Here is a 288,358-nt window from a genome sequence, read left to right on the forward strand (position 1 = left end):
TCCATTCCTTGTGTTCTTTAGCCCAAACAAGTCTCTTCTGCTTGTTGCCTGTCCTTAGCAGTGGTTTCCAATCAACTATTTTACCATGAAGGCCTGCTGCACAAAGTCTCCTCTTAACAGTAGTTGAAGAGATGTGTCTGCTGCTAGAACTCTGTGTGGCATTGACCTGGTCTCTAATCTGAGCTGCTGTTAACCTGCGATTTCTGAGGCTGGTGACTCGGATAAATTTATCCTCAGAAGCAGAGGTGACTCTTGGTCTTCCTTTCCTGGGGCGGTCCTCATGTGAGCCAGTTTCTTTGTAGCGCTTGATGGTTTTTGCAACTGCACTTGGGGACACTTTCAATGTTTTCCCAATTTTTCAGACTGACTGACCTTCATGTCTTAAAGTAATGATGGCCACTCGTTTTTCTTTACTTAGCTGCTTTTTTCTTGTCATAATACAAATTCTAACAGTCTATTCAGTAGGACTATCAGCTGTGTATCCACCAAACTTCTTAACAACACAACTGATGGTCCCAACCCCATTTATAAGGCAAGAAATCCCACTTATTAAACCTGACAGGGCACACCTGTGAAGTGAAAACCATTTCCGGTGACTACCTCTTGAAGCTCATCAAGAGAATGCAGAGAGTGTGCAAAGCAGTCATCAAAGCAAAAGGTGGCTACTTTGAAGAACCTAGAATATAAGACATATTTTCAGTTGTTTCACACTTTTTTGTTAAGTATATAATTCCACATGTGTTAATTCATAGTTTTGATGCCTTCAGTGTGAATGTACAATTTTCATAGTCATGAAAATACAGAAAAATCTTTACATGAGGTGTGTCCAAACCTTTTGTCTGTACTGTATATAGATATAGATCTCTCTGTGAGTATGTGTGTATATATATATATACAGTGCCTACAAGTAGTATTCAACCCCCTGCAGATTTAGCTGGTTGACACATGCGGAATTAACTTGGCATTGTGACATTTGTACTGTAGATCAGCCTGGAAGTGGGAAATGCACTGCAGCAAATTTTGGTTTTGTTTTTTTTTTTTTTGTTTTTTTTAAAACGTTAAAAGTTAATTCAGAGTGTCATTTATTATTCAACCCCTCAAACCACAAGAATTCTGTTTGGTCCCCCAAAAGTATTAAGAAGTAGTTCAGGCACCAAGAATAATGAGCTTCACATGTGTGGATTAAAGATCTCTTTTGCCAGCCTTTTCTGACTATTTAAGACCCTCCCCAAACTTGTGAACAGCACTCAGACATGGTCAACATGGGAAAGACAAAGGAGCATTCCAAGGCCATCAGAGACAAGATCATGGAGGGTCACAAGGCTGGCAAGGGGTACAAAACCCTTTCCAAGGAGTTGGGCCTACCTGTCTCCACTGTTGGGAGCATCATCCGTAAGTGGAAGGCTTATGGAACTACTGTTAGCCTTCCACGGCCAGGACAGCCTTTGAAAGTGTCCTCCCGTGCCGAGGCCAGGCTTGTCCGAAGAGTCAAGGCTAACCCAAGGACAACAAGGAAGGAGCTCCGGGAAGATCTCATGGCAGTGGGGACATTGGTTTCAGTCAATACCATAAGGAACGTACTCCACCGCAATGGTCTCCGTTCCAGACGAGCCCGTAAGGTACCTTTACTTTCAAAGCGTCATGTCAAGGCTCGTCTACAGTTTGCTCATGATCACTTGGAGGACTCTGAGACAGACTGGTTCAAGGTTCTATGGTCTGATGAGACCAAGATCGAGATCTTTGGTGCCAACCACACACGTGACGTTTGGAGACTGGATGGCACTGCATATGACCCCAAGAATACCATCCCTACAGTCAAGCATGGTGGTGGCAGCATCATGCTGTGGGGCTGTTTCTCTGCCAAGGGACCTGGCCATCTGGTCCGCATCCATGGGAAGATGGATAGCACGGCCTACCTGGAGATTTTGGCCAAGAACCTCCGCTCCTCCATCAAGGATCTTAAGATGGGTCGTAATTTCATCTTCCAACAAGACAACGACCCAAAGCACACAGCCAAGAAAACCAAGGCCTGGTTCAAGAGGGAAAAAGTCAAGGTGTTGGAGTGGCCTAGTCAGTCTCCTGTCCTTAACCCAATTGAAAACTTGTGGAAGGAGCTCAAGAATAAAGTCCACATGAGACACCCAAAGAACCTAGATAACTCGGAGAAGATCTGCATTGAGGAGTGGGCCAAGATAACTCCACAGACCTGTGCCGGCCTGATCAGGTCTTATAAAAGACGATTATTAGCTGTATTTGCAAACAAGGGTTATTCCACAAAATATTAAACATAGGGGTTGTATAATAATTGACCCACACTTTTATGTTTAAAATTTAATAAAATTCAACTGAGCAACATAACTTTTTGGTTTGTAAGATTTATGCTTCTGTTCATAAAACCTACTCTCGTTTGCAGTTTGAAGGCTCTAACTTATTTGCATCTTATCAAACCAGCTAAATCTGCAGGGGGTTGAATACTACTTGTAGGCACTGTGTGTGTATATATATATATATATATATATATATATATATATATATATATATATATACAGTGCTGGCCAAAAGTATTGGCACCCCTGCAATTCTGTCAGATAATACTCAGTTTTTTTCTGAAAATGATTGCAATCACAAATTCTTTGGTATTATTCTCTTCATTTAATTCTTCTTCAATGAAAAAAACACAAAAAGAATTGTCCTAAAGCCAAATTGGATATAATTCCACACCAAACCTAAAAAAGGGGGTGGACAAAAGTACTGGCACCCTTTGAAAAATCATGTGATGCTTCTCTAATTCGTGTAATTAACAGCACCTGTAACTTACCTGTGGCACCTAACAGGTGTTGGCAATAACTAAATCACACTTGCAGCCAGATAACCTGGATTAAAGTTGACTCAACCTTTGTCCTGTGTCCTTGTGTGTAACACATTGAGCATGGAGAAAAGAAAGAAGACCAAAGAACTGTCTGAGGACTTGAGAAACCAAATTGTGAGGAAGCATGAGCAATCTCAAGGCTACAAGTCCATCTCCAAAGACCTGAATGTTTCTGTGTCTTCCGTGCACAGTGTCATCAAGAAGTTTAAAGCCCATGGCACTGTGGCTAACCTCCCTAGATGTGGACGGAAAAGAAACATTGACGAGAGATTTCAATGTAAGATTGTGAGGATGGTGGATAAAGAACCTCGACTAACATCCAAACAAGTTCAAGCTGCCCTGCAGTCCGAGGGTACAACAGTGTCAACCCGTACTATCCGTCGGCGTCTGAATGAAAAGGGACTGTATGGTAGGATACCCAGGAAGACCCCACTTCTTACCCCGAGACATAAAAATGCCAGGCTGGAGTTTGCCAAAACTTACCTGAGAAAGCCTAAAACGTTTTGTAAGAATGTTCTCTGGTCAGATGAGACAAAAGTAGAGCTTTTTGGGAAAAAGCATCAACATAGAGTGCACAGGAAAAAAAAAGAGGAATTCAAAGAAAAGAACACGGTCCCTACAGTCAAACATGGCGGAGGTTCCCTAATTTTTTGCGGTTGCTTTGCTGCCTCTGGCACTGGACTGCTTAACCGTGTGCATGGCATTATGAAGTCTGAAGACTACCAACAAATTTTGCAGCATAATATAGGGCCCAGTGTGAGAAAGCTGGGTCTCCCTCAGAGGTCATGGGTCTTCCAGCAGGACAATGACCCAAAACACACTTCCAAAAGCACTATAAAATGGTTTTAGAGAAAGCACTGGAGACTTCTAAGGTGGCCAGCAATGAGTCCAGACCTAAATCCCATAGAACACCTGTGGAGAGATCTCAAAATGGCAGTTTGGAGAAGGCACCCTTCAAATATCAGGGACCTGGAGCAGTTTGCCAAAGAAGAATGGTCTACAATTCCAGCAGAGCATTGTAAGAAACTCATTGATGGTTACCGGAAGCGGTTGTTCGCAGTTATTTTGGCTAAAGGTTGTGCAACCAAGTATTAGGCTGAGGGTGCCAATACTTTTGTCCGGCCCATTTTTGTAGTTTTGTGTGAAATGAACAATGATTTGATTTTTGCTTCATTCTCTTTTGTGTTTTTTCCTTGCAAGCAAATTAAATGAAGATAATAATACCAAAGAATTTGTGATTGCAATCATTTTCAGGAAGAAACTGAGTATTATCTGACAGAATTGCAGGGGTGCCAATACTTTTGGCCACCACTGTATGTATGTGTATATATATATATATATATATATATATATATATATATATATATATATATATATATATATATATATATATATATATATATATAGTGTGTGTGTATTATCTGTGTGTGTGTATTCAATTCAAAGAAACTTTATTGGCAGGACCAAATAAACATTAGTTTTGCCAAAGCAAGTGTACAAAAGGGAATAGGGATTGGTACTGTAGGGATGATGGATGGGGCATATTCAGGGTGGGGGTTATGGAAGTCCATGGCATATCATAGTTCCTTTTCTTGCAGCCTATGGCGTGCACTCACATACCGCGCTGCACTGTCCCCCACGCTCACATACCGCGCTGCACTGTCCCCCGCGCTTGCATACCGCGCTGCTCTCTCCCCCGCACTCGCATACCGCGCTGCTCTCTCCCCCGCGCTCGCATACCGCGCTGCTCTCTCCCCCGCGCTCGCATACCGCGCTGCTTTCTCCCCCGCGCCCCCATACCGCGCTGCTTTCTCCCCCGCGCCCCCATACCGCGCTGCTCTCTCCCCCGCGCACGCATACCGCGCTGCTCTCTCTCCCCCGCGCCCGCATACCGCGCTGCTCTCTCCCCCGTGCCCACATACCGCGCTGCTCTCTCCCCCGCGCCCACATACCGCGCTGCTCTCTCCTCCGCGTTCTCTTCTTCCCCCAGCAGGATAATGTTTTCTCTTCCTCCTTCATGGAGTTGAAATCCGGGAAGAGATCAGAGAGTCTCCTCTTGTGAGTGTCCCTCACTACTGAGTATTTGGTGCAGTGTAGCAGGAAGTGGGTCTCATCATCCAGGGACTCCAGGTCACAGTGTGGGCACAGTCTGTCCTCCCTGGGCTTGTAGCTCTGTCTGTGCCGGCCAGACTCGATGGCCAGACTGTAGGCGCTGAGTCTATAGCGGCTCAGGATCTGGTGGTCTCTGGGGTCCTGGAGTTTCTCCAGATATGGTGCCAGTCTGTAGTCTCTCTGTAGACTCCAGTACATGGTCAGTTTCTGTGAAGCGTTGATGTAGTTTCCCCAGTCACTGACGTATCTCTCCTTTCCCTCGTCTACCATCTTCCTGATTCTGGCTTTTGTCAGGCTGCTGTGGTTGTTGTTTGAGTCAGGTTGGGTTTGGGTGAGCTGCTCCTGCTCGTCTGTTGGGCTGGAATCCCACCTTGACCAGCCAGGGTATGTGTGAGGACCCCAGACTTCGCTGCCCTACAGGAGGACTGGGGTGATGATGGCATCGAAGATTTTTACTCAGGTGCTCACTGGCGGCTTCAAATGGTAGCGTTTCCTAGGGATGGCATAGAAGGTTTTGCAGGTCTAGGCCTTCAGGGTCTATATGGCGTGTTTGATGCTCCCTGACCGGTGAATTTCCAGGCCCAGGTAGGTGTATTTGTCCGTTTCTGTGAGAGCGCAGTTGTTTAGCACAAATGAAGGGCGCTGGTCCAATCTTGTCTTTCTCTTCTGGAACACCATGATGTTGGTTTTGTTTGGTTTGATGGGTAATGCCCATGTGGAGCTGAACTTCTCCAAGATTTTCAGGTGGTCTTAGAGACCCTTCTCGGTTGGTGACAGCAGCATTAGGTCATCTGCATACAGCAGGAATTTCACCTGGGCGTCATGGAGTGTGAGACCTGGTGCCGCAGAGGATTCCAGAGCAGTAGCCAGCTCATTGATGTAGATATTGAAGAGCGTTGAACTTCTGCTGCAGCCCTGTCCGGCTCCTCCACACTACTGGAAATCAGCCGTTCTTTTCCCGTTTGCTCTCACGCTGCAGCGGTTCTCAGTGTAGGAGCTTTAGATGACATCATAGGTCTTTCGTCCTACTCTGCTCTCCAGCAGTTTCAGGAACAGGCTCGGGTACCATATTGAGTCGAAGACCTTTTTAAAGTCTACAAAACAAGCGTATATCTCCCCGTGCTTTGTGTTGTGGACGTGATTCTCAATCAGACTGTGCAGGGTGTAGATGTGGTCGGTGGTGCGGTGGTTTGGCATGAACCCTGCTTGGCTTTTGCTGAGGACGTTGTGTTCGGTGAGGAAATGGAGGATCCTCTTGTTTAGGATATTGTTGAATAGTTTTCCCAGGTTGCTGCTGACACTTATGCCTGTGTAGTTGGCAGGGTCATACCTGTCCTCACTCTTGTGGATGGGTGAGATGAGGCCTTGGTTCCAGGTGCGAGGGAAGTAGCCATTGCTCAGCACAATATAGAACAGTTTAGCCATTGCAGCCTGTATTTCTGGTGGGCTGTATTTCTGGTGGGATTCCATCCAGGCCGCTGGCTTTTCTACACCTTATGAAAGACATTATCTCTGAAACTTCCTGAAATGTGATTGGTGTATCCAGAGGGTTTTGTAATTTTTTTACTTTTTCCTCTATTGCCTTTAGTTTTGCCATTATGTTTTCCTGTTCTAGGCTCAGTCCTTCCTTCGGGATGTCTTTGTATAGGTAACTGAAGTACTGGAGCCAGATGTTGCCGTTTTGGATGTGGATGGTGCTTTTCTTGCTTTTTGTGCCCATGTGGTTCCATAGTTCCAAAAAGGAGTTGTTTTGGAGGGCTTCTTGGAGTTGGTTAAGTTTAGTGGAGATGTAACTCTGCTTCTCCCTCCTGAGGATGGTTTTGTATTGCCTTTGTAAGGTGTCGTAGCAGTCTCTGAGATCCGGGTGGTTGGGGTCTCTGTGTTTCATGTTTGAGGCCGTTCTCAGGCTCTTCCGAACGGCTTTACATTCTCTGTCAAACCAGCCGTAGGTCTGTTCTTCTTTTGGCCTCTTGTGGTTGACTTTTTTAAGGTCGGACAGTTCGGCCATGGTATAGAATATATCATTGAGGTCTTTTGCAGCTTGACTCACTCCTTCTGGGTTTGACTTCTACTCGTAGTTGTCAAAGTGGTAGAGCATCTCCTGTATTTCGGGGCTGCTTGGAATCTCTTTATATTTTGCCTTGGACCATTTATAGGATGGAGGCAGGTTGAAGAGGCCGTTCAGCTGGGGCTTTTCTGTTGATGATTTCATGCATAGAGGAAGTTGGCTGTGATCTGTCAGGTGCGTTTGTGGGGTGACAAAATGAAGGTGCCGATATTTGCCGGTTCCAGGTCAGTAATGGCATAGTCAACAACACTCCTTCCTACGTGGGAGTTTAATGTATATCTTCCTAGAGAGTCTCCTTTGGTACGGCCATTGAGTTTATGAAGTCCTAAACTGCTGCATAAGTTCAGGAGCTTTTTGCCACTTTTGTCGACTGTACTGTCATAGCTGTTTCTCTCTGTGTGTACTGAGCCATGGCCATCAGCCTCTGCTCCAAATATAAGTACAAAACACTACTCCAAAAGCATAAATAATACATACTGGCTAGAGATAAATATATCATATCTCCCCATTTGGTCAGGATAGACAAAAATATGCAGTGGGTCCCCAATCATAACACCTAAACTTGGAAAAATCCAAAAACCACTTGCAGATATATAATAACATTCTTTATTAACAAATAATAATTAAAACATCATTGACATATGATCACAAAGTTTAAAAATATTTTCAAGAGGAAAAGGATGAAACAAAAAATCAGGCACACATGGACAGAGTTATTTTAAGTTTTTAGCAGTGAATTTTAGTTCCTGTAGGTAGGTGTTCACAAGAGGAAAAATGAGTAAGGTAGTATCAATAGTATCCCCCATACTAACTAAAAAATGGCCATATAAAAAACAGCTTCTGGTGGACGCCATCCAGGGCAGGGCAACCGCCCCACCCCCAGGGCAGACTGATGACTCCCACGGCAGGAAGGCGGTAAGACAGGCCATGCAGAAGATGACCCCCGGAGATGATGTAGAAGCATTTCTGACTGTCTTTGAGAGGGTGGCTGATCGGGAGAGACTTCCACCAGAACAGTGGGCAGAGGTTCTGGCACCATATTTGTCAGGGGAACCCCAAAAGGCATATTGCGATTTGGCACTGCAGGATGCCAAGGAATACGCCAAGCTAAAAACAGAGATCTTAGCACGCCTGGGAGTGAATATGGAGGTGAGAGCCCAACGGGTTCACCATTGGACGTATGCCAGCAACAAACCCCCTCGTTCGCAGATGTTTGACCTACTGCATCTCGTTCAGAAGTGGTTGCAGCCAGAGTCCTCCACTCCGGCCCAGATGGTTGAGCGGGTGGTGATTGATAGATTTGTGCACTCCCTTCCCAAGCCAGTACAGACTTGGGTTGCCCAGGGCGATCCCCAGAACGCAGATGACTTCATCGCCTCGTAGAGAGGTACCAGATGGTTGAGAAATCACTCCGGAATCCAGAAATAGTCACTTCTCCATACTGGGATACCCAAAAGAGGGCAGGTTCACCACGGAAGGGGTCTAGAGCCACCACTGGGGGGCGTTCCACTCCCACTGAATATGCCACAAGGACTGTTGTTAAAGGTCTAGTCTGTTGGCGGTGTCACAACACAACCTTGGACACGTAGCTGCCAGGTGTCATATGTCCCCCGAGCCCATGGACTGCAGCTTAGGCAGACCGGTCTCCTATTATGCTTATCCCATCTGCAGTGTGGACTGTCGACCTGGCGAGGGGCCGCAGGTCAGTGCCATGTCCGTTAATGGGGTGATGGTGCTTGGACTCTTGGATTCAGGGAGTCTAGTTACCCTAATCAGTGCCAACCTTTCCTACCAGCTGATCTCTGCCAAGACTGTGGGCATTCGCTGCATACATGGGGACACCAAGGACTACCCTGTGGCCACTGTGACAGTGGGAACAGACTGTGGTGCCCAATCCCACGAGGTCGGGATGGTTAAGGACCTGATACATCCCGTCATATTGGGCGCTCGATTTCCCGTTGTTCTGGGACTTGTGGGGGAAAGGAACCGGACTGAGTCGTGTGGGCAAATTCCAGGTCCCTAAGGAAATACCCCTGTCGACATCTGAAGGGGATGAGTTCTCATTGTGTGTCCTTGCCGGGGACGAGGACGAGACTGTGACCGAGGAGGCCGACCTCCCTGAGTTAGAGGTGACAGGAGAGAACTTTGGGTCTGCTTAAGTTCGGGACTTGACCTTGAAGGGGGGATGGGACAATGTTACTGTCTGTAATGGGGTTGCTCAAGAGCCGAGGGCAGACACCAGTTACCCACACTTCACAGTTCAGGGGGAGTTATTGTATCAGGTGACCAAACCAAGGGGTGATGAAATAGTGGAGCAGCTATTAGTTCCAGAGCCATACCGATGGAGGGTATTAGATATGACCCATTCACATGTTCTGGGGGGACACCTGGGGGTTGAGAAAACTCAGGAGAGGATATTTAGGAGGTTTTATTGACCAGGGAGATCCTAAACTATTGTAGGTCCTGCCCCACCAGCCAGATAACCGCTCCCTTTTCCCACTTCCGTAGTCCACTAATCCGACTAACGGTGATAAAAGTCCCCTTTGAGGGGATTGCTATGGACCTAGTGGGGCCCTTAGTTAAATCAGCACAGGGCCACCAATACATTCTGGTGGTCATGGACTATGCGACCCCGTATCCAGAAGCAGTACCGCTAAGGAACTCATCGAGTAGGAGCATAGCCCAGGAACTTGTCTATATATTTGCCAGGACCGGTCTGCCGAAGGAGATATTAACCGATCAAGGGACCCCGTTCATGAGCAAGGTAATGAAGGAGCTGTGTAAGGTCCTCCAGATTGCCCAACTGCGAACATTGTTTACCATCCGCAGACAGACTGCCTAGTAGAGCGCTTTGATAAAACCTTAAAAGCGATGCTCAAGAAAGTCGTAGAGAAGGATGGACGTGACTGGGACTACCTGCTATCGTTCCTGCTCTTCTCAGTAAAGGAGGTTCCGCAAGCCCCTACTGGATTCACTCCGTTTGAGCCACTATATGGACGACATCCACGAGGGCTCCTGGATATTGCTAAGGAAACCTGGGAAGCCGAGGTTACACCACACCAGAGCATCATTGAACATGTCACCCAGATGCAGGAAAGAATGGCGAAAGTGATGCCTATCATGAAGGCGCATCTCCTCCAGGTGCAGGACTCCCAGCCAAGGGTCTATAACCAATCGGCAAGGCTGAAGCAGTTCCAGCCTGGGGACCGTGTCCTGGTGCTCATCCCTACCGTCGAGAGCAAGTTCCTGGCAAAATGTAAAAAGGTCCATATGAGGTGGTGGAGAAAATCAGTGAGGTTAATTATAAAGTCCACCAGCTCGGCCGAAGAAAGCCGCATCAGATATACCATGTAAACTTACTCAAGCCGTGCCGTGATCGGGAACCCGTGGAAGCTCTTTGCTTGGGAGCTGCTCCTGAAGGCAAGGTGGAAGATGTGACATAGCAGAGACTCTATCGCCGGCCCAGAAGCAACAGTGTCGATAACTGTTACAGCGAAATCGTGACCAGTTCTCAGAGTTGCCGGGGCATACACAGGTTGTAGAGCATGACGTGCTAACAGAGTCGCATATAAGGGTGAAACTGAAGCCCTACAGGATTCCTGAAGCACGCCGGGAGGTGATCTCAACCGAGGTGAAGAGGATGTTAGACCTCGTTGTTATAGAAGAGTCAAAGAGTGGATGGTCGAGTCCCATCACCATCGTGACAAAACCCAATGAGGAGTGGAGGTTTTTTAACGACTACCGCCGGCTGAATGAGGTGTCCAAGTGTGATGCATACCCGATGCCCCTCGTCAATGAACTCATCGAGAGGCTTGGACCGGCAAGGTATATCACCACCCTCGACCTGACAAAGGGCTACTGGCAGACCCCCATGTCCCAGACAGCATAGGAGAAGACGGCTTTCTTGACACCTGATGGATGTTTCCAATGCACTCCAATGCTGTTCGGATTGCAGGGGGTCCCAGCCACATTCCAGAGGGCTATGGATCGGATCCTAGCCCCACATAAGAAGTATGCCTCAGCCTACTTTGATGACATTGTGGTCTTTATCCCAGACTGGGCTAGTCATCTATCTAAGGTACAAGTGATTCTGGATGCTCTGAGGAAGGCGGGATTTACTATAAATCTGAGAAAATGTGCCGTTGGAAAGGAGGAGGCCAAGTACTTGGGCTATGTAGTCGGGAGAGGCTAAATAAAGCCACAAGTCAATAAAGTGGAGGCAATACACAACTGGCCGCAACCACTCTTCAAGAAGCAAGTGAGAACGTTCCTCGGAATTGTGGGATATTACCAGCAGTTTATCCAAAATAAAAAGGCACCAGATCAACGATAGTGAAATGGAGGAAACAGAGATGGCGTTCCAGAAGTTGAAGCTAGCACTGTGTAAGCAGCCGATCCTGGTCGCACCAGACTTTGAGAAAGAATTCGTGGTCCACACAGACGCTTCAGAAGTTTGCCTAGGAGCCGTACGCTCTCAAAAGATAAATGGGGAAGAACATCCCATTCTCTAGCTGAGCCGGAAGCTCTCGTCCTGTGAGAAAAACTATGCAATAGTAGAAAAAGAGTATTTAGCCATAAAATGGGCCATAGATACACTGAGATACTACCTACTAGGCCGGAAGTTTAAACTGGTATCAGACCATGCCCCTTTGAGATGGAGGGGTAAAAATGCCCAGGTAACTAGATGGTTCTTAGGTCACCAGGACTTTAATTTTCACGTGGAGCATAGGCCTGGGAAGTTATGCGGGAACGCTGATGCCCTCTCTAGAATTCCCTGTCTGGTGTCTGAAGGTGCCCAAACCCCCGGCTTTGGGCAGTGGGGGGGAATATGTGACAGTCACTGGTGTAATATGGGAGGGGAGGTATGTGTCACTACGGCTGCTAGCCTGTGTGAACTGAACCTACAACTTTTCCCCAGCATGTTATATGTTGGGGGTGTAAACACCATTGTGAAGGGAGTGGTTTTGTGTGAATGGCATAGAGATCGGGTGGGAAGTCATTCACTACCTCCCCTAAGGAAGTGGTTGAGCAAGCTTTCAATGCTCAGGCCTTATTTTTTTTTTCTCTAGTCTGGTCTGGAGAGTGAAGTCTCCAGGCTGCGTGTGGTGAAGCCAGAGAACAACATCGAAGGACTGGTGTTTGGTGGGACTTCACTGTGCTACCTGGAGCGGGCGAAGCCTCGCTCGCTTATGTACTCATTTATACTTTATCTTTTGTTTTCCCGTTATCCCGGAGAGGACTTGTTTATTTTTGTGGAACCCTGCTGGTGTTTATGCCATATAGTAAACCAGCAGAAAGTTAACCCGAGACGTGTGACTTATGTCTGCCTCTGTGAGAGCCAAGCTAGTCGCTTTACCACAATATATGTGTGTGTGTATGTAGCGTCGGCGTCCCTGCCTCCTGCTAGGCAGGGACGCTGTTCCCCTCACCTCTCCACTCCGTGCCCGGCGTCCTCCTCCCGCTCTGCTGGCAGCGCGCGCTGCTTCCCGGCCACTGTGCTTAGGGCGCGCGCGCGCTCCCCCTCTCTTAAAGGGGCCGCTCGCGCCGTTCTAAGGAGTCCCCGGCCAATGGCCGGAGGACCTCACCATATATAAGGCACCTCCTCCAAAATGGAGGTGCCCGAGCAATGTTGTTGCAAAGCCTTCACTCTGCTTCAGCCCTCAGGTCCCGTTACCAGTTACCTGCCAGTCACCTGTCAGATTCCTGCTTGATACCTGCCTGATATCCGTTTACCTGCTTGCAAGCCTGCGGTTCGACGGTCTGCCTTCCGACACCTGCCAGTCTGTCTATGGACCAGCCTGCCCGCTCACCTGGGAGCGCTCATCTGCTACCTGCCTGCTAGCCTACCTGGAGGCTCCGCCGTCACTTGCCGTGACCACCTGCCTGTCCAGAGACTCTTGCCTGCTCACCTGGGAGCGCTCACCTGCTACCTGCCTGCTAGCCTACCTGGAGGCTCCGCCGTCACTTGCCGTGACCACCTGCCAGCGCTCACCTGCTACCTGCCTGCTAGCCTACCTGGAGGCTCCGCCGTCACTTGCCGTGACCACCTGCCTGTCCAGAGACTCTTGCCTGCTCACCTGGGAGCGCTCACCTGCTACCTGCCTGCTAGCCTACCTGGAGGCTCCGCCGTCACTTGCCGTGACCACCTGCCTGTCCAGAGACTCTCGCCTGCTCACCTGGGAGCACTCACCTGCTACCTGCCTGCTAGCCTACCTGGAGGCTCTGCCGTCACTTGCCGTGACCACCTGCCCGTCCAGAGACTCTCGCCCGCTCACCTGGGAGCACTCACCTGCTACCTGCCTGCTAGCCTACCTGGAGGCTCTGCCGTCACTTGCCGTGACCACCTGCCCGTCCAGAGACTCTCGCCCGCTCACCTGGGAGCGCTCACCAGCCACCTGCCTGCTGTCCTTCTACCCAGAGACTGTCCCTGTCACTTGCCGTGAGTACCCGTCCTTCTACCCAGAGACTGTCCCTGTCACTTGCCGTGACTACCTGCCCTTCTATCCAGAGACTGTTCCTGTCACTTGCCGCGACTACCTGCCCTTCTACCCAGAGACTGTCCCTGTCACTTGCCGTGACTACCTGCCCGTCTTCCCTGGGAGCCACCCGCTTCCTTACAAGGACTGCCCCCTTGTATAGTTGCTCAGAAGTTCCGCCTCCCAGACCAGTTACAGTTTGCTCGGGCCATGGAACCCGGTGGCACCCAAGCTCCCTCGCTCTCGGACCTATGTCATGAACTGTCCCGTCAGAGGTCCCAACAGGAGTCCATCCTGAGTCATCTGCGGAATGTCAACTCTCGCCTGGACACTCTGACTGCTCCACCAGCAACCACCGCTAGTGTCATGACTCGCAGCCCGGCAGCGCCGCTGCCCACCAATACCATGGCATCCTGCCCCAGACCCCGGCTTTCTGCACCTCCTCGCTTAGGAGGCGACCCCGCTCAAGCTCGGGGCTTCATGAACCAGTGCACCTTGCACTTTGAACTCCTGTCCCACCAGTTTATCTCCGACCGGGCCAAAGTAGCCTTCATCATGTCCCATCTCACGGGGGAGGCACTGGCTTGGCTAAATCCTCTATGGGAGAGAGGAGACCCCCTGGTGTCCAACCTGCCAGCCTTTCTCACGGCTTTCCGGAAAGTCTTCGACGAACCCGGATGGAAGACCTCATCCGCATCATCTCTGCTACGTCTCCATCAAGGAACTCTCACCGTGGGCCAATAGGCCATACGGTTCCGTACCCTTGCTTCGGAGCTGGCCTGGGATAACGACGCCCTGGTGTCTGTCTTTTGGGAGGGTCTGTCCGGCCGTATTAAAGATGAACTCGCCGGTCGGGACATACCTACCACTCTCGACGACTTAATAACTCTTGCCACCCGGATTGACATCCGGTTCCAGGAACGCGCCAAAGAGGTCACCCGTGAGAGGAGGTTTCCACGTCTAGCCCCTACCTTTCTGAAACCTGTCCCTTCTCCTGCTACTCCCCAGGCGCACTCACCCGAGCCTATGCAGGTCGACGAGACCAAGATGGTCAAAACCCGTCAAGAGTTACGCCGTGCCGAGGGGAGCTGCTTCTACTGTGGCAGTAAGGAGCACCGGATCCGTTCCTGCCCGGAGAGGTCGGGAAATGCCTGTGTCTAGGATCGCTCAGAGAGGTCGTCCTAGACAAGAATAAACCCTCTCCATCTCTGTTGCTGTCGGTCTCTATCATCTGCGGGGAGAACCGTTATTTTGAACTAGCCCAACTTGACTCTGGAGCTGCCGGAAATCTCATTTCTCAGTCTCTGGTAGAGAAATACCGCATTCCCACCAAACCTCTAGCTGTAACCTTATCTGTCGCTGCCGTGGATGGGGGCCTCTTACCACATCCCATCCAACTCATCACCGAATCCATAACCCTGCAGGTGGGAATGCTGCACTCTGAGAGCATCTTCTTTCATGTTCTGCCTGGACTCTCTCACGCCCTATTGCTGGGCCTACCTTGGCTTCAGAAACATGCACCCGTGCTTGATTGGAAGACCGGAGAAGTCCTTCGCTGGGGACAGGACTGCCATAAGACTTGTTTAGTTCCCGTCCATCCTGTCCGTCCTTCTCCTACTCCAGCCAATCTACCTGGTCTTCCGGCTCCTTATTGGTCGTATGCGGACGTCTTTAATAAAAAGGAGGCAGAGACATTACCCCCTCATAGACCATACGACTGCCCAATCGACCTGATGCCCTGCGCTACTCCTCCCCGTGGGCGCATTTACCCTTTGTCCGCTGCTGAGACCCGATCCATGTCAAAATATATTGAGGAGAATCTGGCCCGGGGATTCATCCGGAAATCTACTTCCCCGGCGGGAGCAGGCTTCTTCTTCGTCAAAAAGAAGGATGGCTCACTCCGTCCCTGTATAGACTATAGAGGCCTTAACCAGATCACGGTGAAGAATAAGTACCCCCTTCCGCTCATTCCGGAATTATTTGACCGTCTGAGGGGGGCTAGAATCTTCACCAAGCTGGACCTCCGTGGGGCGTATAACCTGGTCCGTATCCGTCAGGGGGATGAATGGAAGACGGCATTCAACACCCGGGACGGCCACTATGAATACCTGGTAATGCCCTTCGGTCTCTGTAACGCTCCCGCCGTCTTTCAAGAGTTGGTCAATGACATCTTCCGGGACCTTCTCTACTCCTGCGTAGTGGTGTACCTGGACGACATCTTGGTCTTCTCTCCGGATCTCCCCACACACCGGAGGGATGTTCGTCAGGTTCTGCTCAGGCTCAGGCAGAACCACCTCTACGCTAAATATGAGAAGTGCCTCTTTGAGCAGACCTCGCTTCCGTTTTTGGGCTACATAATTTCTCAGACCGGCTTACGAATGGATCCTGAGAAACTGTCTGCCATCGAGAAGTGGCCTCGACCAGAGGGGTTGAAGGCTATTCAGCGGTTCCTGGGCTTCGCCAACTACTACCGCCTCTTCATACCGCACTTCTCTTCCCGGACTGCCCCAATCTCTGCGCTCACCCGTAAGGGCACTAATCCCAGAGAATGGCCGCCCGAAGCTGAGGAAGCCTTTCTTTCCTTAAAACAGGCTTTCTCTTCCGCCCCGGTGCTGCATCGCCCGGACTGCAACAAGCAATTCTTCCTGGAAGTTGACTCCTCCTCCTCTGGAGCCGGAGCGGTACTTACCCAAAAATCGTCTTCCGGGAGAATGGTAACTTGCGGCTTCTTCTCCAAACTCTTCTCCTCTTCCGAGCGCAACTATTCTATAGGAGACCGAGAATTATTGGCCATTAAGCTGGCATTGGAGGAGTGGCGTTACCTGCTCGAGGGGGCTCTTCACCCGGTAATAATTTACACGGACCACAAGAACTTGGCTTACCTCCAGAGTGCCCAGAGACTTAACCCGCGCCAAGCCCGGTGGTCCTTGTTTTTTGCTCGCTTTAATTTTGTTCTTCATTTTCGCCCGGCTGACAAAAACATCAAAGCTGACGCCTTGTCCCGATCCTTCCTGGTGTCTGATCTTGAGGAGGAACCTAAACACATCATCGATCCCGCCAGAGTAATGCAGGTGGCCCCCGTGAGTCTAAATCGTCTCCCTCCCGGTAAGACGTTAGTAACGGTACCTGATCGGGAGAAGATCCTACACTGGGGTCACTTGTCTAAGCTTGCTGGCCATGCTGGTCAGAAAAAGACCCTCCAGCTTATCACCCGGCACTACTGGTGGCCTACCCTGCACAAGGACGTAATAGACTTTGTTTCTGCCTGTGTGTCCTGCGCCCGCAACAAGGTTCCGAGACACCTGCCAGCCGGTCGCCTCCTTCCTCTTCCAGTACCTGCTGCCCCCTGGCAGCATATAGCTATGGACTTCATAACAGATCTCCCTGTCTCTGCCGGTTGTACGGTCATTTGGGTGGTCGCTGACCGCTTTTCCAAAATGGCTCATTTCATTCCCCTGCCAGGCCTCCCGTCTGCACCCGAGCTGGCTAAAGACTTTATCCGCCACATCTTCCGTCTCCATGGCCTGCCCCTCCACATCGTGTCGGATCGTGGGGTTCAGTTCACCTCACGCTTCTGGAGAGCCACATGTAAGCTACTAGACGTCACCCTGGACTTCTCCTCCGCATACCACCCACAGTCCAATGGTCAAGTGGAGCGGATCAATCAGATCCTGACCAGTTAACTCCGGCACTTCGTTAATGCCCACCATTCAGACTGGGTGGATCTCCTGCCATGGGCCGAATTCTCTTACAATAATCACGAGAGCGAGTCTTCCTCCAGATCCCCGTTTTTTGTAGTCTTCGGTCAGCATCCTCGGATCCCATTTTCCGTCTCCACCTCGGTGGACAATCCGGCTGCGGAATCTCTCGTTAGCAAATTTTCCTCCATTTGGGAGAGCACCCGATCCGCACTCCTTCAGTCGTCCGAGCGGATGAAAAAACACGCTGACCAAAAACGCCTGGATCCTCCACAATTCCGTCCTGGAGATAAAGTCTGGCTCTCGTCCAAGTATGTCCGGCTCAAGATTCCTTCCTACAAGTTAGGGCCTCGGTTCATCGGCCCACTAGAAGTTATCAAACAAATCAACCCTGTGGCCTATAAATTGAAACTCCCAGCCAACTTGCGGATCCCTAACTCCTTCCATGTATCTCTCCTCAAACCCGTGGTACTTAACTCTTTTTCCAAGTCTACAGGTAAGCCTCCTGCTCCGGTTTCCGCTGAAAACGAGTTTGAGGTAGAGAACATTCTGGCCACCAAAAGGGTAAGAGGAAAAACCTTTTTTCTGGTAGATTGGAAGGGGTTTGGTCCTGAGGAGAGAACGTGGGAGCCCCGGGAGAACATCCATGCCCCTCTCATCCTTGATAAATTTCTGTCTGGCCTAAAAAAAGGGGGGGCCTAAAGGGGGGGGATACTGTAGCGTCGGCGTCCCTGCCTCCTGCTAGGCAGGGACGCTGTTCCCCTCACCTCTCCACTCCGTGCCCGGCATCCTCCTCCCGCTCTGCTGGCAGCGCACGCTGCTTCCCGGCCACTGTGCTTAGGGCGCGCGCACGCGCGCTCCCCCTCTCTTAAAGGGGCCGCGCGCGCCGTCCTAAGGAGTCCCCGGCCAATGGCCGGAGGACCTCACCATACATAAGGCACCTCCTCGAAAGTGGAGGTGCCCGAGCAATGTTGTTGCAAAGCCTTCACTCTGCTTCAGCCCTCAGGTCCCGTTACCAGTTACCTGCCAGTCACCTGTCAGATTCCTGCTTGATACCTGCCTGATATCCGTTTACCTGCTTGCAAGCCTGCGGTCCGACGGTCTGCCTTCCGACACCTGTCAGTCAGTCTATGGACCAACCTGCCCGCTCACCTGGGAGCGCTCATCTGCTACCTGCCTGCTAGCCTACCTGGAGGCTCCGCCGTCACTTGCCGTGACCACCTGCCAGCGCTCACCTGCTACCTGCCGGCTAGCCTACCTGGAGGCTCCGCCGTCACTTGCCGTGACCACCTGCCTGTCCAGAGACTCTTGCTTGCTCACCTGGGAGCGCTCACCTGCTACCTGCCTGCTAGCCTACCTGGAGGCTCCGCCGTCACTTGCCGTGACCACCTGCCTGTCCAGAGACTCTCGCCTGCTCACCTGGGAGCACTCACCTGCTACCTGCCTGCTAGCCTACCTGGAGGCTCTGCCGTCACTTGCCGTGACCACCTGCCCGTCTAGAGACTCTCGCCCGCTCACCTGGGAGCGCTCACCAGCCACCTGCCTGCTGTCCTTCTACCCAGAGACTGTCCCTGTCACTTGCCGTGAGTACCCGTCCTTCTACCCAGAGACTGTCCCTGTCACTTGCCGCGACTACCTGCCCTTCTACCCAGAGACTGTCCCTGTCACTTGCCGTGACTACCTGCCCGTCTTCCCTGGGAGCCACCCGCTTCCTTACAAGGACTGCCCCCTTGTATAGTTGCTCAGAGGTTCCGCCTCCCAGACCCGTTACAGTGTATAGTGTGTGTATATTATATATATGTGTATAGTGTTCCCATATTGTTTGTACTTGCGTATAATTGTACAGATAAACGAGGCATCTTCCGGTATCTTGAAATTGTACCCAAGGATGAGCCAGACTTGTGCAAGTCCACAATTCTCTTCCTGATATCTTGGCTGATTTTTTTTAGACTTTCCTATCATGCTACACAAAGAAGCAGTGTGTTTCAGGTGTGCATTAAAATACATCCACACCTTCCAAACACATGACATCATCATATGGTCAGTCCAGAATTGTTTAAAGGCATAGTAATCTTAGTGTATGTAGACTTTTGACTTTGCAGTAAGTAATAAAAATGCCTGAAAACATTCTCACTCTTTTATTATTCTGGTATATGGCAAATGTTACAAATTATGGTAATCTTAATTGACCTAAAACGGGAAAGGTTTATTCTGATTTCATGTCAGATATTGAGAAAAACATGCATAGGTGTCTCTTATATAATGTATGTAACTGTATATATGTATATACAGTACAGACCAAAAGTTTGGACACACCTTTTCATTTAAAGATTTTTCTGTATTTTCATTACTATGAAAATTGTACATTCACACTGAAGGCATCAAAACTATGAATTAACACATGTGGAATTATATACTTACCAAAAAAGTGTGAAACAACTGAAAATATGTCTTATATTCTAGGTTCTTCAAAGTAGCCACCTTTTCCTTTGATGACTGCTTTGTACACTCTTGGCATTCTCTTGATGAGCTTCAAGAGGTAGTCACCGGAAATGGTTTTCACTTCACAGGTGTGCCCTGTCAGGTTTAATAAGTGGGATTTCTTGCCTTATAATGGGGTTGGGACCATCAGTTGTGTTGTGCAGAAGTCTGGTGGATACACAGCTGATAGTCCTACTGAATAGACTGTTAGAATTTGTATTAACAGTCTATTCAGTAGGACTATCAGCTGTGTATCCACCAGACTTCTGCACAACACAACTGATGGTCCCAACCCCATTTATAAGGCAAGAAATCCCACTTATTAAACCTGACAGGGCACACCTGTGAAGTGAAAACCATTTCCGGTGACTACCTCTTGAAGCTCATCAAGAGAATGCCAAGAGTGTACAAAGCAGTCATCAAAGGAAAAGGTGGCTACTTTGAAGAACCTAGAATATAAGACATATTTTCAGTTGTTTCACACTTTTTTTGTTAAGTATATAATTCCACATGTGTTAATTCATAGTTTTGATGCCTTCAGTGTGAATGTACAATTTTCATAGTAATGAAAATACAGAAAAATCTTTAAATGAGAAGGTGTGTCCAAACTTTTGGTCTGTACTGTGTGTGTGTATATATATATATATATATATATATATATATATATATATATATATATATATATATATATATGTAGTTTGGACTTGTTTTTTTTGCTTTAGAATTATGGTTTAACAGAAAAATGAAAAAAAACTAAACTAATGAATCTGGCCTGGATATAAATAATGATTTCCTTAACTTAACCCCTTTATGATGAGTTCAGTAATAGTACGTCCCTGCGCCCTTAATGCGGTACTGTGACCGAAGTCGTGGTGATCGCATTAAAGTTACGGCACCATCTTACCTCAGGGTAGATGGTGTCATCATCTTGAGGGGTGTCGCCGCCCCCCACAAGTAAGATCGCTGTGATTGGCTGTTCAATTCTGAACAGTCAATCGCAGCATTTCTCAGTGTTTCAGGCAATCAGATTGCCTGAAACACTGATGTCCAGCCTAAGATCGGTGCTGTAAGAGCACCAATCATAGGCCTCACCTGAGATCGCTCTGATTGGTGCGATCGATGATGACATCGATCGCACCAATCAGAGCGCACAGATGCGGTGTGATCGCCGTCTGACCGCTTTGCAAGTCCTCATAGTAGTTGAGGATTTTACAGGGCGGACATGCTGCTGATCTTTGCTGTGCTGGGCCTTGTGGTGCCACAGAAGCCTGCTGCTGCTGAAGAGAGAAGACATCAGTAAGAAGATCTCTACCCAGGGGCGTACATAGGAATCATGGGGCCCCATAGCAGAAGCTCTAATTGGGCCCCCCCCCAAAAAAAAGAAAATGTAAATAATAGTCAGGGTCACCAAAGATCAGATCTCAGAACTTTCCATCCGTTACATAGTAATTTTCCTCCTGCTGAAGTCCTAGATCCCTCTTTCATTGTCCCATAAAGTGTGATGCCAATAAAAGCGCCCCACAAACACAGTATGACACCCCCATGGTGAATTCCTCCACATACACAGTATAATGACCCTACTGTACCCCACCTCAACTCCCAGGGCAAAGTATGCTGACCCCAACACAGTATGATCCCCCAACTGTGAGCCCTAGAGCTAGAGAGGATGGTACATAATAAGGGAGGGTGTTATACATAATAAAAGAGGAAACTATATAACTAAGGATGGCGCTATACATAATAAGTGAGTACGCTATATACTAAGGGACTGTGCTATACATAATACGGCTACATTCCTGCATCTGTGTGCAGTGTCGGTGTGCTGCCCTGTTTTACCGACGCATTGAGCATGTCCTCAAAATCGGATCAGTACAGGACATTCTCTGACCCTCTTAGATCTCATTCTCAGATCCGTGATTTTCATGGATGTGTTATGTATCTATAAAACTGTACGAGTCCGTGGACCATCCTATAAAAAAATTTGGCAGCACACGGACATTTCACACAAATCTAAGAATGCAGCCTAAGGGATTTTACAGACAACATTATCACTCCAAGTCACACAGCGCAGATACAGAATAATATTTACATCCAGGCACTTACCGCTGACGTCTCATCTGATCAGAGTCAGTTTCTGCTGCTTCTTCTCCATCTGGTCAGACCTTCATGTCGACATCTCCCAGCCACGACTCATCTTGTCACGATGATCAGTACAGCCCTAAAAATAACAAGGTCACATATTGTATGCATACTTGTGTCTCCCCCACTCTGCACCCCTGAATACAGATATGTACCCCACCCATTAATATACTATTAGCCACTTAGTAATCAAAATATAAAGTGATAAGCAGCACTGTGCCCCCCATTAACTATAATCTCCACCAGCCAATAATATAAATTATTCAGTCTCTGTGACTCTCCCCAATTAACTGTAAGGCTATGTGCACACGGAAAACATACAAGGCTTCACAGTACAAGCAAAGTGAAACCCCCATAATTGCTCTCTCCCACCACCTCCATCATTTCTCTCTCCCAGTACCCCCATCATTGCTCTCTCCCAGCACCCCCATCATTGCTTTCTCTCAGTACTCCATCATTGCTCTGTCCCAGCACCTCCATCATTGCTCTCTCCCAGCCCCCCATTATTGCTCTGTCCCTGCAACCCCATCATTCCTCTGTCCCAGCACCGCCATCATTGCTCTCTCTGAGCCCCCCCATCATTGCTCTGTCCCAGCTCCTCCGTCATTGCTCTCTCCCAGCACCCCCATTATTGCTCTCTCCCAGCACCCCCATTATTGCTCTCTCCCAGCACCCCCATCATTGCTCTCTCCCAGCACCCTATCATTGCTCTCTCCCAGCACCCCGTCATTGCTCTCTTCCAGCAACACGTCATTGCTCTCCCCTTCCCCACCATCCCCATCATTGCTCTCCCCAGCCCTATCAGCCCCATTATTCCTCTCCCCAGCCCCATTATTCCTCTCCCCAGCCCCATTATTCCTCTCCCCAGCCCCTTCATTCCTCTCCCCAGCCCCATCATTGCTCTCCCCAGCCCCATCATCCCATCATTCCTCTCCCCAGCCCTATCAACTCCATTATTCCTCTCCGCAGCCCCATTATTGCTCTCCCCAGCCCCACCATCCCCATCATTGCTCTCCCCAGCCCCCGTCATTGCTCTCCCCAGCCCCACCATTCCATTATTCCTCTCCCCAGCCCCATCAACCCCATTATTCCTCTCCCCAGCCGCATCATTCCTCTCCCCAGCCCCACCAGCCCCATCATTCCTCTCCCCAGCCCCATCATTCCTCTCCCCAGCCCCATCAGCCCCACTATTGCTTTCCCCAGCACAACAACCCCATTATTTATCTCCCCAGCCCCATCATTCCTCTCCCCAGCCCCATCAGCCCCATTATTGCTCTTCCCAGCCCCATCACTCCTCACCCCAGCCCCATTATTGCTCTCCCCAGCCCCATCATTGCTCTCCACAGCCCCACCAACCCACCATTGCTTTCCCTCCACCTCCCCTCCCCAGCGTTTCAGTAAAAAAAAAAACTTACCTCGGCTCGCGCCCCTGCAACATCCTCTTGGGTGCCGGTAGCTTTCTCCCTCACCCAGGCGCGCGCTGCATGATGACGTCATCAAGCTGCACGCGCCTTGGTCAGAGAGGAAGCAGAGGACGAACCCTCCAGTTCCGCTGCTATTCTCCTCCTGACAGCGGCAGAGCTCCAGGGATCGCTCACTGACTGCCAGGCGCAGGGAGCAGCTGCACCTTGCGGGCCCCTTGGTGGAGCTGCATGGTGGGGACCGGGCGCCGCTGCAAAGGTGGCGGTATGTCCACCCCTGGACTGCTATGGGGCCCCCCCGGCTCACAGGCCCCATAGCAATCGCGTGGTCTTCCGCCACTGTCTCTATCTGATCTAACCTCATCCACCCCAATCTCCCCTCTTTTTACCACCCTCCCCAACCCCCTTTCTGCCACCAAGCGCTGATCAATACTTGCTGTTGTACACTTTTTTTTCCACTGACTTTCTTTCTTTTGCAGAGGGCAGTCACGCTGTCCGATCGTGTGCCATGCTGGGCCTTGCGGTGCCACAGAAGCCTGTAACACCACAATCGCTGCTCCTGCTGCGACAGAACACATCAGACAGAAGACAACTGTAAGTAGATTTTTTGATCCCTCATCATCTACCCCAATCCCCCTCTCCCTACATTCTCCCCTTCCCACCACCCCTTTCTGCCACCAAGCGCTGATCAGTACTTGATCGCTTTACTTTTGGCAGTTTTTTTTTTTCGTGCTTCCTGTAGCGGCTGATCAGTGACCTCAGATCACTGGTCCGCACTTCTGCTTGCTGTTTTACACCCCCCCCCCTTTGCACCACCTCCATGCGCACATCCAGCAGCCACCGAGCATTGATCAGTGACGCAGTTCACTGATCCGCACTCATGCTTACTGTTTGCATCATCTCTGCTTGTTCCTTTTTTTTATCCTTTTCTTTCAGAAAAAAAAAAGTTTACACCAAGCACTCTGACACACACACACAACTGAATAAAGTACTGACACACACACACCACATACATAAAAAAAAAATGTCCTGCTTGTCCCAAACCCGCTATTCAGTGGAGGAAGCATACGCTTTCCTTGCCTCCGACACTGACAGTGAGGGAGAGGATCCCACCTTTCTTTATTTTTCTGATTCCTCCTCCTCCTCTTCCTCCTCAGGTGATGGGGAACTGCCACAAAGACGCCCTAAGAGAGAAGCTGAACCAGCGCCCCTCATTACTAATCTCGTATGGACCAAGCCCCCCAAAAATTATAAGCCACTGATTTCTGATTTTGTAGCGGAATCAAGTTTGACACCACCGGCCTCACAGAAATAGACTTTTTCAAAGTCTTTTTCTCTGAGGATTTTGTAAACCTCATGGTGGGCCAAACTAATTTGTATGCTCAGCAATTTTTGGCACAAAACTGCTCATCATTCTAACTGGTCTCCTGTAGACGCAGTAGACATGATAGTTTTGGGGCCTGGTCCTTCATATGGGGATCCTGAAAAAGCCAGAAGTTCGGCAATACTGAAGTGTTGACATTTTGTATAACACTCCAGTGTTCTGAATGGCAATGCCCTGAGCACGTTTTGAGGCCATCCACAAGTTCTTGCATTACAACAATAATGCACGGGGTCCTGCACAAGATGACCCCAACTTTGATTGTCTTTTCAAAGTTCGGCCGGTTATCAAGCACTTCAACAACAAGTTTGCTGAAGTGTACATGCCCCTAAGGGACATCTGCGTGGATGAGTCCCTAATTCATTTTAAGAGGAGGCTTAAATTCCGGCAGTACCTGCCCAGTAAGTGGGCCAGGTACGGAATTAAGCTGTACAAACTATGTGAGAGTACCTCAGGGTACACTCACAAGTTTAGTGTTTATGAAGGGAAGGACTCCCGGATTGAACCCCCTGAATGCCCCCCTGTCCTGGGAGTGAGTGGGAAAATTGTGTGGGATTTGGTGCACCCACTGCTGGATCAAGGTTATCACCCCTACGTGGATAACTTTTACACCAGCATCCCACTCTTCAAGTTCCTCTCTGCGCAAGGTACCGCAGCCTGCGTTACTGTTCGCAAAAATCAGAGAGGCCTGCCAAAGACAATAATTGGGCAGCTGCTCAGAAGGGGTGAGAGCAGAGCCTAATGTAGCGACCACCTGCTGGTGGTCAAGTACTAGGACAAGAGGGATGTCCTTCTCTTGACCACCATACACTGCACGAGGTTCCTCTACACAGGTCGTCAAACCAGACTATGTAATGGGGTACAACAAGTACATGGGGGGAGTTGATCTCTCTGATCAAGTCCTCCAGCCATACAGTGGTTTGAGAAGGGCCAGTGTGTGGTACAAGAAGCTGGCCGTGCACATCGTACACAAAGCACAACGCTTTCCTGCTATCACTATGTGCAGGCCATACTTCTACATCATACCTTCAGTTCAAGGAGGTAGTGATCCAGGCCCTGATATTTCGCAGTGGTGACAGAGCGGGCCCCAGACTGAAGGCCCTCGAATCTTACCAGGCCAGCATTTGCCGGGGGAGGTCCCTCAAAAAGCAAAAAAAGGTAAGTCACAAAAGAGGTGCCGAGTGTGTTACCGAAGGGGGATACGCAAGGACACCACTTATCAATTGCGACACTTGGCCTGTGTATGAAAGAATGCTTCAGAAGGTACCACACATCCATAGACTACTAAATTCATTTCTGACCTACACAACTGACATATGACAACCTGACGAACGCTACGCAACTGACGTAACCACTACATTATAAAATTCATATCAGGAATCAGTAGGTCAGTTCCAAAAACGAGGCACTTGTTGGGCATTTCCACTGTTTAGGCATATCAGGGGCTCTGAAAAGGCGACATGACGCCCACAGACCATTCCATCAAAGTCTGCATTCCAAAACGTCACTCCTTCCCTTCCGAGCCCTGACGTGCGCCCAAACAGTAGTTTTCTCATATACGGGGTATCAGCGTACTCAGGAGAAATTGCACAACAGATTTTGAGGTCCACTTTTTCCTGTTACCTGTTATGCACACGCCCGGGCTAAGTGGCGTGTGCGTGTGATTGTTAGTGATTCCACTGGACCGTGCCGGAGAGTGAATGCCTGGAGGGGCGTGACTAGGTATTCACCCGATCCGACCAGGGTCGCACGACGGCATACGACGCCAGTGCACCAAGGAGGAACCGAGCAGAGGGACCAGGTGCTACTCCAGGACCGACCCCGGACACGGCTGTTGACCCACACAGGGGAATACAGGAACAGGCTGGTAGGCTGGCACACAGACTGGTGGGTATAGGCAGGCACGACTGGTATGCAGGCAGGCGGGTATGCAGGCAGGGGGGTAAAGGCAAGCACAGCTAGAGTGCAGACAGGGAGGCACTAGCAGGTAGGAACACAGGCGGGATAGGACCCAGTACACACCGGGACTAAGGAACAATACAGGCAGAGGGTTACAGGCAAGCACAGCTAGAGTGCAGACAAGGCTGAGCAGGTAGGACAGGGCTCTGTTCACACGGAACAGACAGGAAGGGAAAGACAGAGCCAGATACTCACACAGTACTTGCAGAGACAACAAGCAGGAGTTAGGTACGAGTTCAGACTCTGCAGAAAAAGGAAGGGAACGGACATAGAGGCAAAACAGGTAAAGGACAGGAGAGAGTTCAGACTGGAACTGAGTGTACGGAGGAGACCGACACTGCAGAGGGATACAGGAGCGGGTCTGGGAATACGGCCCCCAGAGAGGCGGAACGAACAGGCAAGGAGCGTGTTCAGACAGGACAGACCAGACACAGGAGCGGGTCTAGGAAATCGGCCACTAGAAGGCGGAGCGAACAGGCAAGGAGCGTGTTCAGACAGGACAGACCAGACACAGGAGCGGGTCTAGGAAATCGGCCACTAGAAGGCGAGAGGAACAGGCTAGGAGCGTGTTCAGACAGGTCAGACAAGATACAGGAACGGGTCTAGGTAATCGGCCCCTAGAAGGCAGGAGGAACAGGCTAGGAGCGTGTTCAGACAGGACAGACAAGAGAACACAGAAAGGACTCAGTTCAGACACGGGAACTAATACCGAAAAGCAGGAGACATACAGGACTCAGTTCAGACACGGGAGCTGATACCGCAAAGCAGGAGACATACAGGACTCAGTTCAGACACGGGAGCTGATACCGCAAAGCAGAAGACATACAGGACTCAGTTCAGACAGGCCTGGAAATACAGCCTCCAGGAAAGGCAGACAAGGAAACAAAGAACGGGACCTGGCACCTTCAGAGTGCAAGCACACACTGAAGGAAACACTATGCACAGGCCGGGATAGAAGGGAGCTGCTGAGCTATATACCAAGTGACAGACAGCAATAGGCTGAGGACGCACAAGGGGTGTGACCCACAGCAGGTACAAAAGGCAGGAAGTGATCGGGCGCCGCCCTTAAGCAGCAGAAACAGACACAAACAGACAGCATGGAGGGAAGCCAGAGAGACATTCTGGACAGGAGATCAAGTGCGCCCTCTTGCACAGTGGGAGATGGACCACCATGCAAGGACGCCGCCAGGTATGTTACAGTACCTCCCCCCTTACGCCCCCTCTTCTTCAGGCCTGCCAGAATCTTCCGCAGGGAATTCGAGGGCCAGTCGTTCACTGGGTTGGAGGGGGACAGAGACTTAAGGGTAATCTCTGCTTCGAGGTACATCTTGTCAAGCTCACAGGAAGAAATAGACGGGTTATCACGTACATAATGAGGAAAAGTCACTGTCTCTTTGTTATCTGGTGGTATCCCGGAGGATTCAGGAAACAACTGGAGGTCCTCCGCCGGGTCAGAAGAGTGCAGAGGCTCAGAGAAAACAACTGCTTCAGAGTACACTAGGTCGGACTCACTGAAGGAAGCAGGCGAGGTATCGGGTACTGAGTATAGGAAAGTCTCTGTCCATTCACCACCAGGTGGCACCCCGAAGGGTTCTGGAGACAGCTGGCGGTCCTCCGCCTGGTCAGAGGGGTGTAGAGACTCACGGGTAACCTCTGCTTCAGAGTACACTAGGTCGGACTCACTGGAGGAAGCAGGCGAGGTATCGGGTACCGAGTATAGGAAAGTCTCTGTCCATTCACCACCAGGTGGCACCCCGAAGGGTTCTGGAGACAGCTGGCGGTCCTCCGCCTGGTCAGAGGGGTGTAGAGACTCACGGGTAACCTCTGCTTCAGAGTACACTAGGTCGGACTCACTGGACGAAGCAAGCGAGGTATCAGATCCAGGATATAGGAAAGTCTCTGTCCATTCACCACCAGGTGGCACCCCGAAGGATTCTGAACACAACTGGAGGTCCTCCGCCTGGTCGGAGGGGTGTAGAGACTCAGGAGTAACCTCTGCTTCGGAGTACACTAAGTTGGACTCACTAGACGAAGCGAGCGAGGTATCAGGTACAGAGTATAGGAGAGTCTCTGTCCTTTCGCTACCAGGTAGCACCCCGAAGGGTTCAGGAGACAACTGGAGATCCTCCGCCTGGTCGGAGGGGTGTAGAGACTCGGAGGTAACTACCACTTTGGGGTACCCATTGTCAGGCTCACAGGACGAAGCGGACAAAGTATTGAGTACCGGGTGTAGAGAAGTCTCTCTCCATTTGTCATCGAGTGGTATCCCGGAGGGTTCAGGAGGCAACAGGGGATCCTCCGCCAGGTAGCAGAGGTGCACAGACTCTGAGGTAACCACAGCTTTGGAGCATCCTTGGACATGCACACCGGTTAAAGAGAAAGAAGCATCTGATGCCGGGTGCAGGAAGTTCTCCTGTGTGGAGTCTGGATGGGCAGAAGTCTCTTCGGCCAGGAGAACTGGTGCACTACCCACGCACATTACCCATTGGGGTTTCTCCGGGATACAGGGAGATGAAGCTTCAGTAGGGACTTCAAGGTTGGGGTCAGGAGGTCTCAGGGAGGACAGACCCTGGCGTGACGGCTTGCCTCTAAGTCTAGCACGTCTGGACTGCCTCTTGAGGTTGAGAGAAGTATTCCGGAAAGCGTAGTCACCCTGTGAGGATTCTGGATGGGCAGTAGTCTCATTGGGCTGGAGGACTATTGCGCTACCCACACACATTACCCGTCGGGGCTGCTCCGGGATATTGGGAAGTGAAGCTTCAGCAGGGGCTTCAGAGTTAGGGTCCTCGAAGACCATACGAAAGGCCACCAGGAAGGCCTGCAGGTCAAGGATGACAGGATCCCATGCTTCCCATAGGGGGGTGACCCATTTCAAGGCATCACCCGCTAGGTAGTCAATCATAAAGGCCACTTTAGCCCAATCGGAAGGAAAATAGAGAGGGTAGGCCTTAAAGTGTAGCATGCATTGCTCCACAAATGCACGACACTGTCTTGGATCCCCATAGTAACGTGGCGGATCCGCAGGAACGAGGGCTGATAGATCCATCTGGACGGGTGCGTAACTCGCCTGGAACTCAGCTAAAGGGGGAAAAAAAATTTATTTATTTTATTTTAATGCATGTATTCGCTGGAAAAACTTCTCAAAGAGCGAAGGCCGTGGGGCTCAACGGGAACCATGGCCTGAGCATGCTGTTATGCACACGCCCGGGCTAAGCGGCGTGTGCGTGTGATTGTTAGTGATTCCACTGGACCGTGCCGGAGAGTGAATGCCTGGAGGGGCGTGACTAGGTATTCACCCGATCCGACCAGGGTCGCACGACGGCATACGACGCCAGTGCACCAAGGAGGAACCGAGCAGAGGGACCAGGTGCTACTCCAGGACCGACCCCGGACACGGCTGTTGACCCACACAGGGGAATACAGGAACAGGCTGGTAGGCTGGCACACAGACTGGTGGGTATAGGCAGGCACGACTGGTATGCAGGCAGGCGGGTATGCAGGCAGGGGGGTAAAGGCAAGCACAGCTAGAGTGCAGACAGGGAGGCACTAGCAGGTAGGAACACAGGCGGGATAGGACCCAGTACACACCGGGACTAAGGAACAATACAGGCAGAGGGTTACAGGCAAGCACAGCTAGAGTGCAGACAAGGCTGAGCAGGGAGGACAGGGCTCTGTTCACACGGAACAGACAGGAAGGGAAAGACAGAGCCAGATACTCACACAGTACTTGCAGAGACAACAAGCAGGAGTTAGGTACGAGTTCAGACTCTGCAGAAAAAGGAAGGGAACGGACATAGAGGCAAAACAGGTAAAGGACAGGAGAGAGTTCAGACTGGAACTGAGTGTACGGAGGAGACCGACACTGCAGAGGGATACAGGAGCGGGTCTGGGAATACGGCCCCCAGAGAGGCGGAACGAACAGGCAAGGAGCGTGTTCAGACAGGACAGACCAGACACAGGAGCGGGTCTAGGAAATCGGCCACTAGAAGGCGGAGCGAACAGGCAAGGAGCGTGTTCAGACAGGACAGACCAGACACAGGAGCGGGTCTAGGAAATCGGCCACTAGAAGGCGAGAGGAACAGGCTAGGAGCGTGTTCAGACAGGTCAGACAAGATACAGGAACGGGTCTAGGTAATCGGCCCCTAGAAGGCAGGAGGAACAGGCTAGGAGCGTGTTCAGACAGGACAGACAAGAGAACACAGAAAGGACTCAGTTCAGACACGGGAACTAATACCGAAAAGCAGGAGACATACAGGACTCAGTTCAGACACGGGAGCTGATACCGCAAAGCAGGAGACATACAGGACTCAGTTCAGACACGGGAGCTGATACCGCAAAGCAGAAGACATACAGGACTCAGTTCAGACAGGCCTGGAAATACAGCCTCCAGGAAAGGCAGACAAGGAAACAAAGAACGGGACCTGGCACCTTCAGAGTGCAAGCACACACTGAAGGAAACACTATGCACAGGCCGGGATAGAAGGGAGCTGCTGAGCTATATACCAAGTGACAGACAGCAATAGGCTGAGGACGCACAAGGGGTGTGACCCACAGCAGGTACAAAAGGCAGGAAGTGATCGGGCGCCGCCCTTAAGCAGCAGAAACAGACACAAACAGACAGCATGGAGGGAAGCCAGAGAGACATTCTGGACAGGAGATCAAGTGCGCCCTCTTGCACAGTGGGAGATGGACCACCATGCAAGGACGCCGCCAGGTATGTTACATTACCCTTGTGAAAATAATTTGTTTTTGGTTAAAATAACATTTTGTGGAAAAAATGTAATTTTTTTTATTTTCAAAAGTCAACGTTAGAATTTCTGTGAAGCACCTGGGGGTTCAAGGTGCTCATCACACATCTAGATAACTTCATTGGGGGTCTAGTTTCCAAAAGAGGGCACTTTTAGGGCATTTCCACTGCACATCAGGGACTCTGGAAACGCGACATGACGCCCACAGACCATTTCATCTAAGTCTGCATTCCAAAACATCACTCCTTCCCTTCCGAGCCCTGACGTGCACCCAAACAGTAGTTTTCTCCCACATATGGGGTATCAGCGTACTCCGGAGAAATTGTACAACAACTTTTGGGGTCCAATTTCTCCTGTTACCTTTGTGAAAATAAAACAATTGTGGCTAAAAGATAATTTTTGTGGAAAAAAAGTGATTTTTTTTTTTTCACGGCTCTACGTTATAAACTTATGCGAAACACTTGGGGATTCAAAGTGCTCATCACACATTTAAATAAGTTCCTTAAGGGGTCTAGTTTCCAAAATGGTGTCACTTGTGGAGGGTTTCCACTGTTTAGGCACATCAGGGGCTCTCCAAACGTGACGTGGCATCCACTCTCAATTCCAGCGAGTTTTGCGTTCAAAACATCAAATGGTGCTCCTTCCCTTCCGAACCCTGCCATGCGCCCAAACAATGGCTTTCCCTCACATATGGTGTATCAGCGTACTCAGGAGAAATTGCACAACAACTTTTGGGGTCCAATTTCTCCTGTTACCTTTGTGAAAATTAAAAAATCGGGGTCTAAAGTAAAATGTTAGTGAAAAAAGGTTAAATGTTAACTTTTTCCTTTCATATTTCATTAATTTCTGTGAAGGGTTAATAAACTTATTGAATGTGGTTTTGAGCACCTTGAGGGGTGCAGTTTTTAGAATGGTGTCACTTTTGGGTATTTTCTGTCTTGAAGGCCCCTCAAAGTGACTTTAAATATGGCGTGGTCCCTTAAAAAAATGGTTTTATTATTATTATTATTATTAATAAATATTTATATAGCGCCATTGGGTTCCATGGTGCTTTACAAGTGTAGGGGCAGACAGGGACATGAACATGAAACATCAAACGAGGCGCACTGGTACAGTAGGGCAGGGCGTCCTGTCCACGAGGGCTCAGTCTATAGGGGGTGGGTGGGGAGACAGGAGGAAGGGGAGAAGAGAGGGTGAGATGGTGAAGCGGATGGGTCTCAGTGTGGGCTGTAGGCCTGAAGGAAGAGGTGGGTCTTTAGGTTTTTCTTGAAGGTTCCCAGGGTAGGAGAGTGTCGGATGTGATGGGGGAGAGAGTTCCAGAGTATGGCGGATGCGCGAGAGAAGTCTTGTAGGCGGTTGTGGGAGGAGGAAATGAAAGGGGAGAAGAGGAGAAGTTCTTGAGAGGAGCGAAGATCGCGTGGGGGGACATATCTGGAAACCAGGTCGGAGATGTAGGGAGGGGACAGGTTGTGTATAGCCTTGTATTTTAGGGTTAGGGTTTTGAACCGTGATCTCAGGGCAATGGGGAGCCAGTGGAGGGCTTGGCAGAGGGGGGAGGCGGGGTGAAAAGGGGAGATAGGTGGATGAGTCGGGCAGCGGAATTGAGGATGGTGCGGAGAGGTGCGAGGGAGGAAGCGGGGAGGCCAGTGAGCAGGGGGTTGCAGTAGTCGAGACGGGAGATGATGAGTGCGTGGATAATCGTTTTTGCCGAGTCCTGGTCAAGGAACGAGCGGATTCGGGCAATGTTCCTCAGTTGGAGTCGGCAGGCGGTGGCGAGGGCTTCGATGTGGGGCTTGAAGGAGAGCGCGGAGTCGAGGATAAGCCCGAGGCACTTGGCGTGGGTGACGGGTGAGAGGGTGCAGTCGTTGATTGTGATGGATAAGTTGTGGACCTGGGGAGAGCGGTTGGCGGGGAAGACGATTATCTCGGTCTTGTCCATGTTGAGTTTGAGGAAGAGGGCGGAGAAGAAGGATGAGATGGCGGATAGGCATTGGGGAATTTTGGATAGTAGGGGGGAAATGTCGGGGCCAGACAGGTAGAGCTGGGTGTCGTCAGCGTAGAGGTGGTATTGGAGGCCGTGGGATTCGATGAGTTTCCCCAGGCCGAGGGTGTATGCGGAGAAGAGTAGTGGTCCCAGGACTGAGCCTTGGGGAACTCCAACAGAAAGGGGGTGGGGCGAGGATGAGGTGTGGGAGTGGGTGACACTGAAAGTCCGGTCCGTTAGGTAGGAGGAGATCCATGAGAGGGCTAGGTCAGTGATGCCAAGGGATTCTAGGATGTGGAGTAGGAGGGGGTGGTCGACTGTGTCGAAGGCGGCGGAGAGGTCGAGGAGAAGGAGGACGGAGTAGTGTCGCTTGCTCTTGGCGGTCAATAGGTCGTTGGTGACTTTAGTTAGGGCTGTTTCGGTGGAGTGGTGGGGTCGGAAGCCGGATTGGAGGCAGTCAAAGAGGGAGGAGGAGGAGAGGTGGGAGGACAGCTCGGCATGAACGTGCTGTTCAAGTAATTTTGAGGCAAAGGGGAGGAGAGATATCGGGCGGTAGTTGGAGACTACTGCAGGGTCAAGGGAGGGTTTTTTGAGGATGGGTGTAATTGTGGCGTGCTTGAAGGATGATGGGAAAGTGCCAGATTTAAGTGATAAGTTGAAAAGATGGGTTAGGGCGGGGATGAGGACAGTGGTGAGGTTAGGGATGAGGTGGGAGGGGAGAGGGTCGAGGGCACAGGTGGTGAGGTGTGAGTGAGCTAGCAGAGAGGAGAGGAGGTCTTCTGTCATGGGGGAGAAACTACATTTGGGTGAGGGGGGCTGGGCGATGGGGGTGGGGGGCCGAGCGGCTTGTAGATCGAAGCTTTGTCTGACTTTGTCAATTTTGTCCTTGAAGAAGGTGGCGAAGTCGTCGGCTGAGATGAGGGGCGGGGGGGGGGTGCAGGGGGACGGAGTAGGGAGTTGAAGGTACTGAAAAGTTGCTTGGGGTTGCGGGATAGGGTGGTTATTAGGGAGGAGAAGTAGTCTTGTTTTGCATTTGTGAGAGCGGTCTTGAAGGCGGTGAGGGACTGTTTGAACAGGGAGAGGTGTTCGGCGGAGTGGGATTTCTTCCATTTCCGCTCAGTCACTCTAGACGTCTGCCGAAGTTTTTTCGTGAGGGGCGTTAGCCAGGGTTGTCTGTGTGCACGGGTTGTGACATATGAGAGCGGGGCAGCTTGGTCGAGGGCTGTGGTGAGGGTGGTGTTGTAGAGGGTGGTGGCGGCGTCGGCGTGTTGGGAAGAAGCTAGGCCGGAGAAAGGGAGGAGGGACTCGGAGAGTGAGTGGAAGTCGATGAGTTTGAGGTTTCTGCGGTGGTGGGGGAGTGAGCGGGGAGGGGCGATCAGAGGGGGGGGGGGAAGGTCAGTAGGTTGTAGTCAGATAGGGGGAGAGGTGAGTTTTCGAGGTCAGCGAGGGAGCAGAGGTGGGTGAAGACAAGGTCCAGTGTGTGACCGTCGGTGTGTGTGGCGGATGAGGTCCATTGGGAGAGACCGAGGGAGGAGGTTAGGGATAGGAGTCTGGAGGCGGCGGTGCAGGGGGTGTCAACGGGGATATTGAAGTCACCCATAATGATGATGGGGATGTCAGGGGAGAGGAGGTGGAGGAGCCAGGTTGTGAAGTGGTCAAAGAAAGAGGAGGGGGATCCTGGGGGACGGTAGATGACGGCCAGTTGGAGGTTGCAAGGGGAGAAGATGCGCATGGAGTGTGCCTCGAAGGAGGGGAGGGGGTAGGAGGGGGGCGGCGTAATCGGGATGAAGGAGCACGTATTGGCCAGGAGCAGGCCGACGCCTCCACCGTGGGTGTTGTTGGGGCGGGGGGTGTGGGAAAATGTAAGTCCACCGTAGGAGAGGGCGGCCGGGGAGGTTGTGTCAGAGGGGGTGAGCCAGGTTTCCGTGATGTCGAGGAAGGAGAGTTTTTTGGAGATGAAGAGGTCATGGATGTATGGAAGTTTATTGCAGACCGAGCGGGCGTTCCAGAGGGCGCCCGGAAGGGAGACTGGGGAAGCGGGGGTGGGAGGGATGGGTCTGAGGTTGTTGAGGTTGCAGGGGTTGGTTATATGTCGTGGGAGTGAGGGGGTGGTGTGATGGGGTGGGCCAGGATTAGGGGAGATGTCACCGGGAATTAGGAGGAGCAGGGAGAGGGTGAGAAGGTGCGGGCAGGAGAGCTTGCGTGTCGGGCGTGTTTGTTTGGAGATGGAGGGTTGAAAGTGGAGGAACAGTTTAGAGGAGAGGGTGAGGTGAGTAGGTAGGATGGAGGGAGAGATGAGCAGTTCATTATTGGGGGGAGTGATGAGTGGGGGTAGTAGGAAGTGGAGAAGGATGGGAGTGAGGGTGAGAAGAAGCGGGAACATTGCTGGGGTGGGTAGTGGGCGAGAGGTGAAATGGGTGGGAGGCAGCCCTGGAGCGATGTAGGTGGGGTGAGTCCTAGTGGGGGACGGGTGGCCGCTTGAGGGGGTGCTGCTGGGGGATAGGATGCGATCAGGGATGGGGAGCAGTTCAGGGATGAGTTGCAGTCCGCGGGAGAGGTACAAACAGCCGGGGTAGAGATAAAGGTGAAGTAGCCGGGGGGAGATGCAGCAGCCGTGGACGAGGTGATGGAGCCTGGATGAGAGGGTGCAGCTGGGGATAGGATGATACGGCAGGGGTGGGGTGATGCGTCAGGGATGAGATGATGCAGCTGTAGGTGAGGTGATGCAGCGGGGATGAGATGAAGTAGCCGGAGATGAGGTGATGCAGTCGGGGTGGGATGATGCAGTCAGAGATGAGGTGATGTAGCCGGAGTGAGGTGATGCAGCCGAGGCGAGAGGAGGCAGCTGAGGATGAAGTGAAGCAGCCGAGGATGGGAAGATGCGGCCGAGGATGGGATGATGATGCGGCCGAGGATGGGATGATGATGCGGCCGAGGATGGGATGATGATGCGGCCGAGGATGGGATGGTGATGCGGCCGAGGATGGGATGGTGATGTGGCCGAGGATGGGATAAGGCAGCCGAGGATGGGATGTAAATGTTGTTGTAAAAATGAGAAATAGCTCATCCACTTTTAACCCAACTTCCTAACGAAAAAAAAATTTGGTTCCAAAATTGTGCTGATGTAAAGTAAACATGTGGGAAATGTTATTTATTAACTATTTTGTGTGACATATCTTTCTGATTTAAGGGCGTGGAAATTCAAATTTTGAAAATTGCAAAATTTTCACCACATTTCCGATTTTTTTCACAAATAAACGCCAGTCATATCAAATAAATTGTACCACTATCGTGAAGTACAATATGTCACGAAAAAACTATCTCAGAATCAGGGGGATCCGTTGAGTAATTACTTCATAAAGTGACAGTGGTCAGAATTGTAAAAATTGGCCCGGTCATTAACGTGCAAACCACCTTCAGGGGTAAAGGGGTTAATATCTTGTTGCATGACCTTTTGAGGCAATCGCTGCAAACAAACAATTTCTGTATCTCTCAGTGAGACTTCTGCACTTGTCTGAAATGTATTTTGGCAGACTCATCGTGAGCAGACTGCTCCTTGTGTCTCAGGGTTGAAGGTTCCTTCCCCTGACTGCAGGTCTCAGCTCCTCCCACTGATGTTCAATAGGATTTAGATCAGGGCTCATGGAAGCCACTTCAGAATAGTCTGATGCTTTGCTTTCAGACATTTTTGGATGATTTTAGCGGTGTGTTTTGGCTCAAAATCCTGTTGGAGGACCCAGACCAAGCTTTCTGACGCTGGGCAGCACATTTGGCTCCAGAATGCTTTGACAGTCTTGAGATTTCATTGTACCCTGCAAAGATTCAAGACCTCCTGTTCCAGATGCAGCGAAGCAGCCCCAAAACATAACTAAGTCTCCTCCATGTTTCACAGTAGGTACAATGTTCTTCTTTGTAGGCTTCACTTTTGCGTCCGTGAACATAGAGCTGATGTGACGCCACAAAGCACCATTAGTAACTTATCTGTCCAAAGGACGTTCTCCCAGAAGCTTTGTGGTTTGTCATTATGCATTTTGGTAAATTCCAGTCTCGCTTTCATATGACTTGATTTTAGCAATGGTTTCCTCCTCCGCCATCTTCCATGAAGTCCACTTTGGCCAAGACAGCGTCAGATAGTACGATCTTACACTGATGGACCTTGACCTTGGAGTTCACCTCTAATCTCTTTGGGAGTTGCTCTGGGCTGTTTGTTTACTATTCGTATTATCAGTCTCTTCAGTTTGCCATCAATTTTCTTCTTGCAGCCACGTCTAGGGAGGTCGGCTACAGTCCCATGGACCTTAATTGTAGTAACATGAACATCAAGCTGTTTGGAGATGGTCTTATAGCTTTTACCTTTAACACATTTCACTCTAAATTTCTTTCTAATCTCCTGAGACAACTCTCTCCTTATCTTTCTTTGCTCCATGTTCAGTGTGGTAAACACCATGATATCAAACAGCACAATGACCACTTTTCCCCTCACCCAAGACAGCACCATGGAGAGAGTGGGATCCGACCCTATTACTGGACAGGAAGTCAAGAGCACAATATAAAAAGGCAACTCCCACTTCCTCCTTCAATGTGGTTTCCTGTCCTCTGGATATAGGAGCCTTGAGTACACGGCTGGAGCAGCCGTGAATTATGGAACACAATGGACTATCTATAGCAACCTCTAGTAAAAAGGGCACTGAGTACAGGATCCCAGTTGGGCGCTGAATTGCTAACATCAGTCTGGGAGGATCTACATATAATGCTTCAGGACCTACCTATGTTTGGTGTCTGGCCTAGGGCTTGTGTTTCAATAGCCCTGGGGACTAGTGATTCTCACATATCTTGGTGTCCTGGTATTTTTCGGTTAAGCTGTGGCTTAGTTGGTTAAGGCATCTGTCTTGTTAACAGATCTTGTGGTCGATTCTTATTAACTTGTCACCTCATGGCTTGTGTATTGAACCTGTTGCCTCATTGCTGCCGCCTCATTGCTTGTGTATTGAACCTGTTGCGTCATGGCTGCCACCTCACGGCTTGTGTATTGAACCTGTTGGCTCATGCCTGCCGCCTCATGGCTTGTGTATTGGACCTGTTACATCATGGCTGCCGCCTCATGGCTTGTGTATTGAACCTGTTGCCTCATGGCTGCCACCTCATTGCTTGTGTATTGAACCTGTTGCCTCATGGCTGCCACCTCATGGCTTGTGTATTGAACCTGTTGCCTCATGGCTGCCACCTCATTGCTTGTGTATTGAACCTGTTGCCTCATGGCTGCCGGCTCATGGCTTGTGTATTTAACCTGTTGCCTCATGGCTGCCACCTCATGGCTTGTGTATTGAACCTGTTGACTCATGGCTGCCGCCTCATGGCTTGTGTATTGAACCTGTTGCCTCATGGCTGCCACCTCATGGCTTGTGTATTGAACCTGTTGCCTCATATCTTGGGTGTGGGGCCTGTCATCTCATGTCTGGCCTCGGGTCTTGTGTATTGGGCCTGCCGACTCGGGCAGAGCCTCATGTCGTGTGTGGGGCTGGTCGCCTAGGGTATGACCTCATCTGTTATGGATGCCACCTCATATCTGGTGTTTTGGCCTGCCTGAAGGTTTTCGAGCCACTTCATAGTTGTGGAATAACCTGTCACCTCAGGTTTAGGATTTTCTTTGGCTGTCTCTGCCTCACAGAGTGACTTGATGGGGCCTTCACTGGAGTATGCCTTTCAGTGGTATGTACAACTTTGGGGGCCGTGGCTTTTGCTCGGTTAGCCAGCTGACTTGGGGCTTGTAGGTCTGTTTTCACTACTGTCTCAAAGCATCACTACCCTTTACTAGCAATACTGCTGATATTGATAAGGATGGCTTTCGGATGATGCTGTCAGTCTGTGGTGATTCTACTAAACAACAAGGAGGGGCCTTAATAAATTACAGCCCTGAGGTAGCGGGTGAGTCCAACAGATTTCCAGTTAATCCCTTTTACTTGGATAGCTTATTGGACTGGTCTGCATTTAACATCTAGCTCCCAGTTGTCCTTCTTGTTGGAATTGGTCACGGTTGTGTAAGTCCAGTTTTCAGGGTTGGAGTCATAACTTGGACTGGTTGGCATCTAAGTTTGTTCCAGGTTATCCTTCTAGGGGTTTGGTAGCTTAGGCATGGCTAGGCTGAACAAAACGAGTATAAGTTCAGTCGATCCTCCTGGTCTGGTGTCATAAGATGGACTGCTAAGACAGTTCAGTTCACCCTCCTGGAGGATTAGGAGCGAAGCCATCACTTCCAGCAAGGGGAACACGGCCTGGAATGGCATGGTGTATCCCCGGGAACCAAAGGCGGTATAGCATCTCCGGCAGAGGACACGGCCTGGAATGGCACAGTGTATCCCCTGGGTATAAATATCCCTAAGGACATTCCAGAGAGGGGACACGGCCTGGTATGGCGCAGTGTATCCCTGGAGACCAAAGCTGGTACAGCATCTCCGGACAGGGGACACGGCCTGGTATGGCGCAGTATATCCTCGGGGTAGAAATATCCCTAAGGACATTCCGGAGAAGGAACCACGGCCTAGTCTGGCGCCTTGTATCCCCAAGGCACTCTGAAGGCTGTTACAGGAAGATTAAAAAACGGATGAACCACCAATTACCCCAAATCTATCCTCATGGTATGAAGTGGTAAAATGAACTTTATTTTGCCAAGTGGAGCTGCACTATACCGTTCTGCCCTCCTAATGGAGGTGTGAGTTGGACTCGCCGGTATGGGTCTGATCATCAAAAACCATCAATATCCCAGTCTATCCTCCTAATAAATGGCATGGCACGACAGACATTATTATACCGGATCTGGTAAAAATATTTCAAAACCAGTATATCCTCCTGGTTGGAGTTGGAAAATGGACTCATTGGAAATTAAGTCAGTGGAGCCTTTATACCCAATAAGTATTTTGAGATTGAAATCATAGAACTGGTGGATTCAACCAAGTAGTGAGATGGTTAAATATCCAGTTAATGTGCTTTTGGAGTTATGCAACATCAACTCTGTAATCTATAAGGGAAGGAATGGATGGATGAGTTTAAATGTCTCCTTACCTGTGAGACTCCTGTGGTGAAGGAGGAATATCTTCACTAGATAAGACAAATACCTTCAAACTGAGGTAAGATCGTTCTGATTATGTCTCAACACAGGATGATACGTCCATAAGCTTCGTGGTTGACGGTATGGGGTCCTAATACCTTGGTTTAAGACCATCTGAGATTTGACCAATACCACATGAGGTCTATATGTTTCTGATTGGGTCACTTCCTTGGGGAAGAAATAAATAAAAATAAAAAATGGTGAATCAGGTGATGTTATCAATTGGCTTTCTTGTTTTTTTTCTTTTGCACAAATATCTAATCTCTTTTGCATTTGAACTGTTTTCAACTAACAATCCTTAGGGTTGGACTGTATTATTAGCATCCACTTAAGTTGTAGATTGATGCCATTATAGAGAATAGGATAAATCCTATCATCCCTACATGAATGGTGGATGGTGACCTTTTCTTATATGAAATCACTCAGATCTCGTTTTTGCCTGTTCTAGTTGTATCAGCTCTTAGTATGTGGCTAGGATACACTAACCAGAAATTCCCCAAGATAGGAATCCAGAGCTATAGGTGTCCATTTCGGCTTAAATACATTTCTTAGGAGAACTTAACGTTACACCTTAAAAAACACGGGAAAAGAAGAGGGAGGGAAAAAAAAGTTAGTTGTATTATAATGTACTAAATATTCCGGCTGGTTTCTGGAAACCCTTTGGCATTCTGGGATGCTCAATTTCCACTTGATAACTGTCATGGGTGTGTCAGAAGTGACAAACAGTTGCCCTGCAGTGGGTTGCAGGAGATCTCTACGTTTGGCATTGCAGACACCTTCTTAGAGGCGGTCTCTAGGACCCAGCGGCTACCTTCCTCTGGCTAATTAACACCCTGGCCTGGGTGTATAAATACCTGCTGTGTTCCAGAGGAAGGTGCGGGCGATATTCATTACTCCTTGTGCAGGCATTAGCAAGAGCAGTACTTCTTCCTCTCTGGTGCCTGAGGAAGTGCGCGCATTTGTCTGGAGTCGTCTAATGCTAAGCTATTTCCCCCTGTTTGTCCTCCCTTGTTGTCTTTAGTGTTCAGTGGGGATCGACTAGTGCTCATCTCCTCCCTTCCCTAGCCTTAGCCTACGCCAGGAAAAGACAGGGCGAGGAACGCATGCGGCGATTGGTGAAGAGCCAATATAGGGACGTTAGAATATCACCCTGTCTCCCCTATCAGCCAAGAGGTCTCCACTCCCCACTTTCCCTAGAGTCTGGGCTTCCTTTCCCTCTTCCCTTTGTGTTGCACTAAGCCTTTCCTACAGCTTGCATGACAATAACATAGTGTTAAGTAGATGTTCAGCCATCAGATGATCATTGACACTAGATGGGTGTCTTATGGTCCAGATCTGGCCTTAGGGGGGGCCTTCAATAGAAAAAGTCAACATGGGGGTAGAGACCCTAGTCAAGGGCTTGTTAAAGTTACCAGGGTTAAACCTCTGCTTCCATTAACATGCTAGGTTTTAGTACCAGTTTCTATATACTGTAGTTGTTGGTTAGGTGATTTAATGAGTACAGAATATCTAATTAAAATCTGAAGGTAACCAACCATACATAAGTGAAGTTTATAAATATAGTCCCTCTCTATATTATAAAAAAAAAAAGGAGAAGTTGTTCTAAAAATTTTTTTTTTTTTACTCTGGTTGGCGCTATCTTGCTGAAGCTCCAAATTGATAGTCATGATATCTAAAACTTTCACAATCTTCCTTTCTGAAGCACTATCCGTTGAACAGGGGTATTTCGGGGATCTTTCTTCAGGTGTAAAATCCTATATGGGTTCTCCCTCCCTATTAGAGGATTCCTTTATCATCATCTCTCCATGGTGCTGTCATGAGTGAGGGGAAAAATGATAATTACTTACCGGTAATTTGATTTTCCTGAACCCATGACAGCACCCTAATTTTTTTCTTCCCTCTGGCTTTTGGTTGATAGTTCTCAATCTTCTCTTCTCACGATGAAGAATGGGCTTGAGTGAATGTATAAATAATAACAAGAATAATGATTATAGTTTGGGTGACTCCTACTTGACTTCTTGGAAACCACATTGAAGGAGGAAGTGGGAGTTGCCTTTTTATATTGTGCTCAGGGCTTCCTGTCCAGTAATAGAGCCGGATCCCACTCTCTGCATGGTGCTGTCATGGGTTCAGGGAAATCAAATTACCGGTAAGTAATTAGCATTTTTTACCCTTCAAATAGGCGACTGATTACAAGTTTGTAGACACCTGTGATTCTAACACTTAGTTTCACGTATCCCTATGGTCAAGTTGTTTTCAATCTTTTCTAGGGGTACTATCTCATCTCCCGAGATCTCAGTCAGCGCATGCGCCGTCTCCAGCGGCCATTTTCCTGAAGCCCACTGCAGGGAAATCAATGGGAAAGAGGACTCTGCTCACCGGCGTCGACATCTTATGAGAGCCCTGGGCCAAAAGGTGAATCTCAAGAGAACAGGAGTCATGCAGCAACACAACAAACCAAAGCAAACAAGTCGTTCTACAAAAGAATGGTGAAAGAAGGATAAAGGTGAAGTTTTGGAATGGCCAAGTCGTATCGCTGATTTTAATTCTATAGAAATATTGTGGAAGAACCTGTAGCGAGCAATTCATGGGAGAAAGCAACCAACATAATAGAGTTGAAGCTGTTTTGTAGGGAGGGATAGGCTAAAAATCCTCCAAGCCGATGTGCAGGACTAATTAAAAATTACTGGAAACTTTTAGATGCATTTATTGCTGTACAAGGAGATCACATCAGATACTGAAATTAAAGATTCACTTTTTGCCATTGAAATGTGATATTGGATCATTCATCATTCATCATATAAAAAATGGCAACATCTACCGTATTTTTCGGACCATAAGAGGCACTTTTTTTCCCAAAAATTTGGAAGGAAAATGGGGGGTGCGTCTTATGGTCCGAACGGTACTTTACCGTTGGTGGTGGAGCTGGGATCGCAGGGTCCTCCGGCGGCGGCAGAGGTGAGATGCAGCTGGAGCCGGGGCCTGTACCTGTGCTGGTGTCGGGTGGTGAAGCAGAGGAGCCGGGGCCTGTGCCGGGCTGTGAGCGGTGTCCGGCGGTGCGGCAGAGCAGCGTGTGCGGCTTCCGGTGGCCGCGGCCATCTTCCCGAGGTCGTAATCCACGGGAAAATGGCCGTAATCCATGGGAAAATGGCTGCCGGAGACGGCGCATGCGCCGACCCGGAGCTCCGGCGGCCATTTTCCTGTAGATCACAGCTTCCGGCCGCTGGAAACCGCACACGCTGCTCTGCCGCATCGCCGGAAACCACTGACAGCCCGGCAGAGGCCCCGGCTCCTCTGCGTCACCCCTGGACGCCGCTCACAGGTCCAGTTCCCAGGCCCCAGTTCCCAGTCCACAGGCCCCAGGCCAGGCCAGTCCACAGGCCCCAACCAGACACCGGCATCTCACCTCTTCTGCTGCCGCCGGGTTCCTGAGGCAGGGAACGGAGGGACCTGCGATCCTGCTCCACCACCCCCCCAGGTAAGATACCTAATCAGACTATAAGACGGACCCCATCTTATAAAAAATATTTTTTTCCTATTTTCCACCCCAAAATTTGGAGTGCGTCTTATGGTCCGGTGCATCCTATAGTCCGAAAAATACGGTCATTTTTTTGCTCATTTGTTAAATTTGGTTGCTCATCAACTTTTAGAACTCGTGTGAAAATCTAATGTAGTTTTAGGTCAAATTTATGCTGAAACATGGAAAATTCTGGAGGTTTCATAAACTTTCAAGCACCACTGTATGTACATACGTGTGTGTGTGGTGTGCTAAATATAGCAAGCCTACACACCCCTGTCAAAATGGCAGGTTTTTGTCATGTAAAAAATATATCATACCAAGGAAAATAATTTCATAACTTTTTCCACATTCAATATCGCCCATAATCTGTATAAATCCATTGAGAATTAAACTGAAATCATTTTGAGGGGGGAAATAAAAATTAAGGAAAATAATGTATTTGCATAAGTATGAACACCCTCTAATGATTTGAATAGCATGGTGGCTCAGTGGTTAGCACTGCAGCCCTGCAGCACTGGGGTCCTGGGTTCAAATCCCATCAAGGACAACATCTGCAAGGAGTTTGTATGCTCTCCCCATGTTTGCGTGGGTTTCCTCCAGGTTCTCCAGTTTCCGCCCACACTCCAAAGACATACTGATAGGGAATGTAGATTGTGAGCCCCAATGGGGACAGTGCTCAAAATATCTGTAAAGCGCTGTGGAATTAATGACACTATATAAGTGAGTAAAATAAATAAATAAAATAGGATGCAGCTGTGTAGTATCCTGCATCAGCCACTATCAGAAGAGGGCCAGCTCTACAGGTGAGTACCTCCGGCCACTGCCAACATGGATAAAAGCTGATCAGCGGGGATGCTGGATGTCAGATTCCAGACATAGATGACCTATCCTATGGACAGGTCATCAATGAAAAAGTAGTGGACAATCTTTTTAAAGGTGGGTTTAAGGATCTTTTTACATGAGAAAAACCTGCCATTTGCACAAGCGTTTGTAGACTTTTTATATACACTGCATGTCTCTCTCGCTCTCTCTTTATACATACATATATATTATAATATATATATATATATATATATATATATATATATATATATACACACACACAGCAGGTGAAATACGTATTGAACACGTCACCAATTTTCTAAGTAAATATATTTCTAAAGGTGCTATTGACATGCCATTCTCAACAGATGTCGGTAACAACCCATCCAATCCACACAGGCAAAGAAATCAAATCATCGATGTCCATAAATTAAGTTATTTGTTATAATGAGAAATGACACAGGATAAAAGTATTGAACACGCTTACTGTAATTTATTTAATACTTTGTACATAAGCCTTTGTTGGGAATGACACCTTCAAGATACCTCCTGTATGGAGAAACTAGTCGCAGGCATTGCTCAGGAGTGATTTTGGCCCCTTCTGTTATGATCTGCTACAGGGACTAAGGAAACACAGGAGAACTGTCCCTACAATAGAACTAAACTAGATCCCTACGATGTAACGGGGAACCTGATCCTGCGATCAGACCCGCTAAAGTCCTCGGCTAGTCTGAACGAAGACCTATAGATGAGAGGGAGGGATCCCTACAAGAACTAGGGACTGGGATAAGTTGGACACCTCCTAGCAGAAATAGTAGCAGTCAAAGACAAACACACAACAAAAAGCATAGAGGTCAGAAGACCTAGCAAAACTAACAGAGAACGGCAACAGAGCACCAAGCTAGCTCAAGAGTAGTAAATACAATGAAGTCCAGCAAGACCAGGAGGGCGGAGCCGGATTAAATGGGCAAAAATGGTCATGTGACCAGCAAACTTAAAAAAACCTAACAGGAGAGTTCTAACAGTACCCCCTCTTCTAAGAGGATCCTCCGGATCCCCTAGGCAGAGGCTTACCAGGAAACCTCCTGTGAAACGCTCTGACAAGTCTGGAAGCAGAAACATCATCCGCCCTCACCCATGAGTTATCCTCAGGTCCGAAACCCTTCCAAGCGACGAGATACTGCAAACTCCCTCCAGGGCCGGCTCCAGGTTTTTCTGGGCCCCGGGCGAAAGACTCTCAGTTGGCCCTTTTAACACATACACGATTCATGATGCACAGATACGGCGGAGAAATATATATATAGTACACAGGGCCCAGCCTGCCACCTAATCCTTCACATATGCAGACATGCGCACGCACACACGGTACGCAGACATGCGCACGCACACACGGCACGCAGACATGCGCACACACACGCACGCACACACGGTACGCAGACATACGCACGCACACACGGTACGCAGACATGCACACACGGTATGCAGCATATGCACACATGCACACATGGTGCACAGATATGTACACATACAGACATACACAAAATTTTTACACAAATTCTTAAAAACATATATAAAACAGACAAATATATATACACAGTCATACACATTGACATTCACATACATGCACACACAGACCCATTACAAATATTTTTAATATGGGGATTGGGGAAGCCTCACTCACCTGTCCCCGGTCTTGTGTCCTGTCCAGCAGCTCCTCAGGTATGGGGCAGTGCAGGGCCCCCGGCGTGTCACAGACATCATGGCCCTGGACCATCAGAGGGGCCCACTTGCAGTCGGGTCCGGCTGCTCCCCCCCCATCTGTGCAGGACCTCCGACGGTGTTTGATTGCCGGCACTTCCCCAGACATAGCCACGCTGTGCAGCTGTGTCTGCTAGTAATGACGCGACAGGAGCGACACACAAGCACAATTAAAGGTGCAGTGCCGTCGACCCTGCCGTGTCATTACTAGCAGACACAGCTGCACAGCGCGCCGCCATGTCTGGGGGACTGCCCGCAATCAAGCAGCGCCTGCGTCACTTAACAGGTGCGAGGGAAGCGGTCAAGGCCCCGACAGTGAGTGGGCGGTGGGCCCCCCTGATTTTGCAGGGCCCCGGCACTTGCCCGGGTACGCCGGGTGCTGACGCCGGCCCTGACTCCCTCTATACCGTCTAGAATTTAGGATGCGGGAAATTTCATATTCCCCGTCCTCCACCACCGAAGGAACAGTGGCAGAGGCGTCACCATCAGACACATCAGCTTTTTTCAACAGAGAAACATGAAACACCGGGTTAATCTTCCAGGACGTAGGAACCTCCAACCTAACAGCAGATTGGTTAACTATCTGAAGCACCTTAAAGGGCCCTACGAACTTGGGACCCAATTTTTTAGAAGGAATCCTCAATCGCAGATTCTTAGAGGACAACCAAACCATGTCACCAACAGCAAACAAAACCTCTTGCCGTTTCCTATCAAAGTACCTCTTAGATTTTTTGTTAGCCTCCTGAAGATTACCACGCACATCCGTCCAAACTCTCTCCAAATCACCGGAAAAACTCTCCTCCTCAGGCACAGCCGAAACTAATTTGGAGAATGACCCAAAAGACGGATGTCTCCCAGAACAACAAAGAAAAGGCGAACACCCAGCAGAAGAGGATGTATGGTTGTTAAGAGCAAATTCAGCAAGTGGCAGAAACTCAGGCCACCCCTCTTGATTGTCTGCCACAAAACAACGCAAGAACTGCTCAACATCCTGATTCTTCCTTTCTGTCTGGCCATTAGACTCAGGATGATATACAGATGAAAACGACAAATGAACTCCCAACCTGTCACAAAAGGCACGCCAAAAACGAGCCACGAACTGAGGTCCCCTATCAGAAACAATGTCAGTAGGAACACCATGTAGTCTGACAATTTCCTTGACAAAGGCCTTAGCGAGTGTCTTAGCGCAAGGCAGTTTGATGAAGGGAACCAAGTGACACATCTTGCTAAAACGGTCCACGACCACCCAGATGACCGTGAAACCTTCAGAGGGGGGAAGGTCAGTAATAAAGTCCATAGCCAGATGTGTCCAAGGTGCACTAGGAACCTCCAGAGGGCAAAGCAACCCCGCAGCAGGAGCATGCGAAGACTTGGATCTAGCACACACAGTACATTGGCGCACCCACTTAATGACTTCCTTCTGCCATCCAGGCCACCAAAAACTGCGACCCACAAGTCTCTTGGTCTCAGAAATTCCTGGATGACCTGCCAACCGAGACTCATGACACTCAACAAACAAATCTCTCCTAAAGGTCCTAGGCACAAACAACCTCCCATGGGGAGTGTTAGATGGGGCATTCTCCTGAGCTTTAAGAATCTCATCCTCCAAAACGGAGTCCAAAGCAGCAATCACAACACCTTCTTGTAAAATGCTCTCCTCCTCCTCAGCACCGACCATGGGAGAAAAGCTGCGAGACAAAGCATCCGCTTTAACATTCTTGGTACCCGGGATGTAAGTAACGGAAAAATTAAACCGCGAGAAAAAAAGTGCCCACCTAGCCTGACGGGCATTCAAGCGCTTGGCAGCATCAAGATAGATCAGATTTTTATGATCAGTGAAAACCTGAATGGGAAATTCAGCACCTTCCAATAGATGACGCCAGTGTTCAAATGCGAGTTTAATCGCCAGCAATTCCCGATTACCAACATCGTAATTAAGTTCAGTCTCAGAAAATTTTTTTGAAAAAAAGGCACAGGGATGTACTCCATCCTTGCTTTCCTGAGACAACACCGCACCGACCCCCACCGAAGAAGCATCAACCTCAACCAAAAACGGCTTAGTCACATCAGGCTGCATAAGGATGGGAGCAGAGGTGAACCTCTCCTTTAGAAACACAAAAGCTTCAATGGCCTCAGAAGTCCACTGAACCGCATCAGCACCTTTCCTGGTGAGATCGGTCAGAGGTTTGACAATAATAGAAATTTTTTTTATTAATTTTCTGTAATAATTGGCGAAACCCAAAAACCTCTGTATCGATTTCAAACCAATAGGCCTAGGCCATTCCTGTACAGCCTGAACCTTCACCGGGTCCATCTCAAAACCTTCACTGGAGATAATGTAGCCCAAAAAACTAATTCTCTGTACAGCGAACTCACATTTCTCCAGCTTAGCAAAAAGCGAATTGTCCATTAATAACTGTAATACCTCACGTACGCTCCGCCAATGAGACTCCAGATCAGGCGAATAAATCAGAATGTCATCCAAATACACAACCACATTTTTGCCGATTAAAGGTCTAAGGATGTCATTAATAAGATTCTGAAAAAATGCTGGAGCATTGGTAAGACCAAAAGGCATAACCAGATTCTCAAAATGACCCACAGGAGTGTTAAAAGCAGTCTTCCATTCATCACCCTCCTTCATGCGCAACAAATTGTATGCCCCCCGGAGATCAATTTTAGAGAACCACTTGGCCCCCACTAACTGGTTAAATAAATCAGGAATCAATGGCAGTGGGTAAGGATTGCATACAGTAATTTTATTAATCTCACGAAAGTCCAGACAAGGACGTAAACCGCCATCTTTTTTTTTTATAAAAAAAAAATCCAACAGCCACAGGAGACTTAGAGGGCCTAATGTGACCAGCGGCCAAGCTTGTCTGTATGTATTCCTCCAAAGTCTTTCTCTCAGGAATAGTAAGGTTAAATAAACGACTTTTAGGAAGAGTCGCTCCAGGGACAAATTCAATGGTACAATCATAGTCTCTATGGGGAGGCAAAATTTGTGGCTCCTCCTCAGAAAAAAACTCTCCAAAAATCCTGAATAGGTACAGGCAATTCCCCTCTATCCACAGCAGCAATGCGCCCGTTACAACACTTGTCATAACACTTAGGGCTCCAGGATTTAATTTCATTGGTAGACCAATCCAGTACAGGATTGTGCAATTTTAACCAGGGTAACCCCAATATTACTGGAGAAGGCAAATTATCCAATACCACCAAATCCAAATTCTCTTGGTGAATACCATTAATAGTGAGGGGAAATTCACAGACCTTATGAGTAACACTCTTCAAGGGAGAGCCATCAACAGAAACCACAGCAATAGGGGATGACAAAGTTTTAGGTTCTAATCTAAGTTTTTCCAAGAATCCCCCATCAATCACATTCAGAGTAGAACCACAATCCACAAATACCCGAAATTCAATTAATTCATCCTGAGCAGCAGTAGTGGCAGATAGGAATACTCCCTTAGAATTTAAACAGGCAATACGGGCATAACTGACCATTTTTTTTTCTTTCTTCAAACGAAGCACACAGTTCTTAATAAAATGACCAGAATTTCCGCAATAGAAGCACAAGCCTTCAGAAAGCCTGCGATCTTTTTCCTGAGAGCGGGGTGGCATCGCCCCAATCTCCATCGGCTCTCCATTGTCAGCACAGACCCTCTCAAGACTCGGAGCTGACATAGCAGAGGATTTGCTCTCATTAACCCTTGCACGCAGTCTCCTGTCCACCCGTATAGCTAATTGCATAGCCTCCTGCAAGTTTCCAGGTGTGGGATAAGCAATCAGTAAATCCTTAACCCTTTCACCTAGCCCTGCAAGAAACAAGCTTTTCAAAGCTGAATCGTTCGACCCCACCTGGGCAGACCACCGACGGAAGTGAGAACAATATTTTTCCACATTACCTGATCCCTGCCTCAAACGTCTCAATTCAGACTCAGCAGATGAGACACGATCAGGATCATCATACAACAAACCCAAAGCAGAAAAAAAACTATCCACTGATCTAAAGCACGGATCAATAGGTTGGAGAGAGAAGGCCCATCCCTGAGGATCTTTGCGCAAAAGTGACATTATGAACCCTATGCGCTGTGATTCATCACCAGAGGATCCGGGTCTCAAACGAAAATACAATAAACAAGCATTTTTAAATGAAAAAAAATCTTGTTGTTCGCCAAAAAATAAATCAGGCAGACGTACTTTTGGTTCCACAAAATGTGCTCCAGAACAGCTACTCACGTGTTGTTGGAGCTTGGCCACCTCCAGAGAGAGTCCCTGCAAGTGTTGAGCCAAATCTTGAACCGAGACCATGATGGAAAACTGGAGGTCTTTCCTTAGAGAAAATTTTTTTTTTTTCTTTTAGGGCTGGACTTACTGTTATGATCTGCTACAGGGACTAAGGAAAGACAGGAGAACTGTCCCTACAATAGAACTAAACTAGATCCCTACGATGTAACGGGGAACCTGATCCTGCGATCAGACCCGCTAAAGTCCTCGGCTAGTCTGAACGAAGACCTATAGATGAGAGGGAGGGATCCCTACAAGAACTAGGGACTGGGATAAGTTGGACACCTCCTAGCAGAAATAGTAGCAGTCAAAGACAAACACACAACAAAAAGCATAGAGGTCAGAAGACCTAGCAAAACTAACAGAGAACGGCAACAGAGCACCAAGCTAGCTCAAGAGTAGTAAATACAATGAAGTCCAGCAAGACCAGGAGGGCGGAGCCGGATTAAATGGGCAAAAATGGTCATGTGACCAGCAAACTAAAAAAAAACTAACAGGAGAGTTCTAACACCTTCTTCCACTCTTCACATCCTGAAGGTCCGGTGGGCTCCTTCTATGAACTCTGAGCTTTAGTTCCTTCCATACACTTTCTCTTGGATTCAGGTCCGGTGATCGGCTCGGCTGTTCTAGCAGCTTTATTTTCTTTCTCTGAAACCAATTGAGAGTTTCCTTGGCTGTGTGTTTGAGATCATTGTCTTGCTAAAGTGTCCACCCTCGTTTCATCTTCAACATTCTGGTAGGTGGCAGCAGATTTTTATCAAGTATGTCTCGGTACATTTGTCCATTCATGCTTCCTTTAATCATATGAAGTTTGCCAGTGCCATAAGCTAAAAAACAACCCCACACCATTATGTTCCAACCTCCAAACTTCACTGTTGGTATGGTGTTTTGGCGGCATATGCAGTGCTTTTTGGCCTCCAAACATGGTGGGTATTATGCCATCCAAAGAGGTCAATTTTGGTCTCATCTGACCAAACTATATTCTCCCAGTATTTCACAGGCTTGTCTAAATGTTATTGAGCAAACCTTAAATGCGCTTGAACATGCTTTTTGTTCAGCAATGGAGTCTTGTGTGGTGAGCGTGCATACAGGCTGTGAAAGTTAAGTGCATTACTTATAGTTTTCTTAGACCTGGAATCAGCAGGTACAATTGTTTCTTTCTGTAGTTCTCCACAGGTCCATTGGCTCTGCTAATTCTTTTCACTCTGTCTGAAATCCTTCGGAGTGTACCTGGTCGAGGACGGTTTATGGTAAAATGATGTTCCTTCAATTTCCAGATTATGGCCTCAATAGTGCTCACTGGAACCTTCGGTAGTTTAGAATTTTTTGTGTAACCAATGCCATCAGTATGTTTTGCAACAATAAGGTTGCGAGGATCTTGAGACAGCTCACTGGTTTTACCCATCATAGGATGTTTTTTTTTGTGTGGCACCTTGGTAATGAGACACCTTTTTATAGTCCATCAGTTGAACCTGTTGATATTATTTTTTACTAAGTGGCAGGATTGCTTTCTAATTACTGATAGATTTCAGCTGGTGTCAGGAATTTCCATGGCTTTTTGCACCTCTTTCTTCATGTGTTCAATACTTTTTCTCTGTTTAATTTCTTATTATTATACATAACTTAATGTATGAACATCTGTGGTTTGATTTCTTTGCCTCTCAATGTGTTGGAGTTGTTCCAGAAAAATAAAGTATTTCTCCTGGAAAATTATTGCAACTACACATGTTTTGTTATTTCCTTTGTGTCTATTGTAACAACACAAAAAAAACAGAGGAAAAAAAGGAAAATTGGACATAATTTCACACAAAATTTCAAAAATGGTTTGGACAAAATTCTTGGTACCCTCAACTTAATATTTGGTTGCACACCCTTTGGAATAAATAACTGCAATCAGTCGCTTCCTATAACCATCACCAAGCATCTTACACCTCTCAGCTGGGATCTTGGACTCTTCTTTTTCAAACTGCTTCCAGTCTCTCATATTTGAAGGCGCCTTCTCCCAACGGCAAATTTAAGATCTTTCCAGAGGTGTTCAATGGGATTTAGATCTGGACTCATTGCTGCCACTTCAGAGCTCTCCAGCGCTTTGTTTCCATCCATTTCTTAGAGCTTCTTAAAGTTAAAATTAATTCAAAAAATAATTTATGTAGAAATTGATGGCAGCAGCACATCTCAAAGTTGGGACAGGGTTAACAAAAGGCTGGAATAGTAAGTGGTCCTAATGGAAAATAGCTGAAGGGTCAATTTTTAGGTCACATGACTGTATAAAAAGAGCATGTTAGATAGGCAGAGTCTCTCAGAAGCAAAGATGGTCAGAGGTCACCAATCTGTGAACAACTGTGTGTAAAAATTGTGGAACAATTTCAGAAAAATGTTCCTCAATGTAAAATTACTAAGACTTTGATCATCCACCATCTACAGTGCATAATATCAGAGGATTCAGATATTCTGGAGAAATCCATGTGTACAAGGGACAAAGCTAATGGTTAATACTGGATGCTCATGATCTACTGCCTGACAGGCAGCACTGCATTAAATACAGGCATGATTCAGTCATGCAAATCACTGCATGGGCACAAGAAATTTCTGGAAATCATTGTCTGTGAACAAAATTTGCCATACAATCCACAAATACAAGTTACAGCTTTATCATGTAAAGAAGAAGCTGTATACCAACACAATACAAAAACATTGTTGTCTTCTCTGGGCCAAAGCTCATTTAATGGACTGAGGCAAATGGAAAATTGTTCTGAGGTTGGATGAATCAAAATGGGAATTTCTTTATGTAAACCACAAATGCTCAGTGTCCTGCAGACTCAAGACGAGAGGGAACATCCAGCTTGTTATCAAGGAGAGGGACCATCCAACTTGTTATCGAGGAGAGGGAGCATCCATACGAGAGGGAACATCCAGCTTGTTATCGAGGAGAGGGAACATCCAGCTTGTTATCGAGGAGAAGGAGCATCCAGCTAGTTATCGAGGAGAGGGAGCATCCAGCTTGTTATCGAGGAGAGGGACCATCCAGCTTGTTATCAAGGTGAGGGACCATCCAACTTGTTATCGAGGAGAGGGAGCATCCAGCTTGTTATCGAGGAGAGGGACCATCCAGCTTGTTATCGAGGAGAGGGACCATCCAGCTTGTTATCGAGGAGAAGGACCATCCAGCTTGTTATCGAGGACAGTTCTGCATCGCTGATGGTTGGGGCTGCATTAGTGCCTATGGCATGAGCAGCCAACACATGGATGCTGAGCATTATAAAGAGGTTTTATAACAAAATATGCTTCATCCAGAGAACATCTATTTCAGGGAAGGCCTTGTATATTTCAGCAAGACAAAGCTAAACCAGATACTGCATCCCTCACAACAGTATGGCTCAGTGAAAGAAGAGTTTGGGTGATTAACCGGCTGCCTGCAGTCCAGACCTGTCACCAATAGAGAACATTTGGCGTATTATTAAACTAAAAATCCAGCAAAGACCCTGAACTGTGGAGCATTGAAAATCCTCCATTAGACAAGAATGGGACAACATTCTTCTCCCAAAACTCCAGCAATTGTCTCCTCACTTCCCAGACGTCTGCAGATTGTCGTATAGAGAAGAGGAGACGCTACACAATGGTGGACACGGCCCAGGCAAAACTTTTTTGAGATGTTGCTGCCATCAATTTCTAAATGAGATAATTTTTTCAAATGGAATGGAAAAATGTCCAACGTTCACCTTCTGATCGGTTCTATATTCTGTTGTGAAAAAAATATGTGATGTAATGGACTTTTATATATTTAAAATGTTTTGTTTACATTTTTTATTTTTTTTTACATTCCTTACTAGTTTCTCTAGGGGTCTTGAACTTGCAATCACTTGATCGCTTTGCACGATACGATGCAATACCGTAATATTGAAATATACCGTAAAATGACGTATCTCCTCACGCACAAGTTGGGCTTCACAGTTACACAAACATGGCAGGCACCCTCCCTCAATTCCAACCTCTTAAATGTTGCTGTGACCATTGACCGTGGCACTTAAGGGTTAAATTGCAGCAATAAGTGCTAGCTCCCTTTGCCGCAGTTAGACTCTGGAGCCGACTGAATACCGCAGCTCCAAACATGGAGGCGTCCGCTGTACGTGAATGACAAATGTCACAAATTGAAACTAAGGCAGAGTAAGCCCCCAGGTTCCTCGGGCCCTAGGACGTGCCTGAGTTTGCCAGGTTTCGATCATACACTAAGGTCCCAATTTATCATTCTTTTTGCATTTTTTTTTTGTAGTAGATTTTAAGCTTTTTTTGCATTTAATTTATTATGTTTTTTTTTTTTTCATTTTTCCACTATTTTTTCAGTTCTCGTCATTCAACAACGTGAAAGTGGATTTCATTATCCAGGTGTTTTCATCTAGCCCTCATTGGCTATAAATGATTGACCCATTGGTTTACAAATCTACATTTATTTCACTTTTGGTGTAAAATCCTCCTTCTTGCAAAAATTGAAGACAACAGTGAGCGGGATTCCCAAAGAGATGAAGTTTGGGGGTGCAAAGCTTTGACATAAGTCTACATAAAGAGTGTCCGTGTGTTCTAAATAGAAAGAGAGGAGGTCTCTCCTGAGAACCAAAGGATCAGGCTTAAAAATTCAATATGTCCAATTCTTCTGTCCACCGACATCAGGACCACCATACAGATTCGATAATCGAATGCACAGGGCAAAATTAGTGATTTTCGTCTGACAGTACTATAAAAACGGCACAAGACCATGTACATTACATGCAATGGTCAAATCCTGACTATCTTTTGTATTAATGAGAGTGTGCAAAAGTCATTGTGAAGGGAGAGGGAGCAGGTGAGCTGTGACATCGCCTATAGTGATTGGTGGATCCTGCGTTATCAGCTGTGTATAAAGGTGTTACCTGTCATTGTAATCCTGTCTCAGATGATAATGAGACTGCTGAAAACTCCAGGAATTATGAGTCTAAAAAGCCCCAGTGGCCATTGTGAAAACTGCAATTTTTTTTTCTATTTATTTTTTTAAAATTTTTAATAAAGATCATGATTAGAAAAAAAAAATTGGCAACAATTTTAATAAATCTCTGATTGTAAAGCCTTCCACACACTTTAGATAGCTGTCGACTGATCAATGTTTTGTCCCACAGCTATCTATCCAAATGCCCCCATAACCCTTTAAGTCTTGGAGACCAAAAAGTTGAGGGTGCCAACAATTTTGTCCTGACTATTTGGGGGTTTTGTGTGAAATTCTGTCCAATTTGCCTTTTTTTGTGTGTTGTTTCAATGTAAACACAAAGGAAATAAACCTGTATATTACAAAACTCGTGTAACTGCAATAATTTTCTGGGAGAAATATTTCATTTTCTGGAACAATTTCAAGGGTGCCAACACTTTTGGCCATGATTATATAAATATGCATCAGTTCTACACATGATGGATAAAAAATATATCTATTAAATGGTGAAGAAAACAGAAAAAAAAAAGAAATGAAAAAAAAAAAAGAAAAAACCTTATCTAAAAAAATGTTCTTGTTATTATAAGGTTAAATCTGTATCCTGGTCAGAATCTCATTTCAGGAGGAGTACGGGAGTACGGTGACATTGTTTACCAGTGTCACCAAGCACCGACATCGCCGTTCTATGCTTTGTATTTTCATTTGTTAGTTAGAAAATAAGAAAAATTTAAAGGGGTTGTTTAGGATTGAGATATTGATGACATCCGTAGGATCCGTTGGCGTCTGACTCCCGATTCCCTATAGATCAGCTGTTAGCGGCCGTAAATAAACCGCGCACAGTCCTTGGGTCAGCAGCTCCGCTCCCATTCACATCACACTTGATGGAGGGGGCTGGCTTAATTAATCAATTGAGTCTGACAGCCAGACCCCTTCTTATTCTGATGCGGAGAGGGGGAAAGCTTTCCGCTGTGTTCTCCGCCCTTATGCCCCCATAAGACTGGATTCCCTCTACACCACAATTTGTGTGCCAAAATATTGTGGGAAAGTCTGTATTCACGGAAGAATTCTGAGAGTGAAAGATCCGTCCAGGAGGAGAAAGAAGCAGATTTCTCTGATAAGATATATTACAAAGTTTTTTTTCATTTTCATGTGTCCTATTGATTTATGGAATAAAATTAATGGTTCCTCTCTACAATGACTTGATTATACAGAGCACCTTCCCTCAAGGTGGAGGAAGGGAACGGCAAAGAAGTTTTATTGCTTTGCTTTATCGCAATGTATAGGGTCAAATCTGTAGGAAAGCCACGTGTAACATATGAAGATTTGTTGTGATCCGCTGCTGCATATTTGTATCTGTGAAGGTATTTCTCAGGCTGCTGACAAGCTCAACGTCTGACAGTCTTAGGGTTCAGACGGCAAATTGCGTAAGTAGCCGTAGTTTCGTGTGCAACTGGACATTGCGCACTAGTGTGCCAGCTGCACTTGCATTGCACGCATTATTGCAATCTGCCCTTGCATTGCACGCATTATTGCAATCTGCCCTTGCATTGTACGCATTATTGCAATCTGCCCTTGCATTGCACGCATTATTGCAATCTGCCCTTGCATTGCACGCATTATTTCAATCTGCCCTTGCATTGCACGCATTATTGCAATCTGTCCTTGCATTGCACGTATTATTGCAATCTGTCCTTGCATTGCACGCATTATTGCAATCTGTCCTTGCATTGCACGCATTATTGCAATCTGTCCTTGCATTGCACGCATTATTGCAATCTGCCCTTGCATTGCACGCATTATTGCAATCTGCCCTTGCATTGCACGTATTATTGCAATCTGTCCTTGCATTGCACGTATTATTGCAATCTGTCCTTGCATTGCACGCATTATTGCAATCTGTCCTTGCATTGCACGCATTATTGCAATCTGCCCTTGCATTGCACGCATTATTGCAATCTGCCCTTGCATTGCACACATTATTTCAATCTGCCCTTGCATTGCATGTATTATTGCAATCTGTCCTTGCATTGCACGCATTATTGCAATCTGTCCTTGCATTGCACGTATTATTGCAATCTGTCCTTGCATTGCACGCATTATTGCAATCTGTCCTTGCATTGCATGTATTATTGCAATATGCCCTTGCATGGCATTCATTATTGAAATCTGCCCTTGCGTGACATGTAGTATTGCAGGCTACCATTGCATACATTATTGCAATCTATCCTTGTATTGCATGCATTATTGCAAGTTACCATTGCCTCCATTATTGACAGCTGCCCTTATACTACATGCAAACGGGTTAGAAAAGTGCATGCTGCAATTTTTGCCCCATTGGTCCGTGTTGAAAACGGACTGTGTGCATGAGCCCATTGGCTGTAACGGATCAATGTGCGCTCTGTGTGCAGTCCGGGCACACATTGACCGATTCCAGGACTATTATCAGAATCCAAAATATATCCGGGGATTCCTGTGTCTGTAATTCCCTGGTTGGATGTTGGGTCGCCCCATGTCATATAATACATGCACATTGATAGAAATCCTACTGCAGGTGTAACATTGCAGACGTTTGGGACAGACAAAGCACTTTTTGTATTTATTTCTTTTTACACATTCCCTGTAATCATCAGGGGGTAGGAGGAGATGTCCCCGTGCCTGCGGAGGAACTGGTTTCTGAAAACCTGCTGAGAAACGCAAGGCGGTTACATACGTCGAAAGGAAAAGCTGATGTGCAAGGGAATCAGGAAAGACATTACATTCTAGTCCAAAGGTCATATCTCTAGAGGTCGTTCATCACCCAGGACCAAAGGGAGAGGAAATTACCTTCTGATGGGACCATAGAGGCCGGATACAACATCAAAATGTTAATGGAAACCCCTCCAGGGCTGAAGTGTTAATACAGAAAAATGTCACAGGAAACTGATTCTCATCATTAGTAAAAATTAATAGGATTGAGTACTGAGAATGGGAGGAAAGGGGTCCGAAGCAGAGAGAAAGACAAAAGTAGAGGGTTAGGGGGGATGGCAAAAATTAATTGCTCGGTTGGTTTTAACACTACCCTAAGAATGATGCAACATGATAGCGTTGAGAGGGTGTCCTTTATGTGGTGTAAATTGGGGGACTACCTCTCCAAAAGTATTTAAAGAGAATTTGTCAGCAGAGTTATTATTATTTCATTTAAGAGCAGCATAATGTAGGGGCAGAGAACCTGATTTCAGCCATGTTTCACATGCTCAGCAGCTTGTTGTGGTATTAATACAATCAGTGTTTTATCAGGAGGAGATTATCACTGCATGACTAGGCAGTCCAGCTAATCTGTGTAACCCCGCCCCAACCTCTGATTGGCAGATCGCTAAGAGCGTATACAGGAAGCGGCCAATCAGGGGTGGGGGCAGGGCTATACACAGCTCAGCATTATGAGCACTGCTATTTATACAGCGGAGAAAACAGGGATTGTATCAAAACTGCATCAAGCAGATCAGTAAGTGATACATCACTGGAATCAGGGTCTCTGCCCCTACATCATGCTGCTCTCGGATTACATAGCCAAAAACCTGCTGACATATTCCCTTTAAATGAAAATGATTTGCAGTATCTAATCCAGCACGGCCACATGGCGGCTCAGAGTCTTTTTTTTGCGCTGTATGGAGCCACTGGCTCCCTGTGTATAGCTGTAGGTTACCTCTGCTACTGCCATTCAGATAAATAGGATAACTGCGGAAATTTCTGAAGTTATCTGCCGCATGTGAATATACCCTTATGAGGATAAAACAGTCTCAAATAAACGCAGTCTAAGGATATGTCAACAAAGAGGGGTTTTTAGGAGGTTTTGGAGCAGAAACTGAGTGCAAACTCTACAGATCCTGCTCAAAAACTTGTAGGTTTGGCTCTTAAAACTCTAGAAAAACACTAGGTGTGCACATAGCCTAAGAGTTTTTGAGATTTTTTTTAGCAAGTCCACTAAAAAAAAAACTATTGAAAAATTGCCCCCAAAACATTTGAAAGACTTTCACTGTTAATTTCTTTTGTAAAACTTTGCTATTTATATGTTCAATGATTTCAGCTGTTTTTTTTTTTTTCCCCCACCTGGTGGTAAAAAAGAAAATGGAGGTCACTTCTTTGAAACGGCTCCTGTTGGAAAACACTCCAATCTACACACTGTCCAAAAGCTGCAAAAAAAAAAAAAAAAAAAAAAAAAAAGCTTCAGAAAAAAAACCTCTCCCTACACGTTTCAAGAGCTCTTCAAAACAAAAGAGTCCTTCAAAAACTACAGTCTTTTTTTTCCAACCTCCATGCAGCACTTTTTATATTTGGAGAGTTTCCGCTCTGAGGTTATATGCATACGGAGTCTTTTTGTTGATTTTTTTTTTAAAGGAAACTGTACAGAAAATCAAAATTTTTGAGGAGTTTTGCATTTTTTAGGCGAATTTGAAACGTTTCCTTTCAGTTTCTGTTCAAGAAATTCCTCGAAATACCCTGTGTGCACATAGACACTTTCTGCTCCAAAACCTAATAAAATAATTCTGTGTGCACATATTCAAAGGACAAATGTTTTCTGAAGTGGTTTCCATTATAAAAATAATTTTTGACTGGCTTATAAAAAAAAATAGCCTCAGTCTATGGACACTTTTTTTCAAGTGGAAACCACTTCATGAAACACTTAATATTTCTTTTGAGAGCTTTGTATGAGTTTTTTGTTTCCTGAAGCAGTTTTGCCAACGTTTTTATTTTTTTTACATTTTTTCCTACCAGGCGTTTTTCAAAACCTGAAGCGGAAAAACAACAACATAAAAACTCTCCCAAATACTGAACAGAAAAGCGGTTTTACAATGGAGGAGTCATTCAAGTGTTTTTTTTAAGTGATTTTTCCGGCTTTTTTAGCAGACCCATTGCAAATAAAAAAAACTCCTAAAAAAACTCAGTGTGCACATAACCTTACGTAAAAAATTTTGGGGCTGAAGCTGAGTGGAAACTCTCCAAATCCTCCTCAAAAACTGAGTTTCTGCTCCAAAAACTCTGCAAAGAGATGCAGTGTTTTTCAAGTGGTAACCACTTAATGAAATGCTCCATCTTTCTTTCGAGGGTTTTGTATGAGTGTTTTGTTTGCTGAAGCAAGTTTGAAGAGTTTTTACAAAGTTTTTTTTAATTTTTTTATTTCTCCTACCAAGCATTTTTCAAAACCTGAAGCGAAAAAAAAAAAAAAAATGCTCAAAAGACTGAACACAAGGACAGCAAAGTGGTTTTACAACAGAAATGAATAGGAAGACTCCTTAAAGATTTTCCAGCCTTTTTATTTTAAGTTGACCAGAAGCAAAAAAAAACTCCTAAAAAAAGCTCTGTGCTCACATAGCCCAAGGGTGTGTGCACACTGAGTTTATTTAAGAGTTTTGGGAGCTCAAACTGAGTGGAAACTCTCCAAATCCTCAAAAACTTGGCGCTTCTGCAGTTTCTTCTTTAAAAACCCAGCAAAAAGACCCCGTGTGCACATATCTAAGGTTGTGTTCACATGAAGTTCTTTTGCAGAGTTTTTGAAGCGGAAATTTTAAAATCCTCCTGAAAATCTAAAACTCCTCAAAAACCTGGAGTTTACGTTCTAAAAACTCCACAAGAAGACTCAGAGAACATACCCGAAGGCTATGGGCACATGGTCTTTTTGCTGATTTTTTTGAAGCAGAAATTCCAAGTTTTTGAGGAGTTTTGAGATTTGGATGGGGTTTTGGAGCGTTTCCACTTAGTTTCTACTCCAAAGCCTCCATGTGCACATAGCCTATGTTCCCAAGTAGCTCCTCCATGGCAAGCCTTTTGTAGCAGAGATGCCACAGCGATATCTGCAGCATTTACCGCTGCGGATATCATTGTGAAGAAGAAGCAGGTGAAGTTCACATCTACATCTGCTGCATAAACTGGCAAGCTCCAGATTTCATACCGGCGACTCCTTCTGAAATGACGCTGCGTATATATTTTGCAGCATGTGCACATCTCATGCCCTCTGCTGGCATCGTAAAACACATTTTCCACCTTTATCCGAGTTCCCACAGTGCAAAAAACAGGGATTGTCTGTCCGCTGTCTCTGACATCATGTCCTCCCTCTATCTGAAATTGAACCTCTCCTTGTGTTTCCTCCCTTTACTAACCTTCCCAAACCCAATATTGCATTTTCATGTGTGGTTCTACCATAACCTCCCAGAAGCACGCTCGCTGTCTTGGGGTCATATTTGGTACAGAACTTTCCTTTATTCCTTATATCTGATCACTCACTCGCTCTTGTCACCTGCATCTTAAAAACATCTCCAGAATCCGACCTTTTCTCACCTTTGAATCTGCAGACACTCCTACTGTCGCTCTTATTCATTCTCATCTGGACTACTGCAACTCTCTACGTATCAGTCTCGCTTTTACTAAACTTTCTCCTCTCCAAACTATCCTGAACACGGCAGCCAAGGTCATATTTCTGTCCAGCCGCTACACCGATGCCTCCACCCTCTGCCAGTCATTGCACAAGTTACCCATCTGCTACAAAGTCCAATACAAACTTATCTCTCTCAGCCACAAAGCTCTCCACAGTTCTGCACCACCTTATATCTCTTCCCTCATCTCTATCACCCTACCCATCCCCTCCGTTCTGCAGATGATCTAAGTCTAACATCCTCCATAATCCAAACCTCGCACTTCTGTCTCCAAGACTTCTCTCATGCTGCGCCAGTGTTCTGGAATATACTACTCCAAACAATCTGATTAATATCTAGCCCCCACATTTTTAAGTGTGCTCTAAAAGTGTATCTATTTAGACAGCCTTATCACCTCACTTCACTATGTTAAGGCTATGTTCACACGTTGCGTTTTTGCAGCATTTTTTTTAATGCAAATTTTCAGCTGCGTTTTACAGTACCAGCAAAGTCTATGGAGATTTTAGAAATCTCATGCACACACCTTGGTTTTTTTCCTGACTTTTTTTTCAAACAGCTGCGTTTTTGCAACATGCAGCATGTCGCTTCTTTCAGCATTTTTCATCCATAGAAAGCAATGGGTAGTGCAAAAACACAGCAAAAAACACAAGTATCAGGTTTTGCTGCATTTTTGGTGCCAAAACCTGATGAAGTTGAATCATGTTATTTTTTTATGCACTAAACTTTATCAGCATGCACAAGAGACAAATGTACCCTGAAAAAAACGCCTCAAAAATCCCGCAAAAAAAGTGAAAACTCAGTAAAACTTTCTTTTTTTATGTTGCTTCTTTACTGCCAAGAGAGCAGGTTTTGCCTGCGGAAAAAAACTCATCAAAAATGCAAAGTGTGAACATAGCCTAACTCTTCCCCCTTTCTAAATTATCCTCAGAATCTGCTGCCTCCTATTCATCTGTGTCCACAGCCTCCATGCACCTGTTAGCACTTGGTACCTGCACTTAGCCAGATCCTGGCTGATGACCAGATCATGCAGCTTTACATCACAAACCCTATTCCTTATAATGATGGCTGGATCATACATGACAAGAACTTTGTATCTGTTGTGTATTCATTTTTATTCATAGAATCCTAGAATGTTACAGTTGGAGGGGACCTCCGGAGTCCTTGTGTCCAACCCCCTGCTCAATGCAGGAGTCACTAAACCATCTCAGACAGATGTCTGTCCAGCCTCTGTGTGAAGACATCCATTGAAGGAGAACTCACCACCTCTCGTGGCCGCCTGTTCCACTCATTGATCACCCGGTCAAAAAGTTTTTTCTGAGAATAAAGATGATCCCTCTGTGACATCCATTCAGATATTTGTAGACAACTATTAAGTCTCTTCTCAGTCTTTTTTGCAAGCTAAACATTCCCAGATCCTTTAACCGTTCCTTGTAGGACATAGTTTGCAGTCCGCTCACCATCCTGGTAGCTCTTCTCTGAACTTGCTCCAGTTTTTCAATGTCTTTTTTAAAAATGTGGTTCCAGGAACTGGTCACAGTATTCCAGATGAGGTCTAACCAAGGAGGAGCATTGGGGGATAATTACTTCATGTGATCTAGACTCTATGCTTCCCTTAATACATCCCAGAACTGTTTGCCTTTTTTTGCTGCTGCATCACATTGTTGACTCATGTGCAGTCTGTGATCTATTAGTATACCCAAGTCTTTTTCACACGTGCTGTTGCTTAGTTCTATTCCTCCCATTCTGTAGATGTAATTTTACATCTATAGAATAATCACAAATGGCACTGGGGATGTCCCAGGTAGTAGGAGGTCTGCAGGACTCTGGTTTGGTCCTCAGACTACTGACCAAAGTCTAGGTCCTGCAATCCTGCAAGACTTTTTGCTCAACAGATTTGGTGCAGTTTCTAAAAGAAATCAGAAATGTTTTTTTCTATTCCTGGAAAACTCGAAGATATAAAGACTTGACATTTCACTAAGGTCTCCCAAACCCCCAACAACAATCATGGAACAAGTTTTTGCTTTAGGTGCAATTTATCTTACTTGAATTAAGGCAGATCTAATCTGTATGTGGAGGTCTCCTGCCTAACATCTTCTTAATGGAAAGGTTTGGGAGGGAGCATAAAATGATTCAAATTTTCTGTGGGTAACTTATGTACTTCTTTGTAAAATTCCTACTTGTTAGAAATGTCCCTTGATAATAGGAATATATTGCTTGACTCATCTTCAGTTATAGTCAGTATTATACTCCAGAGCTGAATTTACAATTCTTCAGGCTTCAGGACCGAGAGTCCAGTCTGATTTTGCTTTAGTGATCTGCATTGTGTTGAGTTTACAGCAGACATTGAACTGTAATTGGATGATGGTAAAGCTAATCATCCCTCTGTATTACAGGAGTGCAGCTAAGCTGTGGGGGGAGTCAGACAGCATGGCTGCTGACTGTTTCCAGTAACAACCAGAACAATTGTGGATGCAGCTCACAGAAATCCTCTTCGAACGCATCAGTAAAAAAACTAGAATCGCAGCATATCCCTGAGTCTTAGAGTCCCATGTGCTGCAACTACACATGGCTTATTTGGAAAGCCAAATTTTTTTTTATCGCCCCGACGTCGACATTTTGTTCACCACTTTCAATGCCAATTATCCATCCGATACGTCCATCATTATAGTTTCCATTTATTCCTAACACCCAAGTTGTTTCTTCATTACCAGAGTAAAAATATTTTCTTTATAGGTAAAAAAACTGCAGTAAAAACAAAATTGTATCCTCTTTCAATAGAGAACAGAACGACCTGACTGCATCATCCTTCTACTCCGTATATTGGGGTGGACGTTCTGGCCAGGGCTGTTGAGGCGGAGTTGTGGAGTCGGTATAAAATGAACAGACTCAAACTACAAAAAAATATATAATAAATTGGGTACAGTAGTGAAATGCAGTTTGTGGGGAATATTTTTTTCATAAGAATTTGGGAAAGTTATGAAATGTCCTATAAATGTCTGTCCCATTCCTGATCTAAGGGTCTAGACTTTTAGCTGAGATGAATCTGTGCTACAGTAAATTTATCACTTAAACATGAGCCATGTATGAGAGAGTCGGAGTCGTGGAGTCAGAGTCATGGAAATTGAGGAGTCGGAGGTTTGGCTTACCGACTCGACAGCCCTGGTTATGGCATAGGAAACCCAATAGTTGGAGGGCTGTTGGTGCCCATTGCGGTTACCCATAATCAATTTAAACAGATTCTCCTGTTACATTTTCTTTTTGGAAAAACCTTAATTGCGGTTTTCTTCACAAGTTTTTGTATGCTGCAAATAATAATAATAAAAAGCTACAAAAGTGGGAAACCAAATCCCACAAAAACCAGCTCTGTTCTTAGTGTGTCCCGGGCAGCATTATTTTGATACAAAAAAAAAAAAAAAAAACACCAAATCAACAAAAAAAATTGCTGTATGAAACCCTACAGACGTCAGTTTTTATTTTGCATACAAGAATAAAATGCTTTTCATCAGAGTGCTGGATCCAATTTTCATACATTTTTTGTCCTGGTTTCTATTTTTTTTCTTTTTTTATCATCAGTGTAGCATCAGTTTTTTCAAACGGCACGTGGCTCAAATGGATGGCATCTGAGTACTGTCCATTTTTTTTTTTTTACAGATCCATTGACTTGCATTGTCGAGTTTAATCCACGACTTGGATCAAAAACAGACTTTTTTTTTTTCTTCATTTGCACGGGCAAAAAAACCCCAAACCAACCAAAAATAGAGTGGATAGAACATGTACATGAAAAAGGGGAGTGTGAACGAGGCTTACGGATTATTTTACAATGCGCTTAGTTCCAATAAACTGCAGAAAAAGCAAAATCTCCAAAAAAAAAAAAAAACAAGTGCCGTGGGTGTTGTGCTTGGAATACAGACCATAAAACAGGAGCTAGACTACAGATACGAGGCTTCCCCTCTCTCCGGGGGTACGAGGCAACTTCTCCTAGGAATCAATCTTACTGTAGTTACATACATATAGTTACATAGGCTTGAAAAACACCTAGGTCCATCAAGTTCAACTTTTCTCCACCAATGATAAATTTTTGTCACTAAATTATCTATAACCCCCAATGTTATGTGGACTGAAGAAATAATTTCTTCGACTCAACCCAAGAAAAGAGGGGTATGAAAGTTTGGCAGGACTTAACATTAATTGGAAATTAAGAAAATTTGTTATTTTTGTAAAAATGTAAACTTTATGATAGGAAAAAAAAAAGAAACCCAGCCTGGTTTATTTAGTTTGTAGTAAGAACCTTTGCCCAACACGTACGGAGAGGTGATGCCCACGCCCGACCGCTACGTGACACAGACTCCAGAAGTCTACCCCATTCTTCCATTCACTGGGGGGGGGGGGGGTCCCCTCACCAATATTTAACACCAATTTAGTCCACAACAAAGAATGGATCCCCATTATCTAGGTGTATGGTGTAAATGTGGTTAGGTTCGTTCTCTGGCATTGCTGCTTGGACACAGAAATAAATGGCGCTCTGGATAGAGTTTCAAGTATGTGACCAGTTTTTTGTTTTAATCGTAAAGTTGGTGCAACATTTTTTCTTTTTTTTTTTTTTTAAATGTCACAACACTGCATGACCTGTAATGCTCACGATATTTACATTAACTGCATACAGAAAAAAAAAGAAAGAAGAAAAGCCCAAAAAAAAAAAGAGAAAAAAAAATCAAAGAAAAGAAAATACAACATTAGGGACTGAAACAACTACTCCTAACATACACTCTAGCAGAAAAAAAAAATCAATGAAAAGGAAGATCGTGTGCACTTTACATAGACGACCAATGTAAAGTACAGAGCGGCGGTGAGAAATACAGAACGGAATAAATCGGGAACACTGAGGAAATGGCTCCATGATCCATACAAACGATACAATGAAATAGAAGAAATATATGAAAGTATTGTCAGAGAACAGTCACACAAACGGCACAAATCATGAGTAACAGGAACAATTGGAAAAAGTAACACTAAGCACACACATCGCTTGACACAATCTGTAGGTCAGGGCATTGGATGGGGAAAGGGCGAAAAAAAAAATACATGTACCCAGCACCTGTGCTCAGCGGTGGAGGCCATTTTTTTTTTTTTTTTTGAACCAAATTAAAATCCAGAAACCAAAATGACTTATTGTGTAAATCAGTTTTTTGTACTTGATGTATTTATAAAAAAAAAAAAAAAAAAACAACCACCACATTTTTTTTTTATTTTTTAAAGTATCACAATCTTTATTAAGAAGAAAAAAAAAACCCTAAAATTTGTAATTATGCAATTTACACACTGTCTAGTAGGGCTTTTTTATTTTAAACTCATACTTCCAGATCTTTCAGGAGTTTTTTTCAGCAGATTCCTTATCAGAGACAGGATTACAGTGACAGGTGACATTTCTATACACAGCTGATCACACAGGATCAACCAATCACAATAGGCGATGTCACAGCTCCCCCGTCCCTTAATAATGACCTTTGCACATGCTCATTAGATACTTCAATATACAAGATAGGGGATAGTTCATTGTGGCTAATGTACATGTGCATTTCCTGTAAGAACAGGAAGTTAGAGTAAAAAAAAAAATGCCCCAGTGGTCAGTGTGAGAATTGCAAGTTTTCTATTTTATTTTTAATACAGATTGTGATATATATTTAGCAATGGAATGAGAGCAGGCAAATCACATGACTATGTGCTTCTCTTTTGCATAATTTAGGGTGTCTAAATATATATATATTTTTTAAGGATTAGCAGATATTGCATTCGTTTGTGCAAATTTCACTTACTGACTGGATGCCGCTATGCAACAAAGTCGTATTTAATAGCAACTTTGTAAACTATAAAGCGGTCATGAGATAATTACCCCAGATTAGGTGACTCAACTTGTTGCATCATGTACAGCATCAATGTCAGGATCCAATTTTTTTTAAAAAACAAACAAACGTTCCAAGTACCATAATAATAAAAACAAAAGCCGCAATATGCATGTCACTGGTCCCTACTGCTCCTGTTCCATTGCACCCCTGATCCCGGCTGGTTTCTGCTTCTTGATCTTGCTAATCCTTTCACCACAGCAGTGACCCTTCTCAGCCAACGAGTGGCATTGCTAGTGTGTTGAGAGGAAGCAGGGACCATCGAGGGTTAGGAAATAAATAGGGATCGGTTGCGGGCAGTATAGATTCTTTTGGATTATTCCCACTTAAAAAAAAAAAAAAAAAAAAATACTAAAAAATAAAATTAAAATAAAAAAATAAAGTAAAAAAAATCAAGTAAAAATAAGTTTAACAAAATTAAAAAGATAGGAGGAAAGAAAATACAAAGAAAGGGAAATAAAAAATAGAGAATAAATAAAAAGAGAAAGTAAAAAAAAATAAAAATAAATTAAAAAATTTAAAAAATTAAAGAGGAAAGAAAAAATACTAAAACAGTAAAAAAAAAAAAAAAAAGAATTGGTTGGACAATCCCTTTACACAAAACAATTGTTCCAAACTTGACATTGCGAAAGAAGGGTTTATGGAAGATTTGGGGCACCGACATGATCCTTACCCTTTCTAGGAGTAAGGTTATGTTGCCACAATGAGTTTTTGCTGAGTTTTTTTTTATATTGCTGATTTTCTGCATCCATTAAGTAAAACAGGTTTCTCACTTTTTTTTTTCTTCCAAAAAACAGAGGAAAAAAAAACTCACCAAAACTTGTGGAAAGTCTACATATGCACAAGCCATTGAATGGCCGTCTTGCATGTAGCAAATTGGCGGTTATTTAAATAGCCGCAGTCAGCGTGTGTAAGTCCAGGTTTTGCCGGTCCATGGCCAGTCAGGACGCACCTGACCAAAAAAAATAAATAAAATGGCTTCCAGTACAGAGAGGCACAGATGATGGGTACATTCAATTGTGGTGTTCACACCAGGGAGCTTTTTTTTTTTTTTTTCTAATTTAATTTTAATTTTTTTTGCAATCCATCAGGTCCAGAAATAACAGATGTATATTCACACATGCGCTCACAGCCATGAATTGTGAATTAGGAATTTATGAATATACATATGCACAAGTGAAAACTTTTCGTTACAATACAATATTGTCGGCTCATTTATACGTAGTGTTTTTTTTTTTTCTGTAGCTTCACATTTTCACTTTACGTAACATAAATAATTTGGTTAATAAAATAACTTGCATGTTTCAGCCACATTAATATATAATCTGTTAACAGTATAAATACTTTTTTTTTTAAATAAAATAAATCTGTGATATGTTACATAATACTGATAAAAACACAAAATAAAACAAAAATAACAAAAAAAAAAACAAAAAAAAAAAAGAAGGAAGCTACGTTATCAGGTGAATCCACCCCGGCAGCAGCTTGTGACGAGTTAATACTGTGTAATGGAGATGCATGCTTCCAAGGCCAGGCTATGTAGACAGCACACAGTTTTGTAGTGTCACATAATTAGCAATATAAATCCATGGTGCGATCTCATCGCTGTGGCTTAGAAACAAAGATGATCACTTAGCACATCATCGTATAAGGGGATTAGGAACTAACTAGGCTGAAAATCAGGGCTATCGAAAAAAAAAAAAAAAGTTATGGGATGTGGGAGGTATGAAAAGAATGGGGTATGGGGTTAGAGAGGATGTGCACCTGCCATGAGGACCATAAAAAGCACCCTAAGGGCGCAGTCAGACACCCCTATAATGCAGGGACTGGCCGGCAGCTCTCCCCACCCGAGTGTGGCAGCTTCATAGAAATATATGAAATGATCAAGCTCTGGTGAGGGGATCCACCAACCAGTCCGAGCATTGCTGTCTGATCTATTCTGTTGTCTGACTGCACCTTAAGGAGAATTTAGAGGGATGCATCGAGAATATACACTGGTTTCAGGGAGCTGGAACATTGCCCACTTTTCTCATTGCAGGTGCACGAGAAGTTCTCCACCTAAATAATAAATCTACAACAAAAATATATATATATTTTTTATCTTTAAAGGGGTTGTCCACCTTTGGAGGCAATTTTCTTTCACTTAAAATGAATGTATCTGAGGCTAAAAATTTTGCAGTTGGTTTTCTTTCATTAAAAATCTTGCACCGTTTGGCTTTTAAAGATATACGTTAAGTATTTGGTGCAGAAATTTCTGCATCTTTTGGCAGGAAAAATGCAACGGCAAAGACGCGCGTTTTTTTTTTTTTTTAAACTTGACATCAAAATCTGCAAGACACAAATAAGCAACGTGTGCATGAGACTTCAGGATTCTCATTCACTTTGCTGGGGACCAGGAAACCCTTCAGGGTTTTGTGACAAATCTGCACTGTTTATAATAAAAAAAAAAAAAAAAAAAAAAAAACGTAGCAAAAAAGCAACGTGTGCACACAGGCTTACAGGCTTTGTTTCGCCTTTGATGTAGAGAGGAGCGCAAACCACAAAAAAAAAAAAAAGAGGTTACAAACTCTCCCATCATTCAATCTGAAAGAATTCACTACGGCTATGTGCCCACGATGCAGAAATGCTCCAGATTTTTCCTGAGCGTTTCTGCATCTCCCTGGCAGAAAAAACGCATGCAGATTGTACATGCGTTTTCCTGCCAGGGACAAGCGGATGTGAAGCGTTCTTCACTTGCATTTCCGCATGCGGGTTGTCAAGCGCTTTCCAAGCGATTTTAGCATCACTTGGAAAGTGCTACCGTGCAACCGACATGGATTTATAGTGTGACCGAAAAAAAAAAACAAAAACGTACCTTCTGATGGCCCGCGGTGTGCTCGTGTCTGCTTGCCGGCAGCTCGCGGTACACTGAAAGGACCTGCCGATGTCAGCGGTCGTGTGACCAGTCACATGACTAAATGACGTCACCGCAGGTCCTTCTAGTCTACCGCGAGCTGCCGGCAAGCCGAGACAAAGACACTGGGGACCATCAGAAGGTAAGTATAATGTTTATTTTTTATTTTATTCTTTTTTTTTTTTTTTTACAGGTTCTATGGTACTAGGGTCCGGAGGAGAGTCTCCTGTCCTCCACACCCGGGTACCATCCGCAAATTGAAACGTTTGGATTCTGTATGTACAGATGCAGTGATGCGGATTCCATTAGTTCCAATGCAAGTCAATGGTGGCGAAAACACAGCACTTCCGCAAAATAATTGGTAATGCTGCGTTTTTTCCCGCAATTTTTTGGTACAAAAATATTTTTTTTTTTGTACCAAAATACGTGCGTCCACTTTTTATCAATATGTTTATTTTAGGTTAAAAGTCAGTGTGGATTTTAAAATTAAGCAAAACAATTTGCAGGACCCTGTTTCTCATGATCACTGGACCAGAGAACTGTAAACCTCCTCCTACCTGCCATCATCCCTGACCCCACTTTTGATTAGTCGGTCCGGTGGGGCATGCCGGCAGATAGGAGGTGGTTTGCCAGGACTGTGCAAACCTATTTGCTTGACTCTACTCTGGTTTTTCTAATACGGAGCTTTGTAAACCCTGTCTTGATGTGATACTAAAAGAAGCGATGCTGACAACCTCCTGTGTCGACCACCAGAGGGAGCTGAGGAGTGAACCGTATACCGATATAATACTGGTTAATAATTGTAGTCTTTCCCTTTTAACGGCATTCAATCAGAAAACTACTTACAAAAATGGTATTCAATGGTGGAGATCTAAATTTAAGCCAGGCTAGTCATAAGTAAATAATCTGATAAGCCATCCAAAATTACAGGGGACATAAGGAGACTATAATTTTGCCCATTTTTGTAAATATAAAAATTTAGGTGGAGAACCCCTTTAAGTAAAACATGATGTATCTAAGAAACCTCTCTGCTTACATTTGTAGGAGCAGGCTGAATATTGACCTGGTCAGCAGACCTCTTACTTTTAAGCTGCTGAAAAGCTTTATATTAATGGGAGCCGTCTGGCATGTGTTCACCATAGTGGAGGCATACTTGCAGGGTGACATGATAGGGACAGCTGCCCAGGTCAACCTACCCTTAACACCATTGGACATCGCAGAAACAAATGATGAAAAAAAAAACAAACAAAAAGGAATTATTGCAGATTAAGTTAGCAGAGGACATGCAATCTTATAATTGTGTTAAGACCTCACTCTCCAACAGGTACCTGAAACGGGAGTATGGGGCTGCCTGGAAGGTAATGATTAGGACTGATGCGCGCCCCCCATTGCGGTCACCTCTGACATTATGATATAAAAGAAGTTTTTTTTTTCCGCTTTTCACTTTTCTATCACTTAAACATTAACTTGATAGAAACCAAAGAATTTTTGTACACTATTATTGTACAGTAAAAGATAAAGTGTGCATTAAGTCGGCTTGTACATGACAATATTGTACATTATTTACATCTCGGTTCTCGTCATCAAACTCTAGGTCTTCTTATATACACACACTGAAAATGTATCAGAAACATCTGACTAATATTCTTTATAATCACAACTGTAGCGTAATAGAAAAAAAAAAAAAAAAAAAACAGATCATTTCCGTTCAGTCACATGGGTTTTTGTCTTTTTTTTTTTAGGTTTCCAGCGCCCACCTGCCTAAAATGCAAAAATATTTACCACATATTCACTTTACACCAGGTGGTGATATCTAGAAATATTGATGTACATATATTATTATCAATGCCTATATACACATATATCATCTTGGGGACTGTCAATGTTATCTGGAAATCTTCCTCCTCTTGGGTTTTGGGGGCTTCAGCTGTCGTTCTCTCTGAGGCACCTGAAGGAAAAAAAAACAGGAAAGCAGAGATTTTACATTTATTGTTATATATTCAAGGACAATCTATTACCTAAAATGTAGAGAATTAACCATTGGATGATGGGCATTAAAAGCCAAGACATGGATAAAAAAATATTTTTACCGGTTTGTGGTTCCCTTCAGTAAGCAAAAAAAAATTGCACTAAGTTTCTTTCTGTAATCTTCATTAATTTCCAGACCCTCCGATGTGCAGTTTGCAGCTTGATCCAAGTTCCATATTTTTCTCTTGTGGGAGTGTCCCTCCCAGTAATGGAGGCTGGATATGAGGTCTGTGTGTATCCAGGGTGCTGCTGTCTTTATTACCTCATATCAGCACAGCTTCTAGCCTGTACTAGAAGAGTGCAGTTCTCCTTTTCAATAGACCACTGTTTCTGCCCTTCCTGAGACAGTACATGCTTTCTCTTCTCTCCACTTTTTAATGTCTGTGTTCAACACCCTCTGCTGCTGTCTCTAACACTGCGAGAAGGGAAGAGCAGAGGGACATCAGGAGCTCTGACAGATTTGTAACATTTTTGCTGTACACTCTGCTAAATTAACCCCTTCACGACATATGACATACATTTGTGTCATATGTTGTCTCCCTGCCTTTGATGCAGACTTGCACGCATTTCTCCCCAGCAGATGATAGCTGATTTAATCTGCCATCATGTACCTTTAAACAGTATTGTGTGGAGCGGAGTTCTGCCCACGGTTGTTAACCTGTTAAATGCCACTGTCAATTTCTAAGACCAGCATTTAACAGGTGCCAGCAGGGGAGTGCGCCATCCCATGCACCTGTGATGTGATCGTGGGGAGCGCCGATGGGCTGCCATGACAGCTGAGGGTCTGCTGAAGACCCCCGTGCTTGTCATGACTATTGTCCTGTGAAAGTCAATGTTAAGATTGGGTTCATAGGAAACTGTGATTTTCACTATACATAGCAGTGCTGATGCAATGCTATGTATAGCACAAGCGATCAAACAATCGCAGATACAAGTCCCCTAAGGGGACAATTAAAGAAAAGTAAAACGTGAACAAAAAAAAAGGTTTTAAAAATATGAAAAGAAAAAAAATAAAAACCAGAAAAACCCCAAAAGTTTAAAATCACCACCCTTTTGCACCATTAAAAAAAAAATAAAATAAAAATGAAAATACAGTGGCATGCAAAAGTTTGGGCACCCCTGGTCAAAATTACTGTTATTGTGAACAGTAAAGCAAGTTGAAGATGAAATGATCTCTAAAAGGCCTAAAGTTACACGTGACACATTTTTGTATTTTAGGGTAAAAAAAAAAATTCTTACATTTTTTACATTACACAGGAAAATGGGCTGATGCAAAAGTTTGGGCACCCTTGGAGATTTGTGTGCAGAGTTAAGGTCTGAAAACTTGATCAAAGTTAATTAGCCCGTTGGGGTTATGGCTTGTTCACTATCATCGTTAGGAAAGTTCAGGTGATGCAAATTTCCCAGTTTTATAAAAAGCTCCTCAAACCTTGTGCAAAAAAACTGTAGCCATGGGTTCTTCTAAGCATCTGCATGAAAATGGAAATGGTGGAGGCCCAGAAAGCAGCAGAAGCTATGAGAAGATAGTGAAGCGTTTTCAAGTCGCCTTTTCCTCGGTTTGAAATTTAAATAAGAAATGTCTGTTACCAGGACCAGTGGAGGTCAAGATAAGGTCTGGAAGACGAAACAAAATTTCAGTGAGCTACTCGTAGGACTGCTAGAGAGACCAATCATAACCCCCGCTTGACTGCAAAAGACCTTCAGAAAGATTTAGCAGACTTGGAGTTGTGGTACAGAGACACCTGCACAAATAATGGCTTTCACAGAAGAGTCATCAGAAGAAAACCTCTCCTGCATCCTCACCATAAAATTCAGCATCAGAAGTATGCAAAAGAACATCTAAACAAGTCCTCGCATGGCTTTGTGGACAGGAAAAAAATATATAAATTATGATCAATAGAATTGGGGGGGGGGGGGGGGGGGGGGGAGCAGAAAATGTCTGCGGCGTGAAGGGGTTAAGAACTTTGACATCCTCCAGCAGCAAAATGGTAGAACATTTTTAATGAAAACCATTTAAAAATTGGATTAATTTTGCATTTAGCAAGCAAATTAATAATAAAAAGTGTGAAGTTGAACATAAATCTTTAAGCAGTAGATGTCACTGCATTTCTATATTAACCCCTTAGAGGAGTAGTACGGTTATAATAAGTCCAACTATCCATAAGTTAGAAAATGACTTCTAGATCTATACTATTGATGGGTGATAACTAGTGATGAGCGAGCATGCTCGTCACTCGAGATTTACGAGCATGCTCGGGTGTTTCCCGAGTATCTTATGTTGCGTGTTAGTCATGCTGTGTGCATGATTAGTGACTTTTTGACAGCTTTAATACATGTGAGGGATGCCTGTTTCTTAGGCATTCCTCACATGTATTAAAGCTGTCAAACAATCGCAAATCATAAGCACGGAGTGACGAAAACATAACACTCGAGCATCGCTGAAGATACTCGGCGAGCACCCGAGAATGCTCGCCGAAAGGGTTAACAGAACATACTCGCTCATCACTAGTGATAACTGATTGTAACCAGAATACCCTTTTAAAGAGTAAAACAATTTTGGTATTAAATGCTATGCACACCTTCACACAGAATATTTTTTTAATTGTCTATTTGCTTCCTGACTGCTCTCGGCTCCCCTTTCCTTAGAGGAGTGATAGCAACAAGGATGGGAAGGGGGCTGCACACAAATATCAACAGCCTGTAGAGGAAGAAAGCATGTAGAGTCTCAGGGAGAGCAGAGAAAACAGGCTATAGCGAAGGAGGAAAGCACATGAAGAGGAAAAAGAGGAAATAAGTGCAGCATTAGAGCTGTGCAGATATGTAAAAGCAAGTGAAGACAGCACCCCTGGATACACACAGACCTCACATCCAGCCTATATTACTGGGAAAGACACTCTCACGAGAAAAATCTGAAACTTGAGATCAGGTGGCAAACTGCATATCAGGAGGAAGAGGGGGCTGAAAATAAATAATGAAGATAGCAGACAGACTTGGTGCAATTTTATTGACTAAAGGTAATCATAACCCAGACAAAGCAATTTTTCTCACTTCGGCCTCCTAGTGATCCAGGAGCTCTAACCCCCTTTTTTTTTTTTTTAAAAGGTTAAATACTAGTGTTGAGCGAGTATGTTCTATTAACCCTTTCGCCGAGTATGCTCGGGCCGAGCTCCGAGTATTTACAGCTGCTCGGTGATATGGTTGAATCGCTCCCGTGTGCATGATTTGCAACTGTTTGGCAGCTTTATTACATGCGAGGAATGTATTTCTTACACATTCCTCCCATGTAATAAAACTGTCAAACAGTTGCAAATCATGCACACGAGAGCGATTCAACCATATCACCGAGCAGCTGTAAATACTCGGAGCTCGGCCCGAGCGTACTCGGACAGAACATACTTGCTCAACCCTATTAAATACCCATTTTTGAGGCCTTTATATTTGATGGACAGGTCTCATTCTTTTTAGGCATAATTTTCTTGTAAATATGATTGCATTTTATTTCCCAGTATAGAGCTATTGTTGGGGTTATAACTTACGTTGCCAGAGATCTTGTCCAGCTCGTTCATTGCCTCGTGTATTGCAGCTTCTAAATGATTATTTAGTGTTCCGCTCCTAAAAAGAAAGAAAGTCAAGATCATTTTGAAGGAAAAATAAGTTTATGTAGGTAAAAAGCTCGTCTAGAAAACCCACTTTTATACATCCGATTAGGAAATTCTGAGTTAACAGAGGGGGATCTCCGCTCCAGGATCCTCTTGGACACAGTGGAATATACAAGGGGCCCGATTCATCAATTTTTTTTTAAGTCACTTTTTTTCGTCTTTTGCAAATATTTTTTTTCTGCATTAAAATTCTCCAAAGTTATGAATTTTGTGCCGCATCCAAAAGCTCCTTATTTTTGTCTTTTAAACCTTTTCTTGCGACTTTTGTTAGTGCTAAATATTGTAAGTTTTACACAAAATGTTGTAGAATTTGCGCAAAAAAATTCAGAAGTACAGAAAATCACTCTGCAGGTGACAAATACATTTGCGCAAAAAAAAAAATTGTGATTTTTTTTTCAGAGGGAAAAAAATTTTTTTGCAATTCAGGAATTGGATGAAAGTGTGTGTGTGTCTATATATAGCAACATAAGAAATAACTTAAAATTGCAATAATTAATAGAAAAAAAAAAAAGAAAAAGGCTCAAAAGAAAAAAAACAGGAAAAAAGATGCAAATACAACAATTATGAAATTGCGCCCCCTAAAAAAAAAAATTCTCTCTCTCTCTAGGGGATCTGTTCTGTATTGAATAGATAACCTATTGATAAGATGGACACTACGTAATGCTCAGTTTCGCCTGAGGTGGCGCTGTAGAAAAATGTAACACTAGCAGGTTTCACCAAAGACAGTAGCTGAGCGCTGGGGTCCCGGCTATGTCATACAACCCTTCTTATTGCAGGATTTATCCAAAAAGTGTAGAATCTACTTTTAACCAAAACTCATTATTTTTATAATGGCCATATGAAAACTGTAATACCCAAACATGGCCATGGACAGAAGTGGCGCTGTTTTTGGCAGTGACTGTTCTCTACACGGGGTACAGAAGCCTGCAGGAATCCAGCTGTTGTGAAACTACATCTCCTAGCATACTCTGAGCACGGTGGCTCAGTGGTTAGCATTGTATGGTGGCTCAGTGGTTAGCACTGCAGCCTTGCAGCGCTGGGGTCCTGGGTTCAAATCCCACCAAGGACAACATCTGCAAGGAGTCTGTATGTTCTCCCGGTGTTTGCGTGGTTTCCTCCAGGTTCTCCGGTTTCCTCCCACACTCCAAAGACATACTGATAGGGAATGTAGATAATGAGTCCCAATAGGGACAGTGATGATAATGTCTGTAAATTGTCTGAATTGTAAAGCGCTGCGGAATATGTTGGCGCTATATAAATAAAAAAAGATTATAGATAGATTACTCTAAGGGCCTGTAGCTTTCAGGGCATGCTGGGAGTTTCAGTTCTACAATTGCTGAGTGCTGCAGGCCCTGGTCTGACCAAGTAATGCAGTCACGATCCTTACTTCCGGTTCCGTTTCTGTGCTCGATTGTAAGCCTCCAGTCCCTCTGTCAGAGTCTTCAACTTCTCGCTCTCCATCTAAAGGAAATCAAATCAGATTATCTGATCCCACAGCCAGCACCTATATTACCGTCAGTAAGTGAATGATGGGGATCCCAAAGGGCAACGTTTCTCCTGGTTGAGAGTGACAAGCCAGGCCTGGCATGCCAATGTGAGTAGGTTTTTAAGCCTTGCAATGCTCCTCTGGTAAATTAAATATACAAATTGCCACTTAAGAAAGGAAGAGGACTAGAACTCTAGAGCCACCTACTGGAAGTAGCAAGTCTAGTGTTCTAGTCCTCTTCCTCTCTGAAGAGGCAATTTGCATATTTAAGTGAGTGATCAAACAAAGCCATGATGTAAGGTTATTCTGGTAAAAGGGGGAAATAATTACTCATTTTGCTGGCCCCAAAAATTCTGCTAAAACACATACAAAAAACCACCTTCTAAAATACAAATTCACATTTTACCACGATGTCCATGTATTCCCTGACACACTGTAACAAATTCCACCCGGCACTTCACAATCATGAGATGGGCACCTTCATAATTTTCTTTTTATCAAAGTGTAAAGTTTTTTTTTTTAACAAAAGAGTAATGTTTTGTAACTGGAAATCCGATAAACAGATCCAGATCGCACAAAACCTCCTCAAAATCAAAAGTCTGGAATGTGCAGAGCGCATGCACACACACACGCCCTGCAGCGCAGACAGAGCACGAGCACACACACGCCCTGCTGCGCAGACAGAGCTCGCAGACAGAGCACGCACACACGCCCTGCTGCGCAGACAGAGCACGAGCACACACACGCGCCCTGCTGCGCAGACAGAGCATGAGCACACACACGCGCCCGGCTGCGCAGACAGAGAACACACACGCGCCCGGCTGCGCAGACAGAGCACACACACGCGCCCGGCTGCGCAGACAGAGCACACACACGCGCCCTGCTGCGCAGACAGAGCACACACACGCGCCCTGCTACGCAGACAGAGCACACACACGCGCCCTGCTACGCAGACAGAGCACACACACGCGCCCTGCTACGCAGACAGAGCACACACACGCGCCCTGCTACGCAGACAGAGCACACACACGCGCCCTGCTGCGCATATCTTTATATAATCACCATAAACCTCTTGTTACTAATCATCTGAGTAACAGTTGACAACGTTAGGTGCAGATGATGTGTGGGTGTCCTCATAAGACCCCTCTAAATGACTGGTAAGAGGGATGATAACGTGAAGAAAAGCTCTTGGACTCCCAACACCATCCGCAGTCACTGGGAGATTACAGTAACAGGCAGTGATCGGTAAAGGGTCACATCATGCAGTTAGTGAATCCCTAGGGACAGAGGGGAGAGAAACTACTTGAAGGGCTATCCTCATGTCAGGCCTTTATGGCAAACTCACAGAACATCTCATAAATGTCTGATAGACGCAGGTCCCAGCTCTCAAAGTCATAGCTTGCAACTCTTAGTTGTGGGGACCAGGGCTGTGGAGTCGGAGTCATGGAGTCGGAGCTCATTTTGGTGGAGTCGGAGTCGGTATAAAATGGACCGACTCAGACTCCTAAAATATATAATAAATTGGGTACAGTAGTTCAATGCAGAATGTGCTGAATATTTTTTCATAGGAATTTGGGAAAGTTATGAAATGTCCTATAAATGGCTGTTCTATTCCTGATCTAAGGCAACATTCACACAGAGCGTTTTTGCTGCGTTTTTTGAGGATACATTTTTCACCTGCAAAATCAGATCAGCTTTTTAAAAAACTGCATCACCTGAAAGGTTTTTGAGCTCATAGATGTTTTCAATAGCAAAAGCAGATTAGAAAAACGCCGCACAAACTGACATGCTCATTCTTTGTGAGGATCCGTTTTTGAGCCCAAAAACGGATCCTCACAAAACGATGTGTTTGAATGTCATATCTTGAAACCCATTGACTTTGCTGGGATGCCCAGAGTCACTGCATTTTACTGCAAAAAACGGATCCGCAAAAACGCTGTGTGTGAATCATGGCCGTAGCCAGCGAGGGGCAGGGGCACGCACCTATTCCATCTTGAAGAGATGTGCCGGGAAAGGGGCAATTGTCGATCAAGCCACTCGGTGGGGCAGCACTTATTTAATGATTAGGCGATTGCTTGAACTAAAACCGTTTCTTAGAGATATGGCGAACCCTCAGGTAACCCTAAATGAAGGTCAATGGACGCAGGTGGCTGAATTGAAGGAATTGCTTAATCACCCATTTACCGAGACTAAAAAATTACAAGCTGAGGATTTAACTCCAGGCATTTTCATAAGGGAGTGGAAGAACTTGCTATTTTGCCTGTCCCAAAGAGGAGGTTTAATCGCAGATGGCATTTTTGCTTCAATGAAACGGAGAGAGACACAGCTATTGGAAAATAACATTTTTCTGGCAGCTGTTTATGTGGACCCGAGTCATCGTATACTGCTTGATGATCAACAGCTTACTAAAGGAAAAGAAGCTCTGACTGAGGTAGCAGTTAGGATGAGTGGCCTACAGGAGGACTGCCAGGCGCAGGAGGACTCGGCTCCTGACAGTGCTACTGCTGCCATATCTTCATCCTCATCAGATGAGGAGTTTGACTTTGACAAGTATTTGGATGACATGGAGCAGGCAAAGCGTTGCCGCAAGGAAAAAGATTTCACTCCGTCTCCTATAGCAAGCAGATTGACCATATTTCAGCAAAATGTTTCACTTGCTCTCAAAGAAATAGAAAAATTCAACCGTTCATCAAAACTGACTGTGCACGAGGCAATTCCTTTATATCCGGAAATTGTTAGAGATGTTGCCCATGTGGTTACGGCTTTGCCTCCAACCCAAGTTAGTGTAGAGAGGTTGTTCTCTAGCCTTAAAATTATTAGGTCAGATTTGAGGTCATTTGTGAAGGAGGATCTGATGGAGGAAATTCTATTTCTTAGAACAAATTCATAGACTGCACAAATGTTATTTAGTATGTTTTTGTTGCAAACAGTTTTTTGCCACTTACATAGTTTATTACATAGTGATCTATATATACAGTACAGACCAAAAGTTTGGACACACCTTCTCATTTAAAGATTTTTCTGTATTTTCAATGACTTTGAAAATTGTACATTCACATTGAAGGCATCAAAACTATGAATTAACACATGTGGAATTATATACTTAACAAAAAAGTGTGAAACAACTGAAAATATGTCTTATATTCTAGGTTCTTCAAAGTAGCCACCTTTTGCTTTGATGACTGCTTTGCACACTCTTGGCATTCTCTTGATGAGCTTCAAGAGGTAGTCACCGGAAATGGTTTTCACTTCACAGGTGTGCCCTGTCAGGTTTAATAAGTGGCATTTCTTGCCTTATAAATGGGGTTGGGACCATCAGTTGTGTTGTGCAGAAGTCAGGTGGATACACAGCTGATAGTCCTACTGAATAGACTGTTAGAATTTGTATTATGGCAAGAAAAAAGCAGCTAAGTAAAGAAAAACGAGTGGCCATCATTACTTTAAGAAATGAAGGTCAGTCAGTGTGAAAAATTGGGAAAACTTTGAAAGTGTCCCCAAGTGCAGTTGCAAAAACCATCAAGCGCTACAAAGAAACTGGCTCACATGAGGACCGCCCCAGGAAAGGAAGACCAAGAGTCACCTCTGCTTCTGAGGATAAGTTTATCCGAGTCACCAGCCTCAGAAATCGCAGGTTAACAGCAGCTCAGATTAGAGACCAGGTCAATGCCACACAGAGTTCTAGCAGCAGACACATCTCTACAACAACTATTAAGAGGAGACTTTGTGCAGCAGGCCTTCATGGTAAAATAGCTGCTAGGAAACCACTGCTAAGGGCAGGCAACAAACAGAAGAGACTTGTTTGGGCTAAAGAACACAAGGAATGGACATTAGACCAGTGGAAATCTGAGCTTTGGTCTGATGAGTCCAAATTTGAGATCTTTGGTTCCCACCACCGTGTCTTTGTGCGACGCAGAAAAGGTGAACGGATGGACTCTACATGCCTGGTTCCCACCGTGAAGCATGGAGGAGGAGGTGTGATGGTGTGGGGGGGCTTTGCTGGTGACACTGTTGGGGATTTATTCAAAATAGAAGGCATAGTGAACCAGCATGGCTACCACAGCATCTTGCAGCGGCATGCTATTCCATCCGGTTTGCGTTTAGTTGGACCATGATTTAATTTTCAACAGAACAATGACCCCAAACACACCTCCAGGCTGTGTAAGGGCTATTTGACCAATAAGGAGAGTGATGGGGTCCTACGCCAGATGACCTGGCCTCCACAGTCACCAGACCTGAACCCAATCGAGATGGTTTGGGGTGAGCTGGACCGCAGAGTGAAGGCAAAAGGGCCAACAAGTGCTAAGCAACTATGGGAACTCCTTCAAGATTGTTGGAAGACCATTTCCGGTGACTACCTCTTGAAGCTCATCAAGAGAATGCCAAGAGTGTGCAAAGCAGTCATCAAAGCAAAAGGTGGCTACTTTGAAGAACCTAGAATATAAGACATATTTTCAGTTGTTTCACACTTTTTTGTTAAGTATATAATTCCACATGTGTTAATTCATAGTTTTGATGCCTTCGGTGTGAATGTACAATTTTCATAGTCATGAAAATACAGAAAAATCTTTAAATGAGAAGGTGTGTCCAAACTTTTGGTCTGTACTGTGTGTGTGTATATATATATATATATATATATATATATATATATATATATATATATATATATATATCTTTTTTTTTCGATATTACATAGTGTATTACATATTTACAATTTATTACAGTTGTGTTCTAAAGTTGTATTCCAATAAATATATATTATGTTCTATCTAAATATCTTGATTATTGTATCATAAAAATGATTAAAATGTCTGATATTCACATTGTACTACAATAAATTTTTCACTTAAATATAAGCAATATATGTGGGAGTCGGAGTCAGAGTCGGTGTAAGGGAAATTGAGGAGTCGGAGTCGCAGGTTTGGCTTACCGACTCCACAGCCCTGGTGGGGACGAGGCCGCACATTCGCGGTTTACTTAAACGGGAGTTCCAAAAATATAAACTGATGTATATACCATAAATGTCTGATGAGAAGACGCATTTAACAAGGCAAAGATCACAATTATTGTGCATTTCACCCTTTGCAAAAAAGTTTACCTGTTAAATCCCCCGCTGCTCCGGTTCCGGTGGTCCTTATCCAGCTCTAAGAACCACGTGTACATCCCCGTGACCACTGCAGTCAATCACTGGCTTCAATGGTGGTTGCTAACACGCAGGAAAAGCAACTTTTGAGGCTTGTAATTGGCTGCAGAAGTCAAGTGGATGTACTAGATATCATACCTACACCGGACTGAGGCAAAGCAAACTAACATTCACTGGAGTTTATGGTGCAAAACTATCAGATAACGCTTTGATCTGTGCAGGAGTGACACTTGGACTAGAGACATCAAGCAGAGTCACACAGGACTGAAATTGTTTAGTCCTCCATTATTAAAAAGTTTTACTACGACTTCCAAGTTGACAGACAATCTTTAGTCTGCGTTCACACCTGCAGCAGTTTTGTCGCGCTGCAGTTTCCCTGCACAATCACTAAATCTTGCAAGAATACAGCTGTTTCATCTGCAATACCAAGTGGCCGATCATGGTTTTGCAGGTGAAATCAGCGGAAAACTTGCAGCGGTAAGGGGCTGTTGTGATTTTCAGACTCAAACGTAAGACATATTAGATGATGGGGCGGCCGCCGTTTTCGTTGCTTTTTACCCTGCACATCGGAGTAGATTTGGCAGTGCTTGTGCCCGCTTTTTTCAGTTCAGTCTTACTTAATTGAATGGGACAAAACAAACTTCAAAATCAGGCACAAAAATGCATAAAAGACGTGGCAGGTAAACAATGAAGAGACGTGGCATTCCCCAAAGTACTGTGGCACCTTCAATCCGGTAGATCACTATGGATCTAATAAAAACCTTGAAAATAGACATTTTTACCTTCTGCTTTCACCACCTTCAGCATAAAGGGAATATGAGAAGACAACACACTTTTTACCACACGCCAGTATCCAGCTCACACAAATCATATAGCCTAAAAATACAAAGATGGATGTGTACCTTCCCCTCCTCAGAGTTCTGTTGATAAGAGTTGTGGAGGTTGTCCCTCACTAATTTTCCAGGCCACGCGGCCAGTCCTTTAATCTGTCCCCAGACCAAGTCTCCCATATTAAACGTCCTTGGCCTATAAGGCATTAAGTCATTTGATGACGGGGAGTCAGGTATCCTCAGATCGTCCTCACTACTGATACTCTTTGTGTCCGATGGACTTGGGGCGCAACCGTTCATGCCCCTGGCATGGAAGTCTCCATTGTAATGGATATAGTCTCTTGCTAAAGAACTTTCCAAACTGTTGGAAGAGCTGGGAGATTGTTCCTCCATGCTGATCTCTTGTTTGGGGATGCTTAGCAGATCTCCGTACCCTCTGTGCGGAGCGGCCCGGGTCCCGTTCATGTGAGCGCACCGTTCCACCGTGCTTTCCAACCGCTCTTTAAAACTCATCATAGTTCTTTTGTAATGGTTAAACCTGAAGTTATCCTCTAGCATTTTATTGTTCGGACAATGTCTGGGGGGCAACAAAATCTGGCACTGCTCATCTTCGAAGGAGTGCAATATAGAGATGTTGCCAGATCTTGCTTGGTAAGGATTGCCGTGGACCTGTGCGTTGTGGTCCAATACCTCCTCACACTTCCACCTGTTCACGTCTCCAGGACTCTGACCCCCGTTCCATTGTCTTTTAGGTGTATTGCATCCCGCTTTTAAATAATCAAACCCGTCCCCTTCAGCCATAGGTTTGGCGTGATCCAAGTTCTTCCTCATCCGGTTACCTCTAGAGTTCCTTGTCCTGACCTCGTGATCAGAGTTTGCCATGTTCCTTCCATGGATGACAGCGCTCACCGCACTCGAGAGATTTAACGGGTCACCGATGGATGCGGTGAAGGCACTCATGGCACTTAGTGCTGGGATGGGGCTCATCTGCGTTGTGCTGGACACTGCCGTAGTGATCACCACCTGCATTCCTTTACTGGCCGCGTCTACGACGGCTTTATAGATGGCGTCCACCGAGCTGTCTCCCTCCCGTTTATCTTTTATGTACGGCTCTGTCCTATGCGGCATGGTACAGGATTTCTCTGGAAATGGAGGAAGTGCAGAGGTTGGGTTTTCGTGCATTGAAGACAGTCCCATCTGGGCATTTACCTCTTTGTTTTCTTGCATTCTCACCTATTGGAAATAAAAAAAAAATAAAAAAAAAATAATAATAAAAATGAATGCAAGTGAATAAAGTGATGATTGTAACAAAAGTAGTAATGGTCTAACGCTTTGGGGATCAGAAAGGGACCAGGAAAGAGGACACATACACTAACAGGGTAGAGGGGTGATAACATGAAGAAAAGCTCCTAGAGGCTGTACAGAAGAGAATGACTACAAACAGAAAAAAAAGAACAAAACTTTTCCCTAATATGGGGGATTTAGCACATAAGAATTGTTTAAAGCTTCCCAAATGTAATTACCTGGAAGTTTTGGAACAAACAGGCCATGGGGTTTATATTGTTCGGAGGTCGGGGAACATGTCCTTTCAAAGCGTGTAGATTGGAGAACCCTTGTAGGAGTTGCTGTTGCTGATTGTTGTTTAGTATGGACTGAAGATGAGACAGCTGATGGTTATTCAGGGTGTTGTTCACGGGAGTCAGGTCTCCTGTAAGACACGCAATACATTTTAGGAGCATTAGACCTTGAGGGGTGCGAGAGACTGGACTAACTCTCCCCAGACTTATCGATTCCAGCATTTGTTCCAGTCGTAAAACTACAACTCCCATGATGCCCTGACAGTCTTAGGCTGATATAGTAGGAGTAGGGGGGGGGGTCCACCTTCCCGGAGAATAGGTGCGGACCTACATTTGTCAAAGATCTACTTAGCCCTTTCAATGGGAACGATCATCAGGTTTGATGTCACCACCTTCTGAGTCACTTAATTAGGATCCTAAAGATCCGTTAAACTTTATACACCCCCCCCCCCCAAAAAAAAAAGGGGTAGAAGAGCAAATGAAGAGATTGGCTAGAGGCAGGGTCTTACCGTCTCCCGTAGGGGGTTGCAGCATGTGCAGGATATTCTGATTCAGTAGATGCTGCTGATTCATGGGCAGCGCCATCGGCAGGGCATTTAGGAGGTTGGGGTTGATGGGTCGTGGAAGGTTGTTGTTAGTGTTCTGTGCAAAGTGATTATTAGTGTGCTCTGGTCCTGGAAATGGAAAGCTGTTGCCCATGGGATGGTGGTTCTGCATTGGCGTTCCAGATGCCGTAGTGACTATGACGCCATCTTGGAGGACAGATGTGGTCTTGGTAATGGCTGGTTGACCCGTGCCGGCAATGGCTACCGATGACAGTGGTAAGGGACCTCCTAAGGAACGAAGAAAGGCAAATGCGATTAATAGTAATCCAGACACCGTGCAGGTAACATGATGAACAAGGGAGCACGTTCTTAACCCCGTGTGAGCCACGGTCCAAATTCTACTAAAGAGCGGCACCTCTCTCAAAGGATCTGCTGCCAATCAAAGATCGATGACAGTGGTCTGTACCTCCCCGACATGGCGGCATTCATTTCCCATTTATACTGCATCCATTTAAGAGTCAAAACTCAATAATAAGGATTCATGGCTTGTTTTGGTCATGACCAGTGATGTCCTGGAAATATCAAGCTTCGGATAGGTCATAGGGACATGGTGACGGTCTACAGCAGTGGAGGGGAGGGAAAGTATTAAAACCTTAACCCCTTCACCACATTGGGTTTTTCCGTTTTTGTTTTTTTGCTCCCCTTCTTCCCAGAGTCATAACTGTTTTATTTTTCTGTCAATAAGGCCATGTGAGGGCTTGTGTTTTGCGGGACAAGTGTAATGTTATTAGCCAGTCTTCTCGACTTAAAGTGGATCTGTCAGCAGATTTCGCAATACACACGAAGATTAATAAAGAAAGAAGGACAATATAGCTTTGACCGGATGAGGCTGGTGTTTTTACTTTGAAAATCCATGACAGAATGGCTGCATAATCCTGATACTAAAATGAGCATTTTATGAGTCCATCAAAAACACATTTAACATAAAAGCCTGATTTCATTTTCTGATGACACAATCCCTTTAATCCTATAAATATCAAGGAGTTTTGTTTTCATTACTGATCCACAATTTAATTATAATTTTTTTTTTTTAAAAAAGGGGTTGTTCTCCTTTAGGGAAATCTTGGTCCCTGTGTGCAGCTTGAGATCCATCCAATCAATCCATCCATATCAGTGAGCTCGGCGGCTCTGAAGGGGGTGCTCCGTCTACAGTGGTGGAGCAGCTGAGCTCACTGACAATGTCACGGCAGCCAATGCCAGACGCGATGGACATTGGTGGAGACTCCGCGGTGGACTAGGGGACAGTGAGTTAAATGAGTTTTGTTGTTTTAAAACCAAACTGCATCCGAAGACCAAAAATTCCTACATTTGGACATCCCCTTTAAGGGTGAAAAAAGACAAATCCATCGAGTTAAAGCTATAAACTAACATGTTGAAGAAGCCAAACCCCCCCCCCCCCCCATGAGGCAGAAGCCAATTGCCACGTATCAGGGGAGATTAACATCTGTCTTATTCCTTCCCGACTCCACATAGGGCAATCAGACTGGTTACTCGGATCAACGTCCCATCACAAAATCTTGCACCCATAACCTGTAATATTATTTTTAATCAATAAAGACATTTAGGTAGGGTTCTGTGATTTAATCTAGAAGATAAAAAATTATTTTGACAACCTGGAGGCGGCATCAAACAAAATCCCCCAAAAATGTTGGACATTCTAAAAGTTTATGCAAGAAAAATAAAAAAATATGGAGAAAACGATAAATATAAATGTTTCATTAATAAAAAATAGTCACTTAAGGTCAAATTCTTGCAAACTCTCCCACCCACCCCTTAAAAAAAAAAAAAAAAGCACGAAATCTCAGGTACCTGCATCCGAGCTGTTGGGGATCATTGGTATGGAGGACGACATCTGCATTCTTGGCTGGGATGGGTTGAGATGTAATGGGTTCCCCGGGTGGGGTAACATCCCGTAACCGCTTTGCATCTGGTTGATGAGTCCGGCGAGATGAGCGTTAGGAACGGGATTGTTGCCATGAACAAAGTTAGTGTTTGGATTTTGGCAGGGGACGAGGCCCTCCCCTCTAATTGGCATGTTCAGTGGCAGCGAATTATGGAGATTAGCAGAGCTCAGGCCATTGTCGTTGTAACCCAGCTGGTTGGCGGGACACGGCAAGCTCATGTTCTGCTCGGGAATGGCGCTATTGCTGTTCATGTGCGAGTTCTGACAACTCATGGTTTGCAGCAGCTGAGACATTGAATTCACGGGGAAGGAGTTTTGCCCTCGTTTTCCCGCTTTTTGTAGGTTGGGATTATCCATAGGTGGAGGCTTCAGGAGATTGACGACTGTCGACGCGGGCTGCTTTCTCTTTCTTAAGTCCTTCTGCTGAGACATCAGCTTATCTCTCAGGGCGGCCCGGCCGCTCTGCCCTTCGGCCTGCGGTGGTGGTAGTAGCACATTGGAGGCCGGGGGGAACATTGTGGGTAAAGTGCCATTTCCTTCGCTGCTGCCACAACTGGCGGCAGATCCAGAACTACCATTATTACCAGCAAGTTTATTTTGATTTGCTAGCTGTGCTTTGGCTGCTGCTGAAAGTAAACTGCTCGCTGGGAAAGAGGCAGCGTTATGCTGGTTCAAGATCTGATTTAAAGGCATCCCCAGCAATCCTGTCTGACCCTTAACGGGAGCGTTACCAGCCGGAGACGGGGGGAAAACCGTATTGTTGGGGGGGTTTAATACATTGCTCATTCCAGGTATCAATGGATTATGGATCTCTTTGTACTGGTGATGTCCGTCAGGCTTCGTCGAAGGGCTTGATGGCATGGATGGTCTTGGAGAGCCCATGCTGGGTCTTGGAGAACGTGGCGGGAGTTTGAGGCCACCGCAGGTAGGTTGTGTACCGAGCGGCGGCATCATGAAATTTCCATGATCTGACGAGGTGGAAGAAGAACGTGATCTTTGGGGCGATGCCTCGATTCTTCCGATACCAGGCGGCATCGCGTGAACCGGGGAGGTGACCGGTGAAGGGGATAAGGAGGTCGACGCTGGGTGTTGGACTCTCTGAATGTGATTACCATGATTCATGTGACCAGGTTTGACGGTTGGCAATGGAAGATTACTTGGCAAAGGGACGACGGCGGGTGGCATGTTTACATTCATCACTGGTACCTGAGAGTGAACGTTTGGATGAAATTGGGTAGTGTTCATTACAGGGTTTTGTAGAACTGGTTTGCTGGGGATGGGGTCAAGAATACCGAGTGGATCCTTCTCCGATGATGTTAATGGCTTTTTCTGAAGAGCACAAAGCGGTGGAGGTGGTGGTGGCGGCGGCAGAGGGGGTGGAGGACCCGGTGTTTGTTTATGATGAAACATTGCACGTGACATATCCATGTTGGGTGGGTAATTGCAAATGGTTTTCTTTAACACTGGACTGGCAAACGTCGGAGACAAAGGTAGATTTGTCCTTCCGGCCATAGCACATGACTGCTGCACCGGGGACCCGTGCAACATGATGGATAGCGGAGAGATGGGAGTCCTGTTCACGTGAATGGGACTGGAATTGGGGTGAGCGTGATAGTTGGGATTGTTCCTTGTAAATGCATCAGGGCTTCCTAATGGGTCGGTCCTTGGAGACGCAGATCCATCACAGTAAATCTGGGATCCGGACGAGGCTGGACTTGTCATGTTGCCGTGGACCCCACGATACGGCGATTTCTGTCCATGCTCGTTAATGCCTAACCTTTGTGATGGATATGCAGGATGGAGGTCGTGCGGCTGACAGCCCACGTGGTCTTTCACCATCAGCTTAAATGGATTTTTACATTCTGGCAGCACAGAATTCACGACGCCCTCCAGTGATTTATTTCTTATGGATCGCAGGGTGGCTGCACGAGAGGACACGACAGGAGCCGAATCTGGGAAGAATAAGAAAAAAAAAAAGTTAAGTATATAATGCAAAGAAAAGCAATCCATGCAATGCCAGCTCGCCGATCTGCGCCTGTCCCCTGGACAATAAATGTGCAATCACCACTTTATTACAAGGTGTCATGCGTCCTAGCAAAGGTACAAAAGACAAAAAATTGCATTGCCACATTTTTTTTCAAAACTAACTAATGAATAATTGCAGACCGGGTCCTTTATATCCAAATGCTTGGAGCTGAGGCACCTGATGGGCAAGTACGGACCTACCTCTGCGCCTGCCTCTCGGCCTTTGATTGATGGGACCACACTAGACAGGTGAAGTTATATTGGTTTGGATGCCACAGCTGGGACCCTCCCGATCACCGAAAATGGGGACTTGTGGCGCCCGTACTGAGCTCTGCCACTCCAATGTGAAGGGTTATTCCAATCTCCATAGATGAATATTGTCAGATAGTGCTTGTTTTCACAAACGCTTTTGCAATTTACTATATAAAGATTTTCACCCATTCTTATTAACAGCCCATTGCCTAGGAGACCGACCACCACTGCTGCTGTCTTGCTGTGGGCTTAGGCTTTAACAGCGCCCTCCAAGTGTTCCCGGCTGACTCCAAAACAGTGCTTACAAGGTCAACAGAAAAGAGCTGGTAAGCACTGAGCGTGTTTTGCTGTCTAGTAGCTGTGGTCTGTCTCCAAGGCAACGAGCTGTAAATAAAAGAAAAAAGAAGAATGACTTAAAATTTTAGTAAGCAGTAAATAGAAAGAAATTCTTGTATTTATAAGCACTAATACCCATTTATGAAGCTGGGAGTAACCCTTTCCGTCTGTGACACTGACGATACAAAGGCTGCGGAAAGTCAGTGAGCAGCCGGCTCCATTTGGTCTTGCACCCAGTGAAGAAAAAGGGGTACAAGCCCCTACGGCCATATAGCTCTAACAATGGAAAAATAATTTGTGAAATTTAGTCTACATCTCCAAATTATAAGTTTAGATATTGTAGAAAGCGTTTTTTTTTTTTTTTTTTTTAATAGTTTTTTCTTAATCTAATAAAAAAACAAACAAAAAAAACCAGTACGTGAAAAGTCTCAGCAATATACTTATTCTGTAACCCCCCCAAATTATGTATGTAAGTGTATTAAAATACTTACTGATCGTCGACTTGTCCCGTTTCCAGCGCTGCCCCATTCTCCTGGACCACATGACCGCTCTCCTTGTTGGGCTCACAAGACGTCGGCTATGCGGAGTATCCGGCACAGTCGCTCTGTGAGCCAGCGGGTCAGACTGGGGGTCACGTGATCCAGAAGAGGATCGGGGCGGCACTGGAAAGTGGGGAAAGCGGCAATCGGTATGTATTTTAATAAACTTAAGCACCATAGCAGGCATAATTAGGATGAATTACATAATGCAAAATGTTGCTGAGCCGTCCCATAAAATTGGCACAAATCAATAAGATCAAGTGAACACTTACTCGTTCCTCCCCCAGGACTCGTTAACACCAGCGAAGGGTGTGGGGCCTCCATGCTCCGGTGCAGCGTGGCCACAGCGATGATCTTGCGCTTGTGGATGCACAGCTTGGTCACGTCCTCGTCCGCTTTGACGTCCTCTGCAGTTCTTTGCTTTACAGCGGCTCCGGGGTCAAAGTTAAACACCTAAATCAAATAAATTGCACAATTCCCCCAAAAAATAAATAAATAAACAGCAAAAACTGAAAAACAAAAAGGTGCTTAGACCGAATAAATGCGAGTACAGAGTGAAGTAATGATTGGCAGTACCTTGGGCAGGATAAGAGGACACTCCAGACCGCACTTGCAAGTTCCATCCGTGAGAAGGTAAGATTTAACCTGGTCCAAACATGACAGATGGGATCCGCTGGGGCTGAAGACGAGAAGGAGAAATAGCGGATTTGTACAATCGCTCCAAGTACCCAATCAAATCCAACGCACCAGGGCCGGTCAAGTGCGAGTGCCGCCTGCTATAAACAATCAGTTTTTGGTTAAAAGGCACCCCCTGAAAATAAGCTAATGACAGGGCTTCCTTCTGCAAAGACCCAAACTGATTCAACCCATAAGCAGGCATCATCCCATCTCAGACGTCCAACAGGAAACGTTTTCCGACCTTGACGACTCGTTTAGGCTCAATGCATGGGAGTAAAAAGCAGAATAACTGTCAGTGAGTTTGCAAATATGTCTACAAAATGTGTTTTTTCACCCAGAAGTGAATAGACACAAGGTGTAGATTGTACCATCTGCTGCACGTCAATGGTTTCTGCGTTCTTCATACCTTTCCCCCCCCATAGACTTCAATGGGGAGCTCATTGTCCATGTACAAGTGTCTTTTGCATTCTGCCGGTGGGTTTTACATGCATTTCTACAGCCCCAACAAATAAGTCAAAAAAATCTAATAAAACATACATACACATTATATATATATATATATATATATATATATATATATATATATATATATATATATATATATATATATATATATATATATATATATATATATATATATACACACACACACACACTAATATATATATATATAGGTACAGTACAGACCAAAAGTTTGGACACACCTTCTCATTTTAAGATTTTTCTGTATTTTCATGACTATGAAAATTGTACATTCACACTGAAGGCATCAAAACTATGAATTAACACATGTGGAATTATATACTTAACAAAAAAGTGTGAAACAACTGAAAATATGTCTTATAGTCTAGGTTCTTCACAGTAGCCACCTTTTGCTTTGATGACTGCTTTGCACACTCTTGGCATTCTCTTGATGAGCTTCAAGAGGTAGTCACCGGAAATGGTCTTCACTTCACAGGTGTGCCCTGTCAGGTTCAATAAGTGGCATTTCTTGCCTTATAAATGGGGTTGGAACCATCAGTTGTGTTGTGCAGAAGTCAGGTGGATACACAGCTGATAGTCCTACTGAATAGACTGTTAGAATTTGTATTATGGAAAGAAAAAAGCAGCTAAGTAAAGAAAAACGAGTGGCCATCATTATAAGAAATGAAGGCCAGTCAGTCCAAAAAATTGGGAAAACTTTGAAAGTGTCCCCAAGTGCAGTTGCAAAAACCATCAAGCGCTGCAAAGAAACTGGCTCACATGAGGACAGCCCCAGGAAAGGAAGACCAAGAGTCACCTCTGCTTCTGAGGATAAGTTTATCCGAGTCACCAACCTCAGAAATCGCAGGTTAACAGCAGCTCAGATTAGAGACCAGGTCAATGCCACACAGAGTTCTAGCAGCAGACACATCTCTTCAACAACTGTTAAGAGGAGACTTTGTGCAGCAGGCCTTCATGCTAAAATAGCTGCTAGGAAACCACTGCTAAGGACAGGCAACAAGCAGAAGAGACTTGTTTGGGCTAAAGAACACAAGGAATGGACATTAGACCAGTGGAAATCTGTGCTTTGGTCTGATGAGTCCAAATTTGAGATCTTTGGTTCCAACCACCGTGTCTTTGTGCGACGCAGAAAAGGTGAACGGATGGACTCTACATGCCTGGTTCCCACCGTGAAGCATGGAGGAGGAGGTGTGATGGTGTGGGGGTGCTTTGCTGGTGACACTGTTGGGGATTTATTCAAAATAGAAGGCATAGTGAACCAGCATGGCTACCACAGCATCTTGCAGCGGCATGCTATTCCATCCGGTTTGCGTTTAGTTGGACCATCATTTATTTTTCAACAGGACAATGACCCCAAACACATCTCCAGGCTGTGTAAGGGCTATTTGACCAAGAAGGAGAGTGATGGGGTGCTACGCCAGATGACCTGGCCTCCACAGTCACCAGACCTGAACCCAATCGAGATGGTTTGGGGTGAGCTGGACCGCAGAGTGAAGGCTAAAGGGCCAACAAGTGCTAAGCATCTCTGGGAACTCCTTCAAGATTGTTGGAAGACCATTTCCGGTGATTACCTCTTGAAGCTCATCAAGAGAATGCCAAGAGTGTGCAAAGCAGTCATCAAAGCAAAAGGTGGCTACTTTGAAGAACCTAGACTATAAGACATATTTTCAGTTGTTTCACACTTTTTTGTTAAGTATATAATTCCACATGTGTTAATTCATAGTTTTGATGCCTTCAGCGTGAATGTACAATTTTCATAGTCCTGAAAATACAGAAAAATCTTTAAATGAGAAGGTGTGTCCAAACTTTTGGTCTGTACTATATATAGATAGATAGAGAGACTTATCTATCTCTCACAGGAAGGACCATCGAAAAAACAACACATAGTCGACAAGAAAACTCATTGAAATCCACGATAATAGATATTTATATATTGAATTTATATGCATAAAATTTAAAAAAAAAAAAAGCGTTGTGTATATTGACCCCTAAAGTGGACAGGAGATAATACAGTAAATAGCACAGAAAATTGTAATGAAAATGCTATCATCCTCCTGACCTATCCTCCATAGCAGAAACACTGCACATTCAGGTATACATCACCCTTTAGGTCGCCCCACGCAGTCTCTCCGCACCCCTCATAGGGAGGGTGTCAGGACCACCAGTCTGCATAATATCTGGACTTCTACTTTATGCATTAGAAGTTTACTCTTCGCTAAGTTAATTATACATTATATTGTTAAAGGGGATGTGTAGTGCAAGGCAGGTCCCCTATGTTCATGCACAGGGAGAGACCTGTCAGTCAAACACAGCCCCCAGAACAAGCCCCCAGGGACTAGTCAGCACAGATGCATGATCTCCAGATGTGTTTTCAATGTATGTTTTCTCTGAATGAAGGCCTAGTTCCGTAAGGATTTGCCCACTGAATTTCTGCATACATTAATAGAATCTAGTAGACCAGATGTGGCTGCTGTACTTACTTTGAAAACCTATGCTAAATTAGCAGTATAATCCCATATAATGTTTTTCCTGTGCTCTAGCTGGACTCCTCACAGACATTTCGACATGGATTTTCACAGTTCACCAGCCTCATCAGGTCTATTTAATAATGTATGTAGACTATTATGAAATCTGGTGAAAAATTCCACTTTAAAATATGCTAAAAAAAAAAATTAATTATATTGGCTAGTTACATAATTTTATGTGTGAAAGGTGTCACAATCTTACATTATGCAGGTCCTGGGCCCCTGCAGGTCATCTTACAACCTGTGCCCGATATAAGGCAGCACTTCGTATATCAGCATGTGACCAGTGCTGTGCATGAAGGGGGCTATGAGTGGTCAGCCAGCCCCCTTCACACACAGCTGCAGTCACGTGCCGACAAAATTAGGTAAAAAATTAGGACTAGGAGCTTATAAACAAAGACAGCGTAATTTTAGTCAATGTGTCATTTAAAGGGGCATTCCAGTGGGATTGGATAGCCATTGATCTAGCAGTTATTTCCTTATGTCGGGACGCTCACCTAATGTAGAGAACTCCACTTTGGTCCACTCGTCGTAGCCAGCCCACAGGAACCTGCACTGACAGGGGGGCGCTGTCGTGGTCTCCTCCATCACATACCTTTCCACCATTCATTTTCTTACAGTGATTCAGCAAAAGTATCAATGGAAAGAGGACTGCAATACGCCGTGTGTACTCATGACGCCGAGGGGGCCGATCCTGCACAGCTGTGTAAACCGCACAAAGTGCATTTGGTTCCCGTAAGGTTCAGGGCAAGTTAGAAAAATCGGACGTTGCTCCCGTAAGCCATTTCTGTAAGATATCCCACATCGCTGCAGGAGCAGAAACCTCGGAGAAGGTGATAGTTTCTCCGCGCTATGAAACGGTACAGTCCATCCATGCGCTGGAGCCGATAGGATAACAGATACTCAGGTGTAAGGAACATTTCATCCTGGTCCAGCCGAGCGCACCGGGATGATAGAGACGTCTGATAGATTCAGCCACTTATAGCTCGCATCTTCTCTCCTTTTTCTTTATTTTCCATCCGGTTGCCAAAATATTGCAATTCTTCCCAGGGGACTTCATGATGTCACAAACTTAGCGCTTTAATCCTGCAAATGGAAAAGGAGAAAAAAATTAGTACCGACAGCAGAAAGCTGGGCATGAACTCGGGATCTGGACAATCATTCTTCCAAAAAAACAAAAAAGTCTCAAGGTGCTCCTCCATCAGAGAAAATAACTCTGCAGGAAGTGCGGGGATCGGTCTGGAGAGGATGGGTGGTACAGTTATTTTCTCTGGCCTAAAAACAACAAAGCACCAAAACTTTGTGAAAACCAAAAATTATTTTAGTCTCAAAACTCTTGGCTGCAGAAAGATTTAACTGAGAATCTGTCAGCGAGATTGAGGAAGGAGTTTGTAACACTCATCATCTGTCTTTAAAAAAAAAAAAAAAAGCCTCAAAAAGACGTCTGGTATCACCGAATCCACAGCAACCGATACAATAGAAATATCATTATTTATCCTGCAAAAAAAAAAAAAAAAAAAAAAAAAAAAAAAAAAAAACACCCACTGACAATTGATAATTTTGTTCATCTCACCACATGTAAAGTTAAATAAAAATTATGAAAAATAAACATGTATCCAAGAATGGGAGCAATGAAAACTACAACTCGTAAATCAAAAAACAAAACAAAAACCACTCCAGAGAGCTCTGTACTAAGGAAAATGAAAAAAGTGTAATTGCTCTCAAAATATAATGCAAAAAAAGAAAAAAATAGATTTGCAAAACTAGAAAAAAAAAAAAAAAAGTATTAGAATTATTTAATAAATTATATATATATATTATACACACAAAATTATTATTTCATTTTTTTTTTATTATATTTCTTTATTAGATAAAATCTCATTGTAATTGTATCGACCTGTGTTATAAAATCTATCTATTTATCCTTTACAGAAAGAAATACAAGAGGGGATGCAAACTTTTTTTGCTCATCCCACCAGCTATAAAAAAAAATATAAAAAAGGGGATTAAAGAAAGTATGTACCAAAAAAAAAAAAAAAAAAAAAAAAAAAAAAAAAAAAAAAAAGAGTACCAGTAAAAACTGCAGCTTGTCCCGCAATAATAAAAAAAAAGCCCTCACACAGTTCTGGCACGATGCATTACATTGTTTTCGCCAGAATTCTGTAGTAAATCACCTTAAAAAGTTGCAAAATTTAACTTCGGGAATGGGCTAACTGAGAATCAGCCAGTGAGCTCATTCTAACGTCTGACTTTGAGCTCCTCTCAGCTGATTTAGGACCACATACCGCATCAAAATTGAATGTGTAGGATAACAAAGAGCTTGTAAAAGCCAAACGCTGCAAAGTTTTTTTTTTAATAATGAAATCGAAATGCAAAAATGATTTTAGAGCCCCAAATACGACCATTTATGAAAAAAAAAAAAAAAATAGCTCCCCAAAGGTGGGCAACCTCTAATGTATGTAGAAAGAATAGGAATAAGCTTAAAATCTGCAATAATGTGACATCTCCCTGACAACAAGTTCACGTCCGCATCATTTCATTGTGTAAAATTATACAGCGTGCGCAAAAGTGGGAAATGGTTAAAACTCCGTCCATTTCATTCACAGCCGGCTATAAATATCCCGCTTATTGCTATAGAAATTATGCTGGGGGAAAAATAGGTCACATAAATAAGAGCTTGTGACGGTAGTAAAGACGGGAGGCGCGGAGGGGTCACGGTGCGATGTCTGCGGAGTCCACGTCTGCAGTCACACTGTGCAAAAAACACAGAAAGAGGGACCACGGCGGACCCCTGGGATGCGAGACAACGGTGAAAGAGAAACATGTGCGGCCATCACATTTCATAAGATGGGGGACGGAACACGAGACCCCCGAGAAAAGGAATAGTCCGGAGTCTCAGGATTTGGGGATGCGTCTTATGGTCAGAAAAATACGGTAATTTCTATACCCCTACTGGGCAGGTGTCCTTTCTTTATGTTGCCCCCCAGTGTTCCCCACCGGTCTCTTGGCCTCCAGTTACTCCTGCAGCCAATCAGCAGGCGGGAAAAGGCACGTTCCGCATAAGGCAGAAGACTTTTTCCAGCCAACATGAAACGTGACCACTGCAGTCAATCACCTGACAGCTCTGCCAAAAAAAAGCCATGAGACCCGTGTAACCATGGAGACACATAGGCGTGCATGGGAGCTGTATGTAATCTCCAAAACCCACAGTCCACATAGAATCTGTACTCAAAGATATCAAAACCCACCTGTATCCTCCAAAACCGAAACCTTAAAACCTTCATTAGCCTCCAAGAAATCAAAGTCACAAGTCTCGAAGAAATTCTGAAAAACAGAAGACCTGTATTAATGCATTATTGACCGTAGGATAACAAACGTAACCCCTTTCCTTCCGCAACAACATTACTGCCATGTTCCCTAGACTTGGGGGGCTGCACTAAGTGTTATTATCCCTTCCAATCTGACAATCAGAACATTCTAATATTTTTCCCATCGATTCTTTTGACCCCTTCATGACCAGGTGAATTTGTTTTTTTTCCTCCCCTTCTCCCAAGACCCTATTTTTTTTCCCCCATTCACATAACGATAAGAGGGTTTCTTTTTTTTTTTATGAGGGACGAGATGAAGTACTGCATGACAGCCTTCATTTTATCATACAATACTCAGAAAAAAAAAATCCAAACGGGATGAAATACAAGAAACAAAACACACATCTGCTGTAGTTTTTGGGTTTCATTTCTATGGTGATTATACAATGAAAATATACATGAATTAAGTAAAAAAAAAAAATAATGACATTATAAACAGAGAAAACATAGTATTAAAAAAAAAAAACCCCACCAAATCATCAAAACTATTATGCGACAGGCCCTATAGCCCCAACCGTCGTGCAGTACAGAAGACCTGGTGATGTGACTCCAGGTCAGAACGATTACAGAGATGTTAAACCTGTAAAGTTTTTTTTTTAGTGGTTTTTAACAATTATTCTAAAATTTTAAAACTATTTGGTTTGTGTCGCCATTTTCTCACACCCAAATGTTTTTTTTTATTTTACTGGTGCCATTTTCGGGAACCTACAACTTTTAGACTGAGTTTTTACTCCATGTCATTGATGAATAAAAAACCCCCCACCAATTTTGACATTTAGATTATTTATTTTCTTTACGGCGTTTACAGTACTGGTTAATGGATTTTATATTTTGATAGATCAGACTTATGGATGCAGCGATACTAAATGTCTTTATTTTCTAATTTTGGGGTTTGAAAAAGAAAAAAAAAGGGAAACAAGTTAAACTTTAAAAAAAAAAAAAAAAAAACCATCAGATATATTTGTTTCACTTATTGTTCATTTCGGGAATTTAACTTGCGATTGTTTAATTACTGGTACTATGCTGCATACAGTCATACTGGCACCATACTGCACACACTATATCTCTGTCTGTGTATAATTATATATATATATATATATATATATAGGGAGGGTGGTACTGTCACCATGGGGGCAGGCTTTGTAGCGTTGAGAATCTCCCCCCCCCCCCCCCCCCATGTGCTCACCCACCTATCCACTCTCTCTTTCACCCATGTGCTGACGTATCCCGTCTGTTCTCTTCTTTGACCTGTCTACCCCATGTGCTATCCCCCTTGTCTGCTGTCTTCTCCTCTCATGTGACTTCTCGTTTGAGATGTCTCCCCACGCACTAAATCAGACCGCCGCCATCTTTGTGCAGGCAGATAGCGGCGGTCACATTAAAACTGTGCATGCGCTCCTCCTGTACAAAGATGGCGGCGTGTTCGCGACGGTGTTCCGCTGGTGGTACCGCGCAAGAGGCTGGTACCACCAGCGGCTTCCATATTGAGGCACCCATCACTTGGGTGTCCCAATATGGCGGTCGACAAAGTTCCGCCGCTTGGAATTCTGGGATCTGGACGGAACAGGATGTGAGGACATTACAAGGTAAGTATATTATAGACATATACAGTACAGACAAAAGTTTGGACACACCTTCTCATTTAAAAAGATTTTTCTGTATTTTCAAATTGTGCATTCTCATTGAAGGCATCAAAACTATGAATTAACACATGTGGAATTATATACTTAACAAAAAAGTGTGAAACAACTGAAAATATGTCTTATATTCTAGGTTCTTCACTGTAGCCACCTTTTGCTTTGATGACTGCTTTGCACACTCTTGGCATTCTCTTGATGAGCTTCAAGAGGTAGTCACCGGAAATGGTTTTCTCTTCACAGGTGTGCCCTGTCAGGTTTAATAAGTGGCATTTCTTGCCTTATAAATGGGGTTGGGACCATCAGTTGTGTTGTGCAGAAGTCCGGTAGATACACAGCTGATACTGAATAGACTGTTAGAATTTGTATTATGGCAAGAAAAAATCAGCTAAGTAAAGAAAAACAAGTGGCCATCATTACTTTAAGAAATGAAGGTCAGTCAGTGCGAAAAATTGGGAAAACTTTGAAAGTGTCCCCAAGTGCAGTTGCAAAAACCATCAAGCGCTACAAAGAAACTGGCTCCCATGAGGACCACCCCAGGAAAGGAAGACCAAGAGTCACCTCTGCTTCTGAGGATAAGTTTATCCGAGCCACCAGCCTCAGAAATCGCAGGTTAACAGCAGCTCAGATTAGAGACCAGGTCAATGCCACACAGAGTTCTAGCAGCAGACACATCTCTACAACAACTGTTAAGAGGAGACTTTGTGCAGCAGGCCTTCATGCTAAAATAGCTGCTACGAAACCACTGCTAAGGACAGGCAACAAGCAGAAGAGACTTGTTTGGAGTAAAGAACACAAGGAATGGACATTAGACCAGTGGAAATCTGTGCTTTGGTCTGATGAGTCCAAATTTGAGATCTTTGGTTCCAACCACCGTGTCTTTGTGCGACGCAGAAAAGGTGAACGGATGGACTCTACATGCCTGGTTCCCACCGTGAAGCATGGAGGAGGAGGTGTGATGGTGTGGGGGGTGCTTTGCTGGTGACACTGTTGGGGATTTATTCAAAATTGAAGGCATACTGAACCAGCATGGCTACCACAGCATCTTGCAGCGGCATGCTATTCCATCCGGTTTGCGTTTAGTTGGACCATCATTTATTTTTCAACAGGACACTGACCCCAAACACACCTCCAGGCTGTGTAAGGGCTATTAGACCAAGAAAGAGAGTGATGGGGTGCTACGCCAGATGACCTGGCCTCCACAGTCACCAGACCTGAACCCAATCGAGATGGTTTGGGGTGAGCTGGACCGCAGAGTGAAGGCAAAAGGGCCAACAAGTGCTAAGCATCTCTGGGAACTCCTTCAAGATTGTTGGAGGACCATTTCCGGTGACTACCTCTTGAAGCTCATCAAAAGAATGCCAAGAGTGTGCAAAGCAGTCATCAAAGCAAAAGGTGGCTACTTTGAAGAACCTAGAATATAAGACATATTTTCAGTTGTTTCACACTTTTTTGTTAAGTATATAATTCCACATGTGTTAAATCATAGTTTTGATGCCTTCAGTGTGAATGTACAATTTTCATAGTCCTGAAAATACAGAAAAATCTTTAAATGAGAAGGTGTGTCCAAACTTTTGGTCTGTACTGTACATACTTATATATATATATATATATATATATATATACAGACACACACTGCAATACAACAATATTAATAACAAGTTCAAATACTTAAGCAAAATTAAAATACAAAAAAATAAGCAAATAGGGAAATTAATGATCTAATGGGAGTACAAAGATGATGGCGGCAGCAGGGACCATTACATAATAACAAGTAGTGTAGGAGCGGTGCCAGTCTGAGGCGTGTAGAGTTTTTTTGGTGTTTTTTCTGTTATGTAATCCGACAGCAGCATGATGTAGGGACAGAGACCTTGATTCTAGTGGTGTCACTTAGTTTACTGGGTGCAGCAGTTGTGATAGAATCACACTTCAGTTTTCTCAGCTGCAGATCTAGCAGAGCTCAGAATGCGGAGCCCTGTATAACCCCGTCCACATCACTGATTGGCAGCTGTATATTCACAGAAAGCTACTAATAAGTGTTGGGGACGGGTTGGACCAGGAGGCACCAGACACCTAGTTCTGCAGTGATAATCTCCTGCTGATAAAATACTATTTGTATTGAAACAGCCTAGTATGTTTACACATACACTCAGCACCATGTATGAAACAAAACCGAGAAGATTGCAATAGTTTGGTCTTTTCTCAGCAGGCACGATGAGCAGTGCTGACCAGGCACACATTATGCATCGCTATACATTATGAGGACGTGTTCTGGGGGGAAAACACAAGGATTTCTAGCCGGAGATGGAAGGATCTGGGCCAGTCATATTTTGTGCATCAATAAATACTGCATTTTTTTCTATGCCTAATGTGCACCGCAATAGTAATAAGAAAGCCGTAATCTTACCATGGCAACCCCTGAACTACAATATCTGCTCTGCCACCTCCGAAACACAGCCGACAATGTGCCTTCTGCTGCTCTAATCAAATGCAGATTTCATTGTCTTCCGAGTGCACCGGGTTATAGATCTGAGCTTATTTCTTGTAAATTCAGAATTGCATACAGCTAGGGAAGATACCTAGCAAACCCTTGCATAAAAAAAGATGCGAGTCTCACGCATTGATAAAAACCCAAAAATGGATCAAAGGGGGTTAATATCCAGCTCCTAAAATAATAGTTCTCGCCTCCACCATCTCCTGCAGATCCAACTTGTAGGTCCTGCAGGCCTCCACTTACAATTAGCCGGTACACACTGCCAATCAGTGGGTGCTAGTAAAGTGTGGCATGTGACCACGGAGGCCACTGATTGGCAGCATGTGGTAGCCGTTTATAAACAAAAACCCATCTCCCAGATGGTCGGAGAGCCTGTACTGGAACGGGGAAGCACATTATACAGGTGTATATATAAGAAATTTTTTAATATATGTTATTAGAGAATTCTGCTTTTTTCTGCCACTTATGAGCACCCCCCTCCTGAACTTGTTATCCACTGTAAAAACTGCCAGCACTGTGAGGCGTTAACACAGGAACGGATTGGCCATCTGCCCAACAGGGAAGATTCCTGGTGGGCTGCAGCCCTGAAGTACAAAGTGAGCCGCCGGCCCCATTTTTAGCACCCAAACCTTTAAATCTTCAGCATAGATGAATCTGCGTGCATGTGCACACACAGGGCTGTTTCTAAGTCTGAGGCTGGACAGTAGCAGCATCAGGAAGTTTGCTTTGTGAGCGTTCTGCTTTTCTGTCCCTGCCTCCTTTGTGTTCCCAGCGCTTGACGTGCTACAGTCTTTCATCTTCTCCCATCTCCAGGAACTGGGCAAGTCCCAAGATAAGAGTCTTTTACAGCATGTATGCAGTAGTTACAGCGCCCCCCATGTGATGTACGCGCATCGGCCTTCAGGGCCCCCCCCCCCATGTGATGCACGCGCATCGGCCTTCAGGGCCCCCCCCATGTGATGTACGCGCGTCGGCCTTCGGCGCCCCCCCCATGTGATGTACGCGCGTCGGCCTTCGGTGCCCCCCCCCATGTGATATACGCGCGTCGGCCTTCGGCGCCCCCCCCCCATGTGATATACGCGCGTCGGCCTTCGGCGCCCCCCCCCCCATGTGATATACGCGCGTCGGCCTTCGGCGCCCCCCCCCCCATGTGATGTACGCGCGTCGGCCTTCGGCGCCCCCCCCATGTGATGTACGCGCGTCGGCCTTCGGCGCCCCCCCCATGTGATGCACGCGCGTCGGCCTTCGGCGCCCCCCCCATGTGATGCACGCGCGTCGGCCTTCGGCGCCCCCCCATGTGATGCACGCGCGTCGGCCTATCTTCTGGATAGGAAATAACTTTCCAATCGGTGAGGAACCAACCAAGGCGACAGCCCCCCCCACTTCGAGAACAGGAGCTCCGAAGATCACCAGGTAAATGCAGCTGTGGTCGATCAAGAACACTGCCACACCATTCACTTGAGGCTCTTCAAATAACTCCTTTAATAGTGATGAGGGGCATGACAAAGTAAAGCAAAATTCAGTGATCGGGCGGTGTTATAGTATGTAGACTGGTGGGGTTTTTGTAAGAAGCAGAGTGAGAGACAGAAAGATCATGCCGAACTTTCTGATAAGTATTATCTCACCCCAGAACTGGATTCGCATTTACACTGCTCAGTATTGCTCTACAATTTCTTCCACGCTTCTATTGCTAACTAAGAAATGAAGAGCAGAAACCAGTCAGTGAGTGCTGTGAATCAGAGACCCCATAGCAGCGAGTCTCCAACCACCAAAGTCAACTTGAATGTTAGAGAAAGAGTTTGCAGAGAGGAAAGCCCACACCGAATGGTGGGGCAGGGATCTAACAGTCCGACCATAATATTAATATCCAGTTAATGTCCAGTGAAAAAAGAAAAATCTATCTGAAGGACAAGTGACAACTTAATCATCGGTGGGCGTCCGACTGCTGGGACTCGCACTGATCGGCAAAACTGGGAATTTATATCCACGAAGGGAATCTTTTATCTCAGTTACAAAAAGGAGCGGCATTTGTTTTCTATGGGGCTGCAGGAAAAAATTGAGCGAAGTGCGCGGCCGTCCCACAGGTTATGAATGGAGTGGTGGTCGGGCATTTTAATGGGGATAAAAGTGCCCCTTTCTGCCAATCGGTGCGGGTCCCAGCGGTCAGACCCCCTCCGATGAATAAGTTATCATCTAGCTTATGGCCAGGTAGTATTTGTTTTTACCGGACAACCTCCGGACAACGCATGATAATGAGACTGCTGAAAAGTCTCCTGTAAGGAACAGGAAACCGGAGTCTAATATAAACCCAGTGGCCATTGTGTAAATTGTAAGATTTCTATTTATTTAATTTATTTTTTAAATATACATGGAGAAAATAAAAAAACAAAAAAACTTAAAGTAGGTCATATTCTGATGATACCTTTCCTTTTAAAGAGATCCTGTCACCAGATTTTTGCAACCCCAACTGACAGCAGCACGATGTAGGGGAAAAGACCCAGATTTCAGCGATGCATCACTTACTGGGCTGCTTGCTGCAGTTTGGATTAAAAAAAAAAAAAAAAAAAAATCACAGTTTCATCAGCTACAGATCAGTTCTCTGGTTTCGTTTTCCCAGAAGATCATTATTCTCGACAGCACATTGTCCCGTGTAAACAAAACCAGCGCTGCTGAGAAGAATGACCGCCTATGTGCAGTGGAGGATTTTTTACAGATCGCTCAGTTTGTATCTGAAGCAGAATATTAAACGACCGCCAACCGGCAAACATGCTGTCGACCACTTAATGCTGCACAATGTTTAGACTCATTTTCTCTTTCTATCTGCTAAATATTTTACAAAATTTGTTTAACCCAAGATGAACAGTGAAAACAAACCTTACACTGTGCAATAATGAGAGTTTAACAGAATGGGGGTACAAATGAAATAGGGAACCCTTGGAAAACCGAGCACCTGTCCATAGAGCAACCTGCGAGGCGCCTGGCATCCTCTGCTCTTGATTGATGGATATGATGATAGTGAAGCCATAGGGCATTTTTTGCTAGTAAGTTTAGTTATAAGGCGACAGCAGAATCTGCAGTCAAGACAGAAAAACAACGAAAAGAAGAATCCTGGAAAGCACAAATCAAAAATTAAAGAGTCCCGAGGCAAAACGCAGAAATGTGCCATCTACAACCCATATGTTTTCCTGGAAAGTAAGGTTCATAAAAAAGGAAAAAACAAAACCCATATTGAACGTAAGCGATAGCTCTATAGTGGACCCTTCATCTCTCCAGATGTGTCAGCTGGTTTCTGTAAGAATTTAGATTTACAAAAAAAAAATTAATAAAAATTCTGGAAAAAACATTCCTTTGTCATTCCTACTGGAAAAGTAACAAAAACATTTCTATTTAGATAAATAAATAGAATTAAAATTAAAAATATTTACTTAGGACATGTCTGGAGTAACGACAGGTCCAGTATCAAAGGGTTTTTAATTTTCATGTAAATAAAGTTGAGCAAAAAGATTTGCAGGGCACTTGTCCAGTGGCCAGGCTAGTAGTCCGTGGCCGCTGAACCACAGCCCTGCAAACCTCCTCCTACCTGCCAGGATCCCCGATACCTCTGCTGACTTGTGAGCCCTTGTGACGTCATTCACACCACAACAATCACGTTGTGCAGGAATTACTGGTCAGAAAAGGCGCCGGGGATGCTGGCTGGAAGTTAGGAGTAAATTTGCAGGAGACTAGTCTGGCGGACACAGACTACCAATGTCAGGTGTTTTGGATCCTTTATGCCGGCATTATTTAATTTACTCACTTATATAGCGCTATTAATGCCACTGGCTTTACAGACAACATCATTAAGAACTTCATTGTCGGCAGCACATCGTCCTGTGTAAACATAGACATTTGCTGCCGATGAAGATGTTATTTTCGGTGCCCAGAACGATCCTATTAATTATTCTGAATGCACACAATTCTTGTCGGCCAGTCTAAACAAATGACCACCCACCAGCTTGTACACGGATAATTGGCGGTCTTTTAAAACTGCGGTCAACCCGTCTAATTGGACCCTCGGTGCAGAGTTCAGTCATTCACAAGCACTAGTCCCATCTTAGTAAAGTGATGATACAGGTGCATCTCACTAAATTAGAATATCAACAAAAAGTTACTTTATTTCTGTTCAACACAAAAAGTGAAACACATTAAATAGAGTCATTACAAACAGAGTGATCTATTTCAAGTGTTTATTTCTGTTAATGTTGATGATTATGGCTTACAGCCAATGAAAACACAAGTCATTATCTCAGTAAATTAGAATAATTAACAAAACACATCTGCAAAGGCTTCCGATGCATTTAAAAAGGTCCCTTGGTCTGTTTCAGTAGGCTCCACAATCATGGGGAAGACTGCTGACTTAACAGATGTCCAGAAGGCAGTCATTGACACACTCCACAAGGTCCCAGAGTCTGGAGGAAGAGTGGAGAGGCCACAATCCGAGCTGCTGGAGGTCTAGGGTGAAGCTTCCACAGTGATGGTTTGGGGAGCCATGTCATCTGCTGGTGTACAGTCATGGCCAAAAGTTTTGAGAATGACACCAAAATTATATTTTCACATGATCTGCTGGCCTCTGGTTTTTATTAGTGTTTGTCTGATGTTTATATCACATACAGAAATATAATTGCAATCATATTATGAGGACCAATAGGTTATATTGACAGTTAGAATGAGTTAATGCAGCAAGTCAATATTTGCAGTGTTGCCCCTTCTTCTTCAAGACCTCTGTAATTCTCCCTGGCATGCTCTCAATCAACTTTTGGACCAAATCCTGACTGATAGCAGTCCATTCTTGCATAATCAATGCTTGCATTTTGCCAGAATTTGTTGCTTGTTTGTCCACCCGTCTCTTGATGATTGACCACAAGTTCTCAATGGGATTAAGATCTGGGGAGTTTCCAGGCTATGGACCCAAAATCTCTATGTTTTGTTCCATGAGCCATTTAGTTATCACCTTTGCTTTATGGCAAGGTGCTCCATCATGCTGGAAAAGGCATTTTTGGGCGCCAAACTGCTCTTGGACGGTTGGGAGAAGTTGCTCTTGGAGGACATTCTGGTACCATTCTTTATTCATGGCTGTGTTTTTAGGCAAGACTGTGAGTGAGCCGATTCCCTTGGCTGAGAAGCAACCCCACACATGAATGGTTTCAGGATGCTTTACAGTTGGCATGAGATAAGACTGGTGGTAGCGCTCACCTCTTCTTCTCCGAATAAGCTGTTTTCCAGATGTCCCAAACAATCGAAAAGGGGATTCATCAGAGAAAATGACTTTGCCCCAGTCCTCAGCAGTCCACTCCCTGTACCTTTTGCAGAATATCAGTCGGTCCCTGATGTATTTTCTGGAGAGAAGTGGCTTCTTTGCTGCCCTCCTTGAAACCAGCCCTTGCTCAAAGAGTCTCCGCCTCACAGTGCGTGCAGAAGCACTCACACCAGCCTGCTGCCATTCCTGAGCAAGCTCGGCACTGCTGGTAGTCCGATCCCGCAGCTGAAACAGTTTTAAGATACGGTCCTGGCGCTTGTTGGTCTTTCTTGGGCGCCCTGGAGCCTTTTTGACAACAATGGAAGCTCTCTCCTTGAAGTTCTTGATGATGCGATAGATTGTTGACTGAGGTACAATCTTTGTAGCTGCGATACTCTTCCCTGTTAGGCCATTTTTGTGCAGTGCAATGATGGCTGCATGTGTTTCTTTAGAGATAACCATGGTTAACTGAAGAGAAACAATGATACCAAGAACCAGCCTCCTTTTAAAGTGTCCAGTGATGTCATTCTTATTTAATCATGACTGATTGATCGCCAGCCCTGTCCTCATCAACACCCACACCTGTGTTAATGGATCAATCACTAAAACGATGTTAGCTGCTCCTTTTAAGGCAGGACTGCAATGATGTTGAAATGTGTTTTGGGGGTTAAAGTTCATTTTCTGGGCAAATATTGACTTTGCAAGTACAGTAATTGCTGTTAAGCTGATCACTCTTTGACATTCAGGAGTATATGCAAATTGCCATTACAAAAAATGAAGCAGTAAACTTTGGAAAAATTACTATTTGTCTCATTCTCAATACTTTTGACCATGACTGTAGGTCCACTGTGTTTTATCAAGACCAAAGTCAGCGCAGCCGTCTACCAGGACATTTTAGAGCTCTTCATGCTTCCCTCTGCAGACAAGCTTTTTGGAGATGGGAATGTCATTCTCCAGCAGGACTTGGCCCCTGTCCACACTGCCAAAAGTACCAATACCTGGTTTACACACAACAGTATCACTGTGCTTGATTGCCAGCAAACTCGCGCCTGACCATAACCCCATAGAGAATCTATTATAGAGAATCTATGGGGTATTGTCAAGAGGAAGATGAGACACCAGACCCAACAATGCAGACGAGCTGAAGGCTGCTATCAAAGCCACCTGGGCTTCCATAACACCTCAGCAGGGCCACAGACTGATCGCCTCCATGCCACATTGCCGCATTGATGCAGGAATTGATGCAAAAGGAGCCCCGACCAAGTATTGAGGGCATTTACTGAACATACATTACAGTAGGACAACATTTCGGATTTTAAAATCATTTTTCAAGCTGTTATAAAGTATTCTAATTTACTGAGATAATGACTTGTGTTTTCATTGGCTGTAAGCCATAATCGTCAACATTAACAGAAATAAACACTTGAAATAGATCACTCTGTGTGTAATGACTCTATATAATATGAGTTTCACTTTTTGTATTGAAGAATGGAAATTAATTAACTTTTTGATGATATTCTAATTTAGTGAGATGCGCCTGTATATTACTAAGAAGACAGCAGCCTATCTAATGTTGGACACCCCCCTCTGAGAGCTCACTTGTGGTTTTAGCACAGAAACTGGTGCGGATTTTGCTTTACACATTGAAATCTGCAGGAAGAATTGACATGCTGTGGACTTAAAATCAGCACCCCGTGTCAATTTCCGTGCAGATTTTTAGTTTTTATTTGCTTTGCAGCGTGTGTATGAGACTCATATCTCAGTTTGGTGCTCCGGTAATACGCTGTGGATTTTGTGCCTGCAAATGAGAATAGAAAGTCTACAACATGTCAGATGATAAAATAAAAAATACACAATATACTTTAGAGGATTCAGATATGGCATATATTTACTTATTTGGTTGCAGTAAATGCGCCAAAAAATTTGCATGTGTTACATTGCTGATTTAGATGCAGATTTGAACCAATTTTATCATCCCGATCATGTCCAAAGCAAATTTACACACAGATTTTGGGGCATTTTTTGTGTAACCAAATCTGTGGGGGAAAAAAAAAAACCTCCCATGTTTGACTCTACACTTCAGATGCATTTTCATTGGAGATAGATGCGTGTCTTCAAATGTGAATTGCATTATGAACTCCAGATAAAGAGGTTATCTAAACCATAAAATGTAAAAAATGTAAGTTATGTCAAAGATTTCGCTCTTTGCATAGAGAAATCTGAACCAAAATACTTTGTGTTTTTTGACACAGATTTGGGTGCGGATTTTAATGTCAGGCACAAATGTGACACCTAACAGAATTTACTTGGTACGGACTAGAATATCGGCATCATGACTTTCCCAGCTACATGCGGTTGGTTTCTTTTACAATGATCTCCATGAAATGTAAAGTACATTTCAGAACTAGCAAAGTGTGAATTCATCATAATGATTTTAGCATGAAGTCGGATCCTAGATCTACAGGTAAAATTTCTGCAATCCATCATTTAGGTGATCCAACAGGTGCGAAGTTAAGAGCATGGATACAGCAATGCAAAAACCATGATACGGCGTGTGAAACTACAACTCTCAGCATTCCCGGTCGGTAAAGAAAAAAAAAAATCAACTGGACAGAAACATTACAGCCAGGCAAGACATCACTTTTCCACAATCCTTTCCAATGACCATAATGATGAGCACGCTATCAAAAAAGATAAGCATATGTGAACATAGCCTAAGCCGGAGAGCTGCAAACAGCAAATTTACAGCACTGAACAAACGTTTGAGGACGGTGTGGAAAAATGCTACAAAGAAAGATTTTAGAAATGTTTGCATTTTATTTAATAAAACTATTAAGTGAATGAATAAGAGAGAAATTTGGTGACTGCCCTTTGCCTTCATCAGTTATTCTCGGTACTTGTACACTGATTTTTAAGGAACTCGGCAGGAGGTTGTTCCAAATATCTTAGAGAACTGACCCCAGATCTTCTGTGTATGAGGCTTGTGCAAATCCTTCTGTCTCTTTATGTGATTCCAGACAGACTGGATGATGAGATCAGGGCTCTGTGGGGGCCGGATCATCACCTCCAGGACTCCTTGTTCTTCTTTACACCGAAGATTCGCTGTAAGGCTATGTGTCCACGATGCAGAAATGCTCAGGATTTTTTCCTGAGAGTTTCTGCATCTCCCTGGCAGAAAAAAAACGCATGCGGATTGTACATGCGGATTGTACATGCGGTTTCCTGCCAGGAACATGCGGATGTGAAGCGTTCTTCACTTGCATTTCCGCATGCACGTTGACAAGCGCTTCCCAAGCGATTTTAGCATCACTTGGAAAGTGCTTGACAACTTGGTCACACTGTATAAATCCATGCAACAGGCATGGATTTATATAGTGTGACCTGAGAGAATGTAAAAAAAATAAATCTATACTTACCTTCTGATGGCCCCCGTTGTCTTGCTTCCCTCCGTTCTCCCTTGCCGGCAGCGGTACACTGAAGGACCTGCCGACGTCGCGTGACCCGTCACATGACTATGACGTCAGCGCAGGTCCTTCAGTACATCACGAACTGTCAGCATGCGAGGAGGAGTGCAGCGGGGGCCGCCAGAAGGTAAGTATATATTTATTTTTTATTTTATTACTTCTTTTTTTCTTTTTACAGTTTTCTATGGTACCCATGTCCAGAGGAGAGTCTCCTGTCCTCTAGACCCGGGTACCATCCGCACATTAGAACGCATGGAATGCGCAACATATACAGTGATGTTTAATCCATGCGTTCCAATGCAAGTCAATGGCGGCGAAAAAGCAGCACTTCCGCAAAATAATTGGTAGTGCTGCGTTATTTTCCGCAATGATCATGTGAACAGCACATGCGGATTATCATTGTGGAACATGGCAGGCCTTCTACCAAGCGTTTTTTTAAGCGTTTCTGCGTTTTTGCTGCTGCGAAAACGCTTAAAAAACGCATCGTGGGCACACAGCCTTAATGACTGGATGTTTGGGGTTGTTGTCCTGCTGCAGAATACATTTGGAGCCAATCAATCAGACGCCTCCTTGATGGTATTACATGGTGTATAAGTATCTGTCTGCATTCCTCAGCATTGAGGACACCAAGAAACAGGCAACAATGAGGACCATAGATGCAGTGGTCGGCCAAGGAAACTTAGTGCAGCAGATGAAAAGACACATAATGCTTACAGGCTTTTGAAATCAAAAGCTGTCCAGCAGTACCATTAACTCAAAACTAGCAGCAACCAGTGGAACCCAGCTGCACCCATCTACTGTTCGGAGAAATCTGGTCAGAAATGGTCTTCATGGAAGCTTTGCTGCGCCACAATCCATGCTGACGTGGAAACAAGGCAAAGTGAGCAACTAGGCACAAAAACATAGGAAAAGGGGTGCAGAAAAATGTCAGCAGGTCTCTGGACTGAGGAGTCAAAATGTGAAAGGGGGCAGTTTGTTCACTTAAGGGCTGGAAAGCGGCACAATAACGAGGGTCTGCGGGAACAGTGAAGCATGGTGGAGGGTCCAGCAAGTTTTGGGGCTGCATTTCAGCAAATTGAGTTGGGGATTAGGTCAGGATTAATGTTGTCTTGTGCTGAGAAATCCAGGCAGATATTTATTCATCATGTAATACCATCAGGAGGCATCTGATTGGCTCCAAGTTTATTCTTCAAGGACCCAAAACGTCCAGCCAAAAGTCATTAACCCCTTCTCAACCAGGCAACTTTCCATTTTTGAGCTTTCATTTTTTTTTAAACTTTGCTTCTTTTAAGAGCCATAACTTTTCTTTTCCCCATCAACACGAGGGCTTGTTTTTTTGCGGGACAAGTTGCACTTTTGAATGGCCCCCCATGCCTTTTATTTTTTCATGTGATGCACTGGAAAACGGGGGAAAAAAATCCAAGCGCGGCAAAATAGTGCAATTCTGCAGTTGTTTTTTTTAATAGTGTTCATTATATGGTAAAAATGACACCAGCAAAATGATTCTCCAGATCAGTACTATTACGGCGATACCAATCAAACAGTTTTTTTAAACAATTGAGAAATGTGTAAAAAAAAATAAAAAAAATTACCTGTGCCACCATTTTCCGGAGACCCATAAGGTGTTCAATTTTTTTGGGGGGATGGACCTTAATTATTAATTTGGTTGTAAGGTAGGGGGTGATTTGAACTTTTATTTTTTCTATTTTTACATTTTTTTAAAAACCTTTTTTCTTTTCATTGCATTTTGTCGTCCACATAGGAGACTTGAACCCGAGATCGTCTGCGACATATACAGCAATACCATAGCATTGCTGTGCATAGCAAATATCAGTGTCCTATGAACCCCAGTCACAGGCTGACTTTTGTAGGAATACAGTCATGACAGACATGAGGGTCTTCAACAGACCCCCAGCTGTCATGTCAACCCATTGATGTCTTCCGCCAATGGGCCGTTACAATGTACCCCCCCTCTTCACAGGATGTACGATGTAAATGCCACAGTCACAAATTGACAGTGGTAATTTTAGCTCCATGTGTGGCTGCTAGAGGGAGATGATGGCTGAATTACACAGCCACCATCTGCTGGGAAAGATTGGTAAGGGTTTAAAGAACAATCTTCAGTGTAAAGGTGAGCAAGGAGTCCTGGAAGTGATGATCCGGCCCCTACAGAGCCCTGATCACACATCATCCAGTCAGTCTGGGATCACATGAAGAGAGAGGAAAATTCTCATAAGCCTCATACAGAGAAGATCTGGGGTCAGCTCTCCAAGATGTTTGTCACAACCTGCTAAGTTTCCTCAAATACTTTGTGCAAGTACCGAGAAGAATTGATGCTGTTTTGATGGCGACCGCCGGTCACAGCAAATAACGATAGGATTTAAATTTCTCTTTTGTTCATTCACTTTGCAGTTTGTCAATTGATAAAAATAAACTATTAACACTTTCCATTTTTGAAAGCTTCTTACGTTGCAACATTTTTTATACACTTGTCTAAAAGTTTTGTCATCGCCCAAGTTAGTATTGAAATAGTTTTACAGCAGATGCAGAGAAAAGAATCCATCATATCGTACATCAGTGACAATATCTGTACATGGCGGCAGGAAAAATATTACTACCTGCAAAGAACCAATGCAAATGGACACCTGTCACCCATCAATGTACCCAAGAAACCTAGGCCAGTAGCATCTGCCACACACACACAAGTATGACCAACAGTATGGGCCCCGTCACCTGATGCCCCTCCTCCACGCACGGCCCCAGTCACCCCCCCCCCGGTCAGTGCCACCCCTCCACACGCGGCACAGTCACCCGGGTCAGTGCCGCCACCCCTCCACACGCGGCACAGTCACCCGGGTCAGTGCCCCCCCCCCTCCACACGCGGCCCCGTCACCCCGGTCAGTTCCACCCCCCCTCCACACGCGGCCCCGTCACCCCGGTCAGTTCCACCCCCCTCCACACGCGGCCCCGTCACCCCGGTCAGTTCCACCCCCCTCCACACGCGGCCCCGTCACCCCGGTCAGTTCCACCCCCCTCCACCCGCGGCCCCGTCACCCCGGTCAGTTGCGGCCCCGTCACCCCGGTCAGTTGCGGCCCCGTCACCCCGGTCAGTTGCGGCCCCGTCACCCCGGTCAGTTGCGGCCCCGTCACCCCGGTCAGTTGCGGCCCCGTCACCCCGGTCAGTTCCACCCCCCTCCACACGCGGCCCCGTCACCCCGGTCAGTTGCGGCCCCGTCACCCCGGTCAGTTCCACCCCCCTCCACACGCGGCCCCGTCACCCCGGTCAGTTGCGGCCCCGTCACCCCGGTCAGTTCCACCCCCCTCCACACGCGGCCCCGTCACCCCGGTCAGTTGCGGCCCCGTCACCCCGGTCAGTTCCACCCCCCTCCACACGCGGCCCCGTCACCCCGGTCAGTTGCGGCCCCGTCACCCCGGTCAGTTCCACCCCCCTCCACACGCGGCCCCGTCACCCCGGTCAGTTGCGGCCCCGTCACCCCGGTCAGTTCCACCCCCCTCCACACGCGGCCCCGTCACCCCGGTCAGTTCCACCCCCCTCCACACGCGGCCCCGTCACCCCGGTCAGTTCCACCCCCCTCCACACGCGGCCCCGTCACCCCGGTCAGTTCCACCCCCCTCCACACGCGGCCCCGTCACCCCGGTCAGTTCCACCCCCCTCCACACGCGGCCCCGTCACCCCGGTCAGTTCCACCCCCCTCCACACGCGGCCCCGTCACCCCGGTCAGTTCCACCCCCCTCCACACGCGGCCCCGTCACCCCGGTCAGTTCCACCCCCCTCCACACGCGGCCCAGTCACCCCAGTCAGTGCCCCCCCTCCACACGCGGCCCAGTCACCCCAGTCAGTGCCCCCCCCCCTCCATACGCGGCCCAGTCACCCCGGTCAGTGCCCCCCCCTCCATAAGCGGCCCAGTCACCCCAGTCAGTGCCCCCTCCATACGTGGCCCAGTCACCCTGGTCAGTGCTCCCTCCACCCCAGTCAGTGACCCCTACCCACCACTCTGCTGCCCGTTAGTGCCCCCCGAGTCCTCTCCTGTGAGTGGAGCAGCCATCAGTGGTCAGTCGCCAGCTGCCCTCAGCCTGACACCCTGCTGGTCCTCCGCAGCCCCTCACCAGGGCAGCCCCTGCAGCACAGTTGTGCCCCCACTCACCAGCTCTTGCAGTGCTGTCTCCGACCTCCTCAGCGCACAGGCCGGTGCAGCAGCTCCTGAGGTGGGATCCTGAGGTGGGCTCCTGTCCCTCTCAGTGTGCGGCCCAGGCCCGGAGAGCGCTGCCCCCTCCCCCCCGGGTCAGCCCGACCCGCATCTAGCTGGGAGGCGGAGGGCAGCTGTCCCCCTCACACCCGCAGCCCCGGACTGAACGCGGCCGCCCTCAGCACCCCCACTCCGGCTCCCCGGGCAGCTCCTGCTTCCCTGGCTCCTTAGGAGAAAGATGGGAGTTTTCCAACTGCGCATGTCCGGGCCAGGGCGTAGGAGGCGGGGACCCACAGTGCACCGCGCCGAGGAGATCCCGGAAGTGACGGCATTCCGGAAGTCGTGGAGACTCGGTCTCCAGGGTAACGGGTGTAGGGGGCGGAGTCGGAACAAGTTGTCATCACGTGGTTGGAGCTGAACAGCGGGAGCTTATGAGATCCTGTCAGGAGGTGAGCGGCCGCTGTCCTGTGAGGACGAGGAATATTCTCTCCATTGTGGTCATATTCTCCACTGTAGTGAATCATGAGCAAAAGGAAGAGCAAGGAGAAGAGCCTCCCTATTGGAGAATGCATTTCTCAGGTAAATGTGCGCTTCAAGGGGATTTGTTCAGAAAAACATGGCTGCTTTCTTACTAGAACAGCGCCACCCCTCCCCACAGGCTGTGTGTGGTACTGCAGCTAACTCCCATTCACATTAATTGAGCCAACCTGCGGTTTCATGGACAGGGGAGGCGCTATTTCTGAAGTAGAGCAGCCATGGTGCATTTTTTCATCACATACAGCCCCTTAAAGGGATTAATTCCATTTTAATAAATGGGTATGTTCGGATAGTTCTTGTAAATATGAGCAATTCTGCAATTTACCGCTTGTTAAAATGTTCATTCATTCTTAAGATATTGGCACTTTTTTTTTTTTTTTTTAGTTTGTTGCCTTGGAGACCAACCACTGCTGCTAGACAGCAGAACATGCGCAGCGCTCACAAGCTTCTTTTCTATTGAGCTTGTAAGCACTGTTTTGAAGCCGGCCAGGATCACTGGAACACCCGGTTACCTCTTAATCCCAGCGCAGTGTTTACAAGGCCTAGGCCTGTTACCCTAGGCAACGAGCTGTAAACAAAAGAAAAGTGTCAATGATTTAGGAATGGCTGAAAATTTTATTAATCTGTAAATTGTAAAAGGCATCTGCGATCTGCCCCATCTTTTCTAGCTTTGATTGCTGCCGTTTAATCCCTGATATGCTGCTGTCACCCACCTTCCCAGTGGGGTATCTGAGAGCGCCCATCTCCCCCTCCACGCCTTGATAGGATGGAGGAGGGTTGCCATGGCAGCCAAAGCCTTGATGAAGGGGCCCATTCCCCTTGTACTATATTATTATATATTTCTACTTCTATTTAGTGCAATACTGTGGAATTGCAGCAATACAGCAGGAGCGATCAGGCGATCGCTGGTTCCTGTCCCCCCTATGGGGAAAAGAAATAAAACCATGTAAAGAAATAAATACACTTTTAATAATAATAATAATAAGCAAAACAATTTGTATCACTTTTCTTTTCCACAGTTAAAAATAAATAAAAAGTCCCTTTGCTTTTGCTGCATCTATATGTACCACTGATTTCCAAGCACGTGTGAAACTGATGTGGCACACTGTTGCCGCATGTGTCACACACACGGACACAGATATTTCCGGTACTGTTTTTACCAGTACCATAAATATCCTGACGTGTGAAAGAGCCCTAAGTCTTATTTTACAAAATGAAATAAATGGAAGAATCCAAAAAAAAAAAAAAAAAGACACTAACTTTCTATAGCAATCTATATAATCTGGTGATGATTTGTGTTGTACGGGTTAGTCGTATAGTTTGTGTTTGTAATATTTTTCCATTATACACTTTAGGTACAAGCTGATCTACGACAGAGACTTCTGCAGCGAGGCCGTCCTGGCAAGAGATGTAGGGTGGACGCTCAGCACAAGTAAGTTTATCATGAAAATCAATGCGACTCCCGATTCTGCAGTGAAGAAAGGATATTGATGCAATTTCTCTTTAGTAGGTTTACCCATTTTAGCAGTGAAATGGATTAAAAAGTGATTTCTTCACTGTCACAGCAGCTCACCTTCCCAACAAGTCTATTTAGGAAATTGTGCCCTGCTTAGTCCTGAAGGGGTAGCCACACAAGTGCTCCATGCAGCTGAAAAAATCAGGGAAAGATTGTGTCTGTGCTGGTTCTCTGAACCCTTCCCTTTCAGATCAGGCAGAGCATTTATAAAACGCTCTGTTTGATCATAGAGAGAACTGTGTGGTTGTACAGATACAGCAGCAAGCACAGTTCTATCTTTTTTTTTTCGTCCTCTTTTTTGTTTCCTGTACTTGTCCCCAAATATATAAAGAGTGACTAAACTTTGGGGAGTTTTTTTTTTTTTTTTTAAATACGTCCTTTAACTTTGAGCAGCTCGACGGTCTCCGGATCCTGACACCCACACCAATCGCCCAAAAGACTTCTTTGAAGTGCGCAACTGAGGAGCACACAAAGCAAGAGAAATAGAAAGTCACAGGATTTCTACTGTATCTGTACTCCTAATTTATTTATTTCTTGTATTCTCTTATATAGCGCCATTAATTCCCCAGTGCTTTACAGACCTTATCATTGCTGTCCCCATTGGGGCTCACAATCTAAGTTCCCTATCAGTATGTCTTCGGAAGGAAACTGGAGGTAACCCATGCAAACCTCTTGCAGATGTAGCAACAGTGCTAACCACTGAGCCACTGTGCTTCCCAAGTAGTCAGCTGTGCACTTCTAAAAGTTTCTTTTGAGCCATCAATCTGTTCAGAATTGAACTTACAAAACATCCCCAAAGTTTAGTTGCTTTTAAAGATGCTCCAAAATTGTTATTTCCTCTGTGGACCATCAACGCGTGGTATCATTAACTGTTTTTTTTTTGTTCTGGATCCTTGGTCACCCAAGATCCTAGCAGAAAGGCTACGCTGTACGATTTTTTTTCTCGGACAGCACACTGATCTTTTTCCGGTTCGTGAGACTCTTAGCATGTCCTGTTTTCGGTTAAAAAGGTGCTTTGCTATTGGGAATACTTGGGGTAAAATGGTTAAAGTAACCTCCAGCCTAAGATTGAAAAGTAGCTACATATGTCATGTAAAGAAACCCTGCCCAGTGTCCTTCGTTTTCCTTCCGCTGACTTCCAGTCCTCCTGCATCCAATATGGCCGCTGCGGGGTAATTCTGGACCATGCCTTCACAGCGCAGGTAAGGCAAGGAGGGTCTAGATAAGTCTGATCACTGCCCACCCTGTGCCACTGCGGCAGTCTACTTGGATGTTGGAGGACCAGAACTTCAGTCTCTGCATAGGGGACAGCTGGAGGCAAATAGAGAGCTCCAGAATAACTATGGGGTTGCTTTGAAGAAAACTTCAGGCTCAATGAGTACCGATTGCAGTGTCTAAGGGGCGATGCATGATCTAAGGAACTATAGAAGCTGTGCACAAGGTTGGTTTACGAAACCATCTGCCCCAGAAATACACCTTCATTTTTGTGCATTGCTCTACCACGTTCAGTGATGTGTTTTGGACACATTTTTGACATCGACAGGTATCTTGCACCTGTACTATTCTTCAGAACAGGACACATGTACGATACTTGCTGATAATGCTCGTGTCCCTGCAGGTCTGTGTAAAGGCAATTTTCTCAGCATCACTGACCCCTTGATGTGGAAGTGAGCGGTGCTGAGCAGTCTAGTGATTGTGAAAAGAAAGTGTCTGAAGACGAGCGTCAGGAGGTCGGTTGAATGAGTGCATTTTAAGGGAAAACAGATTAAACCTCACACGCTGCTTGTGATCCCGGCCAAAAAAGTGTTTTCCTGTTTAACAAAATGTCTTTTCCCCAAGCTGCCGTTTATTTATTTATTTTTTAAAAAAAGACCCTTTTCTTTACTTGCCCTCCCTGGGTTCAGCGCTGAATCTTCGCCACTGCTCCTGGTGTCTGATTGCTTGCAGGGCTGACATCCCGCCGACAGCGCTGCAGCCAATAACTGAGCTCAGAGCCTCTTGCTGTCAGCTCGGATGTCATGAACAGAACATGGCATCAGCTGAAGACCATACGGATGCCAGAGCAGCGGCAAAGACCAAGCACTGGACCTGGGGAGGGTGAGTAAACTTTTTTTTTTTTTTTAACAAATTGGAGACAGGAGAAGGTGTCTGCAGCCTCACAGCCTTGCAAGTAAACTATTTGCCTGCTCACTTCAGGCTGTAAGTCGTCTGTGGCCGGCACTAGACTGCTACAAGCGATTTTTGGATGAATACTTTTTTTTTTTTATTTTTACAAAAAGTAAAGAGCAGATCCAGAAGGTTTACTAATCATCCTGAGTGCAGTTTCACCTGAAATATTGCTTTACTTGGGTCATCGCTCAACTATGTGAAGAAAAAACAATCCTTCTCCTTGTGAGAAGGACGCGTTCTCATGTACCGCACAGGACTCTTCAACCTCATCGCGTCTTTGTTGTGAGCTCCTGCATGAGTCGAGCGGCGGCTTAGCTGTCAGAAGTCTGACACAAGCCTCTTCTCTGATGACTGCCGCAGCTCGTCGTCTTCTCTTTGCTCCCTGCTATTTTCAGACTGAGCCGCTCGTCCTTTGTTATTATAATTTCAGGCACTTGGTTGAGCTTCTGAAGAGAACAGTGTTTCATGGGGAGAGTAACTCTGCGCTGATCATCGGTCCCAGGGGATCGGGGAAGAGTATGGTAAGATTACTTATCTTCTCTGCTGCCGGGCTACTATTCATGTGCTTGCATTCATAAATGTGTATATAATGCTTGTGGCTGCTGCATACACCCCAATCTGTTCCATGTTTTTTTTTTTTTTTTTCCTCTTAGCTCTCATCCATATTAATAAATAATATGGACAGCCCCCTGAAATACTGATTCCCCTTTCTGACCCAACATCACAAGGCTTGTCTGCATCCCATGAAAGATGAAAATAAACATAGAATCATAGAATGTTAGAGTTGGAGGGGACCTCCTGGGTCATCTGGTCCAACCCCCTGCTCAAAGCAGGATTCACTAAATCATCTCAGACAGATGTCTGTCCAGCCTCTGTTTGAAGACGTCCATTGAAGGGGAACTCACCACCTCTCGTGGCCGCCTGTTCCACTCATTAATCACCCTAACTGTCAAAAAGTTTTTTCTAATATCTAATCTGTGTCTCCTCCCATTTAGTTTCATCCCATTGCTTCTAGTCTTTCCTTGTGCAAATGAGAATGTCATACAGTTGTAGTCAAAATTAAAGTCCCATGTACAATTACTTTTTTATAGCAAAACTTGCAAATTTTCTGCTATTTGCAACAACAACAAGTTAAATGGGTCAAAACAACTAATACATAACAAGTGGTTTCTCCAAATTCAGCATAAAATGCCACTATTACAGACTCCTGCAGTCTTGGAATTATTCACACCTTCTTGATGTGAGTCTTTAGTAGTTAGTAGAGACCCTCTGGCTGTTATGACCTGCTGCGATCATGATGCATAGCCTGACGCCAGCTGCTGGCAGCGTTCCTGAGGAATCTTGGCCTACTGCTCATGTGCAATGGCCTCCAGGACACTAATACTCTTGTTGCAACTGCTTCTTCAAGTCCCAGTGAAGATTTTCTGAGGTTCAAGTCAGGCGACTAACAGCCACTGCAGAATCTTCCAGGAATTTCTTCTAAAACCAAACCTTGGTGGACTTTGAGGTCCTGTTAAAGGTCCAATGGCTCCTAGGCTTCAGCTTCCTCACTGAAGGTATGAAGTTTTCTTCTAGGATTTACTGATACATAATTGAATCCAGCTTGTACTCCACACTCTGCAGGTTTCAAGTGCCAGAGGAATTAAAGCCGCATCAGAACATTGCCAAGCCCATGCCATGCTTTACTGTAGGCATCACCGAGCCACCACCGTGCTTCATTGTGAGCATTACCAAGCCACCACCGTGCTTCATTGTGGGCATTATCAAGCCACCGCCGTGTTTCTTTGTGGGCATTACCAAGCCATCACCATGCTTCATTGTAGGCATCACCGAGCCACCGCCGTGCTTCATTCTGGACATTACCAAGCAATCACCATGCTTCACTGTAGGCATTATCGAGCCACCACTGTGTTTCTCAGTAGGCAGGGTGGTGTTCATGCTTCCACCTCCAGACATGCTGCTGATCCACAGGCACGAAAGTTATTTTTTTTGTTTAATTTCTCCACAGAACACAATCGCAAAACATCTCTCATATGGTTTGAACATAGTGGAGTCGACTTTTCTTATGATTTTGGGTCCGTAGAGGTGCCTTCTTGACGTCTGGGAATAGAGACCTTCCGCATTTAGTATGTGACTTACCCAATATCTAATAAAATGGTCGTGACTAATAGGCCGTTATCCAGCATGGTGCACTACACGTAATTGTGCACTTTTTTTAAAGAAGCCTGTTTTGTGTGCAGTTAGAAAGCTAAGTTTCCATCTACCTCCAGGATGATAGGGCTGTGAACGGACAGTTCACATCTAGCCAAGGACTTGGAGTTTGTATGTTCTCTCCGCTTTCCTCCCACACTCCAGACATGCTGAAAATTTAGATTCAGTCCCACTGGGGACTGTAAGTGATGACCATGTCTGTACAGCACTGCGGAACCTGTTGGCCCTATACAAGTTACATATATTCATAAATTAACACCACCTGTGCGATGTCTTTCAGCTCTTACATGATGCCTTAGAAGAAATATTTACAATTAAAGAAATAAAGGAAAATGCTCTGCAGGTCCAGTTGAATGGTAAGTGACTGCATCCACTCGCCTCCATGCTGCTCTGCTCAGCCGTACTGTCCTATATGTGTGCATGTCATGTAGTAGTAATAATAGCAGAGTTTATTAATTGCATCATTGTTTTTTTGCTTTAAGGGCTTTTACAGACTAACGACAAGATTGCGTTGAAGGAAATTACAAGACAGTTAAACCTGGAGAACGTCGTTGGAGACAGAGTATTTGTGAGTACTGTCTGTCTCCTGGCGGCTTTGAGCAAGTGGCTCTCTTGGCAGACACTCTCTTCAGAGTTTAAGGGCTCAGTCACCATTTTATGGTTCATTATTGTACAGATCTGTAATGCAACACTTATAGAAATCTATGGGCTCCATGCTGTACCTTTTGTAGTCCTCAGATTTTAGACAAAGGTTAGATGACTGTTCGGCCGGCAGCTATCTCACCCGACTCTCCCATATACAGGAGCGCACACTGCGGAGAGCTCATTCTTTATGAGAGAGCCGCTGGCAGACCTCTCTGGTGGTGGCTTATCTCAGGAAAAACAATAGGATCGACAGTCCAAAATCTGATCCTGATCATCCGGGCCCCTTTGCACATTAGATTGTCAACTGAACCCATCAATACTGGTGGATCCAGCCGACGTTTGACTAATATTAATGGAGGCAATAATCCACCGATGCGCTCATTTGACAGCGGAGAAAAAGATTGGTCACTTTAGTTGTCATTGCCTGGTAAGGGAGAGTCGGGAGGATGCCATACACATCTTGTGGTTGGCTGGTCCTGCCCAAAATTGGTAAGTTCATTAACTATATAATATAATGATTATGGGTGATTAAATGGATTGTCAGGTCACTAGATAGTAATAGGTTATCAATATAAGATTGTGGGGTTCTGACTCTTGACACAACCACCGATCAGATGTTCTTAGCTCCAGCTTGAAGACCACACATTGAACAGATTTACACTGCGCAGCTGCTGGATACTGCAGACGCAGAACAGCTTCTATCCTCAAATTGTGACCAGACAACCCCTTTAAGAGAAGGTTGTGGCATTCTTCAATGCACGATTTATTACGGAGTAGCAATGCTTGCAGGAAAGAATACAGACCGGGGCCTAGAGTAAGTTACACTGCAGCCATCTGGGTGTTACAGAACGTGAAACCTGTGAATGCAGCCTTAAACCTGCAACGTGCAAGTACAGTGGTCCGGGATTAAAGCCCACGACCAAGCAACACAGATGTACGAAGCTTCATCATTACTAGGTTACTGAGACCAGTGTAGAAAAGCCATTTTTCTGTAATTTACTGGGATGTTTAAGATCCTAATCTCTTGGCCATTGCGCTTTCACAAAGCGCGTCACTGGTGGGGATTTATTAAGATTGGCGAACTTCACACCGATCTTAATAAAAAGCATGCTGGTGTGAGATGCAAATTCTTCTTGCGATACATGCACCAAAAAATCAAATTTATGCCAGCCTACAGTTAGCGTTTATTTGCACATTAAGTTGCGCCACTTTTCTCGCATAAACTGTAGTAAAGTTTGTCGGGCTGAATGCCCATTCTGCTAAGCTCTGCTCACTTTTTAGAAAAGTGGCTGGAAAAAAAAAAAACCCAAAAGCAGCAAATTGGTATATGACGAGCACCATAATTGGCATTTTTTTTTTTTAATGTCCTTCTCTGTCATAGCCACAATGATAAGTGTCCTGCTTTGTCTCTGGAGGACCTGTCCTGTCCTGCATTATACTACAGACCTGTTATTGTGCTGAGTAATTATAGCGCTATACTGGGCTGTGTATACATTAATTACATGTTGTCATTATTCACACGCTCAGTTTTGTGTAGGTGACAAGTACTCTTATTACAGCTTGTTCTCGGCAGGCCTGTGGTGCTCGGCGCGGCCGTGGGATCACACTGGAGCTCGTTCTATTTCTTCTTTGTAGATTATCGCTGTTACATAACTCTATTATGTGCTTTATTCCCGGCAGGGCAGCATTTCAGAAAATCTATCTTTTCTACTTGAAGCATTAAAAACAGGTAAATAAGCGTTATATGTAACATCTGCTGCATACACACAACAATTACCGTATATTCCGGCGTATAAGACGACCTGGTGTATAAGACGACCCCCCTACTTTCCTGTTAAAATATAGAGTTTAGGATATATTCACCGTATAAGACTACCCCTTTTCCAACGCATACCAAACACCGGTAAAAATTAAAAAAAAAGATTTGAATTTAACATGGTCCTTTTTTAATTTAAATTCTTATGACATGCAGGTATATAGCAGGAAAACTGTCACTCATAAACATATTAAAATAGGGGGGACCCCACGTCATTTTTTGGGGGGGTCCCCCATTCTAATAGCTAGTAAAGGCTAGGTATTCAGCTGGGGGCTGATATTAGTAGCCTGGGAAGCTCCGTGGGTATTACCCCCTTCCCAGACTTCAAACATCTGCCCCAGCCGTCTGCTTAACCTCCGCTAGAGACTATAATGATGGTGGATCCCACGCCAATTTTCTTTTTAAAAAATCCTTTATTTTAACACTAAATGACAATTGAGGGGTTAATAAAGATGCAGTCCCTAAATTATTAATTTTGTAATTAATTTTTCCCAAAAATGTTGACGTGGGGCTTCGCCATATTTTTGTGTCCAGCCAGGTACAGCAGGCAGGAACGGGCTGCCCCCAACCACCAGCTGCCTATTTGTACCTGGCCGGACACAACAATATAGGGAAGCCCTTTTTTTTTTAATTATTTCATGAAATAATAAAAAAAAAAAATACGTGGGGCTTCGCCCTATTTTTGTGTCCAGCCAGGTACAACTAGGCAGCTGGGGGCTGGAATCTGCAGCGCAGGGAGGCCCAAGCTTTCTGGGCCCCCCCTGCTGCAAATTGCAGTCCGCAGCCACCCCGGAAAATGGCGCGTTCATAGAAGCGCCATCTTCTGGCGCTGTACCCAACTCATCCAGGGCCCTGGTGCGGTGGCTCACTGGGTAATAAAGGGGTTAGGGCCAGCTTGGCATTATCAGCTGGCCCTAAGCCCGAAATTCATGGGGTCACGCCAATATTAGACATGACCGCCATGAATTTCTAGTAAAGTAATTAAAAAAAACACAACACCCAGAATAAAGTCCTTTAATTGAAATAAAGACACAATTTTTTAATGTTCTAAATTAAACCATACTTACCATCACGCCCATTCCAGCTGAAGCCAACGATCTCCTGCAATAAAAGTAAAATAATAAAGCAACCTCATCCTTACCTCTCCATGGTTCCCAGGACAGCTCCAGCTCTGCTACATTCACATGACAGGCTGGACCGCAGCAGAACGCTGCCGTTCAGCTTGCCATGCGGCAGACACTGAGAAGCGCAGGCATACTTGTGCTCCTCAGTGTCTGACTGTGACGGCATCCAGATGAGCCGAGATCATGTCCAATGAACTCGGCTCACCTCATGCACGTCACTGACAGCGTGGGAAAATTCTCCTGCTCCCCGCATGCGCAGTAGAAGTTTCCCACGCTGTCAGTGACGGACGTCCAGGAGGTGAGCTGAGTTCATTGTCGGCTCATCTGGATGCCGTCACAGAGAGACACTGAGGAGCGCAAGCATGCCTGCGCTTCTCAGTGTCTGCGGGATGAGAGGCTGGATGGCGGCGTTCTGCTGCGGTCCAGCCTGTCATCTCGATGTAGCAGAGCTGAAGCTGTCCTGGGAACCATGGAAAGGTAAGGATGAGGTTGGTTTATTATTTTTCTTTTATTGCAGGAGATCGTTGGCTTCAGCTGGAATGGGCGTGATGGTAAGTATGGTTTAATTTAGAACAATAAAGAATTGTGTCTTTATTTCAATTAAAGGACTTTATTCTGGGTGTTTGTGTTTTTTTTAACTTTGACTATGGGGTTAGTAATGGGGGTGTCTTATAGACGCCTCTCCATTACTAACCTGGGCTTGATGTCAGCTGGCATTATAAGCTGACATCAACCCCAGCCCTATTACCCCCTGCCACCGCACCAGGGCAGCGTGGAAGAGCGAGGCTAAGTGCCAGAATTGGCGCATCCTATGGATGCGCCATTTCTGGGGCGGCTGACGGCTGGTGTTTCTAGCCTGGGAGGGGGCCAATATTCATGGCTCCCTTCCTGGGCTATTAATATCAGCCCCCAGCTGTCTGCCTAGCCTTTGCTAGCTATTAAATTAGGGGGGACCCCACGTCATTTTTTTGGGGGGGTTCCCCATTTTAATAGCTAGTAAAGACTAGGTATTCAGCTGGGGGCTGATATTAGTAGCCTGGGAAGCTCTGTGGGTATTACCCCCTTCCCAGGCTTCAAACATCTGCCCCAGTCGTCTGCTTAACCTCCGCTAGAGCCTAAAATTAAGGGGAACCCCACGCCAATTTTTTTAATAATAAATCCTTTATTTTAATACTAAATGACAAGTACAGTAATCAACACTGTCACTGTACTTCATATATATGTGACTGACATGTTTCTATCTATCTAATCTATGTGTGAAGCTCTATTCTGTCTGTTATAAATTGTCGGGTACAGATGCTGAATTGCCGGCCGGCTTTTTTAAAGAGACAGTGCATGAAAACACTATTATTTGTTTTAATAAATCCTTTACACTAAATGACAAGTACAGTAAGCAATACTGTCACTGTACTTCATATATATGTGACTGACATGTTTCTATCTATCTAATCTATGTGTGATGCTCTATTCTTTCTATTCTAAATTGTCGGGTGCCGGCTTATGCCGCTGCTGAATTGCCGGCTTTTTATATATTGTCACAGAAGCGATGCGAACTTCCCTGCTCCGGACACAGCGCAGCGCTTCTGTGACAAGTGAAAGCTGTTGGCACAGAAGTCCTGCCCTGTGTCCGGAGCTGGGAATACGCAGCGATGTGTCAGTTTCAGCACAGAAGCGCTGACTGTCTGGACGTACCGCCGCCGTATTTTAACTCCCTCCACCTTATATTAACTCCGACATGGCAGGGATACGGCCACGGCAGCTTATTAACACCCCCAGAGTATCCCCGCATGTCAATTTCTGAAAGTTCAAAAGCATTACCGGCGTATAAGACGACCCCAGACTAGACAGAAGATTTTTCAGTCTTCAAAAGTCGTCTTATACGCCGGAATATACGGTATATGCTATGATTTTTTTTTTTTTTTTTTTTTATTACCATGTTCACCTTCAGGGCTGTGCTAATATAATATCTCAAAAAATGGATTTGCGAATCTCCTCTACAGAGAGGAAGAGTCCTCGAACTCTATCACCACATGCAGACTTCTGTGGATTTCGGTCCGATTACGAACAAAATGCATGTCCTACTGATCTCCCAACCCGAGCGTGACAGCATGATAGAAATATAGGAAGCTACCATCCTCCGGACAGGAGACCCGTGGCCAGTCCGTGATCATACTGAGATCCATGAATGTTCGTATGTGCCCTTAACCCCTTAACAACCTTGGGATTTTACGTTTCTGCGTTTTAGTTTTTTGCTCCCCTTGTTCCCAGAGCCATAGCGTTTTTATTTTTCGTTCAGTATGGCCGTGTGAGGACTTATTTTTTGCGGGACGAGTTGTAATTTTGAACGACATCACTGGTTTTACCATATCGTGTACTGGAAAACGGGAAAAAAAAATTCCAAGTGCGGTGAAATTGCAAAACAAATGCAATTCCACAGTTGTTTTTTTTTTTTTACCACGTTCACTGAATGCTAAAATTGACCTGCCATTATTATTCTCCAGGTCATTACTAGTTTGTAGACACCAAACATGTACAGGATCTTTTTTATTTAAGTGGTGGAAAAAAAAAATCCAAAGTTTGCTAAAAAAAATGGTGCCATTTTCCGAGACCCGTGGGGTCTCCAACTTTCGGGATTTGGGGCTGGATGAGGGCTTATTTTTTGCGTGCCGAGCTGCCGTTTTTATTGATACCAATTTGGGGTAGATCCTATGTTTTGATCGCCCGTTATTGCATTTTATTGCAATGTTGCGTCAACCAAACAAACGTAATTCTGGCGTTTAGATTTTTTTTCTCGTTACACTGTTTACCGATCGGATTAATTCTTTTTTTATTTTGATAGATCGGGCGATTCTGAACGCGGCGATACCAAATATGTGTGTGTGGGTTTTTTTTATTTTATTTTGAATGGCGCGAAAGGGGGGTGATTTAATCTGTTCTATATATTTTTTTAGATTTTTAAAAACATTTTTTATTTTACTTTTTGCATGCTTCTATAGTCTCCATGGGAGACTAGAAGCAGCACTTGCCTGATCGGCTCTGCTACATACAGGGGACGAGCAGATCCCCTGTTTGCAGCAGAAATGCTTCTGTGCTATGAGCGCCGACCACTGGGCAGCGCTCAGGGCAATCAGGACATGACAACCACAGGGGTCTGCTGCAGACCCCGGGTTGTCATGCCAACCAATCGGTGACCTGCGATCACGTGATGGGGTCACCGATGGACGGGGCTAACGACACACTTCCCGGAAGCGCAAGTTAAATCCTGCTGTCAGAGATTGACAGCGGCATTTAACTAGTTAACAGTCGCGGTTGTTGCGGGCACATGTCAGCTGTATTTATCAGCTGACATGTGCCCGGTTCAGTGTAAGCTCAGCGCCGGAGCCCGCGCTGAACCGGGGGTGCTAGGCTGTGCCATACTAATACGGCAAAGGCTAGAAAGGAGTTAAAGTCAATATGGACCCTATAACGAACCTTGCCACATGACTTGGCAAAAGAAACCAAAGAAGACACTGTATTTGCAGACACGTGGTTTGGGTTTTTTGCCCCTTCATCAGTGCGCAGCAGGAGGTCTGATTTTGCTGGGTGAGAGGTATTTGCAGACACGTTTTTCAGGGTATTTACCCTTCATCAGTGCAAAGCAGGAGGTCTGATTCGGCTGGGTGAGATGCCACTGACTATTTGCTAAGGGGAAACGTTCCTCCTTGTGAAGAGCTCTGTGACTGTATTTCATTCTAGCTTCTATCTATCCTGTTATGTTTCCAGGTGACCGCACAAGCAGCTGCCCGGTGTTATTCCTATTGGATGAGTTTGACCTGTTTGCCCATCATAAGAACCAGACGCTGCTGTATAACCTCTTTGACATTGCGCAATCAGCTCAGGCCCCCGTGGCAGTCATCGGGCTCTCGTGTCGACTGGTGAGTTTGCGCCTCATCCGTCCCGCTGTGATCTTAGAGCATTACTAGAAAATACTTGCTCGGATATCCCCCAATAATAATTTTATTTATATAGCGCCAACATATTAGTTTATTAATCAAATGATGATCAGACCTTACAGAGTAAAGCATAATTCAACAATTCACAAGAAGAGTGGGGGCCCTGCTTACAATGTATGAGGAGCTAGGGGGACACATAAGGTAAAAAAGTGCTTGTCCTGTACGGTCCAGCTATAATAATAATAAATGGAGGTAGTCCTAAAACGTTGCATGAACCGGTCACCAGCCCTTTAAGTGGGTGCTTCTCGAGAGCCTCAGCAAAAAATGGATTTTGCCAAAAGAAGACGTTCAGCGCCGACTGATGATTAGGAGAGTTTTTGATCGGACATGTGTGATTTCGGACTGCTGATCGCACTGTTCTCCCATGGATAAGCTGTCGGCCGACGTGTCAATCAGCAGCTGTCTCATAGAAGACACAGGAGCCCTCGGCCGAACTAGAGTGTCAGCTGAATGATCCGCCGTCAGCCCTCTGATGTGTATGGCCGGCTGGAGAGCGCTGGCTGACAGCAGATTTCTTTATTCTGGGTCCCAAGGATGTGATAATGGACTGTGCTGATCTCTTGCAGGATGTCCTGGAGCTTCTGGAGAAGAGGGTAAAATCTCGCTTCTCCCACAGACAGATCCATCTACTGAACGCCTTCAGTTTCTCAGACTACCAGGACGTGTTTGAAGGTCTTCTCTCGCTGGCTCCTGGATTTCCAGACACGCAGTTTGCAGAGAAATGGAATTCAAATCTGCAGGTAAGACTCAGACGTGTCCACACTTAACTTTTATGGAACTGTGAAACATTGCAAAGAAACAAAACAATGGGAGGGCTTGCGGTTCCTAAGCCATGGGTATATTATGTGGCATCTCTGCTTCAACATATCCGGGGATGGGACGACCCTGGGGGTGGGGGAGCTCAGTTTATGTTGCAACAGCGTTATTTCCAATCAGATAAACTCTATGAGGTATTGGAGGTGCAGAAGTTTGGGACACTTGGAGGCAAAATACCGACTATTCTGTTATGTCACAAACTTTGGGAGACGGTGAAAAAATGACAAGGAATAGAAAGTGTTTCACAATTTACTTCATTATGGAACACTCCATGGCTTCCAAATCTATACTAGCTGGTGTGATTTGGCTCCTGGAGCGCCAAGGGTTTAAACAGACTTAATCAAGTGCTGATAGGTGATGTGATTAAGGAATTCTCACAGCTCCTAAACGAATATGGGTTACCTCACTCTGAATTCTATAAATACTTACAATTTAGGCACGCATATTGGGCGGAAGGAGGGATTGTCACGCTGTCTCAGCGAACAGGAGGTCAGGGGCCTGAGCTGTCCCTAAACGGGGGCCCTGACTAATCCCTCAACCTGGAGGTACTGTTAATGGTACAGAGGTCCAGGCCGCCAGCGTAACCCTAAACTCCTGAATATCCCTGAACCTCAGTAATCTAGTCCTGAGAAGGACCCCGATCACAACAATGGGGAACAGGATAGAAAATGCCCAAAACACAGTACTAGACAAACGAGACAGTACAAGGGGAAAACCAAAAACCACCTTGCATACAAAAACTCACACCACAATTACAGAGGGAACAACAACAGGTTAGGAGGAGATAAATGATAAAGGGAGGAAGGGAAGAAACCACACCGTATACTCTTCGCTCCGAACTCCACCAAACAACGATCCGCTCTGAAGGTCTGCAAGAAATGCTTTCACCGACAACTTCCCTATCAGACCAGCAGGTATTTGAAGGAATCCCAATACTGCAGCATTAACTGCAGCTGGGCGAGGCTGAGCCTCGTCAAGCACAGAGAGAGAGAGAGAATTAACTCCCTCACAACCAAAAAACACAAAGCACCAAAAACTCAGCTGCGAGAAGTCAGACTGTGTAGTCGCGACGATCTTCGTGGCGACACACCCATGACAGGGATACCCCGAAACTCAATAATACAGAGAATAGATAATCTACACGGTTCTCGTGGACAGATCTCATTACTTTATAACATTCTCTTAGACATTATATTGACAAACCAGCCGATGCAATCAAAAGAGAAATGGGAGAGTGTAATGGGACCCATAGAGGAAAATCACTGATCAGATATACTGGAAAGAGTTTCACAGTTATCTTTAAGTGATTCCCATACACTGTCCCATATATATGTGATACACCAGGTGTACAGGACACCTCAATTCTTATTTAACATAGGATTTCGTTCAAGTCCCCACTGTCCTAGATGCAAAACTAACATAGCAGATATGCTTCATATGATGTGGAACTGTCCTAACCTGGGGTCCTTTTGGAAGAGTGTTGTAGCAATGATTAACAGGGTTTATTCAATTGACGTAGAGCTTTCACCATTAGTATGTATACTGGGATATGTTGAAGATCTGACTATTGATGAGTCCGGCAAAATTGCGGCGGCACGTATGTTATATATGGCAAGAAAATGGATAGGCGAAAAATGTATCGCAGATCAGAAGCCTATGATATCAGAATTTATTGATAAAGTTAACCGGCTAGTAAATTTGGAAAAAGGCATATACCTAAAAAGAGATGCTATCTGTAAATTTGATAAGATCTGGGGTCTATGGATTGATGGCTCTGGTTTGACATCTAGGGAGATGAGGGGATTTCGTCTCGTCTTGCTTTGAGTTACGTTTATATGATGCCTCAAATTAAACTTCTTTGAAAATTAATTAAAATGTTATTAGCACTTCCACAAGTTCTATGTGATTGGATTGACTATTGTTACTATGTTCAAATATTTGTTCATCTAGTTCTGCTGGTTTTGCAGAGCCAGGATGGATAAGTAACTCATGTTTAATGCTTCTTAAGGTTGGGGGGTGGAGACCTGTGTTTCTCCAATGTTTGGTTTCCTTTTTTTTCCTTAGTGTAAATCTTTATAAAAATCAATAAAAAAAACCTTTTGATTTTTAAACAAAAACTTTCTGGAACTGTCTTAAAGTGAGAAGAATTGGTACAATACTAGTTCAGTAATGCAGTCTTGTGCCATCCTGTTAAAAATAATAAATATGGAAACATGAGAACTGACTGGTGCCATCAATCACAGCCATCCAGTAAAAAAAAGTTTTTTTTTTTTTTTTTTTTACATTGTCTAGGACTTTGATATTGGTGACCTATCCTTAGGATAAATCATCAATAATAGATCAGTGGGGGTCCGACAGAGCTTTGAATAGCACGATTCTGTACAATATGTAGCTCAGTTTCCATCGAAGTGAATGTGAGACGAGCGCCAGTACCGGAGTATATCCACTACACAATATCTGGCTCCTGTGTACTGTATACAGCTGGCGACCATGAGACCCATCAACAGATGATTTTTGGGGGTACAGAATGTCGGATCCCCACTGAACTGACATGGATTACCCAAGTCCTGGACAACAGCTTCAAGGTGGGAATTTATTATGGGTCAGAATGGCATCAATTAAGACCTTTATTAGACGAGCACCTTTTCTAAACCTGACATATACAAGGAGGTCTGAGACAAATTAAGGAAGGACCCATCTGTGATATGTGAATGTAGAGACCACATGAACCCGACAAAACCTTCCCCTGGACCTGTGTAGTCTGTCGCAGGTCTTCTGCACTGACTTTACGTCCATCGTACACTTGATCGTTGCAGCCGTTCGCTTGCCTCAAAGCTGATGTTTACATGTACAGCTCAAGACCACTGCTGCCAGTGGTGGGCTGCAGCGGTCATGTGAATGACAGATATAACTTCTTTTCCTACAGGACCGCTGTCGATCGAGCAGCAGGGGATTAAATAGTTAATGCACATTGCTTTTGGCTCTTGGCTAATTGTGTAGCATATGGTCACATAATTGGTTATAGACCTGGTAAGTATGGATAATGGATGAGTAGACTTTCTACAGATCATCTTCTTAGATCTGTATTGTGCTGTTCCTCTGTTATTCCTCCTAGAAACTTATGAAGAAATTTTACAATCAATACATCCATAGTCAGACTGTTTGGGCACGCCCCTTTGACACGGAAAAGTGGTAACGCCCAATTTCCAGGAAGCCTAATGGAGGAACAGGATAATACTGCAGAATTTTTTTTATTTTTCATGGGTAAGTATTTACTAAAACAGACAGGAGAGCTGTCAACTCCATAACTAGTACTGTATAATGAAAAGTTCTGTATATATTTTGTGATTTTAAATATTTTGCTAGTTCAAGATCACTACTTGCTTTATACATAAAATGTAAAAACCCGCATACATCCTGATACCCGTCACAATTGCATCTAGTCTAGACAATAATCCGCAAGCTCTTGTGCCTGCGGTCTGATCGTCTACACTGTTTGCATTGTGACTACTAACCATTCTCCTGTATCCATTCCCAGTGTCAAGATCTCTGCTTGCTGTCATTCAGCGCTGCCCATGTGATGGTCACATAGCTCTGTTACAAGCCCTACACCGGCATCCTGTAATGAACCGCAACAATGGGTGTCCGTGAGGATAGATTATAAAGGTTACAGCAAGCGGAGATCATGAAACCGACAAGGAACTGAAACTACACATATAGGATAATTATGCAATTTTTCAGTATACAAATGATAATGTGACCTCCCCTGTAAACCATTGTGACTTGTCTCTGCATGCTGCACAGAACTGGCGTGTGAGCCTGCCCTTGTATAATGGTCCAAATTAAATAAAATAAAAAAGCAGTCTATAGGGCGCTAAAAGAATGAACACTAGAGGTGAAAAAATTTTTTTAGGGCTAAAAAATAAATTTAATGAGCCCTTTCCACAACGCGTTTCGATAGTAAACTATCTTCCTCAGGTGGTACCCTTGTATAATGACTGAGTATGGAATTATTTATTTATTTTTTTACATTTGTGTCGCACTTAAATGTTTCAGATCACAAAACAAATTTAAATATTAGACAAAGATAACACAAGTAACCACAAAATGCAGTTTTGAAAACCTACAGGGCCCTGTGTGAAAAAGTGATTAATAAGAAATCAGGAAGGGGGCAAACACTTTTTCACACTACTGTACATGTACATATATAGATATGTTATATATATATATATATATATATATATATATAGATATGTTATATATATATATATATATATATATATATATATATATATATATATATATATATATATATATATATATATATATATATATATATATATATATATATATATATATATATATATATATATATAGATAGATATATAGATATATAGATATATATAGATTCGTGTTAGTTTCAGAAATATTTGACCAGTGACCGAAACTTTGTGATTTCAGCTCCGCAGGCCGCTATTTTTTTAATTTAAAATTAAACCACTAAGATGCAATCAAAGTGTCTTTCAGGTTTAATTAAAGGGGTTGAACAAAAATCTCCTGTGAAATGTGTAGGAATTGTGACCATTTTTCTACAAAGCCTCCTCATTTCAGGGGCTCAAAAGTAATTGGACAAATTAACTTTACCATAAATAAAATGTTCATTTTTAATAATTTGTAGAAAATCCTTTGCAGACAATGACTGAAGTCTGGAGGCCATGCACGTCGCTGGTTTCTTCCTTTTTGTGAGGCTTTGCCGCCTTTACTGCAGTGACTTTAGTTGTTGGTTGTTTGTAGATCTTTCTGTCTTATCTTTTGTCTTCAGCCTGTGAAATGCGCCTCGATGGGGCTGAGATCTGGTGATGACTCGGCCATTGCACAATATTCCACTTCTTTGCTTTCGCAGGATGTTTTGGGTCATTGTCCATCTTTACTGTGAAGCGTCATCTAATCAACCTCACTGAATCTGAGCAGAAAGTATCGCCCTGAACACACACAATTCATTGGGCTTTTTTAAGGCCCACCTTGTGTTGAACTCTCTATATTTGCTCTAGTGAAGTTTTCTCTTTATGGGAGACTTGGATACTGAAACACCGACCTCCTGGAGAATGTTCTTCACTTGGGTGGATGATGTGAAGGATGCTGCAATCATCCACCACTGTTGTCTTCCATGGACGTCCAGCCCTTTTTAATATCCCAAGCTCACCTGTGTGCTCTTTTTTTTTTTAGAATCTACCAAATTGTTAATTTGGCCGCTCCTAATATTTCTGCCCTCTCTCTGATGGATTTCTTGTTATTTTTCAGCCTAATGATGGTCTGTTTCTTTTTCATTGAGAGCTCATTTGATCGCATATTGTGGGTTCGCAGCAACAGCTTCCAAATGCAAATGCCGCACCTGGAATCCGCTCCAGACCTTTTACCTGCTTAATTGATGATGGATTAATGAGGGAATAGCCCATGCAGCCCACTAAAGACTTTTGAGATAATTATCCAATTACTTTTGGTCCCTTTAAAAAGAGGCCACTCCATATTAAAGAGCTGTAACTCCTAAACCCTAACTCCAATTAGGATGTAAATACCTTCAAATTAAGCAGAGTCGACACTTTAACCCCAGATTGATTATATAGCTGGATAGTGAATATGTTTTTGTAAACCGCTAATGCCAGAGCATCAGCACTAAAAAAAAAGAAGATCCGTGTATTGTGGTGTTTTGTGTTTCGTTTTTTTTTGTTTGTTTTTTTATATATGCATCTTGCAAAATTTTAATTATTTTTTTTTTTCTTTTCTGATCCTATCCTGCTGTTTCTCAGGCTCTGCTGGAAAACAAGACGGTGGAAGATGTTCTTCAGAAGCAATTTAACTCGTCTAAGGATATGCGATCCCTGCACATGCTATTGGTCAGTACGTTTTTTGATTTTCACATTTAAATAGGTCCAAAATTGTACATGGTTTAATTTCTGTCAAGACTCCCTTTTTTTTTTTTTGTTGGAAAATATTGAAAAGCTACTCATCAGTTCAGCAAGGACCCTCTAATAAGTCAGCGGGGTCCACCTGGCACTTGTCTTGTATGTACGCTCACCGTATCTGATCTGCCTTACAGCTTTTAGCCCTGTGTCGAGTCAATGTGTCTCATCCTCACCTGAACGCTGCCGACTTGGTGGAAGCTTATAGACTCCGCAGCATGGACTCCAAAGCCAACATCCTGCACGGTGAGTCCCAGCCGCTCCAATAAAGACGCCAGAACTGAGAAATGTCACTGATGCCCTCTGCTGGTGCGTTCAGGAACTGCACAGTTACTTCTATTTAGAAATGTAATCATTTTGGAAATTACGCCGACGTCCTCTGTCCTCAGGCCTCTCTGTCCTGGAAATGTGTCTGGTGATCGCCATGAAACACCTGCAAGATATTTATAGTGGGGAGCCCTTCAATTTCCAGATGGTTCACAATGGTAAGATCTGTGATTACCTCCAGTCTTGTGACAGTGCGTGCTACGAATTCACCAGATATTATATATATTTTTTTTGTCTGCTGTTTTGTTTTTAGCCCCTTCCTACATCCTAATGTCTTGTTACATCACAGCTTTAGGGAACTGAGGCCCCCTGACTTTCTGTTGCTTCCAAAGTGCTCGCACTTGTACTGCCGCTGTGCCAACATGACCACCCGCAGGGCCACTGTAACACACAGCTTCCCCTTTAATCCCATCGGCACCCTGAGATCTTGATCGTGTGGTCCTGATGGTTGCCATGGCAGTTCACGGCCAAATAACGGCCTTAGAGTCTGCCGGTTATAGCGGCCTGTTCAGAAGTTAGAAACATTTAGGTGGTAAAAATACATTTTTTCATGCCTGTCATGCCACTTTGCATTAATTCCTGAAAAGCACCTGAGGGGTTAATAAACTACCTGACAGCAGTTTTGAATATAATGAGGGGCGCTGTTTTTTAAAATGGTATCGGTTATGGGGATTTCCAATATATAAGACCCTCAAAGTCACTTCAAAACTAAACAGGTCCCTACAAAACTTATTTTTTTTTTTTTAAATTTCCATGGAAACAAATGAAAAATTTCTGCTACATTTTTAAACCTTCTAGAATGCTAATAAAGTAACATTTTACAAATGGTGCTGATGTAAGGCAGACATGAGGGAAATGCTATTTATTAGTATTTTTGTGTGGTATGACTATCTGGATTAAATGGATAATCATTCAAAGATTGAAAATGGCAAATATTTTGAAATTTTTTGTCACATTCCTGATATTTTTTAAAAAATAAACACAAAACATATGCACTTAGTGGTAAATTTATCACTAAGTATAAAGTGTCACGAAAAAAGATTCTCAAAATCAATGGAATATGTCAAAGTATTCCAGTTATTACTACATAAAGTGACACATGTCAGATTTCATCAATTTGACCCAGTCATTAAGAGGTCAAAAAATATAGGAAAAGCACCTGTAGGGGTTAACCCCTTAACCCCCGAGGGTGGTTTGCACGTTAATGACCAGGCCAATTTTTACAATTCTGACCACTGTCACTTTATGAGGTAATTACTCTGGAACGCTTCAACGTATTCCCCTGATTCTGAGATTGTTTTTTCGTGACATATTGTACTTCATGATTGTGGTAAAATTTCTTCGATATCACTTGCGTTTATTTGTGAAAAAAACGGAAATTTGGCGAAAATTTTGCAATTTTCAAACTTTAAATTTTTATGCCCTTAAATCAGAGAGATATGTCACACAAAAGAGTTAATGAATAACATTTCCCACATGTCTACTTTACATCAGCACAATTTTGGAACCAAAATTTTTTTTTTATTAGGGAGCTATAAGGGTTAAAAGTTGACCAGCGATTTCTCATTTTTCCACCAAAATTTGCAAAACCATTTTTTTAGGGACCACATCACATTTGAAGTCACTTTGAGGGATCTTTATGACAGAAAATACCCAAAAGTGACACCATTATAAAACCTGCACCCCTCAAGGTGCTCAAAACCTCATTCAATAACTTTATTAACCCTTCAGGTGCTTCACAGGAATTTTTGGAATGTAGAAGAAAAAAAATGAACATTTAATTTTTTTCACAAAAATGTTACTTTAGACCCAATTTTTTTTTATTTTCACAGGGGTAACAGGAAAAAATGGACCCCAAAATTTGTTGTGTAATTTCCCCTGGGCACGCAGATACCCAATATGTGGGGAAAAAACACTGTTTGGGTGCACGGCAGGGCTCGGAAGGGAAGGAGCGCCATTTGACTTTTTGATTGTAAAATTTGCTTGAATAATTAGCGGACGCCATGTTGCGTTTGGAGAGCCCCTGTGTGCCCAAACATTGGCGCTCCCCCACAAGTGACCCCATTTTGGAAACTAGACCCCCCAAGGCACCTATCTAGATGCATAGTGAGCACTTGGAACCCCCAGGTGCTTCACAAATTTATTCGTAAAAATGAAAGTGTTTTTTTTTTTTTTTCCACTTTTTCATTTTTACGAATCAATTTGTGAAGCACCTGAAGCACATATTTTTGCTGCGTCCGATCATGCAGATAAATCCGTATGTGTGAACAATGTGGAGTTACCGCATCCAATACATTCTATTGTGTAAATTTCTGTTCTCCGCAACAGAAATTGATGCTGCTGCTCGTGAAGCCGCGCCGCCGGTGAGATTACACGGCATTAAATAGAAGCACAGGGGGCACGGGATCTCTATATATCCATCCACTGTGCCTCTACTGTACAGGACATCCAAACCGCTGCTATCACTGATCGTAAGATCGCCGCCGAAGAGCCATAGATTTTTTTTCCGTTTAACATAGGAGGCTTGTTTTTTTGCGGGACGAGTTGTAGTTTTGATTGACACATTATATATAATATAATATAATATAATATATATATATTATATACATACATACATACATACACAGTACAGACCAAAAGTTTGGACACACCTCATTTAAAGATTTTTCTGTATTTTCAAAATTGCACATTCACATTGAAGGCGTCAAAACTATGAATTAACACATGTGGAATTATATACTTAACAAAAAAGTGTGAAACAACTGAAAATATGTCTTATATTCTAGGCTCTTCACAGTAGCCACCTTTTGCTTTGATGACTGCTTTGTACACTCTTGGCATTCTCTTGATGAGCTTCAAGAGGTAGTCACTGGAAATGGTTTTCACTTCACAGGTGTGCCCTGTCAGGTTTAATAAGTGGGATTTCTTGCCTTATAAATGGGGTTGGGACCATCAGTTGTGTTGTGCAGAAGTCTGGTGGATACACAGCTGATAGTCCTACTGAATAGACTGTTAGCTGCTTTTTTCTTTTCATAATACAGATTCTAAGTAAAGAAAAACGAGTGGCCATCATTACTTTAAGAAATGAAGGTCAGTCAGTCCGAAAAATTGGGCAAACTTTGAATGTGTCCCCAAGTGCAGTTGAAAAAACCATCAAGTGCTACAAAGAAACTGGCTCACATGAGGACCGCCCCAGGAAAGGAAGACCAAGAGTCACCTCTGCTTCTGAGGATAAGTTTATCCGAGTCACCAACCTCAGAAATCGCAGGTTAACAGCAGCTCAGATTAGAGACCAGGTCAATGCCACACAGAGTTCTAGCAGCAGACACATCTCTACAACAACTGTTAAGAGGAGACTTTGTGCAGCAGACCTTCATGGTAAAATAGCTGCTAGGAAACCACTGCTAAGGACAGGCAACAAGCAGAAGATACTTGTTTGGGCTAAAGAACACAAGGAATGGACATTAGACCAGTGGAAATCTGTGCTTTGGTCTGAGGAGTCCAAATTTGAGATCTTTGGTTCCAACCACTGTGTCTTTGTGCGACGCAAAAAAGGTGAATGGATGGACTCTACATGCCTGGTTCCCACCGTGAAGCATGGAGGAGGAGGTGTGATGGTGTGGGGTGCTTTGCTGGTGACACTGTTGGGGATTTATTCAAAATTGAAGGCATACTGAACCAGCATGGCTACCACAGCATCTTGCAGCGGCATGCTATTCCATCCGGTTTGCGTTTAGTTGGACCATCATTTATTTTTCAACAGGACAATGACCCCAAACACACCTCCAGGCTGTGTAAGGGCTATTTGACCAATGAGGAGAGTGATGGGGTGCTACGCCAGATGACCTGACCTCCACAGTCACCAGACCTGAACCCAATCGAGATGGTTTGGGGTGAGCTGGACCGCAGAGTGAAGGCAAAAGGGCCAACAAGTGCTAAGCATCTCTGGGAACTCCTTCAAGATTGTTGGAAGACCATTTCCGGTGACTACCTCTTGAAGCTCATCAAGAGAATGCCAAGAGTGTGCAAAGCAGTCATCAAAGCAAAAGGTGGCTACTTTGAAGAACCTAGAATATAAGACATATTTTCAGTTGTTTCACACTTTTTTGTTAAGTATATAATTCCACATGTGTTAATTCATAGTTTTGATGCCTTCAGTGTGAATGTACAATTTTCATGAAAATACAGAAAAATCTTTAAATGAGGTGTGTCCAAACTTTTGGTCTGCACAATATATATATATATATATAGATATATATATATATATATATATATATATATATATATATATATATATATATATATATATATATATATATATATATACACACACACACCTATTTTTTGTTATATTCCACCCCATCTGAAATTTTTTTCAAAGTACATTATATGGCAAAATAATTGGTGTCAAATTAAATTATTTTTTTACTTTTTGGAATAGGAAGGTGTTTTTAAATCTTTTAGATTTTTGTACATGAAAACAGGACTTTTTTTTTTAGTTTCTATTAGTTGCTGCGGTCATGATTGGCGTCTAAGAGGTTTGAACCGCTGCGAGTGGAGCTGCTCTGATTGCAGCAGTGACTCCTGAGCCCACCCATAATGCAGAACCATCTTGTGACGTTGTTAGTAATGTAATCTGCAACTGTTGATTGGATTCAGCGTTCACGTGATATAATAATGGTCACAACACTGGGAGCGGCGAATCCTTTTTTTCTTTGTTTATTGGGCACATGTGGGGCATTGAAAAGGGATTGTCCAGCAGACGACAACCCATCTAAGCACGCACCTATTATTTGTCAATGCATTTTTTTTTTATTCCCAGAATTTCAGAAATTTGTTCAAAGAAAATCCTATTCTGTCTACAATTTTGAAAAACCTGTCGTCCTGAAGGTGAGAACTTTTTTTTTTTTTTTTAGCATTTAATAAATTGTAGCATTAGTAATGACATTTTTTCACATTTCATTAATGGCAGTATCTTCTTGTACTGAACACAGCGCCCTCTGTTGGACACAATGCAAACTTTGTCTTTTTCTTTTCTTTTTTTTTTTTTTTTTTTACTAAATAGCCATGTGATTTACGGTAATATTCCAGATCCGAGCCCCCGCTCTGATCACTTTGTACCCCTGGCTGCAGTAACCTAGTGTTGGCAATATTGCTCTTGAATTCTTACTATTTCTGCATTCTTGTGATTAGAGATGAGCGAACCTGAACTGTAAAGTTCGGGGTTCATACTGGACGTTGCTGGACTCCGAACACAGACTTCTCTTGGAAGAGAGAGATTTTTTTTTTTCCCAGCTCCAAAGTTTGCGTCCCCATTGATTTCTATGGCGTTCAAGTTTTGGTACACGAACCGAACTTTAGATGAACCCGACGAACTCCAACTTCCACTAGTCCGCTCCTCCCTACTTGTGATTATTGAGAGGGAATGGACCATCAGGAGGGCTCTGATCACGTCACATTTGGAGAATACTCTCCGCACTCACGTTTTAAAAATCTAACATTGATCTGAAATGCGGATAGGATGGTGCCCACCGCACAGAATTACCTGAGAAGTTGGGCCAGACGTTTATCATCACCCACTGTACTGTCATATACTTGTATTTAGCAGCAGCCGCCTCTGAGGCCATTAATCATCAGCGCTGGGTAACAGCTATGTAGATCTCGGAGCTCTGGTATAGGGGCACACACATGTACTTACTGGACGGTCTCGCTTTATTGATCTCTATATTTTCAGGCTTTTGAACATCTCTATCAGTTGGAGCTGATAAAACCAATGGAAGGTCTGTCCGTCCGCACACAGAAGGAATACAGACTGATGAAATTACTTCTAGATAACAGCCAAATATCAGAAGCCCTTCAGAAGTACCCCAATTGTCCCACAGACGTAAGGCAGTGGGCAATGTCCTCTCTGAGTTAGATGTCTTTATATGTATAAAATGGTATATGAACGGACCTGTCTGCATCTTTACTTTATAAAAACAAAAAAAACAACAACAAAGGCTCTCCTTGTCTACGTTTTTAGCATTGTGGAAGAAGAAGGTCAACCTTTCTTGAATTGTTCAGTTTTCAGCCTCGGTTTTACAAATCCACCAGAAAGAACGAAGTCTGCGACCGATCTCACTTTCATAATCCACTATGAACTATGCTATTCCTTACCATATAGAAAGGTGTATTGTTTCAGGACGTCGCTGGGTTCTGTAGGGTTTTTCATAACTCGTACGTAACTTGGAGCCAGCCTGGCAAAAAAAAAAATAACCCAATACCTCATCGGTGACCTCTCCAGCCGCCTCGCTGCTCGCAGTCCGGTCCTCTTAAGGCCGTAGCACACAAGCACACAGCATCTCCACCCTCTCCGTTATAGACCAGGTATACGACCAGACTGCTTGATGTAAGATCGTGTGCTGCAACCTGACCTATAGAGAAAGTGAAGAGACCGGAGATGTGCTACACGATGGCGGAAAGTAGAGGACCAGATGGCAAGTAGCGGGGCAGTCGGAGAGGTATTTAGTGCTCACCTCATCTGCCCCCTTGCAGTCTGGTCCTTGTCGTTCTGCTGTTGTGCCGCATCTCTGGCCTCTTCACTAAAGGCCAGGACTTCCGGCCAGGTCCTAGAGGTCACTGTATGTCATAAGGTTGCCATGCACGTCACAACTAGTGATGAGCGAACGTGCTCTGACAACGTGCACGAATATCTTGGCCAGGCTCTGATAATATGTTTGAGCCCCTGCGGCTGCATGTTTTTATGGCGGTAGACAGGCGCCACACAGGTGGGGATTGCCTGTTTGTCGCTACTACTAGGACATGGAACTACCTGCAGCCCAGCTCCTCTAGCATGGTACAGCCATACCGGCCGATGCAGGGTTTATGCCAGGACGAGATCTGCCAGAGGCCTACAACATGACTTATAGCCGTACCCTGACTGTTAAGGCCCAGGATTAAATCCTCAGTGGCAAACCTTATTCTGGTCTAGGACAATGGCTGGCCTCGTATGGACAGATCTTCCTTTTTTTTTTTTTTTTTAGGATCACATTTCAAGGAACCAAAAGTGAAACCATTCTAAAAACTGCACCCCTCAAGGTGCTCAAAACCACATTCAAGAAGCTTTAAACTCTTAACGACCTTGAACGTATAGGTATGTCCAGGGTCCCCCCCCCCTCCACCCTCTTTGTTGCAGGCTCCAGCGATGAGCCCGCACCTTTTTCGGCACATGAAAGTTGACCTGAGCAGCTGTCATGTGCCCCTAATGGACGCGGGTGGAATCGCGATCCACCACCAGCTGTTAACATGTTAAATGCCACTGTCAAACTCTTGACAGCGGCATTTAACATTGCCGCGCCGGAAGCTTGTCATAAGACCCGCCCGTCACATAATCGCTGGTTGCCGATCAGTTGGCATGACAACCCGGGCTCTGCAGGAGACCCCTGTGGTTGTCATATTGGCGCTCATAGCCGATGAGCATTTTTGTTACACATAGCAGGTCTGAAATCCTGCTATGTCTAGCACAGGTGATCAGATGATTGCAGCTTCTAGTCTCCCATGGAGACTATTAAAGCAAGTGAAATTTTTTTTTTATAAAAATATAAAAGTTTATATTACCCCCCCCCCCTTCACACCCCATTCAAATTAAAAATCAGTGAAAAATACACACATTTGTTATTGTCGCGTTCAGAATCGCCTGATCTATCAATATAAAAAAAAAATATTAATCCAATTGGTAAACGGCGTAACGAGAAAAAAAATCAAAACGCCAGAATTACGTTTTTTTTTGGTCACTGCAACATTGCAATAAAATGCAGTAACGGGCGATCAAAACATTGTATCTACCACAAAATGGTATCAATAAAAACGTCATCTCGGCACTCAAAAAGTAAGCCCTCATCCGGCCCCAGATCCCGAAAAATGGAGACGCTATGGGTCTCAAAAAAATGGCACCATTGTGGTTTTTTTTTCGTTTTTTTTTTTTTTTTTTTACAAACTTTGGATTTTTTGATTCACCACTTAAATAAAAAAGAATCTATACATGTTTGGTGTCTACAAGCTCATAATGACCTGGAGAATCATAATGGCAGGTCAGTTTTAGCATTTATTGAACATGGTAAAAAAAAAATTGTGGAATTGCACTTTTTTTTTGCAATTTGACTGTTCTTGGAATTTTTTTCCCGCTTTCCAGTACACGATATGGTAAAAGCAATGGTGTTGTTCAAAAGTACAACTCGTCCCACAAAAAAACAAACCCTCACATGGCTATATTGATGGAAAAGAGATTAGTTACTTACCGGTAACGGGATTTCTCGGAGACCATGACAGCACCACGAGAGAGGGAATCCGCCCACCAAGGACAGGAAACCTACAGGCTTAAAAGGGGGCGGCCCTCCCTCTCGCCTCAGTGTGGATTACAGAGCATTGAGAGGACCGCCCGGTTAGTAGACATAGCAACATAATCTTGAAACAAACAGTATATACATTTTCTTACAACACCAATGTGTGAGAATAAAGAATAAAAACAGATAAGAAGTGCTCCCAAAAAGGGGTGAAGGGAGGGAATATAAGGGTGCTGTCATGGTCTCCGAGAAATCCTGTTACCGGTAAGTAACTAATCTCTTTATCGGTCGACCATGACAGCACCACGAGAGAATTGCAGAGATGAAGATTCTAGGGAGGGACCACCGCTTGGAGCACCCTTCTCCCAAATGTGAGGTCAGACGAAGCACCCAGATCTAGTCTATAGTGTTTATAGAAGGTAGATGGAGAAGACCAGGTAGCTGCCTTACATATATCCTCCATCGAGACGCCAGACCTCTCTGCCCATGAGGTTGCCACCGCCCGGGTAGAGTGAGCTATCTCTCCTAAAGGGCTGAGTGACAGGTACCTAACCACACACCTTCTCACATCTAAAGCATGGAAATCTGCTTCTATCTGATTACTAGGGTTCGGACAAAAAGAGGGTAATATTACTTCCTGAAGTCTATGAAACCGGGAAGCTACCTTAGGCAAGTATGCTGGATCTGCTCTAAGAATTATTCTGTCGTCCAGAACCTGGGTGAAGGGAGGGCCAGAGGACAGAGCCTGAATATCACCAATCCTCCTAGCAGATGTTAGGGCTACAAGAAGCGCTGTTTTGAGGGTAATAGATCTCAGGGATACAGAATCTATTGGTTCAAAGGGTGCCCCAGCTAACGCTTTCAGAACCAGGTTTAGGTCCCATGGAACGACATTAGTTTTGGTAACTGGCCTGGACTTACCTACTGCTTTTATAAAGCGGGAAATCCAATAGTTTTCTGCGAGGACACAGTTATAGAGGGCACCTAGTGCCGACACTTGGACCTTCAAGGTGCTCGTTGCTAACCCCAGCTCGAAGCCCCTTTGTAGGAACTCTAAAATCTTCCCAATTGGTGCTCCCTTATCCACTGAAGATTTAGAAAAAGATAAAAACTTGTTCCAAACTTTTGCATAAATTTTGGTAGTGACAGGCTTTCTACTACGTAATAAAGTAGATACTAGACTCTGGGAAAAACCTTTTCGTTCTAGCAGGGACCTCTCAAATTCCACGCCGTCAAGTGGAGGCCCGGAGCTCGCGGATGGAGCACTGGACCCTGGCTGAGGAGATCCGGAACTTCGGGCAGGACCCAAGGGTCCGAGATGGACTTGTTCCTCAGGCATGAGAACCAGGGTCTTTTGGGCCAAAAGGGGGCGATCAAGAGGACCCTTGCCTTGTCCTCTCTGATCTTTCTTAGCAACATAGGCAGAAGGTTTAACGGTGGGAAGGCATAGGCCAGACTGAAGTTCCAAGGGATTTGGAGAGCGTCTACTGTCAGGGGCCTTTCTCTCGGATCTAGGGAGCAAAAGACCTTTGTCTTCCGGTTTTGTTTTGTGGCGAAGAGATCCACCACCGGAAAACCCCATTTCCGGACTAATAGGGAAAAAATGTCCTGTTTTAGTTCCCATTCGCCTTGCCTTAAAAAATGACGGCTTAAGAAGTCTGCCTTTGAATTTTCTTTCCCTTTGATGTGGAGGGCTGTTAAAGAGAGGAGATGGTGTTCCGAGATCTGAAAGAGATGATCCGCCACTCTCATTAGCGATCCAGCACGAGTACCCCCCTGATGGTTAACATAAGCTACTGCTATATTATTATCGGACAGGATCCTAATGTTCTTATTGTGAAGGAATGGTAAGAAATGATTAACAGCCCTATCAACTGCCAGTAGTTCCCTAGTATTAGAGGAAAGAGCTCTCTCAGCGTCCGACCAGAACCCCTGGGCAATCATATCCCCCAAGTGAGCTCCCCATCCATGTAGACTTGCGTCAGTTGTTATTATTTCAGATATTCTGACCACCCACGGAATTCCTCGAGACAAGTTTTCTAAATTCACCCACCACTGTAGAGAGTCAATAGACCGGGAAGATAGGAACATCCGTCTCTCCAAGTGCCCATGTAACGAGACCTCATTCTGTAGGACGTCCCACTGTAAAACTCTGGAGTGGTATTGTGCCCACATTACCCCCGGCAGACAAGATATCAGGGTACCAAGTAAGGACATTGCCGCCCTAAGGGACATGACCGGGTTCGCAAGAGCTCCTTCCACCAGCCTTTTGACCTTCTGTTTTTTGGCTTCTGGAAGGAAACACATCTGGAGGTCTGAGTCTAGCATGATACCTAGGAACTGCTGTACTCTCGAAGGGACTACCCTGGATTTCTCGAGATTTAGGATCCAGCCCAGGCCTTCCAGAATAGAGGAGACCAATTTAAGATGGGAGAAACATTGAGAGGCTGAGTCTCCAATGATCAAAAAATCATCTAAGTAAGGGATAATTAATACATTATGTTCCCGTACATGAGCCATCACCTCCGCTATCACCTTCGTAAATATTCTAGGGGCTATAGCGAGACCGAATGGCAAGGCCGCAAATTGGAAATGTCTGATTTCATCCCCTATGACCAAGGCCACTCTAAGGTATTTTTGGAAGCTTCTGTGTATAGGTATATGGTAATATGCGTCCTTTAGATCCAATACTACCATGTGACAGCCTGAGAACAATAGTAGACTTAATGGACTCCATTTTAAAGGTGGGAATTAACAAAAATTTATTCAGGGCCTTAAGGTTAACAATACACCTAAAGGATCCGTCAGGTTTAGTGACCAAAAACAACGGTGAGTAGAACTCCAGTCCCTTCTCTGCTATCGGGACCTCCACTAAGACGTCCTTATGGACCAGATTCAGGACCTCCACTTGTAGGGCCATCTGCTCCCGTGTTGAGGACCAGTTTGGGGTCAGGACGAACCTCCCACGAGGGACTCGCTGAAAGTCGAGTCTCAGGCCGGAACCTACCAGACCAAGGATCCAATTATTAGAAGAGATATTTGTCCAGGCAGGTAAGAAGCCCAATAACCTCCCCCCTACCTGGGCCGCGAGTCATTGGCTCGGTTTTCGGGGGCCTTGGCTAGCAGAAGAGGATCCGAACAGGAGCCCTTTACCTTTCGGTCTACGGTCTTTCCATTTATCCTGACCCTTCCGGCACTTATTACGTAGAAACCTTTTCTGAAAAGGACATTTGTACGTGGGGGCAGATAGGTTAGGAAAGCCCTTTTTTGTGTCACTTGCTCTATCCAGTAGCTCATCCAGAACCGACCCAAAGAGATGTCCCCCTTCACAAGGGATAGCGCAGAGTCTTGTCCTCGCATGAATGTCCCCCGGCCACCATTTTAGCCACAAAGCTCTCCGGGCCGAGTTAGACATGGCGGCCGACCTTGCTGCTAATCTGACGGAATCTGCTGATGCGTCCGCCAGAAAGGCTGCCGCCCCCTGAAGAAGAGACATGTCCGCCAAGATTTCCTTCCTGGGGGTATTGTTTTTAAGATGGGCTTCCAGCTGGTCCAGCCAGATCATTAGGGACCTGGCGGTACAAGTAGCTGCCACCGCGGGTTTTAGGGCTCCCGCCGAAGTCTCCCAGGTCCCTCTAAGGAAAGAATCAGCCTTTCTATCCAGGGGGTCTTTAAGAGCTCCCATATCATCAAACAGAAGGGAGGAACTCTTAGAGGCTTTGGAAATGGCCACATCAATTTTGGGGGCTTTTTCCCAGGAGGAAGAGGCAGATTCCTCAAAGGGGTACTTCCTTTTGAAGAATGGAGGTAGAGCGCCCTTCCTTTCCGTTTTTTTCCATTCGCTAAGGATTAAGCCCTGGATTTTTTCGTTCAACGGAAAACTCCTTCTCTTCCTTTGACCCAGCCCCCGAACATAACGTCCTGGACTGACTTCTCCTGCCTGGCCTCTGTGATGCCCATGGTGGACCGAACCATTTTAATCTATCTGTCCACTTCACCAAGGGGGAAGCAATTTTGTCCCACACCACTATCAGAGGAGGAAACAGAGGAAAAGTCTGCATTATCTGAATCCGACTCATAGGGAGAGGATAGGGGGTCATCCAAGACTAAGGGGATCTCACAGTCCGAGATCATTTTCTCTTTAACTCTCTTGAAGAGGACCTTGTGAATCTCTGTTTTAACTAAGGTTTTTAAACCAGAAGTTAGAGCAGGACCCTCTTCTGCCAGTGTCTGGTTTATGCACAACTGACATAGCTTTTTAGGGTATCCGTCAGGAAGAAGAGACTTGCATAGCGCACACTGTATATGCTTTGCCTTGGCGGTACATTTCTTCCCCTGATAAAATATGGAAGGGGAGAAGGGATACCATATTACTAAGTGAACTTACTCGAAGATCACTTACCCCGGCGGCTCAGGAAGAAAAAACAGCCGGTACCGGATTGGAGGAAGGACCCTTCTCAGCCGGGGGACATTCCCTAGAGGCTGCAGATTCGTCTGTTCTACCAGAGGTATGGTGACCAGACCTAGACCCCGAGCTCAGTTTTCCTGAGGACCGGCTACCAGGACCACGTGCGCGATGCGTTTTTTGGGGCTCCCAGACAGCCGCTGAGATGGTGAAGATGGCGGCTGCTCAACCTGCTGCTGCTGCTGCGACTGGACACCTTCAGACTCCATAATGAAAGAATGAAGGTTTGGGAAGCACTGAGCCATGTTACCTGATAGGTTAAATAGGTACTGGCTCCTCCCCTCTAGCAGCGCCTCAGCACACTCTATTTTTTATTTTATTTATTTTTTGAATTTCGCGCTCTTTTGCACATGATCGCCGAGTCGCGGTGACGTCATCGGGCCGCGACTTACCGAAACCCGGAAGTACGCACCGCACGAGCTTCGCGCAAGGATGCATGCTGTCAGCGCTTCCACAGGTAAGCTGCGCTTTCGCGATGTACCGTGCTGCGTTCACCCAGGGCAGGCAGAGGGGACACAATCACCTTGGCCCTCGCCCCCCCCCTCCCCATACTTACGGAGGGTGATGGTGGGCTGTCACCCCCACTTGGAATGCAGACCCCACCGCACTTTTGGGGCTCAGCCAGGGCCTACACTCCCACGGGAGGTGCACCTGGCTGTGGCAGAAAAAAGGGGATGCCACCCCAGACAGGGGCGCAGCACCACTGCAAAAAAAAAAAAAAAAAAAAAAAAGAGAACCCCCACTGCCTCAGGATGCTGTGCCTCTCCCATATAGGGGCGCACGAGCATCGGCCAACGCTGGAGCTGCCGTCCCCAGACAGGGGCGCAGGATCACAGCCGTTGCCATCCATGTTTTATGCCTGCGACCGGCTTCCTCCATCAAGGACAGGAAACCAAACTGAGGCGAGAGGGAGGGCCGCCCCCTTTTAAGCCTGTAGGTTTCCTGTCCATGGTCGGCGGATTCCCTCTCTCGTGGTGCTGTCATGGTCGACCGATAAAATAAAGTTATAGCTCTGGGAAGAAGGGGAGAGGAAAACTGAAAAACCCAAGGTGGTGAAGGTGTTAACAACCCTTCAGGTGCTTCACAGGATTAGAAGCAATGTAGAAGGAAAACATGAACATTTAACTTTTTTTCACAAAAATTGTACTTGAGACCCATTTTTTTTTCACAAAGGTAACAAGAAAATGGACCCCAAAACTCGTTGCAATTTCTCCTGAGCATGCAGATACTACATATGTGGGGGAAATCTGCTGCTTGGGCGCACTTAAGGGCTCGGACGGGAAGGAGCACGGTTTGACTTTTTGAATGCAATATTAGCTGGAATCGAGAGCGGACACTATGTCACCTTGGGAGAACCCCTGATTTCCTAAACAATGGAACACCCCCCCCCCCCCACAACTGACCCCATTTTGGAAAGAACACCCTTCAAGGATTTTATCAAGGGGTATAGTGAGCATTTTGAATCCACAGGTACGACACAGAATTTGATAACATTAGGTCATCATATTGAAAAATTTCATTTTTTTTTCTCAAAAATCTTCCCTTAGCCTCAAATTTTTAACTTTTGCAAGAGGTAACACCAAAAAGTTGACCCCACAGTTTGCTACTCACTTTCTTACGAGCATGACGATACCCCACATGTAGTCAAAAAGTTCTGTTTGGATAAACGGTCGGGATCGGAACAGAAGGATCAATAGTTGTATTTTAGAACAAAAATTGGCTGAAATAGATTGCGGACACCATGTCGTGTTTGGGGAGCCCCTAAGGTGCCTAAACAGCAGAAACCCCCCACAACTGACCCCATTTTGGAAACTACACCCCCCTCAAGGATTTTATCCAGGGGTATAATGAGCATTTTGAACCCACAGGTACAACACAGAATTTGATAACATTAGGTCGTCATATTGAATACGTTGTCATTAGTAATGAGTGCTCGTTACTTGAGTCTGCATCGGGTGCTTGGGTATGCACAGAGTATCGCAGGTGCTCGATTGACATGCTCAAGTCCCCGTCCCGCATTTTCACAGCTGTTAAGACACCCCTAAAAAAACATGCGGGGATTGCCTGTGTATGGCAGGCAATGCCATGTTTTTTTTGCACGAAACGGAGACTCGAGCTTGTCACTCAAGGACCCACAATAATCCGTACGTACCTGAGCACCCGATGCAAACTCGAGTAGAGAGCACTTGCGCTCAACACCAGTCATCATATTGTCAGGATTGTTTTTTTTTCAAAAGTTAAAAAAGAAAAAAAATAACTCCAACCCTAAGCCTAATGTCAAAGAATTTTTTTATTTTTATCTGACTAAGGGGGATTTGACTTCTGATAGCTCTGATAGGGTTAATCACAGTGATCAAAAAGAAAAATACCTCTGCTGTTGCTGGGTACCGGCCGGCAGATCTCAGCATGCGCCCGCCATTTTTTTTTCAGGAAGATGACGCAAAGGGCCGGGGGGGGGGGGAAGCAGGAGGGCCTGGAGGATGGCGGAGACCACACGGGGGGCGGGGGCTTGGTGACGTAATTTCTCTCTCCTTTGACTTGTATATCATGTCAGAAGAAAGAAATGATTTTAATAGCGGGCAAAGGTTTTTTTTTTTGTGATCGCCGTTATTTACTGAATAATGGCGATCATGTGATTGGGGACCAGAAAATCCAGCCCTGAGCATGTTCTCCAGGGTCTCAGCTACCCCTATTCTCCAGACGCTCAGGGCTCTGATGCACACTATAACCCATCTAATCTGATCCCAAAGAGCATTACTGCTGTCTGTAAAAGAAGGGTCTTGAGCTCATGTATAGCATGGGTGAGGAATAGTGTTGTGCGAGTATGTTCTGTTACGAGTATGCTCGGGCAGAGCTCCGAGTATTTACAGCTGCTCGGTGATATGGTTGAATCGCTCCCGTGTGCATGATTTGCGACTGTTTGACAGCTTTATTACATGGGAGGAATGTGTAAGAAATAGACATTCCTCACATGTAATAAAACTGTCAAACAGTTGCAAATCATGCACACGGGAGCGATTCAACCATATCACCGAGCAGCTGTAAATACTCGGAGCTCGGCCCGAGCGTACTCGGCAAAAGGGTTAATAGAACATACTCGCTCAACACTAGTGCGGAACCTTTTTTTCTGCCAAGGTCCATTGAATACTTATACCATATTTTGGGGGCAGTACAAAATTATCAACTTGAAAATTACCCCGCTATATTTGGTCAAACATTTAATTAACTCACTCCTAATGTAATGACTGAAGCGGCTTCTCTTGGTGCGGCTGTGATGTTCGGTGGTGTGGATGATGCTTCTCGTAACTGCTTTTCCAAGTTTACATCATTCTGGAGTGCATGTGACTCTCTGCGATAAGTTTTGCAAAGAATTTGCAGCAGTAAGGTTTACCAAACACAGATATATATTACACTGCAGGTCTCCTCACGGGGGAAAGTCATCACTGCTCACGTTACATTCATAGAACTCAAACAGTGGAAGATCTGCAGTATATAGCACACAGGAGACACCGAGGCTGCTGTATGCATCACACAGGAGACACCGAGGCTGCTGTATGCATCACACAGGAGACACCGAGGCTGCTGTACGCATCACACAGGAGACACCGAGGCTGCTGTACGCATCACACAGGAGACACCGAGGCTGCTGTATTCATCACACAGGAGACACCGAGGCTGCTGTATTCATCACACAGGAGACACCGAGGCTGCTGTATTCATCACACAGGAGACACCGAGGCTGCTGTATTCATCACACAGGAGACACCGAGGCTGCTGTACGCATCACACAGGAGACACCGAGGCTGCTGTATTCATCACACAGGAGACACCGAGGCTGCTGTATTCATCACACAGGAGACACCGAGGCTGCTGTATTCATCACACAGGAGACACCGAGGCTGCTGAATGCATCACACAGGAGACACCGAGGCTGCTGTATGCATCACACAGGAGACACCGAGGCTGCTGTACGTATCACACAGGAGACACCGAGGCTGCTGTACGCATCACACAGGAGACACCGAGGCTGCTGTATTCATCACACAGGAGACACCGAGGCTGCTGTATTCATCACACAGGAGACACCGAGGCTGCTGTATTCATCACACAGGAGACACCGAGGCTGCTGTATTCATCACACAGGAGACACCGAGGCTGCTGTATGCATCACACAGGAGACACCGAGGCTGCTGTACGCATCACACAGGAGACACCGAGGCTGCTGTACGCATCACACAGGAGACACCGAGGCTGCTGTACGCATCACACAGGAGACACCGAGGCTGCTGTATTCATCACACAGGAGACACCGAGGCTGCTGTATTCATCACACAGGAGACACCGAGGCTGCTGTATTCATCACACAGGAGACACCGAGGCTGCTGTATTCATCACACAGGAGACACCGAGGCTGCTGTATTCATCACACAGGAGACACCGAGGCTGCTGTACGCATCACACAGGAGACACCGAGGCTGCTGTATTCATCACACAGGAGACACCGAGGCTGCTGTATTCATCACACAGGAGACACCGAGGCTGCTGAATGCATCACACAGGAGACACCGAGGCTGCTGTATGCATCACACAGGAGACACAGAGGCTGCTGTGTGTACATCCCAAAAAACCTAAAGAGATAAACTGGGATAGAAGTTGGTGTGAATGCAGCGTGAAAGCTCATGTTCACAGTGGCCACTGTACAGACAAAACCGAAGATAAAAATGTAATAAGCAAACACCCTGCAGTAAATAAACTGCAATAGTGCATGAAAATAATATAGGGTGCTTAATTAACATAATTTTGATCAAAAAAATGTAAAAGCCATCCCACCATGTCACGGTGACACTATTTGGGACGGTCCTACTCTCTAATATTAAAATCTTACCATTTGTCAAGTGACGTGTATGTGGATAAGGGCTGAGAAGGACGGAGACCCGTCTAGTGCACATGCAACCATGGGGAACCACACGAATGTAATGTCTAACTCATAAAAAAAGGCAGGCCACACCTTTATATGCACTGAGTACAAACAAAAAACCTAAAGAGATGAACTGGGATATAAGTTGGCGTGCATGCAGCGTGTAAGCGCATGTTCGCACTGGCCACTGAACAGACAAAATAAAAACATGATAAGCAAATACCCTGCAGTAAATAAATATGTAAACATCACATAGGAGACACCGTGGCTGCTGTGTATACAGCAGTGTTCAAAATAATAGCAGTGTGTTCAAACACATCAGTTAAGCACAAAATCTTTATACTAGTTTTTATTTCCTGCATTGGGAACATTGCACACTGTTTTCTAAATCAAAACATGAAGGGAAATGTATAGAATTTTTAACTACTTTACAGAAAATAAAAAATGAACATTTGACTGTTCTAAAAAATAGTGTCTGCATTGGTCTTTAGAAACTCACAATATGTTCTCTCTCTCTCTCTTTTTTTGAGGATTTAGCATTCCTGTGAATCACTAACCTAATATTTAGTTGTACACCCACAGTTTTTTAGAACTGCTTCACATCCATGTTGCATAGAGTCAACCAACTTCTGGCAGCTGTGAACTGTTATTCCAGCCCAGGATGCTTTGACAATTTTTTGGCATTTGTTGGCTTTGCCTCAGACACAGCATTTTTGATGTCACCCCACAAGTGTTCTATCGGATTAAGGTCCGGGGATTGGGCTGGCCACTCCATAACCTCAATTTTCTTGGAACCAAGATTTTGCTCGCTTACTGGTGTGTCTAGTGTCGTTGTCTTGTTGAAACACCTATTTCAAGGGCATATCATCTTCAGCGTAAGGCAACACGACCGCTTCATGTATTTTCATATATGCAAACTGGTCCATGATCCCTGGTATGTGGTAAATAGGTCCAGCACCATAGTAAGAGAAACATTCCCATATCATGATGCTTCACTGTCTTCAGAGTGTACTGTGGCTGAATGCAGAATTTGGAGGTCGTCTGATTGTCTATAGCCCTTGGACCCAAAAAGAACAATTTTACTTTCATCAGTCCACAAATTGTTTCTCCATTTGTCTCTAGGCCAGTTGAGGTGTTCTTTGGCAAATTGTATCCGCTTCAGTACAAGTCTCTTTTTTAACAGTGGGACTTTGCAGGGACTTCTTGCTAAGAGATTAGCTTCACACAGGCGTCTTCTAACTGTCACAGTACTCACAGGTAACTTGAGGCTGTCTTTGATCATCCTGGAGCTGATCATTGAATGAGCCTTTGCCATTCTGGCTATTTTTCCATCCATTTGAATGGTAGTCTTCAGTTTTCTTCCACGTCTCTCTGGTTTTGCTTTCCATTTTAAAGCATTGGAGATCATTTTAGCTGAACAGCCTATCATTGTCTGCACTTCTTTATAAGTTTTACCCTCTCCAATCAACTTTTTAATCAAAGTTTGCTATTCTTCTGAACAATGTCTCAACCGACCCATCTTTTTCAGGCTTTCAAGGAGAAATGCATGTACAACATGTGCTGGCTTCACCCTTAAATAAGGGCCACCAGATTCACAACTGTTTCTTCACAGAATGATTGACCTCACTAATTGACCTCCACACTGCTATTATTTTGAACACTTCCCGTACAATTAATTATTCAATACACAAACTCAAAAACCTGCAGATCATGAATGCAGAGTCTGGTGGTTTTCTGAGAATCTACAGCACCAACTGGTAAATTGTTTGACATGTGGTAATAGAATTTATACCAAAAACAGTGATTAATCTGGTTAGTCATATGGGACTGCTATTTTGAACACTACCGTACATCAGACACAGACTGCTGTATATACACATCACACAGGAGACTATCGAGGCTGGGGCATATCCATCACTGGAGACACTGGGCTGGGGCATATCCATCACTGGAGACACTGGGCTGGAGCATATCCATCACTGGAGACACTGGGCTGGAGCATATCCATCACTGGAGACACTGGGCTGGAGCATATCCATCACTGGAGACACTGGGCTGGAGCATATCCATCACTGGAGACACTGGGCTGGAGCATATCCATCACTGGAGACACTGGGCTGGAGCATATCCATCACTGGAGACACTGGGCTGGAGCATATCCATCACTGGAGACACTGGGCTGGAGCATATCCATCACTGGAGACACTGGGCTGGAGCATATCCATCACTGGAGACTCTGGACTGGAGCATATCCATCACTGGAGACACTGGGCTGGAGCATATCCATCACTGGAGACACTGGGCTGGAGCATATCCATCACTGGAGACACTGGGCTGGAGCATATCCATCACTGGAGACACTGGGCTGGAGCATATCCATCACTGGAGACACTGGGCTGGAGCATGCATATCACAGGAGATGCTGTTGTCTTCTGTGGGACGGGAGAGCATTGTGTGCCAATTCCGCCCACAGAGTACGTCCTGACCGATGTAATAATCTTCCATTGCATGTGTCACCGCATCCTGTAGTGAATGCTGCATGGGCACAGTAATAAATAATGTAAGGGCCAGAGCACTTCGGCCCCTGGGAATCAGCCTGGGGGACCGGAGAAGAGGTAATTGCGAACCGGTGGGCCAGAGGTTCCCCAGCCCTGATTAAGGGAATCTCAGCAGGACTGGCTAGTTGCAAAGCCATTATTGCATCCATGCTGACCCCGGTATATAGAACCAAAGCAGCCTACAATGGGCATGTGAGCATCTGAACTTGACCACCGAGCAAAGCAAGATGGCACGTCACCTACTGAATCACTGCACAGACCAAGTATCCCCCCCTTCATTTCTACCAAACATTAAAACAAATATATAGTAAAATAAATTGCTCAAAGTAAGTGTCATATTTTCATTTTTATTAGTTTTCTTTTTTTTCAGTGGGGGATAGCATACATGTTTAAATTTGTACAATATTTAACAATCACTTTTTTACCAGGGCATTTCTGTAGGTTCTTGCAAAACAGATGGGAAGGAGAAAAAAAATATATATATATATATAGGATATGAAAAATTGCAAATAAAGAAACAGTAGTAACAGCAACCTGCTCAGACAAGATGCATTAGGATTGCTTTTACCAAAAAGATCAGAGGTAACGGATTATTCCATGGACTGAAAAAACTGCATAATATAACATAGTTGCTGGTTGAATTATCTGAGGTAAATGATTCTCGATCAGACGACTCTTTCCATTTGCATCGTTCTGCATTTAAAACCATAAATAACTTTCTGCATAATTATATACCAAATGCACCCTGGTAAGAAGAAGAAGAAAAAAAAGTCATAAAGTTTCCAAACAAAAGACCGGAAAAAAAATCAGTAAATAAAAAAAAAAAAAAAAAACACAAAAAACAAAACTTTAGCAAAGAAGAAAAAATAAAAAACAACTTGGAAATAAAACTTGGCAGTTGATAGTATCGAGCTATTGTCACAGATGAGATCACAACACCGTACGTTACATTCAGTACATGTCTCAAGGCATTGGGAGAATGATAAGAGGCCGCGGCTAGAGAATGAAATGTATCACTGCTCCGAACCCGTCCAACACTGAGCCCGAAACTGGGAGTCCAGGCTGCAGAAAGAGAGTACACCCGCCGCAGCGGCTCTGTACGGATTTCCTATATCAGATTGTCATTTACACTTGGATTCCCAGTGCTTAAACCAGTCCAGACTGGAAAGACAGAAAATAACCTATTTTCCTATGCAAAAGGACCACCACTGGTTAAAAGGGGTGGTCTATGATTAAACATGCTCTTTTTTTTCCCCACCCCCCGCATTAGCTAGGTACGATAATGCAGTATTCACTTTAATGGGTCCAAGTTGCAATACCAAACATGGCCCGAAAACAAAAGTGGATCCATTTCCGGAATAAAAAAAAAAAACAAAAAAACCCACTAGACCTTTAATCTGCGCGGTTATTGGAATTTCAAGTAAAAATTAGGATTGGATTCCCAATATTTTAGATTATGTGTAGTGTGTATAGGCTCCAACGTCATAAACCTATAAGTTTAAGAACAGATTAATGATTTAGGTTTTTCTTTTCTCCTCCCAAAACAGCGCCACTGTTGTTTACAGGAAGCATCTGGTATTGCAGCGAATACAAAAAATAAAAAATGAACTAAGTTTAAAATAGTTGTAACAAAAAAACTGGACACAGACATGTCACAATAAGTTATCATAAAGTGAAGTCAGTTTGCCGATACTCCCCCATGATCTCTAAAATGAAGGGGCAGAAGCACCAAGTACTGCTCTCTTCTGAAGATTAAAACAAGCTGATTCTTTGAGGTTGGTGTATTGCATGCCTGTCGGGTATGGTGCGCCAAATTTAGCAGATTCGTCTTTTAATTACATCTGCACCAGTGTAAGAAATATCCCACAGTCAAGAACTGGAGCGCATTTTTGTCGTAATTTACTCTACTTTTTAATTCTTTTAAATGGATGTTCTTGGAAGAAGGATTCACCTTTCCTTATTTGTCGTAATTTCCTCCACTTTTGTGGCATAAATTATGACGAATTTCTCGGCCATGCCCAATTCCCCATATTTAAAAAAAAAATAAAATAAAAAAAATTTTGCTGGCCTCCGCTGGCATAAAAACGCTCAAAAATTTTGCTGAAACATTTCCAACACTTATGTCAGAATTCTGCAGCAAACTGATGAATCGGACGGCAAGACTTTGTAGTGAGTCCACGTTCAGTAGATGAGAGCAGCTTCTACCACGTCCTTTTAGCAATCGATGGGGGTCTTAACATCCGAATCTCCACCCATTAAAACCTAGGATATGACAGGAGTCAAGGTTTTATTTTTTTTTGCATGATTGTTACACTCGTTTATTTTTTATGAAGCTGCAAAGGAAGAACATGTAAATTAAAAATCCCCAAAAATAATAATAAAAAAATAACCTAATAAAATATTACTGCCTGTGTGTGTAATGAAAGTTAAAAATAAAAAAATAAATAAATAATGCTTCTAGCGTAAACCATCATCCCGATTTAACAGGACTTTTTTTTGCCCGATATGGAGCATATTACAGCTCACGACAGATCTGTTCGCTTCCTTGCAGCCACTGGACCACCCAAACACGAACAGATGCCCGAGACCCTTTCCAGCTGGCGCATAAAAAAAAAAAGAATAAAGGAAGCAACAAATGAACATCTCAGCAGCTTTAACAATAGAATATGTTTCATTCCTCATATACAAATGTTTTGTAAATCACAACAGACATGATCTAAAAATTAAAAAAAAAAAAAATAATAATAAAATGATGGCAATCTTCCCCAATATGCGACACTCCTCATAGGATTTCTAGATATTTGAGGGACGGGCTTTCCTGAAGTCTGGACAGGTTTCTTTTTTTTGCATTGTTCCCAGAGTTGTGTGCATCCCGAGCGGCAGCCTGGTACTCAGCACTTACAGTGATCTCATAATAATAATAATAATAATAATACACATTTCCTGCGTTATAACAGACAGAACGTAATACTAGATTCATGGAGGTTCATTGTAAAATCCAGGAAGTCGACTTTGGCATGCACAAAAAAAGCCGTCACCATTACAGCACTGCAGCCATAGTGTTAAGATTTCCAGAACGGGGGGGGGGTCCGAGCTAGAAGCCCTGTAACCGGAGAGGTCGTACCCCCCCCGCTGAAAGACATTGCATAACATTAGGTGAGGATATTACGTGGCTGCAGACACTGACGGACGGCGATAAAAGGGAACCGGCCGCCTGCATGGACCCCTTTAAGGAAGAGCATAAACACTTCTGAAGCCAAAGAGCTTATCCAATGACCCCACTCATACTCGGTGCAGGAAGGGAATATCCTATATACACGGATTAAGGGTTTAGAAAAACAAAGCTGCCTTTTTTTTTTTTTTTTTTTATATCCAAAACCACCTCCAGCCCTGTCCACACACCATATCTGGTAACGCAGCTCTCTTCTATTCTTTTTCATAAAGCTGAGCTGCCATACCATACATCACCTGAAGACAAGGGAGGCGCTATTTTCCAAAGTTCAAAGAAGGCAGGCATGTGTTTCTAAATCCTGGACAACCGCACCGATCAGGGCATCTACCAGTCTAGAATTAGTAGGGCATCCATAATAATGACCACATTTAAAAGGGGTCTCTCAGGCAGGCATGATCACTTTTAAAGGGGTATTCCCATCTCAAAGATCATATCCCAAGATGTAGATGATAATATTAGCAAATTCATTTTTGTTAGAAATGTAGTATAGTTCTTGTGATTAGCTATGTCGCTTTCTCTATGCGCAGGGTATTGCAGTAGCTTAGTAGTAGTCGTAACCATGGATACCTAACAACTATCACTATATGAGTGGTCATAACCATGGATACCTAAGCTACTGCAGTGCCCTACACATGGGGTAAGTGACGTAGCTAATCAGAAGAACTATACTAAATTTCTAATTGGAGGCATCTGCTATTATTACAACATATTGGGATAGGATCTTGGAGAATACCCCTTTGAATTTCTTTCCTCCACATTGAGACAGACTTTGGCACCTATTCCTACGTCTTAACCAAAACGCCACCATCTGCCAGTGTAGCATCTCTCGCCCTATACCTAATCTGTGCTACTCACGTCAGTATTGGTTAAACCCGGAAACAGGAGTTGCATAATGTAGGGTTTTTTTACATTTCACCAAAATTTTCCCTGATTATATATTTATATATATGTCAACATGAGAAAATTGACGGGAGGTCGTCTTTCACATGTTGCTCTGACACGATGGCACTGTGTGATTGCAGTTCTGAAAAATAAAATAAAAAGCAAAAAAAATTAAAAAAATAAAAAAGTGAGGAATTTTGGGTCGTGAAACTTCCTGAGGAGATCCGTAAAAAAAAAAACAAACAAAAAAAAAAACGGCCGCGCCGGGGCCGCTCGCTGAACAGACGTACAACATAAATAAGAAAAGTGAGGAGAACTTGAGTGTTCCAGTGTTAGAGCTTGCAAATAATAATAATTAAAAAGAAATTATTATTTTTTTTTAAAACAAAAAAAAAAAATAAAAAATTAAAAACCCACATGCTTCTATTGTCAATAATTCCTCAGACACAGCAAACCTATATAATACATGGGCAGGTAAAAGTTTTACCTACAAAAAGTGATGAGGGGGCAGGATTAAAAAAAAAAAAAAAAAAAGTAAAAAAAAAAATCCAAAACTTTTAGGAATGGTTATTTCTTCGAGAACATTAACCCTTCCCGTGATCGAGATCTAGCGAGTCGTGTATTTAATCCATGCATCTCAAAGAAGGGACAGGATGATGGGTTAAACACAGCGTAAGGCTCTTTGCCTTTAAATAACACATCGAAATTGTGATAGATAGATATATATATATATATATTAAAAAAAAAAAAAAAAAAAAAAAAAAAAAAAAAGTTCACTTATTAAAATTGCTTAGTGTTATTTTTTTCCCTGAAAAAAAAAAAATAAAAAAATTATAATTTAATTTTGAGAGCGTTGTGGAACTGAGGTATAGCTCGTTGAGGGAGGTTATATGCCTGGAAGCCTCTTTAAAAATGTCCCACAGTAATTAAAAAAAAAAAAAAAATTATTATTTTTTTTTTTTTTCCCTTTTTTCGGTTTCTGTACATCAAACAGCAGCAACGGGGAACATTCACAAGCTGTGTCATATTGGCATTACAATAGTCATTGATAGAAACACAACAGCAAATGCGATAAAAACATTTACCCTTTTTTTTTTCTCTTAAATCTGAAAATGAAATGCTTTGATTAAAAAAAAAAAAAAAAAAAAAAATATTCGTATGATACATATACACATATAGGTCTGTGTGTGTATATATGTATATATATATATATATACTGTATATTTTATACATATATATATTTATAGCAGTAGTTCACTCAAGGTTTCAGTCTCTTCTGACATTTACAAAACTGGTGTCAGTGAATTATCCAGAGAGCGAGAGGATCCGGAGAGGTCCGTGGTTTCTTCATAATTTTATTCATTCCTTAAAATTTTTAAAAGTTTTCCTCTATTTTTTTTTTTTTTCTTTTCGCACAACCGTCACGTGGAATGAAATAAGTCTGGTGCGTCCCGTCCGGAGGACGCCGCGATAAAAGACCAACCATCCGAAAAAAGGTAAAGTCATTCCTTAGCTTATAGCAGCTCCGAGTTCTGTTGGTCAAGTGCAAGTATCATAGACTCGATTCCTTGGGTGGGAAGTCCACGTTTGTTACCATGGTGACCACTGTTACAATGTCCTCGGTGGTGATAATATTTGTAAGTCTTTGCATCTGGATAATCCGCTCCTCCACGCAGCCTGCCGATAACCGCGCTTCTGCGTCGTGATCCCAGCACTCCTCTATCGTCTCGCAGAGCATCGCCAGCCCCTAGAGAGATGGGGAAATATTCAGAGACAGGCGGGCATCGGGTATTGTCATAATGGCAGTCCGCGGAGGTAATCTACACCAATACAGGGCATACAGTCATTCCTCAGGAGACACGAGCGCACGGCCGGACTGCAGCGAGCCCCCGGGGGAGGAGACACAGGAGCGCACGGCTGGACCGCAGCGAGTCCCCGGGGGAGGAGACAGGAGCGCACGGCCGGACTGCAGCGAGCCCCCGGGGAAGGAGAAACGAGCGCACGGCTGGACCGCAGCGAGCCCCCGAGGGAGGAGACACAGGAGCGCACGGCTGGACCGCAGCGAGCCCCCGAGGGAGGAGACACAGGAGCGCACGGCTGGACCGCAGCGAGCCCCCGAGGGAGGAGACACAGGAGCGCACGGCTGGACCGCAGCGAGCCCCCGAGGGAGGAGACACAGGAGCGCACGGCTGGACCGCAGCGAGCCCCCGGCAGAAGAACAAGCACACAGCTGGACTACAAGTCTTCAGGGGAAGAACAAGCACATGGCTTGACCGCAGCGAGCCCTCGGGGGAAGAACAAGCACACAGCTGGAATACAAGTCTTCAGGGGAAGAACAAGCACATGGCTTGACCGCAGCGAGCCCCCGGGGGAAGAACAAGCACATGGCTTGACCGCAGCGAGCCCCCGGGGGAGGAGAGACAGGAGCGCACGGCTGGACCGCAGCGAGCCCTCGGGGGAAGAACAAGCACACGGCTGGACCTCAGCGAGTCTTTGGGACAGGTAAATATAAAAGGATGGAATAGCAGATATAGCTCATTCACACACATCTGAATTACGGTTGCAGAAATAACCACATTCTCATTTTTGTTATTCCATTTTCGGATCTGGTCACTCGCTGTAGGGCCGTACTTACTGCATGCTTCTGCCAACATTCCCTTAAAATGGGCCTTTTCTTTTTATGTACAACCACCTCCTGCATGTCCTCCAAAGACGGGTGCTGCCCGATCTCCTCTTCAAACGGCAACATGTACTCGTCCACTGGACCTACGGCAAAATGACAGGATGTGTAAAAACCCTCGGTCCAGACTGGAACAATCGTAACAACCAGCGATGAGATGTACGAGTAGAGATGACAAAACTGCCATCTTGGAAGACAAAGTATATGAGAAAGCTGCAGACATCTTTTTTACAATTTCACTGTTTCTGAGAGACAGAACGGTTCCTTTAATGTTGCATAGCTGTAAAACATAAGTGTGGACGCCAAGGTCCGTGAACTCACCATCGGACGCCGTGCACCGCGACGCCAGTTCCCAAAGAACCAAGCCGAATGCATACATGTCTATCCTCAAGAAGGCGTCTCTCTGGAAATTTATAGCGCCCTCCAGCACCTCCGGAGCCATATACCTTCTAGTGCCAACCTAGGAAAAGAAGAATGCAAGATAGGAAAAGGCCAATATCTAACCACATGCGGGGGTCTCTCATATTTCAGTAGATTTCACCCGGACGCCTACCTGGCCATGAGTATCACCGGCTGATTTACCCGCTTCAAACTTCAATGCGAGGCCGAAGTCCGCGATACACGCCGTCAGGTTGTTTTTCAGGAGTATATTTTTGCTCTTTATATCCCTTCAGGATGAAATGTACGATTCGGTGATTAGAACAGGACCCTCTGGATGAGGTGGAGCCACGACATGAAGAGGATGGCGCACGTACCTGTGGGCTATGGCGGGTTTATGTCCGTCCTTCAGACCTGGGATATCTTCATGAAGGTATGCCAGACCTCTGGCCATGGTTTCAGCAATGTTGTAGAGTTCGTTCCAAGTGACCACATTCGCCTTGAGAAAGTCTGTGAGCGAACCCTTTGGGGCAGAAAAAAAAAAAAAGCATAAATTACTTTGGGTTGCCCACCTTTGAATTTTTCATCAATGAGTCAAAAAATCATTTTTAATGAAACCCAATTTAGAAAACGTTGCACCGCCTCTATTGCATGCTGCAGAATGAGTTAAGAACTTCAGTCAGAGTGAGCTCACTGACAGATTCTCAGTTAACTCTTTAGTCTGTCTTTTTTTGAGCCGATTTACCTCCATTACATTTATAACTACTTCCTCTACACAGTCGCACCATGAATTCAGTAGACACTTAAGGAGTGATAAAAGTAAGATGAACGCAGGTCCTAGAAAACTGTAATTTGGGAGATAAAGGGGATTGGATCCCACTAGGGCAAGTTAATACAGAGACGCCTTCATCGATTTGCTACAGCGGCAACAAATAATCTATGTAAGACCCAAATAATTCAATAATGCACATATCATTGATGTCAATGGGACCGGTGTAATGCTTCATTTTTCCTCAAGGTGGCGATATTACATATGCCTGTGGGGATCCAACCATCAACACTCAGCACAAAGCTAACTACAGACCTTTCAGCTTGAGGATGATCCCTTAAAGGGCCAACTCATGCCCCCATACACAGCTCGGACCGCTCCCGGAGACCATGTGCAGTGTGGACGCCGTCGCCATTTACCTTGTCGTGGAAAGCGGATATGAGCCACAGATCCGTGTCCAGGTTGGTGCCGCGCTTCTCTGCCCCGATGAACTGTAGGATATTTTCATGCTTCATCCCGGGCAGGCTGTACACTTCATACTCGTTCTGCCAAGACAGCTTGTCCTGTAGGGCGACAGTACCAAGGGTTAATATGTAAGAGCCACCCCTGCGCCGGCATTTAATACTGGTGGTACAACTGGGAGATCTGATCTAATGGCCGGGATGAGAGAGATCTCTGATCCTGGATGTTTAACCCCTTACATGCCATCGCCAGCAAGGACCTTGACTTCCAAGTATCCTGCATTGGGACGCTATGGCAGCCCGGCCTAACTATGTCCTCCAACTCTGCCAAATAAAAAGTTTCAAAATAAGTTAAAAAAAAAAAAAAAAAAAGTTTGGAAGAATAAAAAAAATGTATATGTAGAATATCTAATATAATATAAAAATAAAAAAGAAAAGGCCGCAATGCTAAGACTGCTGCTTATTGTCTCTTTTTGAGGGAGGGACAATAAATGGCGATCAATAAGTTGTGCGTACCTCTAAATGATAAAAGGCAGCTTTAAAATCAGATCTGATGAGGGTCCTTCGAAGCATCGGCACACAAAAAAAAATCCCCCGAAAGCAATGTGTAAAAATAGAGAATAAATTGAAAAAGTGAATAAGTGGCCACGTTGTTACGGGGGGCAACGCTTCTAGAAACACAGCAGGGGGGCTATTTATGTGATTATTTTAAGTATTGGGGGTTTCTGACCCCCGATCACTGCAGTCTGACAGGTCAGGTTTACTGTAAGACAGAGGGGCCTTTAATGGACGCAGCAGAGAAAACCTTTCCCTTTTGAGCACTTTGTATGGAGATCCCAGGAATGAGGCTCCTGTAGGAACGCGCCGGCACGTACCTGGATGGGGAATATCTTGACTGCCACCAGTTCGTTCAATAACTGCGCTTTCCACACGCAGCCGAACCTCCCTCGAGCCTTCACCTCCAGCAGCTGCAGAGGCTTCAGCCCCAGCAGAGGCGACGGTGGCGGAGGGCCAGGGTCCTGCAAGAGACGCCACCAGTTACTACAGTCTTGTATGGCGGCCGCTGCCAGCGCTGAACATGCACAACCTACGCGGCAAAGCACACGACCGATCCGCTCTGATCCTCACCGCAATGCACGGCGCTCTATGGCCAAAAGATCACTTTCAGCCAAAAATCTAAAATTATCCCACCCTCAAATCACCAAGTTGTTAAAACTTTTAAGTTAACCATTTAGTAGATGCACAAAGCGTTCAATATGGCCGTGGCTGTCGTGCCGCCACTTTCCCAGACTTCTAGAGTAGGGATTTTGGATACGGAAATTAATCCTCACAAAATTATTGGGAAGAACCCGATGTAATAGTTATTTCATTCATCCAGATAAAGCCAAGAAAGGGTTAATTTGATTAATTTAACAACTCGATGACGACTTTTATTTTAGTTGAAAGTGATCTGTGTTACATGCCGTCACCTCCTCGTGTCAGGGGGCGCAGCCAAAATCATGGTTACTTTTTTTTTTTCCCTGTAAAATGATTAAAAAACAAACAAACAAAAAAACAAAACACGAAACTTTATTAAAAGATTTATTGATTTCTCAGGGAAGGTGGAAAACGTGAACGCTTTTTATATACTGCATGCCGCATGGGTGTGGATGTCCACCTTTACCTGCAAGGTCCAAAATTCTGTGCTGATTTTCTTAACTTTAAAAACAGGGGTTTTCAATAATCGTCAAATCTGCTGCTATTCGGACCCAGCGCACCCCATATGGCCTGCATACACCAAGATTTAGGGGATAGTGTAGTGACTGCAGCCACCACTAGGGGGGAGCTTCCTAGACTCCAAGGTCCCCAACCTTTCTTAACGTGAGAAATGAGGCCTCCGTGTATTTTTAAAACCATCCATGAATTTAAAAAAAATGATTCCGCCATTGGACAACCCCTTTAAGGAATTACTCCGGCTCTGCTGACTTCCGTATCGGGAGGCGACATCACATCTACCGATACCTTCAGCAGCGAGCAGATGTATCTGTGGTATAAGAGTGACAGCAGCTGGGATAATCTTTTTAACATGTGACCATGATTGTGGAAAAAGGCCGAAGGCGGTGCAATATGTCACAACCAAGAGCCACAAATTAGGGGCCCACAAAGCAGGAGTTGGGGACGTAAACAATGCAATAAGCTCCCTCTAGTGGTGACAGCAAGTAATCACAAGGTGATGTTCTATCTCTCAGCAGGAGACTTGAGAGATCAAAAATGGGAGCTCTAATGGCAATTAAAAAATGTTTAAAAAAAATAATCAGCATGGAATTTTATACCTATGTAGAATAAAAAAAAAAAATAAATAATAATATATATCTCCTGACGGGTGGAGCAATAGCGCCAACCCTACACACAGTGATCATGTGTCATGTCCATAATGCATTCCCTGGAACGGTGAGCAAAGCAATTTGTTAGACAGAGTTAGGCAGTTCTGTGTCAATGTCTCCATGTATCCAGCCCGGTGGAGTAAGCAAGCTCGCAGGCTGATGCGTCTCCATGTTACAGCACATCCAAGAAAGAAAAATTAAAAAAAATATATATATATAAATAAAAAAATTGTATCATGCATTAGCACTGGATGTTACCGGTCTGTGGAAACAGGTCTCTTACCTCTATCATAATGTGAAAGGCGTGCTTGTGAAGAAAAACACATATGCAAAAGGAATTACTATCTGCACCTCTAACACTTAAGGTCATTTTACATTCCTAAAATTGCATGTGCTGCTACATTCTTCCCAAGAACACAGGGGAAAAAATGAAACAAAACAAGTTTGGCTAAATGAGTCCCATCAGCCAGCGCAAACATGAGCTCACATGGGAAAGTGCTGAGGTGCAGTTTCAATTTTTGAACACAAGAGGGCACTGACGTCACAAACTTCAGGCTGCGCAATAACATGAACATGGGAGGATTGTGCACAAGGAGCAGCGGCAAAACAGGATGAGCTCACCCTCCGAGGGATCCCCACTGTGTCCATACTAAACACCCACATCCACTACACTGTGGTGCAGCCAGTACAACTGGACATAATCCACCAACTACAAGGAGTGAAAGTCAGCAACTGGAGACACTGTCAATGTACAAAAGTTACATCAGCTATTAAATCATGGATCCAGAGTTACATCCTGTATTATACTCCAGAGCTGCACTCACTATGCTGCTGGTGCAGTCACTGTGTACATACATTACATTACTGATCCTGTACTGATCCTGAGTTACATCCTGTATTATACTCCAGAGCTGCACTCACTATTCTGCTGGTGCAGTCACTGTGTACATACATTACTGATCCTGAGTTACATCCTGTATTATACTCCAGAGCTGCACTCACTATTCTGCTGGTGCAGTCACTGTGTACATACATTACATTACTGATCCGGAGTTACATCCTGTATTATACTCCAGAGCTGAACTCACTATTCTGCTGGTGCAGTCACTGTACATACATTACATTACTGATCCTGAGCTACCTTCTGTATTATACCCCAGAGCTGCACTCACTATTCTGCTGGTGCAGTCACGGTGTACATACATTACATTACTGATCCTGAGTTACATCCTGTATTATACTCCAGAGCTGAACTCACTATTCTGCTGGTGCAGTCACTGTACACACATTACTGATCATGAGCTACCTTCTGTATTATACCCCAGAGCTGCACTCACTATTCTGCTGGTGCAGTCACGGTGTACATACATTACGTATTCTGTACTCATTGTGTTATACTCCAGAGCTGCACTCATTCTGCTGTTGGAGTTGCTGTAGCTGCACCAGGAGAAAAATGAGTACAGCTCTGGAGTATAATACAAGATGCAACTCACGATTACCAAAAATTGTATGACTGTCACGTGCCTAAATGACAGGCTGACAACTACACAGATCAATAACTATACCCCAGAACACAGCGCCCCTTAGAGGACGTGCTGCTGATCCTAGGCAGGATGCCCCATTTAATGACGGTACACTCAGGAGCAGTAATCCTCCCGCAGCTTTCACATACTGGAGAATGTGTCCGTTTCTTATTATTCTTTTCTGATACACATTCACTTTGTGGCGTTCCAGCTGAGATCTGCAGTCCGGGAGTGACTCCGATAGTTGATTCTCTCTTGCACGTCCCCTTTGTCAGATTACAGGGGTTTGGGGTTTTGGCTTCAGCCTACTCAGCAGTTCTGGAGTCTGTTATTGACAGATGACGCTGGCGCTATTGATACAGACTGTCTTGCTGAGCAGATACATTCACTACTACGAGATGTACGCAGGAGGGGAGGGGACAGGGACCGACTAGCCGCAATTCTCCCCTATTATCAGTGCAACCGCTGCCCTTTAACCTCCAGGCTCAGTAACGCCATTTACAGCTCATGCCACGCTAATATACGCTGGCATGATCTTATCCACTACAAAAAATCCACACGCTGCCTGGAAAGACCCCTGACCACGCAATACCTCATTAACCATTATGGGATATTCCAGTAAAACACATTATTATATCCACTGGGTGTCCCGACTGCTAGAAAGGGGGACCCCAATATTCAGCTCTCTGTGGGGCTCCAGATATAGCGGAGAACAGCCCTTACCAAATCACTGCACAACATGGATAATAAAGGGTAAAACCTTCCCTTATACTGACGGCAGCGCCGGTAACATAACCAGGGACGTACCTGTGTAGGGACCAGCACCGGAGGGTACGCCAGCTTGTGATGCCGGTACATCCAGAAAGAGATGAGAATAATCACAGCAAATCCCATGATCGGCACCAGGGTGTACAGCAAAGTATTGAACAGGGGCGGTTTGGGCGGAACGGGATGCAAGGTCGCTGCAAGAAAATAAAAATAAAGGAATCAGACTGAGGTTGGGAACGTCTCCCCTCCCCCGCCACAATAATTCCCAGTGTATATAAGTAAACCAAACATCCAGGGCGGACGCAGAAGGTAGAAATACAACACATTGCAGAAGCCTGATCTCTGCTCTGCAGAACAAACAAACGCAGGAAGTCGTTATTGCAGGCGCTGGATTATAGGACGGCCAAATGGACTTGCTAAAGGGACATTCTTGTCGTGTATCGTGACTTCTGCGATACCAGGACACGAACCCTCTGGACATCTTGCCTCCCGCAGCATCTACTGATTTTGTGGATTAGTGAGGGTCCCAGAAGTCTTATAGTGATTGGCCATCATGGGATTAACTCTTTAAATACAGTGTCAAGATGGCAGAAGCTAGAAGTATTCCGGTTAACATCATACGTTGCCTCCGTACGCAAATATTTCTAATCACTGACAGCAAGCGGAGATCTTGAACACTTGGTTTCACTTCATTGCAATTTGCAACAGAATTTATAGATTTATGTAATATTTTTTTTTTCATTCTTTTGACGCAGATTTCGGTGCACATAGGAGAGATCCTCGCCCCACTTAGCGGGTTGTGCCGCAGATTTTAAATCCAAATTGCAAAAATATAAAAAAAAAAAAAATAGACGGACTACTTATCAAAGTGTTTCTTCGTCAGAAAACTATCACATGTTACACACAGATATGCCAAATAAACAGGGCGAATCTGCCCGTGGACCTGCGGCAACCTGCGACATTAAACGCACGTCGGGTACAGACGTCTGAGGGTCGGCCTTAGATTCCATACTGTGTATATACTATATCGGGACTACTTACGGTGTGTGACCTCCATCTCCGGACTGTGGAAGAATCGCTCATTGCAGAGGTTGCCTTCACAGCAACAGAAAAACACATCCGGGGTCTCCTTTCTTTCTATGCAGTCAACGCTGGTGAGAAAAAGAACAAAATTATATTAACCATTACATTCCTAAATAACCTAAAAAGCAAAGTGATAACTCCGCAGCTTTCCTGACAGGTGCTGACTGTTCTCAGTTACGGGCAGTGGAAATACTTTTCACGTCAGCTTTTAAAGTTACACTCCAGGCAATTCCCATTTGTAGGGTCACGCACAGCGCGGCCAGGCCTGCGGGGGGGTACCCATCATGGAGGGACTTTAATTTCCCCGAGTCACGCTCAGCCTCGTCAGGCCTTGCACTAAGGTTTCTTTATATCCAAGCCTTACGCTTTACTAATGCAGACAATGGGGGGGCAGTCGTCCCTTTCTCTGCACATCGCCGATGCTCCATCTTGCTGAATCGAATCACAAAGCGAATCACAATACGATTCATATTCACAAGTCAACACTTTTGTAAAATTTCAGACGAACCGAACTTATTCGCTCATCTCTACCCTTTTAAATCTTATAGGGTGGGAGTCCAACCTCAGGATTAGCAGTGAGCCCCCAGCACAGTACAGGGAAAGACTGCAAAGGGGATGGAGCAGTAAATCAGCGCAGGAGCCCACGGATCGTATGCTATCACTTTCTAGGAAATACTATTTCTCCTTGTGGCAATGTAAATGAGCTCTTCCTACAAGTTATAATACACAGGGATGTAGAAAATCTGCTGCGTTTCTTTACCTGTCATAGCAATTGATATCGTCCAACCAGCAGCCTTGCTTCAGAATTTCTATGGAGCCGGAGTTATTCTTCCAGGTGGCGAAGCAATGGCGCCTCTTGTCGAGGTCGCCCAGGCAGCGCTCGATGCCGCTGTGGTTCGTCTTATCCTTCTCCCAGCTGGCGTTATAGAAGATACATTCCTGGGTCTCTGATCTCCCCAGTATGGCCCCTGCAAACAAGGAGAACGACCATGGTAAGCAAATGGTTAACACACAATGCACACAGACGCGTACAGGACCCGCTTACAGTATTGATTGACCATTTAATGCAAATACTGAGCCGGTTTTACAAGGCGGATTATCCTATGTGGCCAATTACAGTAAGACGATGATGAGGAAGTCGGTAAATTGTTGCTTTTACCAATACCAATGATGATGATCACCAGACTTATCCATCACGGCTGACCCTAAACGCGTAGTTCTGACCTATAGTACCCCCTCCCCCCCCCCGCTGGCTGGACGACCCCTCAGCTGCCAGGTATGAAGCATCTACGGTCCTATTAGATAGCAAGGTACAGAGAATGGGGCTAGTCAGCACATAAACCCGCTATCAGGTCAGTCAGGAAAAATAAAGCATTTGATTCTTGCAAGCGCAGGTTTACGGTGGAATAAACGATAATACTGGTCCAGGCGGGTAAGAGGTGGGTGCAGGTTGCATCCCCTCCTCAGTCTGTGAGCCCCCTCCATATCAAGAGCTATTCTTTTGGCGGGGTTCGGCGGAGGAGCTCGATGATTTCATGGGGCGGCTTAACACCAATGAGTGGGGTATCAAATTAACATATACTCACAGCCTTACACGCTTGGACTTCCTGGACGTCACTCTGGTGGTGGACTCACACTCCCTCATCCAGACTGACGTCTACAGGAAGCCCACGGCCGTGAACTCTTTGGTGCACGCTGCCTCTGGCCATACTCCTTCTACTATTAGGGCTGTCCCGGTCGGACAATTTCTCAGGATTAAGCGTATTTGCTCGACGGAGGCCAACTTTGAAAAGCAGGCGGCATTTTTGACACAACGCTTCAAACAGAGAGGCTATAGTAATCGCTGCATCGGCCGTGGCTATAGTAGGGCCCGTAGCACCCTCCGCAGTAGTCTATTATACCCCCCTCCGAGATCACCCTCCTCTGGGTTTCCTGAGAGGACCCGCTTCATTTCCACTTATAATCATGAGTGGGTTTCTATGAGGCGGGTCCTCTCACGACATTGGAATGTTCTTGGGGCGGAGCCCTCTCTGAGGGATGTGGTGGGACAATTTCCACTCATGACTGCCAGACGAGCTAGAAATTTGGGTGATCTGGTTACTTCAAGTCACTATGTCCCACCAGCACCTAACCCTTTTGGGTCACGCGGTCCTAGGGTTGGATCCTATCCATGTGGCCATTGCAGGGCTTGCGCTAATGTGCTTCGTTGTTCGTCTTTTATGAATTCAGATGGTTCCCGCACATACCGAATCCTCAGATATATTTCCTGTAGTACAACACACGTGGTTTACTATGCCACGTGTGGTTGTCAGAAGATCTACGTGGGTCTTACTACACGGGAATTGAGGATTCGGGTGCGGGAACATGTTCGGGACATTAGCGCAGCCAAATCTGTGTCGGACCCCCGAGAGCTCAGAACTTTACCACGACATTTTAAACAAGTTCATGATTGTGATCCACGCAGCCTGATGGTGCGTGGAATTGATGTGGTACATCTGGGCTCTCGGGGTGGTGACTACAAATTGTGCCTTTCACAAAAAGAGGCCAGATGGATTAGCACCCTGGATACCCTGGTACCGCGCGGCCTTAATGAAAATTTGAACTTTTCCTCATTTTTATGATTGGGCCCTCTGGCTTGGTGATGTTCTCCCTCAGTGCTGACTTTTTCTGATCTTCAGTCCGTGCTTCAGTTTTTAGCCTGTTTTTAAAAGTTTTGTTCTTAACCCGTTTGTTCTTTACTTTTCTAGATTCGTGGCTACTAACTTATTATCTATGTGCACCTTATGGACCTCTCTTAACCTACTGTTCAAGATATCCTACAGCTGATAACTTGGAGCATCCCTCAAGAGCCTTTTGATGATTATCACCTTTCCTGTTTTTGTGGGAAATGGTCCTATGTTGACTTGTATCCATATATATATTTTGATTTATATATATTTATTTTTTTGGGAATTTTTTTCAATTATTTATGTGATTGTATATGGATCCCTGCTATATTGATGCTCCTTTAAGTTGTCCTATTTATTTATTTTTTTGTGACTGAGAGCATTCTGCCTTATTGGATGTTTATTACATTACTTAGTTATATGCTCTCTGTCCTCTGTTCGTATCTCCATCATTTACCTTCTTTCATATATTGGTGGTGCGCGTGTCCTCTGGTCCCTGGCCGTCCCGCGCCCGTGTCCGGCTGCCTTCTGTCCCTGGCGCGCTCGTGGGGGCGTATCCTAGGCGCGCCCCCGGGCGCGCGCTCGGGACTTGGCGGCTGTGACGCGTGCGGCGGGGGGCGCGGCTCCGAGTACACGCGCCGCTTCACACCAATGGGCTTTGTCCCTACCCACCATGTGACTAGCGGTGGGCGTATATATTCAGGTCCTGCCGGGTACACTTTACAGCGCCTCTTGAAAAAGAGCGAAACGCGCGTCGGGGCGCGCTTTCACTTGTAGCACCTTCTGTGGCTCCCCTGGCATCCTGCGGGCTTCCTGTCACCCGGGTTTTCTGCAACTGGGTGAGTGCTTTTATCCACTTCTTGGGTACTCTTTATACATTTATTCATTTAACATCATGGGCACAGGGTAGTTAGTACCTCTTATTCCGGCTCTGCATTTCCCCCTTTGTTACTATTTAACATTTTGCGATTTTTGCACATGATATTGTCTATTATGTCTATTTAAATGACTGGTGTCTTATAATGGGTGAATCTTTATACTAATGTACTGCTACCATTTGTGGTTATACATTCATAGAGTGTCCCTCTGTTTGTATATCGGATTATACCCTCTTATCTTGGATTGCCCAGCAGTCTTATTGCCAGGAGTTGCCTTGTTTCTGGCACTGCTTTTCCTGATCCCCTTGCCTCGTTACTATTACTTTTTGTATTACCTTTTATCTCTGTGATGATGAATTATAAATAAAGATTCTATCCTTTTGCTATACTACTCTTGTTTTCTCCGGTTTTTCAATATTGGATGTGAGTAGGAAATTTGAACCTGGTGCCGGACAATATGTCATAGCACCATGTTTTGTATCATAGTATATATTTGGCCAGCTTTTTTCTTACATATCAAGAGCTAGCCTGAAATATCAGCAGATTATGAGAAACATCACAGGACGCCTGGCCGAGCTCAATAATAAAAGCACAGCGGTGCGATGTTCGGCGGCGGCCGGTATATTACACTTTAATCAAGCTCCTTCATACCCTGCACGCCGGGGGAATTCTCATCAGCAGCCTCGGTTATAAATATATGAGGACGGGCGCATTGCTGGCAGCGGCACAAAGTGAGAAGACGACAGGCGAGGAGCTTCATCAATCACTTCACAATCAGTTACTATAGATATCGCTGCACACGGCAGCGGCTGAGTTCACCCGGGGTCAGAGCCGAGAGGCCAAAGCCAAGAGGTTGTTACAACTGCAAAGGAGACAGCTATGGCCCAAAGCGACGAAGGACATGCCAAGACCGCCAGGCCTCTGGGGTGCAGCCGGCGCTCTTCAACAACATCCAGATCTACATAAGTCAATGTATATGCAAACGTCTTCTGCCGTCATCCGAGTCCGGGGTGGGCAAGAGGTAAGATGGGGGAACCGCTTGCACCGTTACTTCTCACAGAAATAGCCATGGCTCATCTTGCCAATTTCTAGTCCTCCAAAAGCCCCGTAGATCTTTTGATCAGGAAGAGTAGAATAAGTCAATGTCAAACAACTCAAGCGATATCTGCCTGAAGAATAAAAGACTGGGCATGCTAAAAATCAGCATGCCTGATCCTCTGTCAGAAGTCTTTCCCACACAAGATATTATTCCCAGTCCTGCTGAAATCAGCACACACTGCCAACTTTACTCAAATGTCCTATGTTCTCCTGGCTTCCTGCCTGTTGGGGGCGCCCCCCAGTGATTGACTGGATCGTTCTGTCAATGGCCTGAACCTCTCTGATGCTGCAAGGCGGATCGACGCTGGATGGATGGAGCGATCTGGTTAGCTTCATAGCTGATAAGCCCTCCGCTCTTTGCCAAGGAGACCTCTGCTGTCAATCAGCGACTTCATTGTGTATCAGAGTGGCCAGTAACCCAGGCAACAAGCAGTAAAGAATAGAATTAAACATCCGTTCTTCAGAAAGGCGAGACAACCCCTTTAAAGGGAGCTCAGCTGAACAACCCCAAAAAATGGGGAATAGACAACCCCTGTTCTCAGATTCTGATGCTATGAAGCTGCACATCACCCCACAGATGTCTACACTGTGACTTTATAGGTCAGCCCCATACACCATGAACACGGCCTAACAGTTCAGGACGACAGTTTACAACATGACACAAAACGGAATTATTTAGTGTCTCGTCAAAAACCAGGTGAGAACATAATGTTATATAGGTTTTATGGGATTTTACCACCAACCTGATAGCTGAAGAGGCTATGGCGCACTGGAGAGTAATGGGGGGAACCAGCCCAGAACATTATGCACACAGCAGTGCCAGCTCCGGGGCGCCACGGCCCCTTTAACCTGCTGATACTGGGATAAGAACAGATATTTGTCCTTTGGTCCTGGAAAGCCTAATAAATCCATTACTACGTCATAGCACAATATTTGGGGTGTAGGTAAGACGTCAGCGTATAAGAAACCCAGAAAGCCTCACAGTTCTGAACCAAGACACCTCAATCACTGGACGAAGCATGAACGATGATAAGTTCCTAACCTCCATTACTCACGCCGCACACATCTGAACTATATGTCTGAAGGTGCACATTAAATCTCCTGCATAATCATTAAAGGCCCATACCCAAGAAGGAAATGCTACTCATGGAGCATCATCGCTACAAAGATTCACTGTACTATCTGGAAGGAGCCTCCCGGGAAATGTACCAGAAGTGAAAGGTAATCAGCAGCGGCCGCCCTGCACAAACACTGCACCTCGCCGACGTCACCACCACAAGCTCCTCTGGAGGCTCGTACACGGCGGCAGGGCCACGGCCAGGACACGAGGCGGACCAGAGACCACCAGTCCATAGGACAACTCCTTTAGTCCAGCATTTAGTCTGAACTCAGATAATCTGCACTCTCATAAAACCAGCAGCAGAGGATGAAGGTTTCTATGTTAACCTCTACATGACCAGGCGATTTTTTTATTTCTGATTGGCGCTTTTGTTATTTCCCCCCCCCCCCCCCCCCCATTTCGGGAGGTAAATCTTCTATGGCCATTTGCTAAACCAGTTTGAAAATAAAGTTTGTTTGATAATCAAATCCCATTTGTACTAGATTTGAGGGGGGTTTATATTTTTAGAAAACCCCGTTTGAAACAGCACGAGCTGCTGAGCTCAGCGATTGGCAGCAGCGGTGATGTGAGTTTTCAATATGACGTCACCTGCTGTAGCCAAAGCACCAAGACCAGGGCGGCGACAGAAAATGCTTTCTGATTGTTATTTTACACGACAGGAAAGGTTTCAAGTCCACTTTTCTAAAAGTGGAAAATCCCTTGCAGGAAAATGTATATATATTGGGAAAAACAAACATAAAACCTTTAAGTGAGCAATCCATTTCATTCCCAACCACATAAACCCAAGGCCTCATTCGCCATTAGACCAGCGCTTGATGAATGATGGCTAGTCCGTGGTTTATGCCCCTCTATAGCTTCTTGCCGCGTGTCGTCAGGCTCCCCATGTTATGACAGTCTTTTTATGACCTGACTAAGGAGGCAACCCATATTTAAATACGAGTCAAACGTGTTCTGCTCAGAGGAGAAAGCCCACGCGTCCTTCTAGCAACACCCTGCATCTTCCTTCATGAAACCGGTAAATCAGGACGGATGGCCCGCCGGGAGAAGAGATGACTAACAAATCACTGGTGCAAAAGTTACACTGGATGCCATTGCCCGGGTCATATCTATGGGACTACAAAAAAAAAAAAGAACATTTGTGGCCAGTCTCCGGCCTGATCACGGGTCAAGAGGCTGGAAAGGACTGCTTCATAGACTCTGCATTAATCTCTGCCTTTAGCTGGGTTCCCACGGGTGTATTTCATGGTTTATGTGCAGACCACATAGTCCAGAGTAACACACAGGTTCCTTACACCAAACTTGCAACCTCAGACACACACATGGCTGTAAGTTTAGTGGATCCGACGTCAGACCGGGCAATGAGTTCTGTATATGGACTGTGAAATACGCCCAGGTGAACCCGGCCTTTAGTGAGGTTTCTCCGTTTCACAACTATTGCGCTAAACTTCAGGGAACAAGGGTGGAGGGCTGTGTTCTGAAAACCCATGACCTAGGGCTCTATCAGATGTCTGTGATAATCGGTCTGATATAGGATCGCAATGCACGGACTGACTGCACATCCATTGACCAGAGCGTGACAGCTTCATATATTTCTATAAAGCTGTTAGGCTTGGGTCAGGAGATGCATGGTCAGTCCGTGCACTGCGATCAGACATCGGACCGATTCATGGGCCCCTGAAAGAGGACTTAGGCTTGTCCTGCAGGTCCTTCTGGTGGCAGCAGAGGCGCCTGGCAGCTGCTCATCTCTCATTTCCTTTCACAGCAACAACTAGGAAGATGACGTGTGCTCACCATTCACAAGACTCCATTGCTGAACAAAAAGCATGTTCAAGCGAGTTTAAAGTTTGTTTAACAACATTTAGACAAGCCTGTAAAATACTGGGAGAATATAGTCTGGTCCATGTTTGTTAGCCAAAAGGCACATATCACACCAAAAACACCATACCAACAGAGAAGTTTGGAGGTGGGAACATCATGGTGTGGGGCTGTTTTTCAGCATATGGCACTGGCAAACTTCATGTAAATGAAGGAAGGATGAATGGACAAATGTATGGAGACATTTTTAATAAAAATCTGCAGCCATCTACCGGGATGATGAAGATGAAACAAGTGTGGATATTCCAGCAAGACAATGATCCCAAACACACAGCTAAGGAAACTCTCAATTAGTTTCAGAGAAAGAAAATAAAGCTGCTAGAATGGCCGAGCCGATCACCCAGCCTAAATGCAAAATTTTATGGAAGGAACTAAAGCTCAGAGTTCACAGAAAGCAGACGGGAGCTCCAGGATGTGAAGAGTGTTTGTCTGGAAGAATGGGCCAAAAATCACACCTGAGCAATGCCTGCGACTAGTTTCTCCATACAGGAGGAGTCGTGCAGCTGTCTTCATCAACAAACGCTTTTGTACAAAGTATTAAATACATTTCAATACAAATTTCCCTGTGTCATTCATCATCATTATTACTATATCTATCTATACACACACACACACCAAAAGTTTGGACACACCTTCTCATTTAAAGATTTTTCTGTATTTTCTTGACTATGAAAATTGTACATTCACACTGAGGGCATCAAAACTATGAATTAACACATGTGGAATTATATACTTAACAAAAAAGTGTGAAACAACTGAAAATATGTCTTATATTCTAGGTTCTTCAAAGTAGCCACCTTTTGCTTTGATGACTGCTTTGCACACTCTTGGCATTCTCTTGATGAGCTTCAAGAGTTAGTCACCAGAAATGGTTTTCACTTCACAGGTGTGCCCTGTCAGGCTTAATAAGTGTGATTTCTTGCCTTATAAATGGGGTTGGGACCATCAGTTGTGTATCCTCCAGACTTCTGCACAGCACAGCTGATAGTCCTACTGAATAGACTGTTAGAATTTGTATTATGGCAAGAAAAAAGCAGCTAAGTAAAGAAAAACGAGTGGCCATCATTACTTTAAGAAATGAAGGTCAGTCAGTCAGTCCAAAAAATTGGGCAAACTTTGAAAGTGTCCCCAAGTGCAGTTGCAAAAACCATCAAGCACTACAAAGAAACTGGCTCACATGAGGACCGCCCCAGGAAAGGAAGACCAAGAGTCACCTCTGCTTCTGAGGATAAGTTTATCCGAGTCACCAGCCTCAGAAATCGCAGGTTAACAGCAGCTCAGATTAGAGATCAGGTCAATGCCACACAGCAGCAGTAGACACATCTCTACAACAACTGTTAAGAGGAGACTTTGTGCAGCAGGCCTTCATGGTAAAATAGCTGCTAGGAAACCACTGCTAAGGACAGGCAACAAGCAGAAGAGACTTGTTTGGGCTAAAGAACACAAGGAATGGACATTAGACCAGTGGAAATCTGTGCTTTAGTCTGATGAATCCAAATTTGAGATCTTTGGTTCCCACCACCGTGTCTTTGTGCGACGCAGAAAAGGTGAACGGATGGACTCTACATGCCTGGTTCCCACCGTGAAGCATGGAGGAGGAGGTGTGATGGTGTGGGGGTGCTTTGCTGGTGACACTGTTGGGGATTTATTCAAAATTGAAGGCATACTGAACCAGCATGGCTACCACAGCATCTTGCAGCAGCATGCTATTCCATCCGGTTTGCGTTTAGTTGGGCCATCATTTATTTTTCAACAGGACAATGACCCCAAACACACCTCCAGGCTGTGTAAGGGCTATTTGACCAAGAAGGTGAGTGATGGGGTGCTACGCCAGATGACCTGGCCTCCACAGTCACCAGACCTGAACCCAATCGAGATGATTTGGGGTGAGCTGGACCGCAGAGTGAAGGCAAAAGGGCCAACAAGTGCTAAGCATCTCTGGGAACTCCTTCAAGATTGTTGGAAGACCATTTCCGGTGACTACCTCTTGAAGCTCATCAAGAGAATGCCAAGAGTGTGCAAAGCAGTCATCAAAGCAAAAGGTGGCTACTTTGAAGAACCTAGAATATAAGACATATTTTCAGTTCTTTCACACTTTTTTGTTAAGTATATAATTCCACATGTGATAATTCATAGTTTTGATGCCTTCAGTGTGAATGTACAATTTTCATAGTCATGAAAATACAGAAAAATCTTTAAATGAGGTGTGTCCAAACTTTTGGTCTGTACTGTATATATAGAAAGAACCACATAAGAAAAAAATTAGTATGGTACACAATGGAAAATATACAAAAATATATACGGAAAAAATAAGGTAAAGATATATAAAAAAAAATGTATATAATCTAAAAAATAAAAATGTAGATGAAAAAAATCCATACAAAAAGTAAAAATACATGCATTATCTGTTCCAATGATGGACAAGTTGAAAAAGAAACTTGAACAAAAAAAAATCCAATGCATCAGACCAACTTTTTGCCACCTATCACATTCAATCAATCGACTAATCTGGTTTTAATCAGCCCCATCGTGCTGCCTGTAGGACATATTTCAATAATGCAGTGGGGATAAGAGGCGTCAGATTACACTGAGCTGCTTATCCCAAAAAAATCCAGGGGTCAGACATTAAGGTCTTTACTAATTTTTATATTTGCACTTTTTTTGTCTCATTTTAATTTGTACCCATTTTTAAATTCTAATTCACACGTTTGCCTGTTTTATGCTTTTTTCTATGTTTGCCATTTTGTTTGAGGTTTCCAGATATTTTCAATTGATTCAACAATTGCAAACAAAAAAAGGGCTTAAATTTTTGCACAACTGTACTCCAGTCCCTCCTTCGGAGTGATTTTTTTGTATACGTGCTAAAATATATTGCACAATTTGTGCAAAAAAAAACAAAACAAAAAACTAACAGCACATGTAACTTTTTGTGAAAAGAAAACACAAAAAAAGAAAATAAGAAAAAAAATTCTAATTTTGCGCGAAATTCATGAACAAAGTGCACCATCCAAAGAAGATTCACCGCATACCAAAAGACAGAAAAGAAAAGTGACTTTAAAAACAAAACAAAACACCAAAACCTTCAATATGAGGAACTGAGGCTTAGGAGTACCAAAAGTACTCTAGGACATCAAAGTTACCTAAAGTTATAGAGGGTGCAAATTCTACTCCAGACAGTGATGTATACGTGGCACTAGAGACTGCTTTCCTCTTACCCCTCCTATAACACTGCAGCACTAGAAACAAAACAATATCCCCTAATTCCGCTGGATGATCAATTGCAGTTAAAGGGGTATTTCCATCTCCATGATCCTATCACAATATATAGTAGGTGTAATAATATTAGCAAATACCTCCAATTAGAAATGTAGTATAGTTCTTCTGATAAGTTATGCTGCTTACCCCATATGTGCAGGGCATTGCAGGAGCTTAGGTATCCATGGTTAAGACAACTAGTAACTGTCACAACCATGGATACCTAAGCTACTCCAATGCCCTGCCCATGGAGTAAGAGACCTAGCTAATAAGAACTAGGCTACATTTTAATTGGAGGTATTTGCTAATATTATTATAATACCCATTACATATTGGGATAGGATCTTGGAGATGGGAATACTCCTTTCAGATCAACGGGATTGCAGGAATTCAGTGGTGTCAGTACCACTTGTATTTTGCTAAATTATTAGCACCTTAAGCTCAGGTCAAGAGGCACCAGCAGCAAATTTCCATCTATTAGTCGTGATTATATCACTCGCTATACTCATTCCTATTGTCTTCTGCTGAAATGATTCCTCCGAGCTGATGCAAGGTTTTCCTGTGCTGAGCGATTGTAGGCCAAACCAGGACACATGGGAAGCGTGGAGAGAGCTACGGATGGAACGAGTTTCACTACTGTTAACCTCTTCTACACAGTGAAAATACATAACCCCTGCAAACCTGCCAAGACAGAAACACGGTGGGTGGCAGAGAAAAACAACTTCTCACAGCGCGATTCAGCCCAACAGATCTGTTGGATTTACATGGGACTTCAAGCGGCCACCTCTATCACTAAAGCACTGGTATATACAGCAGTGTTGAAAAACAGGAGTTAAAAACTAGTATAAAGATTTTGTGCTTATTTCCAGCATTGGGAACATTGCAGATTGTTTTCTAATTCAAAACATGAAGAGAAATGTATAGAATTTTTAACCACTTTTCAGAAAACAAAAAATGAACATTTAGCTGTTCTAAAAAATAACAGCGTCTGGCTATGTGCCCACGTTACGGAAATGAAGCATATTTTTTACGCTTCTCCCTGGCAGGAAAAACGCATGCGGATTGTACATGTGTTTTTCCCGCCAGGTAGAAGCGTTTGTGAAGTGTTCTTCACATGCATTTCCGCATGCGGGTTGACAAGCCATTTCCAGGCGATTTTAGCATCACTTGGAAAGTGCTTGACAACTAGGTCACACTATATAAATCCATGCAAATGGCATGGATTTATATAGTGTGACCTTTAGAATGGTTAAAAATAAAAAAATAAATCTATACTTACCTTCCGATGGCCCGGGGTGTGTTGCTGCGGGACACTGCACTGAAAGACCTGCCGTCACATGACTGACGTCACCGCAGGTCCTTCAGTCCTGCGCGATCAGCTGGCAAGCACAGGGAAGGAGACCGGGGGCCGTCGGAAGGTGAATATAATCTTTATTTTTTATTTTATTCTTGTTTCTATGGTACCTGGGTGTGGATGAGAGTTTCATCTTCTCCACACTTGGGTACCATCCGCACATTAGAACGCGCCAATTACGCAAGTACAGATGCAGTCTTGCGGAATTGGCGCATTCTAATACAAGTCAATGGCGGCGAAAATGCAGCGCTTCCGCAAAGTTAATGGACATGCTGCGGTTTTTTGAGCGCAGAATAAATGCTGCGGAAAAATCCGCAGCATGGGCATTGACATTGAAGAATGCCATTGAGGACCATGGGGGGCGGATTACCAAGCGTTTTTGAAGCGTTTACGCTGTGGAAATTCCGCAGCATATACGCTTGTAAAACGCTACGTGGGCACACAGCCTCTGCATTTGTCTTTACAAACTCACAATATGTACTCTTTTCTTTTTAGGATTTAGCATTCCTGTGAATCACTAACCTAATATTTAGTTGAACACCCACAGTTTTTTAGAACCGTTTTACATCTATGTTGCATAGAGTCAACCAACTTCTGGCAGCTGTGAACTGTTATTCCAGCCCAGGATGCTTTGACTACATTCCACAATTTTTTGGCATTTGTTGGCTTTGCCCCACAAACAGCATTTTTGATGTCACCCCACAAGTGTTCTATCCGATTAAGGTCCGGGGATTCGACTGGAATCAAGATTTTGCTCGCTTACTGGCATGTTTAGGGTCGTTGTCTTTTGAAATACCCATTTTAAGGGCATATCCTCTTCAGCGTAAGGCAACATGACCTCCCAGTATTTTAATATATGCAAACTGGTCCATGATCCCTGGTATGCGGTAAATAGGTCCAGCACCATAGTAAGAGAAACATGCCCATATCATGATACTTGCACCACCATGCTTCACTGTCTGCAGGGTGTACTGTGGCTTGAATGCAGAGTTTGGGGGTCGTTTGATGAACTGTCTGTGGCCCTTGAACCCAAAAAGAATAATTTTACTTTCATCAGTGCAAAAAAATGTTTCTCCATTTCTCTTTAGGCCAGCTGATGTGTTCTTTGGGAAATTGTATCCGCTTCAGTACAAGTCTCTTTTTTAACAGTGGGACTTTGCGGGGACTTCATGCTAAGAGATTAGCTTCACACAGGCATCTTCTAACTGTCACAGTACTCACAGGTAACTTGAGACCGTCTTTGATCATCCTGGTGCTGATCATTGAATGAGCCTTTGCCATTCTGGCTATTTTTCCATCAATTTGAATGGTAGTCTTCTGTCTTCTTCCACGTCTCTCTGGTTTTGCTTTCCATAGTAAAGCACTGGAGATCATTTTAGCTGAACAGCCGATCATTGTCTGCACTTCTTTATAAGTTTTACCCTCTCCAACCAACTTTTTAATCAAAGTATGCCGTTCTTCTGGACAATTTCTCAAATGACCCATATTTCTCAGGCTTTCAAGGAGAAATGCATGTATAACATGTGCTGGCTTCACCCTTACATAAGGGCCACCTGATTCACACCTGTTTCTTCACAGAATGATTGACCTCACTAAGTGAACTCCACATTGCTATTATTTTGAACACTCCCCCGTAGAATTAATTATTCAAATACACAGACTCAAAAACCTGCAGATCATGAATGCCGAGTCTGGTGGTTTTCTTAGAATCTACGGCACCAACTGGTAAATTGTTTGACATGTGGTAATATAATTTATACCAAAAACAGTGATTAATCTGGATAGTCATCATGGACTGCTATTATGTAGAACACTACTGTCTACTGTACCTGCAATCCTACATAATACTACAAATGTGCCACAGATCTTTATGAAAGGTGCACTAAACTCTGCAGCATCTGCATAAGGGTTACAGCACCTACTCATCTCCATCGCCTACCAGCTGATTTTTGACGATTTTGCACTTAGTACAGACATAAGATTTAATCCTAAACGCACCCGCTGTGGGGAGCAAAGAAAAAGACAAAGCAGAGCGTAAAGTTACTCTAAAACAGCAAGCAAATTTGCAATCCTCTGAGCTGTAGAGCAAGGATCAAAGCGGCATGAGAATGCAGACATGGAGTCTAGACCGACGTCGTCTACTGGGGAGAAGGCCGTGAAGTACATAAAACAGCATGTGCACCTCCGCATTAATCACGCCGAGAGGCCGGGGCGCTCCTGATCACTTTCATATACTGCATACGTCCCACCTTTACCTCTCCGCCAGCCTCTGAATATGTATAGGAACCATTGATCGATTTCTGATGGCAGACATGAAGGAGCCGGGGATAGAGACAGTAGACGGAGGAAGGAAGCCTGGACTCATATACAGTAATCAGCTTCATCAGGCGAGAGGGGGGGGAAGCGTCCTCTATATATAATACAGCTGACAGGACTGACACCGTATACTCTGCCCCTGTAATACTAATCATCGGAAAATATATAGATTACATAGAAGGAGACCTGACCTCTCGCTAACTGTCAGATAACCCACAACAGAATTTTCTTCTTTTTTTTTGTAAGGATGGAAAATACAGCAACAAAACCACTCAAAAATACAACAAGAACACAGCATAAAAAACAACACATACAGACACATCCCTAATGAGTTTTTCTGCTATGGTTTTGCGGTTGATAGCAGATTTCCCCTTTTAACGGAGCTTCATACACCGCATTGGCCTAGTGTGTTCTGTGAAAACAAAATGAGAAGGACGTACGGATCTGTAAACTCCATGGGTCCGCGTGCCGCGCATCAGATATTGTTGCACTGATTTCTCCGAGTGCAAACTAGTTGAATTCAATCATAGTGGAATTTCTTCATATTAAAGGGAGTCCTATAACCCTGCAGCGTGGGAACTCACATTTAGGGTATGTTCACACAAATTTTTTTTTTTTTTAAACTTTTTTGAAGTGGATTTTTCAGCCAGAAAAATCCAAAGTTAGAAAAAAAAAAATCCAGGTTATAAAAAACCAAAAGCTTCATATTACCCAAACTGTTTAAAATGTTGCAAGTTTTTTTTTTGTGGAACATACAGTTTTTAGGCCGGTCCTGGCCAACTTCACCAACTATTTTTTTTTAATAAGTAGATAGAGCTTTGTGGATAACGTGAAGTTGGCCAATTCATCACAATTTATGTCACAAAAGTAACATAAATCACAATAGAAAAGGTAATTCAGTCCCTGGAGCACATTTCATTGGGTGACACATGAAGGCTGAAAGATGCACCAAATTCACTCGCCAAGATTGGAGTCCAAAATATCAGTCTTGGTAAATCGTGGTCTGAGTTTTCTGGCATGGGTTTTTTTTTGTGTGTGTCTTTTACACTTTTTGTATATGGGTCCTTTTTTCCCCAGCTTCAGTTGATCCAGTAATCAAGTGTTGAGCCGTTTTTTAGAACAGAAATGCCTGAAGAATAGACAACCTGCATCCTTTTCCATTGGGTAAAGAATAGTGCAAAATATAGCACCATGAGCACAATAGTCCTCAGGCGGAATACAGAACGCTAATTCAAGTAGGATTTTAAGTGTTTATTTCAATTGTACTTTAGAGCAGAATCTGTTTCAAATTTCACGTCAAAAAGCACCATGTGAACATGGCTTTAATGTGTATTCCGAGTCTTTTTGTGAGTACATACTCCAAGATTTCGATTTATCATTGCTTTTGCGCCTGTTCTTTTTTCGTTTGCACCCAATTCATGATTCCATTTGCACCTTTTTTGTAGTATATTTTGTGCGTGCCTGTTTTTTTTTGTCTTCCACTTTATGGTTGGAGTTTAGTGATATTTTTGCCAATCAATTGCAACTTTAAAAAATAAAAATAAAAAAAAGTCTCAATTTGGCACAACTGCACTTGAATTCCCCACCTTGTGGATTTTTGCTCAATTTTACTAAACTTGCGACTTTTGGTGGCAAAAACAATTTAAGACAGAATAAACTACTACTTTTGACTTTGCGCCAAATTCATGGATCGCGTGCGTCATTTTGAAGAATTTGGTGACAAAAATGGCAACTAAAACTACAAGACAAAAAATGATACTTAAAAAAAAACAAACAAAAAAAACCTCTCAAATCATTAATCGTGCCCAAGTTATTGAAGAGGATTTTGTAGAGTTTCTGGTACAAAAACTCAACACAGACTCCCAGATTTATCAAAACCAGCAGTTTTCATGCCAGTCTTGGGCTGCTTGCTGTAGTTTTGATAAATCACTGTTTCATAAGCAGGGGATTATCATCACTAGAGGACTAGTAAACCTGCTGCCAGGAAGTCAAGCATATTCATGATCTCTGTATAACCCCGCACCCGTCAACGATTGGCAGCTGTGTACACTGTGCATAGGCAGAAAGTTGCGGGGTTATACACAGCTCAGCATATGAGCGCTGCTAGATCTGCAGCAGAGAAAATGATTGTATCAAAATGACAGCAAGCAGGTCAGTAAGTGATACATCGCTGGAATCAGGGTCTCTGTCTCTACATCATGATGGGGCAGCAAAACCTTGGTGGCAGATTCCCTTTAAACTGCCTATTTTGCATGGTCAAGAGTTACATTCATGTCTGTAGTGAAATAATAGTGAACATTTCTTCCCAATTATGCAACATACAGAAATGTGTTGTGTTTTGTCTCTTTAATACTCAGGCAATTAAACCTATTCGGCTCTGGAGCTATTTTAGCAGATGGGACTGCAAAGACGAAGATTTTTTTTTTTTTCAATCAGTTATGCAATCAGTCACCCACATACAACAAGGAACAGAGGAAGAAAAAAGCATGGCGTATATACGAAGAGAACATAAAGAACAGAGGGAGGGAACATCACATTCTGGCCGATCACTATGGCAGAGAATGGCAGGAAACATCCAGGCATACCTGTGTGCACTACTTCACCAGGAGCATGTCATGCCAACTTATCTGCAGTCCTGCTCCAGATACACATACCACAGATAGCTCTGCTGGAGACTTAACCGTTTCCTACAAGGAGGATGAGAACAGAGCCATAGCAGAGGATAGGAGACAGCAAAACCTAAGTAACCCGTAGTAAACCCTCATTAACACAAGTGAAGATGGGATCTGGAAGCCTGCGGACATTACAGCAAAGCCGCATCGCTGGGGAATCTACCAGCGCAGCTCATTCAGGTCCATGAAATTGTTTTGAAAAGCACAAAAAAGAAAAAAAACTGCAGCAGAAATTGCCCCACAGTATGCTAAATATATGATGCAGATTTCCACCCTCTGCAATGCAAATGACGAAATCTGTTGTAAAACCGAACGCAACAAAATCTCTGACTGTACCGTAAGAGGGTTGGAGCGGCCGGGTATGACTGTCCAGAGATCCAGTCAAACTTTTTTTGGCCAGTCGTGTAGCTAGTGGAAACTCTGAATTAGTTAGTGATGGTCCTACTAGCAGTTGGACCCCTCAATGATGTAGCTTTATCACCTATTCAGAGAAAGTCCTTGGAGTTAAAATGGGGCCTTCAGATTTCTATTTTATTCCAGTGAAATAATAGCTCAGATAACTACACTGATCGTTTGGTCAGATACCAACAGATAGGAACAGAGTTACTACAGCAAAAAAGATGGACTTTACTATCATGCTGCTTCATCACAGGTAACTAACAAGAAAATATCTGAAGATGAAACAATGTCCGCACATTACACAGACTCCAGCCCTCGAAGGAGACCACGGGGCACGGGGCAGCCAGCGGTCACAAGTATTGCTAGTAACATGTGAGTCTATATAAAACCTGCACAGCATTACGTCACTGTCTAAACCTCACAGCTCAGAAATAGGCCTGATATATTCAGTGTTGGGAGATCAACAGGAACAAGCAGAAGCCGGAAACTCCTTATTACCAGGTGAAAAAGCAGATTACAGTCAGTCATCATAGTATAATATACATATATTATACATAGAAATGCAATGGATACCAACTATGTGTCCATCCCTGCTCAGTTACATTCATACATTCTTACCCCTTCATTATGGGCAGTTGTGTCATGTGACCTCCAGTTTAACTACTAGTCCAGTACACGCTCTCCTGGGCGGACAGGAAGTCAGTGACATAATAGGCTAGTTCATACAGAGATTAGCAGCAGGATTATTAACCTCCCTTGACTCGCACAGCTACTGTATACCACTTGTGTGCCAAATTTCCAGTGTATCATATATGATGAAGTAGCAGTCTGTCTTACTTGTAAGAGCTGACAGGGAGAAACTGATCACAAGCAGGAGGCAGAGCAGACAGGCTTAAATTGCATCGTGTGAAATACATAGACTCTGTAGCTTGAATTCCAACAGTAGAAAATAATCCAAGGCTGACTGTTCCCGTTTTAATCTGGTCTTCTTTACTTTGTGCACATGCAGTGGTGGGATTGAAAAGTAAAAAAAGAGCAGAAGCATCCTACGCATCACGAGGGAGAAACTCATGTATGTGCTGCTTGTTATCCCACCACTGTAAGGGCATGAAATGAAGATTTATGGATTAAAAGCAGAAGGGTGAGGGCTGTATATTATTTTCTACTGTTGGACTGGAGTATTGCATCTCCTTTGGAACACTGGGCACAACTTCTGCGTATCCACCATTGCCCTACTGAAGCACCGCACAGTTGTGTCCAGGAGGAACAATGGAGTAGTACCGACCACTTGATGTTTTATGAAATGAACTCAACAGTTGTAAATTGAATCTGTGTCCTACAGAGAAACATTGACACTTTGCAGGATGAATCATGGTTCTACAAGTTTATGGCACTGATCTACCACCACCTGCTCTTAGCTTTTGCTCGGAGTTCAATGTGATGAGAGTCTGCCCCTCTGCAAAACCAGAGGCTTCATGGGAAATGTAGTCTGGGTTAGGGGTACCATACGAGAAGGGAAGAAGGCACCAACCCAAAAAAGGCACATGAACTAAAACAGGTATACAAAATGACTATAAGGGAAAAAGGACTTTGCCACCAGCGTGTTATTACTCTTGTGCATCTTGATATATATATAAAAAAATACAACTTTATAAAGCTACTGTTCTGTGGTTAATTTATGACAGGCAACCCATAAAGGAAAGGGAGGTTACATCTGACTATACGTAAATTACAGGAGCAATGAGCGTTAATAAAACGTTTGGCAACCGTAGAAGTACAGAAAGCCACAATGTAAATACACAAAGATTGGTGAGGTCCGGGAGTTACAGTTCCTCCAATCCAAAGACACAAACCCACTTCATGGAAAAGACATTTTCTGTATATACGAATTACATGGTAAAGAACCATCACATTTACAACATCCGGACGTCTCTCTGCCCTAAGAGGAAAATTACAAGGGGATGTAATCATTACAGAAAGGTTCAACTTCCAAGCATTTTGCATTTTCCCAATATCTGCTTATTGTCACTAGAAAGAAACAAGGTCTACATTATAGGTGAAAACCCCTGGTCCATGTCCTGCTCCTACAGCTGAAAGGCTTCTCCAAATATCAATTAGTCGTAATACTGTGCGCTAAACACAGCAGGTCGCAGCTCTCCGGGGTTTCTATGGCCCATTTTTAGACACGACAATGGCCATCTGACCTCTGGAGACCGCCAATGCCCCCCGGCTCACTGGAGTACCAAGACCTCTTCATTATTTATACAGGTTATATCAACAAGTCTGTACATGTAGCTGCTCTTAAAGGGGTTTTCCATGTTAAGGAAAGCGGACCCCAAAGGCTCATACCTAAAATACCAAAAAGGAGCAGGTTCTCGCCCTCTCTGGGTCTTGGTGCTTAGGCTGCACAGGTGACGTTACGTCGACAGCTGCAGTCAATCCCTGATCTCAGTGGCTTAGGCGGTCTACTTTAGAAGAGTCACTGAGTTAAGTGATTGGCTGCAGTGGTAATGCACTTTGGGGTCCAATTTACTTAAAGTGGAAAACCCCCTTTTAAAAGGTTTTTTTCAAGAGGCAGGAAATGCACTAAAACTACTAATAGCCTAAGGGTATGTTCACACATCATGTTTTTTTTTCAGAGTTTATGCAAGTTTTCAGCTGCGTTTTGCAGTACCAGAACAGTCTGAGAAACCAGAATTCTCTGTTCACACATCATGGTTCTTTTTTGTGCCTTGCATGGTTTTTTGGAAAATAGAGCATGTCACTTCTTTCAACGTTTTTTTCACCCATAGGAAGTAATGGATGGTGAAAAAAACGCATCAAAATTTGCATCAGCGTTTTTGATGGCAAAATACAATGGGGTTCTTCTTTTTTTCACAGAACTTTATGTACATGCATAAAGAGACAGAAGGACAGTGAAAAAACGCACCAAAATGCAAGAAAAATACTGAACAAGATGCCCCTGAAGATAAAGTTTTGCACCAGATTTGTGACGTACAAAAAAACATTGTGTGAACATAGCCTTAAGGCTGAGTTCACACGATGCGTTTTTAATGCGTTTCCGCGGTGTTTTTGCAGTTGCGTAAACGCCGCGGAAACGCATTAAAAACGCATGGTAGAAGGGCAGCAATGTTCCCCAATTGAAATCCGCATGTGCTGTGCCCATGATGCGGATTTTTCCACAGCGCTTATGCTGCGCTCAAAAATCTGCAGCATGTCAATTAATTTTGCGTAAACGCGGCGTTTTCGCCGCCATTGACTTGCATTAGAACGCGCCAATTCCGCAAGACTGAATTTGTACTTGCGTTATTGGCGCGTTCTAATGTGCGGATGGTACCCGGGTGTGGAGGACAGGAGACTCTCCTCCACACCCAGGTACCATTAAAAAAAGCTGTAAAAACAAGAAAAAAATAAATGCATACTTGCCTTCTGTCGGCCCGCGCACCGCTCCTGCGTGGTTCCCGGCACTTTGCAGTGAGTTGAAGGACCTGCGCTGACGTCAGAGTCATGTGACAGGTCATGTGACAGGTCACGTGACGCTGACGTCGGCAGGTCTTTCAATTCAAAGTTGCCGGCGAGGGAGAACGGATTGAGCAGGACAGCCAGGACAGGGCCATCAGAGGGTAAAGTATACATTTTTTATTTTTACCATTCTCTCGGGTCACACTATATAAATCCATGCTGTTTGCATGGATTTATATAGTGTGACCTAGTTGTCAAGCATTTTTCAAGTGATGCTAAAATCGCCTGGAAATGGCTGGTCAATGCACATGCGGAAACGCATGTGGGTACGCATGTGAATCCGCATGTATTCTGCAGGAAAAACGCATGCACAATCTGCATGCGTTTTTTCTGCCAGGGAGATGCAGAAATGATGCAGAAATTTTCTGCTTCATTTCTGCATCGTGTGCACATGCCCTAAAGCTGCTGTTGCTCGGGTCGCCATTTACTCCCTGGCTGCAGATCAAGTGTTGTCACATGACAGCTGCAGACAACCACTGAGATCAGTGACTAGCTGCAGCAATCACTGCATAACCTAGCCACAGCAGTCACATGTTTAAACTGAGAAAGATCACCTCTGAGGCCAGTGATTGCTCACAGCGGTCAAGTGCTTAATCTGCAGGTGATCAGCTGCCCAGATGTAAAAATCATCCATGTCTACTTCCATTGTATTGCACTGTAACAAACTAGGCAGCAGTTGTACAAGAAGGATGTGACCATGGATAATCAAGCATTGAGAACGCTCAAAAAATTAAAATTAGTTTGCAACTTCCAGACCCAGAATACATGATAACCCCGATTCATCATGTGTTTTTTTTTTTGTTAGTTTTTTTTTAATTACTTTCCTTTGTCTTGTGATATTAGTTGCCGTTTTTGGGGCGAGATGTGTCATCATTTTTGCCGCCAAAAACTGCATTCAAATTTTGGCGAACTCGAAAACACACCGAGGGGGGACTTGTGTGTAATTGAGACAAATTTTGCGACTTTAAAAAGTTTCAATTGAGGAATAAGACAAAAAACATCTTGAAAGCGCTAAACTCAGTCTAGAAAGCTGAAAAAAACAAAAAAAAACAAAACAGGCGAGTACATCTAAAAATTCACAAAAGGCACAAAAGTAGACAAAAAACAGATGCAAAAGCAATGATTAATCGGGGCCTATATACCTGTATGTAGAACATACAGAAAAGGAAGAAGATTGGCTGCACAGGAAGCCACAGTACACAAGGGGGAGAAGAAAAAAAAAAAAAGCGGAAATACCCATCCCACTGCAGAAACCAGAAAACTATCTATACAGAAATGTGGTCATCCCACAAAATCATAGACAGAGAAAGCTACTACACTAACCACACGCTCTGCATACAATAGTAAACCTGACTCCACGAGTCGCTCTATAGTATACACAAGAACTAAAGTTATTAAATAGACAAGGGCTTGAAATAATGAAAAGGATTAAGACATACCTACTTGACCCCTGTTTTACTGCCATCATCCCCGCGGGGCTCTTGCTTCCCTTTCTGGCAAGTGGACGTCAGGCGAGTGCTGCAGTCAATCAGTGCCTGCTGATTGGCCACAATGGTCATCTGACACGCTTTGACCCTATAAGAGGATGCCAGGAGACAGGAAGGGGATGCCGACAGCAGTATGAAGGAGCGTCAAAGGTCTGGGCTCATTTTTTAAAATAAAAAGAAATGGACAATCCCTTCAAAATTCTGACTTTTGCAGGGCTGGCCAACTATCCATTGTGTATGGGGCCTGGAGAGGATGTGGCAGGTTCTGGGGCCATCTCCCAAACCTAATCCCATCCGTTTTACCCACTCTTGTGATACCAGGCTGGCACTGCAGTGGTATTATGCCAACCCCGGCTGCTCCCTTACCTGTGCATGCATGGACTCGTAGGTGATATCAGTGCATGCCTGCTCGGGTTACTACTACAGTATCATTACATAAGAACATCCGATCCAACCAAGCAGGTTTTACATACTCATCATAACAAACACCACATTTTCTTTTGCCGACCACGCTCTTATTAACAATGGCACCTGTTTCGTCATACGCTAGTTTCACAATCGTGATACATTATGAATCTGAACCTCACAGCCTCCGCTTTCCCTGAGCAGTGGCCAGACATACATACTAAGATTCTGGGCCAACCATAGGCAATTCAGCATACCACTTTTTCGGCACATGCCATCTGCAACTATTTGCAGAACTGGGATCCCCGTATCGCCTGATTAGCCATATGTTGGCTGTCACATTTACAAACGCTGACCCTTGTTTCCATTTATTTCCATAGGAGTTAGAGTTATTCCAAATTTAAAAAAAAGTTGGTAATAACTTAAAGAATCAATGGGGGTCTGGTGGGACCCCCAGCGATTCCATGAACAGGGGCTCTGTATATACTTCATTGGAATGGAGTCATTTCCATAGGGCTGCCAGATATAATAAAGTGCTCCGCTGCTTGCAGCAGTCTCGGAGAATATATGAAGTAGTGCTCCGTGGCTTCACTCCGACAGGGCATTTCAGAGCCCCGCTCTTGGGATTGGTGCCATGTCATTACCAATCCATCACGCAGAATATTGTTTGCATATAGCGAGACAGACTCATGTAGGACACGGCTTCCCAAGACCTGGCTATAAACCTAAAACGATTATGATACGCAAGTTCGTGAAGCGTTCCATATTTTTCCTCCTCTACCCTCACCTACTGTATCCTCACCCATCCCTTGTAGACTGTGAGCCCTTGCGGGCAGGGTCCTCTCCTCCTGTACCAGTCGCTGACTCGTTTTGTTAAGATTTTTGCTATGTATATCCCTATCACATGTAAAGCGCCATGGAATAAATGGCGCTAAAATAATAATAATTATTATTGCCAATTGCGTGGCTGACTACAAGTCCCAGTCCTGATAACGAACCAAGCACCCGTGTGTCCATCACATGACTGGGACAGGTACCAGCTTTAGGAACTGACCACTGGTCTGACCTACGACTTGAGCTGCATGATGAGAGTTGTAATCACCACAAAATGGTCATCCAGTGCACACAGAGGACTTGCATTTTCTCACATCAGTAGGTATGTAGATGAGTCCCCTCCACATGTCTTCCTGTTTACACTGGCATCACTATGCAAACCAGAAGTCAGACCAAGCGGGTGCAACAAGGAGCAGGTTTTTGAGAACGGTCTCATATTTCCAGTTACTATTACAGGAAGCAAAATGGAGCCTCATGTCATTATACTATTTATATCTGACACTTTCCCTTTAAGTTGGACACCTAGAGTACTCTTCCATGTCTGCATCCAGGATATGGACAGTGCAAGGTAACTCCACATTTCACAAAGCTGGGAAATGGGAGCTGAATGGACACTCAAAGAAGGAGAACGGGGAGAAGGGGGATTTACTAAACTCGTGCAAACGAAAAGCGCCAGAAGCATCTGATCAAAAGCAAAATACACAAACCCCATCGGCCTAACCTGTTGAAATCCCCCTGGTCATCTGACCCAATGAGTCCTGGCCGACACGCTCTGGCGGTGCCCTGTGGGATCTGGCACCATCGCTTGGTGCAGCCTCCATGGACGGGACTAGCTTTCCAGCACATCTCACCGATGATTCATTAAACGGAGATATGGAGAACTTGAAGACAAGTCATCACCTTGAATTTTGTTATGTTCTTCAACCCATTCCTTACTGATCTTTATTCTGCCACTATCACTAATGATATACCGCTGCCATGAAGGTGGGTACTTGGCCTGTACAATGTTTAGTAGGTGGTACATGTGACATCCACAAGATGCCAGGACCTGAGGTTTCCCAGCAGAACACTACCAAGGGCATCACACTGTCTCCGCTGACTTTTCTTCACAAAAGTACACCTGGTGTCATCTCTTCCCAAGTAAATTACGCACACCCAGCTGACCACAAGAAGGAAAATGCTAATTCGGACCAAGCAGCCATCTTCCATTGCTCCATCTCTGGTGCTCACATGCCCATTGCAGATGCCTGGAGTGGTGGACCAGGGACAGCATGGGCACCAAGTCTGTGGTCATGCTAAGTAGTAGCTTTTTGAATCTGATCTACTCCAAAAGACTTACAAGTTAAGGTTGATACATTGCTATACTTTTCTTCAGCAATAGTTCACATTTTGCTCTTAAGACCCTTTTTTTAGCATTTTCTAAACACATGTACACCTGACATTTATGTTCTGCCCCTCTACTGATGTAACATTCGCTCCAAATTTGTGACCTTTCTGGAAGGAAAGGAGCCCCTGTATAAAGAGCCAATATTTTTTTTTTACAGTCAATAGTCCCCTGGACCTCACGCAGGTAGAGGTAATACCTGTGAGAACAAGACCTTGCTCCGGTTTGTGGAGTTATTTGCAGAACTCGAGAGCCGACATGTAAGGAAAGGAGAAAGGAATTGCAATAATCTGCTTAGAAAAACAGGAGGCTTTGCAGGAGCGCGAGCGGCCATTTCTCAGGTCTGTGCACTCTGCTGCCGGGGGTAGAGTAACTGGCGGCTCGCCACCTTCCAGCAAAGGAAATATTGATTCTGATTCTAAGACTGATGCCATTTAAACAAGAAGGAAAAAAAAAGCCCTGATAATAAATATGCATGCCTATGCTGCAATGCGGGTATTAGAGGATTCGGTAGGGTCGCTAGCATCAAAACATACAGAGCAGAAATCACAAGGACATGAGAGAAAATGAGCCGTATGTAGGATGTCAGCAAAACTCTACCATGGCACGTTTACTGACACTCAGGGTACTTTAAATCAATTTACATCCTCATTTTATCATTAATAAAAGTTAGGTTACAAAAATACATTTCCCCACAAATCCGCTACAGGCCAGATTATTTGCCCGATCATACGCAGTAAACCCCACGCGTGTGCTGTGAACAATGCCACCACAGACAGTAGATCATGAAAGCAGACTGTCAGTCATTACATGTCTCCCCCCTTTAATTTACAATAAGCTCTACAGGCAGATTCTCAGGGAGATCTATGTCCGGCCCATAGATCTTAACAGCTGATTTACATATTAAGAAAAACATGGATTTCTCTATAATAAAATATCAGATCGAAGATATCAAGGTGTAATTTTATTCAACCTTCTATGACCTGCATGCCCATATAGACTGCACAGGAGGGTTGATCCTACTGAGAGATCCTCACACCTCCTTAGACTGATCCGCTGCAGATCTGGTGCCAGGCTTCTGCGTAGCCAATCTGAAGAAACTGAGCTGCAGTGAAAAGTCTTCAGCATTTAGAAAGTGCAGAGCCCCCCCCCCCCCCAAACACTTTAGAGAAAAGTTGACCGACCCTCTAATATGTATGGGGTGGTGGTAGGGCCTTCCGACACTCCCCAGAATATTGTGGCTGGAGAAAGGGATCAGGATGTTGGAATTTCAACGTCCGATCCTTTTGCTAGGGAAGATAAGCCGCTGTTAAAGGAGTCTGAGTTGAGCTTTACTGTATATAGGGGAGAAAATAGAGAGAACAGTCATCAGAATGGTCATTTGGCCAACATCAACGCAGATTTCTCTCTGTAAAAGTCTGTATAATTTTGGGTAAAAAAGACAAGTGTTGGCTCTACGCCACGACAGGAATACAACACATTTGTACTGAACACAGCCATGGGAATAGATTGGCGCTGTCATTGATGTAAATATCAGACCCTTCTCTAATCTGACACCCATAGACTATCACAGATTTCCTGGCTAGCTTAGATGTCCCATTGCATCTCTAGGACTAATAGAAGCACAGCTTGACTATAAAGTTGAAATCTCTATAAATCACTTTTAAAAGTCAATGTTCAGGTTGGTGGCCGCTGCCTCCCACACATTATGCACCAGGTTCAAGAGAAGAACGACCGGCTTGTCATGATCGCAGCGCTAGGACCAGTCACAACATGTTGAGCAGCTACAGAACCACAGTGTACATTATACATGCCAAAATCAATTTCCACAAATAATAAAAGAAAAAAAAAAAAAAAGTCATCTGAAAGCCAAGAGACAAGTCTGCACAAATCGGAGGCACACAACTGGCGCAGTCCTCCATGATGTAGGGAGGAAAATTCTTTTACTATGGCATTCCTCCTCTACAAACCTTCCAATAATCCAGATTACATGCAGTTCAATAGTGGAAACCAGTGCCGAACTGTCAGAATATCTGGATTATTGGTTGCTGGATTAAAAAATTACATATCTATGCAAACGGCATGGATTTATATAGCGTGACCGAAAGAATGGTAAAGTAAATATATACTTACCTTCTGATGGCCCCCGGTGTCCTTGTCTTGGCTTGTCGGTAGCTCGCGGTAGACTAAAGGACCTGCTGACATCAGCGGTCGCATGACCCGTCACATGACTAAATGACGTCACCGCAGGTCCTTTAGTCTACCTTGAGCTGCCGGCAAGCCAAGACAAGGACACGAGGGTCCATCAGAAGGTAAGTGGAATATTTATTTTTTATTTTATTTATTTATTTTTTTTACAGTTTCTATGGTATCAGGGTCCGGAGGAGAGTCTCCTCTTCTCCAAACCTGAGTACCATCCGCACATTGAAAAGCATGATATCCGCATGTACAGATGCAGTGATGCAGATTCCATGCAAGTCAATGGCAGTGAAAACGCTGCGCTTCCGCAAAATAATTGGTAGTGCTGCGTTTTTTCCCGCAATGATAATCCACAGCGGAAATTTCCGCAGCATGTGCACAAAACATGTGGATCATCATTAGGGAACATGGCACGTTTTTTTAAGCGTTTCTGCGATGGAATTGCTGCTGCTTAAACGCATAGTGGGCGCACAGCCTTACTCGGCAAGCCGAAAAGGTGAATGGAACACAGGGCAATGGGAGCAAATATGCGAACAGACAAAGGATCAACGTGTCAGATATTGTACTTGTGTTTCCTATCTGGACCATGTTTGTGGATTTTTCATAAAGTCAAGATTTAAAGTGACATTCGGGAGGCACAGCACTCCTTTTTGCATGTAAAAAAGCCAAGAGTTTTGAAATGTTTACAAACTTCGACTTGGGCAAAAAAAAATAGCAAGTTTTCAGACAGTTTTATGCCAGAATTGCAGCATAGACTGATTGATGAATTGGGGTTCAAGTGTTCTGTATGGAGAGAGGGTAGTAATCCCCTTGTAAGGAATCTCTTTAAATTCAACACATTTGAAGCTTCATTCTCTTGGCATCATCTGTCTGGAGACCCCCCATGCTCATTAGATGGTCGGCAGATGCAACCCACCAAATCAAGGTTATGTGCATATGTTGTCTTTTAGACGCCGGTAGCGCAGACCCCAAGAAAACGCTTCAGGAAAACACTGGCCATTGTTTTCCTGAAGCAGCTGCATCGGCGTTGTCATTCTTGCGGCAGATCTGTCACCAGCGTCATTTACTGTATACTGTGAAAGAACCGTGAGAGTATGGCCCTTCTTTTAACCATTTCAGGTCAGAAAACGCGCACACAGCGAAACGGATTTATTCACGCTCACTTTCTACAGTACTATAGAATATAACGGGAAGTAAGAGAGGGGAAAAAGTCACCTCCAATGGAAAGTGTAAAATGTCTCAGTTTGTTTATAGAAATGCAAGAAAAAAAAAGTGAATGAGAAATTGAAATTCCACTTAGGAGTTGAGCGCTTTCATTTTGTGGTTAGTTTTGTGTCATAAGAGGATCTTGGTTTCTACCTACACACGTCTCCACATTTCAGTTACATTTACATGTTGCGGTCAAATAGCATTTTTTTTTTCGCTACAATACCACTATAATATGATGCAGTTTTTGCAAATGTTAAATATTGTTATAATTTTGTGTTACTTGCAGCAATAAATTTGTAATTTCATTGCATTGGGCAAAAATACCTCAAGGCCAACTCTGAGCAACAATAAGATCCCAAGGTCACATTGCGACATTGTGGGCAAAGAGCGTACAATGTACAGTGCGCGCAACTAAGTTGCACGGTGTGTAACGGGTGTTACAAATCCTAAGGATCTGTTCCCATGGTAAGTAACTGATGCGCGATTGCAAAGGGTGAAATCCGCAGTACAAGTTCACATGCAGCAGATTTCAATGCTTCAGCGCTGGTCAACTTACGCACCAGATTTTCTCTGCATTTGATAGATTCAATTTTGTAAAAGGCTGCTAGTGTGATATACAGCGGATTCTCCAGATGGAATACGCCCTATGAAAACATACAGTAAATCAGAGATGACTTGCAGCTAAATCTAATCCTACAATAGTTGCCCATTTTCAACCTAACTTGCACCAGAAATAAAGGGGTATTCCCATTCCCACAATCAAAAGATAAGATAGTGGATACTTTACAGATCTCTGGGGGCCTGACTGGTGCGACCCCCAGTGAACCCAAGATACGGACTCTGCAGATTATCATCAAAATGGAATGAGGTGCACATGATTGACCTTCGCTCTATTTATTTTCTATGGGACTGCCGGAAAAAGCAGAGAGTGGTATTCCAGCAGTCCCAGAGAGAATGAATGGAGCAGAGAGCAAACGAGCAATTCCGTTTCTTTGCAGAGCTTGTACTCAAATTCCAGTGGTCGGACCCCAAGTAATCAGAAAGGTACTAGTGATGATCGAACGTGCACGCTTGGGTGCTTACCAAGTATCTTCGGCATGTCCGAAAACTACGCTCGAGACGCCGCAGCTGCATGTCATGCGGCTGTTACGACAGCCGCGACATGCAGGGATTGTCCAACAAACAGGCAATCTCTGCATGTGTCATGGCTGCCTTAAAACCGCAAGACTTGCAATCGCGGCGACTTGAAGAAACCCAAGCGTGCTCTGTTAACCCCTTAACCGAGAACATTCGATCACTAGTGTTGAACGAGTATGTTCTATTAACCCTTTCGCAGAGTATGCTCGGGCCGAGCTTCGAGTATTTACAGCTGCTCGGTGATATGTTTGAATCACTCCCTTGTGCATGATTTGAGACTGACAGCTTTAATACATGTAAGGAATGTCTATTTCTTACACATTCCTCCCATGTAATAAAGCTGTCAAACAGTTGCAAATCATGCACACGGGAGCGATTTAACCATATCACCGAGCAGCTGTAAATACTCGAAGCTCGGCCCGAGCATACTCGAACAGAACATACTCGCTCAACACTAATCATCACTAAAAGTTACCTCTAACCTACCAGCCTACTGATAAGTTTAATTAACTTTTAATTCTGGGAATATCCCTTTAATGTACCCCATCACGCAATTCCATATACTGCAGGAAAAATATCATCTTCATCTTGCTGCTTCTCAATAAGAACACCAAACTAAAAACACATCAGAAAACGGAATGTAACTGTGTAAACCCGTCATCCTTTCATTCATTACATCTCTTATCCATTTGCTTTCAGATCTTTAGATGTAATCTATGAGAAAATAAAGACATGATGTGAAACTGCGGACATCCGACCTTCCATACCACCACATTACGCAACATTGACCCCACGTGACGAGGGCGGCAGGAAGGAACTTGCAGCGAGATTCTCATCAATGCAGAACGTTTTGGGTCTTAACCAAATGATGCACTTAAAGCAGAAAAAAACAAAACAAAACAAAACAAAATTGATCAAGATTTAGGCTTCTCAATTGAGACTAAAGCCTATGGCCTCAATCTGCAGCTCAGCTGATAGAACCTGCACTTTCACAGCCCAACATATCTGCGCTGAATCAATACCACTATAGACAGCACAGCAGACCCCCCTCTATATGATAACCACAAGGAAACTGATCCATTCAGCCGAGCTCTCTAAGAGGTGAAAGCTTCACAAATACAGCTGAGCATCTGCACTTAGCCAACAATACGGGACCTAACTAACCGTGAGTAAGGAGTGAAATCACCAGCTGAATGGCATCGGCTGTGCCACCGCGCCAGGACACGCTCCGCTGGCTGGAAGGGACGGATAAAACACACATTAAACATTTAGATCCCTTCTGTTAGCAAGCACCAAAGCCGATAATGCCGAGCAACTGCAACTATCCACTACCTACAGGACAATCCCAAAAACCAAATAACGTATATGGCACCCACACCCCCTGCCAAGAGCGGGCATCAGATAGGGGCCTCACACAGCACCATGATAAGTTAGTCACTTATCCACTACACAAAACGTAGCCATGTCCAACGACAGGGCATATATAAAACTCTGCTCGTCCTGATTTTTGGTCTATGAAAGGACTATGGGGGGGGGGGGGGGGGAGAGGTTCCTCGCTGCCTTTGAATCATCCCCCAATGGAATCTGCTCTAATCTAGGCACTGTCCAATCAAATGGCTGCAAAGAATGTGAGTGGGTATGGTGGTGGTGGTGGTGTGGGGGGGGGGGGGGGGTCTTCAAAACCTCTGCAGGAGAAGCTTGACCTTTCCAAAAACTCCAGAAAGAGAACCTTTCCAAAAAATCTGTGCCAACTACGCACAGAAATGAAACGCTTCTTTAGAAGGGTGGTGGGCATGGTTAAGTGACTGGGTATTGTCCTAAATTATATAACTGGAACAATATTCGCCAGCATGCAGACCCGCACATTTTGCAAACTACTGCAATTAAAAGTATTCTTGTTCAGGGTCTGAGTAGCATGTTCCTCGGTTCCATAAAGTATGAACAGAGCAGCAGGGCCCATGCACAATCGGATGCACTGTTATGGTCTTGTGGCCAGGGGAGAATGGCTGATCCAAGTTCCCCACTCTGGCAGTCAATGAGGGTCTGATTGACAAGGAAAGCACTTTTAGGGGTCATATGCATGACAATCTGTAAGCTGGGGTGGTTATTGCCTGTGACACATGAACTCAGCTTGTCCTTATACTTCCAGCTGGATTAACATTTGACTTTGGCTCCAAAAAATGTGCAAAAACTGTCCCAGTCGATCCAGGCTTGGAGGAATGGATCCTCTGTATACCAATGCTGACTTTTATGGTAAAAAAAAAAAAACAACTTAGCCGACAACTGTGTTCACACAATAAAAGCAGCCAGTGGTTGCCACACAGCTACTGTACATTAAAGGGTCAATCTGTGAAAATAGCCTGTATTCTTAACATTGGGGATAATTTAACGATCACTCTGCTGCTCTGTCCGGAATAGCTTAACCTTCGTACCATTCATTGTCCATGCGACTGTTGAGTATGGAGCTCGGCTCTTTCCGGCAGTCCCATAGACAATGGACGGAGCAGTAGTAGAGCATGCTCATCTCTGCTCCATTCCCAACAGGGCTGCATAGCGCCATTCTCGGTACTCCAGATCCCAGATATCGTTGGGGATAACTTGCTTTTTTGTAAGGGATATTCCCAAAACCTCACACAATTTATATAGAAGTTCTGCAATAATAAACCTTCCTGGAATAAACAGAGGATCAGTCTTAATGCAGATCACAGAGACAGTAATAGGAAGAAAATGAAGAGAAAAAAAAAAAAAAATATGAAGAAAAAAAACCTCAACACCCCCTCCCCAGAATGGCACCTTCCATTACGTGAGAAACGCAACTGCAGCAACATATCTGTCACCGGGAGGATTTGTGCTCCATGTTTGCCTATAGCCGGCCACCTGCTTACACCACTTAGGGCCAGATCCTCTATCAAACGTGCCCCATCCAGCTGTTTTTAATGTATACTATCAGGCATGCAGCCATTACTTGCACCAATACACGGATACATTATTTGCATGTCAAGCTCATCAAATCCAGGAAAGATGGATGGCAGCAAGATGGGCAATAAAGGTTTCCGATTCAGGCCTGCACATGGCTGTCCTGAAAAGCTCGGCCAGGCACAATGCGACTGGGGAGCGCAGGGTTAATGCTGTACACATCACAGGGGTGCAGGGTGCCTGGCAGAGGCCTTACTATAGGTGCAGATTAATCTGACAGACACTACAGGAACTACACTGCACAAAGGAGCCAAAGTGTCACCATAATGGTCCCACAATGAGCGCAAAACCCAAAAAGTACGGCGTCGTACAGAAATACATGGAGCGGTCACATTTACGGGTCACAGTAATGTCAGCTGCACAGACAGGGGCGCAGGTCGCATCAGATGTCCTAACTGTAAAACATGAAGACCCCCAAAGAGCTCTCTGCTCCCAGAACCTGTGTACACCCACAGATACATGCCAACATATACCAAACAGTACCCCAAAAAGGGGAGCAGTGTTACAGATTACTGACCCCACATTACACGGCCCCCCTAAGCCCCATATACTCCCAGTATATAGATCAGTACACAAATATATACTCCCTGCATACACAGTACATAGCATACATGGTCTCTGTATATAGGTCAGTCTATACATCCATTACACAACCTGATATAATCCCTGTATACAGTATATAGATTACATAGACCCTGTACAGAGCAGTATACACATGATCACATGCCATCTAGTATACAGTATATAGATTAATACGTCCCCATGTGTAGTACACAGAGCAGTATATAGATGGTTACATGCCCGTTTGTAATATAGAGAGGAGCATATAAGTTATATACAGCATACCTTACAGTATATGGATGATTACATGCCCCGGTATACACAATATGTACTGTATAGATGACTACATGCCTGTTGGTAGCATACAAAGCAGCATATGCAGTATATAGATGATTACATACCCCTGTATACAGAGAGTTATATATAGTACAGAAATTATATGCTCCTGTATATACAGTACACCAAGCAGTACATACAGTATACAGATGACTACATTCCCCTGCATACAGAGGGTTATATACAGTATACATGTCCACAACACCACACAGATTACATACCCTTATATACACACACACACCATACAGCTGAGATAGATAGATATATATATCTATCTCATACCCCTGTATACACAGCCCACTGTGCAATATATACAGTATAGAGCAGTATATATAGTAGATTATAGAGTATATAATTGAGTACGTGCCCCTGTATACACAGCACTGTGCAGTATACAGAGCAGTATACAGAGCAGTATATAGATGACTACATTCCCCTGCACAGAGGGTTATATACAGTATACATGTCCACAACACCACAGTATATAGAGTATACAGATTACATACCCTTATATACACACACCATACAGCTGACTATATACAGTATATAGAATACATGTGCAGTATATACAGTACAGAGCAGATATATATATACTGTATATCTCTCTCAGAATATAGATGATATGCCCCTGTATACACAGCCCACCATGCAGTATATACGGTATAGAGCAGTATATATATAGTAGATTATATAGAGTATATAATTGAGTACAAGCCCCCACAGACACTGCACTGTGCAGTATATACAGTATACGGTGCAGTATATAGATTATATACAGCAGGTTATATACAGTTTACAGCTGATTACACCACGCAGTATATAGATTAGGTGTCCCTGTATATTATATACATTAGTATATAAAGAGCAGTATATATAGTATATAGATTATATACAGTATACATATTTAGATATGCCCCTTTACACACTGCACTGTGTATACAGCAGTATGGAGGTTATATACAGCGCAGTGTATACAGCAGTATGGAGGTTATATACAGCGCAGTGTATACAGCAGTATAGAGGTTATATACAGCAGTATAGAGGTTATATACAGCGCAGTGTATACAGTAGTATAGAGGTTATACACAGCGCAGTGTATACAGTAGTATAGAGGTTATACACAGCGCAGTGTATACAGTAGTATAGAGGTTATACACAGCGCAGTGTATACAGTAGTATAGACTATACACAGCGCAGTATATACAGTAGTATAGAGACTATACACAGCGCAGTATATACAGTAGTATAGAGACTATACACAGCGCAGTATATACAGTAGTATAGAGACTATACACAGCGCAGTATATACAGTAGTATAGAGATTATACACAGCGCAGTATATACAGTAGTATAGAGATTATACACAGAGCAGTATATACAGTAGTATAGAGATTATACACAGAGCAGTATATACAGTAGTATAGAGATTATACACAGAGCAGTATATACAGTAGTATAGAGACTATACACAGCGCAGTATATACAGTAGTATAGAGATTATACACAGCGCAGTATATACAGTAGTATAGAGATTATACACAGCGCAGTATATACAGTAGTATAGAGATTATACACAGCGCAGTATATACAGTAGTATAGAGATTATACACAGCGCAGTATATACAGTAGTATAGAGATTATACACAGCGCAGTATATACAGTAGTATAGAGATTATACACAGCGCAGTATATACAGTAGTATAGAGATTATACACAGCGCAGTATATACAGTAGTATAGAGATTATACACAGAGCAGTATATACAGTAGTATAGAGATTATACACAGAGCAGTATATACAGTAGTATAGAGATTATACACAGAGCAGTATATACAGTAGTATAGAGATTATACACAGAGCAGTATATACAGTAGTATAGAGACTATACACAGCAGTATATACAGTAGTATAGAGACTATACACAGCGCAGTATATACAGTAGTATAGAGACTATACACAGCGCAGTATATACAGTAGTATAGAGATTATACACAGAGCAGTATATACAGTAGTATAGAGATTATACACAGAGCAGTATATACAGTAGTATAGAGATTATACACAGAGCAGTATATACAGTAGTATAGAGACTATACACAGAGCAGTATATACAGTAGTATAGAGACTATACACAGAGCAGTATATACAGTAGTATAGAGATTATACACAGAGCAGTATATACAGTAGTATAGAGATTATACACAGCAGTATATACAGTAGTATAGAGATTATACACAGAGCAGTATATACAGTAGTATAGAGATTATACACAGAGCAGTATATACAGTAGTATAGAGATTATACACAGCAGTATATACAGTAGTATAGAGATTATATACAGAGCAGTATATACAGTAGTATAGAGATTATATACAGAGCAGTATATACAGTAGTATAGAGATTATATACAGAGCAGTATATACAGTAGTATAGAGATTATACACAGAGCAGTATATACAGTAGTATAGAGATTATACACAGAGCAGTATATACAGTAGTATAGAGATTATATACAGAGCAGTATATACAGTAGTATAGAGATTATATACAGAGCAGTATATACAGTAGTATAGAGATTATATAGAGCAGTATATACAGTAGTATAGAGATTATATACAGAGCAGTATATACAGTAGTATAGAGATTATATACAGAGCAGTATATACAGTAGTATAGAGATTATATACAGAGCAGTATAGAGATTATATACAGAGCAGTATATACAGTAGTATAGAGATTATATACAGAGCAGTATATACAGTAGTATAGAGATTATATACAGCGCAGTATATACCAGTAGTATAGAGACTATATACAGCGCAGTATATACCAGTAGTATAGAGACTATATACAGAGCGTGTATATATTAGTATATGGATTATATAGAGAGCAGTATATAGCTTATACGCCCCTGTACACACTGCACCGCAGCCCCCGCTCCCCTCTTACCGGACGAGCAGGAGATGAGGATGACGGCGAAGGCCAGCTTGGTGGCGGCCCCCATGGCTGCGGATAGATCCACACGGACAGTGACGGCGCTGAGTACACGGAGGAGGCGGCGGTCACCAGCCGGAGGGCAGAGTGAGAAGCAGCAGCAGCCGGGAGAGCGGGGCCCCCATGTCCCGGGGGTGGCGGGGAGAAGGCAAACTCTACTCTCCGGAGCGGGAGGTCGGGCTGTTCGTGGTCTGCTGTCGGCGCACTGCTCTAGGCCTGTCCCCCGGTCACTGGCTCCGGTGAAGCCGCTCAGTGTCCGCGCTGCGTTTCCGGCCTACGAGTCGCCTCCTCCTCGTCACGCCGAGTCCTCTCATCGCTGCCCATTCAGCTGCACGGAGCCCGGGCCAAGATGGCGGCGCCGAACGATTGTTTTTGTTTTCTCGCCGCCTCCTCCTCCGCGACTAACAGTTAGGGCGGGGCCGGGCGGCTCACAGCAGCCAATGACAGACAAGAAGGACGACCAATCAGAGCGCAAGAAAGGCGGGACTACCGGATAACGTCCAATAGGAGGGAAGTGTTCTTGAGGTGAGTTCAGGAAGAGGCGTGGTGTAGAGGGCGCAGTGACGTCTTAGAAAGGGCGTGGCTATAAAAGAAAAAAAACGCTGGAGCAGCGGTGACTGGAGGCAGCATTGCTGGGACTAGGGGTTCGCATGTAGTTCCTGTGACGGACAGTGGTGGTGCCAGAGAAGCTTACATGTCAGAGATTTATGAAACTATATAGCAAGGGTGCATAATATTTTTCTGGTTGTTTAAAGGCCACATTGCCATGTTGATCCAATCCCAAGGGCTGCAGGAAAAAAAAATGCAAAGGTGTACTTACATAAATACATCACCAGAACCACCATCAGTACAAATAATACATCACCAGAAACAGCATCCGTACAAATAATACATCACCAGAACCACCATCAGTAGAAATAATACATCACCAGAACCAGCATCAGTAGAAATAATACATCACCAGAACCAGCATTCGTACAAATAATACATCACCAGAACCAGCATCAGTAGAAATAATACATCACCAGAACCAGCATTCGTACAAATAATACATCACCAGAACCAGCATCAGTAGAAATAATACATCACCAGAACCAGCATTCGTACAAATAATACATCACCAGAACCAGCATCAGTAGAAATAATACATCACCAGAACCAGCATCAGTAGAAATAATACATCACCAGAACCAGCATCAGTAGAAATAATACATCACCAGAACCAGCATCCGTACAAATAATACATCACCAGAACCAGCATCTGTAGAAATAATACATCACCAGAACCAACATCAGTAGAAATAATACATCACCAGAACCAACATCAGTACAAATAATACATCACCAGAACCAGCATCAGTAGAAATAATACATCACCAGAACCAACATCAGTACAAATAATACATCACCAGAACCAGCATCAGTAGAAATAATACACCACCAGAACCAACATCAGTACAAATAATACATCACCAGAACCAGCATCAGTAGAAATAATACATCACCAGAACCACCATCAGTACAAATAATACATCACCAGAACCACCATCAGTACAAATAATACATCACCAGAACCAGCATCAGTAGAAATAATACATCACCAGAACCAGCATCAGTAGAAATAATACATCACCAGAACCAGCATCAGTAGAAATAATACATCACCAGAACCAGCATCAGTAGAAATAATACATCACCAGAACCACCATCAGTACAAATAATACATCACCAGAACCAGCATCCGTACAAATAATACATCACCAGAACCAGCATCAATAGAAATAATACATCACCAGAACCAACATCAGTACAAATAATACATCACCAGAACCACCATCAGTACAAATAATACATCACCAAAACCACCATCAGTACAAATAATACATCACCAGAACCAGCATCAGTAGAAATAATACAACACCAGAACCACCATCAGTACAAATAATACATCACCAAAACCACCATCAGTACAAATAATACATCACCAGAACCAGCATCAGTAGAAATAATACAACAACAGAACCACAATCAGTACAAATAATACATCATATGAAAAGGGGGGAGGGAAAGGGAGATCGGCTCACCAAGTGCAGAATAAATGTTACTTCTATAAATGAAGCGATGCACAGACTCCAGACCGACTTCTGGGCAGGAGCAGCACGAGGAAAGAAATTCCTGCATCTGTAGAAAAGAAAGATATTTCTTATTTCTAAGATATAAAGGTAACATGACTTTTAATAGCGACATTAAAAATATCTAAGTTCAAAAAACATCAAAATTAAAACTAAGGACTAAGAGCTTGTGAGCCTGAAACGCATAGACCTGTTCCCTCCCCCCTTTTCTATTTAATTTTGATGTTTTTGATCTTAGATATTTTAAAAGTCATGTTTTACTATCTTTATTTTCTGCAGATGTTGGAATTTCTTTCCTAGTACAAATAATACATCACCAGAACCACCATTAGTGCAAATAATACATCACCAGAACCACCATCAGTACAAATATAAATCACCAGAACCACCATCAGTACAAATAATACATCACCAGAACCACCATCAGTACAAATAATACATCACCAGAACCACCATCAGTACAAATATAAATCACCAGAACCACCATCAGTACAACTAATACAACACCAGAACCATAATCATTACAATTAATACACCACCAGAACCACTATCAGTACAAATAATACATCATCATAACCACCATCAGTACAAATAATACATCACCAGAACCACCATCAGTACAAATAATACATCACCAGAACCACCATCAGTACAAATAATACATCACCAAAACCACCATCAGTACAAATAATACATCACCAGAACCACCATCAGTACAAATAATACGTCACCAGAACCAAGTTTTGAGGATTTGGAGTCTATGGTAAACAGGTTGGAACAGACGGTCACTCGTTTTATCGGCCAATTAATGGATCTGTTTGTCAGCACTGCACATGCTCAGAACACTACAGGTGACAGAGACCCCTCTAGTGAAGACTGGTCCGTTCAAAAAGAATGAATGACCAGGCCAAATTTTAGAAATCTGACCAGTGTCACTTTATGTGGAATGAAAAAATGTTTCTTTAGTCTCAATTTTTTCACTTTTATAAGAGGTAACATCAAAAATTGGACCTCAGTTTGTTACCCACTTTCTTACGAGCGCGGCGATACCCCACATGTAGTCAAAAGGTTCTGTTTGGACACATGGTTGGGCTCGGACCAGAAAGAGCAATTTTTGAATTTTGGAACACAAATTTGTCTGAAAGAAACAGTGGGTCCCATGTCGCATTTGCAGGGCCCCTGAGGTGCCTAAACAGCAGAAACCCCACACAAGGGACCCCATTTTGGAGACCACGCCCCTCAAGGATTTTTGTCCAGGGGTATAATGAGGATTTTGAACCCAAAGATATGACACAGAATTTAATAACATTAAGTCGTCATATTGTCATAATTTTTTTGTAACATTTGAAAAAACCCTAAGCCTAACCCTGAGTCCAAGCCTAATCCTAAGCCTAACCATAAACCTAACCCTAAACCTAACACTGAGCCCAACCATAAGCCTAACCCTAACGGCAAAGAATGAAAGAAATAAAAAATTATAAAATAAATAAATTTAATCTGACTAAGGGGATAAGGGGATGACACAGGGGGGATAATCAAGGGGGTGCACAGTGAGACACAGCCCAATTGCTGCCCTATTTACTAATTGTTTGGCTTTTGATCACTGAGATAGGGTCTATCACAGTCATCAAAAGTCAGGAACCAATAGGAAAAATTAGTGCTGTTGCCGGGTGCTGGCCGGCAGACCTCAGCGCACGCACTGCGCATGCGCTCGCCATTTTTCTTCATGAAGAGGAGGAGACGGGCCAGGGGATGGCAGATCCGGTACCTTCGGTGACACCCTTTCTCTCTCCTCTGACATGTTAGATCATGTCAGAGGAGATAGAATTTTTTTTCACACCAGATCTCACTTTTTTTTTACGTGATTGCCGTTATTCGTTTAATAACGGCAATCACGTGATCGAGGACTGGAAAAACTGACCCTGATCGTGTTCTCTAGGGTCTCAGCTACCTCCAGTAGCTGAAACTCAGGAGATTTTTCGACTCTAGGGGGCGCTATTACCTTTTTCCTCATCACCATTTTAAAGCAGCAAGGAGGGAATAAGGCCCCTTGGCGGCCACCGTTTTTATGCGTATCAGCGGTCTTTAAAGGGTTAAAACTTACATGGTTTTTAAGGTTGAAGGTAGGCACAAGTCCATCGAGTTCAACCTATAGCCTAAGGCTATGTCCACATGTGCAGTAATCATCCGTTAGAACGGATCCAGCCCCAATCCCTTGTCAAAAAAAAGTAAGCAAAAAAGGGATCCTTTACAAATGGAAGAAAAACTGACCTCTATTTAATGGATCTGTTTTGCATAGACTTCAATGTTAAAAAAAAACGGATCCAGTTGAAATCTGTTTTTTTTTTATACGGACAACTTTTTTGTCAACGGATTCCTGTTGGATCTGTTCTAACGGATGATTACTGGACATGTGAACATAGTCTTACATGTTTCACAGAGGAAAGCAAAACCCCAATAACGCAGATGCTGATTGCCCTATACCAGTGGAAAATTCCTTCCCGACTTTGGTTTCAGTTTGGATCCCTTTTTTCTCCATTGTTTTTTTTTTTTTTTCTACTGGATCCGTTACAAACAGATCTCAAACGGATTTGTGAACGCTGCCATAGCAATGTACGGAGTTGGACACCGCAGCGCTTTCGTTTAGCGGCCACTATCGAATATTGCAGCTTATCTCTCATACAAGTGAATCCCCCCAAGATCTTATATTGATGAGCTAATCCTCTGATAGATCATTAGTGTGTTAGTCCCAAGCAACCCCTTTAATTCAGACCCTACAAACCCAAAAGGTGACCCCCTAAGGTCCTGATAATTGTGCAGTGTAAATGCAACCGAAAACCATGTTCTCACGAACTTATTTTCAATCCCAATGCAGTCCTGCAAAATAATTGAGAGCACATGGACCAATGTTATTCAATAGGGATGTTCAGATGACTTTTTTTTTTCCTGTACACCGAAATTCCCCCTGAAAAAAAATATTTTTCTGATGAAAATTGGACGATTTTTTTGTACGCTCGTGTGAACTTATCCAAAGACTGATGTATGTAGCGCTGCTCTCATTAAGTCTCCCACATTGTGTGTAAAGTGCAGATCTTGTTAGAGGGTTGGGGCAACACATTAAAGTTCAGATGAGTCACGCCAACAAAATATTTGTGCGATTTGTCTGTGACTTGATGACCTGTGACTATTTTAGAATTGGGATTTGGCTTAAAAATAAAACAAAAAGCAACAACCAAATCGCAAGTACGTTGCGTCACAAGTGACTTACATTGCGCTCTGTGATGACTTGTGGCCTGTTGCAAAATTTAATTTTACATTTTCAATAGCTTGTGATATTGGATGGTAAATGTCAAGTTAATGTTTGCAACATGTCATGCTAGATGAGGGGAGGACCAAGTGTACAACGATGGGAAAGGGGGAAAGCCAAACAACTAGGCAAAGGGAGAGTTGGGACCCCTAGGCAGATCTGACAACACCCTGACTCCCCTACCGTCCCCAAATAGGTTCCGCACCTATCGCCGAGCAGGATACCTAATCCCTAACTGTCCCTAGAGCTAGGCCCTAGATAGGGAAGGGAAGGGATGAGCATTAGTCAGCCCCCACTGCCACTAAAGACAAACAAGGAAAACAGACAAGGGGATACACTTAGCTTGAGAAGACACCAGAGAGAAGACGACAATAATCCACCAAGAAACTCCAGCCGACTGCTAGTACTCCAGGCATGAGCAAGGGAAAATAGTTCTATCACCGGCAACTCTCTGGAGACACTGAGGGTTTTTATATATCAAGCAAGGGTGTGTCAATTAGCAGCAGAAGGTGGAAATCACTGCTGGGTCCTAGCGAGAGAAGGATACCACTATTCTACAGAGATGGAATGATCAAGAAGGTGTCTGCAAAGCCAAGCGCAGCGACCTTCTACAGCCGGATCCAGAACGACTGTCTGTCAAACCTGATACACCCGTGACACAACATCTGTGTATTTAAAATCATTAGATGCGATGATGCAGTGCAATAGTGCAATCTTTATGTTGAGCTAGTGGACCTCCAACCGTGAGGCCTTATTCATATGTCAGTTTTTTCACATATGAAGAAAACGGACCTATTATTCTGATCAAATTTTGATCAGAGTATGGTGTGAGTGCCATCCAATTCTCGCCTATGTGGAGAAATTAAAAAAAAAAAACACAATTTCTCCACCTTCTCCATTCTGAGAGTCGATGATAATCGGACCGCACTTTGATGTCATCCGAGTGCTGTCCGATTTTTTCACGGACCCATTGACTTGCATTGGCGAGTTTGATCCGACCTTTGGATCAAATTCAGACATGTTTCCGACATTTTCTGCTGATTGTTCGGTCAGAGGAAAAAAATTGGACCCATAGACTATCACAGATACTAGTGCTATCTATGAAAACCACAGATAGCACTCGCATGCAAACAGTGCCAGACTGGGTTGGCAAAGGCCCACCAGTAACATTGATTCATGGGGCCCACTGTTCAACTACATCCAAAAATAACCTGACCTGAGTACAAAAATCTACTTTTGCTTCTATGTAATATTAACTTGGCTAGCTTGTTTAATGAATGATTAGATGATACCCTTTTCTGCAAATTGTGAATGAAATGTAATAGCACTACTCATTAGCAATCCTTCACAGGGGCGGCCTACCGGAGGATTCCCCTGTTCTCCTGCTGGCCAGTCCGAGTCTGCATGCAAAAATCAGACCTGAGGGTTGGTTTAAGTCTAGGGCTGCACACAGCCACGGGCTAATTTCTCACTTGCACAGTTATTTCTGTTGTGAACATATGCATTAGACTAAAGTCGACAGAGCCCGCCAATATCAGCCAACAGCCTAATGTATATTGGGGCCTCCCGATTCTCCCCGACATATGATGTCGGGAAAAAAAATGATCTGACTTGATGGATTTCCAACATCTGATCCTTTTGTTACCTCCCAAGCATTATTGTGTATGGGGGAGTTGAAATATATAGCTGTTGGACAAATCTAATCTGTATGGGGGCATTTAAAGGGATTGTACCAGCGATCCCGAGATCAGGCTCTGCAGAGACTTCAGTGAGTCAAGTGGCCGCCCAGCATGTGCATTCATTCTCATGGGACAGCAGGGAGAGCTGAGATTGCATTTTATACATCGATCTATGGCTGATTTGCAGTCTCCTCTGGTCAGTCCTTATGGCTCCTGCATATTTGTACATGTCACACAATGTCATTTAGTGACTGTAATACAAATGGCATCTGAGAGAGTTGGCATCTTACCTGTTAACTTATTGCCATGATATTATTAGTCCACGTACCCCAGGCGACTCCCTGTGTGGACTCTCTAAACTCTTCCTAATGTCTCTTCCTCGATACAAGCAGCCACCTGTCTCCCGTACCCCGATATTACAGTCTATACCCCGACCCCCCGCTCTCCCCACTGACATGAGATAATACAATCAGCTAGGATACATCTGTACATCTGCTTCTTATTTGTTACTTTCTTGTTTAATGTTTAGTTACTTTTTTTTTTTTCAACATTTTCATCTCTTTTTTTATTTTTACTGCGGCTCATAAATTCCACTTCCACATTTCCCTATCAGAAGTAATGAATAGAAAACACAGGGGCCCGGCGGGGGGTCCGATTAATTAGAGGGGCTCCTTTTCAGTAAAGACTATTTTATGGCGTATTTTCTTTTGTAATGCAACAAATAAATGGCAATAAACGGTGATTGGTTTCATTACATTTTCTGCGGGTCAGTAAAATTAAAGCCTTTATTCATAGATTGCGGTCACAACTGTTTTTTTTATGCATTATTTTTTTTGTGAAATCAAAACAAAATATAGCAAAACTGCGTTAATTTTAGAACATTAATGGCAAAAAATTACATAACCCACTGTAACATACCTGGCGGCGTCCTTGCATAGTGGTCCATCTCCCACTGTGCAAGAGCGCGCACTTGATCTCCAGTCCAGTCTGCTAGCCTGGCTTTCCTCCATGCTGTCTGCTTGCCTCTGTTGCTGCTGCTTAAGGGCGGCGCCCAATCACTTCCTGTTTCTTGTACCTGCTGTGGGCACACCCCTTGTGCGTCCTCAGCCTATTGCTGTCTGTCACCTGGTATTTAACAGGCTAGGAGCGAGTTCAGACAGGCCTGGAAATACAGCCTCCAGGAAGGGCAGGCAAGCAAACACAGAAGGGGACCTGGCACATTCAGAGTGAAAGAGCACACTGAATGAAACACAATGCTCAGGCAGGGATTCATTGGAGCAGCTGGGTTAAATACCAGGTGACAGACAGCAATAGGCTGAGGACGCACAAGGGGTGTGCCCGCTGCAGGTACAAGAAACAGGAAGTGATCGGGCGCCGCCCTTAAGCAGCAGAAACAGAGGCAAGCAGATAGCATGGAGGGAAGCCAGGCTAGCAGACTGGACTGAAGATCAAGTGCGCGCTCTTGCACAGTGGGAGATGGACCACTATGCAAGGACGCCGCCAGGTATGTTACACCCACAACTGGGACAATCCTGTCAACCCTACAGAAGGGACACAACTATTGGTAAACCATAGGTGTTAGGCTTTGTTCACACGGAGCTTTTCACTACTTTTTTTGGGTGAAATTTTTGAGTGATTCTTTTCCTGAAGCAGTTTTGAAAAGTTTTGAAAAAGTTCTTCTGGAGCGTTTTTTTTTTTTCTGCAGCCTTTTGATTGGTCGGTGTTTAATTTAGATCAGACTCCATCAGGATCCGATTGGTCGATGTGACGTGCACCTTCTTTTTTTTCATTACCAGACATTTTTTTCAAAACCTGTTTAGGAAACAAAAAAAGATCACAAAAAAACTTTTCATATGAACAGTAAAATGGATTTCCCACAAGACTGAATAGGAAGAATTGTGGAGGTTTTTTTTTTCAGGAGCATTTGAAAAAATTAATTCTAAAAAAAAACCTCCACAATAAACTCAGTGTGAACATTGCCTTATAATATAAAACTTCGGTTTAAAGTAGCCCTAAGTTCTGATCAGTTTCCTCTAAAAAAAACCTTCAGCATAAAGACTACATGTGCACATAGCCATTGAGCCATGGAACCCGCCTGAAAAAGGCATGAGCACCAGCCTTAGGCTACGTTCCCTCCATGAACTTTTGGAGAGTTTTTGATGTTGCAGATTTTCTGAGTCCATTATATAAAATAGGTTACTTGCATTTTTTTCGGAAATAAGAAGCGTCAAAAGCTCATTGTGGGTTAGGGTTCAAGAACGCTCATTCCCGATTATCGCCGATCACCCAAAGAACAAGCAAAATGCCGACCCCTCTAAAAATGCACCATTAGAATTGTAATTGAACATCCATGCCATAATTATCTACTAAACCCTATTAATTACAGGAGCGACTTGCTGACGAGCTCTCGTCCTGCAGAATCAGCTCTTACACCATTTGATTATTGTTTGCTAAGAAACATTTCAGATTCCTCTCATTTTTCCATTTGCGTCTGACACACAATTAAGGCTTTTCACAGCCGTGCCATGTGGGGCCGGTCGGGCCATTCTTGAATTCTTTGTGGGGCGTTGTGAAGCTTTGTGCCATTCTGGTGTGAATGCCAAGTAAGCAGCATTTATCCTTCTAGAAACCCTGAATGTCGCATTGTTCCACATGACGCTACAAGAGTCAGGAGAATTGGCTTCTGGAGGGTCACTACCGGACACGCGGCACGGCACCGCGGTGGCACGGGAATTTCATTGAGTCAGTCCTAACACTTAAAGGGGTTAAAAAAAAAACCTGCCCACAGGATATATGATAACTGATAGATCGCTGTGGGTCTCACTACTGAAACCTCAGTACGAGACCAGAATGGGGGTCTCGCATGCGCTGAGCGCTGCACTCAGATACCTGCAAGTGTGGTGCCCCTGAGGGTTCAGTCGCCACAGAGGTACTGCACCTCACCCAGAGGTGTGGTCTCCTTCTCTCAGGTAAGGAGGGAGTACTGCCCGGAACCCCAACACCTGCATCCATCACTACACTGCTCCAGGCCAGCTGGAAGGGCAAGACGCAATGTATGTTTCTGCTGAGCCCTGACCCTGGCTGGAGTGGGGAAAACCCAAAGGTAGAGGGAACCAGTAGTGGGTGTGGGTGGTGGAAGTAGTTTAGGGGAGCACCATAGTAGTAGGTATATAAAGGGAAGCCATCTTAGGGTGGCAGTTCAGATCAGTAGATGTGTCCAGTTCAGTCAGATGAGTGATAGTGGAGTAGTGAGGGGACAGTTCAGAAGAACAGTCGGGGAGCAGAGTCTCAGTAGGAGCTCTGCTCCACAAGTAGGGCCCAGTGTCAGAAGCCCAGGAGGGGAGCAGGGAGTAGGCTCCGTTTTGTTGAAGGGATCCTAGAGGGTACAGCGAGTGCAGGACGGCACCCGTACACCCCCCATCTGTCAGAAGACAGAGGGATCGTAGGCCGCAAGAAGGGGACCGGCCCCTGGCCTAGTCGTGTACTTCAAGTCCCGGCTGGGAAAACCGGAGGCTTCTGGTTTATGTAGTCAGTTGCCGAAGCCTCATTCTAATCCCCGTGAGGGTCAAGCAGGTCCGGGAACTCCGACGTACAGGAGGGACTTCAGAGCACCCGAGCGGGATTGAGAGTGGGAAGCGCAGGGCAGGAGGGAGAAAGACCCAGCGTGAAGACGGTCTAGATAAGAACGCGAGAAAGTGGGGTTCTGCCAGGTACTCCTGATCTACCTGGGGAAGTGCTCAACCCCTGCCTGGTGAACGCAGCGCGACGTGGGAGGCCGAAAACTGTACAGGGCACCAGTGGAACTGTCATAAGACCTGTGAGTAACAACTCGGATGACTGCACCGCACTGCCTCCGTCCATTCTTTAATCTGCGCCATCATTCCCTCCCTGCACTACAACGCCCAGCGCAACCCACACCACCTTACACTGCCCTGGAGCTTGCTCTACCTATGGAGAGCCATACCATCCCTGCTGCCGCAACACCAGCTCCAGAGGACTGCTCCGCAGCGGCGGCTCCTTTTGGCCGCAATCCACAGGTGGCGTCACGAACATTTTCCTAAATCCCCTAAAAATATTCCCCTTTTTCACTGACCGCCCTGGGTCACGGACTGGGCCAGTCACCGTGATATCCCCCGGCAACCGGAGGCCTGGCTGCCGAGTACCCCACGGCCCTGGGGGCGCGTCACAAGTCCCATAGAGACCAAAGGATGAGCGCCTGCACCGCTCTATACAATGGAGACACAGAACCCCAGTTACCGCAATTTGTGGGATCTCAGTGATCCGCAATAATCTAGCAGTTATTGTCTATTAATAATAATTTATTTTTACCAGAATCCCGTTTAAAAGCCTGGTGCTCCATCCTTTAAGAGAGGTAATCCTGTGCCCCCATCCATCCAGAATAAGAGAAGTAATCCCGTGCCCCCATCCAGAATAAGAGAAAAAATCCTGTGCCCCCATCCATCCATCCATCCATCCAGAATAAGAGATGTAATCCCGTTCCTCCATCCATCCAGAATAAGAGAGGTAATCCTGTGCCCCCCATCCATCCAGCATAAGAGAAGTAATCCTGTGCCCCCCCATACATCCAGAATAAGAGAGGTAATCTCGTGCCCCTCATCTATCAAGAATAAGAGAGGTAATCCCGTGCCCCCCATCCATCCAGAGTAAAAGAGGTAATCCCGTGCCCCCATCCATCCAGAATAAGAGAAGTAATCCCGTGCTCCCATCCATCCAGAATAAGAGAAGTAATCCCGTTCCCCCATCCATCCAGAATAAGAGAGGTAATCCTGTGCCTCCCATCCATCCAGCATAAAAGAAGTAATCCTGTGCCCCCCATCCAGAATGAGAGAAGTAATCTCGTGCCCCCCATCCATCCAGAATAAGAGAGGTAATTCTGTGAACCCCATCCATCCAGAATGAGAGAAGTAATCTCGTGCCCCCCATCCATGCAGAATAAGAGAGGTAATCCCGTGCCCCCATCCATCCAGAATAAGAGAGGTAATCCCGTGCCCCCCATCCATCCAGAATAAGAGAAGTAATCCTGTGCCCCCATCTATCCAGAATAAGAGAAGTAATCCCATGCCCCCCATCTATCCAGAATGAGAGGTAATCCTGTGCCCCCATCCATACAGAATATGAGAAGTAATCCCATGCCCCCCATACATTCAGAATAAGAGAGGTAATCCTGTGTACCCATCTATCCAGAATAAAAGAGATAATCTGTGCCCCCCATCTATCCAGAATAAGAGAGGTAATCCCGTGCCTCCATCCATCCAGAATAAAAGAAGTAATCCCGTGCCCCCTGTTCATCCAGAATAGGAAAGTAATCCCGTGCCCCCATCCATCCAGAATAAGAGAGGTAAAACCGTGCTTCCATCCATCCAGAATAAAAGAAGTAATCCCGTGCCCCCCATCCATCCAGAATGAAACAGGTAATCCTGTGCCCCTCATCCATCCAGAATAAGAGAAGTAATTCCTTGCCCCCCATCCATCTAGAATAAAACAGGTAATCTCGTGCCCCCCATCCATCCAGAATGAGAGGTAATCCCATGCCTCCCATCCATCCAGAATAAGAGAAGTAATCCTGTGCCCCCCATCCATCCAGAATAAGAGAGGTAATCCTGTGAGCCCCATCCATCCATCCATCCATCCATCCATCCATCCATCCAGAATAAGAGAAGTAATCCTGTGCCCCCATCTATCCAGAATAAGAGAAGTAATCCCGTGCCCCCCATCCATCCAGAATAAGAGAGGTAATCCTGTGAGCCCCATCCATCCATCCAGAATAAGATAAGTAATCCTGTGCCCCCATCTATCCAGAATAAGAGAAGTAATCCCGTGCCCCTCATCTATCCAGAATAAGAGAAGTAATCCCGTGCCCCCAATCCATCCAGAATAAAACAGGTAATCTCGTGCCCTCCATCCATCCAGAATGAGAGGTAGTCCCATGCCCCCCATCCATCCAGAATAAGAGAAGTAATCCCGTGCCCCCCATCCATTCAGAATAAGAGAGGTAATCCCGTGCCCCCCATCCATCCAGAATAAGAGAATTAATCCCATGCCCCCCATCTATCCAAAATAAAAGAGGTAATCCTGTGCCCCCATCCATCCAGAATATGAGAAGTAATCCCGTGCCCCCCATCCATTCAGAATAAGAGAGGTAATCCCGTGCCCCCCATCCATCCAGAATAAGAGAAGTAATCCTGTGCCCCCCATCCATTCAGAATAAGAGGTAATCCTGTGCCCCCCATCAATCCAGAATAAGAGAAGTAATCCTGTACCCCCCATATATCCAGAATAAGAGAGGTAATCCTGTACCCCCCATCTATCCAAAATAAAAGAAGTAATCCCGTGCCCCCTGTTCATCCAGAATAGAAAAGTAATCCCGTGCCCCCATCCATCCAGAATAAGAGAGGTAAAACCGTGCTTCCATCCATCCAGAATAAAAGAAGTAATCCCGTGCCCCCCATCCATCCAGAATGAAACAGGTAATCCTGTGCCCCTCATCCATCCAGAATAAGAGAAGTAATTCCTTGCCCCCCATCCATCTAGAATAAAACAGGTAATCTCGTGCCCCCCATCCATCCAGAATGAGAGGTAATCCCATGCCTCCCATCCATCCAGAATAAGAGAAGTAATCCTGTGCCCCCCATCCATCCAGAATAAGAGAGGTAATTCTGTGAGCCCCATCCATCCATCCATCCAGAATAAGAGAAGTAATCCTGTGCCCCCATCTATCCAGAATAAGAGAAGTAATCCCGTGCCCCCATCCATCCAGAATAAGAGAGGTAATCCTGTGAGCCCCATCCATCCATCCAGAATAAGATAAGTAATCCTGTGCCCCCATCTATCCAGAATAAGAGAAGTAATCCCGTGCCCCTCATCTATCCAGAATAAGAGAAGTAATCCCGTGCCCCCCATCCATCCAGAATAAAACAGGTAATCTCGTGCCCTCCATCCATCCAGAATGAGAGGTAATCCCATGCCTCCCATCCATCCAGAATAAGAGAAGTAATCCTGTGTCCCCCATCCATCCAGAATAAGAGAGGTAATCCTGTGAGCCCCATCCATCCATCCATCCAGAATAAGAGAAGTAATCCTGTGCCCCCATCTATCCAGAATAAGAGAAGTAATCCCGTGCCCCCCATCCATCCAGAATAAGAGAGGTAATCCTGTGAGCCCCATCCATCCATCCAGAATAAGATAAGTAATCCCGTGCCCTTCATCTATCCAGAATAAGAGAAGTAATCCCGTGCCCCCAATCCATCCAGAATAAAACAGGTAATCTCGTGCCCTCCATCCATCCAGAATGAGAGGTAATCCCATGCTCCCCATCCATCCAGAATAAGAGAAGTAATCCCGTGCCCCCCATCCATCCAGAATGAGAGGTAATCCCATGCTCCCCATCCATCCAGAATAAGAGAAGTAATCCCGTGCCCCCCATCCATTCAGAATAAGAGAGGTAATCCCGTGCCCCCCATCCATCCAGAATAAGAGAATTAATCCCATGCCCCCCATCTATCCAAAATAAGAGAGGTAATCCTGTGCCCCCATCCATCCAGAATATGAGAAGTAATCCCGCGCCCCCCATCCATTCAGAATAAGAGAGGTAATCCCATGCCCTCCATCCATCCAGAATAAGAGAAGTAATCCTGTGCCCCCCATCCATTCAGAATAAGAGAGGTAATCCTGTGCCCCCCATCAATCCAGAATAAGAGAGGTAATCCTGTACCCCCCATCTATCCAAAATAAAAGAAGTAATTCCGTGCCCCCTGTTCATCCAGAATAAGAGAAGTAATCCCGTGCCGCTCATTCATCCAGAATAAGTGAGGTAATTCCGTGCCCCCATCCATACAGAATAAGAGAAGTAATCCTGTGCCCTCTGTTCATCCAAAATAAGAGAGGTAATCCCGTTCCCCCATCCATCCAGAATAAGAGAAGTGATTCCGTGCCCCCATCCATACAGAATAAGAGAAGTAATCCCGTGCCCCCCATCCATCCAGAATAAGAGAGGTAATCCCGTGCCCCCCATCCATCCATAATAAGAGAGGTAATCCTGTGCCTCCATCTATCCAGAATAATGTGCACACGTTAAGTGTTTGGTGCAGAAATTTGTGCACCTTTTCTGTATCTCTTCGCAGAAAAAAAGATGCATAAAATAGGTGCGTTTTTTTTTTATGCGATTTTTCCAAGTGTTTTGGTGCAGATTTTCCTCCATTCATTATTATTGGTGAAATCTGCAGCAAAAACACTGAAAAGAATTGACATGCTGCAGGTTTGTATCTGCACCAAATCTGCAAGTCACAAATTACCAACGTCTGCACGAGACTTCAGGATTCTCATTCACTTTGCGGCATCAGGAAACTCTTCAGTATTTGTAACAAATCTTTGCAGAAAAAACTGCAACAAATCTGCGACTAATCTGCAACGTGTGTACAGGCCCTTACTGTACATTGTTCACAGCGGTGCCTTGCAATGTGTCTATGACAGTTTATTTTTATATGCTGAAAGTAAGAAAAAAAAAAAACTGTTCCATCTTGACAACTATGAGGAATTGAAAAACTCTGGAAATCTGACTTTTTTTTTAGTGAAAACTCTTTTATTTGCTTCAATATGTTTTTAGTCTGTCCAGTGTGTGCAGAAGCTGCCAACAAGCTGCTGGTGACGGATCCTGGATTATTAGTTTGCGTCTTTCGTTGAATGCACAATGGCGTCCTGCAATTAATGGAGAGTGGGTCTGATTGGCTTATTAAAGGCATTGCCCGTGTATGTGATATGTGATGAATGTGTGATCGCTGGGGGTTCACCACTGGGACTCCACAATCACAAGAACAGGGGTCCGCCATTTGAATGGAGAGCTAGTCGATGCCTATGGGACTGACGGTAATGCGCATGCAGTACCACTTCTCCCCTGCAGGGGACAAGAGACCCTCGTTCTTATGATTGTTGGGGGTATTAGTGGTGAGACCCCAGCAATCATACAGTAATGGTGGGACATTCCCTTTAAGGCTAAATGCATACTTGCAGTTTTTTTCCACTTTCTGGCTGCTGCTGTATTTCGACACAGAGAAAAGAGATATTATACAGTATTGTTGGTGCCTGGGATTCCACTACTGCCAAGTGTTACAGGGGTTTTATGGGATTAGAAAATAGGTTTGTTTTTTTTCTTCCAGAAAGGGCAAATTCACACGACCGTATTTTCGGTCCAAGAAATGTCCGTAAAAAAACAGTCAGCACTCTGACCAATGTTATTCAATGGGGCTGATCCGATGAGCAATTTTTCTTTCCCCCACTAGTTTCTTCCGTGTGTTGGATGAGATTTTGTCTATTCGAGACTATGGGGGTGCAAACAAAATTATGGCATCTGATTGTTACGGATACATTGAAATTCTATAACCTAGGAAACTCTATTTGTTTTGTAAATTTTAATAACTGCTGATGTATAAAAATGGATGATGCCGTACGGATGACAATTATTCCGTTTTTTCAAGACAAATTTTTATAGGCTTATATAGACTTTCTTTTTTTTCCGATCTTTTGCAACCTTAGGGTTAATGAATCTATTATCAAATCCCCAACTATGGAGTTAATAGAAAAAGGGCTTTACTCCAGATCCATACCTAAAGAACAGCTACATAGTACACCTCTTGCCCTGGAGAATGGCACAAATCAGTGCATCATATGGGCAGATCAATCGATATTTAACCCCTTCCCAAAGTAGAATGTGATAGTGTTCTTCATCAGGTGCTGGTGTATGCAGCGGGCTCAGGAGCAGAGCCCGCTACATACATGGCAGGTGCTGGCTATGTGATACTGCCGGCTTCTGCCTTTTAACAGCAGCGAATGGAGCTTGCTCCGATCACTGCTGTTTAATACCACTGTCAATCTCGGAAGGTGAACAATCATGCCTGGGCACATCACGTCGATGGATAGCCATGGTTGCCATGTTGGAACTCCAATGAAACTATAGGCTGGGCTTCAAAGGATACCATATTCTAGCGACAGTCTTTCAGGGGAGAAGTTGACTCAATCTTTGCATTGTGTGTCTGTGTGTGCCACACTAAGCATGGAGAACAGAAAGAGAAGAGAACTGCCTGAGGACTTGAGATCCAAAATTGTTGAAAAATATCAACAATCTCAAGGTAAAAAGTCAGTCTCCAGAGATCTTAATGTTTCTTTGTCCACGGTGCACAACGTAATCAAAAAGTTTAAAACCGATGGTGCTGTAACTAATCTCCCTGGACGTGGACGGCAGAGAAAAATTGATGAAAGGTTGCAACACAGGATAGTCCGGTTGGTGGATAAGCAGTCCCAATCAAGTTCCAAAGAAATTCAAGTTGTCCTGCAGGCTCAGGGTGCATCAATGTCAGCACAAGCTATCCGTCAACATTTGAATGAAATAAAATGCTATGGCAGAAGACCCAAGAGGACCCAACTGCTGACACAGAGACATAAAAAAGCTAGATGCAGTTACATGACTAAGCCAAAATCCTTCTGGGAAAGCATCTTGTGGACAGATGAGACCAAGATAGAGCTGTTTGGTAAAGCACATGATTCTACTGTTTACCGAAAATGGAATGAGGCCTACAAAGAAAGAACATAGTACCTACAGTCAAATATGGTGGAGGTTCAAAGATGTTTAAGATTATTTGGCTGCCTCTGGCATTGGGTGTTTTGACTGTGTGCAAGGAATCATGAAATCTGAAGATTACAAAAGGATTTAGGGTCGCAATGTAGTGCCCAGTGTCAGAAAGCTGGGGTTTGCGTCCTGGGTCATTAGTCTTCCAGCAGGACAATGACCCAAAACACACTTCAAGAAGCCCCCAGAAATGGATGGAAACAAAGCTCGGGAGAGTTCTGAAGTGGCAGCAATAAGCCCGGATCTAAATCCCAATAAACACCTTCGGAGAAATCTTAAAATTGCTGTTCGGAGAAGGCACTTTCAAATAATAACGTTTTCAGGCACCGGTGTTTTTTTATGCATTCTTCCAGCATTTTTGTGGTGTAATTTTTGTTGCGCTTTCCACAAAAATGTTTTAATTCACTAGCAAAAACGCTGGCAAAACACTCAAAACAGACACCCGGGCACCTTTTGAGCCTCCCCATTGACTTCTATTATAAAATGTAGAGCGTCTCCAGAACAGAAAACACCAGAAGAATGGTCAGCTCACATCTTTTAGCCACTTGATGTTATTGGAAACCTGAAGGGGTTAAAAGACCCTCAAAAGCCTGGACTTTGAAACAGTGAGTCATTTTTACATAGAAATGCAGATATTCAATCTTTTGAGCTTTTCGGTAATGCTTTTTCAGCAGGATTTCGCAGTGGAAGCCGCCTGGAAAGGACGTCTTGTTCACATACAATGAGAAGGCTGAAAAAAAAAGTAACAAAAAAAAATATATATATTAACAAAATAAAAAAACATAAAAATTCTAATCACCACCTGTTCCCTCTATGAAAGTCATAATAATAATAATTTTTATTTATATAGCGCCAACATATTCCGCAGCACTTTACAATTAAGTAGGGACATATACAGACAATATTACTTGGACTTTATCGTCCGCGCTCTCAAGATATAAAACTAAATGATGTATAAAGTATTTGCCATAAAGCAAAAAAAAAAACCCAAAGGGACTGAATTTCTGGTTTTTTGGTCATCACTGCTCCCTCCAAAAAATGCAATAAAAAGTGATCAAAACATCATTTTTACCCCCCAAAAAACAAACCCTCATATAGGCATCTCGACCAAGAAATAAAAATGTTACAAGTCTCGGAAAATGGCGACACAAACTAAGTTTTTCTTTTTTAGAAATTTCTACATTTTTACAAAAAAAAAAAAAAATACAGATTTGTCTGGTTTTAGCATATATCGTTCTGACCCGGAAAATCATGTTTCCAAGTAATTTTTTTTTTTTAAATAAACTCCTAAAAAAATGATCGAATTGCATTTTTTTATTGCTCTATTTTTTCCTGTACATAATATGGTGAAATGAATGGTGTCATTCAAAACTACAACTCGTTATCTAAAATAAACTTTTTTTCGGAAAAATAAAGAAGTTATGCTTCTTGGAAAGAGGGGGCGGCAAAAAAATAAAAGGGCAAAAAAAAAATGTTCATGCTGGGAGGGGGTTAATGGGAACTGTGTAATTCTTCATTTTAACCCCGGTGATCCTGCAGGGAAATAAAACACTTTATGGTACAAATTAGTGGTGACTCCCAGCGATCAGCATACCAAAAAAGCATCCTTCTCATATGGACAAACCCATTACTACTGATTCCAAAGACCCAACAAGTTTGGTTTCCTCCCGCTCCTCAAGTGCTAATGTCCATTGTCACCTTGTGATGTGTAATATCTATGTCATTTCATTACTGGGAACACAAACACAAGTCATTTACTCTCTTCCTTTCCAGTTTCCAAAGCGAGAGAAAACAATAGTGACCTCATAGGACGCAGGGAAGAAAAAAAATAAGAAGCGATTAGCACAAGATTAGCCTAGAATAATGGCCGGTGCTGGGGTCTTTGTTACACCCCTTCCCCATTCAGCCATTGCCTACAAGCACATTTCCCATGACTGGTTTAAAAAAATAAAAATAAGTGTGAGTGATCCCTTACAGCTGTGCGGGACGCTCTTGTGCCGCATGTTTTATAAAAGTCACTTTTCACCTTGTTTCCGAGATGAAACGGAATTCGGTGCCAAGTTACTGTAGAAAGTACAAAGAGTTACTCAATAAGCTATTGTTCCCGTCATTCCAGTTTAACCCCGCCTGTGACAAATCAATGCTTTTCACATATATAGATGGACTATATATTGCGAAAAAAACTAAAGCCCTAAGCCGGGTTCAGACGAGTTGATTTTCATCCATATCGTCATCCGTATCTGAATTTTGCACCTATGGACCATCCACGTGTCCGTTTTTTATTATAGTCTACGGGGCTGTTCACATGTCCTTGTTTTTTACGGATCGTGTGCCCATGCAAAAATCACCTGGACATGTCCGTTTTTTACCAGCATCACGGATGAAAAGTTCCAATATAAGACTAAGGGTCCTTGAAGATCACACAGACGGCGTCAGAGTGCAATCCGTGATTAAAGGCTCATTCACACGTCCGATTTTTTCATAGAACGATTATTCTGACCAGCGTTTGGTCAGAGTGTGGTCCGAGTGTCATCCATTTTTCTCATACGTGGAGAAATAAAAAAAAAAAAAAGTTTCTCCACCTTCTTCATTCTGACAGTCTGTGAAAATCGGTCCACACTCGGATGTCATCAGAGTGCAGTTTGAATTTTTCACGAATCCCTTAACTTGCATTACCGATTTTGACCTAACACTGATCAAAATCGGACATGTCTCTGCAATTTTGCACGGACCTCTCAGTACGTGAAAAATAATGGACATGCGATCGGCCCCATAGACTATCACAGATACGAGGGTTAGCTGAGAAAAACACTAATAGCTATCATACATGAAAATCGGACGTCTGAATGAGCCCTTAGGCTATGTTCACATGTTGTGTTTTTGCTGCATTTTTTTTCGGCAGGCAAAACCTGCTCTCTTGGCAGTAAGAAGTTGCTTACAAAAATCAGGTTTTGCTGCGTATTTGCTTAGTTTTTATTGTCTCTTGTGCATGCTGATAAAGTTTAGTAATCCAAAAAAAAACATAATGCAACTTCCTTAGATTTTTGCACCAAAAACGCAGCAAAACCTGATACCTGCGTTTTTTTGCCAAGTTTTTGCACTGTAATGCTGCAAAACTGCTGGAAGAAGTGACAAGCTGCAGTTTGCAAAAACGCAGCGGTTTTCAAATTTAGTCAGCAGAAAAAAGCAATGCGTGCATGAGATTTCTGAAGTCTCAAAGGTTTTGCTGGTACTGTAGAACACAGCTGAAAATTTGCACAAAAAGCAGCAAAAAAAACGCTGCAAAAACGCAACATGTGAACATAGCCTTACATTATAATGTATAGGAGAAGCTCAGTCATTTATTTATCCATCCATACATGAAAAACACTGATGAAACTGAAGTAAAAACTGACCAAACACTGATGAAACTGATGGTAAAAACTGACCAAACACTGATGAAACTGATGGTAAAAACTGACCAAACACTGATGAAACTGATGGTAAAAACTGGCCACACACTGATGAAACTGATGGTAAAAACTGACCAAACATTGATGAAACTGATGGTAAAAACTGACCAAACACTGATGAAACTGATGGTAAAAACTGACCAAACACTGATGAAACTGATGGTAAAAACTGACCAAACACTGATGAAACTGATAGTAAAAACTGACCACATACTGATGAAACTGATGGTAAAAACTGACCAAACACTGATGAAACTGATGGTAAAAACTGGCCACACACTGATGAAACTGATGGTAAAAACTCACCAAACACTGATGAAACTGATGGTAAAAACTGGCCACACACTGATGAAACTGATGGTAAAAACTGACCAAACACTGATGAAACTGATGGTAAAAACTGACCAAACACTGATGAAACTGATAGTAAAAATTGACCAAACACTGATGAAACTGATGGTAAAAACTGGCCACACACTGATGAAACTGATGGTAAAAACTGACCAAACACTGATGAAACTGATGGTAAAAAATGACCAAACACTGATGAAACTGATGGTAAAAATTGACCAAACACTGATGAAACTGATGGTAAAAACTGACCACACACTGATGAAACTGATGGTAAAAACTGACCAAACACTGATGAAACTGATGGTAAAAACTCACCAAACACTGATGAAACTGATGGTAAAAACTGACCAAACACTGATGAAACTGATGGTAAAAACTGACCAAACACTGATGAAACTGATGGTAAAAACTCACCAAACACTGATGAAACTGATGGTAAAAACTGACCACATACTGATGAAACTGATGGTAAAAACTGACCAAACACTGATGAAACTGATGGTAAAAACTGGCCACACACTGATGAAACTGATGGTAAAAACTCACCAAACACTGATGAAACTGATGGTAAAAACTGGCTACACACTGATGAAACTGATGGTAAAAACTGACCAAACACTGATGAAACTGATGGTAAAAACTGACCAAACACTGATGAAACTGATGGTAAAAATTGACCAAACACTGATGAAACTGATGGTAAAAACTGGCCACACACTGATGAAACTGATGGTAAAAACTGACCAAACACTGATGAAACTGATGGTAAAAACTGACCAAACACTGATGAAACTGATGGTAAAAACTGACCAAACACTGATGAAACTGATGGTAAAAACTCACCAAACACTGATGAAACTGATGGTAAAAACTGACCACATACTGATGAAACTGATGGTAAAAACTGACCAAACACTGATGAAACTGATGGTAAAAACTGGCCACACACTGATGAAACTGATGGTAAAAACTCACCAAACACTGATGAAACTGATGGTATAAACTGGCCACACACTGATGAAACTGATGGTAAAAACTGACCAAACACTGATGAAACTGATGGTAAAAACTGACCAAACACTGATGAAACTGATGGTAAAAACTGACCAAACACTGATGAAACTGATGGTAAAAACTGGCCACACACTGATGAAACTGATGGTAAAAACTCACCAAACACTGATGAAACTGATGGTAAAAACTGGCCACACACTGATGAAACTGATGGTAAAAACTGACCAAACACTGATGAAACTGATGGTAAAAACTGACCAAACACTGATGAAACTGATGGTAAAAACTCACCAAACACTGATGAAACTGATGGTAAAAATTGACCAAACACTGATGAAACTGATGGTAAAAACTGGCCACACACTGATGAAACTGATGGTAAAAACTCACCAAACACTGATGAAACTGATGGTAAAAATTGACCAAACACTGATGAAACTGATGGTAAAAGCTGACCAAACACTGATGAAACTGATGGTAAAAACTGACCAAACACTGATGAAACTGATGGTAAAAATTGACCAAACACTGATGAAACTGATGGTAAAAACTGGCCACACACTGATGAAACTGATGGTAAAAACTGACCAAACACTGATGAAACTGATGGTAAAAACTGACCAAACACTGATGAAACTGATGGCAAAAATTGACCAAACACTGATGAAACTGATGGTAAAAACTGGCCACACACTGATGAAACTGATGGTAAAAACTGACCAAACACTGATGAAACTGATGGTAAAAATTGACCAAACACTGATGAAACTGATGGTAAAAATTGACCACACACTGATGAAACTGATGGTAAAAACTGGCCACACACTGATGAAACTGATGGTAAAAACTGACCAAACACTGATGAAACTGATGGTAAAAACTGACCAAACACTGATGAAACTGATGGTAAAAATTGACCAAACACTGATGAAACTGATGGTAAAAACTGACCAAACACTGATGAAACTGATGGTAAAAATTGACCAAACACTGATGAAACTGATGGTAAAAACTGGCCACACACTGATGAAACTGATGGTAAAAACTGACCAAACACTGATGAAACTGATGGTAAAAATTGACCAAACACTGATGAAACTGATGGTAAAAACTGGCCACACACTGATGAAACTGATGGTAAAAACTGACCAAACACTGATGAAACTGATGGTAAAAACTGACCAAACACTGATGAAACTGATGGCAAAAATTGACCAAACACTGATGAAACTGATGGTAAAAACTGGCCACACACTGATGAAACTGATGGTAAAAACTCACCAAACACTGATGAAACTGATAGTAAAAACTGACCACATACTGATGAAACTGATGGTAAAAACTGACCAAACACTGATGAAACTGATGGTAAAAACTGGCCACACACTGATGAAACTGATGGTAAAAACTCACCAAACACTGATGAAACTGATGGTAAAAACTGGCCACACACTGATGAAACTGATGGTAAAAACTGACCAAACACTGATGAAACTGATGGTAAAAATTGACCAAACACTGATGAAACTGATGGTAAAAACTGGCCACACACTGATGAAACTGATGGTAAAAACTGACCAAACACTGATGAAACTGATGGTAAAAAATGACCAAACACTGATGAAACTGATGGTAAAAATTGACCAAACACTGATGAAACTGATGGTAAAAACTGACCACACACTGATGAAACTGATGGTAAAAACTGACCAAACACTGATGAAACTGATGGTAAAAACTCACCAAACACTGATGAAACTGATGGTAAAAACTGACCAAACACTGATGAAACTGATGGTAAAAACTGACCAAACACTGATGAAACTGATGGTAAAAACTCACCAAACACTGATGAAACTGATGGTAAAAACTGACCACATACTGATGAAACTGATGGTAAAAACTGACCAAACACTGATGAAACTGATGGTAAAAACTGGCCACACACTGATGAAACTGATGGTAAAAACTCACCAAACACTGATGAAACTGATGGTAAAAACTGGCTACACACTGATGAAACTGATGGTAAAAACTGACCAAACACTGATGAAACTGATGGTAAAAACTGACCAAACACTGATGAAACTGATGGTAAAAATTGACCAAACACTGATGAAACTGATGGTAAAAACTGGCCACACACTGATGAAACTGATGGTAAAAACTGACCAAACACTGATGAAACTGATGGTAAAAACTGACCAAACACTGATGAAACTGATGGTAAAAACTGACCAAACACTGATGAAACTGATGGTAAAAACTCACCAAACACTGATGAAACTGATGGTAAAAACTGACCACATACTGATGAAACTGATGGTAAAAACTGACCAAACACTGATGAAACTGATGGTAAAAACTGGCCACACACTGATGAAACTGATGGTAAAAACTCACCAAACACTGATGAAACTGATGGTAAAAACTGGCCACACACTGATGAAACTGATGGTAAAAACTGACCAAACACTGATGAAACTGATGGTAAAAACTGACCAAACACTGATGAAACTGATGGTAAAAACTGACCAAACACTGATGAAACTGATGGTAAAAACTGGCCACACACTGATGAAACTGATGGTAAAAACTCACCAAACACTGATGAAACTGATGGTAAAAACTGGCCACACACTGATGAAACTGATGGTAAAAACTGACCAAACACTGATGAAACTGATGGTAAAAACTGACCAAACACTGATGAAACTGATGGTAAAAACTCACCAAACACTGATGAAACTGATGGTAAAAATTGACCAAACACTGATGAAACTGATGGTAAAAACTGGCCACACACTGATGAAACTGATGGTAAAAACTCACCAAACACTGATGAAACTGATGGTAAAAATTGACCAAACACTGATGAAACTGATGGTAAAAGCTGACCAAACACTGATGAAACTGATGGTAAAAACTGACCAAACACTGATGAAACTGATGGTAAAAATTGACCAAACACTGATGAAACTGATGGTAAAAACTGGCCACACACTGATGAAACTGATGGTAAAAACTGACCAAACACTGATGAAACTGATGGTAAAAACTGACCAAACACTGATGAAACTGATGGCAAAAATTGACCAAACACTGATGAAACTGATGGTAAAAACTGGCCACACACTGATGAAACTGATGGTAAAAACTGACCAAACACTGATGAAACTGATGGTAAAAATTGACCAAACACTGATGAAACTGATGGTAAAAATTGACCACACACTGATGAAACTGATGGTAAAAACTGGCCACACACTGATGAAACTGATGGTAAAAACTGACCAAACACTGATGAAACTGATGGTAAAAACTGACCAAACACTGATGAAACTGATGGTAAAAATTGACCAAACACTGATGAAACTGATGGTAAAAACTGACCAAACACTGATGAAACTGATGGTAAAAATTGACCAAACACTGATGAAACTGATGGTAAAAACTGGCCACACACTGATGAAACTGATGGTAAAAACTGACCAAACACTGATGAAACTGATGGTAAAATTTGACCAAACACTGATGAAACTGATGGTAAAAACTGGCCACACACTGATGAAACTGATGGTAAAAACTGACCAAACACTGATGAAACTGATGGTAAAAACTGACCAAACACTGATGAAACTGATGGCAAAAATTGACCAAACACTGATGAAACTGATGGTAAAAACTGGCCACACACTGATGAAACTGATGGTAAAAACTGACCAAACGCTGATGAAACTGATGGTAAAAATTGACCAAACACTGATGAAACTGATGGTAAAAATTGACCACACACTGATGAAACTGATGGTAAAAACTGGCCACACACTGATGAAACTGATGGTAAAAACTGACCAAACACTGATGAAACTGATGGTAAAAACTGACCAAACACTGATGAAACTGATGGTAAAAATTGACCAAACACTGATGAAACTGATGGTAAAAACTGACCAAACACTGATGAAACTGATGGTAAAAATTGACCAAACACTGATGAAACTGATGGTAAAAACTGGCCACACACTGATGAAACTGATGGTAAAAACTCACCAAACACTGATGAAACTGATGGTAAAAATTGACCAAACACTGATGAAACTGATGGTAAAAACTCACCAAACACTGATGAAACTGATGGTAAAAACTGGCCACACACTGATGAAACTGATGGTAAAAACTCACCAAACACTGATGAAACTGATGGTAAAAATTGACTAAACACTGATGAAACTGATGGTAAAAACTCACCAAACACTGATGAAACTGATGGTAAAAACTGGCCACACACTGATGAAACTGATGGTAAAAACTGGCCACACACTGATGAAACTGATGGTAAAAACTCACCAAACACTGATGAAACTGATGGTAAAAATTGACCAAACACTGATGAAACTGATGGTAAAAACTCACCAAACACTGATGAAACTGATGGTAAAAACTGACCAAACACTGATGAAACTGATGGTAAAAACTGACCAAACACTGATGAAACTGATGGTAAAAACTCACCAAACACTGATGAAACTGATGGTAAAAATTGACCAAACACTGATGAAACTGATGGTAAAAACTCACCAAACACTGATGAAACTGATGGTAAAAACTGGCCACACACTGATGAAACTGATGGTAAAAACTCACCAAACACTGATGAAACTGATGGTAAAAATTGACCAAACACTGATGAAACTGATGGTAAAAACTCACCAAACACTGATGAAACTGATGGTAAAAACTGGCCACACACTGATGAAACTGATGGTAAAAACTGGCCACACACTGATGAAACTGATGGTAAAAACTGGCCACACACTGATGAAACTGATGGTAAAAACTGACCAAACACTGATGAAACTGATGGTAAAAACTGACCAAACACTGATGAAACTGATGGTAAAAACTGACCAAACACTGATGAAACTGATGGTAAAAACTGACCAAACACTGATGAAACTGATGGTAAAAACTGACCAAACACTGATGAAACTGATGGTAAAAATTGACCACACAACGATGAAAATAAGTTGAATTGGATTTTGCCCAATAATTTTTCTTATGCATTACAAAAAGTGAAATCTGCACAGAAAATCCATGGCTTGTCTGTGACATAATGATCATGCTGCAGATTAAAAGCACCTCAGCATGCTCCTACTGCCTGTCAGATTTCTTCTGCTACATGTGAATGGGGTCTTAAAAACAAGATCCACATGAATTGCAAATGTTTGACAACTCGACACATCTGGACTTACCCTTACCTTTCTGTCTCAGTTCTACACTTGCAAAACTAAAGTGGGTTATCAATTTCTTAAGCCTGGAATGTATATTTTGGAACCGGATAGTTTCCCAGTTCATGACTGGACTATGCTCCCCATATTCATGACCAGATACTTTTCATTTTTCTTTGTGCATGTGGATTTTAAAGCTAAGCATTTTTTGCATCTTTTATTTTGTGATACATTGGGAATAATTTGTACTTTGCAATTTTGTTATATCAGGGGAGAATTTAAAAAAAGAGTAAAAAAAACAGTTTTTCACAGTTTTTTTTTCTATTTTTGATTTTGACCTTTCAGTGGTGCTCTTTGTTTATTTTTATTTTGTCTTTATTTTTTGTAGTTTTACTTTACACTTTGTGTCTCCTGGTAAAAGTGTGGTGACGAAGGGCTGAAGTGCGGCACAATAATGAGGGTCTACAGGAACAGTGAAGCATGGTGGAGGGTCCTGCAAGTTTGGGGTGGGAGATTTGGTCAGGAGTAATAGTGTCATCAAGGGCAGGTGCAGACGAAGTGTATTTGCTGTCCGAGTGCAATCCGACAAAACATCGGAATGTTCTATGGAACCGTGCACATGTCCGATTTTTTCCTCAGAGACTGTCCTAGTAAAGAAGCCGCAGCATGCCTGAGTTTGATCGGATATTCGGATCGCATTCAGCCATGTAAGGCATTGACTCCATGAAAAACATCGGACTGCACTTGGATGTCATCTGAGTGCAGTCTGATTTCTGCGCATGCACACAATGGAAAAGATGGAGAAATTTTGTTCTCCATCTTCTCATCTGAGAGAATCGGAGCACACTATGCTGACACTATGATCAAAATTTGACCAGAGTGACATTTGCATAATCGGCTCGATTCGCTCAGAGGAGAGAATCTACGGCCACCTGCGCATGCCCCAATGCTGAGAAACACAGGCAGCCAAATATTTCACATTTTGACCCATCAGTCAAGAGACCTGCTGACATTTTTCTGCACCCCCGTTCCTAGATTTTTGTGCGTAGTTGAGTCGCTTGTCCTTGTTTCCATGTGGAAATTATGGCTTGTGTCCAGAATTCTTCTATGAAGACCACTTGTGGCCAGACTTCTCTGAACAATGGATGGGTCAAGTTGGATGCTGCCAGTTCTGAGTTGATGGCACTGCTGGAAATCTTCCAATTTCAAAGGCCAGTAAGCATGATGTGTATTTCATCTGCTGCACTAATTTTCCTTGGCCGACCACTGCGTCTACGGTCCTCAACATTGCTGTCACGGGTGTGTTGCCACGAAGATCGTCACGAGTACACAGCCTGACTTCTCGCAGCTGACTTGTTGGTGCTTTGTGTTTTTTCGGCAGTGAAGGAGTTAATTCTCTCTCTCTCTGGGCTAGCTGAGGTCCAGCCTCGCCCAGCTGCAATCAATGCTTCTTTAGTGAGACTCCTTCATATTCCTGCAGGTCTGTTTGGGAGGTGTCGGTGAAAGCTTTTCATTCAGACTTACAGAGCGGATCGTGGTGTTTGGAGTTGCTGAGATAAGTGTATTTGGAAGTGTTTTTTCCCTTTCCTCGCTTTATCATTTATCTCCTTTCCCGTTGGTGTTCCCTCTGTTGTAGTTGTGTAGAAGTTGTATGCAAGGTGGTTTTGGTTTTTCCCTTGTACTGTCTCGTTCGTCTAAATACTGTGTGTGGGCATATTATTTCTGGTTCCCAATTGTTGTGATCGGGGTCCTTCTCAGGACTAGATTACTGAGGTGCAGGGATCCTCAGGAGGTAGGGGTTACGCTGGCGGCCTGGACCTCTGTACCTTTAACAGTACCTTCAGGTTGAGGGATTAGTCAGGGCCCCAGCTTAGGGTCAGCTTAGGCCCCCTACCTCCAGTATTCTGTGACAGTGTGACATTTTCACCGACCAACTTAGTTTTTCTCCAGCTACCATGGATCCAGTAGCCGGTCTAGCTCGGCAGTTGCAGAGTTTGTCCATGGGGCTGGCGGACGTTAGGTCCAAGGTTTTGCATCCTCTGGAGCAAGCCGGACCAGAACCTAAAGTAGCTCTCCCTGACAGGTTCACTGGGGGGCGGGACAAGTTTTTTGTTTTCCGGGAGGCATGCAAATTGTACTTTCGGCTGCGGCCTCGGTTATCGGGCAGCGAAGAACAAAGGGTGGGAATTGTCATCTCGCTCCTACAAGGGGACCCACAATCTTGGGCGTTCTCTCTTCCCCCAAGCTCCCCGGTTCTCCAGTCAGTGGATAGGTTTTTCGCTGCTCTGGGACTCGTATATGATGACCCAGATCGGATCTCCCTTGCTGAGTCTAAGTTACGTAGGATTCAGCAGGGAGATCGTCCGGCGGAGGAATTCTGTTCGGAGTTCCGTAGGTGGGCCACGGACACCCAGTGGAATGACCCGGCTCTTAGGAGCCAGTTTTGTCATGGTTTATCCGACAAATTACAGGATGTGTTGGCACAGTATGACTCTCCCGCGTCACTGGAAGCCGCTATGGCCCTTGCCATTCGCGTTGACAGACGGATTCGGGAGAGGTGCGGGATAACTCTACCCCCTGTAATGTCTCCACCTCCTACAAGGTCCCCTCATATGGTGGTTCCCCTGGTCAGTCCGGAGGAGCCTATGCAATTAGGAGGGACATCATTTCGGGGAAGGGGACCGGTGGAGCGCCATAAGACAGGAAGGTGTTTCCTCTGCGGGAAAAAGGGACATTTTATTGGGGGGTGTCCATCCCGTCCCTTGCAGAGTAAAGAGTCGTCGAAAAAACTGTTGATCCCAGGTTGTGTGGTGGACGGCAATCTGGGAGTAGGTATTTCGTCCCTAGGTTCGTCTCAGTTTCTCGTACCGGCGGAGGTGGTGGTGGGTGCGAGAACTGAGAGGATATCTGTTCTTCTGGATAGTGGGGCCGGGGCTAATCTGGTTGATGCTCGGTTTGCCCGGGTTCAAGGTATGCGATTGAGTGAGTTGGCTAAACCCATCCCCATATTCTCGATCGATGCCAGGCCTCTCGGTCAGGGAAGTTTTTTGCAAGCTGTGCATGGCGTAAAACTTCAAGTGGGGGCAATACATAAAGAACTGTTGTCTTGCTACGTGTTGGAGGGTCTTCCCACTCCTATAGTGTTGGGCCTTCCTTGGTTAGCTAAGCATAACCCGGTTATTAATTGGCAAACCAGAGAGATAAGCCAATGGAGTAAATTCTGTAATAAAAACTGCATGAACACGGTCATCGGTGCGGTTACTCCTTGGGTCTTACCTCCATTTCTGGCGGACTTTGAGGATGTATTCTCGGAGAATGGGTGTCAGGAACTACCTCCTCATCGCGAGTATGACTGTTCTGTAAAACTGCTCCCTGAGGCCAAGTTACCTAAAGCTAGGTTGTATAACCTTTCTGGTCCTGAGAGGCAGGCCATGAAGGATTATATTTCTGAAAGTCTGGCTAAGGGGCATATTAGACCTTCATCTTCACCGGTGGCCGCGGGGTTCTTCTTTGTTAAGAAGAAAGATGGAGGCCTACGCCCTTGCCTGGATTTCCGTGAACTTAATCGGATTACGGTCCGAGATCCGTATCCGCTCCCACTTATTCCCGATCTCTTTAATCAGATCGTGGGCGCCAAATGGTTCTCTAAGTTGGATCTCAGGGGGGCGTACAATCTGATTAGGATGAAGGAGGGGGATGAGTGGAAGACGGCTTTTAACACTCCGGAGGGGCATTATGAGAACCTTGTCATGCCATTCGGTCTGACTAATGCCCCGGCGGTGTTTCAACACTTTGTTAATGATATTTTTCGCCACCTGGTGGGACAGTTTGTTGTCATATATCTGGATGATATCTTAATTTACTCGCCGGATCTGGTGTCTCATCAGGAGCACGTTAGACAGGTGTTACAGATCTTGCGGGATAATAAACTGTATGCCAAGTGGGAAAAGTGTGTGTTCGCCGTACAGGAACTCCAGTTTTTAGGCTTCCTGGTTTCAGCGTCCGGTTTTCGTATGGACCCTGGGAAAGTGCGGGCAGTTCTTGAGTGGGATCGGCCGGAGAATCTTAAGGCACTACAACGTTTCCTGGGGTTTGCTAACTATTACCGGAAGTTCATTCGTAATTTCTCCTCCATGGTTAAGCCTCTCACAGACATGACTAAAAAGGGGACGGATTTTTCTAGGTGGTCTGACAAGGCTTGTCAAGCATTCTCCTCCTTGAAAAAATGTTTTGCCTCGGCACCCATACTCATTCAACCTGATGCGTCTCAGCCATTCTTTGTAGAGGTAGACGCTTCCGAGGTAGGGGTGGGAGCAGTATTGTCACAGGGTTCGTCCCCTGGTAAGTGGCATCCGTGCGCCTTTTTCTCTAAAAAATTGTCGTCCGCTGAGAGGAATTACGATGTCGGCAATAGGGAACTCTTGGCCATTAAGTTAGCTTTTGAGGAGTGGCGCCATTTTTTGGAGGGGGCAGTTCATCCGGTCACCGTCATCACCGATCACAAGAACCTGCTATATCTGGAGTCCGCTAAACGTCTGAATCCCAGACAAGCTAGGTGGTCATTGTTTTTTACCAGGTTTAATTTCGTCGTTACATATCGTCCTGGGTCTAAAAATGTAAAGGCGGATGCCTTATCTCGTAGTTTCCCTGGGGCCGGGAATACGGACGACCCGATTCCTATTCTTCAGGAGGGGGTGGTGGTTTCGGCAGTATGCTCTGAGCTGGAGGAGGAGATATTGGAGGCTCAGGGGGACGCCCCTGTTGGACCTCCGGGGAGACTGTTCGTTCCAGATCAGTTGCGACAAAAGGTGATCGAGGCACACCATAACTCAGTTTTTGCAGGACACCCGGGAAGTAAAGCAACTGTGGATCTCCTCTCGCGTCGGTTTTGGTGGCCTAACTTACATAAAGAGGTGGTAACTTTTGTCGCGTCCTGTGGGGTTTGTGCGCGCTCTAAGACCTCACATACCCGTCCGTCTGGGGCCCTTTTACCTTTGAAGATCCCGGAGCGTCCTTGGACTCATCTGTCTATGGACTTTATTACGGACCTCCCTCCGTCTTCGGGTAAAACGGTCATACTCGTTGTAGTGGACAGGTTCAGCAAGATGGCACATTTTATCGCTCTTCCGGCTCTCCCTAATGCTAAAACTCTTGCGCAGGTGTTCATTGGGGAGATTGTGAGGCTTCACGGGGTACCCTCAGAGGTGGTGTCTGATCGGGGGTCTCAGTTTGTGTCCAAGTTCTGGAAGGCGTTTTGTGCACGGCGGGGGATGCATTTGTCATTCTCGTCGGCTTTTCATCCTCAGACCAATGGTCAGACGGAACGTATGAACCAGAGCTTGGAGACATATCTTCGGTGTTTTGTGTCAGAGAACCAGGAGGACTGGGCTTCTTTCCTACCTCTGGCAGAGTTTGCTCTCAATAATAGGCGGAGCGAGTCCACTGGTAAGTCCCCGTTTTTTGGGGCATATGGTTTTCACCCCCAGTTTTGTACTTTCAGTAGGGGGGGCTCTTCGGGGGTTCCGGAGGAGGAACGATTTTCCTCATCTCTCGCTTCAGTATGGAGAGGGGTGCTGAAGAATCTGAATACTATGGGGAACCGATACAAACGTATGGCTGATAGGAGGAGAGTGTCTGGTCCGGACCTAAGTGTGAACGATCAGGTATGGTTGTCTACCAGGAATATTAAACTTAAGGTTCCCTCCTGGAAACTGGGTCCCAGGTTCATCGGGCCGTACAGAATCAGTTCTGTTATTAATCCGGTGGCATTCCGTCTTGACCTCCCCCCTACGTTTAAAATTCACAACGTGTTTCACAGATCATTGCTTAAGAGGTATGTGGCGCCGGTGGTACCGTCACCTTTACCTCCCCCTCCTGTGGTTGTCAATGGTAACTTGGAGTTCCAGGTATCGAGGGTCATTGATTCACGCTTTAATCGCCGGTCCCTTCAGTACTTGGTTCATTGGAAGGGGTATGGTCCTGAGGAGAGGATGTGGGTTCCTGCGTCGGATATTAACGCAGACCGATTAGTTCGGGCCTTCCACACGACTCACCCGAATAAACCTGGCCCTGAGGGTCCGGAGGCCCCTCGTAGAAGGGGGGGTACTGTCACGGGTGTGTTGCCACGAAGATCGTCACGAGTACACAGCCTGACTTCTCGCAGCTGACTTGTTGGTGCTTTGTGTTTTTTCGGCAGTGAAGGAGTTAATTCTCTCTCTCTCTGGGCTAGCTGAGGTCCAGCCTCGCCCAGCTGCAATCAATGCTTCTTTAGTGAGACTCCTTCATATTCCTGCAGGTCTGTTTGGGAGGTGTCGGTGAAAGCTTTTCATTCAGACTTACAGAGCGGATCGTGGTGTTTGGAGTTGCTGAGATAAGTGTATTTGGAAGTGTTTTTTCCCTTTCCTCGCTTTATCATTTATCTCCTTTCCCGTTGGTGTTCCCTCTGTTGTAGTTGTGTAGAAGTTGTATGCAAGGTGGTTTTGGTTTTTCCCTTGTACTGTCTCGTTCGTCTAAATACTGTGTGTGGGCATATTATTTCTGGTTCCCAATTGTTGTGATCGGGGTCCTTCTCAGGACTAGATTACTGAGGTGCAGGGATCCTCAGGAGGTAGGGGTTACGCTGGCGGCCTGGACCTCTGTACCTTTAACAGTACCTCCAGGTTGAGGGATTAGTCAGGGCCCCAGCTTAGGGTCAGCTTAGGCCCCCTACCTCCAGTATTCTGTGACAGTGTGACAATTGCCCGTTCCTTGGTGTACACAGCGCTGAGAAATACAGGCAGATACTCATCGATCATGTCATTAGGGAGGCAGCAGATTGGCTCCAAATTTATTCTGCAGCAGCACAACGACCCAACATCCAGCCATTGTTATTAGGAACTATCTTAAGCATAAAGAAGAACAAGAAGTCCTGGAAGTGATGATCGGCCCCACAGAGCCCCGATCTCATCATCCAGTCTGTCTGGAATCACATGAAGAGACAAAAGGATCCGCACAAGTGTCATCAACTGAAGATCTGGGGTCAGTTCTCCAAGATGTTTGGAACAACCTCTCTACTGAGTTCCTTCAAAAACTGTGGCATGTGTCACAAAAAGAATTGAAGCTTTTTCAAGATAATCAGACCAAATATTGATGGGATTTAGATCTCTCTTTGGTAACCATTAACACTTCTATATTTTGGAAGCTTCTTAATTTGCATCATCATTTCCACACCGGCATAAAACATTTGCAAAGCACTATATTTCTTTATATAATATATACATACCCCAAGAACTGCAGTGTTTGCCACAGTTCATGTAATAACCTGCGTAGGAGGAACTGGTTAAATACACAGATGCAGGAATTGGCAAATTTGCAGCCGGCTATGTAAATGAACCATGCTGTGGATGTGTGCATTAAATAGTATCTAAAAATACCAATTTGGTTACCAGGAGTTAGATAGGATTTTATGAGTAAATATCAGGCGTAGAGAGAGAGAACGCTGCCACGTTAATTGGCGATACTTAAACTAAATGCATGCTTGACAATAGCGTAATGGGATTGAAGTGGATAGTTTAATGGCCCATGTTTAACAGATCACGCAGAGCACGTATAGAATAGATATTCATCATTAAATGTATCTTCCGATGCTCCTCAGGAGATGTTTGACCTTGGGGCCATTAATGTCTTTAAAAGTATCTGTAGCGATATAGTGATTCATTGTTATTGTCATAGTAATTCCATTAGGCCAACAGCAGCCATTACGCTCATTTTCCTGCCAGAATATGAACTCTGCTATGGCCGGCATGTGATAATTAATGTTCGGGGCTTTAAGAATGCTATTACATGCGTGCATTAAAGTGGTTTTCTGTATATTATAGATTAGGCTGGTATTCTGTATAGAGCTAAGAAAAGAAATAGAGAAAGGAAAATACTATTCTTGCATTTCTGGCCAAGTTGGCTGTAAAGCTCTAGTTTCTGTTTAACATGTCTTGATTACCTTTTTTTGCTCTTTATTTTTTTTCAATTTGTTTATGAATATGTTATTATGTGGAAAGTAAGCAGACCAGATGCTATTTAGGGTTAGCTATTATAGGTCTAGACAGTGGCATAACTAGAGTCCAATGGGCCCTGTTGCAAAATTTGGACCTGGCTACTCCCCCCACATACACACAATCCCCCTCCCCCATCTCCCACCACATTCACCCCCACATGTTGGTCAGATGTATGGGCCCTTGTAGCATTCTAAATCCTATAAGGACATACAAGTTGCTCCCCCTCCCCCATTATGTAATGTCCCCCATACTGGGCCCATCCTAGTATATATGTCCCTCATTCTGGTATATACAGTGGTAGCCAAAAGTATTGGCACCCCTGCAATTCTGTCAGATAATACTCAGTTTCTTCCTGAAAATGATTGCAATCACAAATTCTTTGGTATTATTATCTTCATTTAATTTGTCTTCAATGAAAAAACGCAAAAAGAATTGTCCTAAAGCCAAATTGGATATAATTCCACGCCAAACCTAAAAAAGGGGGTGGACAAAAGTATTGGCACTGTTTGAAAAATCATGTGATGCTTCTCTAATTCGTGTAATTAACAGCACCTGTAACTTACCTGTGGCACCTAACAGGTGTTGGCAATAACTAAATCACACTTGCAGCCAGTTAACATGGATTAAAGTTGACTCAACTTCTGTCCTGTGTCCTTGTGTGTACCACATTGAGCATGGAGAAAAGAAAGCAGACCTAAGAACTGTCTGAAGACTTGAGAAGCCAAATTGTCAGGAAACATGAGCAATCTCAAGGCTACAAGTCCATCTCCAAAGACCTGAATGTTCCTGTGTCTTCCGTGCGCAGTGTCATCAAGAAGTTTAAAGCCCATGGCACTGTGGCTAACCTCCCTAGATGTGGACGGAAAAGAAAAATTGGCGAGAGATTTCAATGCAAGATTGTGCGGATGGTGGATAAAGAACCTCGACTAACATCCAAACAAGTACAAGCTGCCCTGCAGTCCGAGGGTACAACAGTGTCAACCCGTACTATCCGTCGGCGTCTGAATGAAAAGGGACTGTATGGTAGGATACCCAGGAACACCCCACTTCTTACCCCGAGACATAAAAAAGCCAGGCTGGAGTTTGCCAAAACTTACCTGAGAAAGCCTAAAACGTTTTGGAAGAATGTTCTCTGGTCAGATGAGACAAAAGTAGAGCTTTTTGGGAAAAAGCATCAACATAGAGTGTACAGGAAAAAAAAAGAGGCATTCAAAGAAAAGAACACGGTCCCTTCAGTCAAACATGGCGGAGGTTCCCTGATGTTTTGGGGTTGCTTTGCTGCCTCGGGCACTGGACTGCTTGACCGTGTGCATGGCATTATGGAGCCTGAAGACTACCATCAAATTTTTCAGCATAATGTAGGGCCCAGTGTGAGAAAGCTGGGTCTCCCTCAGAGGTCATGGGTCTTCCAGCAGGACAATGACCCAAAACACACTTCCAAAAGCACTATAAAATGGGTTTAGAGAAAGCACTGGAGACTTCTAAGGTGGCCAGCAATGAGTCCAGACCTGAATCCCATAGAACACCTGTGGAGAGATCTCAAAATGGCAGTTTGGAGAAGGCACCCTTCAAATATCAGGGACCTGGAGCAGTTTGCCAAAGAAGAATGGTCTACAATTCCAGCAGAGCATTGTAAGAAACTCGTTGATGGTTATCGGAAGCGGTTGTTCGCAGTTATTTTGGCTAAAGGTTGTGCAACCAAGTATTAGGCTGAGGGTGCCAATACTTTTGTCTGGCCCTTTTTTGGAGTTTTGTGTGAAATGATCAATGATTTGATTTTTGCTTCATTCTCTTTTGTGTTTTTTCCTTGCAAGCAAATTAAATGAAGATAATAAGACCAAAGAATTTGTGATTGCAATCATTTTCAGGAAGAAACTGAGTATTATCTGACAGAATTGCAGGGGTGCCAATACTTTTGGCCACCACTGTATGTCCCTTATCCTGGGCCCATCCTGGTATATTTGTTCCCCATCCTGGTATATACAGTTGTGCTCAAAAGTTTACATACCCCAGCAGGATTTTTCCTTCCTTGTTTCAGAGAATATGAATGATAACAAAAAAACTTTTTCTCTGGCGAAACGCGCGTTGGATCCAGGTCACACGGGTCAGTACCAGCTCAGTTACTCAGTACATGCTTTATTTTGTGCACCATGCTCACCCAGCTCTGTTGCTTTATTATATACTCAGTATTGTGAGAATTGTACTAGCACTTTGCACTTTACCACTGTCTCACTTTATTATCTGCAATATACTCATGCACTTTTTTCTGTGGAGGATGGACTTTATGAATTAATTTTCTGCATGTATACCTAACAATCGCTGCTACTTACCTCTGTGACCTCCTCTATGTGTTTCCTTTCCCTATTTTACTCCAATTATGTATCTTTTAATATATCAACAATAAATGTTATATTTTATATATCATTTAGTTTATGTGTCATATATGTAGGTGATGAGCAGTGCCTGGTTTTCTCCACACATACCACTTAGAATTATCACCAAAAAGTTCTATCTTCGTCTCATCAGACCAGAGAATCTTATTTCTCATAGTCTGGGAGACCTTCATGTGTTTTTGAGCAAACTCTATGCGGGCTTTCATATGTCTTGTACTGAGGAGAGGCTTCCGTCGGGCCACTCTGCCATAAAGGCCCGACTGGTGGAGGGCTGCAGTGATAGTTGACTTTGTGGAACTTTCTCCCATCTCCCTACTGCATCTCTGGAGCTCAGCCACAGTGATCTTGGGGTTCTTCTTTACCTCTCTCACCAAGGCTCTTCTCCCACGACTGCTCTGTTTGGCTGGACAGCCAGGTCTAGGAAGACTTCTGGTGGTCCCAAACGTCTTCCATTTAAGGATTACGGAGGCCATTGTGCTCTTAGGAACCTTGAGTAATGCAGAAATTCTTTTGTAATCTTGGCCAGATCTGTGCCTTGCCACAATTCTGTCTCTGAGCTCCTTGGGCAGTTCATTTGAGCTCATGATTCTCATTTGGACTGACATACACTGTGAGCTGTGAGGTCTTATATAGACAGGTGTGTGCCTTTCCAAATCAAGTCCTATCTGTTTAATTAAACACAGCTGGACTCCAATGAAGGAGTAGAACCATCTCTAGGAGGATCAGAAGGAAATGGACAGCATGCGACTTAAATATGGGTGTCTGAGCAAAGGGTCTGAATACTTATGACCATGTGATAGTTCAGTTTTTCTTTTTTAATTAATTTGCAAAAATTTCTACATTTCTGTTTTTTTCAGTCAAGATGGGGTGCAGAGTGTACTTTAATGAGAAAAAAATGAACTTTTTAGAATTTGCCAAATGGCTGCAATGAAACAAAGAGTGAAAAATTTAAAGGGGTCTGAATGCTTTCCGTACCCACTGTATTATCAGTGTTATGTTCTGCTACCAGAGCTAAGGAAAGAGAGGAGATCTGTCCCTACGATAGAACTCAGCTTTATCCCTACGATGTAACAGGGGACCTGATCCTGCGATCAGACCTGCTAAAGTCCTAAGCTAGTCTGTACGGAGACCTATAGATGTGGGGAAGGAATCCCTACAAGTACTAAGGACTGGGAGGAAAATGGGACACCTCCTAACAGAAATAGTAGCAGACAGACAAACAAACAAAATATAAAGAACACTGAGGTCCGTAGACCAAGCAAACTAACAGAGTTAGATACAGAGCACAGGCTAGCTAGAAAGTAGTTATACAATGAAGTCCAGCAAAGCCAGAAGGGCGGAGCAGGATTAAATAGGCCAACAAGGTCATGTGACCAGCAAAGGAAAAAACCTAAGAGCAAGGTTCTAACAGTACCCCCCCTTCTAAGAGGATCCTCCGGATCCCCTAGGACCAGGCTTATCAGGAAATCTCCTGTGAAACGCTCTGATAAGTCTGGACGCGGAAACATCATCTGACCTCACCCAAGAGTTATCCTCGGGTCCGAAACCTTTCCAGGCCACAAGATACTGCAAACTACCTCTATACCGTCTAGAGTTAAGGATGCGAGAAATTTCATATTCCCCGTCCTCCACCACCGGAGGAACAGACGCAGAGGCGTCACCATCCGACACAACAGCTTTTTTTAACAGAGAGACATGAAATACCGGATTAATTCTCCAGGAGGTAGGAACCTCCAACCTAACAGCAGATTGGTTGACAACCTGAAGCACCTTAAAGGGCCCTACAAACTTGGGACCCAATTTCTTAGAAGGAATCCTCAACCGCAGATTCCTAGAGGACAACCAAACCATGTCACCAACAGCGAACAAAACCTCCTGTCGTTTCCTATCAAAGTAGTCTTTAGATTTTCTGTTGGCCTCCTGAAGATTACCACGCACATCCGTCCAAACTCTCTCCAAATCACCGGAAAAATTCTCCTCCTCAGGCACGGCAGATCCCAACTTGGAGAACGACCCAAACGACGGATGTCTCCCAGAACAACAAAATAAAGGCGAACAACCAGCAGAAGAAGATGTATGATTGTTCAGAGCAAATTCAGCAAGTGGCAGAAACTCAGACCACCCCTCTTGATTGTCTGCCACAAAACAACGCAAGAACTGCTCAACATCCTGGTTTTTCCTTTCTGTCTGGCCATTAGATTCAGGATGATATCCGGACGAGAACGATAAATGAACTCCCAACCTGTCACAAAAGGCACGCCAAAAACGAGCCACGAACTGAGGACCCCTATCAGAAACAATGTCAGTAGGAACGCCATGAAGTCTGACAATTTCCTTGACAAAGGCCTTAGCGAGAGTTTTAGCGCAGGGCAGTTTGACGAAGGGAACCAAGTGACACATCTTGCTAAAACGGTCCACGACCACCCAGATGACAGTAAAACCCTCAGAGGGGGGAAGGTCAGTTATAAAGTCCATAGCCAAATGTGTCCAAGGAGCACTGGGAACCTCCAAAGGACAAAGCAACCCCGCAGCAGGAGTATGCGAGGACTTAGATCTAGCACATATAGTACATTGACGCACCCACTTAATGACTTCCTTCTGCCATCCAGGCCACCAAAAACTGCGACCCACCAGTCTCTTGGTCTCAGAGATTCCGGGATGACCTGCCAACCGAGATTCGTGACACTCAACAAACAAATCTCTCCTAAAGGTCCCAGGCACAAACAACCTCCCATGGGGAGTGTTAGATGGGGCATTCTCCTGTGCTTTAAGAATCTCATCTTCCAAAACGGAGTCCAAAGCAGCTATCACAACACCTTCTTGTAAAATGTTCTCCTCTTTCTCAGCACCGACTATGGGAGAAAAACTGCGAGACAAGGCATCCGCCTTAACATTCTTAGTACCAGGGATGTAAGTAACGGAGAAATTAAACCGCGAGAAAAACAGTGCCCACCTAGCCTGACGGGCATTCAGGCGCTTGGCAGCATCAAGATATATCAGATGTTTATGATCTGTAAGAACCTGAACGGGAAATTCCGCACCTTCCAAGAAGTGGCGCCAGTGTTCAAATGCGAGTTTAATAGCCAATAATTCCCGATTACCAATATCGTAATTCAGTTCAGTCTCCGAAAATTTTTTTGAAAAAAAGGCACAGGGATGTACTCCATCCCCGTTATCCTGAGACAATACTGCGCCAACCCCCACAGAGGAAGCATCAACCTCAACCAAAAACGGCTTAGTCACATCAGGCTGCATAAGGATGGGAGCAGAGGTGAACCTCTCCTTGAGATACACAAAAGCTTCAATAGCCTCAGAAGACCACTGAACCGCATCAGCACCTTTCCTGGTGAGATCGGTCAGAGGTTTGACAATACTAGAAAATTTTTTTATGAATTTTCTGTAATAATTGGCGAAACCTAAAAACCTCTGTATCGATTTCAAACCAATAGGCCTAGGCCATTCCTGTACAGCTTGAACTTTAACCGGGTCCATCTCAAAACCTTCGCTGGAGATAATGTAACCCAAAAAACTAATTCTCTGTACAGCGAACTCACATTTCTCCAGCTTAGCAAAAAGCGAATTGTCCATTAACAACTGTAATACCTCACGTACGCTCCGCCAATGAGACTCCAGATCAGGCGAATAAATCAAAATGTCATCCAAATACACAACCACATTTTTGCCGATCAAAGGTCTAAGGATGTCATTAATAAGATTCTGAAAAAATGCAGGAGCATTAGTAAGACCAAAAGGCATAACCAGATTCTCAAAATGACCCACAGGAGTGTTAAAAGCAGTCTTCCATTCATCACCCTCCTTCATGCGCAACAGATTGTATGCCCCCTTAAGGTCAATTTTAGAGAACCACTTGGCCCCCATTAACTGGTTAAATAAATCAGGAATCAATGGCAGTGGGTAAGGATTGCGTACAGTAATTTTGTTAATCTCACGAAAATCCAGACAAGGACGTAAACCGCCGTCCTTTTTTTTTTACAAAAAAAAATCCAACCGCCACAGGAGACTTAGAAGGCCTAATGTGACCGGCGGCCAAACTTGTCTGTATGTATTCCTCCAAAGCCTTCCTCTCAGGAATAGTAAGGTTAAATAAACGACTTTTAGGAAGAGTCGCTCCAGGGACAAATTCAATAGAACAATCATAGTCTCTATGGGGAGGCAAAACCTGCGATTCCTTCTCAGAAAAAACTCTCCAAAAATCCTGAATAGGAACAGGCAATTCTCCCCTATCCAAAGCTGCAATACGCCCGTTACAACACTTGTCATAACATTTATGGCTCCAGGATTTAATTTCACTGGTAGACCAATCCAGTACAGGATTGTGAAATTTTAACCAGGGCAATCCCAATATTACTGGAGAAGGCAAGTTATTCAAAACTACCAAATCCAATTTCTCATGGTGAACACCATTAATAGTGAGAGGAAATTCACAGACCTTGAGAGTAATATTCTTCAAAGGGGAACCATCCACAGAAACCACAGCAATGGGGGATGATAAAGGTTCGGGTTTTAAATTGAGTCTTTCCAAGAATCCCCCATCAATTACATTCAGAGTAGACCCACAATCGACAAACACCCGAAATTCCATTAATTTTTCCTGAGCAATCGTGGAAGCAGCTAAAAATACACCCTTGGAATTTAAACAGGCAATACGGGCATGACTGACCATTTTTTTTTCTTTCTTCATACGAAGCTCACAGCCTTTAATCAAATGACCAGATTTTCCGCAATAGAAACACAAGCCTTCAAAAAATCTACGGTCTTTTTCTTGAGAGCGAGGTGCCACCGATCCAATCTCCATCGGTTCACCACTGTTAGTACACACATTCTCATAACCAGAAACTGACATAGCAGAGGATTTGCTCTCATTAACCCTTGCACGCAGTCTCCTATCCACCCGTATAGCTAATTGCATAGCCTGTTGCAAATCTTCAGGTGTAGGATAAGCAATTAGCAGGTCTTTAACCCTTTCATTGAGCCCAGCAAGAAATAGACTTTTCAGAGCAGAATCGTTCCACCCTGTTTGAGTAGACCATCGACGGAAATGAGTACAATATTTTTCCACATTACCTGATCCCTGTCTCAAACGTCTTAACTCAGTCTCAGCTGATGCGACACGGTCAGGATCATCATATAATAGCCCCAAAGCAGAAAAAAAACTATCCACTGATCTGAAGCATGTATCACTAGGTTGCAAAGAAAAGGCCCACTCCTGAGGCTCTTTGCGCAAAAGTGACATTATGAACCCTATGCGCTGGGATTCATCCCCAGAGGACTTGGGTCTCAAACGAAAATACAATAAGCAAGCATTTTTAAATGAAAAAAATTCTCGGTGTTCACCAAAAAATAAATCCGGCAAACATACCTTAGGCTCCAAGAAATGTGCTCCAGGACAGTTACTCACGTGCTGACGGAGCTCGGCCACCTCCAGAGAGAGTCCCTGCAGGCGATGAGCCAAATCCTGAACCGACACCATGATGGAACAGAAAAATCTTTCCTTAGAGAATTTGCAGGCTGGACTTACTGTTATGTTCTGCTACCAGAGCTAAGGAAAGAGAGGAGATCTGTCCCTACGATAGAACTCAGCTTTATCCCTACGATGTAACAGGGGACCTGATCCTGCGATCAGACCTGCTAAAGTCCTAAGCTAGTCTGTACGGAGACCTATAGATGTGGGGAAGGAATCCCTACAAGTACTAAGGACTGGGAGGAAAATGGGACACCTCCTAACAGAAATAGTAGCAGACAGACGAACAAACAAAATATATAGAACACAGAGGTCCGAAGACCAAGCAAACTAACAGAGTTAGATACAGAGCACAGGCTAGCTAGAAAGTAGTTATACAATGAAGTCCAGCAAAGCCAGAAGGGCGGAGCAGGATTAAATAGGCCAACAAGGTCATGTGACCAGCAAAGGAAAAAAAAACCTAAGAGCAAGGTTCTAATAATCAGGCTGGGAAGGTCCATGGTTATTGGGCCCTTCCCAGCCTAAAAATACAATCCCGCAGCCACCCCAGAAGTGATGCATCACATTATATGTGCCAATTCTGCCGCTTTGCCCAACTCTTCCCGATTGCCCTGCTACAGTGGCAACTGTGATTTGTCAAAATTCACATCTGGCACAAAGCCATGGGGTTAGTAATGGAGAAATGTCTATCAGGCTGCCCCATTACTAACCCAGTAATCAAAAAATAAAAACACACACACAGAATAAAATATACTTTATATGAATAAAGACTGCCCCACACTATCCTCCGTTCACCAATTTATGTAAGAAAAGAAACAAATCATATGCAGGTCCGCCGTAATCCAACGAATATGATGTAGTCCAGAAATAGATACCTGAAATACATAAAAAGACAGAAATAAAAACAAGAGACAGTCCCTCATTCACCAATTTATTGCCAAAAATGTTCTCACGAAGCTTTGCTGTAATCCACGTTCATCGAATCGAGCTCCTGTGACTGTGAATAAGAGTAAAGTGACTGCTAGTCACAGGCGCCGGGTAATGACGACAACGCTCATCAGAGCCGCCGGGTCTCGCTGACTGCAGTGTGAGCCAGTGATGCTGATGAGTGTTGTTGTCAGTACCTGTAATTTGCCACAAGCATGTACTTTTCCCCTGTCTAAATGCTGATGTTCTCCTGAATCCAGTGATGTTTTTCTTTTGTTCCTACTCCTCTCCATTCCTGAGATATGACTCCTTCTTCCCTTTATATAAATTGAATCTTTTCAACCCCTTTATATCCAAGGCCGCATCCCCCTCTTTGGCGCGGGCTTCAGCGATGAGTCCGCACCTTTCTGAGGACATGACAGCTGATCTGTACATCTGTACTGTGCCCCTAACAGCTGCGGGAGGAATCGCGCTCCACCCGCGGCTGTTAACATGTTAATTGCCACTGTCAAGCTCTGACAGCGGTATTCATCATGCACGCGCGTCATAAGGACCGCCCACCGGTGCCCTTGTCACACAACCACGGGTTTGCCGATGGGTTGGCATGACAAGCCCTGCTATGTGTAACACAGGCGATCAGACCATTGCAGCTTCTAGTCTCCCATGGAGACTATTGAAATATGTGTAAAGTGAAAAAAAAATGTTTTTAAAAATATTTTAAAAAATAAATAAATATAAAAGTTCAAATCGCCCCATCACCCCAATCAAAATAAAACAATAAAAAAAAAATCAAAAATACTCAGATTTGGTATCACCAAGTTGATAATCGCCCAATCTATCTATCTATATAAAAAAAGAATTAATCCGATTGGAAAACGGCGTAACAAGAAAGAAAATCAAAACACCAAATTACTTTTTTTTGGTCACCGCAACAATGCAATAAAATGCAATAACGGGCGATCAAAACATTGTATTTACACCAAAATGGTATAAATAAAAATGTCCACTCAGCACGCAAAAAATAAGCCCTCACATGGCCCCAGATCAGGAAAAATGGAGATGCTATGGGTCTCGGAAAATTGCGCCATTTTTTTTTTTTTTTTGCAAATTTGGATTTTTATTTCACCACTTAAATAAAAAAGAACCTATACATGTTTGGTATCTACGAACTCGTAATGATCAGGAGAATCATAATAGCAGGTCAGTTTTAGCATTTAGCGAACATGGTAAAATAAAAACAAAAAAAACAATTGTGGAATTGCATGTTTTTTGCAATTTCACTGCACTTGGAATTTTTTTCCTGTTTTCCAGTAAATGATATGGTAAAACCAATGGTGTCATTTAAAAGTACAACTCATCCCGCAAAAAAACAAGTCCTTACATGGCCATATTGACGGGAAAATAAAAAAGTTATGGCTCTGGGAAGAAGGGCAGCAAACAACTAGAACGGAAAAACCCAAGGTGGTAAAGGGGTTAACCAAATGGGCTCATAAAGACTCCCATAAATGAGATTTCAAAGCCATGCCCATTTGGATAAGAAAGACTGGTGATTAGTGTTGAGCGATACCTTCCGATATCGGGAAATATCGGATCGGATTGGATCGGACCGATACCGAAAAAGTATCGGATATCGCCGATTCCGATACCGGAAACCAATGCAAGTCAATGGGACAGAAATATCGGAATGAAAATAAACCCTTTCTTTCCTTGTAGGTTAATTCTACATGAAGGAAAACAACTAAGAATAATGTAGAATGTATTGGGGGAGGTGGGGGAGACAATAAAGGCATAGAGGTTTAGCCCAATCAAATGGAATAGCAGGAATTAATATATTTTTTTAAGACGTTCTGAGTTACGGAAATATTGACTATGTTAAGTATTTTTATATTTTGTCAGATATTTATGTTTCACTACTTCCATGCTCTTCACCTTCTTTTTTACTTCTCCCACACTTTCTCCTTCATCATCCTCAGCATCTTTTTCATCCTCTTCTTCTTCACCTTCTTCATCTTCTTCTTCTTCACCTTCTTCGTATTATTCTTTTTTTTTACATTCTTCATATTCTACTTCTTCATCTTCTTCATATTCTTCTTCTTCATCATAGTCTTATTTGTGACAGGCATTCCTGTAGTTGTTATCTATAAAAGGTTGGACATTACACCTTTCGTTCTGCCCGTCACAAAAGATTTACAACAGGATTTGTCCGCGTTCAGTTTGGCCTGCAGCAGCAGGTCTTTTCCAGGGGCACCACGAGGAGGAACGGACTCACCCCCATACACTGCTTAGTCATCTTCTGCTTATAATTTAGATATTATCTTTTGCTCTGATTTTTAGTCTTATGCTTAATGTTCTTCCGCTTTTTGTTCTGCAGCTTCTTGTATTTCTGCTTCTTGGTTTTCTGTCTCTTGTTCTTCTGTATCTTGGTGCTTGTCTTCTCTTCTTTGTCCTCTTGGTCAACTTCTTCAGGGTCATCTTCTTGGTCTTCTTTGGGGTGGTCTTCAGGGTCGTCGTCTTCGGGGGTCCTCGTCTTCGGGGTCCTCGTCTTCTTCGGGTTGGTCTTCTGGGTCCTCGTCTTCGGGGTCCTTGTCTTCTTCGGGGTGGTCTTCAGGGTCCTCGTCTTCTTAGGGGTGGTCTTCAGGGTCCTCGTCTTCTTAGGGGTGGTCTTCAGGGTCCTCGTCTTCTTCGGGGTGGTCTTCAGGGTCCTCGTCTTCTTCGGGGTGGTCTTCAGGGTCCTCGTCTTCAGGGTCGTTGTCTTCGGGGTCCTCGTCTTCTTAGGGTTGGTCTTCAGGGTCCTCGTCTTCAGGGTCCTCGTCAGGGAGATCCAGAGTGATTACCAAGAACCATTTCAAAAAGCTTGAACTTGGAAATGTAGCAGAAGGTACAAGAAAGCTGAGGAACTACCGAGAACCAGCTGACGGTACTGGAACCCGGATGGGTAGCAGAAGGTACAAGAGCCAATGGAACTGCCGAAGACCAGCTGACGGTACTGGAACTCGGTTACTAAGCAGGAGGTACCTGTGCCAGAAAGCACTACCAAGGACCAGCAGACGTTGGTGGAACTTGGATACCGAGAAGGAGGCACCTAATCCAAAGGCACTGCCGAGAACCAGCTGACGGTACTGGAACCCGGATGGGTAGCAGAAGGTACCCATGTAAAAAAAAGTTCAAGGCCGCGAGCCGGCCGCAGTTACCAAAACCCACAGTCCTACAGGGGGTGCTTGTCCTATAGGCACTATGGAACCAGCCTTCATTGCCAGATCCCGCAGCCCACATAGGAGTCACCTAAACTGCAGGCACCATAGAGTCGGCTAACCCGACCGCAACACGACAGGACAACGCATTGGAGGCAAAGTGACGTTGACACTACCCGGAAACAGCTGGCGTGCTGGAACCAGGCTGGGCAGGAGGGAGTACACGTGCCAAAGACACTGCCGAGAACCAGCTGACGGTACTGGAACCCGGATGGGTAGTAGAAGGTACAAGAGCCAATGGAACTGCCGAAGACCAGCTGACGGTACTGGAACTCGGTTACTAAGCAGGAGGTACCTGTGCCAGAAAGCACTACCAAGGACCAGCAGACGTTGGTGGAACTTGGATACCGAGAAGGAGGCACCTAATCCAAAGGCACTGCCGAGAACCAGCTGACGGTACTGGAACCCGGATGGGTAGCAGAAGGTACCCATGTAAAAAAAAGTTCAAGGCCGCGAGCCGGCCGCAGTTACCAAAACCCACAGTCCTACAGGGGGTGCTTGTCCTATTGGCACTATGGAACCAGCCTTCATTGCCTGATCCCGCAGCCCACATAGGAGTCACCTAAACTGCAGGCGCCATAGAGTCGGCTAACCCGACCGCAACACGACAGGACAATGCATTGGAGGCAAAGTGACGTTGACACTACCCGGAAACAGCTGGCGTGCTGGAACCAGGCTGGGCAGGAGTGAGTACCCGTGCCAAAGTCACTGCCGAGAACCAGCTGACGGTACTGTAACCCGGATGGGTAGTAGAAGGTACAAGAGCAAATTGAACTACCGAGGACCAGCTGACGGTACTGGAACCCGGATGGGTAGCAGAAGGTACAAGAGCCAATGGAACTGCCGAAGACCAGCTGACGGTACTGGAACTCAGTTACTAAGCAGGAGGTACCTGTGCCAGAAAGCACTACCAAGAACCAGCAGACGTTGGTGGAACTTGGATACCGAGAAGGAGGCACCTAATCCAAAGGCACTGCCGAGAACCAGCTGACGGTACTGGAACCCGGATGGGTAGTAGAAGGTACAAGAGCAAATGGAACTACCGAGAACCAGCTGGCGGTGCTGGAACCCAGGGTAAATACTAAAAACAGAGTGGAGCCAGAGGTGTAATTGGAGCAAGTTTTAAATCAGTAGTACAGTGGATGTGGACAAAGCAGGAGAATTTGCCGGACACACAGCAGGGGAACAGCTGACGTTACTGAACCCCAATAACACTGGAGCAAGCGTTGACTGTGCAGACGGCACTTCTGAGCAGCAACTAGCGGTATTGGAGCCTAGGGTAAATACTAAAAACAGAGGAGCCAGAGGTGTATTTGGAGGAGGTTTTAAATCAGTAGTACAGTGGATGTGGACAGAGCAGGAGAAATTGCCGTCCGCACAGCAGGGGAACAGCTGACGTTACCGAACCCCAATAACACGGCAGCAAGTGTTGACTGTGCAGACGGCACTTCCGAGCGCCAACTGGCGGTGTTGGAGCTCAGGGATAATACTGAAAACAGAGGAGCCAGAGGTGTATTTGGAGGAGGTTTTAAATCAGTAGTACAGTGGATGTGGACAGAGCAGGAGAAATTGCCGTCCGCACAGCAGGGGAACAGCTGACGTTACTGAACCCCAATAACACGGCAGCAAGTGTTGACTGTGCAGACGGCACTTCCAAGCGCCAACTGGCGGTGTTGGAGCTCAGGAATAATACTGAAAACAGAGGAGCCAGAGGTGTAATTGGAGCAACTTTAAAATCTGTAGTAGTGAGAATGTGGACAGTGCAGGAGAAATTGCCGTCCGCACAGCAGGGGAACAGCTGACATTACCGAACCCCAATAACATGGCAGCAAGTGTTGACTGTGCAGACGGCACTTCCGAGCGCCAACTGGCGGTGTTGGAGCTCAGGGATAATACTGAAAACAGAGGAGCCAGAGGTGTAATTGGAGCAACTTTAAAATCTGTAGTAGTGAGAATGTGGACAGAGCAGGAGAAATTGCCGTCCGCACAGCAGGGGAACAGCTGACGTTACTGAACCCCAATAACATGGCAGCAAGTGTTGACTGTGCAGACGGCACTTCCGAGCGCCAACTGGCGGTGTTGGAGCTCAGGGATAATACTGAAAACAGAGGAGCCAGAGGTGTATTTGGAGGAGGTTTTAAATCAGTAGTACAGTGGATGTGGACAGAGCAGGAGAAAGTGCCGTCCGCACAGCAGGGGAACAGCTGACGTTACTGAACCCCAATAACACGGCAGCAAGTGTTGACTGTGCAGACGGCACTTCCGAGCGCCAACTGGCGGTGTTGGAGCTCAGGGATAATACTGAAAACAGAGGAGCCAGAGGTGTAATTGGAGCAACTTTAAAATCAGTAGTAGTGAGAATGTGGACAGAGCAGGAGAAATTGCCGTCCGCACAGCAGGGGAACAGCTGACGTTACTGAACCCCAATAACACGGCAGCAAGTGTTGACTGTGCAGACGGCACTTCCGGTCACCAACTGGCGGTGTTGGAGCTCAGGAATAATACTGAAAACAGAGGAGCCAGAGGTGTAATTGGAGCAACTTTAAAATCTGTAGTAGTGAGAATGTGGACAGAGCAGGTGAAATTGCCGTCCGCACAGCAGGGGAACAGCTGACGTTACTGAACCCCAATGACATGGCAGCAAGTGTTGACTGTGCAGACGGCACTTCCGAGCGCCAACTGGCGGTGTTGGAGCTCAGGGATAATGCTGAAAACAGAGGAGCCAGAGGTGTAATTGGAGCAACTTTAAAATCTGTAGTAGTGAGAATGTGGACAGAGCAGGAGAAATTGCCATCCGCACAGCCGGGGAACAGCTGACGTTACTGAACCCCAATGACACGGCAGCAAGTGTTGACTGTGCAGACGGCACTTCCGAGCGCCAACTGGCGGTGTTGGAGCTCAGGGATTACAGTTCAGGTGGTAGAAACATGAACAGAACAGGAGACCTGGATACTTTTGCCAACAATTATTTATTCTGGAAGAGGACTGGCAAATTCATGAGAGATCCAGGCCTTGTTCATTTTGAGGAAAGTAAGCCGGTCAACGTTATCGGAGGATAGTCGCATGCGACGGTCTGTTAGTACACCACCTGCGGCACTAAAGACGCGTTCCGATAATACACTAGCAGCAGGGCAAGCTAGCACCTCCAATGCATACTGACTTAGCTCTGGCCATGTATCTAGCTTACAGACCCAAAACTTGAAGGGAGAAGAGCCGTCTGGGAGTACACTAAGAGGGCAAGACATGTAGTCTGTCACCATCTGACGGAAAAGTTGCCTCCTGCTGATTGGAGCCGTCTGTGATGGTGTAGACATTTGTGGCGGCGGGGACACAAAACTTTGCCACATTTCGGCCATACTGGTCTTGCCTTGTGCTGAGGCGCTGCTTCTGCTCCCTCTTTGTGCAGAACTTCCTCCACTGCCTCGACGCACTGAGCTGCTTTGTAAAGCACTAGCAGCACTGCTCTCGGTTGGAATGGAGAACATGATGGAATGCACCAGTGCGTCTTGGTACTCCCGCATTTTACGCTCCCGGTTCAACGGTGTTATGAGGCTTTGTAAGTTGTCCCGGTAGCGAGGATCTAGGAGGGTGGACACCCAATAATCAGCCGTGTTGAGAATGTGGGCGATGCGGCGGTCGTTTCTCAGGCACTGCAGCATGAAATCAACCATGTGCTGCAGACTGCCAACTGGCCAAGAAACGCTGTCCCCTGCTTGAGGCGTGATCTCTGCCTGCTCTGCATCACCCCACCCTCGCTCTAGATACTGACTACTAGAGCATTCTGTACCTCCCTCCTCTGGACAGATGTCTTCCTCATCCATTGACTCCTCCTCATCCTCCTCACAAAGTGTCCCCTGCCTAGGCCTTTGTGAGGAACCACGTTGCGCAGACTGTAGAGAAGCAGATGGCATTTGTGACTCCTCATCCTCCACCTCTTCCAAAACCTCGTCCCTTAGTGCTTGCAGTGTTTTTTCAAGCAGGCAGATAAGGGGGATAGTCATGCTGACTAGTGCATCATCTGCACTCGCCATCCGCGTGGAATAATCGAAGGCACGCAAAACGTGGCAAATGTCCTTCATAGAGGCCCACTCAGTGGTGGTGAAGTGTGAACAGCGCGCACTGCGACTTCTTTGCGCCTGCTGCAGCTGGTACTCCATTATTGCTGCCTGCTGCTCACACAACCTCTCCAACATATGTAACGTTGAATTCCACCTGGTGGGTAGGTCACATATGATGCGATGTTCCGGAAGACGTAATCGGCGCTGCAGAGCTGCAATGCGTGATCTTGCATTGCTGGAACGCCGCAAGTGAGCGCACTCTATGCGGACCTTGTGAAGCAGTGCATCAAGATCCGGATAGTCCCTCAAAAAACTCTGCACGACCAAGTTGAGCACATGTGCCAGACATGGGATGTGAGTGAGGTTGCCTAGGCCCAGAGCTGCCACCAGATTTCGGCCATTGTCACACACTACCATGCCTGGCTGGAGATTCGCTGGCACAAACCACACGTCGCTCTGCTGCTTGATGACATTCCAGAGCTCCTGCGCTGTGTGGCTTCGATTCCCCAAAGAAATTAATTTTAATACGGCCTGTTGACGTTTGGCCATGGCTGTGCTCATATTGGTCACCATAACAGGTAACCGTTCACGGGTCGATGTGGAGGTAGACCGTGACGGCTCCTGCAGCGCTGATTCAGAGGAACTGGAGTATGAGGAGGAGTCAATGTGTACAGACTGGATTCCTGCAATCCTTGGAGTTGGCAGAACACGTACAGCGCCACTCTCAAGATCTGTACCCGGCTCCACAACATTTACCCAATGGGCAGTGAGGGAAAGGTATCGTCCCTGTCCATGCTTACTGGTCCACGCATCGGTGGTCAGGTGGACCTTGCTACTGACGGCGTTTTGTAGCGCATGTTTAATTTTTCCCTCCACATGATGTTGCAGGGCAGGGACGGCTTGCCTGCTGAAATAAAATCGGCTGGGCATGTTGTATTGTGGGACTGCCAATGCCATAAAGTTACGGAATGTGTTAGTCTCCACCAGCCTGAATGATAGCATTTCAAGGGCCAGTAGTTTAGCAATGCCAGCATTCAGAGCCTGTGCTCGGGGGTGGTTTGCCGAGTATGGGCGCCTTTTCTCCCATGCCTGTGCTAACAATGGCTGTAGACTGGCCTGGGAGTGTGAGGATGACTGGGAAAGTGGTGCTGTGGGTGGAATTACACTGTGTGTCTGTACAACAGTGCCAGAGATTCTTCCATGGCGATCCTGTGAGGAAGCCGAACCAGCTGTGTGTGAGCTGGAGGAAGAGGCTACAACACGAGCTGAAGAGGTGGTAGGTGGCGCTGTAGGTTGGCCTAGGTCTTCAGTGTGTTTTTGTAACTCCACCACGTGCTTGGTCCGCACATGTTTCCACATATTTGTGGTATTGAGGTTGCTGACACTTTTCCCTCTTTTCACCTTCTGATTACACAGCTTGCATTTGACAAAGCAAATGTCATCTGCAACTGTGTCAAAAAAGGACCAGGCACTGCAAGTCTTGGGAGCGCCCGCTTTGGATTTTGGAAGAGCCATGCTCCTAATGGGTGCCGAAGTGGAGGCTACAGGCAACCAAGTCTGCCCCCTCCCTCTCCCTCCTTTTTGGGCTGTTCGGGGAATCTCTTCCTCAGAGCTGCTCCCACCACCTTCCTGTCCCTCACGCCATGATGGGTCAAGGACCTCATCATCTACACCACCCTCTTCAAACAACTGCTTCTCCTGGGTAGTCTCGACAGCACAGTACGCACCAGAAAGTGGCACCTGAGTCTCATCATCAGATGCGTACTGAGGTGTGCTGCTGACCATAGGCACTGGCCCACCCGCCTCTTCAGATTCAGAGAGACAAAACGGTTGCGCATCACTGCATACTACCTCTTCTTCAAATTCTCGAATTCTGCTTGGCTGGCCCCCTCTTTCCAAGCCAAGAGATTCAGAGAACAGAAGTAGAGATGGCTCCTGTCCAGGGCTCTCTGACTGCTTGGGCAATTTGGCAGGTGGTGAAGAGACAGATGGGTGCTCTTCAGTGCTCAGGACCTGAGAGGATCTGGAACTAATTGAAGTCGATGCGTTAGCTGCCATCCATCCGACAACGGCTTCAATTTGGTCCTCCCGCAGCAGTGGGGTACGGCTAGCTCCTACAAAGCTGCGCATAAAGGACTGTTCCCTGGTAAAACTGGGGGATGCTGAGTCACTGGTGCCCGCAGCAGGCACAGAATCCCCACGTCCTCTCCCTGCAGGCACAGAATCCTCACGTCCTCTCCCTGCAGAAACTCCACGCCCACGCCCACGACCACATGCCTTACTCCCTGTCTTCTTCATCTTGGTAGACTGATAAAGATAGGCAGAAAAGTACTAAGGGCTTAGTGTGCTTATTCCTGAACAGCTGCTAACAGGTATAAGAAACACTAATTTTATAAAGTGTGGACTAGACTTTAATATGAGCTAATGTGGCCTACACAACTGTAAAGTGGAGTGTTTGGTGAACTTTATTTTGGTTTTTTTTGTCACAAAAAGACACTGGATGTGCCTAAAGATGTAATAACGATAGTATCACAAACTTTTTGTAGCTATTACAATGTAGGAAGGTAACCTACAATGCAATAGATGAGGCTGCAAAAAATAGGCTAATACTAATCTGGCTGGGGCTGCAGGGCCCAATGCTGCAGAAAGGCTCCTCTAACTACTCCTATATAGTGTGTTTGGAACCAATTTAGCTGAATACGGATGGAACCACCACACTAATAGGAGAAATCAGGAAAAATTATGAATTGGCAAAAAAGGACAATGTATGAGGCAGTGACACACACTGAGTGCACTACAACCAGACGTGGTTGAAGCACACACTACAGGGTGAGCTGCACTCACACACCAGACCTTGCAGACAGCGGTGAACAGTACAGATGCAGAGCACTGTGCACTAGCGCTGCAAGACCAAAAAAATTTCTCTATCTACTCCTATATAGTGTGTTGGGAACAAATTTAGCTGAATACGGAAGGAACCACCACACTAATAGGAGATATCAGGAAAAATTATGAATTGGCAAAAAAGGACAATGTATGAGGCAGTGACACACACTGAGTGCACTACAACCAGACGGGGTTGAAGCACACACTACAGGGTGAGCTGCACTCACACACCAGACCTTGCAGACAGCGGTGAACAGTACAGATGCAGAGCACTGTGCACTAGCGCTGCAAGACCAAAAAAATTTCTCTATCTACTCCTATATAGTGTGTTGGGAACAAATTTAGCTGAATACGGAAGGAACCACCACACTAATAGGAGATATCAGGAAAAATTATGAATTGGCAAAAAAGGACAATGTATGAGGCAGTGACACACACTGAGCGCACTACAACCAGACGTGGCTGAAGCACACACTACAGGGTGAGCGGCACTCACACACAGAGACCTTGCAGAAAGCGGTGAACAGCACAGAGAACTGTGCACTAGCACTGCAAGGCACAGCGATTTATAAAGTAGCTTGGGTAAAGCAGAATAGACCAAATAGGTAGCTAAAACTGTCCCTCAGAACAACAGCGTCCTATCCCTAACTGAATTCACAGCAGAGTGAGCTCAAAATGGCGGCGGCGGCTTTTATAGTGCATCATGACATCATTTCAGCAGCGAATCACAGCCATGCCATTAGTTAAGATGCCTACATGCCTAACAGGATGTGCCCACACTTCTTAGGATCCTCATTGGCTGAATAAAATGAAAATGGCTCATTGCATTATGGGAACTTCCGATTCCGGTATACGATATTGCAAAAGTATCGGAATTAAGTATCGGAATTCCGATACCGCGAATATCGGCCGATACCCGATATTTCAGTATCGGAATGCTCAACACTACTGGTGATCATCCATATACACCTCATCCAGCTCAACCAGTGAGTGACAGAAAAAAGAACAATATCTATTATATAATCATTAAAAAGTTAAAAAGTTATAAAACATCAGTACTGCCCAAAAGCAGCGTACACAGCAAACACGTCTACACGGTATCGGCCACCTCTGCTATCCACAGGCAGAAACAGGAAAGGAGTAGCAGAAAAACGTCAAGACAGGAATCCAAGAACAATATAGTTGTACTTCAGCAGCTCACTGGTTATCACTCTTCTAATAATGGGAGGATATAATAACTCCCAGTTCACATTCTTATCGTTCTGTCCAGCCAATGAAACCTCCAAACGGTGCACGATGTCGAAATTCTGCACATTTTAACGGGAAAAGTTTCTGTTGGCAAATAATTCTCTATGAAGTCACATTCTTGGAAATTATTTAGTTCCGTTAATTCCAAACCACACAAGTAAAAAATAAAGTATGACACAAGAGGAGGAAGCTGTTAATCTGAGCTCATTAGTACTTTGCAGCAGGTTTTATCACATAAAAAAAAAATCCTCTTCGCCTGTAACTTATGAATGTAGTGTAGGCGGATTGGAAGCCTCTCAGCGCGTTAGAATAAAAAAAAAAAAAAAAAAAATGTGTTGCAGGATAATATGTTACAACTTAGTCATGAAAGATTGCACAAAAAAGCAACATATTGATTTTGATATTTTCTTTCCGCTCAAAAGGACTCAGTAATTACCATTTTTTAATGTAAAAAAAGATTGTAGTAAACTTCATGAGCTTCAAGCATTTTTCAAAGTATTTTTGGCAAGTGTTTCCTGAGGCGGTACTCCTTAGGCTGGGACTACACACCGACTTTGGTGACGACACGAGACCAAAGTTTGTTAGTTGTGGCTACTACATTGTAGCGCAATACAAGTGAATTAGATACTGTGACATATAAGTCCAACTTGTGACTTGCTCGCTGTAGTCGCAGTACCCGCAGGGTTGCAATGCAACCCCATTCACTTGTATTGCGCTGTGATATAGCAGCAACACCTAGCGAACTTTGGTCATGCAAGGAGTGTTGCAGCCAGGGAGGCTGTACAGCCCCAGCCTTAGGGAAGAGTCAGATGGGCGTATAACTCTGCCAAGAATCCAAACGCAATGCTCAGACTGGCTGACGGCTCTCCTCACTTGTGCGTGACAGCTGCACAGAAATACATGCTATCACGCTCAGGTCGAGAGAGCCGATGGCCAGTCCGAGCATTGCATGGCGATCCCCTTCTGTCTGAGTCTTCCCTTAAGTGAACTTGTCATTTCAGATAACTTTTGGAGGATAAGATGACGCGTGTGCCTATATGAGGAATAACATAATTTCTTGCCATTATATACTTTATATCCTGCATTTTCACCAGTTTTCCTCTCTCTAGGCTCTATCTTTACATTTCAGTTGTTTCTGAGCTGGTGGGTTGAGACTGGCTGCTATGATGTCTCCCATTCAGAGTACACACAGATGTGCTGGATTCTTGCTACAATGTCTCTATGTAGTACATGTCAGAAGTGACGCGCCCCCTGGGCAGTGGGGTACTCGGTAGCCGGGCCGGTCGGTGCTGGGGGTGTCACGGTAGCAGTGACCCAGTCCGTGACCCAGGGCGGTCAATTAAAGGGGAATAAAGAAAAGGGGAATAAAGTTTTTATAGATAATGTTCGTGACCCCACCTGTGGTATGCAGCTATATGGAGCCGCCGCTGCGTGCAGATCCTCTGGAGCTGATGGTGACGCAGCAGAGTTGGTTCAGCTCTCCACAGGTAGAGCTTAGCTCCAGGACAGTGTATGATGATACTATAGAGTAGATGTTGTTGATGCTGTGTAGTGCAGGGCTGGTGATGGTGCAGCAATAATTCTAGGACACAGTGGGGTGCAGTCTTCAAGGTTTACTCACAGTAGTTCAGACTCCAGGTTACCAGCGCCAGTGAAACCTCCCACGTCGTCCTGCATTCACAAAGGAAGGGGTTCAGCAATCTCTCAAGCATCTCAGGAGTACTTAAACAGGACCCCGTTCTATGTGCCTTCCTCGGGCGTTTTCCTGCGCTGGTTCTCACCCTCCTGCCCTGCACCTCACAATCAGTGTCCCAAGCCGGCAGCCTCGGATCTTGTCGGGCCACATGCAGTCCCCTGAATCCTATGCGGCTGCCTTTTCAGCTATATAATTGTGGTCGTGGGCAGCTGCACCCTGAAAGTACAGTAGCCTCTGGTTTTCTAGCTGAGCCTTGTTGTTGACCACTAGTTAGGGGCCGGTCCCTTTTGTGGCCTGATCCCTCCACGTCCGTGTAGATTCGGGCGCACGGGTGGCTTCCTGCACTTCCCGTGCCCCTGGGATCCCCTCTGTCTCTCTGGAGCCTTCCCTCTGCTCCTGTCCTCTCTCAGTCTGTCCTCCTGGGCCTCTCAGTCTAGGCCCTCTTCTCCTCCCAACACTCTCTCCTCAGACTGACCTGTCTCCCACAAGATGGTTCCCTTCTTATACTCCTACTGAAGGTGCTCCCCTGATCTACTTCCTCTACCCACACCCACTACATGGTTCCCCCTCTCTCGGTTCCCCCCACTTTCAACCAGGGACAGGGATCAGCAGTGGATTCATGCATCTTGCCCCTCCTGCTGGTCTGGAGTAGTGTAGTGTTGGATGTAGGTGTGTGGGTCCCGGGCAGTACTCCATCCTTACCTGAGAGTGGGGCACCACACCTCTGGGTGAGATGCAGTACCCCTGTGGCGACTGAACCCGCAGGGGCGCCACAGAAGCAACAACAGCATGAAGGAAAATACACAGCAGTATTGACCTGTGAATCTAGTTGTGAGGGGGGGGGGATAAAACATTTACTAGAAAGCAGCAGAATGGGTCTGTGTGTCTGTGCTTCTTTCTTTCACTCTGTTGCTTTCTCTGGTCACCCTTCTCTTTCCCTATCACTAGACTTGTTATGTCTCACTTGGTGTGGTGGATCCTTGAAGTCTTTGGATGAGCAGGTCTTAAACAGCACAGACAGGTATTCCTGGTGCAGCAGAGCGGAGGAGTCAGAATGCTGTGGAGTTTAAGATGTGAGTGAGTCGCGTTAGTGAAGCCAAAATGGTGCAACACAACTGAGGAGCGGAAATGGAGAGATGAAGGCTAGATGTAGCAGAATTGGAACAATTAAATTCTTGTAGTGGAACCAAATGTAGCAGAGTTGAAAAAGTAGAGTTGTAGTTGTTGTAGTAGTTGAGACCAGGTGAAGCAGAGCTGGAACAGCAGAATTGTAGTGGAAACCAGATGTGGTAGAGCTGGAACAGCAGATATATAATAGCAGAGACGAAGCGTAGTAGAGGTGGAACAGTGGAGTTGGAGTATTGGAGACCAGATGTTCCAGAGCTGGAACAGCACAGTTGTAGTACTGGATAATTGGATGTAGGGTAGTTAAGTAGGGGAAGTAGAGGTTTAATATAGCAGAACAGTAAAAGAGGAAGAATGGGTACTATATCAGTGTCAAGGACGCCACCTGCCTGAATACTTAGGCTGTGAGCTCTGAATAGAATCCACATACCTAATATAATCTTTTTGAATACTCCGGCAGCATCTCGCAATCTGAGCCGGTTCTAAATGACCAACCAGGGAAGAGGAGTGATGCAGCGCTCAATGCTGGAACCAGGACAGGTGAGTAACAAGACTTCAATAGGATATTGTAACCTGATCGCTCAGTGAGCTGGTAGTCCGTCTTGTTTTGAGCAATATGGATTCTTAGTATTTTTTGCAGAGTGAATTATGAGTTCAGGAGGCAGGAGAAGGAGGTGAAGATGAGGTTCATAAGTGGAGAAAGCAACATATTTGTCTGATAAGATATATTACAAAGTTTCTTATTCTTACTTGTACTACTCTATGAATTTATACAGTTTGCTGAATTGACAGAAACCATTTAAAAAAGTCTTATGGAAAAATCTATGAAAAAAAAAGCCATACCCAGATCATAGACTTTTCAATGCTGTTCAGACTTTACTGTTGACGTTAAAGGGATTTTCTGGCCAATTATCATTATTATTTTTATTATTATTATTTTTAAAAAGGGCATTGAATAGAATAAAAAAAACTAACAAAACAGAAACACACTAAAAACGTATAAGCATTTTTTTTACCTGTGGATTTTTTCCCTCTAATGCAATTCTATGGGGAAAATCCACACATAAAACTCAGAGTGGTCAGATGTGAAATTGACGTGTAGTGGATTTGAAACTCGCATCACAGATCAATTTATGCTGCGGCGAAAATTGACCTGATGAAAATATGTGTCACCCTACCTGGATGCCACAAGTGTAATAAAGCTGTGTCTGAGAGCAAGGGGGAGGTTCTCTGGTCAGGGGAACATTAGCATGCAGTACCTCTAGTCTCAGGCCAGTAGGGGGAGCAGGCTGCCCCTATAAAAGCTGGTACTGGGGACAGGGTTAGAGAGAACTGGATTGCCTGTCTCAGCTTTGAGACGTGTCCCAGAGTGGAGCAGGGACAGAAAGTTGATTGCACCTAAGAGGAAGTGTGGCAGGAGGAGAGCCACAAGCCAGAGACAAGAGGCGAAGAGAGCCTGCCTTGGCAGAGAAAAGACTTCATTTTACCAGACTTTGGTGTCTGAGGCTGGAAGGATTCCACATCCCCCAGCAGAGAACCAGTCCGCAAGGGACTGTACATTCCTTGGCCTAAGAAGCCTGGAGGCTCTGCCACAACCGAAGGGACCAGTAAAGCCGTACAAGGCTGGGAGCAGAAAGGAACCCACGTCGCAGGCCATACAGGCGAGAAAGCACGGAAAGCTCGGAAACGTGGGCTGTTATCCTATCAGGAGGAGATAGTCAGAAGGAGCGCAGAAAGCACGGTAGGCCTACACCCTCACCCTGACCAGGGCCAATTTCCCCGTTGCTCTCAGACATCCAGGTCCCCTCCTAGCTGGGACTGTTTATGGGTCAGTTTGCCTGTTTCAGTAAAGACCCTGGACTGCAACCTGTTGTCTGTGTGCTCCTTGCTCCTCCAGCACTATCATCACTGGGACTCTCACTACCATCACTCCCACCATTCACTATACTGCCCTGGGGCTGCACTCTTCCTGTGGGGAGTCACACTACCCTAGCTGCACACCTCATCAGCCCCATCGGTCTGCAAGCAGCGGCGGTTCCTAATAACCGCAATCCACGGGTGGCGTAGTCGGACATAATCAGTATAACGGACTACCACTGGCCTGACCACCCTGAGCCACGGAACCGGGTTGCCACTACTACTCCCATCGCTCCCTATTGCCCGGATCCGAGTGCCCCACGGCCCAGGGGGCGAGTCAGCTTTGGCGTAGTCGGCAGGATTTCGTGCCCGCAACCACCGGGTACTGCGTGCCTGAAAAACACTGTTGTAAACTTACCTGTGGAGAAGTTTCCCGCCGTCCGGAGTCGTTTCCCGCCATCCGGAGCCGATTCCCGCCATCAGACGCCATCTTGGACCGTTTCCCGCCGTCTTCTGCCGTCTTCCCGCCATCGGACGCCATCTTCAGGACGCCGCGCGGGAAGAAGAGGGGCGTGGACGTCAAAACCGTGCGAGATCCGAAGCTCCGCCCCACGCACCGACGCTGCGCAAGGTCCTGGAAGGGAGAGAGAGCGACGCTGACGTCATCGGAGTGCGACGCCAGGTCCTCGTCCATAGCAGCAGCAGCGGAGCCGCGGCCTACAGAAGAGGATCGTCGGAAGTTAGGCCACGCTTAACTAGGGGGGAGGAAGATGTCGGACACGGAGGCGCCCACTACCACCAACGCAGCTGCAGCAGCGGTGATGCCCTTTTCGGCTGTACAGTTTGTTCCAGGTTTACCCCCTGACAAAGGAGCAGAAGGTCAGCATACTAACAGGGCAGTTAACTGGTGCAGCCCAGAGGGAGGTAAAATCATGGCCCACTGAGGAGAAAAGGACTGTGAAGGGTATTCTGGCCCGGCTGCGGGGTACCTTTGATACACGTACCTCCGCTGAGATTAAAATGAGGTTCTATGGATGTAGGCAGCGGGCACAGGACAGCATCAGAGACTATGCCCTAAATCTGCAGGAAGCCTTGAGGGCTATTCAACAAACTGACCCTGGCAGTGTGCAGGAAACGGATAAACTGCTAACAGAACAATTCATAGAGGGTCTGCTGTCTAGCGCCCACAGGGCCCAACTGCGCCTCATGTTCTTTCAGAACCCCGACCTGACCTTTGCCCAATTTAAGGACAGGGCCATAAGGGTGCTCCGTGAATCTGCAACCAGTGGCGCTATAAACCCCCGGCGCCCTGCTATCACCTACCACCAAGAGGCGGCGCCCTCCTCTATGGACTCCGTGGAGGCTGATGCACAGGCCCTGAACCAAGCCCCGTCGAAAGATCTGCACCACCAAGTCCAGGAGCTGACCAGGAGCGTCGCGGCTTTGACCAGGACCGTCCAAGCGTTGCAAGTGGACCCGTCAAGACCCATCGAGCTGGCTTCAAGTCCGGAGGATGTCCCGTGGCGTCAACAGAGGAGGATCCCGTCGTTCCGAGGGAGGCCCACAGACCGCTACGCAGAGGATGGACAGCCCATTTGCCGTCGATGCAACCAGCCCGGACACATTTCCAGGTACTGTAATTTAAACGGGTCCAACCTGGGGCAGAGGGCCGACCCCCAGGCATAAGATCACCAGGCCCTTATAATTGGCGTGATAAGTACGTTGGGGGGCGCCCGGTTTTACCCGTGGTGCTGGACGGTATCCCCATGAGCGCCTTGCTGGATACTGGGTCGCAAGTAACCACAATCCCTTATGTACTTTTTAAGCAGTATTGGACTGATGCTGATATCACACGGTATCCAGACAGTAACTTGAGCATCATCGCCAGTAATGGCTTACCCGTGCCGCAGATGGGGTTCAAGGAGATGACCATTAAAATTGGTAAAGTTGAACTGCCGGCACACGGAGTGATTATTGTGGACATTGACCGTCATGAAAGTCACCCTAAAATAACTGTGGGTACTAACATCATTGAAAATTGTCTTTCAGAAGTAATTGTAATTCTACAACAGGTGGCGGTGAATGCTAGTTCCAGCCAAAAGAGAGTCCTCAACAAGGAGATAAAAGCCCTGATGAGACGGCAGCAGGTAGAACTGTCTGGTGGTGAGATCGGTAGCGTAAGACTCAGTGATCCATTCCCCATTTCCATGCCTCCCAAAAGTGAAATGATGATCTGGTGTCGGACTGCAATCGGGTTGAGAGGTAGAGACTACCAAGCCATGGTAGAACCCGTGTACTCAGACAGCAGGCCCACCATTTTGACAGCCCGGGGGGTGGTTGATGTCCGTCATGGGAGGGTGCCCGTCCGCATCCTCAACATTGGGGAGAGGGAAGTACACTTACCCAGGTACGCTACACTCGCCAAACTGTTTGTTGTCGAACACCAAGCTATCAGGGCCGTGGAACCCTTGCCTCCATCCCCTCAGGCGGAGGGTAATGGCTCCCAGAAACAAAAAGAGGACTGGTGCCAGAAACTCCACGTGGGTGCTGACTCCACTCCCCTGCACCAAAAACAAGGAGTCTACCGGGTGGTACAGGAGTACGAGAGAGTCTTTAGTAAGCACCCGCTAGACTTCGGCAGAGTAAAAGGGATAGAACACCACATCCCCACAGGGAGACACCCACCAATAAAAGAGAGGCACAGACCTGTACCCCCTGCACATTATCAGAACGCAAAGGGCATGCTAAGAGAGATGAAAGAAGCTGGGGTTATTAGAGACAGCTGTAGCCCCTGGGCAGCCCCTTTGGTTCTGGTCAAAAAGAAAGACGGCACCATGAGAATGTGCGTGGACTATAGACAAATCAACCGTATCACTCACAAAGACGCATATCCGCTGCCTAGAATAGAAGAGTCTTTAGCTGCACTAAGATCTGCTAACTTCTTTTCTACTTTGGACCTTACTAGCGGGTACTGGCAGGTTCCTGTGGCAGAGGCTGACAAGGAGAAGACCGCCTTCACCACCCCGATGGGACTGAGCGAATTCAACTGCATGCCTTTCAGGCTCTGCAACTCACCAGGGACCTTCCAGCGGCTGATGGAATGCTGTCTAGGGCACCGAAACTTCGAGACGGTCCTCCTTTACCTGGACGACGTGATCGTCTATTCGAAGACTTACGAGGACCACCTAAAGCACCTGGCCGAGGTGTTCGAAGCCCTGGCAGGCTATGGCCTGAAGGTAAAACCATCGAAGTGTCACCTGCTGAAACCAAAGGTCCAGTACCTAGGGCACGTGGTAAGCGCGGAAGGAGTGGCCCCCGACCCTGACAAGGTCACGGCAATCAAGAGCTGGCCAAGCCCCTCGAACATCAAAGAGGTGAGACAGTTTCTCGGGTTGGTAGGCTACTACCGAAGGTTCATCCCCGGTTCACTAAGATGGCAGCTCCTATGCAGGACCTCCTGATCGGACAGTCCAAGTCCAGAAGTCAAAAGCCACCCTTCAAGTGGGTTAAACCGGAAGAGGAGTCCTTCCGCCAGCTAAAGTTGGCCCTCACTGGGGATGAGATCCTGGCCTACCCTGATTATGGCCAGCCTTTCATTCTCCACACAGATGCCAGTAATGTGGGACTGGGAGCCGTACTGTCCCAAAACCAACAGGGCAGAGAACGGGTGATCGCATACGCCAGCCGGAAGCTGAGGCCCACCGAAAGGAACCCGGAGAATTACAGCTTCTTCAAGCTAGAATTCTTGGCGGTGGTGTGGGCCGTGACAGAACGCTTCAAGCATTACCTGGCCTCCGCAAAGTTCACCGTGTACACGGACAACAACCCGTTGACACACCTGGACAATGCAAGACTGGGTGCCCTGGAACAGCGGTGGATGGCCCGTCTCTCCAACTATGACTTCGTGATCAAGTACCGGGCAGGCAAAACCAACGCCAACGCGGACGCCCTATCAAGAATGCCTCACTTACCTGAAGGTGACGAAGACCCAGAAGAGCTGGAAGAGGTAGAACTCCCCGCGTTTCACCGGTATGGAGCCGCTCAACACTCTCACCGCGTGAAGGAGGAGGATCTAACAACTGTGATGATGAATCCCCTACCTCACCACAGCTGGGCCGAAACCCAAGATAGTGACCCTGCTGTCCGCCTGGTGAAAGATCTGCTGACCCGGGAAGACGCCCGCCTAGATCCAGATGCCCCAGAGGAAGCCAAGCAGCTATGGAAGGAGAAGAGCAAGCTGTTCCTCTACGAAGGCAAGTTGTGCAGAAGGATTGTCAACCACCGGACGCACGAGCTGACCTGGCAAGTTGTGGTCCCAAGGCGGGATGCAGCTATGGTCCTGGGGGCTTACCATGACAGAGCGGGGCACTTCGGTTGGAAGAAACTGGAGTTCCTACTAAGAGGAAGGTTCTTTTGGGTCGGCATGAGAGGAGCAGTAGAAAAGTGGTGCAGAGACTGTGGCCCTTGTCACCTGAGGAGGAAGGACCGCACCAGCCAGAAGACACCCTTGAGGCCCATCGTCACCACGCAGCCTCTTGAGCTGGTAGCTCTGGACCACGTCAAATTGGCTCCAAGCCGGTCTGGATACATCTATGCCCTGACAATCGTGGACCACTATTCCCGTTTTCTAGTAGTGGTCCCGGCAAAGGACTTGACAGCCCAAACAGCGGCCAGAGCCTTCCAGCAATACTTCTGCCGTCCACACGGGTATCCGGAACAGGTCCTGACAGACCAGGGTCCAGCGTTTGAAGCTGAAATCTTCCAGGAGTTCTGCAACCTCTATGTCTGTAAGAAGATTCGTACAACGCCTTACCACCCCCAAACCAATGGGATGTGTGAGAAGATGAACAATATAGTCATTGATCTCCTGAAGACGTTGCCCCTGGAGGAACGCAGACTGTGGCCAGAAAAACTGCCGGACCTGGTAGACATGTACAACAATATCCCGGTGAACGCTACAAACTGCACCCCGGCTTACCTGATGCGTGCCAGACCGGGTAAGCTGCCCGTAGACCTGGAGATGGGAGTCCTAATACCTGAGGACACCTCCCCGGATGCGGACTGGGATACGGAAAGGCAACTGCAGTACAAGAAGGTACAGGAGAGTGTGGAGAAGAGCCTGGTCCAGGTGAGAGAGAAGCAAGAAAGACTCTTCAATCAACACGCCCCTGCTAGTCCCCTAGAACCTGGTGAGCAAGTCCTAAAGCGGAAGAGAAGGCTACATAAGTTGGACGACCAGTGGGAAAGGGAACCCTACACCGTACTGCAGTCTGACCACGACAACCCAAAGGTGTGCGTAATCACCAAGGACGGAGGAGAAACCACTAGTGTCGTCTCCAGAGACCACCTCAAAAGGTGCCCCGAGCAACTCCGTAGTGCAGAAGAGGATCAGAGTGACCTTGAACCCGCAGAGGGCAAGGAAGAAATGATCAGCACCGTTCTCGGAGAGTTCCCTCAGTCCTGGACTCGCATAAATGATGCCATAGTGGTACCCGTCCTGCATTTCCTGCAACCGGCACAGCAACAACCAACACCAGAGCCGGAAGGTGAAGAGGAGCAAGCGGTTCCAGAGGCAGAAGAGCCTGTACCAGCAGCCCAGGAGAGTCAACCCTCTGCTGACAGTGAGCCTGCCATGCCTGCGGTAAGCCAAAGAACCCGCAGACAGCTGCCTGCCCTACCTGTACACCCAGCTGGTAGCTGTACCCTTAACGCTAGTGGGGAAAGCCAGGTTAGTCCACCACCAGACAGTGAGTTAAGGAGGTCAACCAGGAGCACAAAGGGACAGATACCCGCTCGCTGGAGAATATAGAGTGTACTAAATTGTAAATAACTTTGTTGCCAAATGTTGAAATGTTTGCCAAAGTTACCTGCATGTTTATTGATAGTGTGTTTCAGTTTCTTGCAGCTACCGTAAGGACTCGAAGGTTATGGACTTTTTATAACCGGGACCTTGTATGGACTGCGTTCGGAGCTTAACCCAGGAATGAACTAAGACTGTGAAGGACTTGGGGTAGGACAGACCCCCACCTGGTTAAGGCTCCCCGTTGTTTTGGTGATATGGACACCCGGTCACAGGCCACACTGTGACCTAAAGAACTCAATTTGTGCGCCGTCTGTCTATTAATGTTTTATTGTTATGCATATTGTCTTTGTTTATTGTTTAGTCCCGGTGTACTAAATTTCACTAGGGGGGAATGTGTCACCCTACCTGGATGCCACAAGTGTAATAAAGCTGTGTCTTAGAGCAAGGGGGAGGTTCTCTGGTCAGGGGAACATTAGCATGCAATGCCTCCTGTCTCAGGCCAGTAGGGGGAGCAGGCTGCCCCTATAAAAGCTGGTACTGGGGACAGGGTTAGAGAGAACTGGATTGCCTGTCTCAGCTTTGAGACGTGTCCCAGAGTGGAGCAGGGACAGAAAGTTGATTGCACCTAAGAGGAAGTGTGGCAGGAGGAGAGCCACCAGCCAGAGACAAGAGGCGAAGAGAGCCTGTCTTGGCAGAGAAAAGACTTCATTTTACCAGACTTTGGTGTCTGAGGCTGGAAGGATTCCACATCCCCCAGCAGAGAACCAGTCCGCAAGGGACTGTACATTCCTTGGCCTAAGAAGCCTGGAGGCTCTGCCACAACCGAAGGGACCAGTAAAGCCGTACAAGGCTGGGAGCAGAAAGGAACCCACGTCGCAGGCCATACAGGCGAGAAAGCACGGAAAGCTCGGAAACGTGGGCTGTTATCCTATCAGGAGGAGATAGCCAGAAGGAGCGCAGAAAGCACGGTAGGCCTACACCCTCACCCTGACCAGGGCCAATTTCCCCGTTGCTCTCAGACATCCAGGTCCCCTCCTAGCTGGGACTGTTTATGGGTCAGTTTGCCTGTTTCAGTAAAGACCCTGGACTGCAACCTGTTGTCTGTGTGCTCCTTGCTCCTCCAGCACTATCATCACTGGGACTCTCACTACCATCACTCCCACCATTCACTATACTGCCCTGGGGCCGCACTCTTCCCGTGGGGAGTCACACTACCCTAGCTGCACACCTCATCAGCCCCAGCGGTCTGCAAGCAGCGGCGGTTCCTAATAACCGCAATCCACGGGTGGCGTAGTCGGACATAATCAATATAACGGACTACCACTGGCCTGACCACCCTGAGCCACGGAACCGGGTTGCCACTACTACTCCCATCGCTCCCTATTGCCCGGATCCGAGTGCCCCACGGCCCAGGGGGTGAGTCAAATACACAACATGAAAAACTCACAAAAACTCATTGCGGGAACACAGGTTTACTGTTAAAACTCCTGTAGCTATAATAATGTTATTTCAGGGCATTTTTATTGCAGCCATTCCTAATATATTTATTTATTATAATACATTTAAAGAATTGTAAACAATCCCTTTAAATATGCAAAAAAAAAAGTTCCTCTACAGAAGGAAAGAAAGTCTGTCTCTCTCTGACGCCCACTATGAATCGATATCTTAAGAGATAAAGTCCGTTAATGGTTTAAAAGAAATAACTGTTTTTGTTGCCCATAGCAACCAAACGGAACTCAGTTTAAAATTTTTAAACTTCTCAGGTGCAATAAAAAGTTGCCCAGTGAATGGTCGCTATGGGCAACAACGGGAGTTTTTCCTTTTAAACGGATTTTGATAAATGTGCCCAGCTGTGTCTGATTACATCTATTGTGTCACTCGCAGGCGGCTTTACGCTGAGACTGTGGGGCTCGATATATCGTCATACATGTAAGCTGGTCAGATGGGTTTAAAACGGCGCTCTCCGCTGCCTTATATTTCACCATGATGTGATCCCAGGCTCATGTTTATAATTAGCTCTATAGAAACTTTTATGGACCCTTAGTTAATAGCCGACCAATGGGCCGCGTGCTTGGGTTTCCCGAAATAAACTCAAATATTCATTTTTACTACCAGCAGCGTATCATTTATAAGCTGAGCATGAGATCATAGTAACGTTTTCGGTGTTCCTTCAGGTTCCAATTACTTCCCAGATCTTTTTTTAAGTTCATACAATCCTTCCTGAGTGACCCCCAGTTCGGGGGTGTTCAGGATCATGTGACCAGCTGTTTATACTTTTTTTTTTTTTAAGTAAAGTATTAATTTGGAAGCATGGCTTGCTCCATAACTTTCTATTTTATTTGCTTTTGTGCTTTGATTTTAGTTTATTCTCAGAATAGTTGTGTCGATGTGTTAAAAGCCTGGAGACCAGGGGAAAGGATGGGCATATTTTCAGGCTTGAGCAAGATTACGAATATATTGGAAACAGGAGAAGATTGGATAGGAAAAAACGAGGTAGAGGCAGTCGCCCCGGTATCCTGATTGATTTTTATATATGAGGGTTGGCACAATGAGGGGATTGCAACAGACAATTAATTGCACACTACATAGTAAATTCAGACTTAAAGGGATTTTATACCACATTACCAACAATGCTCCATAGGATTAATGTGTTAGAAACCTCTATAGATGGAATCTATCATCAGAAAATTATCATGTTTTTGTGTTACATGTGTTTTAAAACATTTTTGGTAATTTTTTTTGTATCACAATTGAAAAAAACAAAATTAGTAATCCTACAATTTTCACATTAGCAGAGGGGCTCATGCTCCCTGTTCTTGAAGAAAGTTTTTCAGCAGGTTCATTATCAGCACAGACAGGATTACAATGACACCACTATATACAGTAGATAATACAGGATCCACCATTCACAATAGGTGATGTCACAGCTCACCTCCTCCTCCTGTAAAATGACTGATAACACCTCTATATACAGTAGATAACACAGGATCCACCATTCACAATAGGTTGTATCACAGCTCACCTCCTCCTCCTATACAATGACTGATAGCACCTCCGGTCCACCTGCAGTTTCTAGAACCTCTGCTAGCTGTCTCCAGGACCTCTGCAGACTCCAAAAGTCTCTGCAACCTTTTACCGGTTTCCTGTCCACCTGCGGTCTTCAGGACCTCCGCTACCTGTTCCCGATCTCCTGTCTGCCTGTGGTTTTCAGGATCTCTGCTACCTGACTGCAGTCTCCAGATCCTCTGCTACTTGTCTGCTGTCTCCAGGACCTCTGCTGCCTGACTGCAGTCTCCAGATCCTCTGCTACTTGTCTGGAGTCTCCAGGACCTCTGCTACCTGTTCCTGATCTCCTGTCCACCTGCGGTCTCCAGGACCTCTACTACCTGTCTACGGTCTACTGGACCTCTGCTACCTGCTTCGCAGTCTCCTATCCACCTATGGTTTCCAGTACCTCTGCTGTTTCCCGCGTGCCTCACCTGCCTGCTACACTGACACCCTTGGCCCGTGTGCCCACCCAGACCTTGTCCTTTGAGGATCAACCTCACCAGGTGAGCCTAACACACAGCTGATGCCATAACATAAGGAAGGACATGTTGTGTTCAAGATCCGGATAGGTCAACCCCCAGAGCAAATATTTCCATTAATAGGGCATTATCGGGATTTAATTTTAAAGTTTCCTAATATTAAAGGGGTTTTCTTGGATTTTTTAAAAAAAGGTTACCAAGAAGTAGAGAATGTTGCAAAATAAAGAAACAACCATACCTGCTAAGATAAATCCGGACAGCCTTGCAACAATCATATACAATATATCATTCACATGACCACTGCAGACAATCACTGATGCTAGCATGGATGACATGTGATCTATGTGACCAGTGATTGGCAACTGTGGTGATGTGAATGATGACATGACATAACTGTATGATCAATGGAGGCCACCAAATCAGCCACGCTGGAGGATTTATTAGGCCAGTTTCACATGAAGCAAATTACTTGTTTGTTTTTGGGGCGTGGGAGGAAATGGGAGTATCCGGTAGAAACCAAAACAAACACGGAGAACATACAAACTCCGTGCAGATGTTACACTTGGCTGGATTCAGGACCCTATTGGTGTAAGACCATAGTGCTGACCCCTGAGCCCCCGCCCGTGCTGCCTAGATCGGGAATTGTTATGCAATGTGTCTGATGCAAAAATGCATTTATAGAATTTTTGGAACACGAGTTCATAACTCCTATGGTCACGGCTATATTAAAGCATTACAACAAGACTACTCCAACAATGGCAGAGATTTACGGGGGATCCTAAGCCACCATGTAGTCCTTATCTTAGTAGGGGTCTACAGAAATTCCGACTTGGTTATACCATGATAAAACTTTTATTTCCAAATATAGGGAATATCTTTTTTTCGGACCGATGTGTATTTCAGGCTCGGTTTGCCATGAATAATAATAAAGTTACAAGCTGATTATCTATTCATTGTTAGGTTATAGTTTAGAAAATTCTGGGAACATGACCAAGACTTCGAAGCCTAAAGCTGTGCTGAACTTACACGATGTGATAAAATCAGGTTACAGCATGTTTAGATTAAGAGATCTTCATTCTGCTTTCTTTAAACTTACAACACACAGTATATCCTGAATTTGCCAATTTCAGAACACTTAAGGGCTCAGACGCCGAGGCTTGTTCGCGAAAGTGCAAAAGTGCATTGCACAAACTGCCGGTGACATCAGGCACCTATACTCGATGTGGGATCTGCAGCTCAGGGTGGCCGCATCTCACGATGAAAACAAAGATACAACATAAAGCTATTCTGCAAAACATATACTGCCTAAGGGTCAATTATGTAATATGCCACCATGTATCACATTCATTCATTTGTATAGTGAGATAATTACATAGATAGGCAGTCGGCTATCTCTCCTTACTATACCATAAACATGCATGCTTGGATTGGTCGTGCTTGCATATTTATTTTCATATGGAGAGAGGTATGTGATACATCCAGACACTATTCTTTCCATTTAACGCAAACATCAATGGACTATAAAGATGGCGGGGTTCATGCAATTTTCAGTTTTTGCATTTGCATTAATTTCTTTACGAGTTAAACAAGCAGCATGGCACAGCTGCACTGGGCTGTTTTTGTAACCCCCTAAAAACAGGTATTCCCATCTCGGGCAAAGCTGTGAATAGTCCTTTAAGAAAAGCAAGAATTCTTAGGGTCTGTTCACATGTCCACTCATAACACTCTGTTCATATGTCCATTTGGCCATTCCGGTTGTCTGTTCCAATTTAGAAACAGACAACTTTAATAAGTGATCCGTTACTAATAGAAACAAGAAGGGCCCCATTGATTATTATGGGGTCCATTTAGTATCCATTTTTTTGAACAAAAAAAAAGTTCGGCATGTTCGACTTTTTCTTCCATTTCACAGAACTTAACCCAATTGGACCCCATAATGAAGCCGCACTACTTCTATTCGCAATGGACCACGTATTCAAGTTGTCATTTTCTCAAATAGAACAGACAAATGAACATGTGAACAGAGACTAACAATTCTTGCTTTCCTCAGACAGTTCTCTTCTCCTCTTTCTGTTCTCCATGCTTAGTGTGGCACACACAGACACACAATGCAAAGATTGAGTCAACTTCTCTTTTTAACTGGTTTCAGGTGTGATTTTCATCTTAAAGAAAACAAAGACAGAAACACTATGCACAAATACCCTGAAATAAGTAAATAAACCGCAACAGTGCGTGAAAATAATAAAGGATACTTAGTTAACATAATTTTGATCAAAATAATGCGTAAGCCATCCAGCCTCATCACGGCGACCCCCATGGGACAGTCCTAACCCTAATATTAAAAACCTTACCGTTTGTCAAGTGACATCATACATGTAAGATAAGTGATAATGTGAACTGAGACTAACAATTCTTTCTTTCCTCAGACAGTTCTCTTCTCCTCTTTCTGTTCTCCATGCTTAGTGTGGCACACACAGACACACAATGCAAAGATTGAGTCAACTTCTCCCCTTTTTGCCTGGTTTCAGGTGTGATTTTTATCTTGCCCACACCTATTACTTGCCACAGGTGCGTTTGAATGAGCATCACATGCTTGAAACAAGGTTGTTTACCCACAATTTTGGAAAAGTGGCAAAAATTTTGTCCTGCTCATTTTGGGTTTTTGTGAGAAATTATGAATTTGCCTTTTTTTCTCTGTTTTTTGTGTTGTTCCAATACACACAAAGGAAATAAACATGAGTATAACAAAGCATGCATATTTGCAATAATTTTCTGGGAGAAATACTTCATTTTCTGGAACAATTTCAAGTGTGCCAACACTTTCGGCCATGACTGTACCTTCCTATACATCCCCATGGTCAATTGAACTTATAAGTTAGAAGTGTTTTGCTCTTACTGATCATCTGGGCGGTGCTGCTGATCACTGGTCTCGGTATCCTCACTGTTAGCGCGCTCATTTTGCCTTAATTGATGTCCTGATGACAGGGCGAGTATGCTAAAAGCGATGGCACCATGACCAGTCCCCATCGCAGTCCTTCCTTAAAAAAAGCTGTGATTTGAACATAAGGATGTCTATAAAAATATTTATAAGCCCTGAATTAAATAACAGCACTTTTGATGACAGATTCCCTTTAAATGATCCACAATACACAGAAATCACACAGGAAGATCTGTGGGTGGCTGAACACTAAAGGCGTGATCATAAGGAAGATGTGATGTGAGCGTGGAGAAAAAAAACAATTTCAAGTCTTTATATAAACCCCTCACATGTCCTCGCTGATCCCACCAAATATTCATGGAGACGAGAATCTATAATAAAACATTCAAGTTCTGCTGTGCGGTGATACAGAGATGTGATATTCAGTGCACCGCATGGGTATATGATAAATGATCTCAGATGATACTGTGGCACCCCAGGGGTCTGGTCTCCACAGTAATAGCAATGTTATGTCTGAGAGCAGGTGGGAGGTCTCTTGGTCAGGAATCCTATGCATGCCACACCTCCTGCCCAGTCCTGGGAGGGGAAGAACTTCCCCTATATAAAGCTGGGGCTGAGGCAGGGTTAGTGAGAAGAGTAGAGAGAAGAAGAGGAGCAGCATAGGAAAGAAAGATCAGGAGCTCTGTGGGAGCAGTGCTAAAAGGAATCAGGGGCTGGCAGCTGAAGAGCTCGCCCTGATTGAAGAGTTACCACCGGACCCGGAGTCCAAGGCTGTGGGGATTAACCCAGACCCAGCAGCAGAAACCGCCCGGCAGGGGATTTCAGGTCCTCTGGCCAAGAAACCCGAAGGCACGGTCACACGCGTGGGACCAGCACCGCCGTCGTGGAGCGGAAGCCACTAGAAGGCCCCGAGTCACCGGCCATACGGGTGAGCACCACACGGTACACTCAGGGACGTGGGCTACCTTTACCCGCCTCTAGCAAGGAAGCCAGAAGAGTACAATTAGTTGGGGAGGCCTACAACTCCGCCTGGCCAAGGGGGATCCCATCTGCTCAAGGACTGACCAGGCCCCGACCGCTAGCCAGTACTCCGGGAGGGTCTATCTTTGTCACCAGTAAAGACCCTGAACTACACCGCATCGTCTCTGAGTGGTTCCTGCTACCCCCATCATCCACATCGGCTGCCCTGAGGCCATACCCCTCCCGTTGGGGGTTATACCATCTACGCTGCACTATCCTACCACCGGCCTCAGCGGTCTGCCCTGCAGCGGCAGCTCCATAGCTGCATTCAACGGGTGGCATAGTCGTCCTACATCTACTGCTAATATACCGCCACTTAGTCTGACTCCCTGGGCACGGACCGGGTCACCGCCACGAGACTACTACCCCCAACAGGCCCGGCTCCGGGTAGTCCCCGCGTGCGCAACGATACACCAAGTAGGCCCAGGGGTGCGTCAACTTTTGGCGTAGTCGGCAGGATCTCGTGCCCGCAACCACCGGGTACTGCGTGCCTGAAAAAAAGAGACTTTTAAACTAACCTGTGGTGAAGATTCCCGCCATCCGGCGCCATCTTCAGCCTTCTTCCCGCCATCCGCGAAGATTCCCGCCATCCGGCGCCATCTTCAGCCTTCTTCCCGCCATCCGTGAAGTTTTCCCGCCATCCAGTGCCATTTTCAGCCTTCTTCCCGCCTTCCGTGGAGTTTTCCCGCCGTTGGACGCCATCTTGAAGACGCCGCGCGGGAAGAAGAGGGGCGTGGACTCCGAAAGCGCGCGAGAACTGAAGCCCCGCCTCACGTCCGGACGTTGCGTAAGGTCCTGGAAGGAGCCCAGCAGACGCCGACGTCACAGGAGCGCGACGGAAGGTCCTCGACCCTGACGATCCACTGCGGAGCCGCATCCTACGGAAGAGGATCATCGCAAGGTAGGCCACGGTCCACTAGGGGGGAGAAAGATGTCGGATACGGAGGAGAGCTTCACTGCCTCAACCCCCGCCAGCGCCACCGCTGCTGCAGTCATGCCTTTCACCATGCCCTATATCCCGGGAGCAGCCTGGCTACCCCAGTACTCAGGGGAGTCACATACCCTGAATGACTTTAAAGAAAAGCTGGATAGCCTCTTCCAGGTGTACCCCCTCACAGAAGAGCAAAAAGTGAGCATCCTGGTGGCCCAACTAACCGGGGCAGCCCAAAGGGAGGTAAAGTCCTGGCCACCTGGGAGGAGGACTGTCGCAGGGATACTAACCCGGCTGAGGGACACCTTTGATACCCGCACCTCAGCCGAGATTAAGCTTAAATTCTATGGGTGCAAGCAGCGAGCACATGAGAGTATAAGGGACTATGCACTAAACCTACAAGAGGCCCTGAGAGCCATTAAGCAGACCGACCCTGACAGCGTGGGAAACGAGGACAGGCTGTTGACCGAACAATTTATAGAGGGACTATATTGCAATGCCCACCGAACCCAGTTGCGGGCAATGGCCTTACAGGATCCTCATCTGGACTTTGCACAGTTCAAGGACAGAGCCATCCGGGTGCTCCGAGAACCGGCACCGGGTGGCGTGGTGACCCACAGGCGCCCTACTACCGCTTACCACCAGGAGGCGGCGCCCTTGTCGACAGGGCCTGTGGGGGCTGATGCGCAGGCTTTGAACAATGACCCGGCTCCAGACCTGCACCATCAGGTCCAAGAGCTAGCTAAAAGCGTTGCTGCGCTAACCCGAACTGTGCAGTCTTTACAGGTTTCCACTCCAGGGAAGATCCAGCTGGCATCCGGACCGGAGGACATCCCGTGGCGTCGACCAAGGAGGACCCCACCGGCCAGAGGAAGACCCAGCGACCGATACAACGAGGACGGACAACCCATCTGCCGCCGCTGCAATCAACCCGGACATATGGCAAGGTACTGTCCTTTAAACTGGCACAACCTGGGGTAGAGGGCCAACCCCCAGGAAAAAGATCACCAGGCCCATCGAGCTGGCGCGACAAATATGTGGGAGGACGTCCAGTCTTGCCTGTGGTACTGGATGGCATTCCTATGAGTGCCCTACTGGACACCGGGTCACAGGTCACCACCATCCCGTACGTGCTCTTCAAGCAGTACTGGAATGACTCGGATATAACCCGCTACCCTGACGACGACTTGAGTATTATTGCCAGCAATGGTCAACCCGTGCCGCAGATCGGATTTAAAGAGATGACCATTAAAATCGGTAGAGTCGAACTGGCCGCACAGGGACTGATCATTGCGGACATTGACAAGCGTGAGAGTCACCCAAAGATAACTCTAGGAACTAATGTGATTGAAAATTGTCTTGCAGAGGTGATTTTCATTTTACAGCAGGTTGCCAAGAACGCCAGCTCCGGCCAGCAGCGAGTGCTCCAGAAAGAGATCCGGGCACTGATGCGACGGCAACAAGTGGAACTCTCCGGCGGTGAGATTGGTAGCGTAAGAATGTGTGACCCTTTCCCTATTGCCATACCCCCGAAAAGTGAAATGATGATTTGGTGCCGGGCAGCTATTGGTCTGAGAGGTAGAGATTACCAGGCCATGGTAGAACCAGTCTACTCAGACAGTAGGCCCACCATTTTGACAGCACCGGGGGTAGTTGATGTACGCCATGGGAGGGTACCCGTTCGCATAATAAATATTGGGAAAAGGGAAGTATACCTGCCCCGGTATGCTACGCTAGCCAAATTATATACTATCAACCAAAATTCTATACAGTCTGTGGAACCCTTGCCTCCATCTCATCCGGAGGAAGGTAACGGCTCTGAGAAAATAATGGAGGATTGGTGTCAGCAACTACATTTGGGTACTGACTCCACTCCCTCCCACCAGAAACAAGGAGTCTACCGGGTGGTTCAAGAGTACGAGAGAGTGTTTAGTAAACACCCGTTAGACTTCGGGCGAGTCAAGGGGGTAGAACACCACATCCCCACGGGAGACCATCCTCCCATAAAAGAGAGGTATCGACCCGTACCCCCTGCACACTACCAACACGCCAAGGGGATGCTTAGAGACATGAAGGAGGCTGGGGTAATCAGGGATAGCTGTAGCCCCTGGGCAGCTCCACTAGTCTTGGTCAAAAAGAAAGACAACACCATGAGAATGTGTGTAGATTACCGGAAAATTAACCGTATCACACACAAAGATGCGTACCCCTTACCAAGAATAGAGGAGTCTTTGGCTGCTTTAAAATCTGCTAACTTCTTCTCCACCTTGGATCTCACTAGCGGGTACTGGCAGGTTCCTGTAGCAGAGGCGGACCGGGAGAAGACCGCATTCACCACCCCGATGGGACTTAGCGAGTTTACCTGCATGCCGTTCGGACTCTGCAACGCACCAGGAACCTTCCAGCGATTGATGGAATGCTGTCTGGGACACCGAAACTTTGAGACGGTCCTGTTATACCTGGACGATGTCATCGTCTATTCCAAGACCTACGAGGACCACCTGAAACACCTGGCGGAAGTGTTCGAAGCTCTGGCAAGTTACGGCCTAAAGGTGAAACCCTCCAAGTGTCACCTCCTGAAGCCAAAGGTGCAGTACCTGGGACACGTGGTTAGTGCTGACGGAGTGGCTCCCGACCCTGATAAGATCACCGCAATTAAGGAATGGCCAAGCTCCTCCAGCGTAAAGGAAGTGAGGCAGTTCCTCGGGTTGGTAGGCTACTACCGAAGGTTCATTCCCGGTTTCACCAAAAAGGCAGCTCCTATGCAGGACCTCCTGATAGGCCAGTCCAGGAAGGCCAAGAACCAGAAGCCGCCCTTCAGATGGGAGAAGCTGGAAGAAGAGTCCTTCCGCCAGCTGAAGATGGCCCTCACGGGGGATGAAATCCTGGCGTACCCGGATTACAGCCAGCCCTTTATCCTCTACACCGACGCCAGTAACATCGGGCTAGGAGCCGTACTATCCCAGATCCAGCAGGGGAAAGAACGGGTAATTGCTTACGCCAGCCGAAAACTGCGACCCACCGAAAGAAACCCTGAGAATTACAGCTCATTTAAGCTAGAGTTCCTGGCAGTGGTGTGGGCAGTCACCGAACGCTTTAAGCACTACCTCGCTTCTTCCCGGTTCACCGTGTACACGGATAACAACCCGTTGACACACCTGGACACTGCAAGACTCGGTGCCCTAGAGCAGAGATGGATGGCCCGCTTGTCCAACTATGAGTTTACAATCAAATACCGGGCAGGACGCTCCAATACCAACGCAGACGCCCTGTCCAGGATGCCAAACCTACCGGACGTAGGGGAAGATTCAGAGGAACTGGAAGAAGTTGAGCTCCCCGCGTTCCACCGTCATGGGACTATCCAGTATTCCCACCGTGTAAGAAGTAAGCAAACCGCTACGTTCAACCCCTTACCTCATTACAACTGGGTGGAGACGCAAGACAGTGACCCTGCCGTTCGTCTGGTAAAGGAGATGCTGACTCGGCCAGATGCACGCCTTGACCCAGACGCTCCGGAGGAAGCCAAGCAACTGTGGGCTGAGAAGAGTCGACTGTTCCTTTATAAGGGAAAGTTGTGCCGCAGAATGGTTAACTCCCGGACGCATGAACTAATCTGGCAAGTAGTGGTGCCCAGAAGAGACGCAGCTATGGTGATGGAGGCATACCACGACGGAGCTGGGCACTTCGGATGGAAGAAGCTGGAGTTCCTGCTGCGCTGGCGGTTCCATTGGGTAGGCATGAGAGGAACCATCGAGAGGTGTTGCAGAGACTGTGGCCCATGCAACTTAAGAAGGAGGGACCGTGCCAGCCAGAAGACTCCCCTGCGGTCCATCATCACCAGACAGCCGTTGGAACTGGTAGCCTTGGATCATGTAAAACTGACCCCAAGCAGAAGTGGCTACGTCTACGCGGTAACCATCGTGGATCACTACTCCCGGTTCTTGGTTGTCGTCCCCGTCAAGGACTTAACGGCTCAAACAGCAGCTAGAGCCTTCCAGCAGCACTTCTGCCGTCCGCACGGATACCCGGAGCAGGTGCTGACGGACCAGGGGCCTGCCTTTGAAGCGGAAGTCTTCCAGGAGTTCTGCACCCTGTATGGCTGCCGGAAGATTAGAACAACACCCTATCACCCGCAAACTAATGGACTTTGTGAGAAAATGAACCAGGTGGTGATAGATCTTCTGAAAACATTGCCCCTGGAAGAACGTAGTCTGTGGCCTGAAAAGCTGCCCGACCTGGTGGACCTATACAACCACATCCCTGTAGGTTCCACCAACTGTACCCCGGCTTACCTAATGAGGGCAAGACCTGGTAAGCTTCCTGTTGATCTGGAGATGGGAGTCCTGACACCCGAGGACACTTCACCAGAAGCAGACTGGGACACAGAGAGGCAGCAGCAGTACCGGAAAGTACAGGAGAGCGTGGAGCGAAGTCTCTGTCAAGCTAGGGAAAGACAAGAGAAAACTTACAACCAGTATGCTCCCGCTGTTCCCCTGGTGCCCGGAGAGCAGGTCTTGAAGAGGAAAAGACGGCTCCACAAGTTGGACGACCAGTGGGAGAAGGACCCGTACACCGTACTGCCCTCAAGCCACGACAACCCGAAGATCTGTACAATCAGTAAAGACGGAGGGGAAACCACAGCCATTGTATCCCGGGATCACCTAAAGAAGTGTCCCGAACAGCTACGGAACCCTGAAGAGGAACAAGAGGACCCTCGACCCGTAGAGGAAAGGGAAGATATGGTTAGTACTGTGCTCGGAGACTTCCCTCGGTCTTGGACTCAAGTCAATGGTGCTGTTGTGGTACCCGTCCTCACGTTCCTCCAACCAGCATCCCAAGTGCCTACGGAGACGCAGGTAGAACTGGAAGAGCAGCCGGTCCAGGAGGCAGAAGACCCCACACAAGCAGACCAGGAGAATCAACCCTCTGCTTATAGTGAGCCTGCCATACCCCTAGTGAGCCAAAGAGTCCGTAGACGGCTGCCCAGTTTACCCTTGACAGCCCCTATACCCTGTAGCTCAGGACCAATCAACCAGCTCCGTAGGTCCACTAGGGTCACTAGAGGCCAGTTGCCCATACGGTGGAGGATTTAAATGTTCAAGCTATTTTATTAATGTTTACCTGTTTATTGTTGCTTGTGTATAATTATGTGTTTCTAGTTATTTATTGGTGTCGTTTATGGATTATCCGGAATCCTTTGTACATATGTTGGAGCGTAACCAGGAATGGACTGAAAGACTGTTAAGGACTCGGGGCAGGACAGACCCCTACCTGGTTACGTCTCCCTGTGTTGGTGAAATGGACACCCTTGTTTTCCTCAAAAGTTACACCCGGTTGCGGACACGCCGTGACCATCCTAATGTTTTTCTTTATTGCGTTGTTTCTGTTTGTAATTTGTTATGTTACAAAAATATGTTTAGTCCCGGAGTACTAAATTTCACTAGGGGGGAATGTGGCACCCCAGGGGTCTGGTCTCCACAGTAATAGCAATGTTATGTCTGAGAGCAGGTGGGAGGTCTCTTGGTCAGGAATCCTATGCATGCCACACCTCCTGCCCAGTCCTGGGAGGGGAAGAACTTCCCCTATATAAAGCTGGGGCTGAGGCAGGGTTAGTGAGAAGAGTAGAGAGAAGAAGAGGAGCAGCATAGCAAAGAAAGATCAGGAGCTCTGTGGGAGCAGTGCTAAAAGGA

General features: G+C 44.9%; 3 protein-coding genes across 6 annotated transcripts; 1 reads left to right on the forward strand and 2 right to left on the reverse strand.

The window, feature by feature from the left end:
• Positions 1–66,743: 66,743 nt before the first annotated feature.
• Positions 66,744–115,785, reverse strand: MBD5 (methyl-CpG binding domain protein 5). 2 transcript variants are annotated; one of them, XM_073647221.1, is made up of 12 exons: positions 115,456–115,785; positions 98,300–98,375; positions 95,549–96,137; positions 91,942–92,044; positions 91,638–91,818; positions 88,120–90,165; positions 86,215–86,538; positions 85,652–85,836; positions 84,201–85,361; positions 78,060–78,133; positions 76,550–76,625; positions 66,744–72,933 (listed from the first exon to the last, which is right to left on the reverse strand). In XM_073647221.1, exons 3-12 carry the CDS (start codon positions 95,659–95,661, stop codon positions 72,871–72,873), a joined length of 4,326 nt encoding a protein of 1,441 aa, XP_073503322.1. In that variant the 5' UTR covers positions 95,662–96,137; positions 98,300–98,375; positions 115,456–115,785; the 3' UTR covers positions 66,744–72,870. The 2 variants fall into 2 exon arrangements, with proteins under 2 accessions (XP_073503322.1, XP_073503323.1); XM_073647222.1 differs by lacking the exon at positions 98,300–98,375.
• Positions 115,786–115,837: 52 nt separating this feature from the next.
• ORC4 (origin recognition complex subunit 4) lies at positions 115,838–142,583 on the forward strand. Of its 2 annotated transcripts, none has more exons than XM_073645697.1 (13): positions 115,838–116,076; positions 117,390–117,466; positions 120,150–120,240; positions 122,211–122,286; positions 122,413–122,498; positions 124,256–124,304; positions 129,278–129,429; positions 130,074–130,247; positions 136,131–136,217; positions 136,421–136,529; positions 136,673–136,768; positions 141,433–141,500; positions 142,345–142,582. In XM_073645697.1, the coding sequence occupies exons 1-13, from the start codon at positions 116,020–116,022 to the stop codon at positions 142,525–142,527; spliced, it is 1,305 nt and encodes a 434-aa protein (XP_073501798.1). In that variant the 5' UTR covers positions 115,838–116,019; the 3' UTR covers positions 142,528–142,582. The 2 variants fall into 2 exon arrangements, with proteins under 2 accessions (XP_073501798.1, XP_073501799.1); XM_073645698.1 differs by having other exon boundaries at positions 115,860–115,946; positions 142,345–142,583.
• A 14,616-nt stretch (positions 142,584–157,199) lies between these two features.
• On the reverse strand, positions 157,200–208,110 carry ACVR2A (activin A receptor type 2A). Of its 2 annotated transcripts, XM_073647223.1 has the most exons (13): positions 207,644–208,110; positions 171,772–171,979; positions 170,970–171,079; positions 169,968–170,122; positions 167,921–167,944; positions 166,150–166,293; positions 165,233–165,376; positions 164,422–164,567; positions 164,220–164,334; positions 163,988–164,126; positions 163,622–163,752; positions 162,072–162,733; positions 157,200–157,617 (listed from the first exon to the last, which is right to left on the reverse strand). In XM_073647223.1, exons 1-12 carry the CDS (start codon positions 207,696–207,698, stop codon positions 162,539–162,541), a joined length of 1,566 nt encoding a protein of 521 aa, XP_073503324.1. In that variant the 5' UTR covers positions 207,699–208,110; the 3' UTR covers positions 157,200–157,617; positions 162,072–162,538. The 2 variants fall into 2 exon arrangements, with proteins under 2 accessions (XP_073503324.1, XP_073503325.1); XM_073647224.1 differs by lacking the exon at positions 167,921–167,944 and having other exon boundaries at positions 207,644–208,109.
• Between the last annotated feature and the right edge of the window lie 80,248 nt (positions 208,111–288,358).

The sequence above is a fragment of the Phyllobates terribilis genome, unplaced genomic scaffold, assembly GCF_046119375.1.
Source record: "Phyllobates terribilis strain yellow unplaced genomic scaffold, ASM4611937v1 Scaffold_9__5_contigs__length_417890890, whole genome shotgun sequence".
Classification (NCBI taxonomy): domain Eukaryota; kingdom Metazoa; phylum Chordata; class Amphibia; order Anura; family Dendrobatidae; genus Phyllobates; species Phyllobates terribilis.

Bases quoted from the DNA above. Each gene is read 5' to 3' on its own strand.
- MBD5 (XM_073647222.1), bottom strand. From the start codon at position 95,661: ATGAATGGTGGAAAGGTATGTGATGGAGGAGACCACGACAGCGCCCCC. The intron at 91,819-91,941 runs GTACTGCCAATC...TATTTGATTTAG, and splicing joins GTCCTCTTATCCTGCCCAAG to GTGTTTAACTTTGACCCCGG. The intron at 78,134-84,200 runs GTACACATCCAT...GATTTCCTTTAG, and splicing joins AGAACTCTGAGGAGGGGAAG to ATGGAGAGCGAGAAGTTGAA.
- ORC4 (XM_073645697.1), top strand. From the start codon at position 116,020: ATGAGCAAAAGGAAGAGCAAGGAGAAGAGCCTCCCTATTGGAGAATGC. The intron at 130,248-136,130 runs GTAAGACTCAGA...GCTGTTTCTCAG, and splicing joins AATGGAATTCAAATCTGCAG to GCTCTGCTGGAAAACAAGAC. The intron at 136,530-136,672 runs GTGAGTCCCAGC...CTCTGTCCTCAG, and splicing joins CAAAGCCAACATCCTGCACG to GCCTCTCTGTCCTGGAAATG.
- ACVR2A (XM_073647223.1), bottom strand. From the start codon at position 207,698: ATGGGGGCCGCCACCAAGCTGGCCTTCGCCGTCATCCTCATCTCCTGC. The intron at 170,123-170,969 runs GTAAGTAGTCCC...ATTTTCTTGCAG, and splicing joins GGAGATGGAGGTCACACACC to CGACCTTGCATCCCGTTCCG. The intron at 166,294-167,920 runs GTAAGAGACCTG...CGTCTCTTGCAG, and splicing joins CCTTTCACATTATGATAGAG to GACCCTGGCCCTCCGCCACC.